This window comes from Hyla sarda, chromosome 2 (genome assembly GCF_029499605.1).
Source record: "Hyla sarda isolate aHylSar1 chromosome 2, aHylSar1.hap1, whole genome shotgun sequence".
NCBI lineage: Eukaryota > Metazoa > Chordata > Amphibia > Anura > Hylidae > Hyla > Hyla sarda.
Window position 1 is genome coordinate 220,818,863 of NC_079190.1, and position 288,358 is coordinate 221,107,220.

The 288,358-nt window shown below is 43.4% G+C and overlaps 2 protein-coding genes across 5 annotated transcripts; one reads left to right on the forward strand and one right to left on the reverse strand.

Moving 5' to 3' along the window:
- Nucleotides 1–1,233: 1,233 nt before the first annotated feature.
- CLIP2 (CAP-Gly domain containing linker protein 2) lies at nucleotides 1,234–132,357 on the reverse strand. Of its 4 annotated transcripts, none has more exons than XM_056556434.1 (17): nucleotides 132,088–132,357; nucleotides 103,056–103,276; nucleotides 87,192–87,715; nucleotides 64,496–64,620; nucleotides 53,948–54,161; nucleotides 52,452–52,649; nucleotides 47,764–47,867; nucleotides 46,909–46,969; nucleotides 39,830–39,934; nucleotides 31,956–32,900; nucleotides 29,335–29,392; nucleotides 23,440–23,523; nucleotides 19,918–20,074; nucleotides 19,463–19,622; nucleotides 19,128–19,313; nucleotides 3,510–3,572; nucleotides 1,234–2,621 (listed from the first exon to the last, which is right to left on the reverse strand). In XM_056556434.1, exons 2-17 carry the CDS (start codon nucleotides 103,165–103,167, stop codon nucleotides 2,610–2,612), a joined length of 3,108 nt encoding a protein of 1,035 aa, XP_056412409.1. In that variant the 5' UTR covers nucleotides 103,168–103,276; nucleotides 132,088–132,357; the 3' UTR covers nucleotides 1,234–2,609. The 4 variants fall into 4 exon arrangements, with proteins under 4 accessions (XP_056412409.1, XP_056412410.1, XP_056412408.1 ...); XM_056556435.1 differs by having other exon boundaries at nucleotides 31,956–32,897; nucleotides 131,894–132,357; XM_056556433.1 differs by having other exon boundaries at nucleotides 131,894–132,357.
- Nucleotides 132,358–160,841: 28,484 nt separating this feature from the next.
- On the forward strand, nucleotides 160,842–215,880 carry RFC2 (replication factor C subunit 2). Its single transcript, XM_056560539.1, has 11 exons — nucleotides 160,842–161,082; nucleotides 173,366–173,435; nucleotides 175,053–175,094; nucleotides 175,176–175,282; nucleotides 188,344–188,445; nucleotides 193,568–193,668; nucleotides 193,762–193,919; nucleotides 194,697–194,762; nucleotides 196,232–196,312; nucleotides 196,571–196,684; nucleotides 215,623–215,880. The coding sequence occupies exons 1-11, from the start codon at nucleotides 160,982–160,984 to the stop codon at nucleotides 215,731–215,733; spliced, it is 1,053 nt and encodes a 350-aa protein (XP_056416514.1). The 5' UTR covers nucleotides 160,842–160,981; the 3' UTR covers nucleotides 215,734–215,880.
- The last annotated feature ends 72,478 nt before the right edge of the window (nucleotides 215,881–288,358 follow it).

The following is a 288,358-nucleotide window of genomic DNA, read 5'->3' on the forward strand; positions in this document are numbered from 1 at the left end:
TCCCACACAGGTACAGACACTATATTATAAACTACACTAACTTTACAGCCCCTGTAGCATAGTCAAATAAAAAAAAATCCTGGAATACCCCTGTAAAAGATGCACCATGTTTATTGTTATGTTTATGTTGAATTATTATCTTTGTAAAAAAAAATATATATCATTGTTGTGGGAACAGAAACTATGCTGTGAATGAGGAATGAGATGGGGAGCCATTCTGAGGTCTAGGAATAAGATAAGGAGCCATGCTGGAACCAGAATTGAGAACAGGAACTATGCTATGGACTAGAAATGAGATGGGGAGCCATGCAGTGGACTCAGAATTCAATGGTAAGCTATTCTGGGAACAAGGAATGAGATGGGGAGCCATGCTGAGACCAGGATTGAGAACACAAACTATGCTGTGGACTAGGAATAAGACAGTACCCCCATACAGGACAATTGTTTGTGCACATAGGGTAGGTCATACAGGCAGCATGGTGACCCAATGGTTAGCACTCTTGCCTTGCAGTGCTGGGGTCCAGGGTTCAAATCCCACCAAGGACAACATCTGCAAAGAGTTTGTATATTCCCAATGGGGATAGGGACCCATTTGAGTGTACAGCGATGCGGAGTCTGTGTGTGCTATGTAAATAAAGTATAATATTTTCTTATCATCTTAGAATTACTTTTATAAACTTGTAAATTGTAGGTTTAGTGGCCCTTTAAAGGAGTACTCCACTGGAAAAAAAATTTTTTAATTAACTGGTACCAGAAAGTTAAACAGATTTGCAAATCTTTAAATAAACTTCTATTTAAAAATCTTAAAGGGGTGATCCAGGAAAAAAACTTTTTTTTATATATCAACTGGCTCCAGAAAGTTGAAGTTACAGATTTGTAAATTTTTTAAACCTTTCAGTACTCATGAGCTTCTGAAGTTAAGGTTGTTCTTTTCTGTCTAAATGCTCTCTGATGACACGTGTCTCGGGAACCACCCAGTTTAGAAGCAAATCCCCATAGCAAACCTCTTCTAAACTGGGTGTTTCCCGAGACATGTATCATCAGCGAGCACTCAGACAGAAAAGAACAACCTTAACTTCAAAAGCTCATAAGTACTGAAAGGATTAAGATTTTTTAATAGAAGTAATTTACAAATCTGTTTAACTTTCTGGAGCCAGTTGGTATATAAAAATAAGTTTTTTCCTGGAATACCCCTTTAATCCTTCCAGTACTTATCAGCTGCTATGTGCTCCACAGGAAGTTTCTTTTCTTTTTTAATTTATTTTCTGTCTGACCACAGTGTTGAAACCTCTGTACATGTCAGGAACTGTCCAGAGCAGGATAGGTTTGCTATGGGGATTTGTTCCTGCTCTTGAAAGTTCCTGACATGGACGGAGGTGTCAGCCGAGAGCACTGTGGTCAGACAGAAAAGAAATTCAAAAAGAAAATAACATCCTCTGTAGTATACAGCAGCTGATAAGTACTGGAAGGATTACGATTTTTAAATAGAAGTAATTTACAAATTAACTTTCTGGCACCAGTTGATTAAAAACATTTTTTTCCACCGGAGTACCCCTTTAATGGTTTTAGGAAAAGGACACACTGGCAAAAAGCCCTATATGAAGCAGAATTTTGTTCCATGCAGGTAGAATAAGGTAATGCAGTCATTTGCTGTGTTAAGATAAATAAGGAATTACATTTATTTAAAAAGACATATCTTACATTTTCATGTATTGAATTCTGGTATTTATCTAACATAAAATATTCTTGGTCAAAAGTTCTGTATGCAACATAAAATCAGTAAGACTTTAAGACATAATTTAACACAAAGTACCTTAAAACTGTTCATGATTAATCGGCAATATATTCCATATCATTAGCCATTATCCATATCCATTGGTCTAGAACCGAAGAAACTAATTGTATTTGTCTAGTTATTTCAGAATAGGCTTGATTATAACATACATGGGGAATCATTTTGTAGAGTATGATTAGACAGTGGCCATTATAACAATAAAACAGGATATTTACAATAAAAAAAGAAATATATGTACCTCTTCTTTAATTAAACATTGGCTCATTCTAATAAACTGTATGCATGATGAATTGTAGCCCACATTGTAAAGCAGTGCCAGGGTGCCAGAGGAGAATCTAGATTGGTCAGGGAAGTATGCTCTTGGTTTTATTAAATAGAACTTTTTTTAAGCGATATCCTATTGGTCACAGACAAACCAGCGGATGGTTATAGTCATTGTTGCCCTTAGTGTTTAAATAAAAAATTCCATGATAATTCCATAACGGTTTATATAATCTCAAGTCTCAACAAGTGGAGAGAATCATTGTAGTGGGGCATCACTTCACACAGAACTGGAAGTTTTACTAGCCAGCCTATAGAAGTCATTGGCAAGATTCTGGGTAAAGAAATAATGGTTCCTGATCTTCTAGCCTACAGCCTTTTCCAGAACACAGCAGAGACCATCAGATGATTGTCTTGGGAGGATCTAGCAATACAAATCAACACTGTTCACACAGGAATACTGCACAAGACTTTCTGATATGTCAGTCCCACTACAAAGAAGATTCTTGCAAAAACTGAGAAAGTATATAGTCAGTATTCTTTCTCGCGGACGTCAATGGTTTTCCTAAAAAAAAAACACATACAAAAATATTGAGATCTATTGCATACATTAGGGGTTTTACGGGTAGAAATACAGGTGCTAGTATCACAGAGCTCTGCTACCTGCTGCACAGCACTTTAGACAGTTCAGGGAAATGACATCATAGGGCCACTTAGCCAATCAGTGGCTGAGGTGGGACACTGCTGTGGCTGTTGATTGGCTAAGTGGACCTAAGATGCGACATCCCCAAATCTGGAAGTGCTGCACAGCAGGGACTGAACCTCAGGGGAGCAAGGGAGGTAAGAATTTAATTTATTTATTTATTTATTTTTTCTACCTCCCTTACCTTAATTATGAAAAAAAATTCCATCCAGATTTACAACACATTTAAAAAATCTTATTTTAGCATTTTGAGGTAATCTAGGTCTTCCATGTGGGCCTAGGAAGCACAGCATTTCAGAACTGTAAAAATCTACAAGCATTAGTGGACATCTAATTATTTCAATGAGATCTGTAATGCTCTTTAAAGGGAATCTGTGAGCTGTATTTGCTACTAAGAGCTGGTCCTGATGGAGTTTGCTAAACTTTTAAATGTCAGCTAAATGTTAAGGAGACAAGGCTAAACTGTCCAGGTACCATAGCCTGGCAGGCCTCCATGCTCAGTCTCACCTCCCAGCACCTTATCCCTGTATTCATATGCTTGTGCTTCTGTTCTTTAAATACCCTGGCAATACCATCTGCAGCATTCAGCACATTACCTTTTACCTGACCAAATGTAGCTGTATTGTTGGTACAATATTTCAGCATTTGCGGCCTTACCTTTATACACAGTCTCAAACTGGCCCTAAGCCTAGGATTAGAAAATAGGATGATAAATAGTTAATGCATATCGGCATCTTAAAAGTGGAATACCTCTTGCTTATGTGCTTTATCTTGCTGATGGATACCATTGGCAGAACCTGAGTTTCCAGTAACCTATCAGAAATTAAAGATGATAAATACAATAATTTAGTTAAAACAGTAAATAAGTACATCAGAATTTACAAAATCTGCTATAAATATCAATAGTAGGCAGTAATGTTAGACATAGAATGAACAGGCACTGCTCTCTGGCTAGGGTCTTCTGCCTGGCTTCTGGTTTCTTAAACAACTAGTGTGCGCCAAATTTAATTCTCTCCAGTCCTCTCCAGCCCTTCCTCCATCACATAGTGACTGGGCAGTAAGGTCCATTTGGTCCCAGTACAATATGAAGGTGTATACTGTTTTTATTATATATGCCATCAGCTTGGTTTGTTTTTTGACCATATAGTTCCATCTGATGCCTGTCTACACCTTTTGCCTATAGAATGTACTCAGGATACTCTGAGTGCCTTGACCTTGTGCTTGGATACTGCTGTGTAAGAACCACACTTGCCTTTAGCACAGCGTGTCCAACTATCAAAGCAATATGCGTCTGTCCCTGATTAGAAACAGGATCTCTAACTGTGAGCATACATTCATGCGGTCCCATAAGACTACTGCTCGTACATACGGTGCTACCACATAAAAAATGACAGTCTTTGTACTTCAATGCAGTCTTTGTATTCCACCCCCCCCCCACTTGCTCTATCTGATTGTATATGAAGATACAATAAAGAAGAAGTGCTGATGCAAGATAACCTGGTGAGTGGTCCACTTCATTAGCATCTCCAACTCTGACTTCTGTCTGCTGCTTTGGAACCATATAAGCTTCAGTTGTTGCTATAAGAGACTACTCTGGGGGTAGATACCTGGGGATTCCCTATGTTAAAATCCTCCTCCTGGATAAAGAGTGGAGAATTTACAATCTCATATGCTGCCTGTTAACACATCATGTAGTTATAAGAACATTTGCCTGTGATTTATCTGTTTTTGGAAGAAACCCACTGGAATCCCATTCATACAGTAGGAGCAGTGATGGATTCTTCTGATCGCAAGCATAAATGCTTGTTAGCAGTAATGATGGGAAGCAGCAATATCCCTAGGCAACAAGCAGAAAGTCTTAAATATACAAATGTAACACTGATAGCTTCCAGAGACAGCAAAGAAGTAAAGCAGCTTTGAGTGGAAAGACATTTAAATTACTTCAACCCAGTGGCGTACCAAGGGGGGGGGGGGGGGGGGGGCGCAAGGGGAGGACTGACCCGCCGCCGCAACTACTGAGTTGTCCCAGATCCCCAGCAGACAGCGCTACATTCTCCTGTATGCGTGATACACGCACATACAGGAGAAGGCGTCCCCTCTGTGTGAGCCGCATCTGAAGCTCACACAGAGGAGACGTGACCTCCGCCCCCATGCAGCACAGGTGCCGGTGATGTCACTCATCCGGCGCCTGTACTGTGGAGGGGAGAAGACGCGGGCCCTGCAGCTGAGGAGATCGCTGCGTGGGATATCAGGTGAGCATTCTTTTTTTTATTTTATTAACCTTGCCTATACCTATGGGGAAGGGGTGGGGTGCTCTGTATATACCTATGGGAAAGGGAGGGAGAGGGGGGTGCTCTGTATATACCTATGGGAAAGGGAGGGAGGGGGGGTGCTCTGTATATACCTATGGGAAAGGGAGGGAGAGGGGGGTGCTCTGTATATACCTATGGGAAAGGGAGGGAGAGGGGGGGGGTGCTCTGTATATACCTATGGGAAAGGGAGGGAGAGGGGGGTGCTCTGTATATACCTATGGGAAAGGGAGGGAGAGGGGGGTGCTCTGTATATACCTATGGGAAAGGGAGGGAGAGGGGTGGTGCTCTGTATATACCTATGGGAAAGGGAGGGAGAGGGGGTGCTCTGTATATACCTATGGGAAAGGGAGGGAGAGGGGGGTGCTCTGCATATACCTATGGGAAAGGGAGGGAGAGGGGGGTTGCTCTGTATATACCTATGGGAAAGGGAGGGAGAGAGGGGGGGGTGCTCTGTGTATACCTATGGGAAAGGGAGGGAGAGAGGGGGGGGTGCTCAGTATATACCTATGGGAAAGGGAGGGAGAGAGGGGGGGTTCTCTGTATATACCTATGGGAAAAGGAGGGAGAGGGGGGGTACTCTGTATATACCTATGGGAAAGGGAGGGAGAGGGGGGTGCTCTGTATATACCTATGGGAGAGGGGGGTGCTCTGTATATACCTATGGGAAAGGAGAGGGAGAGGGGGGTGCTCTGTATATATCTATGGGAAAGGGAGGGAGAGGGGGGGGTGCTCTGTATATACCTATGGGAAAGGGAGGGAGAGGGGGGTGCTCTGTATATACCTATGGGAAAGGGAGGGAGAGGGGGGGTGCTCTGTATATACCTATGGGAAAGGGAGGGAGTGGGGGGTGCTCTGTATATACCCATGGGAAAGGGAGGGAGAGGGAGAGGGGGGGTGCTCTGTATATACCTATGGGAAAGGGAGGGAGAGGGGGGGTGCCATTGCTCTGCATATACCTATGGGAAAGAGAGGGGGTGTAACTCTGCATATACCTATGGGAAAGAGGGGGGTGTAACTCTGCATATACCTATGAGAAAGAGGGGGTTACCTGGCTACCTACCTACCAGCTCTTTTACTGTGCAGGACACCAAGGAGGGCATTATTACAGTTTGTGGGCCTATAGGTGGAAAGATTGTGTAGAGGAGGGGAGGGCACTGAAAATATGCAGAGTCTGACATGTTTTTCCTGCAGATGTTAAGAGATCGACATGGCGGTCTTATCCGGATGGAGAAGAAAAAGAAAGAGGACGCTGATCAGAAAAGACGTAATTGTGAGTCCCAAAATGTAACTGTAATCGCTTAAATGGTATACAAATCCTGTGTACAGCTGATATCTACCGCCATATGGTCCTGTATATAATCACTTATATTGTGTACAGATTCTTTATAGTATACTGGTCTGTGTATAGTGGTTTTATTCAGTACAGTATGGCGGTATTATTCAGTTATTGTGTGGTGGTATATATTTACTCCTTGTATACCAGTATTATTGGTCATTGAAATTTACCTACTTTAAAGTGTTTCTTACATACCGTATTTATCGGCATATAACACGCACTTTTAAAACTAAAATTTAAGGCAAAAAGTCTGCGTGTTATACGCCGATAAGTCTTCTGGTCACTGATTTAAAGCGGCCGCAGCAGTGTCTGCTTGTTAAGTATTAACAGCATGGCCGCGGCCACTTTAAATCAGTCACCAGCGGCGTCTCCTCCCAGCTCTGTCACTTGTTTTCTCCCGCACTATCCACAGGTACTAATGTGGTGGATAGTGCGGGAGACGCTGATTAAAATGAGCCCTACCTTGTCCGGATCTGCCCTATCTTTTATTCAGCGTCTCCCGCACTATCCACCAGTACCTGTGGATAGTGCGGGAGAAAACAAGTGAGTTTTACTTTTCATTTTCCCTCCCTCCCCCCTCCCTCATCATTCCCCCTTTCCCTGCTTTTTATAGTTTTGTTTATTTTCCTTACCTGTCTGCGCTTCGGCAGGTCAGGCGGAGGGTCTTGCTGGGTCAGTGAAGCAGATGAGTTACGTCCTCTGCCGGCTTCTGTGTGCGGCATCACTGACGTCACTGATGTTGCAAAACTGCAACTCCCAGCATGCCCGGACAGCAGTTGGCTGTCCGGGCATGCTGGGAATTGTAGTTTTGCAACATCTGGAGGTCCGCAGGTTGAAGACCACTGGATGCCAAAGGAGGAACATGATGGGGGGATGATGAGACAGGGAAATGATGAGGGGGGGAATGATGGGGGGATGATGAGACCGGGAAATGATGAGGGGGGGAATGATGGGGGGATGAGACAGAGGGAAATGATGAGGGGGGGATGATGAGGCAGGGTGGGGGGATGATGAGGGACATGATGAGACAGGGTGAGGGGATGATGAGACAGGGTGGGGGGATGATGAGGGGGAATGATAAGGGACATGATGAGACAGGGTGGGGGACGATGAGACAGGGTGGGGGGGGATGATGAGGGGGGAATGATGGGGGACATGATGAGACAGGGTGGGGGATGATGAGACAGGGTGGGGGGATGATGAGGGGGGAATGAGGGGGGACATGATGAGACAGGGGGAAATTATGCTGGGGGAGGCACTATATGCTTAATGTCTGTATGGCTATTGGTGGTCTATGACAGGGGGAAATGTTGACACAAGGGGGGGATGTTGAGACATGGGGGAGCGATGAGAGGGGTAAATGTGGCACAGGGACTGATAAAAGCGAAGGAATGATGTGGCACTGGAGTGGACGGGACCAAACAGGTGCAGAAGAAAACGAAGTTGAGGGGATGATGTGGCATTTAGTCCAAGTCATTTATTTTACATTTTATTTTTTTTACTTAAATTTCCCTGTTAAAATGGGGGTGCGTGTTATACGCCAGAGCGTGTTATACACCGATAAATACGGTATATAAATTTTAATTTATTGTGTGTGGGATTTGGGTGGAATAGGAGCGTGGCAGAAGATTGACGAGCTGCAGAGCCTAGCAGGGGCCCTTGCCTTTTTTTTGGTACGGGGGCCCCAAGTGTTGTCAGTCCGCCCCTGGGGGGAGGGGAGGGGGTGTAATTAAGGGGGGGTGTACCAAACAAAGGGTCCGCCCCTGGTGCCAAATGCTCTAGGAACGCCCCTGCTTCAACCCTTTCATTTATATGTCACAGTGGAGCTTCACTTTATAGGGATATTCCCATCAAAACTATGGTAGTTGTAGGTCATGTCAAGCACAATATATTTTGCAAATACATTTACCTCCCACTCCTTAAATTCCTGCTCCTTTCCTTACCATGCTGATAGCTCATTCCACCACTTCCCTCTTAAGATAGTGGTTGGGCTGGTATGTGTGTGTGTGTGTGTGTGTATATATATATATATATATATATATATATATATATATGTATCTGACTAAAAAATCTGACTTGTATATTGACATAAATTCCGGAGCATTGGCTTTGGCTTCTTGTCCATTTCTTGTCCATTTCTTTAGAACATCTATTGTTCTCGATTTGGTGAGACCTCTAGGATTATTTACTGACTATATGCTGCATTCTGACACTTTAAATGTGTAGTGAATTTTAACACATATATTTAATAAAGGATAAGTTTTATGCAATGTCTTCCTGTGACACTGAGTCACACTTAGCTAGTATACAGCTACCAGTATGATTAAATGCAGAAGGCGGAAGGGGTCCATCTGGTAGTGGCAGACAACAATACATAAATTCTTGTGTTGCTCTGTGGGGCTGTTATTATACAATCAGCCAGAGCTTTTCTATTATTAGTGAAAAGCTCTAACCATAGTGCACAGGTCATTGGGAGTATGACATGAGCTCCACCAACCAGTGCTTCTCACTAACAGCAAAGAAAAGCAAAATAATAAATCTTCCTGTTCAATGGATCCAGTGCCACTGTGTACAACAACAGCAACTTCTACACATTATCATTGCAGAGAAATCCAAAGCTACCAAATCCCATTTTTTATGGTGTATAAATCAGACCGATTGGAATATAATAATTTACTGTTACTGGGAATTCAGTAATTCATATTGCAGACCAATATCAGATCTACAGTACAACGTAACAGGCATGCTGTAAATGCCATTATAACTAGGACTAATATGCCAGTAACATTTTCTAAATATTTATTTTCCTAAATATTCCACAAAAAATAGTAAACAAAAGTTTTATTACCTAAAGTTATAGCCATCAAACTTACAGCCCATAACCAAACACACTCAGACCTTAGAAAGGGATAAGCAGCTGCCAGGCACATCATGGAGATAGGGCTCCTTTACACGCCCTACAGTTTTCAGCATTTTTAAATGCATGTAAAACACCAAACCTGAATTTCAAGCATTTGACTGGCATTTAAAAGCATTTTTGGGGGTGTTTTAGTTTTGTTACATAACATTTTTCTGGCCTTTTTAAAGTCTTATAAGGAAGCATATGGATTCAAAAACACTGTAAATGTAGCCCTATCAATAATGTCCTATTAAGTACCATCTGCTTAACCCCTTAAGGACGCAGGGTTTTTCAGTTTTTGCACTTTCGTTTTTTCCTCCTTACCTTTTAAAAATCATAACCCTTTCAATTTTCCACCTAAAAATCCATATTATGGCTTATTTTTTGCGTCACCAATTCTACTTTGCAGTGACATTAGTCATTTTACCCAAAAATTCACGGCGAAATGGGAAAAAAAAAATCATTGTGTGACATAATCAAAGAAAAAATGCCATTTTGTAACTTTTGGGGGCTTCCGTTTCTATGCAGTGCATATTTCGGTAAAAATGACACCTTATCATTATTCTGTAGGTCCATGCGGTTAAAATGATAAATCTGGAAAAAATCATAACTACATGCAGGAAAATTTATACGTTTAAAAATGTCATCTTCTGACCCCTATAACATTTTTATTTTTCCAAGTACAGGGCAGTATGAGGGCTCATTTTTTACGCCGTGATCTGAAGTTTTTATCGATACCATTTTTGTTTTGACCAGACTTTTTAATCACTTTTTATTCCTTTTTTAATGGTGCAAAAAGTGACCAAAAATACGCTTTTTTGGACTTTGGAATTTTTTTACGTGTACGCCATTGACCGTGCGGTTTAATTAATGATATATTTTTATAGTTCGGACATTTACGCACGCGGCGATACCACATATGTTTATTTTTATTTACACTGTTTTATTTTTTTTATGGGAAAAGGGGGGTGATTCAAACTTTCTGTCACGATGCCGGCTGGCAGGTAGTGGATCCTCTGTGCCAGAGAGGGATTGGCGTGGACCGTGCTAGAGGATCGGTTCTAAGTCACTACTGGTTTTCACCAGAGCCCGCCGCAAAGCGGGATGGTCTTGCTGCGGCGGTAGTGACCAGGTCGTATCCCCTAGCAACGGCTCAACCTCTCTGGCTGCTGAAGATAGGCGCGGTACAAGGGAGTAGACAGAAGCAAGGTCGGACGTAGCAGAAGGTCGGGGCAGGCAGCAAGGATCGTAGTCAGGGGCAACGGCAGAAGGTCTGGAATCACAGGCAAGGAACACACAAGGAACGCTTTCACTGGCACTAGGGCAACAAGATCCGGCGAGGGAGTGAAGGGGAAGTGAGGTGATATAGGGAAGTGCACAGGTGTAAACACTAATTGGAACCACTGCACCAATCAGCGGTGCAGTGGCCCTTTAAATCGCAAAGACCCGGCGCGCGCGCGCCCTAGGGAGCGGGGCCGCGCGCGCCGGGACAGAACTGACGGGGAGCGAGTAAGGTACGGGAGCCGGGGTGCGCATCGCGAGCGGGCGCTACCCGCATCGCGAATCGCATCCCGGCCGGAGGTGGTAACGCAGCGCCCCGGGTCCGTGGAACCGACCGGGGCGCTGCAGTGAGGGAAGTGTAGCGAGCGCTCCGGGGAGGAGCGGGGACCCGGAGCGCTCGGCGTAACAGTACCCCCCCCCTTGGGTCTCCCCCTCTTCTTGGGGCCTGAGAACCTGAGGATCAGACTTTTGTCCAGGATATTGTCCTCAGGTTCCCAGGACCTCTCTTCTGGACCACAACCCTCCCAATCCACTAAAAAAAAAGTTCTTCCCCTGACCTTTTTAGAGGCCAAAATCTCTTTGACAGAGAAGATGTCCGAGGAGCCGGAAACAGGAGTGGGAGGAACAGATTTAGGAGAAAAACGGTTGAGGATGAGAGGTTTAAGAAGAGAGACGTGAAAGGCATTAGGGATACGAAGAGAAGGAGGAAGAAGAAGTTTGTAAGAGACAGGATTAATTTGACACAAAACTTTAAAAGGACCAAGATAGCGTGGTCCCAACTTATAGCTCGGGACACGGAAACGGACATATTTAGCGGAGAGCCATACCTTGTCTCCAGGGGAAAAAATGGGAGGAGCTCTTCTTTTCTTATCTGCGAATCTCTTCATGCGAGAAGAAGCCTGTAAGAGAGAATTTTGGGTCTCTTTCCATATGGTGGAAAGATCACGAGAAATTTCATCCACAGCGGGCAGACCAGAGGGCAAGGGGGTAGGGAGGGGGGGAAGAGGGTGACGGCCGTACACCACGAAAAACGGAGATTTGGAGGAAGATTCAGAGATTCTGAAATTATACGAGAATTCGGCCCAAGGTAGAAGATCTGCCCAGTCATCCTGGCGGGAGGAAACAAAATGTCGTAAATAGTCACCCAAGATCTGGTTAATTCTCTCTACTTGTCCATTGGATTGAGGATGGTATGCAGAAGAAAAATTTAATTTAATCTTGAGTTGTTTACAGAGAGCCCTCCAGAATTTAGACACAAATTGGACGCCTCTATCCGAGACGATCTGTGTAGGCAACCCGTGAAGACGAAAAATGTGTACAAAAAATTGTTTAGCCAACTGAGGCGCTGAAGGAAGGCCAGGAAGAGGGATGAAATGTGCCATTTTGGAGAATCGATCAACGACCACCCAAATAACAGTGTTGCCATGGGATGGGGGTAAGTCAGTAATAAAATCCATACCAATCAGAGACCAAGGTTGTTCGGGGACAGGTAGAGGATGAAGAAAACCAGCGGGCTTCTGGCGAGGAGTCTTATCCCGGGCACAGATAGTGCAGGCTCGCACAAAGTCCACCACATCAGTCTCTAGAGTCGGCCACCAATAGAAGCGAGAGATGAGTTGCACAGATTTCTTGATGCCCGCATGACCTGCGAGATGGGAGGAGTGACCCCATTTGAGGATCCCAAGGCGTTGGCGTGGAGAAACAAAGGTCTTTCCTGGAGGAGTTTGCCTGATGGAGGCTGGAGAAGTGGAAATCAGGCAGTCAGGAGGAATGATGTGTTGAGGAGAGAGTTCAATTTCAGAGGCATCTGAGGAACGAGAGAGAGCATCGGCCCTAATGTTTTTATCAGCAGGCCGAAAGTGAATTTCAAAATTAAATCGGGCAAAGAACAGAGACCACCTGGCCTGACGAGGATTCAGCCGTTGGGCAGACTGGAGGTAGGAGAGGTTCTTGTGATCGGTGTAAATAATAACTGGAAATCTTGATCCCTCCAGCAGATGCCTCCATTCCTCAAGTGCTAATTTAATGGCTAGAAGCTCTCGATCCCCGATGGAGTAGTTCCTCTCCGCCGGAGAGAAGGTCCTGGAAAAAAAACCACAAGTAACAGCATGCCCGGAAGAGTTTTTTTGTAGAAGGACAGCTCCAGCTCCCACTGAGGAGGCATCAACCTCCAATAGGAAGGGTTTAGATGGGTCAGGTCTGGAGAGCACGGGAGCCGAAGAAAAGGCAGACTTGAGTCGTTTAAAGGCGTCTTCCGCTTGAGGAGGCCAGGACTTGGGATCGGCATTTTTTTTTGTTAAAGCCACAATAGGAGCCACAATGGTAGAAAAATGTGGAATAAATTGCCTGTAATAATTGGCGAACCCCAAAAAACGTTGGATGGCACGGAGTCCGGAGGGGCGTGGCCAATCTAAGACGGCAGAGAGTTTATCTGGGTCCATTTGTAGTCCCTGGCCAGAGACCAAGTATCCTAGAAAAGGAAGAGATTGGCATTCAAACAGACATTTCTCTATTTTGGCATAGAGTTGATTATCACGAAGTCTCTGAAGAACCATACGGACATGCTGGCGGTGTTCTTCTAGATTGGCAGAAAAAATCAGGATATCGTCCAGATATACAACAACACAGGAGTATAGTAGATCACGAAAAATTTCATTAACAAAGTCTTGGAAGACGGCAGGGGCGTTGCATAGACCAAAGGGCATGACCAGATACTCAAAGTGTCCATCTCTGGTGTTAAATGCCGTTTTCCATTCATCCCCCTCTCTGATGCGGATGAGATTATAAGCACCTCTTAAGTCCAGTTTGGTAAAAATATGGGCACCTTGGAGACGATCAAAGAGTTCAGAGATGAGGGGTAGGGGGTAGCGGTTCTTAACCGTGATTTTATTAAGACCGCGGTAGTCAATGCAAGGACGTAGAGAGCCATCTTTTTTGGACACAAAGAAAAATCCGGCTCCGGCAGGAGAGGAGGATTTACGGATAAAGCCCTTTTTTAAATTTTCTTGGACGTATTCAGACATGGCAAGAGTCTCTGGGACGGACAGAGGATAGATTCTGCCCCGGGGTGGAGTAGTGCCCGGGAGGAGGTCAATGGGACAATCATAAGGCCTGTGAGGAGGTAGAGTCTCAGCTTGTTTTTTGCAAAAAACGTCCGCAAAGTCCATATAGGCCTTAGGGAGACCGGTTACATGAGGAAGCACAGGGACACGGCAAGGTTTACTGGGAACCGGTTTTAAGCAGTCCTTGGAACAAGAGGGCCCCCAACTCTTGATCTCCCCAGTGGACCAATCCAGGATTGGGGAATGGAGTTGAAGCCAGGGAAGTCCAAGAAGGATTTCAGAAGTGCAATTGGGGAGGACCAACAGTTCAATCCTCTCGTGATGAGATCCGATGCACATTAGAAGGGGCTCCGTGCGGAAACGTATAGTACAGTCCAATCTTTCATTGTTTACACAATTGATGTAGAGGGGTCTGGCGAGACTGGTCACCGGGATGTTGAACTTGCTGACGAGAGAGGCTAAGATGAAATTTCCTGCAGATCCAGAGTCCAAGAAGGCCACAGCAGAGAAGGAGAAGGCAGAGGCAGACATCCGCACAGGCACAGTAAGACGTGGAGAAGCAGAGTAGACATCAAGGACTGTCTCACCTTTGTGCGGAGTCAGCGGACGTCTTTCCAGGCGGGGAGGACGGATAGGACAATCCTTCAGGAAGTGTTCGGTACTAGCACAGTACAGGCAGAGATTCTCCATGCGGCGTCGTGTCCTCTCTTGGGGTGTCAGGCGAGACCGGTCGACCTGCATAGCCTCCACGGCGGGAGGCACAGGAACAGATTGCAGGGGACCAGAGGAGAGAGGAGCCGGGGAGAAGAAACGCCTCGTGCGAACAGAGTCCATATCCTGGCGGAGCTCCTGACGCCGTTCGGAAAAACGCATGTCAATGCGAGTGGCAAGATGGATGAGTTCATGTAGGTTAGCAGGGATTTCTCGTGCGGCCAGAACATCTTTAATGTTGCTGGATAGGCCTTTTTTAAAGGTCGCGCAGAGTGCCTCATTATTCCAGGATAATTCTGAAGCAAGGGTACGGAACTGTACGGCATACTCGCCAACGGAAGAATTACCCTGGACCAGGTTCAACAGGGCAGTCTCAGCAGAAGAGGCTCGGGCAGGTTCCTCAAAGACACTTCGAATTTCCGAGAAGAAGGAGTGTACAGAGGCAGTGACGGGGTCATTGCGGTCCCAGAGCGGTGTGGCCCAAGCCAGGGCTTTTCCAGACAGCAGGCTGACTACGAAAGCCACCTTAGACCTTTCAGTGGGGAACTGGTCCGACATCATCTCCAAGTGTAATGAACATTGGGAAAGAAAGCCACGGCAAAACTTAGAGTCCCCATCAAATTTATCCGGCAAGGATAGTCGTATTCCAGAAGCGGCCACTCGCTGCGGAGGAGGTACAGGAGCTGGCGGAGGAGATGATTGCTGGAGCTGTGGTAGTAACTGTTGTAGCATAACAGTCAGTTGAGACAGCTGTTGGCCTTGTTGCGCAATCTGTTGTGACTGCTGGGCGACCACCGTGGTGAGGTCAGCGACAACTGGCAGAGGAACTTCAGCGGGATCCATGGCCGGATCTACTGTCACGATGCCGGCTGGCAGGTAGTGGATCCTCTGTGCCAGAGAGGGATTGGCGTGGACCGTGCTAGAGGATCGGTTCTAAGTCACTACTGGTTTTCACCAGAGCCCGCCGCAAAGCGGGATGGTCTTGCTGCGGCGGTAGTGACCAGGTCGTATCCCCTAGCAACGGCTCAACCTCTCTGGCTGCTGAAGATAGGCGCGGTACAAGGGAGTAGACAGAAGCAAGGTCGGACGTAGCAGAAGGTCGGGGCAGGCAGCAAGGATCGTAGTCAGGGGCAACGGCAGAAGGTCTGGAATCACAGGCAAGGAACACACAAGGAACGCTTTCACTGGCACTAGGGCAACAAGATCCGGCGAGGGAGTGAAGGGGAAGTGAGGTGATATAGGGAAGTGCACAGGTGTAAACACTAATTGGAACCACTGCACCAATCAGCGGTGCAGTGGCCCTTTAAATCGCAAAGACCCGGCGCGCGCGCGCCCTAGGGAGCGGGGCCGCGCGCGCCGGGACAGAACTGACGGGGAGCGAGTAAGGTACGGGAGCCGGGGTGCGCATCGCGAGCGGGCGCTACCCGCATCGCGAATCGCATCCCGGCCGGAGGTGGTAACGCAGCGCCCCGGGTCCGTGGAACCGACCGGGGCGCTGCAGTGAGGGAAGTGTAGCGAGCGCTCCGGGGAGGAGCGGGGACCCGGAGCGCTCGGCGTAACACTTTCATTGGGGAAGGGGTTAAATGACCTTTATTAACACTTTTTTAAACTTTTTTTTTTTGCAGTTTTATAGGTCCCATAGGGACCTATAACACTGCACACACTGATCTCTCATGCTGATCACTGGCGTGTATTAACACTCCTGTGATCAGTGTTATCGGCGCTTGACTGCTCCTGCCTGGATCTCAGTCTCAGATCTCAGTCATTCGTTGATCGGACACCGAGGAGGCAGGTAAGGGCCCTCCCGGTGTCCTGTAAGCTGTTCGGGATGCCGCGATTTCAGAGCGGCGATCCCGAACAGCCCGACTGAGCAGCCCGGGTTACTTTCACTTTCACTTCAGACGCGGCGGTCAGCTTTGATCGCCGCGACTGAAGGGTTAATACAGGGCATCACCGCATATCGCGGGAGCCGGCGGAGGACGTAAATATAAGTCCTTCGTCGTTAAGGGGTTAAAGGGTTTATCCAGGAAAAACTTTTTTTTATATATCAACTAGCTCCAGAAAGTTAAACAGATTTGTAAATTACTTCTATTAAAAAATCTTAATCCTTTCAGTATTTATGAGCTTCTGAAGTTAAGGTTGTTCTTTTCTGCCTAAGTGTTCTCTGATGACACGTGTCTCAGGAACCGCCCAGTTTAGAAGAGGTTTGCTTCTAAACTGGGCGGTTCCCAAGACACGTGTCATCAGAGAGCACTTAGACAGAAAAGAACAACCTTAACTTCAGAAGCTCATAAGTACTGAAAGAATTAAGATTTTTTAATAGAAGTAATTTACAAATCTCATAGTGTCCGTGAAGAGAAAAGAAATATAGGCACTCACCAGCGTGGCTGCAGGGTCTTCTTTCATTGAGACATACTCACATATGGGGTACAGAAGAGAGGGGTGGTTGGGGGACAAGTGGTGGCGACCGGGCTCTGGTTTCGCACACTTGGTGTGCTTCGTCCGGCCATAACATGTTGGCCGGACGAAGCACACCAAGTGTGCGAAACCAGAGCTCGGTCGCCACCACTTGTCCCCCCACCACCCCTCTCTTCTGTACCCCATATGTGAGTATGTCTCAATGAAAGAAGACCCTGCAGCCACGCTGGTGAGTGCCGATATTTATTTTCTCTTCATGGACACTATGAACTTTGTTTACATTATCTGAGCACCACCTGAGGCATTACAGCTACACCGACTCCTACCTGCTATCCCGCGTCCAGTACACTCACACAGTGCCGCACTACCTTCTATGTGAATAATTTACAAATCTGTTTAACTTTCTGGAGCCAGTTTTTTCCTGGATAACCCCTTTAAGGCATTTGTGACCTAAAATAATGAAAAATTACAAAAAGGCCAATGAAAATGCTACAAAAAATACTATGTTTGAACCCATCTGCACTGTACACTAGTTGTGGGTATTATACACTGCTAAAAAAAAAATAAAGGGAACACTTAAACAACACAATGTAACTCCAAGTCAATCACACTTCTGTGAAATCACACTGTCCACTCAGGAAGCAACACTGATTGACAATCAATTTCACATGCTGTTGTACAAATGGAACAGACAACAGGTGGAAATTATAGGCAATTAGCAAGACACCCGTAATAAAGGAGTGGTTCTGCAGGTGGTAACCACAGACCACTTCTCAGTTCCTTTGCTTCCTGGCTGATGTTTTGGTCACTTTTGAATGCTGGCGGTGCTTTCACTCTAGTGGTAGCATGAGACATAGTCTACAACCCACACAAGTGGCTCAGGTAGTGCAGCTCATCCAGGATGGCACATCAATGCGAGCTGTGGCAAGAAGGTTTGCTGTGTCTGTCAGCGTAGTGTCCAGAGCATGGAGGCTCTACCAGGAGACAGGCCAGTACATCAGGAGACGTGAAGGAGGCCGTAGGAGAGCAACAACCTAGCAGCAGGATCGCTACCTCCGCCTTTGTGCACAGAGGAGCAAGAGGAGCACTGCCAGAGCTCTGCAAGATTGACCTGCAGCAGGCCACAAATGTGTCCACTCAAACGGTCAGAAACACACTCCAAGAGGGTGGTGTGAGGGCCCGACCTCCATAGGTGGGGGTTGTGCTTACAGCCCAACACCGTGCAGTATGTTTGGCATTTGCCAGAGAACACCAAGATTGGCAAATTCGCCACTGGCGCCCTGTGCTCTTCACAGATGAAAGCAGGTTCACACTGAGCACATGTGACAGTCTGGAGACACTGTGGAGAACGTTCTGCTGCCTGCAACATCCTCCAGAATGACCGGCATGGTGGTGGGTCATTTATGGTGTGGGTGGCATTTCTTTGGGGGGCTGCACAGCCCTCCATGTGCTTGCCAGAGGTAGCCTGACTGCCATTAGCTACCGAGATGAGATCCTCAGACCCCTTGTGAGACCATATGCTGGTGTGGTTGGCCCTGGGTTCCGCTAGACCTCATGTGGCTGTAGTGTGTCAGCAGTTCCTGCAAGAGGAAGGCACTGATGATAAGGACTGGCCCGCCCGTTCCCCCAAACCTGAATCCGATTGAGCACATCTGGGACATCATGTCTCGCTCCATCCACCAATGCCATGTTGCACCACAGACTGTCCAGGAGAATGCCCAGGCATTGTAGGAAGGTCATATGGGCACGTGGAGGCCACGCACACTACTGAGCCTCATTTTGGCTTGTTTTAAGGACATTACATCAAAGTTGGATCAGCCTGTAGCGTGGTTTTCCACTTTGATTTTGAGTGTGACTACATATCCAGACCTCCATGGGTTGATAAATTTGAATTCCATTGATAATTGTATGCTCAAACCTGATACAGACACAAAGCCTTATAAATAGTATGGGCAAACAGAAAACAGGTATACATTGCTGGAAAACATCACACATGCTGATAGACCTAAACTGCTTTATTCAGGAAAAAGATATGTATTAAAAAAAAATGAGATTGACCTAGTCACATTGCTGGTCACATAGAGCATGTTACAAAATATAGGTAAAAATTCAGATACAGTTAAATTAATGTAAAAAACAAAAAAATTTTTACAAAACTATACAAAATAAAAGGTAGATTGTGTGTGACTGCATGTGGTTGTGGATTTATTGTTTCATCTTGTCTAAATGTTGCCTCTGTAGTTGTTGGGTTGATATAATTGATCAAATGTTGACGTGGTGGCTGCTATGTTCGTGAGGGCACACGGACAACATAGAAACTGCTTGGGAAATATAGGGAGTTTTTTTTACCTGAATCTTTTCAGTACTGCTTCTCATGGCCTCCATTAGCTTCTCCATTTGTTGACCTTGGTCAAGAGCTATTCGAAGAGCATCTTCAGTGCTGACTAAGCGCTGCTGTAACCTCAGCATCTCTGATTCTGTAGCTGGATCTATTAATGAATATCTTCTCTGATCTGCCCCGGATTTCTCTTTATCCTGATGTATAAAAATACACTAGATTAAGGCAGGTATCTATGAAGAACAGTATTGTAGCTATTCATCAACATGAGCTTCTAAGACTTTCTTCACAGTTCTTTCAAAAAGCTACAAACAGCTACTGATGAAAAGGCTTTGCTTTTACTCACGAAAACAATTAACTTTTCTCTAAGTGCCTTGATTTCTTCTTTTAATTTCTGTTCTTTTGCTCTCCAGTCTGCCTTATGGACCTCTCGGCTCAAGTCTTTCTCTGGTCCTGGAGAATGCCGACTGGCTTCAAGTAGTAAAGCTCTTAGTTCATTTAGACTCCTGGTAATTTAGCGACAAGCAGAAAATACAAAGCAATCACAATATTGTCATCTGGAAATTACATACATTTTATGTAATTTATATATTTCTCAAACCTGGTTCAATATACATGGCTATGTCCAGGGGTCCAGCCAAACAAAGGGCCAACTGTGTCACTTGCTACGGCCACTATCTAGTTCAATATTATTTACACTAGAAAATTACACTTATAAATAGTAAAAAGTAGCATACGGGAGCTTTGTTGCACTTAGTATTTTACTACAGGATTATGGGGTCAGAGTCTAATTTCACTCACCTCTCTTTCTTAAGTAATTCTTGGCTGATCACGACAAACTGGCCTGATGCATCATGGGACTTTCTGGAAAAAGCCTCTAATTCCACTTCCAATTTTTTATTATCTTTTACTAATGAATCCACCTTCTTGTCCCCTGATTTACATTTGCTCTCAAGTGCTGTTGGTTACATGAAAAGCTTACTTGGTGATATAATGTTTTTTCATTTATTATTTCTATGAACAATTTTAACTATACAACTACAAAACATCTGGTTGTCTCATATGATCACACAGTGCTAGAGGCTACTACAAAATATAATCCAATATATTGGTACAAATAACTGTAAGTAATAACATCCTTTTCTCGAAACATCAACTTGTATCCTCAGTATGGTAGTCTATTTTCTTCCTGGACAGGCCAGATAGAAAGGGTGCCATTTTAGGAAGAGGATGTACAGTAAAACCTCTGCAAATGTAACCATATTTGGACATCTTATAGATATATTTTAAAGGGGTACTCCGGTGGAAAACTTTTTTTTTTAAATGAACTGGTGCCAGAAAGTTAAACAGATTTGTAAATTACTTCTATTAAAAAATCGTAATTCTTTCAGTACTTTTTAGCAGCTGTTTGCTACAGAGGAAAATCTTTATTTTTTTAATTTATTTCTTGTGTTGTCCACAGTGCTCTTGTTGGGTTTATAATATATTGATATATTGATCGCTATATCTATACTCATATGCCTTTACTGAAATGCTAAGAGATGCTATTACAGAAGAACTTTGCTTTCCTCAATTCAAAACATTTCAGCTGCTCTTTGCACGTAATCAAGAACCTTGAGATGGTCATTATGGAGGCAAGAAGTCAAAACATTGGGCTTTGAGGAAAAATGCAGAAATCTCAAGCTAGAGGGCTTGCAAAATAAAGACATGCTACGCCACGCTCAAATGACTAATCAGTATATAGAATGATGCATAATTTTACCCTTCAACCCATATACGTCAGAATGCTATCTGCTCCGAATAGAGGCCTTGAGACGACTCCATGCAGGAGTAGAAAGACTAAACATCTGATGAACAGAGAACTTTTGCCAAGAAATTAATGGACACTAGATATGCTAATATATACGGACACAATATTTGAACAACCAATCAAACTGTAACATATTAATTGTGATGTCATAACTAACCCTCCCTAAACCTCCTTCTTTGCACAATGTAAAAACAACAGTTTTTCCTGAATTAAAAGAGAATTCCCTGGGATACCGAGAAGGGAACTCATACCAACCTGGCCTGGTGTGAATTTTCTTACGTCGACACTCGGCAAATATAGTACAGCGGTAGTCTTTCACAGATTAACCCCTTAGGGAAACATGACGTACTGGAACGTCATGTGTCCGCTCCCGATCTATAACGCAGGGGCACGGCGTGGCCCCGCGTCATAGCGGGTCGGGCCCGGCCTCTAACAACGGCCGGGACCCGTGGCTAATAGCGCGCAGCATTGATCGCTGTGCCGCGTGCTATTAACCCTTTAGACGCGGCGTTCAAAGTTGAACGCCGCGTCTAAAGTGAAACTGAAACCATGCCGGTTAGCTCAGTGGGCTGTTCGGGATAGCCGCGGCAAAATCGCGGCATCCCGAACAGCTTACAGGACAGCAGGAGGGTCCCTACCTGCCTCCTCGCTGTCCGATCGCCAAATGACTGCTCAGTGCCTGAGATCCCGGCATGAGCATTCAAGCGGCAGAATCATCGATCACTGGTTTCTTATGAGAAACCAGTGATCAATGATAAAGATCAGTGTGTGCAGTGTTATAGGTCCCTATGGGAGCTATAACACTGCAAAAAAAAGTGAAAAAAAAGTTAATAAATATCATTTAACTCCTTCCCTATTAAAAGTTTGAGTCACCCCCCTTTTCCCATAAAAAAAAAAACACAGTGTAAATAAAAATAAAAATAAACATATATGGTATCGCCGCGTGCGGAAATGTCCGAATTATAAAAATATATTGTTAATTAAAACGCACGGTCAATGGCGTGCACGCAAAAAAATTCCAAAGTCCAAAATAGTGCATTTTTGGTCACTTTTTATATCATGAAAAAATGATCGATCAATAAGTCCTATCAATGCAAAAATGGTACCGTTAAAAACTTCAGATCACGGCGCAAAAAATGAGTCCTCATACCGCCCCATAAACGGAAAAAAAAAAAAGTTATAGGGGTCAGAAATGACAATTTTAAACGTATTAATTTTCCTGCATGAAGTTATGATTTTTTCCAGAAGTACGACAAAATCAAACCTATATAAGTAGGGTATCATTTTAACCGTATGGACCTAAAGATTAAAGAATAAATATCAGGTGTCATTTTTACCAAAAAATGTACTACGTAGAGATGGAAGCCCCCAAAAGATACAAAAAGGGCATTTTTTTTTCAATTTTGTCGCACATTTTTTTTTGTCCGTTTCACCGTAGATTTTTGGGCACAATGACTGATCTCATTACAAAGTAGAATTGGTGGTGCAAAAAATAAGCCATCACATGGATTTTTAGGTACAAAATTGAAAGAGTTATGATTTTTTAAAGGCAAGTAGCAAAAAACAAAAATGCAAAAACGGAAAACCCCCCGGTCTTTAAGGGGTTAAGGCCGCACATTAACCAATCCTTAACACTCTCTGCTGACACCTGATGTCCGTATCAGGAACTGTCCAGAGCAGGAGAAAATCCCCATAGCAAACCTATGCTGCTCTGGACAGTTCCTGACATGGACAGAGGTGTCAGCAGAGAGCACTGTGGACAACACAAGAAAGAAATTCAAAAGATAAAGATGTTCCTCTGTAGCAAACAGCTGCTAAAAATTACTGAAAGGATTAAGATTTTTTAATAGAAGTAATTTACAAATCTGTTTAACTTTCTGGCACCAGATCATTTATAAAAAAAAGTTTTCCACCGGAGTACCCCTTTAAGTGCAACTGTCTCATAAGAAAATCTATATTCTCTAGGTTATTGAGGATACTAAATCACAAATAAAAAAGGAAACAAATGTTTTTTTCTATTCTTTATTAAACCAGGTGCTAGCAGTTGCTGGAGAAACACTTACTGATACAGGACAGGAGGGTAATCATCAACATATCTTCTGATATGATATAGATACAGCGTGATCAATGTCCAAATGGACAGGTCTCTATTGGGAATCTGACAGAATGACATTCTAAGCAAAATGTCATTGCTTTATAAACACTTGAAATTTCCTTTATACCGTAGCAAACGTTTAGACTAGTTGTGAAAATTAGTATTACAATTCTGCTTAACTGCATAAAGCAATCACATAGAAAGGTCATCTATGGTAAAGTTATATAAAGTTTACTATAATTTCTAAATTAAATAATTACTAAACTAAAATCATAACTCATTGTAATAAGGGAGTCTGCTATTGATTTATGCTGCCCTTGGTTCCAGCAGCATGAAACAACTGTCATTTTTCTTTTAAAGAAATAATAAAAACTGCTAGGTCTCTTCAAGTGGGAAGTAACCAAAAATAGAAACTTACCATTTATTTGAGCCCTTAGAGATTCAATATGAGCAGACATGGATGATACCTCTTTGTCTCTTTTACCAAGTTTGAGCTGCAGATCTACGTACAAATAAAGAAAGTTGGGGTGATTCATTGCCTTACAAATTGTCATCAATTACTATTGGGAAAATTTACTTAGAGTATAAAGTAATATTACCTTAAAGGGGTACTCCGGTGGAAAAAATTTTTTTTAAATCAACTGGTGCCAGAAAGTTAAACAGATCTGTAAATTACTTCTATTAAAAAATCTTAATCCTTCCAGTACTTTTTAGCAGCTGTATGCTACAGAGGAAATTCTTTTCTTTTTGAATTTCTTTTTTGTCTTGTCCAAAGTGCTCTCTGCTGACACCTGATGCCCATATCAGGAACTGTCCAGAGCAGGAAAAAATCCCCATTGAAAACCTATGCTGCTCTGGACAGTTCCTGACACGGACAGAGGTGTCAGCAGAGAGCACTGTGGACAAGACAAAAAAGAAGAAATTCAAAAAGAAAATAATTTCTTCTGTAGCATACAGCCGCTAAAAAGTACTGGAAGGGCAAAGATTTTTTAATAGAAGTAATTTACAAATCTGTTTAACTTTCTGGCACCAGTTGATTAAAAAAAAAAAAAAAAAATGTTTTCCACCGGAGTACCCCTTTAAACACCTGATAAAGTATGCAACCTACATAGTGCCTGGAAAGTTTATAGGTTGACTGAACACTGAGGCACACCAAGGTGGGAGGCAGCAGGGGCTGCTCACTACAGCTGTCTATTGTTGAAATGTAACAGCTCTGTAGGAGCAGTAAATAAGTGTAATGCATGTAACTATAGATGTGTGTAATGAGTAAACACTGTGTATAATATGTATATGTGTATGATGTGTGTTTAATGTGTACGTATGTGTGTGCTATGTATGAGTGTGTGTAATATGTGTATGTAGTGTGTTTATTGTGTCTGTAAGTGTGTAATGTGTATGTAAATACTGTATATTGTCTGTATGTATTATACAGGGTGGGCCATTTATATGGATACACCTTAATAAAATGTGAATTGTTGGTGATATTAACTTCCTGTTTGTGGCACATTAGAATATGTGAGGGGGGAAACTTTCCAAGATGGGTGGTGACCATGGTGGCCATTTTGAAGTCAGCCATTTTGAATCCCACTTTTGTTTTTTCAATAGGAAGAGGGTCAAAACAATGATCTGCTTGGTTTTAACGTAACTTTATTCTTTCGTGAGTTATTTACAAGTTTCTGACCACTTATAAAATGTGTTCAATGTGCTGCCCATTGTGTTGGATTGTCAATGCAACCCTCTTCTCCCACTCTTCACACACTGATAGCAACACAGCAGGAGAAATGCTAGCACAGGCTTCCAGTATCTGTATACACTGCTATATACTACTATATACACCGCAGGAGAAATGCTAGCACAGGCTTCCAGTATCCGTAGTTTCAGGTGCTGCACATCTCGTATCTTCACAGCATAGACAATTGCCTTCAGATGACCCCAAAGAAAAAAGTCTAAGGGGGTCAGATCGGGAGACCTTGGGGCCATTCAACTGGCCCACGACGACCAATTCACTTTCCAAGAAACTGTTCATCTAGGAATGCTCGGACCTGACACCCATAATGGGGTGGTGCACCATCTTGCTGGAAAAGCTCAGGGATTGTGCCAGCTTCAGTGCATAAAAAGGGAAACACATCATCATGTAGCAACTTTGCATATCCAGTGGCCTTGAGGTTTCCATTGATGAAGAATGGCCCCACTATCTTTGTACCCCATATACCACACCATACCATCAATTTTTGTGTTCCAACAGTCTTGGAGGGATCTATCCAATGTGGGTTTGTGTCAGACCAATAGAGGTGGTTTTGTTTGTTAACTTCACCATTCACATAAAAGTTTGCCTCTTCACTGAACAAAATCTTCTGCGTAAACTGAGGGTCCTGTTCCAATTTTTGTTTTGCCCATTCTGCAGCACCTGAAACTACGGATACTGGAAGCCTGTGCTAGCATTTCTCCTGCGGTGTTGCTATCAGTGTGTGAAAAGTGGGAGAAGAGGGTTGCATTGACAATCAACTCTAAATAACTATACAGCTAAATATATACCAAAGGGGAACAAATATAAACGATTAAAACTAAATCCTACATGGCTGACAAATGAGGTTAAAAGAGCAATAAACAACAAAAAAATAGCCTTCAAAAAATACAAATCTGATGGGTCAGCTATAACATTTAAACAGTACAAGGAGCTTAATAAAATCTGTAAAAATGTAATAAAAACAGCAAAAATTCAAAATGAGAGACTGGTGGCCGAAGAAAGCAAAACTAATCCTAAATATTTTTTTAGATATATAAATACAAAAAAACCAAGGACCGAGCATGTAGGACCCCTTAATAATGATAATGGGGAGGTTGTCACAGGCGATCAAGAGAAGGCGGAGCTACTGAATGGGTTCTTTAGTTCTGTCTATACTATGGAAGAAGGAGCTGACATTGGCCAGGTCAGTGCTGGTAACACATCATGTAATGTACTGAACTGGCTTAATGTAGAGATGGTACAAGGTAAGTTAAGTAAAGTAAATGTAAGCAAATCTCCAGGGCCGGATGGACTACACCCAAGAGTTCTTAGAGAGGTAAGTTCAGTAATATCTGTACCCTTGTTCATGATATTTAGAGATTCTCTGGTGTCTGGTATTGTGCCAAGGGACTGGCGCAAGGCTAATGTGGTACCAATCTTCAAGAAGGGCTCTAGGTCTTCGCCAGGCAATTATAGACCGGTAAGTCTAACGTGCATTGTGGGTAAATTGTTTGAAGGACTTATAAGGGATTACATACAGGAATACATAGGGGATAATAGTATTATAAGTGATAGCCAGCATGGGTTTACTAAGGATAGAAGTTGTCAAACCAATCTAATTTGCTTTTATGAAGAGGTGAGTAGAAGCCTTGACAGAGGAATGGCTGTGGATATAGTGTTTCTGGATTTTGCCAAAGCGTTTGATACTGTCCCTCACAGACGTCTGACAGGTAAGTTAAGGTCCTTGGGCTTGGAAACTTTAGTTTGTAACTGGATTGAACACTGGCTCATGGATCGTACCCAGAGAGTGGTGGTCAATGATTCGTACTCTGATTGGTCCCCGGTTATTAGTGGTGTACCCCAAGGTTCAGTACTGGGCCCGCTGCTGTTTAATTTATTTATCAATGATATAGAGGATGGTATTAACAGCTCTGTTTCTATCTTTGCAGATGACACCAAGCTTTGTAGCACGGTACAGTCTATAGAGGATGTGCATAAGTTACAAGATGACTTTAATAGACTACGTGTCTGGGCATCCACTTGGCAAATGAGGTTCAATGTGGATAAATGTAAAGTTATGCATCTGGGTACTAATAACCTGCATGCGTCGTATGTCTTAGGGGGGATTAAACTGGCAGAGTCACTGGTAGAGAAGGATCTGGGTGTACTTGTAGATCACAGACTACAGAATAGCATGCAATGTCAGGCTGCTGCTTCCAAAGCCGGCAGGATATTGTCATGTATCAAAAGAGGCATGGACTCGAGGGGCAGGGACATAATACTCCCCCTTTATAAAGCATTGGTACGGCCTCACCTGGAATATGCTGTTCAGTTTTGGTCACCAGTCCATAAAAGGGACACTGCGGAGTTGGAAAGGGTGCAGAGACGCGCGACTAAACTAATATGGGGCATGGAACATCTTAGCTATGAGGAGCGATTAAAGGAGTTACAATTGTTTAGTCTTGAGAAGAGACGTTTAAGGGGGTATATGATAAACGTATATAAGTATATAAATGGCCCATACAAAAAATATGGAGAAAAACTGTTCCAGGTTAAACCCCCCCAAAGGACGAGGGGGCACTCCCTCCGTCTGGAGAAGAAAAGGTTTAGTCTAAAGGGGCGGCACGCCTTCTTTACCGTGAGGACTGTGAATTTATGGAACGGTCTACCTCAGGAACTGGTCACGGCAGGAACAATTAACAGCTTTAAAGCAGGGTTAGATACATTCCTGGAACAAAATAACATTAATGCTTATGCAGAATTATAAAACTACATCCCTTTCCCTTATTCCCTTACATCCTTCCCTTCAATCCCCTGGTTGGACTTGATGGACGTATGTCTTTTTTCAACCATACTAACTATGTAACTATGTAATCCAACACAATGGGCAGCACATTGAACACATCTTATAAGTGGTCAAAAACTTGTAAATAACTCATGAAAGAATAAAGATACGTTAAAATCATTGTTTTTCTTGTGAAATTCCCAATAAGTTTGATGTGTCACATGACCCTCTTCCTATTGAAAAAACCAAAGTGTGATTCCAAATGGCCGACTTCAAAATGGCCGCCATGGTCACCACCCATCTTGAAAAGTTTCCCCCCTCACATATACTAATGTGCCACAAACAGGAAGTTAATATCACCAACCATTCCCATTTTATTAAGGTGTACCCATATAAATCGCCCACCCTGTATAACAATCCTTTATATACATGTGTGCAGTATAACAGTACTATATATGTGTGGTAGAGAGGATAAATGTTTATGTGTTGTATACTACTATTATTTATGTTTGTGATATAGCCCTCCAAGGTATGTATTGTTGGCAATCTAAATTGAAGCTGTAGTCTAGCAAATGGGAATGTATTTTAACATTTTTATAATGGAGAGGCTTGGGAGGAGAGGCGCCACATTAAATCTTTTTACGGAGTGCAGAAAAGCTAGTTACAGCTCTGACTGCACCTTATGACTTTACATCTCAAACAAGCTATCCTACAGCTGCAAGCTCTACCACGCTCTGCCAAGACTAGGCTGTCACTAGCTATTAATGACTACATACATGTTCACATACATGTCACTGAATTTGCTGTGCTTTGTGAATGTACTTTATATGATGAATATAATGCACACTATATATTGCAGTATATTATAGTGCTATATTTTTACCCAAACAAAAGATTAGATAATTATAGCAAGTGTACAATATTATATATTTCCAAGATTTCTGACAAATATTATTGATGACAAACAAGACAATTACTTAATATAGTGGTGGCCAAGAAGTGCATCACAGTCTACGGGTAGACCTCAGAGAAGAACAGTTTATCATTATATTAAACTAATACTGCAGGTTGTAGAGATAATAAGCATACATCTAAAGATTCATACTTATACTTTTAGGCTAGGTTCACACTACGAAGCTAGGATTGCGCTAGGATTGCACTAATACTTATGTTACCATGTCTGCAAGCTCATTCTTTTAGCCAATGACATTCCATAGTGTGCACTGTTGCACCGGAATTTCCGGGTGGAATTCTGCTTTAAAATTCCACTCCAAAATGTCGTAGTGGGAATCTAGACTTAAAGGGGTACTCCACTGCCCCAGCGTTTGGAACATTTTGTCACACCACACCCCCTCAATGCAAGTCTATGGGGGGGGGGGGGGGAGCATGCCCTTTTTACCATTTATTTTTTTCATGAGATCAACTGACTTAGACCCACGTAACTGCCATGTGTTGCGACTTATTTGCTCTGTGTATTAATCTTCGCCAGTCATCTGTATTCCTTATGTCAATAATGTTTACCTACCTGCTATTTAAGTTTTGGCCTTGTTGGCCACAATTACTTTGTTTCCTCTAGTATCATGCTGTAATGTGTGCTCTCTATATTTCGATATAATAAAAGCTTCATGGTTTGACTCTTAAATGAACGCCAGGTGCTGCACTATGCTGCACTATGAAGAAGAAGTAAGGACAGTATTCTGAACAGAGCCTTGTTTAAGAAATAGGCAAAAATAAGAAATATCCAATGGAAAACATATAATAAAAAGGCATAATTGAAAGCAAAATTCTGAAAAAAAGTTTACCTTCCACTGTCTTTTTCATTTTTATCTTTTCTTCAGAAACATCATTTGTTTCAATCATCTGTAAAACACAAAAAAAATACACTAGTGTCCAATTACATTTTCCCCCCAGAGATGGAACATTACAAATACACATTTTTAGCTAAAGTCGAGGTTTACGCACACCAGTCATGTCCCTCTTATAATAAATATCCAGATTTCTGTACAGATAAATTCCATAGTAAAATATATCTTCTCCTTGGATACAGCACATTAAATCCCCTGCTTCACTTTACACTATCATAGACCAAATGCTCAAAATGTTGGTGCCTACATCTGCCATGCTACAGCTATATGATGGGATGTACAGCTATATGATGGGATGGGATGGGACTGGGCCCCAATACCTAATACACATTTTTGAACCTAACATCAAATATCTTTCATAACTGTTAAAGGAGTACTCTGGCGAAAAAAAACATCTTATCCCCTAACAGTAGGGACCCTTGTGATCTCCGGTGCGGCACACCGGTCATCTGTGCACAGAGTGAACTCCACTCCATGACGGATGACTGGCAACTACAGCCGCCATGCCCCCTTCATTCATGTCTATGGAAGGAGGCGTGATGGCTAGACATGAATGGAGGGGGCATGGCGTGACATCACAAACACGGAAGCTCCAAGTTTCTGTGTTCCATACACCGCTGTCATCCCAGAGATCGCGGGGGTCCCCAGCACCTGGACCCCCGCGATCAGGCATCTTATCCCCTAGCATTTGGATAGGGGATAAGATGTTTTTTGCGAGTGTACCCCTTTAACATACTCATTGGTAGTTTCCCTGGGGCTGGATTACATGCAGAGAAAAGGAAGCATGTGCAGCTACCAGAAATCAAAATCACAAAAAGAGTCTCCTCAACCAATGTTATTCTTAATTTACTTTCATTAAATAGCTTGAGGTGCCCTGATCACACACCTTTTACAGTTTGTAGACATGTTTTTGTTTCTGAGATATGATAATATATAGTTTGTCTGGCAATTCAAGGAACTTCATTTCAATAATCGGAATGAATATCAGGTGATGGGTGGGATTATACAGCCAGGGAATGTAAATTTTATACATTGAGGGGTGTGTATGGCTAGTACTAATAATCACCACCTGATATTCACTTCCATTATCTATATATGTAAAACTCAACGTGTGTGTGTGTGTGTATGTATGTGTGTATGTATGTGTGTATGTTCCAGCATCACGTCCAAACGGCTAAAGATATTAACATGAAACTTGGCACACATGTTACTTATATGTCAACAACAAACATAGGATAGGTGATTTAACCCTTACTGACCCCCATTTACCAGGGTCGGGGTTTATGTTTAAAGTCTCATACAAGTCAATAGGAAATATATGTTACTGCATAACTTCCAAACGGCTGGAGATATTTCAATAATACTTGGGCACGTTACTTATATGTCCACTTAAAATATAGGATAGTTAATTTAACCCTTAACTACCCCCATTTGTGAGTGTCAGGGTTTTTGTTTAAAGTCCCATGCAAATCAATGGGAAATGTTTGTTCCCACATAACTTCCGTACAGTTGGAGATATTTCAATACCTGATACACATATTACGGGTCGGGATAGGAGGTCGAGATATGAGGACGGGATAGGAGGTCGGGATAGGAGGACCAGGATAGGAGGTCGGGATTGGAGGTCGGGATAGGAGGTCGAGATAGGAGGACGGGATATGAGGACGGGATATGAGGACGGGATAGGAGGACGGGATAGGAGGACGGGATAGGAGGACGGGATAGGAGGACGGGATAGGAGGACGGGATAGGAGGTCTGGATAGGAGGTCGAGATAGGAGGTCGAGATAGGAGGACGGGATAGGAGGACGGGATAGGAGGACGGGATAGAAGGTCAGAATAGGAGATCGTGATAGGCGGTCGAGATAGGAGGTCGAGATAGGAGGTCGAGATAGGAGGTCGGGAAAGGAGGTCGGGATAGGAGGTCGAGATAGGAGGTCAGGATAGGAGGTTGAGATAGGAGGTTGGGATAGGAGGTCGGGATAGGAGGATGGGATAGGAGGTCGGGATATGAGGACGGGATATGAGGACTGGATATGAGGTCGAGATATGATGACGGCATAGGAGCTCGGGATATGGGGTTGGGATATGACAACAATATATGAGGACGGGATATGAAGTCAAAAGCTTCCTACTTTATTTATTTTCCTCCCCAACAAGGATTAGGAAGGAAAAACCGGGCAACGCCGGGTATTAAGCTAGTTATAAATAAGTTCACACTTATCTGACTGATATTCTGAATTGTCAGACAAACTATAAACCCACAAACAGAGGGAACAAAAGAGAGTATCAAGAAACTGTAAAAAGGTATCCTAACTAATTTATTATAAACCAACCTCCTTTTTTTGGGTTTGGCCACAGGTCCTCTTCTACTAATATACTGTACTGAATATATTTTTAATCATGTCTCTCTATCAAATCTAGGATGAACTTGGTGTTCTAAGTCAATTAATGTGCCCAATACCATAGATCATCCTGATACACATATCAATATACATTTCTTGTACTAATGTAATCACTAAGTTATAATACAAATATGTGAATATCAAAGTATCGTACATTAGGATTTTGTGAAGAGTGAAGTGCCTCCATTGTTTGCAATTTGTTTTCCAAGACCAAAATTCTCTCTTGCTGTCTTTGGATCTCTTGAGTGTGTCTTATGTCAGTTTTCTGTAGCGTGTCATAATCCTGCATTTTCTTTTCAGCAGTTGAAATCTGTTCTTTTAAGAAGGCAATGGACTGTGTCTGGTCATTATATTCATCTTGTAGCTTCTGTAGGTCACACACTTGCTTCTCTGCCTCTCGATATTTGTCTTTAATATCCTGAAGCTCTTTGAGGTGTTGATTGGTTTTTGATTCTAGCTGTGTCTTCCAGTTGTTATTTCCTTCCTCAAGTTCATCCCTAATCTCCTGAAGTTTTGTTTTCAGGGTTTCCTTCTCTTTAATATGGACTGCTAATTCAATCTCATTTTTAGCTTTCAGGTTTTCAGTTTCTAGTTGATGCTCCATTTTAAGGCTTTCCACGCTAGCTTTAAGCTCTACTATTTCTTTGTGTTGAGAGTCAGGACTGGTAACCAAAGAACCCTTCAAATCTTCTAGAGATCTCTGGTGGTCAAAAACTAAAGTGTCCAATTTAGATTTCCAACTGTCCATCATTCCTATATTCTCCTTTGTAGCTTGCTCTAGCTTTTTCTTCAGCTCTCCAATCTCCTGTACATGCTTCTCATTTAAAGACTTTAGTTTTTCAATTTCTTGTTGATATCTTTTCACCTTTTCCTCATACTTATCTCTTTGCTGACTGCTCTCCTTCTGATGCTCCTTGCTAGCAGACAGAAGCTGGTCTCGTAAACGTAAAGCCTCAGTTTGAAGCCCAATTTTTTCTTCTGGGACATCTGACTGGTTAGAGTTCAATAAACAGTGCTGAAGGCCTTCAATCTCATTGCGTCGAAGGTTAAGCTCCTCTTCCAGCTGCTGAATTCTCGTCTGTTCTGCTACTGTTGTCTGCTGTAAAAAAAAAAAAAAAAATGTTAATAAATTGCTTTGGAGTATGGGATATATTTTCTATAGTATAGTAAAACACCTACATGCTAAACCTATAGACACTCTTGAACAGTACATAGTATTGATTTGATTTTACACCAAGGTTTTTTTTTTTTTTTTTTACACAATGTTTATTATAAATATGTCAATTACTACTACTGTTAACGTTACTTATAGATTTGCTTCATGAAAGATGAAAACATTAATACAAAACCAATTTTATTCAAAAGAAAATATGCCCTGGTGTAAAAAGAAAATTCAACATGGCATAAAGCTTGGGTGTTAGAAAGTGTTAAACAAAATGAAGGATATAAAGTGAACTGAAGTGAACATGGCAGCTGTAATTGTAGGCTAGGTCTTGAAAGAAAGTAGGAAAATACAGAATCCCATGTTTCAGGTTTCTCATAATGCTTAACTTCAACAACAACCATGATCTTACATTAAAGGGGTACTCCGGTGGAAAACTTTTTTTTTTAAATCAACTTTGTAAATTACTTCTATAAAAAAAAATCTTAATCCTTCCAGTACTTATTAGCTGCTGAATACTACAGAGGAAATTATTTTCTTTTTGGAACACAGTGATTTCTGCTGACATCATGACCACAGTCCTCTATGCTGACATCTCTGTCCATTTTAGGAACTGTCCAGAGCAGCATATGTTTGCTATGGGGATTTTCTCCTACTCTGGACAGTTCTTAAAATGGACAGAGATGTCAGCAGAGAGCACTGTGGTCATGATGTCAGCAGAGAGCTCTGTGTTCCAAAAATAAAAGAATTTCCTCTGTAGTATTCAGCAGCTAATAAGTACTGGAAGGATTAAGATTTTTTAATAGAAGTAATTTACAAATCTGTTTAACTTTCTGGCACCAGTTGAAAAAAAAAAAAACAACCTTTTTCACCAGAGTACCCCTTTAAGCAGCTGCACTAAGTGCCTAGTTTGCTAAAGAAGCACTCTATTTTTTTTTTTCTTGTTTGCCCGGTAGTAAGACTACTTACACAGGTTGGCCCTTCCTTTGTAGAGCACCATGATTTGCCTTTTCTCATGCCGTTCCCATTCTGCTAAATGCCCATGTGTCCTGGTGCCTAAATCTCCATAATTTCCAGCTTCTTTGCAGTAGGCCGGAAGTCACTGCCGCCTATGTTTCTCTATAGGATGCTGGATCAAGCATCTCAAAGAGATACATAGAAAGCAGTGGATTCTATTCTACAGCCTGAGTATGCCTACAGTCTTACTACTGGGCAGACAAAAAAAAACAAAAAAAAACAATGGAGTCCTTCTTACTCCATAGTAGTTATATTGCACTCTTCCATTTAGTGTATTTAGGTATCTTTGCATTTCAAATCTTGGTATAAATATTTTGGGATCAGACACCAACCTGAAATTGTCTACTCCCACATATACCATAAACACAAAGATGCCTATAACAATTTGGAAGTTTGTGCAAGTCCCTTAGTTCAGTCAGAGTACAAACAAACTTTGTGTGATATAAGCCATTATCAAGTCTTCAGGAGAAGGCTTTGTATTCTAATGTAAAGACATGTTTACACGGCTAATAACTGCACAGTGTTGGGTAGATGATTATGCGCTGAAGCTTCCACTGAAGTCAATAGGAGCTTAAGGCACAAAGCCAGACCATACCCCCTCCCCCCCCTCCCCCCAACATTACACAAGCAATGATCATTGTCCATGGTTGGGTTACGCCCATGTGAACATGCCCTAAAAGGCTAACTAGTGATACTGAGTGAGAAATCAGTGGGCAATTCTACAAACCATAGTACCCCACAGAAAAAGCTTGTTGTCTCCATATGACTTTTCAGAGCATAATGAAGGTTGTCTAAAAGAAGATTGTCTATTCCTTAAAGTGTTCAGTATAAAAAAAATCTAATTTTTGTATAATTTTGTAGCCTCTAATACCCTGATTCCTACTCTTTATTTTCTTTTGTTGCTCCCGCCCCCCCTTGCCCAGGGAAAATTGAAGATTGTTAACCAAATAGTAAAAATACTTATATCTCTGGAATGGGGAAGCATAGCAACAAAATAAAAACCAGTGTTGCAGTCAGAGCTCCAGAGGCTTCAAAAACTTTTTTTATGCTTACCACAGGTCCTCTTTATATCACCATTTAAGGTTATTAACTAGTGGAAGTTTTATTACATAAAGCTAAAAGAAAATCGGTAGTCCTTAGCATTAGAATAAAAATCCTTTTAATCCGTTGGAAAAACCTTTTAGGTACCTTTCCCTGTCTGTATCAGGCTGTATAAACTGTGTCATGCTTTAAAACTAACATGTACACAAACTGTATATTGAGATATTTACATTTAAGAAACTCAGCCAAGTCACGTGAATATACACAAAAGCATGGAAGAATGGTAAATTGCTTTTATGATGTAATACTGAATTTAATATTTTGTGTAAATTAAGGGTCAGCAATTTTAAGAAAAAATATCTTTACCTACAGTGATAACTAAGCCATTTATAGTTAAATACTCCCACTAAAGTAAAGCGCTCAATGGTACCTGCAAGTTTACCAAGTAGTCTTACATTATTATTCACTAATTATAATTTACCTCAGGATTTAAACACATTTGTGCACATACATTTTAGTATCTTACAATGCATTTGGAAAGTCTTCAGACTTAGTTTTAAAAAAAACTAATCAAAAACTAGTTTCCCCCATTAATCTGTACTCAAGACCTCATAATGACAATGTAAAAAACTGAATTTTGAGAAATGTATTGATTAAAAAGGAAAAATCTAAATTTCACATGGACATGAGAATTCAGACCTTATGCTATGACACCAAAAGTTTTGCTATGTGGCCTCCCATTCTCTTGATCACCTTGATTGGTGTCACCACTGGTAAATTTGGCTGATAGGACGGGATTTGGAAAGACACAGCCACAGTCTTTATAAGGTGTCACAGCTGACAATGGATATCAGAGCAAAAACCAAGCCATGAGTAGGAACGCACGGCATGTAGAGGTCGGTTACAGGATTATGGGGAGGCACAGATCAGGAGAAGGATACAAAAATGCTTTATGCTGCACTAAAAGTACCCAAGAGCAAAGTGGCCTCCAGAATCTTGAAATTGAATTAGTTTGGAACAACCAGGACTCTGGGTGTGCAAGCAAACTATGTAATTGGGGAGAAGGGCCTTGGTAAGAGATGTGACCAAGAACCTATTGGCCACACTCACTGAGTTCCTAAGAATCTGTGTGCAGACAAGAGAAACTTCCAGAAAGTCAACCATCAATACAGCACTCCACCAATCTTGGCTTTTATTGCACGGTGTTCAAAAAGAAGCCCCTCCTCAGTAAAAGATGCATAAAAGGACTTTCAGACTGTAAAAAACAAGATTCTATGGTCTCATGAAACCAAGATTGAACTTTTTGGCCTCGAGTTGGCAAAAAAGCACCTAAAGGACTCTCAAGACTTTGAAAAACATAATTCTATGATCTTACGAAACCAAGATAAAAAAGTTAAAACTTCTATTCTAAATGTCTGGAGGAAATCAGGCACTGCTCATCAATTGGGGGAAGTATCTTGTTGTCGGTGTGTTTTTTAGCGGCTGGGACAGAGACAATGGTCAGGGATGAAGGAAAGCTGAGAAAAGTTTAGAAGTATTTGATCATAAGTGCTCTGGAACTTACACTGGTCTTCTTACAAGACAATGACCCAAAGAACACAGCCAGGACAACACAGAAATGGCTAAGGGACAACTCTGCAAATGTAATTGAGTGGTACAGCCAGAGCACTGACTTGAACCCAGTGGAACATCTTTAAAAAGACCTGAAAATGGCTTCCACTGATGGTCCTCAACCAACCTGACAGGGCTTAAGAGGATCAGAAATGGCATCATACCCAAGAAGACTGGAGGCTGTAATCGCTGCCAAAGGTGCTTCAACTGAGTAAAACATCTAAATATGCAAAATCTTTGTTTTTCCTTTTTAATACATTAGTAAAGATTCCTAACATTATGTTTCCACTTTTTCATTATGGAGTACTGAATGCAGAACAATAGGGAACACTTTTTATTTTATTATAGCACAAGTCCGCAACCTAACAAAATGTGAAAAAAGTTGAAAGGTTATGAAGATTTTTCCATTGCACTGTATATTCCTAGGTTCTAAAGGTGCATTTTAGAAATCCTCCATCTTCAGAATGCCCACTATCCAGTAAATTTAAAATGAAAAAAAATTTAATTTTTATTTTCTGATTGTAACTTGTCTGCTTTCTTTTTTTGAACATTATTATGCAGCATATTGACTGAGATTTCTGCACATTATTTAGACATGTGCTTTACAGCAGCCCCACTGACATAGAAACATTACATTGAAGCAGATCTGTTGACTTCTTTGATAGTCTTATCTATAACCTTATGTCACCTTTTATTGTTATCCCGCCTGTGATGATAAGGAGGACACTGCTAAAAAGTATCCTGTATAAAACTAACATAAGGCATTGTGGCCAGACTGAAAACTGCAAGATTTCAGGGTTTTCTTTAAATATACTGTAGATGGTAATGTTGGCTTCATAGTACAAAGGTTATGCAGCCATGAGTGCCCACTAAGCCAGTGATTGGCTGACTCCAAAGGAGGGTGAGTGGTGCTGTGCACCGAGACTTGACATCTTCATCGCTGACAGTGTTTGCCACATTGTCTGCATTACCTGTCCATGAATTTCCTATTGTAGCTATTGTCGCTACACTCACTACCATATATCGTTACTCCGGACACACCCAAACTAATTGTGACTTTTCATTCTGGACATTTCTTGTGGATTTTTCATTGAAATATCCCTATGAATTATATGGACTGAGAACGTTTTCTCCTGATATATACAGCAGATATTTAATTAATGAATTTTCTTTGGTGCTACTTACCCATCATATTTATTTCATTTTAATCCTACTATATTCTGTATTTTTTATTATATCTATTTTTTACCCAGTATATTCCATTTGCCTTTAGCAAGGGCCCTGCTAGGCGATTGGTCATATATATCCTTTTTATATAATAAAGACCATTTTTTTGATCCCATCTCCACTAGTCTTTTCCTTTTTCTCTCCCCTCTGCTTTTGAGGACTGGTTCACATAAATATTTTTTATTTATCATTTCTACATATGACTGGGCATTAGACCAGAAAGTAGTGAGCAGCGGGACCAAGCACCATAAGAGCTTATGTGGTGGGGGATCCGACAGGTCACTGTATGTTGTTTTTTTTTTATAAAGGATCCATGAAGGATATAACAAATATATTACGTTAAGTTAAAGGATCCATTATAATCTTCTATGATCCGCCTGTCCCTTTTATTCATATTTGAGATATCAGGTTATACCCAAGGAGAATGGTAAATCTCTGGCGCAAGTCCCTAGGCCCTTTTCCTATTGATTTCCCAGTTAAAGGGGTACTCTGCCAAAAAACATCTTATCCCCTATCCAAAGGATAGGGAATAAGATTTCTGATCGCGGGGGACCCGCCGCTGGGGACCCCCACGATCTCTGGCGCGGCACCCTAGTCACACTACAGCCGCCTCGCCCCCTGCATTGAATGAATATACACCACACCCCTATATTCATGTCTATAGGAGGAGGCGTGACGGCTACGTACTAGCCGTCACTCCCCATCCCATAGACATGAATATAGGGGTGTGGCGTGATGTCACGAACATGGAAGCTCCAAGCTTCCCTGTTGCCGATGCTGCCACTGCCAGCCCAGAGATCCTTTGCATAGGGGATAAGATGTTTTTTGGCTGAGTACCCATTTAAAGAAAAAGCTGATTCTGGAACACCCTACAACAATTTGAATGATAAACACTATAAAACGTAAAAAGCAATATGATTGGTTATTTTTTTCTACTGTAGAACTGATAGATAAGGAGGGCAGCATGTCATTGAAATGCATTGTCTCCGCTAAGCTGAATAAAGCAATTTTTTGTTCTTTTAAATCCATTTGTTGTGGTTACTTATTAGCTGTATTGCCATGAAAGTGCAAGTTGGCCTAAAGACTTGTGCCAGAGATTTACCATTCTCCTTAGGTATAACCTGATATCTCAAATATGAATAAAAAGGACAGATGGATCATAGAAGAATAGAATGGATCCTTTAACTGTAACATAATAGATCTGTTATTTTCTTCATGGATCCTTTAAAAAAAAAAAAAAAAAAAAAAACATACAGTGACCAGTGAGTGAGGTTAGCATGGTTGGTGATTGGCCCAGGAAAAGCATTTCCACCAAAGTCCATGCTATAAAGTTTATCAGTGTAGGAGACTAAGGTACTGGCAGGTTTTATTTAACTTTTATACAATTTCATGTTAGACTGAACCGGGTTAGATGAACACATGTTATTGTTGTTACTGTAAATTATGATGCCAATTAGAATGAGTAAGACTGAATTCCCCATAAATACCTATGTAACTTAATTGTTGTCAATGCAGTAATGAAAAAAAATGTCAAAATGCTGATGCAAAACCCCAATGATCCCATGTGCTTTGAAACAAACTAAAAGCAGCAGTATTGTGTATATCCTGCAACTTCACTCGAACTCTGTGCAGTGCAAGATGCTGCACCAAATGTTTATATTTGTTCCATTGTATTCTACATTAAATATTACTTTGTACATGATACATGATTTTATGGCAGTCAAATTCAACAAAGCAACTATATGGACGGGAGCCATTTTTAGTACTACTGCTTTAAGTCTGAAAAAGGTTGGCAAATAATAATTTAGATAAGGTGCAAAAAGTAAATGCAAAAATAAAGTGTTTCTAAGCCAAATATGGGCAGAAACAATGTGAAGCAAAAAAAAAAAAACTCAAGCCAAGGGAGTGTAAATGAAGCTGGCAAACACACTGGACTTCAGACAGGGGTCACTGATTCCATTCTACTGTACCCTCTTGTCCTCTAATTCTTTGAGAAGCTTTGCAGTTTTTGCCTTCTCAAACAGTAGATTCTGCTCGAGCTCCCGTATTTGGGCATGCTCCAACTGCGTCTGTGTCTGTACACACGGGATAGGAAAAAGAGAAAGCAGGAGTGAAAAGTTGTAGCATCATCCAACATCTACAAAAGAGGATACTATTGACAGGCTAAAGACTGCTGGCAATTTACAATGGTAAAAGAACAGATTCACTTTTACTTATTTTAGCATAAGCAGTGTTGTTTCTGATCATATTTTGGATTGATCATAGATGATGGACTGATCATGCATTGATGGACTGATCATACATTGATGGACTGATCACACACTGATCATACATTGATGGACTGATCATATACTGATGGACTGATTATACACTGATCATACATTGATGGACTGATCAAACACTGATCATACATTGATGGACTGATCATACACTGATGGACTGATTATACACTGATCATACATCGATGGACTGATCACACACTGATAATACATTGATGGACTGATCACACACTGATCATACATTGATGGACTGATCATACACTGATGGACTGATCACACACTGATGGACTGATCACACACTGATCATACATTGATGGACTGATCACACACTGATCATACATTGATGGATTGATCATACACTGATCATACATTGATGGACTGATCATACATTGATGGACTGATCATACACTGATGGACTGATCACACCCTGATCATACATTGATGGACTGATAATACATTGATGGACTGATCACACACTGATCATACATTGATGGACTGATCACACACTGATCATACACTGATGGACTGATCACACACTGATCATACATTGATGGACTGATCATACATTGATGGACTGATCATACACTGATGGACTGATCACACCCTGATCATACATTGATGGACTGATAATACATTGATGGACTGATCACACACTGATCATACATTGATGGACTGATCACACACTGATCATTCATTGATGGATTGATCATACACTGATCATACATTGATGGACTGATCATACACTGATGGACTAATCACACACTGATCATACATTGATGGACTGATCATACATTGATGGACTGATCACACCCTGATCATACATTGATGGACTGATCATATACTGATGGACTGACAATCAATTTAATATTCCAGAAAAGCTTTTTAATCACTGACACCCTAACATGGTAATATGCTTATAATCACACATATAGTCATCATGTTACTGTAAACCAGCTGAAAATAATCTACACAAATATTTATAGAGCATGCCCCCTGAATTTAATAATAATGACCACTATATTCTGTTTGACTAATTTGTCAGGTTGTCTGACTGTATCTATTTCTGAAAAGCTTAGTAACAATAATTATGGCTTCTATTACAATGTTTATACAGCAGTCACTTGGCTTTTCTGTATCAAACAACAAATCTGCATACTAATGCTTAGATATTGAAGCAAAAGATGTATCTGAGCATGCATGGGCAGATTTTCTCATTCAGAAGTCTGGGTCGCTGTGGTCACTTTTGGTTGCCATTTAGCTTTCTCAAAACATAGACAACCTAAAGAGGACCTGTCAGCAGGGCATGGCTGTATAGGGCTTCTGACCCTGAATCGGTCATACCTCTTGTTGGAGAACTGACCCCTCTAAAGCCAGAAAAAAAGAGGCAAATTAGGCTTTGGCGCCCACTGGACGTTTTCCTCAACTGCTGTATAACAGGGGCGAGGTGGGGATTACAGTACAGCCTAAAGGCTGTTGATCCGGGGGGGGGGGGGGGGGGGGGGGGAGTGACTAGATGGTGAAAGAGACACACTGTGCTGGGCACCAAGGCTAACTTGCCTTTCTTTTTAAGCTATGATATCTTGTTGCTGGAGGGGAAAATTAAGGTATGTATGGATTCTGGGTCGAAAGCCCTATACTGCCATGATCTTACTTTATACTTTTACACTAAAAACCTGCTGACCGGTCCATTTAAGAGTACGGTCCCGCTTACCACTTATGCAGCATATTTCACTGCGTATTCCCAGATGATCTTACACACAGGGCTAGCCGGCAGCGTATTTAGCGAAGATTGGAGGTGGAGCTGCATGCTGCCGTGACTGTGACGCATGGCTTCATCTCCAATCTTCACTGAAAACGCAGTGCTGCTGCCAGCTAGCCCTGTGTGTATGATCATTTGAGAATACGCAGCGTATTTCCCACTGCTGCAGATGATTTTGCGCAGCGCTGCTTAAGCGGTATGTGGGACCATAGCCTAAAACCGATTATTACTTACTGGTGTTTTTGTGTTTAACTTTCAGAGGAGTATGCTTTAATGTCCAAACCACAGCATTTCAGAGGAATCCTACTGAAAATACCGGCATAGATTGGGTCTTGAAGCCATTATGGAGGTCCTGATGAATCTGCAGACTGTTCCCACCAGCATTGATTGATGGAACTCTCAATGGAGAAATCTGTCAATGAAGGCTGGCAGGGTGGGGAGAAGCCCTAAAATGATCAATCATAAATACCACCACTGCTTACCCTTTTCTACATTTTAAAGCGACCCATGAATCAGTGGTGTAAAAAGTAGACAGTGGCAAATGAATGTGTTTCACACGTGCAGATATAGGGAGCACATTCTGCCATTGTTCAACACGTACAAAGCTGCAGATGTTATGCAGTGCATGTTATGCTGCATTTTTTTTCTTCTCATTTATATTGATTTACATTGCGTAAAATCTGCCGCATTCAATTCATAGCCTCTACGATATCTACAAACAACATCTCTAGTATGTGTGAACATACTGAGTCTATGGATGGAGACATGAATGCCATCCTCTGTTTATACAAGTGATGCATGGGCTGCAGGGGGACTTAAAATGCAGCACAAGAGTAACCAATGGGGCGTTTTATTATTGGCTAAATGAAAACAACAGTTTTAAAAATTTGACTAAAGCGTCTAACCTTTTTTGGGAAAGTGTTGCCAGATCAGTTTAGTGAGCTGAAAAACTAAATCCATTATGACCAATAGAAGTAGATCCATTATGACCAATAATCTGACTCATATAAATGACTGTAAACTAGGACCTAAGTAACCTCGGAATCATCTCTCCTGCATCTCTCAGTCCCTCAGTCACAAACTTACCTTTTTGTTCAAGCACCAGCCTAAACATGCTGATACTGATACGTCTAAAGCTTTCTCTTTCTGCAGAGTTGTGTCATGCTGGCAAACTGCAAGAATAGCAAATTCTCAGTGGCTGACTATCATCGATCTCTACATAGCACAACAGATGACGGCCATCACCATCAAACACTGCTGGGACTATTACATTATTGGGCTTTAATAAAAACAATATTTGCTATGAGATTGTGATTTGTTTTTGTTGTTAAGTTTGTGGTCCTGGATTAACCAGAATAAAAATATCCTATTCAGTAAAGTGTTTTACTACTTCACTTAGAAATATGATCATGGAGTCTGGAAGCTGGAAGGCACTTGAATGTCATTCCACAATGTGTTTCTATTCAAGTGAATGTCAAGCGAAGGGGCCATTGGGGAGGATGAACTAAAAAGAATAGAGACATTGTGACAAAGAGCCAATGTGCAGGAATTTTGTGGCTGGAAGAACATGATTGTAATTCCAAAAAATATGCAGATAAGAGTTACCCTGTGCATCAAAGTAAAGATGTGCATGTAAAATATCAGTACTGAAGACATCATAGCATGGATGTAGTAATCCGTGTTTTATAAATCACCAGGAGCAACCCTGTGCGATGTAAAACATGCAAGCAACCAGTTACAATGAAACAATATTTCTTCTATTTACTGGTTGAATTCTCTTGGGAAATGTAGACATGTATGAATTATTGTGAGCTATAGTGTATTATACTGTCCCAATGTGGAGCTGATCTCCCCAGCGGACCCCATGATGTATGAAATTGTAGAAGAATGAAGAAGGCAGACTTTGTATAATGTTAAACATGCTGTCAATGCTGTATTCATTCAAATGCAAAAAGAGGTTTTCCTACATTTAATGTGAACTGAATGGAGATCAACAATGCCATGAATCTGAGTAAAGACTGATTTGCACTTCTGTATTATGGAACTGTATTATTTCAGTTTTTATTCATTAAAAACAGAAGACAATGGGGGATATTTACCAAAATCTGTGCAAAGGAGAAATTTCCCCATTGCCCATAGCAACCAATCAGATTGCTTCTTTCATTTTGCAGAGGCCTTGTTAAAAATGAAAGAAGCGATCTGATTGGTTGCTATGGGCAACTCAGCAATTTTCCTCTAGACCGGTTTTGATAAATCTCCCCTCTGCTTAAATTGCTTTTTTTTTCATATTTCCATATTGATCCATATTGATGCTGTCCATTCGAAAATCCTGACGGACAAACAGAATCTCTGCTCGAAGAGATTCCATTCCAGATTTTATTGTGTAAATGGAAAAGTCAATGGGCTGAATTTAAAGGGGTACTCCGCCCCTAGACATCTTATCCCCTATTGAAAGGATAAGGGATAAGATGTCAGATCGTGGGGGTACCGCGGCTGGGGACCCCCGGGATCTCGGCTGCAGCACTCACCTGTTGCGGCTTCCGGCAGCGCTGGAGGCTCTCATCCTAACGCCTCGCGACCACGGTGACGGGAGATCGTGACATCACGACTCCGCCCCCGTGTGATGTCACGCCCCGCCCCCTCAATGCAAGTCTATGGGAGGGGGCGTGACGGCTGTCCCGCCCCCTCCCATAGACTTGCATTGAGAGGTGGGGCGTGATGTCACATGGGGGCGGAGTCGTGATGTCACGATCTCACGTCACCGTGTTCGGGAGCCGAAGCCTCCAGCGTTTCTGGAAGCCGCAACAGGTGAGTGTTGCAGCCGAGATCCCGGGAGTCCCCAGCGGCGGGACCCCCGCAATCTGACATCTTATCCCCTATCCTTTGGATAGGGGATAAGATGTCTAGGGGTGGAGTACCCCTTTAAGAACATGTCTGTTTTTGCATAGTTCACATGTCTGTATTTTATTTAATTTTTTTTCTACATCAGTATTTCAGTAACATCAACACAAATAGTGACAAAATAATTGATTTGGATACAATGGAGGAGCTTTATTAACCTAAGAGGATGAAACGTTTACCAGTTGCACACTGCAACCACTTAGATTGCTTCTTATATTTATAAAAAGGCCTTTGAAAATAAAACTAGCGATCTGATTGGTTACTATGGGCAACTTGTCCACTTTTTCTCTGCACAGGTTTTGATGCATCTCCCCCATATGGATAAAATTGATAAAATACAGAACCAGAAACAGAACAAATTGTAAAAATTGTGCATCTATATTTGTTCTGTATTTCCATATAGAAGTGTAAATAAGGCTTTTCCTTTACACAAACCTAATGGTCTCCTAGATATGTTGCAAAACATTCTTCTTCAGACATCCGGACATTACAATGAATGTAGTTTTGCCGTTGCCTACTCTGCACCACAACATTGTACATTTCTGTTCTGTTACTGAAATATCTGTTGTTTAAAGGGGTACTCCAGAGGGGAAAAAAAATCTAATCAACTGGTGCCAGGAAGTTATACAGATTTGTAAATTACTTTTATTTTCAAATCTTTAGCTCTTCAGTACTTATCAGCTGCTGTATGCTGCAGAGGAGGTTATTTAGTTATTTCCAGTATGGCCACAGTGCTCTCTGCTGACATCTCTGTCCGTGTCAGGAATTGTCCAGTGCAGAAGAGGTTTGCTATGGGGATTTTCTCCTTCTCTAGACAGTTCTTGATATAGACAGAAGCGGCAGCAGAGAGCACTGTGGTCAGACTGGAAAGAACTACACAACTTCCTCTGGTGCATACAGCAGCTGATAAGTACTGGAAGGATTAATGTTTTAAAATAGAATTAATTTACAAATCTGTATTTTCTGTCACCAGATGATTTGAAAACTTGTTTTTCCCCCCAGAGTGCCCCTTTAGTGTTCAGCAAGTTCTCTAGGAGCACATTACATTTGTAATTTTACTGTGTGGTTCATTAGAGGTAATACAGGTTACCATTAACCAATATCCATTTGTTGGATAAACATTTATGACAGCATATCAGTGTTTAACCCTTAGTAAACCTGTGTATCTGAGCTCATTGTTTATCAGTGAGTAAAAATTGCAATTACCGGTATACATCTACAGTAATTTACTTTTAGTAACTTAGAAAGGCAGTTGTGTCTGTAAGCCTGGACAGGTTGCACCAATAAATGTCACAATTTAATATTCTAAAACTTTAAAGGGGTTGTCCAGGATTAAAAAAAAGTGGCACCCCAACAATTAATGGGGTAGAGTATAACTACATTATTATTATTCTGTATAACCCATAAACAGGTCTGCTACTGGTTTTGCCCCCCCCCCCCCCTCAAAAAAGGAAAAAGAAAAATACCCTGTTTTGTAATAGTGGACATCATTATTTTACCCGACAGTCCTCAAGTTTATTTTGTTGATTGTGTATAAAATCTGCTTATTTCTAAAAAGGTGGTAGATAGCAATCATTTGAATGTGCTTTATGGTCGTGTCTTTTGATCAAAATGCATTCACACAATAAATCTAGGTATATGATTCTATAAATGCCAAGGAGTTGTTTTTAATAATTTGAAGATTATGATTTGCTCACTGTCAAGAAAGCAAAACATTGGTGCAGTAAGAGAATATGTTACTGATCAATCTCTAGTGTTTTAAGAATTTGTAACCAGCCAATGTACGCACACGGAGGAGGACTGTTATAGGAGATCATTTTCTGCAGCCTTATGCACTATAAAGAATACAGAACAGTCAATTGTCTAAGTAATGGCAGGCTCTGAATGTTCTACTCTGTATTCAGTATTAATGCAGTAAAATCGCTGGGGGTGGTTAATGTCCCTAGAGTGTAAGAAGATCTGGTATCTCGGGTACAAACGTGGCATCATTAGTGATCTTAGAACAGAAGAACTTTAAAGCGGATTCTAGTCATATGCCATATCATTGTCAATATATTTTCAACACCTCTGTAGAACTGTAAAATACCGGAATATAAGCTACAAACAATACCTCTAGATCTCCCTTTGTGATAGACTCTTCTTCCACTCTGAATTGAAGATCTTCAACTTTCCTAAATTTTTTAAACAAATTGTTATTTTTCATAATAAATACATAAGTAAAATGTGAAGTGTTAAATTGTGCTATATACAGAATATTACTACTAACTCTGGATAAGCTTTACAACAATGGAATTCACCTTGTTGTAGCAGCTGAAGTCCCAATAGGAAATTCATCAAAATTATACCATTAGGAGGGGGTTGCTCAAAATTAAAGGGGTACTCCGCTGCTCAGCATTTGGAACCAACTGTTCCAAACGCTGGAGCCGGGAGCTCGTGAGATCATAGCCCCGCCCCCTAATGACATCACGCTCCCACCCCCTCAATTCAAGTCTATGGGAGGGGGCGTGACAGTTGTCACGTCCCCTCCCATAGACTTGCATTGAGGGGGTGGGGCGTGACATCATGAGGGGCGGGGCTATTACCTACTATTGGATTCTCCTTGCAGATTCCGCTTGAAGAATGAACATGTTCTTTCTTCAAGCGGAAAGGAATTCAGCGTCGGAATTTTGCTAGCAGAATTTCCGCAGTGTGAACAGGACAGCAGAAATAACATTAAAGTCAATGGGCAGGGGAGATGTGCATTAATTTGGAGCGGAGAATTCAAGAGGATTTACTCGAGTTAATTCCTCTTGAATTACTCAGTGTGAACGCACACTTACATTGCCAGATATCTGAGGAGTTATGACAAATAAACATGAATATTTTATCCGACTTGTTCCTTACTTGAAATTGATAAACCACCGTCCACTAGAAATAAAAAACAAACAAACAAAAAAACTGTTAAGAATAAAATAAGTGAATTTACCTTTTTTCTTCCTCAAGTTGATTAAGCAGCTCAATTTTTTCCTTTGTTGTGCTTTCCACCATGGCTCGAGCCCTCTGAAGATTGCCCTCTGCCTCTGCAATGTACTAGAAAACAAAATAGAAGAATCAAATTGACTACATATTCTAGATAAAAATAAGCTAAATCTGCTGAGCAGCCAACCTACAATCCTAAGGCTGATGTCTGTAAAAGAAGATGTTGGAATTGAACAAGCCTAACGGCACTGTCATTGACATATGGCAGCAGTTTACTCCATCTTTACATTGAAATAAACACGTACAACAGAAGCTGAGCCAAGGATGCATGATTATGGTCAAGATGGGAAGTATGGCTGTTAACCAAAAGCTATGTCTTCTGGCAGGCATAAGGACTTGTTTTGGATGATTGTTCATGTATGCCCAATGACCTCTGTAATACTTAGTACTGTCCAAAAAATAAAAAAATAAAAGCTTTTAACTGTACCCTTTTGCACAGGGACTGTTGTATGTCCTGGAACATGAACTCAAGTTGAATATAGTACCATTCCATGCTTTTATGAACCTTTTCTTGGGGGCCAAACTGTTGGATCAATACAGATGCAATGACACCTCAGAACTGTTTAAAGGAAGCTACATGGCTTTTAATGATCCAGTGAACTTCGTAAAGAGTAGGGATTCTCAGGCGCTGACAGGAACAAAGAGGCTTCAGGTAGGTAGGTACAGGTATAAAAAGCTTTATTCAGCCAAGATGCAACGCGTTTCACTGTGCAAGCGCAGCTTCCTCAGACATGCCTGTCAGCGCCTGAGAATCCCTTCTCTTTACGAAGTTTACTGGATCATACAAGTTTTTATGGGAAGGCTGCAGACGAACACAATAATCTTTTCTTCTACACGTGCTGACCATTGTTGTGTATGTCGGTACACATCCGGAGTGGGTAAGAGACCACCTGTATCCCCGTCCTTGTCCGGCATTACCACGTGTGATCCTCCACAGGGAGCGCCTCTGCTTTGTATTTTAACATGGCTTTTAAGGAATTGCCTCATCATATGAAGGGAGAGTATGTTGATCGTGGACTGTCACAGTGGAGCCATAGCCTGCTTAGGGACAATTCCATTTTGGATACTCCCTAACCACCTTCACATTTTTTTCTTGTCTGACTTGTTATATGTGGTTATCTGCGACATAAACCTGTGCACATCATGATGTTGTGGCTTGAACTGTGTTTTCCCACAACAATGTTCAGTTAGTGGTCTGGATGGCAGAAGTTCAGGCGCTGTGCCCACACCATCTAGAACGGGTGTCATCTTTAACATACAACTGGTAGTGAGAAGCAAGAGGCTCCGTCTGGCATCCTATGGGCACCTGACGCAATTGTGGGGGGTTTTGAGGGGAAGGGGAGGTTGGACTGGAGTGGGTTAACAGATTATCACTGTAGCTGGGGCATAATAAAGTGTTATAAAAACTTTAATAGTACAAACATAGGGAAATCTATATACAGTATATAAAACCAATGTGTGAGAGTGTATGTGTGTATGTTCCAGCATCACTTGCAAATGGCTAAAGATATCAACATGAAGCTTGGCACACATGTTACTTATATGTCAACAACAAACATAGGATAGGTGATTTAACCCTTACCCACCCCCATTTGCGAGAGTTGGTTTTTTTATTTAAAGTCCCAAAGAAGTCTATGGGAAATATAAGTTACTGCATAACTTTCAAAAATGTTACTAATATGACAAATAAAAATATATAATAGTTAAATTAACCCCTAACCTGCCCCTATATGTGAAGGATGGGTTTTTTGTTTCAAGTCCCATGCAAGTATATAGGACTTCTGGTGCCTTAACTCCACAAGCTCCACTCTGCATCTCCTGGTGAATGCATCAGTCTGGCTGGTAAGCCACACCCTCCCTGCATGCCATGTCCCATCTCACAAAGACACACCCTTTTATTTTCATCTTACAATATCTTTACCACAACGCAGCCCAACCTGAGGATGGGATATGAGGATTAGAAATGAGGATTAGCTATGGGTATGGGATATGAGGATGGGATATGAGGATGGGATATGAGGACGGGATATGAGGACAAGATATGAGGTCAGGATATGAGATTGGGATATGAGGACGGGATATGAATGATGGGATATGGGGGTGGGATATGGGGTCGGGATATGGGGATGGGATATGGGGTCGGGATATGAGGTCAGGATACAGGATATGAGGACGGGATATGAGGTCGGGATATGAGGACAGGATATAGGGCGGGATATGAGAACAAAATATGAGGACAGGATATGATGTCGGAATATGAGGAGGCGATTTGGGGTCAGGATATGAGGAAGGGATTTGGGGTTGGGATTAAGGGACGGGATATGAGGACAAAAGCTTCCTCCATTGTTGTTTTTCCTCCCCCATAAGGATAAGGTAGGAAAAACCAGGCAATGCCGAGCTAGTAAAGAAATAAAATACAGATGAGCAGATGCGTTCATGTGTATCTTTCATGCCAACTCAAAGTTAATTGGAGGGATAAAAAAAGGGAAAAGGAGTGGGGCCCTGAGGAAAGCATTTTGGGCTAAAACACGTCCTGTCTGTACCTCTATCCTGACCTGATGTGAATAAACACTACATGCTACTGCATCCTACTTGGTAAATGCTGGAACTTTCTTAATATTGTGCCTTTTGTCTTGATGCTACCATGTGCACCACCCCTGTGGCAGTTGTGTTGACGCTTCTTCATCAAAAGTTGTTGATCACACCCGGTCTCACTCCTGAGATCCGCTGAAATCATTATTATTAAGTTATTAGCCCCGGAAGCGGGTAGCAATTTTTGACCAGCAGATCCAACCTTTTCTCTGCATACGACGTATCTCTCGGCTGGCCGGGAATTGGAGCTCAATGCTGCCTGCTTCCTCGGCTAATAACTAAAAGTTGCAGAAGGGTTAGGAGTGAGATCCAGTGCACTCAACACCTTTTGACAAGTCTGCTAGATGTGTAAAAAGTTGTTTTAATTGAAAGCAACAATTAAAGCCCTTTAAGAATGCAAGAATGTCCAAGCAGCATGATGTATTGTGTAGGAAAACCTATGCTGTAGCTGTATAATGTACTATTATACTATGTACGAAGTGGGTTATTCTTTATTGTGTGCCACTTTATAACCTGCGCTCCATTGATGCAATGTGTGTATGTTTTTGACAATTGAATGTATAAAAAAGAAATTTCACTTAAAAAAAACAAATAGAAAAAAATGTTCGGCCACCTATAGGCTAAATTGATTATTGTGTAAATATGAAATGAATACCTTACTTACACTTACAGTTACTTAAGAGCAAAATTATTTGGTGACATGGACTAATTTGATCAAAAACAGCTGTTTGAGTGGCCTGAAATAAAAGTCTCCATGATCTAGAAAAAAGAACATCTGGTGTAGGATATAAACATCAAAGGCTTATATAAGATCTCATGTGGCCATTTTTAGAAGCTTTCTGTACTGTATAAACCTAATGGTAGTAGATGATCAACAGCACAGTATTGTGTGAGTGGTGAATGTGTCCTTGTAGTAGCTGTACTTTACAAACATTCCTACAGCTCATTCTTCACTAGAAATTCAATATAAACTATGCAGGTTTTCTTTTAGGCATATGAAGATATCCTCAGTCCACATAGAACTGTAAAACATGGAGGAGGGGCACAGAAAATGGATGTGTCTGATGTATTCCTTATTACACTTGCCATTTTATTTCTGTTTTGGGAAATGTCACCATATAAATAGCACCAGAAATATTTCAGGTAAAATACTTTATATTTAAAGGGGTATTCCAGGCAAAACCTTATTTTATATATATCAACTGGCTCAGGAAAGTTAAACAGATTTGTAAATTACTTCTATTAAAAAATCTTAATCCTTCCAATAGTTATTAGCTTCTGAAGTTTTCTGTCTAACTGCTCAATGATGATGTCACATCCCGGGAGCTGTGCATGATGGGAGAATATCCCCATAGGAACTGCACAGCTCCCGGGACGTGAGTCATCAGAGAGCAGTTAGACAGAAAACAATAACTCAACTTCAGAAGCTAATAACTATTGGAAGGATTAAGATTTTTTAATAGAAGTAATTTACAAATCTGTTTAACTTTCCAGAGCCAGTTGATATATATAAAAAAAAGTTTTGGCCTGGAATACCCCTTTAACTGAGTGAACTAAATGTACGTTTAAGGGCTGGTTCATCACGTTTTCTCGCATACGGGAGCGCATACGGCAGGGGGGAGCTAAAACCTCTCGCTCCCGTATGTAATTCATTTCAATGAGCCGGCCGGAGTGAAACGTTCAGTCCGGTCGGCTCATTTTTGCGCTGTTTGCGCTTTTACAACCGGACCTAAAACCGTGGTTGACCACAGTTTTAGGTCCAGGGAAAAAGCACATACAGCGCAAAAATGAGCCGACCGGACTGAACGTTTCACTCCGGCCGGCTCATTGAAATGAATTACATACGACAGTGCATACGAAAGCATACGGGAGCACGAGGTTTTAGCTCTCCCCTGCCGTATGCGCTCCCGTATGGGAGAAAACGTAATGTGAACCCAGCCTAAGCCTGTCCATAGAGCAGTAGTATTGCACAGTCTACCTGTATGCATTATCACAGTACTAGAGTTGACATGAGGCAGAGGAGATTCTTTTGGTTGCACATACCTTCTCATGTTGGCTTTTCAGATGTGTCAGCTCCTTTTCCACCTCACAGATATGACTGGTGGCTTTTGCTACCTCTGCTCGCTCCAGATCTCTCTCAGCCAATAGCTGCTCAATATGCTGCTGTTTTTCCTTTAAAGCCTCCTGCAAGGCGGTTGTACCAGAAATTTTCCGTGCATAACGTGACGATGTTTCAGTAAGCTAAGGGGAGTTCCAAAGCATTCATCTTTAGGTACTTTAGGGCAATGGCAATGCATATATATATAGAACAATAAGGCAGGTCAAATTCTCAGCCTCCCTGAGCTGTAATTATTTAGCAAAGTAGAAGATTTGCTAGTGTTCCAATCTCATTTTTACATTCTACATTTACTACCTCCATTGTTAAAGGGGTACTCCAGTGGAATTTCTTTTTAATTTTTTTTTATTTATTTTTTTCATCAACTGGGACCAGAAAGTTTAACAGATTTGTAAATGACTTCTATTTAAAAATCTTAATTATTCCAGTACTTATCAGCTGCTGTGTACTACAGATGAAGTTCTTTTCTTTTTTAATTTCTTTTCTGTCTGACCACAGTGCTCTCTGCTGACACCTCTGTCCATGTCAGGAACTGCGTGAGAGTTTCTGCAAAAAATCTCTGTATTGACGCTTTCTTAGTGGATTCACACGCAGAGTCGAGTTCAGGTACAAGAAGCGTGTGTTTTATTCATACATGCAAACAAGTACAGGAGAAAATAGCAAGACGCGTTTCGAGGGCATGCTCCCTCTTTCTCAATTGCATTTGAGAAAGAGGTAGCATGCCCTCGAAACGAGTCTTGCTATTTTCTCCTGCACTTGTTTGCATGTATGAATAAAATACACACTACTTGTACCTGAACTCGACTCTGCGTGTGAATCCACTAAGGCAGCGCCAATACAGAGATTTTTTGCAGAAACTCTCACGCCGTACTACTACCGACCCCCCAAGAGGAGATCGATCAGCTCTACAGGCTGCAGCCAAGGATCCCACATCGCTACCCCACATCTGAAGGGGTGATATGCATGAAACCAAGGTTCACATAAGGTGAGCACATCTCTTATTTAAGGGGCTCGGGGAAATCTAGCCCACAGAATTACGCGAGGCGCTGCCCTCCATTTTTTCCTCTATTACCCTTTCATGTCAGGAACTGTCCAGAGCAAAAGCAAATCCCCAATGCAAACCTCTCCTGCTCTTGACAGTTGCTGACATGGACAGAGGTGTCAGAGAGCACTGTGTCAGACAGAAAAGAAATTAAAAAAGAACAGAACTTCCTGTGGAGCATACAGCAGCTGATAAGTACTGGAAGGATTAAGAATTTTTTATAAAGTAATTTACAAATCACTGGCACCAGTTGTTTAAAAGAAAAAAATGTTTTCCACAGCAGTACCCTTTTAAAATAAAAGCTATTTGGGACTACTACTAAACTACTCCAACTATTCTTGTATGCTAGACAAAAATGTGTTTACGTGAACAGGTTCTTACCAGACCACTTCTGCTGGGCCTGCCTCCTACAGAGGATGCGACTGAGCTCACTGAGCTGATAGAAGAACTGCTAGGACTGTGAGTTAGTGCTGACACTCCCATGGCCATTCTCTTACTTTTCTTAGCTTTGGCAGGACTGGTTGATGGAAAACCAATACGGATCACCTTGTGAATTGGTGCAAAAAGGCCAAATTTTGGTGGGCACTGAAAATATCTGAAAAGAAAACATACTGTAAGTTTAATGTTATAGTTTCTAAAACATATGTCATGTAAAATTCAAACAAACTAGGCAGTGGCATACTTAATGTATGAAATGTAAGAATCATTCTCTTCATACTACCGATATACTAAGTGTATGTTAACACAGTTAAAAAAGATTCCTAAAATCTGCAAAAACTGCTTCAAAAACCACTTCATATTCCAGCACTACTTTTGATGTGGTTTCATCTTCCTTTGACTTCAATGTGAGTTTCCAAATGGCAGCACCTGAGCACTGCAAACAGTCAGGGTGCTACGCTGGTTATGCAAATACCATTGAAGTCAATGGGAGCTATGTAAATTGCATATGACAGATGGCTAGGCTATTTTTGGCTTTCCAACCACTTCCAACAGAAGCAAGCAGGCTGGAGGGAGGCAAGGAGCCCTCATTGCCAGGTGGGAGAACCTCTTTAAAAGGGTTGTCTAAAGTCATCATTTTTTTTTACATATAGCTGGGGACATGTTCCTGTGGGTTCACTGTATCACAGGAACCAGAAAGCAGTGATGATGAGTGGGGACTGGGAGGCATTGGAATGGCAGCTGGGGTAGTATTGGGGTAGGTGAGTATGGCTATTTTTTTTTATATTTAAGGTGCCATCAGCCATATTTAAAAATATAGTTATGTACAAACCATTTAAAGGGGTACTCCTGTGGAAATTTTTTTTTTTTATCAACTGGTGCCAGAAAGTTAAACAGATTAGTAAATTACTTCAATTAAAAATTCTTAATCATTCCAGTACTTCTTAGCAGCTGTATACTACAGAGGAAATTCTTTTCTTTTGGGATTTCTTTTGTGTCACGACCACAGTGCTCTCTGCTAACCCCTCTATCCATTTTAGGAACTGTCCAGAGCAGGAGAGGTTTGCTATGGGGATTTTCTCCTGCTCTGGACAATTCCTGACATGGACAGAGGTCTCAGCAGAGAGCACTGTGGTCGTGACACAAAAGAAATTCAAAAAAGAAAAGAATTTCCTCTGTAGTATACAGCCGCTGATAAGTACTGGAAGGATTAAGAATTTTTTTTAGTAGAAGTAATTTATAAATCTGTTTAACTTTCTGGCATTAGTTGATTTAAAAAAAAAAAAAAAAGTTTTCCACCGAAGTACCCCTTTAAGTACCAGCAGCCTCAAAGAAATCCCATACATATATCCATTTTGTTTTTGAATGTACTGTGCAGAAAATTATTGACTGTTGGCAACACTGCTTATATGTATCCTCTACACAGGCTTTGATATACTATGTAGTTTTCCAAAAAATAAAGAAAATGAAATATTCTGACTTCAATTTAGAAATGAACTTGCCAGAATAAAATTCATCACGTGCAGAACATTTCGCCAAGTCTGCTAGGCAGCTGTATCACCCAACATCTGCACATTACAACATTTACTTTCCATTCACCCCAACCATGCCTGTCCTGTGAAATCCACGAGCAATAAACAAGTATAGGATGTTTTTTGGTAATAGGACTGTACCATAATGTTTACAAACAAGAGATCCTTTCTTTCACTCAGTGTTTAGTTTAATCCCATCTGCGCTGGCTTTCTTCCAGACGCAAATGTATTTTGTCTTTCTACTTTTTCTCTCCACTATTGCACTGGCTTGTATCTATTACTATGAAAAGAAGCCAAATAGCTGAGTGCAAATGTTTCCAGACTTCAGGAATGTAAGTTGGACAAGTGTAATAAGTCAAGAAAGTCTTGGATGATCCCAACATAGGCAGCAGGTGTTTGACCACGAAATTAAAAAAATATATAAAAAATAGATATAAAAAAATATAAAAAATAGATAAAGAAGTATCCTAGTATTTATAGAGGCCTCTCTTGACATGTCTGTTTTAAGTAAAAAGTTTTGTAACCCATAAGAGAACAAAAATACGACGTATTACTGTACTGTATCTTTTCATAGATTATTATTATGGTTATTCTTTCTGGAAATGTATAAATAAATTGACAGCTGGGCATTATCATTCACTTCAAGGGATGTGACCATGTGCATTCTGACATCGATCAAACAGTGTCAGACCGTGTAGGGAAACAACCTACAGTGATCCCTCAACTTACAATGGCCTCAACATATAATAGTTTCAACATACAGTGGTCTTTTCTGGACTATTGTAACTTGAAACCAGACTCAACATACAATGTACAGACAGTCCAGATCTGTGAAATGTGTCAATGGCTGGAAGAACCGACCAATCAGAATGGGCATTTTACTGGTAAATCACCTGTATTACTGAAGCGCATGCACTGACTGGTGTTTGGTAACGCCCCCTACAGTACAGGGAGGAACTACATGTTCTGTACTACTCCTTACCTGTGCCAGGGTTAGCTGCTCCTTTGGACACCAAGTAAGGGCGGCTCCATTTGGGACACTGTGTGTACTGTATAGGACCCTGAAGAAGCTCCTGTCCTCTACATAAACCATTGTTTCGCAACAGGGTGCCTCCAGCTGTTGCAAAACTACAACTCCAAGCATGCCCGGACAGCCGTTGGCTGTCCGGGCATGCTGGGAGTTGTAGTTTTGCTACAGCTGGAGGCACCCTGGTTGGGAAACACTGACATAGACAGTGATTACAGCTCCCAGCAGATCTTTCTTACTTTTATATGTAAGGACTTTCTTTATCTATATTTGTTATCTACTTATTTTTCTTTAATCCTCACTTTTTTCCCTATTTTTGATGACATTTTGGTGGCTTCAGAACCAATTACCAGGTTTCCATAGAGTTATGGTCTCAACATACAATGGTTTCAACATACAATGGTCGTCTTGGAACCAATTAATATTGTGACTTGAGGGACCACTGTATTAACAAGGGAAATGGTAATGTCCGGCTGTAAGTTATCTGTTCATTTTCAGGAGGAATAGAAAAGGAATGGCACATTGTATAATTCTTAGAATAGGTGTCCCTATGTTGTCATTTCACGGGGGACATAAGTATTTTCTATTTTTTCAAAATAAATACTCTCAGGATTTCCAGGAGAGAGGTATGGCACAGACAGGGACACAAGGAAAGACAGACAAGACAGAGAGGGGTCAAAAATGGAAGAAGGAGGAAGGATATAGGGGGTGGGGGAGGGAAATCCTACATCCTTAATAAGGTAATATCCCTGTAGGGAGGGAAACATTGTTTAAGGGGAATCACTTAAAGGGGTACTCCGCTGCTCAGCATTTGGAACAGCGTTTGGCTGTCACAACCCCCCCCCCCCCCCCATAGACTTGCATTGAGGGGGCAGGACGTGACTTCACGAGGGGCGGGGCTATGACGTCACAAGCTCCCGGCGCCGGCTCCAGCGTTCCAGCTCCAGTTTGTTCCAAACGCTGAGCAGCGGAGTACCCCTTTAAGGACTCCATCTAAGGCTGCCAGTTAGTATCAAATGCCTTTTGGGAATCCAAAAGAATGTTTGTTCATTTGTCATTAGCCATTATTCAGTTCAATTTGGACCCAATTAAGTGGAATGGATGAAATCTTTTAACTTGTTGCTATATCATTCTTGGCAGCCAGAAAAATGATGTATATAAGTTTCCGCTTCCCCTTTGGGTATCAGGGATTGGTGCTCTGGATTTTTCCTAAGATTAATGCCTAACCGTACAACCGACCTGTGCTCTAGCTGCTCCTATGTGGTTTAATGTACAAGGCCCACCTATATTGTAAGCATTATAGTTGAAATGTACACATTTATTAGTCAGTCATGCCAGGCCATGTCGCTAGTGCTGCTAACAATCTAATTCTGCATACAGTCAGTCTAGGGTCAGATAGCTGGTCGACAGAAGAAAGTGCACCCCTAAATATCTTCGGAACGAGTTTGGATGGGTTGTATACTGCATACTTATACCAAAGGACGTTTAAGATGAGTTGTAGGAAAAAGCGGGAGCTCACAAGACTCCTCTTATTGTACAAGTGTTTTTTATTTTTAGACAAAGTATAGAGCCCCCAAATCCGATATAGGTGCTAAAGACTGAACGACAGAGCTATTAGTCTTTAAAAGTTTAACGCTTCTGAGAGATAACCTTGTTTCACTACATGACATGCCTATCAACAGGAGGGTTCAATGTATTACAATACATTTTGGGAAAGTGGCAAATGACGCAGGACTGGCTTGTCAATCATGTCAAAATACAGACTTGTTGACTATTTCCAGAGAGGTGCCCACCTACACGACCATTTGCAGCTAAATTACATATACTGTCTTTCCCCAAAAATAAGACATCCCCCGAAAATAAGACCTATTGTTCCTTCTGCATTCTGGCTAAATATAAGGCCTCCCCCCCGAATATAAGGCCTCCCCGAATATAAGGCCTCCCCGAATATAAGGCCCCCTGAATATAAGGCCTCCCCCCGAAAATATAAAAATCAACGACGGACCTCTCTGTACCGCCGCGCAGCTCTCTGAGTAGCCACAGTGCAGCCCGAGCTGTTCAGGCAGCGTGCGGTCACTTTCAGCCAGTGAGCTGCGGTGGCTGGCTCTCTGGATGATGAGTGACTCCCCTGACGTTGTGCAGGGGGACATCACTCGTCATCCCAGAGCCCATCACACCAGAACTACGGTAACCGCCGCCTGCTCCTCGCTCTGCAACAGTGAGTGAGTCGCAGGGGGAGGGAGGCGGACAATGTGAGGCACAGACACACAGGGGTACCTGGGGGGGTGGATAATGTCTGGTAAAGGGAGGGGGGGGGGGGATGTGGGGGGGGGGTCTCATGAACCACACTGGATTCTTTAGACTCCCCCTTCCCTCCCAGCCTCATCCCTGTTCTGTGCCAGTGGATTCAATCCACTTGCACAGGGGTGATGCTGAGGGGGAGGGGGGAGGGAGAGACTAAATAGTCCACTGTATACAGTGGATTCTTTTTTACGGACAAATAAGACATCCCCTGAAAATAAGACCTAGCGCATCTTTGGGAGCAAAAATGTATATATAAGACACTGTCTTATTTTCAGGGAAGCAGGGTGGCATGCAAAAATGAAAATTATTATTTTCTACAAATATACAAATTGGACAGCAGTCACAGGCACATAGTAGGAAACACTGACAAACCAGTGTTTATGTTGTGCCGATTTTATGTTTTTAGGATATTCTTTTATGATATTCTTGCTGGCATGTTTCCTTTAAAGGAAATGTGTAATCCGAAAATGACCTTAAAAAGGGTACTCCGGTGGAAAACTAATTTTTTTAAATCAACTGGTGCCAGAAAGTTTAACATATTTGTAAATTACTTCTATACAAAAAAATCTTAATCCTTCCAGTAGTTAGCAGCTGCTATATGCCCCACAGGAAGTTGTATTTCTTTCTGGAATTCTTTTCAGCATGACCACAGTGCTCTCTGCTGACACCTCTGTCCATGTCAGGAACTGTCCAGAGTAGGAGCAAATTCCCATAGCAAACCTATCCTGCTCTGGACAGTTCCTGATACGGTGTCAGCAGAGAGCACTGTGGTAAGACAGAAAAGAACTCCAGAAAGAAATACAATTTCCTACTGATAAGTACTGGAAGGATTACGATTTTTCAATAGAAGTAATTTACAAATCTGTTTAACTTTCTGGCACCAGTTGATTTAAAAAAACAAACATTTTTTTCCACCAGCGTACCTCTTTAAGTTTCAATAAAGTTTTATGTGATGTTTTTTTTTTCTTATTTGCCATTTTACTTCTTATATTTAAAATAGGTTTAATTCTGCCCATTAGGACTTATTATAATGTACTTCTTGTTCTGTAAAGATCATTTATCAGCACTAAAAGTACAGTATACACAGTATACAGTATAGAAATAAGACCGGATCTGCCATTCACAATAGATTATGGTCCCAGCTCTCCTGCTTCTCCTCCTTGTACAATGACCTCTGTACATAGAGCATGCCTAGAAAACTCTCCCATACAAGTCATACATGATGATGTGTAAAAAATGAAATATAAAAATTGAAATAATACCAAAAACTTGATTTGGTATTTTGCACTAATCAATATATATATATATATATATATATATATATATTTGAATAGGTAAAGAAAAGGCTAGCTAGGCTACTGCAGATGTATACGGATGGTCAGCACTGATGGGGGTTGCCTCCTACGATCCTAAGCAAAGTGGTGCTATACGTCAGGTGGCTCTCAAGTGATGTATGCAATCTCAATGGAAAAAGAGACATAGCAATGTAACTGATCGATACAACCGTATCTTATGAAGAGGTTAGGTCTCCCAATAAGTCACAAACAATAGCTCATATTTTAGGGAACCTTAAAATATACCTTTTATTTCTTCTTATTAAAATGTGAATAATAAACACTCTTGGTACTAATAATAATCTCGGTCACCATTAACTACCTCTTCAATCACCACAGTCATAAAGTGCTAAAGGAAGTTGCAACTGTTCCTTTACATGCAGTGTTCAATTGCACAATGCCGGGCAGTGTTCAGACTGTGCGATAGTATAGTGGTTCTTTTTTGTCCCTCAGTACTCACAATGTACAGTCTATAATGTGCAAAGTGGCTAGTAAAGTGTCCCGTGCTGTCTCTTGTGCGTCTTTTGTGTGCACTGGAGCTTGTGGTATGCTCAGGGTTGCTGGTCCTATGCGTTTCCTCTAAATGATTCCTCAGGGACCTTGTTACGGCTTCCACTTTCCTTGTGCATCCATTCATTTGTGCAGCTCATGCAGCTCCATTTCATCTGTGCGGCACTGATGGCGGCCGTACTCCATTTACCTTCCCGTCGAGTTTTTATATACTCAAACTCCTCCTTCACTCCGCCTCTACTCTGATTGACCAATCACGGTGTATACAGCCATCCACGGCTTTACCTATTACCAAGACTGAACTTTTCAGGAATGGCAGGGAGGGGAGTGTCTTTACAACTCAGGTGTGCTTCTCAGCCCTCATTCTGTTTTCCGGATATACCTGTGGGTTAGTAGCGGTGCTTGCATTCCAGGGTAATTCTCAGATGAGTTAACTCCTTTATCGCTGGTGAGTATTTTAAACCATCTTTCTTGTTATTGTTCTTTGTTAGTTTTGTTGTAGCTTTGGCATTATTAAACAGGTAGTAATTATGATAATGATAAGGCGGCTAGTGCATATGCGGTTATGTGGTGATTTTATAAGTTATTTCACTGGTAACTTCTACTACTCTATAAAACGCGCATACGATATGAAGTCGTTTAAGCCCTCTGGTTTTACTGCGGCCAATATATAAGTCCAGAAGGCTTCTCTCTGGAGAAGCTTCTTTTCCCAGTCCCCCCCTCTTATCGGTGGGGGTACGACCTCTATGACCTGTGCACTTAGACTTTTGACATCGCTTTCATGGTGGACTGCGAAGTGATTTGCCACAGGTGTATTTCTCATGTGCACTATGTCTCCTATATGCGATTGTAGTCTTTGCCTAAAAGTCCTGAAGGTTTTTCCCACATAGTTACAGGGACATGTACAGGTGAGTAGATAAACTACTCCTTTTGTGTAACAATTTTCAAATTGTTTCATGTAATATTCTTTATTTGTGACAGCGCTTTTGACGTTTTTTCCTTTCTTGACATATTGGCACATTGTGCATTTGCTACAGGGAAATGTTCCTTTGGCTTTTCCATAGGCCATCCTTTTTGGGGTATTTTTCAAAACTACTCTGGACTAGTCTGTCCCTAAGATTGTTCCCTCTCTTATATGTAATTTGGAGTACATGTGGAATCAATCCTTTCAGGGTGACAAAATAGTCTAAGTATACTAGTTTAAGTATATCCCAGTATTTCACAAGAATGTCCCTAACTTCACTAGCATTTTCATCATATACCCCTATGATTCTAGATACATCACTGCCCTATTTATGTTCTTTATTCTTGGGGGTAAGGAGTGTAGATCTGTTCAGTTTTAAGGAGCTATGATAGGCTTTTTTTAGGACCCTATTTGGATAGCCTCTATTTTTAAGTCTTATATGTAGTTCACTGGCTTTTATCCTAAATTCTTCCAGTGTGGAACAATTTCTCCTGATTCGGAGATATTGGCCTGTTGGTATTCCCTGCTTCAGTGGGCGCGGGTGACAACTGTCCCAACGAAGCAGGGAATTTGTGGCCGTCTCCTTTCGGTATACAGTAGTCTGCACATTCCTGTCCTCTGTGATCCATATCTTCAAATCCAAGAACACCATGCTTTCTTCGCTAATGGTGCTCGTGAATCTGAGTCCCAGGTCATTTCTATTGAGCTCCCCTACAAACTCCAAAAATTCTTCTTTAGTGGACGACCAAATGATGAGGATGTCGTCTATAAACCTAAGCCACATTAATATGTGGCTGGTCCAGGACGACATCCCATCACTAAAAACCACTTGGTCCTCCCACCAGCCGAGGTACAGATTAGCGTAACCGGGGGAGCAGGGGCTCCCCATCGCTGTACCTCGGCTTTGGTGGAAGGACTCCCCTTCGAATTGGAAGTAGTTCTTTGTCAGGACAAATGTTAACAATCTGAGGAACAAAAAAGAACCACTATACTATCGCACAGTCTGAACACTGCCCGGCATTGTGCAATTGAACACTGCATGTAAAGGAACAGTTGCAACTTTCTTTAGTACTTTATGACTGTGTTAATGGTGACCGAGATTATTATTAGTGCCAAGAGTGTTTATTATTCACATTTTAATAAGAAGAAATAAAAGGTATATTTTAAGGTTCCCTAAAATACGACCTATATAGATACATATATATATATATATATATATATATATATATATGTGTGTGTGTGTGTGTGTGTATTTATGTATATAAATGTATTTATTTAGATGACACATTCGCTATAATGATATTAGAGATACCAATGGTCACACTGCAAATAACAATGCAATTATTTACAGTTGAAAATGTGATCAATTGTGCATATTCTAAATGTTGCACCCAGCAGCAGAAAAATATGTAAATGTGTTGAATATGCCAAATCCTGGTGAATATGTACAGACATACAATATTAAAATTAAGGACAGGTTTCATGGTTTATGACCTATAAACATAGAAAAAACAACGGGAAGCGCACGGTAACAATATCATTTTCGACTGCAGCTGACAGCCATGATTATTTTATGAGATTAAATTCATTTTTGATGAAGGTGGCCTATTACATTATAATTTATCCCTGTGAAATCCAGAAACACACACAGAAGGTTACATCCTCACATCTCTGACTAATGTTAAATGTAGATTTCTACTGCAACCATAGATTAACAGGGCAACAAAACTAGATTAAAATGTATTCTTTATATTCAGAAGTTTATGATTTTAGGCCATAGTAATCATTTTTAAATCAGCAATGAGGCTGGGAATGTGAATGTAGCTTCTTAGATCCTGAGATGTCCAGTAGCGTTACTTGGGAGCATAATGTTCACATACAATTGTTCCAGTAGTACCTCCATAGCCTGTATCCAATAATACAACAATAACTTCTTAAAGGGGTACTCCCTTGGAAAACTTTTTTTTTTTTTTTTTTTTTTTAATCTACAGGTGTCAGAAAGTTAAAAAGATTTGTAAATCACTTCTATTAAAAAATCTTAATCCTTCCAGTACTTTTTAGGGGCTGTATACTAAAGAGAAATCCAAAAAAGAAATGCATTTCCTCTGATGTCATGACCACAGTGCTCTCTGCTGACCTCTGCTGTCCATTTTAGGAACTGTCCGAGCAGCATATGTTTGCTATGGGGATTTTCTCCAGCTCTGGACAGTGCCTAAAATGGACAGCAGAGGTCAGCAGAGAGCACTGTGGTCAGGATATCAGAGGAAATGCATTTCTTTTTTGGATTTCTCTTTAGTATACAGCCCCTAAAAAGCACTGGAAGGATTAAGATTTTTTAATAGAAGTGATTTACAAATCTGTTTAACTTTCTGGCACCAGTTGATTAATAAAAACAAAGGTTTCCACGGGAGTACCCCTTTAAAGGACTTGTCTTGGGAAGAATTTGTGGATATTTATCAAAACCTGCGCAGAAAAAAAGTTGACCAGATATCTATAGCAACCAATCAGATTTCTTCTTTTATTTTTAGAGGCTTTTTTTATTTTTATTTTTAAATAAAAAGAAGCGATCTGATTGGTTGTTATAGGCAACAAGTCAACTTTTCATCTGCACAGGTTTTGAAAAATCTCCCAGCCCAGCCGTAAACTGTTACCAGGGAAAGCCGTCTCAGTTACAGCCGCTGTTTGAAAGCAGCTATCCAGTCTAGCTTATGGGAAGGGTTGTCTTCATGAGGAAATAAGGTTTTGTTCAGTTGTCATACTTATTCAATTCTGGAAATATAATTCATGTATACACATTTTAAGGATATAATGCATTCATACCTGGTACCAGCCACAGCTCCGTCATTTTTCCCCAGGGGTTCATCCAGCTCCACTCCACACCACTCTCCTTTTGCAAAATCTGTCTCTCCAACGTAGCGAACTACACCTGTTTTTGTGCCTCCAACCTGCAACACAACATAAAGTGCACATTATTCAGAAATGTAACAACTTTATAAAAGTGATGGCACAACCAGCGCAATCACTATGACTTGGAAGAAACAAATATTAAACCGGAAACGTAGCATGCTAAACAATATGCAAAACAAAAAATAAATCAAAAGCAATGTTAAAGGGGTATTCCAGGAAAAAACTTTTTTTTTTATATATATAAACTAGCTCCAGAAAGTTAAACAGATTTGTAAATTACTTCTATTAAAAAATCTTAAACCTTCCAATAATTATCAGCTGCTGAGGTTGAGTTGTTCTTTTCTGTCTGGCAACAGTGCTCTCTGCTGACATCTCTACTTGTCTCGGGAACTGCACAGAGTAGAAGAGGTTTGCTATGGGGATTTGCTTCTACTCTGCACAATTCCCAAGACAACTCAGCTTCAGCAGCTCATAAGTACTGAAAGGATTAAGATTTTTTTAATAGAAGTAATTTACAAATCTGTTTAACTTTCTGGAGCCAGTTGATATATATAAAAAAAAAAAGATTTTTCCTGGATAACCCCTTTAAAGAATATCATGTATTGTGGTTCCAAATAACCTTTGTGCTGGGGACCCCTGCAATCTGTCATTCCGCACGCACCTTTGTGAGCTCTCCGCAGCGCTGGAGGCTCCGAGTGTGAAGCGTGAAGACCACGGGGCCGGAGTATCGTGACGTCACACCCCACCACCTCAATGCAAGTCTAAGGGAGGTACAATACTCCAGCCCCGTGGTCTTCACGCTTCACACTCGGAGCCTCCAGCGCTGCGGAGAGCTCACAAAGGTGCGTGCGGAATGACAGATTACGGGGGTCCCCAGTGGCATGACCCTGCGATCATACATCTCATTCCCTATCCTTTGGGTAGGGGATAAGATGTATTAGGGCCGAAGTACCCCTTTAAACACATTCATTTTCCGATGACACATTCACTTTAAATTAAAGAGAGCAGTTACTCTTTTATATGTTTCAGTCCCTAAAACTTAAAATCCACTATCCACAGAGCGCGGGTATCTAGTGCAATCTATGGGTGATGACTGCATTCAAATGCCTATATAAATTTTTTAACAGATTTTATGATGCAGTTTTTAAAGTCAATGACAGGAAACAATCATGAAAAGGCTGAGACCTCTCTTTTAAAATCCTTTCTGGACTATGGCTTTAAAATCTGCTTAACGACCCTGGACGTATATTTATGTCCTGCGCCGGCTCCCTCGATATAGTTGGGGTCACGCGGTGACCCCACGTCATATTGGGTCAGCCCTGGTGGCCATCAACGGCCGGGACCTGCAGCTAATAACGGACATCACCGATCGCGGTGATGCCCAATATTCTTCCTTCAGATGCAGCGATCAAAGTTGATCACCGCATCTAAAGTGAAACCGAAAGCATCCCGGCAGCTCAGTCAGGATGTTCGGGACCGCCGCGGTGAAATCGTGGTGTCCCGAACAACTTGCAGGACACCAGGAGGATCCCTACCTGCCTCCTGCATTTCCGATTGTCGAATGTCTGCTCTGTGCCTGAGATCCAGGCAGAAGCAGTCAAGCGGCGATAACACTGATCAATGCCATGTTATTTAAGGGGCTATACAAATGATTAAGCCTTGTGAAGGTTCAGTACCCATCACCGAGATTGGCACGTATAACCAGGGCAGCATCCTGAATTCATGCAACACACTAAATAATGCAGGTAGTGTTAATACAAACATCACATAAGGATAATGTCATAAAGGTTTATGGCCCACAGTGCATCCGCTCCCTGCAGGGTGTTGCTAGGAACATCTCAAGGTTTCTATAACAAACAATGCTGCTCAGTGCAGAGCGCCATGTCATTTTATTGACAGCCCTTCTGACCTACCAGGAGGTGGAAGGGTCAGGCCAGTCAGCTGACTTTGTATTTGCCTTTGTACCTTGTTGCTCATTTGTTGCTGACCCAGACTGTGTGACTATTCTGACAGCCCTGCATGTAGTCCAGTGTAAGGACTGTCACCCAGGTGAGTGCCGTTGTTTAGGGTGAATCATCCAAATAGGTAGAGACAGGCGGTTTAGACAAGCGTCAGTCAGAAAACAGATTTGTAAATTACTTCTATTAAAAAATCTTAATCTTTCCAGTACTTTTTGGGGTCTGTATACTACAGAGGAAATGGTTTTCTTTTTGGAACACAGTGCTCTCTGCTGACATCATGACCACAGTGCTCTCTGCTGACATCTCTGTCCATTTTAGGAACTGACCAGAGCAGCATATGTTTGCTATGGGGATTTTCTCCTATTCTGGACAGTTCTTAAAATGGACAGAGATGTCAGCAGAGAGCACTGTGCTCATGATGACAGCAGAGAGCTCAGTGTTCCAAAAAGAAAACCATTTCCTCTGTAGTATTCAGGAGCTAATAAGTACTGGAAGGATCAAGATTTTTTAATAGAAGTAATTTACAAATCTTTTTAACTTTCTGGCACCAGTTGATTTAAAAAAAAAAAAAGTTTTCCACTGGAGTACCCCTTTAACAGACCTGTATCAGAGTTTAGTTTTTGTATTACATCAGCTACTTGTACTGCTACAACTTTATTGACACAACAACTTTACTCTATGGATCACCACGATAAGGCTAGGTTTCTGCACATGTTTTGTTTTGGCGTATTTTGGAAAATTGCCACTGCAGTTTTTGAGCCAAAGCCAGAAATGTATTTAAAAGGAATAGGAAATATAAAGGAAGGACATAGACTTCTCCTTCTGGATCCACTTCTGACTTTGGCTCAAAAATTGCAGTGGCAGTTTTCAAAACATTGCTAGAAAAAAAAACAACCTGTGTGACACCTAGTCTAAGGGTCAGTTTACACTTGCATATTTTCTGCTGCAGATATGCTTCAGATTTACCTCAGCAGATTTTGCTGCCCATTGAAGTCAATGGGCAGCAAAATCTGCAGCAGCAAATCAGCAGCAGATCGGGAGAAAAAATACGCATGTGTGAACTGACTCCTTTAAGTGGTACATTATTTACAGTATATTGTTTTTGATATGTTTTAGCAGGGCTCAAGTCCTGCAGGAACGTGCGGGAGTTCCTGCACTTTTTTCACAGCAGGAACACCATTCCCATTAGTAGGAGTCCTGCAAGACCAACCCTTGAATGGAAGAGTTCCCACACTTTTTTTTCCCAGGACATGACGTCTGTGTTTTACTCATTTTTAAACATAAATAAGCTTAAAAATTGCTTTGCATCACCACATTCTGACCACTATAAATAGCTTTTTAAAAATGTCTTTCTATTTAATTGAGTTGAATGTAGTTGATCACGATTAACATTTAAACAGTTTGGATTTTTATGAACGTAGCAACACTATTCATGTATATTTTTTGTATATTATGAAAAATGAATGGTAAAAGTGGGATGTTTTGAATTTTTTTATACTTTTTTTTTGGGTAACATGTGACTAGGGACTAGCCAGGGACTTATGTTACCATAACATACCATAGCATGTTTGGAGTGCAAATCTGTGCAGTGCCATCCTTCTGCCCACTATAACTTATGAGATTTTCACCTACAGAGCTGTGCCCATGAGCTTGCCTATGAACTGTAGTTTTTAACAATACCACTTTTGCGAAGATGTGGCTTTTTGATAACGTTATTTTTATTCCTTTTTTCTGGGGTGTGACCAAAAATGTGTTTATTTTTTATTTTTTATTCAGAGGTTGGTACAAGGAAGTGATTGGATTGCTTATATAGATTAATGTAAAGCATATACATTGCATTGTTCTAGTAGATCGGCATTCTACTGTAGAACCCTGCATGGGACTGTTTTTTTTTTTTTATCCGCTCCCGCAGGATTCCAGACAATTCCGCTCCCGGCCGCTCCCACAACATGTGTTTCCTGGCTGCTCCCGCAGGATTCCAGGGCATTTTGTCACATCTTCTAGAGATAGTACCTTCCGTGCCATTTCATCACCCCCTTGAGCCATTTCATCAGCCCCTGTTGTGGTATTTCAGAGATTTGTTGGTCTGCGTGGGATTTTGCGAGACCAACTGTATTTTCTGTGACCGCTCGCAAGTTTTTTATTGGGTTCCACAGGATCCCAATCTCGATGTAGGGCTCTACTCTGCTAATAAAGTCTGCTATCTGCCCAGCAGAGGCCTAAGGCTACCATGACAACTGATCGGTCCCACTGTACCACCAAAATGAGTATCACCGACACATCATGTTGGTCATTTCCAATGGATGTCAGCTGCAGATAGCACGTATGGCGCGGGCCTGGCTCCCATACACTCGTCATACTCAGAAAGAGGTTAAAGAACATGAGTTGGTGCATAACTGAGGACAAGTCTAGTAACTGATTCAATGTTGCAAACCTGCTTATATTTTAGGCAATAAAAAAATGCAATTTAACTGCAATGTGAAAACAAAGCCTTAGAGTATGTTCAAAATATTGACCAGCAAAAGTAATTAGCCTAATTTTTTCAGTGTGTGAACCTTTCCATACTCTAAGGTTGTGTTTACACGTTGTTGTTTCTTTGCAATTCTTTCACAGTTCAGTGCAGATTTTTGGACTCGTTTTTCCATGATTTTGAAAAATTTGCAGCAAAAATAAAGCTTATCCACAACAAAACCACAAAAAAACTGCAACATGTGAACTCAACTTTAACCCCTTCAGGACGGAGCCCATTTTGGCCTTAAGGACCGGAGCGTTTTTTGCACATCTGACCACTGTCACTTTAAACATTAATAACTCTGGAATGCTTTTAGTTATCATTCTGATTCTGAGATTGTTTTTTCGTGACATATTCTACTTTAACATAGTGGTAAATTTTTGTCGATACTTGCATCCTTTCTTGGTGAAAAATCCGTAAATTTGATGAAAAATTTGAAAATTTTGCATTTTTCTAACTTTGAAGCTCTCTGCTTGTAAGGAAAATGGATATTACGAATACATTTTTTTTTTGGTTCACATATACAATATGTCTACTTTATGTTTGCATCATAAAATTGACGTGTTTTTACTTTTGGAAGACACCAGAGGGCTTCAACGGTCAGCAGCAATTTTCCGATTTTTCACAAAATTTTCAAACTCAGTATTTTTCAGGGACCAGTTCAGGTTTGAAGTGGATTTGAAGGGTCTTCATATTAGAAATACCCCATAAATGACCCCATTATAAAAACTACACCCCCCAAAGTATTCAAAATGACATTCAGTCAGCGTTTTAACCCTTTAGGTGTTTCACACGAATAGCAGCAAAGTGAAGGAGAAAATTCACAATCTTCATTTTTTACACTCACATGTTCTTGTAGACCCAATTTTTGAATTTTGACAAGGGGTAAAAGGACAAAATTTTTACTTGTATTTGTAGCCCAATTTCTCTCGAGTAAGGACATAGCTCATATGTCTATGTAAAGTGTTCGGCGGGCGCAGTAGAGGGCTCAGAAGGGAAGGAGCGACAAGGGGATTTTGGAGAGTACGTTTTTCTGAAATGGTTTTTGGGGGGCATGTTACCTTTAGGAAGCCCTTATGGTGCCAGAACAGCAAAAAAAAAAACACATGGCATACCATTTTGGAAACTAGACCCCTCGGGGAATGTAACATGGGATAAAGTGAACCTTAATACCCCACAGGTGTTTCACGACTTTTGCAAATGTAAAAAAAAAAAAAAAAATTTACCTAAAATGCTTGTTTTCCCAAAATAATTTTATTTTTAAAAAGGGTAATAGCAGAAAATACCCCTAAAAATTTGAAGCCCAATTTCTCCCGATTCAGAAAACACCCCATATGGGGGTGAAAAGTGCTCTGCTGGCGCACTACAGGTCTCGGAAGAGAAGGAGTCACATTTGGCTTTTTGAACGCAAATTTTTCTCTGGGGGCATGCCGCATTTAGGAAGCCCCTATGGTGCCAGAACAGCAAAAAAAAAAACCCACATGGCATACCATTTTGGAAACTAGACCCCTCGGGGAACGTAACAAGGGGTTAAGTGAACCTTTATACCCCACAGGTGTTTCACGACTTTTGCATATGTAAAAAAAAATTTTTTTTTTTTACATAAAATGCTTGTTTTCCCAAAAATTTTACATTTTTAAAAAGGGTAAAAGCAGAAAATACCCCGCAAAATTTGTAACACAATTTCTCCCGAGTACGGCGATACCCCATATGTGACCCTAAACTGTTGCCTTGAAATACGACAGGGCTCCAAAGTGAGAGCGCCATGCGCATTTGAGGCCTAAATTAGGGATTGCATAGGGGTGGACATAGGGGTATTCTACGCCAGTGATTCCCAAACAGGGTGCCTCCAGCTGTTGCAAAACTCCCAGCATGCCTGGACAGTCAACGGCTGTCCGACAATACTGGGAGTTGTTTTGCAACAGCTGGAGGCTCCGTTCGGGAAACAGTGGCGTACCAGACGTTTTTCATTTTTATTGGGGAGGGGAGGGGGGCTGTGTAGGGGTATGTGTATATGTAGTGTTTTTTACTTTTTATTTTATTTTTTGTGTTAGTGTAGTGTAGTGTTTTTAGGGTACAGTCGCACGGGCGGGGGGTTCACAGTAGTTTCTCGCTGGCAATTTGAGCTGCAGCAGAAAGTTTGCGGCAGCTCAAATTTGCAGCCAGATACTTACTGTAATCCTCCGCCCATGTGAGTGTACCCTGTACGTTCACATTGGGGGGACATCCAGCTGTTGCATAACTACAACTCCCAGCATGCCCGTTGGCTGTCGGTGACTGCTGAGAGTTGCAGTTTTGCAACAACTGTAGGCACACTGGTTATGTATCACTGAGTTTGTGACCTAACTCAGTGTTTCACAACCAGTGTGCCTCCAGCTGTTGCAAAACTACAACTCCCAGCATGTACGGTGCATGGTGTACGGTGACTGCTGAGAGTTGTAGTTTGCAACAGCTGGAGGCACACCGGTCGTGAAACACTGAGTTAGGTAAAAAAAAACTGAGTTTCACAACCAGTGTGCCCTCAGCTGTTGCAAAACTACAACTCTCAGCAGTCACCGACAGCCAACGGGCATGCTGGGAGTTGTAGTTATGCAACCAGCAGATGCACCACTACAACTCCCAGCATGCACTTTAGCTGTTTGTGCAAGCTGGGAGTTGTAGTTATACAACAGCTGAAGGTACACTTTTCCATAGAAAGAATGTGCCTCCAGCTGTTGCAAAACCATAAGTCCCAGCATGCCTATAAGGGAATGCTGGGAGTTGTGGTGGTCTGCCTCCTGCTGTTGCATAACTACAGCTCCCAGCATGCCCTATTTGCATGCTGGGAGCTGTTGCTAAGCAACAGCAGGAGGCTGTCACTCACCTCCAACGATCCAGACGCTGCAGGTCAGTCCCTCGTCATCATCGCCGCCGCCGCTGCTCCTGGGGCCCCGATCCCAACAGGGGCGCCGGGGATCGGGGTCCCCAGCACCCGGGGTGCACGTCCCGCACCCGCTCACGTCCTCCAGAAGAGGGGCGGAGCGGGTGCGGGAGTGACACCCGCAGCAGGCGCCCTGATTGGTCGGCCGGTAATCCGGCCGACGAATCAGGGCGATCGTGAGGTGGCACCAGTGCCACCTCACCCCTGCAGGCTATGGCTGTTCGGGGTCGTCAGAGACGGCCCCGAACAGCCAGTAATTCCGGGTCATCGGGTCACTGGAGACCCGATTGACCCGGAATCGCCGCAGATCGCTGGACTGAATTGTCCAGCGATCTGCGGCGATCGCCGACATGGGTGGGCATAATGACCCCCCTGGGCGATATGCCGGGATGCCTGCTGAACGATTTCAGCAGGCATCCGGCTCCGGTCCCCAACCGGCTAGCGGTGGGGGCCGGAATTCCCACGGGCGTATGGATACGCCCTCGGTCCTTAAGGACTCGGGATGCAGGGCGTATCCATACGCCCTATGTCCTGAAGAGGTTAAAGGGGTACTCTGGTGAAAACCTTTTTTCTTTTAAATCAACTGGTGCCAGAAAGTTAAACATATTTGTAAATTACTTCTATTAATCCTTCCAGTACTTATTAGCTGCTGAATGCTACCGAGGAAATTCCTTTCTTTTTGGAACACTGATGACATCACTAGCACAGTGCTCTCTGCTGACATCTCTGTCCATTTTAGAAACCGTGCATAGCAGATGTATGCTAAGGGCAGCAAGTTGGCTTAGTGGTTAGCACTGCTGCCTTGTAGTGCTGGGGCCTTGGGTTCAAATCCCACTAAGGACAACAATAAAGACATTATTATTATTATTATAAAGTCAGCAGAGAGCACTGTGCTCGTGATGTAATCAGAGAGAATTCCAAAAAGAAAAGAATTTCCTCTGTAGTATTCAGCAGCTAATAAGTACAGGAAATATAAAGATTTTTTAATAGAAGTAATTTACAAATCTGTTTAACTTTCCGGAGCCAGTTGATTTAAAAGAAAAAAGGTTTTCCCCGGAGTACCCCTTTAAAACTCTCTAATATAAATCCTCCGTCATTTGTGTTAAATGTAATTATAGAATTTAGTTCTAGGCGGATCTAGACTTACATTTGGAGACACAGTTTTTAAACCTCTGACAAAGTTCAACACCAAGGACATTTCCTGCATGATATGCTGCAGAGCAAAGTGACCTCACAAACCTCATGTCCTCCCACCCCCTCTACTCATGGGAAGCAGTAACAATATGTCAAATCTGCAAAGTAAACATTCCAATAAAGCCTTCCTTTCCAATGTATTCCTGTTAAGGTGGAAAAACATCAATACATTGGATTTGTACAATGAGATCTTTATGTTTATCTTGGTACTGTATTAATAAGACACAGACACGCAGAGTGGAGATTAAAGGGGGTCTGAGCCATCGAATTTGCATGACTGCAACTTTCATGACTTAAAAAATATCAGTAAGTGCCCATGGATCCATACTGGTCTCCTTAGGTACAGCAGTCTCCTAATGCACTTAAAGAGGTACTCCACCCCTAGACATCTTATCCCCTATCCAAAGGATAGGGGATAAGATGTCTGATCGCGGAGGTCCCGCCACTGGGGACCCCCGCAATATAACATGCGGCACCCACCTGTTTCTGCTCCGGAAGTGCTGGAGGGTCTGGGTCCCGACCACCGGAACGGAAGTCCGTGACATCACGACTCCGCCCCCGTGTGACATCACGCCCCGTCCGTCACGCCCCCTCCCATAGACTTGCATTGAGGGGACAGGGGGTCCCCTCAATCCGGGGGTCCCCAGTGGCGCGACCCCTGCGTTCAGACATCTTATCCCCTATCCTTTGGAGCACTGTTGTCAGGCAGAAAAGAAATTCACAAATTTCTCTGTAGTATATCTGTAGTATACAGCAGCTGATAAGTACTAGAAGCGTTAAGATTTTTAAATAGAAGTAATTTACAAATCTGTTTAACTTTCTGGCACCAGTTGATTTGTCAAAAAAAATTCCAGCGGAGTTCCCCTTTAAGGGGTTAGTAACCTACTGGACACTAAGTATGCAATATTAAACCTTTTATTCTTACCCTTGACTACAAGGGATTCAAACATTAAAGGGGCACTCCGGTGCTTAGACATTTTATCCCTTATCCAAAGGATAGGGGATAAGATGCCTGATCGCGGGAGTCCCGCCACTGGGGACCCCCGTGATCTTGCACGCGGCACCCCGTGTCCCCAGCGGCGGGACTCCCACAATCAGGCATCTTATCCCCTATCCTTTGGATAGGGTATAAGATGTCTAAGCACCGGAGTACCCCTTTAACTTCTCCACTACCCAAGACCACCGGATATGCAGACATTAATTCCTTGTCTGCCCCAGATCCCAGGGATGTAACTATAAACCTATTACCTACCCTAGATATTTTGCCACTACACAGCAATATTTATTCCCCGGTAGTTAAAGGGGTTATCTAGGAATAGAAAAACACAGGGAATTTCTTTCCAAAACCGCTCCCTGTCTGTCTCCAGGTTGGGTGTGGTTCTGCAGCCCAGTTCCATTGAAGTGCATGGAGCCAAGTTGTAATACCACATCCAACCTGGAGACAGACAGGGAGCGGTTTTTGAAATAAATTACTTGTGTTTTTCTGTTCTTGGATAACCCCTTTAAGGTAATCCAGTTTAGAAGAACAGCACCCAGATCCCTCACTGTTCCACTCAATAGCTACAAAAGCTTAGAGGGAACATTGTACTATGTATCGTTACACTGCCCAACCTCTGCATAGACCCCGGCAGGAATTACACTTTTAGCTAATCGTTGGCCATGTGGTAACCCCCCTCAGGCGGTTACTAGTTGAGTATACAGTTCCTGCAGGGTCAGCAAGTCATAGGAAGCAGGAAGAAGCAGAAAGGACTCGGGACCGGGAGCTGTCAGAATAGCTATGTCAGGGGATCAGGGCTGGTGAGTATGGGTTATTTTTATAATGGAAAGATGTGCACCTTTTTATGTGTTTTAGGACTCAATCCTGGTTTGGTTAAGGATAGTGACCAAATACTAGCCAAAATCAGCTCCAACATGAGAACAAAAACTGTCCAAACACTATGTGTGAACCCTGCCTAAGAATGCCTAAAAATCTAGATACAGTGCTTTAAACAAGAAGAAAGGACATAATGGTGGCTTGTTAAACACTGCAAGTGCAATTGTAGTGCCCACCATTTTATAGACAAAAACATTTGTTCTCCTTTTAGATCAGAATATACATTGTTTAATATACCTTTAACAGGCATGAACAGCTGCAGGAATTAGGTAGCCCTTGTGAAGAGCAGCTGACATACCAACCACATTGTAAAAAGAACCCGTTCATAGCAAAAGAAATAATATAAAACATGAGAAAACCAAAGAAGCTATACGAACACAGAGGTTGACTTCATATTGTTTTGTTTTGTTTTTTTTATCAGAAATTTTTATTAAACATTTTATAAAACATACATCATACAAAGACAAAGAAAAACATAAACCCTGAAAACCCATCCAACCCACACAGAACCCCCCCCCCCCCACACACACACACACACCCATGTGTCTGTCCTTCACAGCAGATAAAACAAAAAAGAACCATGTTAGAAATGATACAGTGCAATATAATGGATCATCCCCCAGACGAGAGGCATAATCACAGCAACATACATGTCACGATTCGGCTTACAGGTTGTGGATCCACTGTGTCAGCGAGGGATTGGCGTGGACCGTGCTGGTGGACCGGTTCTAAGAGGCTACTGGTGTTCACCAGAGCCCGCCGCAAAGCGGGATGGTCTTGCTGCGGCAGTAGCAACCAGGTCGTATCCACTAGCAACGGCTCAACCTCGCTGACTGCTGAGAAGGCGTGGGACAGAAGGACTAGGCAGAGGCAAGGTCAGACGTAGCAGAAGGTCGGGGCAGGCGGCAAGGTTCGTAGTCAAGATGGATAGCAGGAGTTCAGGTAACACAGGCTTTGGACAACACTAAACGCTTTCACTGGCACAAGGCAACAAGATGCGGCAAGGGAGTGCAGGGGAAGTGATGTGATATAGCCAGGAAGCAGGTGGAAGCCAATTAAGCTAATTGGGCCAGGCACCAATCATTGGTGCACTGGCCCTTTAAGTCTCAGAGAGCTGGCGCGCGCGCGCCCTAGAGAGCGGAGCCGCGCGCGCCAGCACATGACAGCAGGGGACCGGGACGGGTAAGTCACTTGGGATGCGATTCGCGAGCGGGCGCGTCCCGCTGTGCGAATCGCATCCCCGACGGCCATGTCAGTGCAGCGCTCCCGGTCAGCGGGACTGACCGGGGCGCTGCAGGGAGAGAGACGCCGTGAGCGCTCCGGGGAGGAGTGGGGACCCGGAGCGCTCGGCGTAACAGTACCCCCCCCCCCTTAGGTCTCCCCCTTTCTTTGTCCGGTAACTGCTTCCCATGGGATGAGGACACCGGGAGTGATTGAAGGGTTTCCTCAAAGGCAGGCCGTACAGCAGGAGTGGGAATGGGGAGGGAGGGCAGAGGGTGAAGCTTGGCACGGGGCAGGGTGACACCAGGACGGGGGCCATGAGGAGGCACTGAGGCTTGCCTGACGGGACTGGGAGGGGGGGAGAGGCATTTCTTGTGGCAAGCAGAGTCCCAGTTCTTGATCTCCCCGGTGGTCCAGTCAAGGGTGGGAGAATGAAGCTGGAGCCATGGCAGACCGAGGAGGACCTCAGAGGTGCAGTTGGGAAGGACGAAAAATTCAATCCTTTCGTGGTGGGGTCCAATGCACATTAAGAGGGGTTTTGTGCGGTAACGCACGGTGCAATCCAATCTAACTCCGTTGACCACGGAAATGTAGAGCGGCTTGACGAGACGGGTCACCGGGATGCAGAATTTATTCACCAAAGAATCCAAAATGAAATTCCCAGAGGCACCAGAGTCCAAGCAGGCCACGGCTGAGAGGGAGGAGTTGGCTGAAGGAGAAATCCGCACGGGCACCGTGAGACGTGGAGAAGCAGACTTTGAACCAAGAGACGCCACACCCACGTGAGCTGGGTGCGTGCGTGCGTTTCCCAGACGTGGAGGACGAATAGGGCAATCCACCAAGAAATGCTCAGTACTGGCACAGTACAGACAAAGATTTTCTTCCCTACGGCGATTCCTCTCTTCCTGGGTCAGGCGAGACCAATCCACTTGCATGGCCTCCTCGGCGGGAGGCCCAGGCGTAGATTGCAAAGGATACTGTGGGAGAGGTGCCCAGAGATCTAAGTCTTTTTCCTGGCGGAGCTCCTGATGTCTCTCAGAAAAACGCATGTCAATGCGGGTGGCCAAATGGATAAGTTCTTGCAGGTTGGCAGGAATCTCTCGTGCGGCCAGCACATCCTTGATGCTACTGGATAGGCCTTTTTTAAAGGTCGCGCAGAGAGCCTCGTTATTCCATGATAATTCGGAAGCAAGAGTACGAAATTGGATGGCGTACTCGCCCACTGAAGAATTACCCTGGACCAGGTTCAGCAGGGCAGTCTCGGCAGAAGAAGCTCGGGCTGGTTCCTCAAAGACACTACGGACTTCAGCGAAGAAGGACTGGACTGTGGCAGGATCATTGCGGTCCCAGAGCGGTGTGGCCCAAGACAAGGCCTTTCCTGAAAGAAGGCTCACTACGAACGCCACCTTAGACCGTTCTGTAGGAAACAAGTCCGACAACATCTCCATATGCAGGGAACATTGAGACAGAAATCCACGGCAGAGTCTAGAGTCCCCATCAAATTTGTCCGGCAGGGACAAGCGGAGGCTAGGAGCGGCCACTCGCTGCGGAGGAGGTGCAGGAGCTGGTGGAGGAGATGGTTGCTGCTGTAGCAGAGGCAGAAGTTGCTGTAACGTGGCGGTCAACTGCGACAGCTGCTGTCCTTGTTGGGCAATTTGCTGCGATTGCTGAGCGACCACCGTGGTAAGGTCAGCGAGACTTGGCAGCGGCACCTCAGCGGGATCCATGGCCGGATCTACTGTCACGATTCGGCTTACAGGTTGTGGATCCACTGTGTCAGCGAGGGATTGGCGTGGACCGTGCTGGTGGACCGGTTCTAAGAGGCTACTGGTGTTCACCAGAGCCCGCCGCAAAGCGGGATGGTCTTGCTGCGGCAGTAGCAACCAGGTCGTATCCACTAGCAACGGCTCAACCTCGCTGACTGCTGAGAAGGCGTGGGACAGAAGGACTAGGCAGAGGCAAGGTCAGACGTAGCAGAAGGTCGGGGCAGGCGGCAAGGTTCGTAGTCAAGATGGATAGCAGGAGTTCAGGTAACACAGGCTTTGGACAACACTAAACGCTTTCACTGGCACAAGGCAACAAGATCCGGCAAGGGACTGACCGGGGCGCTGCAGGGAGAGAGACGCCGTGAGCGCTCCGGGGAGGAGCGGGGACCCGGAGCGCTCGGCGTAACAATACATAATCAACTATAATGCAGGAGCGTCATATGAGAAAAAAGTACAATATCAAGCAGTACATGAGAGGGGGCCACAACAAGGACCACACAGGGCCCAGACACAAAGAACAGGGACTTAGACAGTGAGCAACATACCAAAACAAACACCTCCATTGGATTCCTCCGCAAATAAGTGGAAGGCAAACCAGGGATATCTATTCACGGACTCCATATGGACTCAAATTTACGCATGGCTTTTCTCTTCAGATCTACCCCTTTTTCAAGTCTAATAATATGATTTAATTTTATTATCAATTCAGAAATAGTAGGCGGGGAAACCCGCAACCAATGCCGGCAATCAACTTACAAGCTTGGTATAAAATCCTGCTAATTCCAATATACAAGCCACCATCCTCCTCCAATCCCTACAGGTATCCTAGCACACATGTTAAAGCAGACAAACTAAACGGACAACCATACACTCGTCTAATCAGCTGTCCCACTTCATTCCAGAAGTGCGCAAGATGAGTACAGTCCCCCATCACATGAAGCAAGGATCATCGGGCAAGGAACAGCGGGAACAGCAGGAATCTGGCTGCACCCCAATCCTGTGCAAAAAGGCGGGAGTATGATACACCTGATGCAGTAAAAATATTTGGGAAACCCAGTGGGCTTCCGACACTGCAAGCCGCAGGGTCATAGATCCGTCTGTGCCCACTGCTCATCCAACATGGAACCCACACCTGATTCCGATCTATCCTTAGTATTCAACGGATAGGCCTCATGATAAGAGGACAGTAGGTCCCTATACAACATAGATAACACACCTTTAGTAGAAATCTGAGTGAACAGTTCATCAACCGCCACGGATAAGCCGACAGTCAAATCACAAGCTCAAGATTGCGCATCGAGGGCAAGTCGCAATTGCAAATAACGATAAAAAAATTATTGAGGCAGCATAAACTCCTCCCACAATTGTGCAAATGACTTCAATATCAGCCAATCACACAGCTGGGAAAGATACAAAACTCCATGGGTAACCCAAAGGGAGACATCAGGTAGAAAACACAATTCAGGTAGGCTAGGATTATGCCACAGAGGAGAATATGTAACAAATATAGGATAATGCAAAAGGGTCTTACATTTTGTGCACACCTTACAGATAAGTACAAAGGTAGGAGGGAGGTGCGGGAGGGCGTGTCTGTGCAGCCATCTCCAACAGATAAATAGGGGTCACCTTACCAATACGCCTTGATACTAGATCTCCTGTGCGCCCCATAGTTGCAAACTGTGCCCACCCCTTCAACTGTTGAACCTGCAACACTAAGAAGTACAATCAAGGATTTGGAATGAATAAACACCCACCTCCTTACCACGTTGTAATGTTTCAAGACGAATCCTAGCCGGCTTGCCATTCCAGATAAGCTCCCTAAATAATGATTGAAACTTAAGAAAAAATTTCACAGGAACCCAGATAGGGGTATTATGTAGAATGTACAAAAACTGAGGCATAAGTACCATTTTAAGTAAGTCAGATCTACCAATTATGGAGAGGGGAAGTTTACGCCAAGTACCCACTTTGCGAGAACTACGGTCTAGCAACGGGACAAGATTAAGAGTAACGTAATCAGAGGGAAAGGCAGTAACATATACACCCAAATATTTAAACTGTGTAAGAGGAGCATATCATCTGCGTAAAGGGCAATACATTCCTCTAAATCTTCATAACGGAAACCTCTAAACTCCATAGAAGCCCTAATAAGTACCGCCAAGGGCTCTATTGCTATGGAAAATATAAACGGGGAGAGGGGACACCCTTGGCGTGTACGACGATCCAGGGGAAAGGAAGGGGAAAGTAAACCATTAGCCCAAATTCTAGCACGAGGGGCAGCGCACAATTGCACCCACTTCAAAAACCAGGGCCTAAATCCCATGCAACACATGACACTCCACAAGAAATTAAACTCAAGGCTGTCAAAAGCTTTGAGTGAAAGCTTAACATCTTAACATCAAAGCACAGTAAGGAAATTGGTCTATATGAGCCCGCTGAGAGCGGGTCTTTATCGGGTTTCAATAACAATACTAAAATGGTCTCTAGCATAGACCCAGGCAAACCCTCCCCTTCCTCAGCAGCCCGCAGAAACCCCAGCAACTGGGGCAACAGAAAGTCTTGGTATTGTTTAAGATACTCATTGGGTAAGGCCCCCAAGGCAACCTCCAATTCCTCAAGAGAAATTAGCTCATCTAGGAGCTCCCTCTGCATCTGCGATAGCGCCGGTAGCGAGATACCAGAAACAAATTAATCAATAGCAGCAAGATCATGTGGCAGCTTAGAAAAATATGCTTCCCGATAGAAGGAAACCAATACATTCAAAATGTCCGCATCCTCCTGGACAACATTCCCGGCACCTGCACAGAGACAAGAAATAGAAGCGGATAACCGCTCGGCCCTAATGATACGAGCCAGCAGGTGACCCGTACTCTCACCACTCTCAAAGCAGCGCTGCTGTTGAAAGAAGCACTTGTTGTCTTCCATCTGTAGCAGATGTGAGTCTAACAGGGCCTGTAGGGACTGCCAATTATCTCTAGCTAGGTCAAAAGGGTCACGTAAAAACCTTTATTTCGCTAGGAGATCCTGCTGCTGTAGTGAGGCCTGGATCACCCTATTCTTAGATTTACAGGTTGTAATATCCGTGATAAAGATGCCCCTCACATATTCCTTTAAAGAATCCCATACTATACCCACCGAGGCAGTCCCCGCATTGATCTCAAGAAAGGCTTCCACATCAGTCTTGAGCGTAAGGCCTACTGAGGGGATGTGAAGCCAAAAGGGATTCAGTAGCCACAGAGAATTCAAAGTGAGATGTACAAAAATAGGGGAGTAATCAGAAAGACTACGGGGGAGATACTCCACCAGGTGAAAGACCAACTAATTGCCTAGTGCGAGATCAATGCGTGAGAGCGTACATGAGAGCTTGAGTAACATGAGTATTGCACCCCGGCTAGGATTACGTTTTCTCCAAAGGTCTGCCCTCTTCCACAAACCTAGCCAAACCCGTAGAAGAAAGAGTTCTAGGAGGTCCCCGCTTACCAAGCCTATAAAAGATTTTTAACATCCCCAACCATCAATAGCGGCGCATCGGGCAAAGAGGATAAATAAGATACCACTCTGCGCAAGGCATCACGCGGGTATGGGGGGATATAGAGTGCAACCAGCACACACAGAGTACGATTGAAGGCACCATAAAAGCAAAAAAAACCTACCCTCTGGATCAATAAGACTAGAAGTACCTGAAAACAAAATGTTTCTATGAATAAGAACACTTATACCCCGGGCATGTGAGGAGAAAGTGGCGTGAAAGGTGCGGCCAAACCACGGTTTGTTCAGCACATGTTTTGTATCATTTGTCAAGTGTGTCTCAGAGAGGCACAATACAGCAGGTTGGTAGGATTTAAGTGCCTGAAAGATAGCAAGATGCTTAGTGGGATCTTTAAGGCCCCTCACATTCAACGCCACTACATGCAAATCGGTAGCCATATGTAAAAAAGGGAAGCATAAGTGAAAACATAGAGGGGCGGATACAGGAGCCAGCAGTCTAGAGGGAAGAGAGACATAGTAAATAGAGTACTGCATAAGGACCAGAAGGAAGGAAACAAAACAAAACAAAGACCCCAAACAGACAACCAAAACAGTCGCAACTTGCGACACAGGGGGTAAACAAACAGCCCAGGTAGAGTGAGCAGGTAACATGTAGACAGAAAAAACCTCACAAACATGCTATTCTCAAGTCCGAACAAATAAGAACAAAATATAGAGGACATCTGGCAGCATGTACAGAAACCTACAGAACAGATGACTGTGAATATATGCAATTAATGAAAAAAAAAAGAGCAAAAATAGAATAACATAAGCATAAGAGCACAGAACCATAATGCCTGAATATGAGCTAAGGCACAGGTAGTCCTAAGCAGGCAGACAGGCCCAACATAGTCCGCCCAGGAACTTCAGGTACGGGCGGGCAGTATTTGCGCCTCATGAGCAGGGTATAGCATAAAGTACACGACATTCAGTGCATGCAGGTGTCGCTTGATATCCACATATTTGGCCCGCCTCTTTTGAACTTCAGCCGAAAAATCCGGGAAGATAGACATACAGCTGCCATTAATAATAAGTTAATCCATGTCCCTGCCTTTATGAACGATGATCTCTGTCCTTGAAGTGTAAAATGTGGATGAGGACAGCTCGGGGCAGGGCTCCAGGAGGCGGAGGACGAGTCGGCACCCTATGCTCACGCTCAACAGCAAAGAGAGGTTTCAGTCTCTTTTCCAAATGTAGAGAGGAGCCAGTTCTTAAAATACTCCCCAGGGTCACGAACCTTGACCTTTTCAGGGACGCCCACCAGGCGCACATTATTCCGCCGCAGGCGGTTTTCCATTTCATCAGATTTAGCGGGTAGTGCAGTCAAATTAGTAATGAGTGGAGGAACTTCATCCTCAAAAACACCCACTCTTTCTTCAGAAACCTTTTGCATATCATGGCGGATAAGGTTAATGTCCTCACGCAACCCGCCCAGCAACATTTTAACATCAGTGTTGCCTTTGGAAACAGTGTAAAAGACATCTTTCAGGGTAGGCTCAGCAGTAGCAGTTGGAGGCAGCGAGCCGCCTAAAGCAGCAGACACCACACCAGCAGAGGAGGGGTTAATAGTGGTAGGAAATTGTGCATCCACAGCTTTCACTGCCCCAGAATATGAGCTAGCAGGGTGAGGCTCAGCAGGGTCATTAGAGAAGGGGGCAGCACTGGTAGAGGAGTCCCCAATACAGACACAGGATAGTCCAGTAAGCAGAGGTTAACCCCAGACTGACCTGCGGTTCCAGGGCACTCGGGCCCACACAGTACGGCAGAGGAGGCTGCATCTGCAGAAGAGACCGGGGCCCCGGCCAGCCAGTCAGCCCCATCAGTCTCCTCCTCACTCCAATCATCCACCGGGGCTCACTCCGGCTGATCTGTGACTCGTGCGAAGCGCTGCAAGTGTTCCGCAACTCCTTCCACCTCCACACAAGATGGCGCCGGCTTCCCCGGCATCTCGGCCTCACTGTCGTCCTGTGCCCGCTGTGTCCTTGTGTTGCGCCTTCGCCCAGCCATCCTGACTCTGTGATGTTCCGGTCACTTTCACCAGCAAGTAGGTACCAAATAGGGATAGATTTCAGGCCAGATGCCCAGGATAAAAGCAGAATGCCCAGCAGAGCTCCGGACCGCGCTTCCGCTCACATGCCGCGCTAAGCCACGCCCCCACATTCCTTTTAATTTATCTGTAAACTACAGGAATCAAAGCATATTACATGCAGGCTTAAAAGAAGACTCTGCCCTAATTGACTAAGACGCTTTACTATATTTTTCTATGCTGTAATTAAGTCCCAAAAAGACCAGTGCAATGGCACTAAAATACCAGTCTGTGGAGCAATATCAGCTTTACAGGGTTCACAGTATTAAATGCTCATGTGCTCATTCTAGCAGATTAATTCTCAATGCTTATTTTATCCCTTTAATAAGGTTGTACCAAGAAGAACATTTATGCAATGCTAGAAATAAGATGTATTAAATATAAGCAGCTCATTGCATGTTAGTTCAACTAAGGGTATCTCTAGAAATGTGTCAGGAAGAAAACATGCAAACTTGTTCAAGACTTTTTATTGCTAAGAAAGCTTAGCTAAGGCAATGATCGTACCTTGTTTGGAGTGAAAATTTGGTGTATACGTCTGTATGTGTTCCCATTACATTTATTAAATGTATTTATAGACTATGATGGGTTATACTAATGCAAAAAAAAAAAAAAAATAATAAAAAAAAAATATATATATATATATAAATATATATATTCTCATGGCCTATGCCTGGCTTCCTGTGTCAGCATAACAGAAGTCAATAGTATAAATATACAAATGTATGACTGAATACAGTTTATTGATTGATAGATTGATCTTAATTGGGAAATTTTTCCAGCATAGACACTGAGCACAACAAAATAGTATGAACAAAATTGTAGCTATCAGGGCTATCAACTAGTTTTAGGTAACTGATTTATGTTGCATCCAGTAGTGCTTTTTGTTGTCACTAAAAACATAGAATTGAAAGAAGGTGCACTAGATATTATTGCAACATGATATTCAACTGTAAAAATATGGAAATATTTGGTTTACATTCATCGGATAACAAAATAATAATCTCAGTGTAACAAAGAAAATACACTTTGTGGCATTTCCTTTAATCGTTCCGTGGATGCGCCCAAGTACTGCAGATATACAATTTAGAGTGGTCTATTTGAGAAAAGGAAGTGCTCAATATATTATCTTCTGAGTAAACAGTTCTCACAAAGTTGAGGATGTACTTCCCTTCCTGTATTACACGAATGTCTAAACGTAATGTATAGAGCTTCTAGCATTTTTATACTGTATCTTAAAAATATATGTGTGAATATTCATAGTAATCTATCCCATAACTTAACTGCTATGGGTTTTATAGAGCTGTTTTTGAGATCATCAAGTGATGTGCATCATTTCTTACTGCTCTCCTCCTTTTCTGTATCCAATTGCAACATGGCAATATAGTGCTATAAGTACAAACATCTGCAGTCTAAGTTAGCTTCTCAAGAATCTTAAGACTGCAAGTTCACTGCCTGGATCAACTAGAAGCGTCATATGCCCAACCAATTTAAAGGGGTTCTGGGATTTTATGCTAGGGATAAGCACACAGGGGGAGATTTATCAATTTGTGTTTGTGTGGAGCCACTTCACAGCCTTTTTTTGCTGTGTTTATTTTTGTGCCTTTCTAAAAAAAAAAAAGACCCAGTGGGAGTTTTATCGTTGCATGTTGTGCGTGTGCCTAAGCATTTTTTTTTTTGCAACTTTTGTGGGTGCACATAAAGTAGCAAACAGCCTTACCTAACCAACTTTCAGTTTTCACTTGCCGTGGTTGCAAATTTATGAAGTGCGAATGTCACACGCAGGTATAAAAAAAGTTGCAAACCCCTCCAAAATGTTGCAAGTCAAAGCCTGGTCAGACCTGGCTTACAAAAATGCCTTTCCCCACTTTTTAAAAAGTCACACATAAGGTCGCACTACAACATTTTCTGCAGGAAAGTCGCAGGGGAGCATAGGAAACATAAAATTTATCAACCCCCCTTGATAGTATGATATATGTGTCGCACATAAGCAAAACCAAAGCAAAAAAATTACTTCAAAACTCAATTCTCAAAGACAACAATGATAAATGTCCCCTCGCACTTACTTAATCTCGTCCACTGCATAGTCAAGAATGAAGCACTGCATTTCACAGTTACTTTTGCCAAAGTTGTCTATTTGGAAATTGCGCAAAATTTTTGCTCAAAAACTGCACAAACATGTTGCGCCAGATTATAGCCAAAAAAATGTCATGAAGGCAATCATAAATCTCCACCCAAGTTGCCTATGGCTTCCCTGTTTATCCACAGACAAAGTTAAACACTGTACTCTCTGTAGCCACAGAATCTGAATCCAACCCTTGGGACTTATTTGCCACAGTGAGTATATGGGTATGAGTATGTGTGGTGCAGGCTGCTTGCAAAACTGAGTGTGAAAAAACACTAACAGGACTGTTACACAAAATTTGATATAGTTAAAGGGGTACTCCAGTGGAAAACTTTTTTTTAAAGTAAATTACTTAAATGTCAATCTTAATCCTTTCAGTACTTATTAGCAGCTGTATGCTACGGATGAAATTAATTTCTTTTTTCATTTCTTTTTTGTCTTGTCCACAGTACTCTCTGCAGACACCTATGTCCATGTCAGGAACTGTCCAGAGCAGCATAGGTTTGCTATGGGGATTTTCTCCTGCTTTGGACAGTTCCTGATATGGGCATCAGGTGTCAGCAGAGAGCTCTGTGAACAAGACAAAAAAGAAATTAAAAAAGAAAAGTTTCCTCTGCAGCATACAGATGCTAATAAGTACTAGAAGGGTAAATATTTTTTAATAGAAGTAATTTACAAGTCTGTTTAACTTTCTGGCACCAGTTGATTTAAAAAAAAAAAAATATGTTTTCCACCGGAGTACCCCTTTAACAACAGTACCTCCAAAAATGTAAATGTGTAGATAACCCTTTCTGCCCTTTACAAAAGATACCACTGTGGTTTTCTTCTCGCTCCCGTAGAGTTGATCTACCGAGTTCTAAGGTGTGGTATCATGTTATCAGTCCATCACGAGGAGTGGGTTAATAGGATTTACAGTGCCGCATCACATACAATATCACAAGAAAACAGAATCTAACTTCCAGACAAAATCTGTATTATGCTATATGGACACATCATCATGAGGCTATTAAGTGATAAGACAGATAAGGTAAAGGTGCCTCTCAAATTATTAAAAAGGCACATTCCCTTCTAAAGCTCCTTACAGACAGAAGAAAATGGTTATCGCAGAAACTATGCTCCTTTACTATAAGCTTCAGGAATGACTTTCACAGAGGTCATTATCACAAGAAAATGTTCTTAAATCCCTAGAAAAAGATTCAAAAAACATGCTACACATCACATTTTATGTTTTTACCATTCAATACAAACTTCTACATTTTCTAAAAATCTATTGCACAATAACCTGTGCTATATTTATATGTTTATACTGAATACACTAATGTATATATTTTTTGTACGTGGACCCAAAATGCATAAGCTTATTATAAATGACAATTTTTACCTAAACTTTTTTAATACCTAAAAAGTAAAGAGAATAGTGACTGACCAGAACACGATCTCCAATGCGCAGATCCTTGTCTCCCTTTTTCACCGATCCACTGTCTGACAGGTTAGATCCTGATTCATTTCCTGTTTTTAAGGAGCTGTTTAACACACTTTCTCTCAGAGGCACAATCCGAGTGGTCAGAGGTGGGGTGGCATTTCCAGAATGCAAAGACAAGTTCTGGGTAGTCAAAGACTCCACTGAATGTGAATCACTCCCGGTACCATCTGCCACGGGTTGTCGGGTGAGCTTAGAAGGCCTGGTAAATATTCCCTGTAGTGGTTGACACTCAAAATAACGTACTCCACCCACAGATCCATCATTTTTTCCAACTGGGTCATCCAAAACAACACCTGCCCATTGACCTGGAGCAAACTGGGTTTCTCCAAGATATTGTACCACTCCAGACTTGACTCCATTGACCCAAACACGTTCACCAACGACAAAGTCTCCTAGGAACTCATCCCCTACTTCAGTGATCTTGGAACTAGATTTTTCTGCAGAGACTTGTTTGTGCAAAGGTGAACCTGTGAAAAAGAAAGTCATGGACAAAGTTTAAGTTTTAGATATATTACAGCTTACATATTTACTACATACACAAATATCAATTTATGAGAAACTGGGAGAGCTTATCACAAAGATAGGACTATAAGAGCTGAACATATTACATATATATCACACATACCAAAGTTAAGCCCCTTCCATCACAATACATAAATCATTAAGGTATTGACAAAATGGAACACAAAGAGCAGGGAACAGCCTACCTGTTAAATGCAGACACTTCCCATTTCAGTGCTCAATCCCCGGCTCTACTTCCTTCTCAATAGTTCCAACTTGTGTATACTAAGTATACAATGTAGTCATGCAAACTGTGTTGTAGCATATGACAACATCACTGTAATATATAAATGGGCTAGGATGGGCTGTTATACAATAATACAACACTGTGTTGTTGTATAACAGGCGTTATTGAAGACTGGAGCGACCCTTGAATAAATCCCCCTCCCCCCCCCCCCCCCCCCGAATGGATAGGAATTCCATAGATGGTATTTCTCAAAGGGGTTTTCCAACCTAAAGACCTCCACCAATCCCAAAGGATCCCTTAAAAATTAAAGGTAATAATAACAACAACAGATAATTAGGTCTTCAGGAGAAATTTAACAACAAACAATTGTTTTAGCCGATCAATGACAGATTGTAATGGTCTAAAAAGAAGTCAGCTGTGTTTGAAATTTTTGGCAAAAAAAATATCTTTCATGCTAACTACAACACCCAGCATGCCCTGATGCAGCCTATGGCTATGCTGGTGAAACAAAACTACAACTCATTCTGCACTAACCTGTAATTTGAACATTTACACTGCCACTTCCATTTATAAAGAGCCAGGCTTCTATCCAGTGGGGCCTCAGCACTGACGGTATCCTTCCTGGTAAGGCTGCATTCACTCTACGCTTGCAGCCTACGGCTGGGAAATTTCAAAACCAGGAGCTAACGTATCCCAGTCGGACCTGAGCCAAAACCCATTGACTTTAAAGGGGTACTCTGCCCCTAGACATCTTATCCCCTATCCAAAGTCAGATCGCCGCGGTCCCGCTGCTGGGGACCGCCCGGGATCGCCCCTGTGGTACCCTGCTGTCATTACTGCACAGAGCAAGTTCGCTCTACACGTAATGACGGGCAATACAGGGGCAGGAGCATTGTTACGTCACGGCTCCGCCCCTCGTGACGTCACGGCCCACCCTCTCAATACGAGTCTATGGGAGGGGGCGTGGTGGTCGTCCCGCCCCTGCCATAGACTTGCATTAAGGGGGTGGACCGTGATGTCACGAGGGGCGGAGCCATGACGTCACACTGCTCCATCCCCTGTATCGCCCGTCATTACGCACAGAGCGAACTTGCTCTGTGTAGTAATGATTGCGCAGTGAAACAGCGGCGATCCCGGGGGTCCCCGGCATAGGGGATAAGATGTCTAGGGGCGGAGTACCCCTTTAATCAGCCAGCAGGAGTCAGACAGTAACTCTGGTCGGCTCATTTTTGCCACGTATCCAGTTTTGTGACTGGACCTTAAACCATAGAATACCACGGTTTTAGGTCCGGTCACAAAACCGGATATGGGGCAAAAATGAGCCGACCGGAGTCACTATCTGTCCCCGGTCAGCTCATTAAAGTGAATGAGAAGCTGCGCGGGTCCAGCTGGGATACGGGAGCGCCCGGTTTTGAAATTTCCCAGCTAGATCCGGCAGCTGTAGGCTGCAAGCGTAGTGTGAATGCACTACGGCATGCACGTCTGTTACCAGCATACCCTGCGCGTTTAGGGTAGGGTCACATGTAACAGATCCGCCGGCGACCTGACTCCTGCTGTTGCCGAACCCACCACAACACCCCTCCAACCCCTTTCCTGCTCGACCTACAGGCGGCCTGCTAACAGCAGCAATCCGCCACTTCGAGCAGCCACGCTGGGGGCCTGCAGGTCACCGAATGCACTCTGCGTACACTGCGCATGCACAGGGGGCGTTCAGCAACAGATGGAGGCACAATATGGGTCGGGTCACCAACGGATCCATTACATGTGACCCTACGCTTAAGGATTAGACGCCAGCAGGGGGGGGGGGTTTACACAGTATATTTTATGGTTAAAATAACAATTATCTTTATTCTGTAGGTCCATATGATTACGATACCCAATTTATGTAGGTTTTGTTTTATTTCACTACTTTTTATGAGAAAATTACCATGCATAAAATTGCCCTATTCTGAACCCTATAACACTTTTAATTTTTCATATATGGGGCAGTATGAGGGGGCTACTTTTTGTGCCATGATCTGTAGGTTTTAAGCAGTACCATTTTTGTTTAGCTTCGAATTTTTGATCGCTCTTCATTATTTTTTTATGGTATATAATGTGACCAAAAAGCAGCATTTCTACACTATTATTTTTACATTTACGCCATTCACTGTCCTCTCCTAATATCCTCACTGACATCAACCCCACATCACCGCTGACAATGCCCCTGACATCACAGCTAACATCACTCCATGACATCGCCCCCTGACAGGTAATGTAATGTATGTACACAGTGACCCCACCAGCAGAATAGTGAGTACAGCTCTGGAGTATAATACAGGATATAACTCAGGGTCAGTAAAGGATAAGTAATGTAATGTATGTACACAGTGACCCCACCAGCAGAACAGTGAGTACAGCTCTGGAGCTCAGATGTATATACTGTATATCAGTGTCTTCAAACCACCCTGGTTGGGAAACATTGATCTATACAGTGACTTCACAACACAGATTACAGGACTCTGACTGCTCCGGATAACATGATCTTTAGCTCCGCCCCCACAAGTCACACGATCGTGACATCACCACAGGTCCTCAAAGATTTCACCCCCCCCCTCCAGCGTTCAGAAGGTACAGAGCAGGTCCTGATAGGTCAGTTATGTTGTGTGTGTGTGGAGATCGCTTTTTCTTTGTGACTGCCGACCAGGACATGCATGATGCAGGGGAAGATTTAAGATTTTAAATGATCATAGCTGCGGGCCCCAACCCAGGAATGGCCCTCGAGCAGAGCCCGACCTGTCAGCCTGTCCCTGCCTCCTCCTCACCTGCATCCGCCCATGCCACAGCAGTGCAGGTGGGGTATCAGGTATGTAATGGTTAAGGGCCGCAGCGCCAGTCACCTGGCCAGCCCCACAGCCCCAGACTTCCGTGCGCCTGCGTCGCTCAGAGAGTAAGGGCTGCACGGCACACGTAGCGTAGAGCCTCGCAGGGGTCAGCGCGCAAGAGAAGTTGCTGCCAGGCGGGCCCCCTTGTAATGCCACTGCTGGGGGCCCTTACCTAGTCGGCTGTGGGAGCCTCCACTACGCCACTGGATAACAAGTGAATACTAAAGTGAGCTGCTATCCGGGGGAAAGGGGGATGTATCCGCCTTTTCCAGCCCACCGAAGCACCTGAAAGCTGAACTAATTTATGCAGGCTAAAGTCAGCAAATGCCGAGCCGAGAAGTTCGTTACGAATCGAATCACTGTAACTTCGCTCTTCTCTACTTGTCACTGCAGAATCTGCCAGTCAAACATTTTAGGCTCCTCCCTTCAGCACCATCTTCACTACTATACAACCTTCCTATCAATATTGCCTCACATAGTAATAGTGCCCCCTTTATAGCAGTTAGGCCTCCTCTGTGCCCCATACAGTAGTTAGATCCCCACTGTGCCCACATATAATAGTTAGGCCCCCACAGTAGTTAGGTCCCCTCTGTGGCCTCATAAAATAGTTAGGCCCCTTTGTGCCCCCATACAGTAGTTAGATCCCCTCTGTGCCTATATATAATAGGACCTCCACAGTAGTTAGGTCCCCTCTGTGGCCCCATACAGTAGTTAGGCCCCCTCAGTGCTCCATGAAATAGTTAGGCCTTTCTGTGCCCCAATACGGTAGTTAGGCCTCCTTTGTGCCACATACAGTATTTAGGCCCCCTTTGTGCCCCCATATAGCACTAAGGTCCCCTTTTGTGCCCCTATATAGAAGTTACAGCAGGTAGATTACTCCCTCTTTTATATGTGGTCCCCCCCCCCCATCTTAGCTAGGTAAATTTTTACGCCCCTTTGTATTATGTAGGTAGGTAGGCTTCTTTGCCTCACTCCCATTTCTCATTAGCTGGATATATATCCCCCCTTTAATATTAAATAGACAGGCTCCCCCCCTTTTCACACTCCATATTAGGTAGGTAGATTCCCCCCCCCCCCCCTTTGGGCAGGCAGGCTACATCTCCCCCCCCCCTATTTTGCTTCACTCAATGTAAGAAAAAAGAGAAAAAAAAAAAACTTACCTTCCACTGCACCCACGCAGTGCCATTCTGTCCGGCGCAGTAACATTCGTGTCATTGTGCAGGTGGCATGATGACGTCATATCATCGCGCTGCCCGTGCCATAACGAGGACGTCCTGTGCTGAGTCGGTGAGTGGAGTAAGTGGCGGGGCTAGGAGCCTATAGCACTCAGCTCCGCCACTCTGCGGCCGCTGCATACAAGGTCCTGATACTAATGTCAGGATCTTGTATGCTAGCGTGAGGCGACATTCGGACAGTGCTTGGCTGTCCAATGCGGAAAGTACCGGATACCGGTAGGCCAGTCCGGCTCTGGGAGCTGGCAATCAGTGCACAATACTATTGGGGGGTTGGTAATAAGTGCACATTGCTATTGGGTGGGTGGTTGCTGGTAATCAGTGCACATTGCTGTTGGGGGAGCTTAATCAGTACACATTGCTATTGCGGGGTGCACACTGCTCTTGGGAGGTGTTGGTAATCAGTGCACATTGCTATTGGGGGGCTTGTAATCAGTACACTTTACTATCGGGGGTTACAATGCAAATTGCTATGGGAGGGTTGTAATCAGTGCAGATAGCTATTTGAATTAGAATGTTGTGAATGCTAGGCTAAGGGGGTGTGATTAATGGTGGCAATACACTTTCAATAACTGTATGGCAAAAGCACATATTCAAACTAATTTACACCCCCTTAGCATCATATTTACACCTCTCTGACCTTGCATTCACACCCCATTTTGCAACAAAGTTCCTGCCCATCTGGCTAGTCAGCAAAAAGGGCAGTAAAGCTCCATATCTCTGGAATAGGAAGAGGGTGTAGCAAAATAATAAAAACTCTGCTGGAATCAGGGTATCCGAGGCTGAGAAACTAATGGCTGGTCAAACCTTTTTTCTGCTTCAGCCTTTCAAATGAATGGACATCTGCTTAAGTGAGAGCTACTGTAAATAGTGGAAAGTGCTGAGCACAGGACACCACTCAGTTAAGTCCATATGTAGGAATAGGGTACTCATTCAAGAAATCTAGTATTATTCAGTATAATCATAACCCTGCTGCTTTCTATAATCCAACAATGAGTTAAACATTACCTTTAACATATTCAGGGACTAAAGGATATACGCTTGGAAAGAAAGCTCAGTATACTAGAAGATACATATTGTAACACTGAATATTAGAAAGAAACAGCTCGGAAATGTGTGCTGCTAATAGTGAAGAGTTTTTGTGACTGTTACCATGACAACAGAGAGAATTCAATCTAGGATCAATAACAAAGAGAGTATGCATTAAGAACATACTTTCTGCAATGCAAAGTCGCAGACTAGAACAAAAAGGTTCACTCTAGGAAAACATATGAATGGAAAGACCAAATGTAATTTCACTGAAAGCAGAAATCCTGATCCGAGCTGTATGGCACATTTTTGCTTAATAACTAATCTATATTCGGCTATCGAAGTTTATTAAAACATTAATAACAAATATCATGAAGAAGATTTAGTACATGACACGTTTTGTTTCTCTTAAATCCAATACTGAGTATCCACCAATGGTGATACTACTTTAACGCAACTTTAGGTAAGAGTGAATAAAAATAGCAAGGCTAGGAAGAAGTCCTTAGTTGTCAAGGAAACGGCTCCTGCATGGGTCTCCATTCCCCATGATGAAATAAGAAATAAGTCACATCTTGAAAAAGTACTAGAAGCCAGGAAAAATGTTTCTAACAAGCTAGTTTGCATTCTTATATGTTTCTTATTTACTCTCCCTGTTGGCTTCTTCCCACCTAGTCTTTCAGGACAAGTCCCTGTCTATCTACCACCCTTGACCTCTGCAATGAGATGTGGACTTTTTCACCTTGGCTCCCTAGGTCACTACCCCTCAAGTAGTCTCCATTAGCAGCAGCTACCACAGAGATGAAGAGCAGATACTAGTAGAAATGGTATTAAAAAGGCAGATTGACAGTTAATCAGCGTATGGGTCAAGGCAGGGTGTGGTTTTAAAGGACAGTCAGGCAAAAGTCAGAACAGGTAGCAGACAGGTGCATACATTGAAAAAATAGGAAAAACAGAAGCAAATCCAATTGCAGACGGGAGAAGCCAAGTGAACCTAATTCCTCAGGCCCACTGTGGGAAGGGTCCTTAAAAGGCTGAGGTACATTGACATTGGCCGAGGTCATGAACATCGAGGGTGCACTGTCACTTTACGAGGCCAGGAGTTGGCACATGCATTCAACCTATGAGCAGGGTATCTTCATGGGAAGAGTGATAAATAGGAGCAGATCACTGCAGGTGAGTCAATACAGGGTCACACTTTTTTGCATTGGTACATTTTCAAGCTGAACCAGGACCGAAAGAACAATGTATGCCCGCAACATTTTGTAGAATGTGACTGTATGCAGTAGCATTACATTATTCTTTAATTGACATTTAGGCAGAAAACACATTCTTAGTCATATTCCTCCATCAAACTGTTCTAGCGACCGCCAAATACTTTACTCTGCTGAATTTTGGCATTGTGTATAGATTAAGTATGCAGCTCACTGGCCATGAAAACATGTTGTGATTGAAGGTGAAATTCCATGGTCCACCTAGTGCATTGGTCACTACCATATGATCAATGCTACCATGATTTTAGTAATGTGTGTAAATAAAAGTACCCATGACTGCATTTAGAGCAATGTGTATATATATATATATATATATATATATATATATATATTGTAAGGATTCCTCCTTGGGGATTAGCTCCGGGATCGTTCTGGACACTGCCACGGGACACGTTTCCACTCAATAAACCCGCAGACAACGGTTATTCATGCACACCTGGCACCTTGTCAGCTTTATTTAGACAGGTTGCAGGTAAAACAAAACATATCTCAGGAACAAACCAAAGTCCTAGACAGTCTGGTCACTGACTACACATATCAGCATGCCTTGACTACTATCTGGTGAGCTACCCTCAGCCAGCATAAAACATGTGCCCCTGCAACCTGTTACTCACAGTTCACACCACTTCTTCACTTCTTGAACCGCTCACAGTTCGCTGTGTGTTTCCTCAACAGGGTCCGTGTGTCTCCCCCTACAGCGACATGCTGTTACCCAGGGAGAGCCCCAACTATTCTGTTTCTTTTCCTTTTAAACACACTTTCCCTTCCTGATACCTCATTAATCAGGCCACAGGTGGAGCATTTTCTAGAGTTAGCAAGGGAAATACACCCTTTCCTTACCACACTGCCACAATATATATATATATATATATATATATATATATATATATGTGTGTGTGTGTGTATAAAAAAAAATATATATATATATACCGTATATATATATATATATATATATATATATAATATATCAAATATATTTAGAAAGAAATACACAATTGTATAATTGGTTCTATTTTGATATTTTGAGAACCCATTACTTGTAACATATCACTAAATCATACATTATACCCACTCCTGATCTCCAACAGAGTAACTTTATATAATAGTGCCATACAAAGCAATATATGTGAGTAAACAGTCCTGTAATCTACAAGCCAGGAAGCCACAATCAACACAATGGTCAGTTTTTCCCAGTGACATTGAATTCTATCAGAGAACAAAATGATGCAGCACTATTTGTTGTGAGATATTGTTGGTGAGCCAAATGCTAGCCTCAGCTCTGGTCTTGTTCAACATTGCCCTCAACAACAAAAAAACACTGACTTCAGCACTGAATCTATTGTATGGCAGACCATAGTTTTTATGCACAATCACATTACCCTTCTCCTTAATATTCTATTATGACAATTGTTACCTACTAAGCTGCATTCATCACATTAGTTTCCACATATTTCTCCAAGGCTGGTTAGTAAGTTCAGAGCCAGACTAACAATATTTTACCCACAATCCACCAGAATTGTGACATTCAATATGAGAATGGGGGAGGTTTCTTCTTGTAGGAAATCCATAGCAGAATGTCACCTCCAAACCAAAATGTTTATACTTTCCTTCTCTCATGCTCATTCTGATGTTTTTATTGGCTGGTACACTATTACTTTTTTTTTTTCAAGTAATTTGTGAGTATTTTTTATTTTTTTGTCAGAAAAGCCCTTTTCAAATGAATTAGACAGCCAGAGGTAAAGGCTTACATTTATGAATCACTTCAGATTATATTGTACACTGTGCCACTAAATTATTGTGAATGATGGACCGCATTTATTTAATAGAATGTCTATGCGTTCAATATATTAACTTTCCTAGCTATCAGATATGTAAAAGCACACCAAACTTATTATGAGGCAAGCACCTATTAATAAATTTGGCATTTAGACTAATACTAACACTGCCAGCCTTAGTTAATGGATTCTGCTCAGAACTTCCTCATAAAATTCTGAACGGAATGTTGGTAGTGTGTATGGGCCTGTAGAAAACAGGCTGCTATTTCAGAAGCCTGTATTCTTTGGACTATCCGGTACAAGCTGTCATAAAACTGAGAATCCAGCATGAAAGTCAGGAAGAATTTGCTGCCGCTTGTTAAAGGGAATCTGTCATCAGCATCACCCACACTAAGCTATTGGTATAGGCTTCTAGTGTGGGGGATGCTGATGACAATGGTATTTACCCTTTTCTTAAGATTGCCTCTGTTCCTCTGATTTTGCTGGTTTTCATATTATGCAAATTAAGTGGCTTGCTGCACGCAAGGCGTTCTCAAGCATTGAGTGCACCGTGATGCCTGTCCAGGTGTCACTTATGGGCAGGGAAGGAGTGCAGTACTGATCTCACCCACTCCCTCTATCCCTGCCAAACTTGCCTATCCGCCCTATATAGTGGATCAAACAACCACGGTGACAGTCCCTCCCTAAATATGTGATGGAAGTCACTGTCAACAAAATAAACTACAATACAGACACAGTTCAGGATACAGTAAGGGAGCACACAGACTAACAGAAATAATATCTAACACACATATACACAATAAATCAATGTCCACTAACCAAGTCAATACCAGGAGTTGTCTAAGATGTCAAGTCACAAAAACAGGAGAGAGGTCAGAATGCCTGGCCAAGAAGTCAAAAATACCAGATGATCAGGATACAGATACAAACCCTAGCTACTAGAGAAACTCTTTCGCAGGTAAGGCCGAAAAGCATATTGCAGGTTTAAATAGGCAGCACATAGGTGAACTATCAAGGTCAGCTGACCAGCCCAGAGCTAGGCGTAGCCACAGCAACCATATAAACAAATCAGGGATGTTTAACCCTTCGGCTTCTTACAGTAATCCCCTTTTAAGAGGGGCCACTGGACCCTTAACAACCTGACGCAAGACCAGATGAAGTGTGTGTTTTGTCCACAATAGAAACACAATCCGTTGATTTGACGGAATCTCCTGCGCTCCTCTGGGGTACCCTACGGACCCTATCAGCATGGGTTCATCCTCAGGCACATGTTGATGAAGAAAAACAGGAGAAGAGTCAAGCAAGAAAGGAGAGGTAGAAGAAGGAAACTCCAGTTTGCATTCTCGCAGACGTCTAGCAAAACGCACGGCTAATGTCATTGCTTGGTCAAGGGTGTCAGGTGAGAGATAAGTTAGTAACATGTCCTTTATTGTGTCAGATAACCCCAGTCTGAACTGAAAAACCAAAGCTGGTGTGTTCCACTTGGAGGTAACACACCACTTTCTGAATTCAGCACTGTATTCCTCCACTGGTCTACGTCCCTGTTTAAAGGTACTCCGGTGGAAAACTTTTTTTTCTAATCAACTGGTGCCAGAAAGTTAAAGAGATTTGTAAATTACTCCTATTTAAAAAAAAATCTTAATCCTTCCAGTACTTATTAGCTGCTGAATACTACAGAGGAAATTCTTTTCTTTTTGGAATTCTTGCTGAATCACGAGCACAGTGCTCTCTGCTGACATCTCTGTCCATTTTAGGAACTGACCAGAGCAGCATATGTTTGCTATCGGGATTTTCTCCTACTTTGGAGAGTTCTTAAAATGGATTCAGCAGAGAGCACTGTGCTCATGATGTCAGCAGAGAGCTCTGTGTTCCAAAAAAAAAAAAAATTTCTTCTGTAGTATTCAGCAGCTAATAAGTACTGGAAGGATTGAGATTTTTTAATATAAGTAATTTACAAATCTGTTTAACTTTCTGGCACCAGTTGATTTAAAAAAAAAAGTTTTCCCACCGAAGTACCCCTTTAAGTGAGCGCAGCTGAGCTGAGCATACACAGCTCTGTCCGGTTCTGCTTACAAAAGTCCCAAACCAGCAAATAGGGAGTCCACGGAGGACAACTCTGGGACATCTGGATCACGGGAAAATACCCATTCCTGGGGACCCCATTGCAGAAGGGACATAATAATTCCCACTCTCTGGACCTCATTGCCAGAAGAGTAAGGTCTCAGACAAAAGTATAACTTGTAACTTTCACAGAAAGTTTTGAATGTTTTCCGGTTTCCAGAAAAACAATCCGGGAGACTAACTTGCGGCTCCACGGGAGCTGAGACAGGAACTGATGACACCTGGGTACGGACTGACTAACTCCTGGATTCTGGCTAACAAACCCTGAATTAACTGCTCCTGATCTTGCAAACTCTGAGTCAAGGTCTGGACTAATCCTGACTTAGAAGACTCAAATTGCTGAAGTCTTTCAGCTAAATCCTGGACCAGGTGAGTCAAGCACTGCATTTGTTCCACCAAAGTAGACATAGCTTCCATTATGCAGGAGCAAGGCAAAAGCAGGTATGTGGGCCTGCAAAAATGTCACAAATGGGCAGGGAAAGAGTGCAGAACTGATCTCACCCACTCCCTGCCTACTTGCCTATAGGCCCTAAATAGTGGATCGACAACCACGGTGACAGTCCCTCCCTAAATATGTGATGGAAGTCACTGTCAACAAAATAAACTACAATACAGACACAGGTCAGGATACAGTAAGGGAGCACACAGACTAACAGAAATAATATCTAACACACACACAATAAGTCAATGTCTACTAGCCGAGTCAATACCAGGAGTTGTCTAAGATGCCAGGCCGCAAAAACGGGAGAGAGGTCAGAATGCCAAGCCAATAAGTAAAAAAATACCAGATGATCAGGAATACAGATACAAACACTAGCTACTAGAGAAACTCTTTTGCAGGCGAGGTCTGAAAGCACATTGCAGGTTTAAATAGGCAGCACACAGGTGAACTAACAAGGTCAGCTGACCAGCCCAGAGCAAGGCGTAGACACAGCGATCAGATAAACACTCTCAGGGATGTTTAACCCTTTGGGTACTTACACCTGGGTCTTTTTTTTTTGTCAAATGTTTTTATTAGAATTTTCCAAACAATATAAAGAAAAACAAAACAAAAAGCAAAAGAAGCATATACAGCTCAAGAGGTCAAATCACAAATACACAGTAAACAGTGAATAAGCAACAGTAAACCCAATGGTACAGAATGTACACACATAGGGTAGTGCAGCTAACTCAGACCCCGGGGAGTCTGGGAGAGTAAACAGTCGAGCAACACAGCCCAACAAGAAAGGACTAGAGCAAGTCAAGGTAACTCCAGCAAACCCAAAGAGCCCCTGAGAGCCTCCATACTGTACCACTCCGTGTAGCAGAAGGTGCGCATAATGGCCCTCATTTACTATTGCAAACCCGACATGTTTTGTCGGGTTGTGCGCCAGATTCTGTCGCATTGCGCCAGAAATTCTGTCTGCGCCAGTAAGAAAACCCGAAAAGGGGGCGTGGTCATCGGGGGAAAGGGGGCGTGGTCTCCAAAAGGGGCATGTTCCCGACATTTTCACAAAAATGCAACATATTTACTAAGGTTTCCACATAAAATGTGGTGGATTTGTGCTGAGGAAAACCAGACAGATCAGAGCATGTGTAAAAAAGCAAAGTGTAGGGAAAGTGGAAAATGTAGGGAAACCTTAGTAAATACTGTGGAAAATAAATTATAGGGAAAAAACCCACAAAGAAACCTACACTCCACTCTTTGTAAGTAAGGGCCAATAGCTGCTATCTCCCGCACACTAAAGTGCGTCACTATAAAAGGCTTCCACTTGTGGAAGAACTGCTTATGCCTTTCAGCATCGATCCTATCCTGTCCAGGTTTGCTCTACCTAGTTCTCATCGTCATCACAGCATCTAAAGTGTAAGTTAGAGATTCCCGTGTGAGATCACGGAGCCTGCTAGTGCAAAATGTGTACACCTGATTGGCATATAACATTTGAGAACTAGGTAGAGCAAACCTGGTCAAAAGTTCAACGGGCGTATACCACCTATAATCTTCAATATTCATAATCCGAGATACCTTTCTCTTTCTGTTAAATATATTTGTATATAAAAACCCATACATTTATTGTAATCTTCTTGACATCATCACAGACAGTTCATAAAACAAGAAATCTTCATGTAAAGGTAGTCCTTAGCATAAGTAAATAATGTAGGAGGGTTATGTAGACATGTCCATAAATCTTGTCTCACCAGCTGGGATTTCTTCCTTAGTACTTTATCCAGTGTGGTGGATCCATCTTGAAATGTCCATCAAAATGGCCGCCTCTGTTAGCTTCCTCTAGCTGTCATCCTCCTTGTGCTGGAGGGCTGTACAGGACTTTCTTGGAGACCTTCTTCCGTTCCTCCATCTATCCACCTGGCTTTCTCTGGAGCAACTTTTGCTCAAATAATGGGTGTGTCCATCATGATTGAAGGCGTGTCCTTTATAAGTGTGGGTGTGTTTATCCTAAGTGATCCTGTGTCTACTATCCATAAATATACAAATATGGTTTATTAAAAGTATATATCTCCTTCTAGTGGGTTGGCTGAATAAAGTGGTCCCTCAACATACGATGGTAATCCGTTCCAAATGGACCATCGTTTGTTGAAACCATCGCATGCTGAGGGATTCGTGCAATGTAAAGTATAGGACAGTGGTCTACAACCTGTGGACCCCCAGATGTTGCAAAACTACATCACCCAGCATGCCCGGACAGCCGTTGGCTGTCCGGCCATGCTGGGTGTTGTAGTTTTGCAACATCTGGAGATCCGCAGGTTGAAGACCACTGTTAGAGGAAGTTGTACACACCTGTCCCCGCCGCTCCGGACCATCACCGCTCGTCACCACTGCCCGGGATGTCGCCGTCCATCGCTGTCGCCGCATCCCCGAGGTGTTCCCGACGCTCCGACAAGGCCTCTGCTTCCCCGGCATCCGTGCGCTCCGTCGCCGCAATCACGTCGCTACGCACGCCGCTCCTATTGGATGACGGAACGGTGTGCGCAGCGACGTAATGACGTCGATAGAGAGCGCCGACGATGCAGGGGATCCCGAAGAGGACGTGCCGGAGCCCCGAGGACAGGTAAGAGACATCACCGGAGCTCACGGGGCACCGTAAACGGCTATCCGGCGGCAGCTGAAGCAGTCTGCGCTGCCGGATAGCCGTTTATGCGATGACCCCGACATAAAAAAGCATTGTATGTTCATGCTGCCTTCAACATGCGATGGCCTCTGAGAGGCCATCGCATGCTGAAATTATCGTATGTCGGGGCCATCGTAGGTCGAGGGGTCACTGTATATATATTTAACTTATGGGTTTATATTTTTATATTTTATATTTTTATCTGATTGGATACTACTAGCTCTACAAATATGGTACTTCTCTGAAGTCTCGACGTGACTATTCTCCTGCTACATATATAATGAAATAGTATATAGTGTGTCATGTTGTCTATTTATTGACATAATATCCTTTGACAACTGGTGAGCACGTGGCATGTACTTAATAACCTTGGTTATTGTGTGATATTGAAAAATGACATACTTTTTATCACTTTCCAAAGGGATAACAAAGGGGAGGAACCTCCTTGCGCGAATTCTGGGTGATGTAGCAGGGCATCCTTTTGGAAAGGAGAAAGGGGAGGCCAAAAACCTTGAGGATTTCTTTCCAGGAAACAATAGTATCTCGCAGGAGAACTGACCGTTTAACCCAAGGAGGTAACTTCGAGAAAGCTGTATGAAGTAAAGACACCAAATGCCACTTGGCTGCTAGGTCACGTTCCAGTGACACATTAGAGTAAGAGGATGAACCATGAAGCCCCTCCATCACATGTTTGAACAAGCATACCAGGTTATAGCCTCTCACAGTGGGCAAATTAAGGCCACCCTCAGCCTTTCACAGCATGATCTTCGGCAAAGCTATGCGAGGATGCTTACCTTGCCAAATAAAGTGGGTGACCGCTGACGTGAGGCTCCTAACATCTGTGTGCTTGAGCAGGATAGGGAGGGTAAGAAGAGGGTACAACAGTCCCGGGAAACTGACCATCTTCAAAAGATGGCAGTGGGCAATATAAGTCAGTGGCATAGTGGGTCTTTAGAGTAAACCTCCCCCTCTGTGCAGATTCTTCTACTTTGTAAAATCTTTCTCGCGAGAAGAACAATTTTACTCCATATTGCCTGTGGCCATCTCTGCGCATGCGCAATTGTCTCTAACAGGAGATATTAAGTAAAATCTATCTGCTCATGAGAGATATTTCACAGGCTGGACATCACGGTGTACTGGGGGCACATACCAAGCAGGATTTGAAGCTACAGATTTTATGCTGCAGTGTTCAATGTAAACTACTAAATCACTGAACACAGTATCAAATCTGCAGCTTCAAATCCTAAGGGAGCAATTCCACACAAAATGCTTTATTTAAAAAAACTAACATATTTTACACTAACCAGGCCCATAACATATCATTGGTGTATTATATATGAGGGTTCCTGTATATAACCATATTATTGTTTCCTTGCATGAGTGTTACATTTACAGCTTAAGGCAATGTCGTATCTTTCCCGACAGCTCACGTAAACATTTCCCAAAGCTCACTAAAATATCCCATCTAAGAACGTCACCTCCCAGGTGAAGAAAAATGACACATAGCTAAAGTCTGCAGTTCTGTGTAGCCCTAGCCTTTATATAAGAAACCAAACTTCTGTTTCTATGACCATCCAAAAACATCTGTGTGTAACTGGTAACTTAAAACTGGAGCAGGTCATGGAAAATCCCATGTAATTCATCCACATATAGATTGACGTACCTTCTTTAGAGCTGGTGTTGCTAGTAACACCAGATCCAGCTGAAGATCTTCCCACTGGGCTGGAGTGTTTTGCTCCCCTGCCGGGGATTTTTAGTCCACTTGGTTTCAGCATATCTGTAGAAATAGTTTCAACCTCTCTGTAGCTTCACTTCTGTCAGAATCCTTTCACAATAAATTGTTAGGCTTCCATGCACTGTATGCTGTTTTCCATGTTTAGTTACCTACAATAGAGAAGCGATATTATTTATACATTGCAGTGAATTTGCAGATAAAGACAGTGATTCACAAAACTACTATACGGTCACACTTTGCTTCCTTCCCAAAAGTACAATTTTTAACCTATTACCTCTAATGTTACAGGTTTACATTTTGGCTTTTAGTGTGAAAGAGTCACTCTATTGTCCAAATATGCTGGGTAATTTAAAGGGGTACTCCGGTGAAAAACTTTTTTTTTTAAATCAACTGGTGCCAGAAAGTTAAACAGATTTGTAAATTACTTCTATTAAAAAATCTTAATCCTTCCTGTACTTATTAGCTGCTGAATACTACAGTGGAAATTATTTATCGTTTGAAACACAGAGCTGTCTGCTGACCTCATGAGCTCAGTGCTCTATGCTGACATCTCTGTCCATTTTAGGAATTGCCAGCGTAAAAGGAAATCCCCATAGCAAACATGTGCTGTTCTGGACAGTTCCTAAAATGGACAGAGATGTCAGCAGAGAGCACTGTGCTCGTGATGTCAGCAGACAGCTCTGTGTTTCAAAAAGAAAAGAATTTCCGCTGTAGTATTCAGCAGCTAATAAGTACAGGAAGGATTAAGATTTTTTAATAGAAGTAATTTACAAATCTGTTTAACTTTCTGGCACCAGTTGATTTAAAAAAAAAAGGTTTTCACCGGAGTACCCCTTTAAGTACCCACCAGTCTAAATCTCTACAAACATACAGTGTCTATCTTTCATGTATTTCATGGTAAGTGCAAAATGTTATATATTTAACGTCTTTGTTTGCAAACTAGGATAAATGATGTCTTGTCTTTTTAAGCCAAACTCTGAACTGAACAATCTTGCATATTCATCTTATCTATACATCACAGTTAGCTATGTTTATCTTATTCCATGTCCTTTTCTTAATCTTTCATTGCTTTTATGAATTCGCTCTCACCTCCACACCTGACAGCAATATAAGTATCTATACCAACACTATATATTACAGCCAAGTGGTCTTTGAGACCCTGGTCTTTGATCTGTATCTGAACAAAAAAAAACTGGGCACTTAATTCAAAGTTCCAATTGACAAAATTCAACAAGAAGTGATCTCCCAAGTAGTATCAATCCCCTACCCTTCCACATTTCCTTTTCATGATGTGACGGACCCCAGAGATCAGCTGCATTGTGGATTTCTACAACCCTATCAAAATAAAAAACGTCAGACCTCCAAGTCCACACATTGTGATGTTTTTAATAGATTCGAATAAATGGTTTTAGATTGTTTTGATTTCTCTTCAGTATTTGATACTTAAAGGAAAACTGTCATATGTTTTCTCCCGCACTATCCACAGGTACCGGTGGATAGTGCGGGAGACACTGAACATTTTGAGTCCTACCTTGCCCAGATGCGCTGCGCCGTTCGCCCGTTATATCGTTTTTTTTGTATATGTAGCTGCACCGGTACCTGTGGCTAGTGCGGGAAAAAACATATGACAGTTTTCCTTTAAAGGGTAGCTCCCACCATCCTTTTTTTTTTTTTCTGTCCCTGCCTATTGCCCATCTCTCCCTAAACCCCTCCCTGCTTTAAATTTTTTTTTTACTATATAAAAAAAATGCCTTTTTGTGAGCACACTACCAGGGAGTCTTCCCCAGCAGGCAGACGTCACTGATGCCTGCTGGGGGGGCCGACTTCCGCCCTTAGTTCATCTACACAGGGTGCCTCCAGCTGTTTCACCACTACAACTCCCAGCTTGCCCTGACATCTATCACCCTGTGCAGCCCCCCCCCCCCCCCAGAACAATAAATTTGTTATGGCCGCGGAGCTAATCATACCCCACGTCACTCATAACACCCAACCCAACATGAGCACTACAACATATTAAAAAAAAAAATTGGTGACAGTGCCCATTTAAGATCAGGGCTTCTCAAGCCTGTACTTGGGCCTCACCAGCAAATCAATGTTGATGCTGGGGTCTCACCAACAAATACTAATGTGCAGTGCCAAATACTGTCATGCAAAGCAATATCCCCTAGAAATAAATACCCCTCCACCAGTAGTAAACTATCTGTTGCACTGCGTGTGCACACTGCGGTGCAGCAATAAATACTTTTCCACTGGTGACAAACCAATACCATAGTGCAGTAACAAAGACTTCTCTACCAGCAACAGACCAACACCACATTGCCGCAATAAAGACTTCTCTTCTGCCAGTAACAAACCAATACCACAGTGCAGCAATAAAGATTTCTCTTTCAGTAACAAACCAACACCACAGTGCAACAATAAAGATTTCTCTATCAGTAACAAACCAATACCACAGTGCAACAATAAAGATTTCTCTACCAGCAACAAACCAACAACACAGTGCAACAATAATAATTAGCATTTATTCAGTGTTGTCAAATTAAAAGATATAAAATGTTTTTTACAAAAATGTGAGGGATGGACTCATTTATGTGAGATACCGTACTTGAAATGGGTAGCACCAGTAGCCACAGCTGCACATGTATTTAGTGTGAAAAGCATTAGCATTTTACTGGATTATTCTATGGTAAGTGTTACAACAGATGTCTAAGTATATTCTAATAAGAGTGAATAGTCAAGAAATCTGATACTATGAAATGTTTGCTTCTGTTCTGCATCAGTCTCCACATATTGGCAGTGGTACTGATGCAACACTGATCTCTGCTGAGTCAGCTATTTGACTGTCCTAAAAACAATGAATGTTTCACTCAAATACTGGAGTAGTAGTACTACTAGAACACTAAGGCCATGTTCACACTATAAAAAATTTGCTCTGAATATCTAGAAGGAATTCCATATGAAAACCACCTTATAGCACCCTTCCATTGATTTTAATCTCATTTCTAAGTTCATACGTTGCAAGTTCTATAGCAAAACTGTGAGGAATTGGATTCTGGCAGAAAATTGAGCATGTTTAATGTTCTTGTGGAATCCGCAACCCATTTATCTATTTTGGGAACATTTGATTCCCTGGTACAAAATCTGCAACAAAAAGTGAATTACAATGAATGGAAAACTTCATACACACAACAGATAATATCCATGTGGATCAATCCAAAGTATGTCCTATTTGGTGCTGAATTCAAGCAGAAAACAAATGCAAACAATTTCCACCGTATTGTAAAGGGTGAAATCCCCTGCAAAATACTTAAAAATGTAGCCCTATTCACACTTTAAGCCTTTCTTTATAAGAATACTTTGGAAGGATTTTCCGACCTATATCTTCAACAGAATGCTACACTGCTGTGGCTATCTCTTTGTGGACTGGCTATTTCTTGTTGGAGTTCCCTCCCTCGAACTACAAGTCCCCATGATTCTTCCTCCCACACATCAGCCACTCTACCCATTGAGACACACCTGTGCTCCCTTCAATGCAGTAGACCAGTGTTCTCTAACTAGGGTGACGCCAGCCGTGGCAAACCTACAATAAACTGCAGAATGATCTACCTCTAACCCTGCAGTCGCTCCACCCATTAAAGCAAAGACAGACTCCCTGCTGCACTGCAATCTGGCAAAACCTGAGACGACACTCATTTTGTATGCTGTTAAAAATAAACTTTGGGCCAAAAATCACAGAAGAATTGTGAGATCACCATCAAACACAGGTACTGACACTATATTATGAACTACAATAACTTTACACCCTCGGTAGCATAGTCAAATAAATAATAAAAACTGTTAATCTAGGCCATTAATTTTTAAAAGACTAGATTATTCCTTTAAATGAGGTCCAACTAACAGTATCATTAGGAACTTTAGTAACTATGCAAGGGTGGGCTAGCACTACTCTATGCTCTCACCTGTGTGATAGGACTCCTCTGTGCTCTCTCCTGTCTGATAGTACTCCTCTGTGCTCTCTCCTGTCTGATAGGACTCCTCTGTGCTCTCTCCTGTCTGATAGTACTCCTCTGTGCTCTCTCCTGTCTGATAGGACTACTCTATGCTCTCACCTGTGTGATAGGACTCCTCTGTGCTCTCTCCTGTCTGATAGTACTTCTCTGTGCTCTCTCCTGTCTGATAGGACTCCTCTGTGCTCTCTCCTGTCTGATAGGACTCCTCTGTGCTCTCTCCTGTCTGATAGTACTCCTCTGTGCTCTCTCCTGTCTGATAGGACTCCTCTGTGCTCTCTCCTGTCTGATAGCACTCCTCTGTGCTCTCTTCTGTCTGATAGTACTCCTCTGTGCTCTCTCCTGTCTGATAGGACTCCTCAGTGCTCTCTCCTGTCTGACAGTACTCCTCTGTGCTCTCTCCTGTCTGATAGTACTCCTTTGTGCTCTCTCCTGTCTGATAGTACTCCTCTGTGCTCTCTCCTGTCTGATAGTATTCCTCTGTGCTCTCTCCGGTCTGATAGTACTTCTCTGTGCTCTCTCCTGTCTGATAGGACTCCTCTGTGCTCTCTCCTGTTTGATAGGACTCTTCTGTGCTCTCTCCTGTGTGATAGTACTCCTCTATGCTCTCTCCTGTCTGATAGTACTCCTCTGTGCTCTCTCGTGTTTGATAGTACTCCTCTGTGCTCTCTCCTGTCTGATAGGACTCCTCTGTGCTCTCTCCTGTCTGACAGGACTCCTCTGTAGTCTCTCCTGTCTGACAGGTCTCATCTGTGCTCTCTCCTGTCTGACAGGTCTCCTCTGTGCTCTCTCCTGTGTGATAGCACTCCTCTGTAGTCTCTCCTGTCTGATAGTACTCCTCTGTGCTCACTCCTGTCTGACAGGACTCCTCTGTGCTCTCTTCTGTGTGATAGCACTACTTTGTGCACTCTCCTGCCCTATCAGACACAGGAGTGCTAGCCCACCCTCACTTAGGCTGGGTTCACCCTACGTTTTCGCTTTACAGGGACCAGATCCAGCTGGTTACTGCAGTTTTAGGTGCGGTCAGAAAACTGGATACAGGGCAAAAATGAGCCGACCGGAGTCACTATCTGACTCCGGTCGGCTCATTCAAATGAATGGGATATGGGAGCGCCCGGTTTTCACATCTCCCAGCCGGATCTGGTCCCCGTATAACAAAAACGTAGCGTGAACCCAGCCAAACTGGACTTTGTCCATGCCTGAGCTTCAGCTTGGACAAAGCCATGATTTTATAAGCCATGATTTCTATGAAAAGGAAATAAAATTTTCTTATGAAGTATATGTTTTGCCATGATGTAGAACATATAAAAAGTTTTTGAATCTGACAGTGTTCATTTAAACATCCAAATGAGCTATAAAAAGCCAATAACCATCCACTGCTCCCTTACACGCTGATGATTCTCACATGCTGAGTGAATTGACATAACTTGACAACACAGCATGCGTGTTATTTCATGATTGCAAAAATATGAAAACTACACTTTTATTTTTAAGATCCATCTACTATAACCAGTTCCTAATTCTTCACGCATGTGGCAGACATTTGACAGTCACATAATGAAAGGCTTAGTGCGGGCAGAAACATGAGAACAAAGCTGCTAGGAAATGAATAGAACAACTTGCAAAAACAAAAATGGCAAGTCTGTCTTGCCAGTAGCTGATAGACTGCCACATAAACTAGATTTTGTGTGTAACACCAGTTTTACTACACCCTCTTTAAATTCATCATTATCAACCAGAAAATCTACTTAAACAATAGCAAACAGACAGTGTCACTAATGTGCTAAAACTACTTTAGGGGTGTTATTTTAATACTACAAATGTCACGATTCGGCTTACAGGTTGTGGATCCACTGTGTCAGCGAGGGATTGGCGTGGACCGTGCCGGTGGACCGGTTCTAAGTGGCTACTGGTGTTCACCAGAGCCCGCCGCAAAGCGGGATGGTCTTGCTGCGGCGGTAGCAACCAGGTCGTATCCACTAGCAATGGCTCAACCTCGCTGACTGCTGAGAAGGCGTGGGACAGAAGGACTAGGCAGAGGCAAGGTCAGACGTAGCAGAAGGTCGGGGCAGGCGGCAAGGTTCGTAGTCAATATGGATAGCAGGAGATCAGGTAACACAGGCTTGGACAACACTAAACGCTTTCACTGGCACAAGGCAACAAGATCCGGCAAGGGAGTGCAGGGGAAGTGATGTGATATAGCCAGGGAGCAGGTGGAAGCTAATCAGGCTAATTGGGCCAGGCACCAATCATTGGTGCACTGGCCCTTTAAGTCTCAGAGAGCTGGCGCGCGCGCGCCCTAGAGAGCGGAGCCGCGCGCGCCAGCACATGACAGCCGGGGACCGGGACGGGTAAGTGACTTGGGATGTGATTCGCGAGCGGGCGCGTCCCGCTATGCGAATCGCATCCCCGCCGGCAATGTCAGTGCAGCGCTCCCGGTCAGCGGGTCTGACCGGGGCGCTGCAGGGAGAGAAACGCCGTGAGCGCTCCGGGGAGGAGCGGGAACCCGGAGCGCTCGGCGTAACAGTACCCCCCCCTTAGGTTTCCCCCTTTCTTTGTCCGGCAACTGCTTCACATGGGATGAGGACACCGGGAGTGATTGTAGGGTTTCCTCGAAGGCAGGCAGTACAGCAGGAGTGGGAATGGGGAGGGAGGGCAGAGGGTGAAGCTTGGCACGGGGCAGGGTGTCACCAGGACGGGGACCATGAGGAGGCAAGGCACAGTCCTGATAAGCCTTGGGGGGACCAGGTGTAGGAGGAGGCACTGAGACTTGCCTGACGGGACTGGGAGGGGAGGAGAGGCATTTCTTGTGGCAAGCAGAGTCCCAGTTCTTGATCTCCCCAGTGGTCCAGTCAAGGGTGGGAGAATGAAGCTGGAGCCATGGCAGACCGAGGAGGACCTCAGAGGTGCAGTTGGGAAGGACGAAAAATTCAATCATTTCGTGATGGGGTCCAATGCCCATTAAGAGGGGTTTTGTGCGGTAACGCACGGTGCAATCCAATCTAACTCCGTTGACCGCGGAAATGTAGAGCGGCTTGACGAGACGGGTCACCGGGATGCAGAACTTATTCACCAAAGAATCTAGAATAAAATTCCCAGAGGCACCAGAGTCCAAGCAGGCCACGGCTGAGAGGGAGGAGTTGGCAGAAGGAGAAATCCGCACGGGCACCGTGAGACGTGGAGAAGCAGACTTCGAACCAAGAGACGCCACACACACGTGAGCTGGGCGCATGCGTGCGTTTCCTAGACGTGGAGGACGAATAGGGCAATCCACAAAGAAATGTTCGGTACTGGCACAGTACAGACAAAGATTTTCTTCCCTACGGCGATTCCTCTTTTCCTGGGTCAGGCGAGACCGATCCACTTGCATGGCCTCCTCGGCGGGAGGCACAGGCGTAGATTGCAAAGGATACTGTGGGAGAGGTGCCCAGAGATCTAGGTCTTTTTCCTGGCGGAGCTCCTGGTGTCTCTCAGAAAAACGCATGTCAATGCGGGTGGCCAAATGGATAAGTTCTTGCAGGTTGGCAGGAATCTCTCGTGCGGCCAGCACATCCTTGATGTTACTGGATAGGCCTTTTTTTAAAGGTCGCGCAGAGAGCCTCGTTATTCCAAGATAATTCGGAAGCGAGAGTACGAAATTGGATGGCGTACTCGCCTACTGAAGAATTACCCTGGACCAGGTTCAGCAGGGCAGTCTCGGCAGAAGAAGCTCGGGCTGGTTCCTCGAAGACACTACGGACTTCAGCGAAGAAGGACTGGACTGTGGCTGTGGCAGGATCATTGCGGTCCCAGAGTGGTGTGGCCCAAGACAAGGCCTTTCCTGAAAGAAGGCTCACTACGAACGCCACCTTAGACCGTTCTGTAGGAAACAGGTCCGACAACATCTCCATATGCAGGGAACATTGAGACAAAAATCCACGGCAGAGTCTAGAGTCCCCATCAAATTTGTCCGGCAGGGAAAAGCGGAGGCTAGGAGCGGCCACTCGCTGCGGAGGAGGTGCAGGAGCTGGCGGAGGAGATGGTTGCTGCTGTAGCAGAGGCAGAAGTTGCTGTAACGTGGCGGTCAACTGCGACAGCTGCTGTCCTTGTTGGGCAATTTGCTGCGATTGCTGAGCGACCACCGTGGTAAGGTCAGCGAGACTTGGCAGCGGCACCTCAGCGGGATCCATGGCCGGATCTGCTGTCACGATTCAGCTTACAGGTTGTGGATCCACTGTGTCAGCGAGGGATTGGCGTGGACCGTGCCGGTGGACCGGGTCTAAGTGGCTACTGGTGTTCACCAGAGCCCGCCGCAAAGCGGGATGGTCTTGCTGCGGCGGTAGCAACCAGGTCGTATCCACTAGCAACAGCTCAACCTCGCTGACTGCTGAGAAGGCGTGGGACAGAAGGACTAGGCAGAGGCAAGGTCAGACGTAGCAGAAGGTCGGGGCAGGCGGCAAGGTTCGTAGTCAATATGGATAGCAGGAGATCAGGTAACACAGGCTTGGACAACACTAAACGCTTTCACTGGCACAAGGCAACAAGATCCGGCAAGGGAGTGCAGGGGAAGTGATGTGATATAGCCAGGGAGCAGGTGGAAGCTAATCAGGCTAATTGGGCCAGGCACCAATCACTGGTGCACTGGCCCTTTAAGTCTCAGAGAGCTGGCGCGCGCGCGCGCCCTAGAGAGCGGAGCCGCGCGCGCCAGCACATGACAGCCGGGGACCGGGACGGGTAAGTGACTTGGGATGCGATTCGCGAGCGGGCGCGTCCCGCTATGCGAATCGCATCCCCGCCGGCAATGTCAGTGCAGCGCTCCCGGTCAGCGGGTCTGACCGGGGCGCTGCAGGGAGAGAAACGCCGTGAGCGCTCCGGGGAGGAGCGGGGACCCGGAGCGCTCGACATAACAACAAATCTATCATATTGACAGAAGCTCTCCAGCTATTGTGAAACTACAATTCCCAACTACAACCCTATCCTCTCTGGGAGCTGTAGTTTATCTACAACTTGAAAACAAAGTGTTGAAGACTGGCCTTGCTTAGATTGTAAGCTCTAATGGGCACAATCCTCTTTGTTTAGCTTCGCTGCTTGTAAATGGTGTATTTGCCAGCTCTGTAGAATGTGTTGGCAGCATATAAAAAGTCAATAATGTTATTATTAATCCTATTTAGATATAATAGTGTTCAGAGAGAGTGACATTATCTTAAAAGTTATGGAGACTGAAAATGAAGTTGGTGTCCCATATACCACTGTCGCTGTCACAGTTTCTCCATCAATATAACTGAAGCACCATTGGTATAAATGTCTTCAAGTCTTACAAGATTCAATATACAGCATCTAACAAGATGTTTATTTAAGTCACCTTCCAGAGCAAAACATAAGCAAGGTCAATTTTTATTTTCTTAAGATGCAGCAAACTGCTGGGATAAATAAAAGATACATTTATGTTATGTATGATATATAGAAAGTAGGTGTAATATGTAGGTATAGTACTTTTTTTTTAAATTAAAAAACCAATACACTAATATATTAATATGCCTTCTCTACAACAGCGACTTTACACAGTGACTTTGGCCTGATTAGTTGTGGCCCACAATAGCTGTGTTGCAGTGCCAACAGCAGAGCTTATTAATTTGTATGTTGTTGCAATGTGAACTGCAAGTTACCATGACCCAAAAGTTGTTATAACAACAAAAGGCTGAAAAAGTGACCAAATTCACTCTTATTAGTTGTGATGTGGCACATGTAGTGTGGCCAAAGTCCACACTGCCATGGTCAACACCCATTTTGAAAAGTTTCCCCCCTCACATACACAAATGTGCCACAAACAGAAAGTTAATATCACCAACCATTCCCATTTTATTAAGGTGTATCCATAGAAATGGCCCACCCTGTATTATATGATACATACATATTTTTGCAAAGGATTGAAAAGATTTGAGGTTTTAGTAATGTTATCAAACTCATTTTACTTTGACTTGGTAGATAAGAAAAGAGGAACAAATATTGGCTTTGCAGAAGGGAATGTCATATTTGATTTATTATGCAGAGCTTCAAGCTATACCAGGTCTCTCACTGTATATAACATTTTACCAAGGTGACCCATCAAAGCCATTATTCTTCTCCACTTCAGTACATCCAGGTGTCATGGGATATTTCTATGGAATTTCAGCCAAACAAAAACAATTCATTTGGAATACTACGATCAGAAGCAGTCATGAAAATACTTGGAATTGCTACTTATTTCTATTTGTCTCCTTTGTGTCATTTTATAAATGTTTTTGTACATTTTATGTATGTCCTATATTTGTCTATTTTTGCAAATATGGACACTTCAGACAAAAAAAAACATTACATCTGTTAGTGGATAGATAAAAAAAATGTGTTACCACGTTTGTGTTTTTAATTGATATGCAGTTTGTAGTCTGCAACTAGATTAAAATTTTCTTATGTCGGTGTATAAGTCTACAGTTTGCTGTGGTTTCTCTTTTTCTCTACACCTGTACACAACCAATGTGATTCTGCAAACTGCCTTGTATATGCTTTCCTCCCTATCTACAATCTGTGTGAGTTACTCTTTTCCACACTTTGTCTGCTGGGAGCTGTGCAGCTATCTCTAACAGTGAGAGGATGGAGTACGAAGCCACCACAAAAAGACTAAGCTCTCTGATGGATGACAGATAGAAAGCTGCATTCTAGCTGACTCTGCAAAGGAATAATAGCTGAACATTTTTCATAAAGTCTATCTGGAAGTGCCCATATCTACCCTGAAATTCATGGCCTGCAACAGGTGTGGTACGTGTGGCATGGTTGATTTGTATATGAGATGGAGTACTATTTGAATAACTTGTTTAATTGCAAAATTCACAATGATCCTAGGTACAGACAGATAACCTGCATATCATGTTAATTCCTTTACCATTGTATGTTTGTTTATACCTCCTAATGATTCTGTTTAGTCTCACTGTCATGTTAAAGCCATTGTTGAATTGTGGTGCCAGTGCAGTTGGTTCCAGATAGTAAAGGGAAACTGACAGCTGGTTCACCGACACTATACCCAATACACAGGATTATAGTGCGGGTATATGCCGGGTCCTGCATTCTTTGTGCAAAGCTGGCTATTAGCAATGGAGGCTGATACAATGGGTATCTCAAGAACCGGACCACAGATCCGTGTAAGTGATACCCCATTGTAATCCAGTTCACCCGCACTATAACCATGTGTATTGGGTTTAGTGCGGATGAACCAACTGTCAGTTTCCCTTTAAATTAGAGATTGAGTTGTGGAGTGCCATTTACCCCTTCAGCTGCACCCCACATGCCAAAAGCAGAGAAAGGCCCTCAGTGACACCTCAAGTCTTCTCTGCAGTATGTCAGGATGCAAAGGCTATTTTTTTGACAGGCCATCTAATCAAAAGTAGAATGTAGGCTGTCTAGAAACCACATGTACTTTTCTTTCCATCCTGCTCATAAAGGGATACATCCCCTTTATGTGCAGGTGACTTGCAGATCGCTGTGTGTCTACTCGTAGCAGCGGATTGCCACAATGAGCAGGCAGGCACAGCTGGAGGTACACTGTAAGGTCCATCATCCGCGGATGCGCAGCGCAAAATACACTGCGGATCCGTTCCGTGTGACCCTACCCATATATGGAATTATCTAGCAAACTAATAATTATTGATTCACCATATGTTAACCTAAGCTTTACTATTTTTAATATAGGGAGCCACAAATGTAACACTAGAGTCTCAAACTTGACATATTACATACACCCTTCACAGTTTATATTTACAAATAAATTGTAAAAAAAAATATATGAAAACAAAGAGTTCTAAATATGGATAATAGCAAAAAACATACTGCAACAAATCTGACACAACCTGTTGTTATCCATGAGTGACGTACTGACTCACAGATTTGATACTGCAGATATCAGTATAACTAAATGATTGAATACAGCATCAAATCTACAGAAGATCTACGTGTGAATGTACTCTTAAGCATAAAAGATTTTATTCGAGTCTCTTTAAAGCTTCAAAAAACTTTGGCATCTTGCTTGGCAAATAAGAAGCAATGTACATAAGTGATTTGTATGAAACTGGTATCTCTGTATGAAAGCTATAAAAGGTTTTGAAGACACAAGGCGGACTTGCATCAAAGCGGTGAACTAGACAGCTGGGGCACTTGGAGGTTGTGAAAATGTATCTGTCACAATATAAAGCTGTACTATAGCTTTGATGCCACTGCAGTGTGTCTTTTTATTGTTATCCTACCTTTAGCATTGTCTAGACTACAAATTAAACAGTGGAACTTGCAAAAGCTTTAGGGATGATTTATAAGTGTTAAACTATAAGAAGTGGTTCAAATGATTGCTCATAACATTCACCTCCACAGCCGTTTTATGCTGACATACAAAATCACTAATTGAAAAATTAATGTACAATGGGAGATAGGCTCTGTAGAGGCAAATAGCAGCAAACAGCAGGGGAGGGGGGGGGGATTCATTATTTATGGTCTACTCTCCATGCAGGCCCAGAACACAACTGTTGCAGTGATTTTAATGTGCATGGGACAAAGTCATCAAATGTCTCAATGGAATTTGATTAAAGGGGTACTCCGGGTGAAAACTTTTTTTTATTAATCAACTGGTGCCAGAAATTTAAACAGATTTGTAAATCACTTCTATTAAAAAATCTTAATCCTTCCAGTACTTATTAGCTGCTGAATGCTACAGAGGAAATTATTTTCTTTTTGGAACACAGAGCTCTCTGCTGAATCACGAGCACAGTGCTCTCTGCTGACATCTCTGTCCATTTTAGGAACTGACCTACTCTGGACAGTTCTTAAAATGGAGATGTCAGCAGAGAGCTCTGTGTTCCAAAAAAAAAAAAGAATTTCCTCTGTAGTACACAGCAGCTAATAAGTACTGGAAGGATTAAGATGTTTTAATAGAAGTCATTTACAAATCTGTTTAACTTTCTGGCACCAGTTGATTTAAAAAAAAAAAGTTTTCCACCGGAGTACCCCTTTAATTCTCCACATGGCCAAATTACTTCAGTATGGTACTAGTTTAGATTCTTTTTTTAAGCTGGTGGTAGTTAGTCTGAGATAATGTGTAAAAGAGCTCATGAGCAACAAATTTGTGACTTTTTCCAAAATGCGCACTTGATAAATCACTAACCACTGCAAAAACTCTTCTAAAGCAGTGCACAATGTAGTTATGATTTAAAAACGCTCTAAATGAATAGACGCAGAAGGTCTATACAGGTGGTGCACACTACCAGCCACCCAACAAAGTAGACAACAAAAGTGTTACACCTGTCAAAGTTAAAGTATCAAGGACAAAAACGTATCCCCTAACCGTAGATTGCGAGGGGGGGGGGGGGGTTGAGCGCTGGGGCTACCATGATCACCTGTATGGAGTGACAGCTCTCTTCCACAGTGGCGTGTCACGACCCACTGCCCGAAGCGGGGGCCGCCATGCCCTCTCTATTTAGCTCTATGGGAGAGCCAAAGATTGCTGAACAGCTCTCCATAGAGCTATATGGAGGGGGCGTGGTGGCCCCTGCTTTGACGGGCAGCTATGGAGGAGAGCTGTACAGGAGATCACGGGGGACCCCAGCGCTCGGACCCACCGCAATCTAAAACTGATCCCCTATCCTGCGGATAGGGGATACGTTTTTGTCCACGATACTTCTCCTTTAACTTTTCTGGATTTCTTATATTTCACCCAGGTTACCCTATACAGTATGAGATATGCTCCTCCTGAAACCTGGTAGCTACATATGATAGGTACCTTGGGGAAATATAGCTATTCCCGACCACCATTACAACGGAGGGGACGGGCTAGCGCCGCATGTAACTAGTAGTTTATCTATATAGGGTGCCTCCAGCTGTTTCAATATTACAACTCCCAGCATGCCCTGACAGCCAATAGATGTCAGGGCAAGCTGGGAGTTGTTGTGATGAAACAGCTGGAGGTACCCTGTGTAGATGAACTAAGGGCAGAAGTCCCCCCCCCCAGCAGGCATCAGTGACGTGGTGCCTGCTGGGGAAGTCTGCCTGGTAGTGAGCACACTGCCAGGCAGAAAAAAGCATTTTTAATATAGTAAAAATAAAAATTTAAAGTAGGGAGGGGGTTAGGGATAGACGTGCAATAGGCAGGGACAGAAAAAAAAAATAGGATGGTGGGAGCTACCCTTTAATGCTGCAGATATCCATGTAACTAAATGACTGAACACTGCATCAAATTTGCAGAAGACTAAATAAATTAAATAATTAAAAAATAAATGCAGACTACATCCCATTTAGACATGCCCTTTCCCACTAATGGTGTATCCGCGATCTTGTGCACGTCAAGTCATGTATTTTTCTTCTTCCTTGGAAATTTTCAGACCATGTGTGGTTCTGTTGGCTTATTATATGTACCATGTAAGCTTGGACTCTGACTCACGTTTTGGCTTAAATAACAGTTTTAAAAGACAGAGGAATAGCACTATATTTTATATGGGAATAGTGATGAGCGATAATATCAGACACAATTAACAGTGGCACTGGTTCTATAACAAAAAATATATAACTCCTGGATAACTCCTATAAAATGTAACAATTATGGAATTAGCAGACGTCCATTTCTCTCCCTGATTATGACATACACATATGTTTTGCTGAGACATTCTGGACAGCGGTAAGTATTTTGAGAAAGGACAAACAGCTGCTCCTGTGGTTATATTGTTTAAACAGGGCACACATTCTATATTAGATGAATATGCACATAGACAAAAAAAAAAATGTCATAAAATGGATTAGCTGAGTACAGGCAGAGTTGTGTCATCTGGCAGAACTTTATGTCTACTCTCCACCTCTAATGTCACTTACAAAGCCAGAAGTCTGTTTTCCTCATCTCCACTGCTAGGATTTGCTGCCCCCAATTGTGTTTTTCTACATTTGTTTTGAGGTATTATTATAACATTACGGTGGCTCACTATAGAGTATTATTGCAGCTCTTTATCCTTTTGTATATTCATATACTATGGACCTAGAGTATGGAAGTAGGGAGGGATAATGAGATGTGCACCTGCTGTATCCTTATTTTTTCTGCTCTGTTGCTGGTTTAAGTGCATCTGTCATGAGCTATATAGCCATCTATAAAAAGTCTTAAAAGACATATTAGAGAGTGCTACATATGGATATTCACTAGACATCCTGCTAAAGTTTGGGGTTTGCATATTGCATTCTCCAAAAAAAAACAACCTGAAGGAATCAACTGAGTTTGATACAATCTGTCTGTCTATGGTCTTGGAGTGAAAAAGAATCACAAAGAGAGTTTATAGTGATGCCTACAGACCTTTAGTCAGTGAATCCCACTCAGTGTATCACTAACCTGCCCAACTTAGCTTCTAGGAAGAAGCATTCTCCATGCTCCTTCCCCACACCAATTCTGAGGTCATATAGTGAGTACAGGAAGCTGTATTGTGACTATGAAAAAAGCTTCCTGCCATTGATGAGAGAAACAAGAGCATCCAGGGGGCTATTCCAACTTCTGAAATGCTGTTATACAAATCTGCTCAAAACAATATACACATGGATACAGGGCTGGCCCAAGTCATTGTGCTGCCTGGGTCACGGAGTGAAATGCTGCCCACATAGTTTCCCCACATTAGGTAGCATAGTTTCCCCACATTAGGTAGCATAGATTCCCTACATTAGGTAGCATAGATTCCCCACATTAGGTAGCATAGATTCCCCACATTAGGTAGCAGTTTCCCCACATTAGGCAGCAGTTTGCTCACATTAATTAGCAGTTTTCCCACATTAGGTAGCAGTTTCCCCACATTAGGTAGCATTTTCCCACATTAGGCAGCATAGTTTTCCCATATTAGGTAGCAGTTTTCCCACATTAGGTAGCAGTTTGCCTACATTAAGTAGCAAAGATTCCCCACATTAGGTAGCATAGATTCCCCGCATTAGGTATCAGTTTCCCTACATTAGGTATCAGTTTCCCCACATTAGGTATCAGTTTCCCCACATTAGGTAGCAGTTTCCCCACATTAGGTAGCAGTTTCCCCACATTAGGTAGCATAGATTTCCCACATTAAGTAGCAGTTTCCCCACATTAGGTAGCAGTTTCCCCACATTAGGTAGCATTTTCCCCACATTAGTCAGCATAGTTTTCCCATATTAGGTAGCAGTTTCCCCACATTAGGTAGCAGTTTCCCCACATTAAGTAGCAAAGATTCCCCACATTAGGTAACATAGATTCCCCATATTAGGTATCAGTTTCCCTACATTAGGTATCAGTTTCCCCACATTAGGTAGCAGTTTTCACACATTAGGTAGCAGTTTCTCCACATTAAGAAGCAGTTTCCCTACATTAGGTATCAGTTTCCCCACATTAGGTAGCAGTTTCCCCACATTAGGTCGCAGTTTCCCCACATTAGGCAGCACAGTTTCCCCACATTAGGCTGCATAGTTTTCCCAAATTAGGTAGCAGTTTCCGCACATTAGGTAGCAGTTTCTCCATATTAGGTAGCATAGTTCCACCACCCCCTCCCCCCCCCCCCGACCCACACAGACACACTTACCTGGCCTGCACAGCACTTCTCTCCGGCAGTGGCTTGACGAGTGACAGCACTCACGTCCTTCTGCGCGGGTCTGCAAAGGGAAGTCACTTGCGCAATGTCCCTCGTCAGACCTGGGCCGGCCGGCTGAAGGCTCACCATGTTAAAGTAGCTACTGTGCTATTAGTGCTACTGTGCTGCACCGGTGCCGCAACCACTTTAGAACAGTGAGCAGCAGCGGCGCAGCGGCAGGGCTGGCCCGACCATGGACCCAGGTGGCACAAAAAAAAGAGGCAGCAAAGTGCAGCCCCTGATAAAATGCCACCTGAGACTATAGGGCTGGCCCTGCATGGATAGGTCAGCACATATATATATGAAGTGCTGTTGATACTTTTCAGACTTTCATCGGTTGTCATTGTTAGAATAATTTATACTCAGAACACAACAACGTATACAAACGTTACAAACAAATATTAAGACATGTAAATACATAATGGACATAAGAAAATAAAGTACTGGAAAATAAAAAACAAATAGTATTTTTCTGTTTATGGGCTTGTCTGCCAATGTACTGAAACTAGGTCATATCCCAGAGTGCAGGCGAAAAGAACATAAGAACACTGCAACAGTGGGAGGTCATCATAACTGAGGATTATACCTGGTAGAGAGGTTAATAGAGATGAGAGAAGAAAAGCAGAAAAGTGGTCACAGAATTACATTTTTAAGGGTGCATGACCTGAAATAGTGGTGAGCAGAGAGTGGAGCATTTCCTGCTCCCCTCTCGATACATAGGAAGTGCCCACTCAGTGACCAGCCTCTGCCAGTAAATCACTGAGCAGTGGAATGCCACCAGCATGGGATCGGTGGCAGATAAGGAAATGTTTCTATATTCATCCCTGATAATGATTAAAAACTTCATTCTAAAGAAAACCACTGCAAAGTAAAAACAACATATATTTTAAGGGACTGAACTAGTGATGAACAAGACTGATCTACTAGAGCCTGATATTAGAACTTGTTTACAATGAACAGCACTTATGACATAAGAATGGGATCTATCATACAGTCAAATCACGTCCAGCCAATTTTTAGGGTGTTTCCCTAAAAAGCAAGAATATGCTGATGACAATTCCCAACAGATCTATGAGGATATTCTATAAAGATGGAACATAAGTTCCATATAACCATATCTAGTGCACAACTGCTTTTTACTCCCTTGCTCAGCAGTGCCTACAGTATTTTATGAAATATTCCCCTTGTGGTTAGCACATAACATTAAGTAAGTCAAATGACCTGATGAAGAGGGGGTCCCACCCCCCTCGAAACGTGTTTTTTACACTACCTTGTCACTCGTTTTGTTTTTTGCATTATATTTTTGTGCTTTGGGCAAATAAAGCCTATTATCCTGCATCAATACCTGAGTATTCTCTTAGTCCTTTATACTATGCAACACACTCGTGGAGAAGAGCCTATATCAGTAGTCCTTTTTCCCTTCTCACACGCTGAGAAATTCCGCTGTAAGTCAAATGACATACCTACTCCTAACTACTTTAGCTTTGTAATGTATCACTAAAATGAATCTTCTTTCCTCACTCTTCACACCAAAATTCAGATAAATGTTCATAGATCAACTATTTAAGTGTATGGCCAGCTTGAGAGTGATTTAAGTAATATGGAGTGAATTTCTACAGCACACCATTCACCTGCATCAATGCTGATGAAAGCCATGTTAACAATCTTTATTCCTCTTATACTTCTGGATGTCAGTGGAGCCATGGAGGATGGTTTGTATGTTTAGGCCGTTCAAGTCACATACTGCATAACCTTCCTGTCTAGCTTGTTCATAAACAGCAATGCAGGAAGATGGGGCCCAATGCAGGGAAGGGACAGAATATCTAGTTTTGGTTCAGTTGTCATTCATAAAGCCAGACCTTTGCAGAAACATTGAGCACCATACAATTCCAATTTCAATGCTTTGAAATTAACATTTTAATGTTTGCAAATTCCTAGTTCAGAACACAGAAACAGCTGCACTATCATAGCTTTTACTGCCATACTAGAAAGCAAGAAAACAGCAATGATGTGTGATTGCAGCTTACTGCGTTGTCTAATGGGAGTCTAATGTAATGTGTTATCCACTTTCTGCTGCTATGGCCCTCTCCTATCCTTTACATAGGCTGAAGTGTATAAGCAAAAGCTCACTCTGACTTGAGTACAATGTAGTGATGACATCCATTACTGCCAAAACAGAATGATACAAGCTATGCATAACTAAACCAGTAGTAAGAAAACAAGATAACCAGGTCACTGTCACACATATAATGGACCTACAGGGATGCTGAAGATCATTATTCATTAACAAAGTGTGAAACAGATACAATTCCCATTCAGGCTGTCATCACATACTGATTTAGTTAGAAAACTAAATTTAGAATGGGTTAACCATTCCAGGAAAGCATGCCTTGGCTTTCCTTCAACAGGAAATAATAGTTTATCATTGCTTCTTGTCATCTCTGCCCCAATGTGTACTATACCCTCCATGTGCCATACGCTGTCATTTGGGGAAGGCAGAGCTGAGTGGGTCTTGTCATCTCATACTAGGATAAATAGTGAGACACATGCATGTAATTAAAGTACAGGAAGTCACTGAGCCTAAACACTCTTCCATTATTGTAAATGTGAGTCACCAGAGTGGTGCAATCCTGTAAAATTATAGCAGGATGTCGTTTTTAGTCATTTTCTTCTGAATATAAACTCCGAACTTATATAAACTATTAAAATAATATGTAGCAACTCACAAGAAGACTGGTGTAAGACCACCTGGTCCACCTAGTCAGCGATTCTATACATTTTTGTCATCTAAGGACAGATATATGTTCATCCCAGACATGTTTACATTCACAATTACTGTTAATTCACCAACCACATCTGCCGGAAGTTAGTTCCAAATATCTACTACTCTTACAGCAAAATATTTTCTGACATTGCTTCTGAGCTTCCCCAACTAACCTTAGATTATGAATGTTCTTGTGTTTAGTTTCCTTCCTGAACTTTATTTAACCCTTTTATATCCCCCTTTTCCTTTTTTTATACAGATTTAAAGGGGTACTCCGCCTCTAGACATCTTATCCCCTATCGAAAGGATAGGAGATAAGATGTCAGATCGCGGGGGTCACGCCGCTGGGGACCCCCGGGATCTCGGTTGTTGCACCCACCTGTTGCGGCTTCCGGCAGCGCTGGAGGCTCTCATCCTAAAGCCTCACGACCACGGTGACGGGAGATCATGATGTCATGACTCTGCCCTGTGTGCCGTCACGCCCCGCCCCCTCAATGCAAGTCTATGGGAGGGGGCGTGCCACGCCCCCTTCCATAGACTTGCATTGAGGGGCGGGGCGTGACATCACACGGGGGAAGAGTCGTGCGGTCACAATCTTACGTCACCGTGGTCGGGAGACGAAGCAGCAGCCGAGATTCCGGGGCGTGACGTCACACGGGGGCAGATTCGTGAGGTCACAATCTCACGTCACCGTGGTCAGGAGCCGAAGCAGCAGCCGAGATCCCGGAGGTCCCCAGCGATCTGACATCTTATCTCCTATCCTATGGATAGGAGATAAGATGTCTAGGGGCGGAGTACCACTTTAAGTCCAAAAAAAAAAAGAGACAAAGAAATAGCAACTGACCCGTCCTCAAATTATATCTTTTCGTAGAAATAGACAAACATAAAAGCACTCCTGAATTCTATTTATTAATTCTATTTAAACAATGATACTGAATATTTCTCTATAAATGACAAACAATAACAATCTTAACACCATTGAAACTGAGAAGATTGAGCAACCAAATAGGGGAGGTCTACAGAGAGTGTAACTGGCAGCTGTGACTATGTAGTGCAGACTGCATACTCACTGAATACAAATGAGGCATTCCAGAACTGGACTAGTTTTGTATCAAAGCTCATTCAGAGGAAAACACATTCTCTCATGGACAAATATCAATGCACCCTGTCTATCCTGCCAGTAACAAAGAGATGTTTTCCACATTTCCACATTACCATAACAGACCAGTAATACAAAGTGTTCTGTAAAATACTGAACAGTGGTCTTTATCACCCCTTGACATGTCTCCCTTAAATATTAGATTGGTACATATCTTAAATGCAACCACTTTGTCAGACAAGGATTTTACAAACATGAAGATCACTGTGACACGCTTTTGGCTCACAGTCCTCATGACCCCAAAAACTTATTTAGACTCATTTTCTCTCCCTTTTCTCTCATAGGAACAGAGAGACCTACTGGGAGAACCTATTATGGAAGAAGGGGTTTCCATAGCAGTGTCCTCTTTACCAAATTACAGACCTCCAGGGCCTGATTGACTCCCAGTTGAGTTCAAAGTTACTGAGAAGATATTATTCCCTGCCTCTTAAAAACTACCATCTTTAATGACTATAGATAGTATTGTAGCCACCCATAACCTGATAAGGGATGCAATTGATTGTGGTTTTACCATTTTTCTGTGCAGGTAGACATCAGCATTTCTAGCCCAATTTTTTGCCTATCTTGACCAAAATGTTTTTTGTTTTTTTTTGGCCTGGTAATTCAGCTATTAATAATCTGAGATGACTTTTTCACAACATGCAAACCTCACACAATAACACTGAACATCCTTGGAACTGAAGTTCTTCAGTTTAATTGCAATATCTGTGGACAGTCCTTGAGAAATGTTGCTTTTCACTAAGTTTTTTCAAAAGGGTGCATCACTAATATTAGTCTATAATGCAAAATACTTATTATTTTGGCCGCTGAAAATTATCGGAGGAAAATGGGGTTATCAGCTTGGGGTTTGCGACTAGGGCAAACCTTGTGGCAGGGGTGGGGCAAGACAGATAGACACACTTATCCTTGACAGGGCCAGAAGCAGGAGGTGCCATAAGTATTTTATCCTACACTGCGCTGGAGAGGGGTCAAGGTAGGACTGAGCTGTGATGAAATTGTGGCTGAAGGACCTTTGATGATGACATAGAGTAGGTGGGGCTGAAGTGTGATGCGATTGTGAGTGAAGGACCTGCCATGATGATGTGGGGAAGGTGGGGCTAAGCTGGAGGGGGCTGTAAAGATTTTTTTTAAAAAGGACAACTAAAGGGGTACTCCACTGCCACAGCATTTGGAACATTTTGTTCTGAACGCTGGGTGCGGGCTGCAGGGGTTCGTGACATCATGGCCACGTCCCTCGAGAAATCACGCCACACCCCCTCAATGCAAGTCTGTGGGAGGGGGCATGGCAGTCACAACCCCTGCAGCCCGCACCCAACATTGGGAACAAAATGTTCCGAATGCTGGGGCAGTGGAGTACCCCTTTAAGTTTTGTAAAAGGGGCAGTATTATAGGTTGCAAATCACTGCTCCATAGTTACTGGCAGTAAGCCATGAATAAACTTTGAGCATGTACTGCTGTAGAGCATTTATCGGCAACCTGTGGCTCGGCAGTTGGTGCAGAACAACAACTACCAGCATGTCCTGACAGCCAAAGGCTTTACTATAGCAGTACATGCACTTTATTTATTACTGCCTCTTATGCATTGCTGGTAGTTGTCATTGCCTCTTGGGAGTTGTACCGTTGCACCAGCTACAGAGCCACAGGGTGCACTTCACTGATCTATAGCACAACCTGTTGAGACTTGCAGTTTTGGGTCAGTTTAGGTTTTCAACCAAGTACTTACAAAATTTTTGGTTTTGGGCCCAAATTTTAAGTTCGGTACACCACTACTTATTATATCTGAGCTGTGGGCGACACCCTGGCGATCTGTAATCCAATTGATTAATGACCTTGTGGCATATTCTCATTCTCACATTACCTGGTCTAAATCTGCTTATATTTTCCCAATATATATTTCTAATCCAGTAAGCTTCAATGCTTGATGGTGTCAACTAAAAGTACTTACAGTACCTTGGTGAGTAGGGATGTCCCGATACCATATTTTTTAAGAACAAGCACGAGTACCGATACTTTTTTTTATAGTACTTACTAATACCAATTACCAATACTTTTTTTTCAATGCCATGTGATAGGGTTTTTTTAAAGTATTTTTTTTATGGGAAAAAGGACATTTTAAAGGACTTTTTGAAAAGGGAGTAATTCAAACTTTTATTAGGGAAGGGGAAATTCACATATATTATTATTGTTATTATTACATTTTTATTATTACATTATTATTGTTATATTATTATTACATCTTTTTCACAATTTTTTAGTCCCCATAGGGAACTATTACATGCAATCTCCAGATCGCATACAATGATCAATTCTATTTCATATCATAGCATTGATCAGTGTTATTGGCACTCCTTTCTTGCTGCCTGCAATGGCTGGCTGCAGTATAGAAGTGAGCACAGTAAGGGACCTCCGGCCGTCCTCTCAGCTGATCGGGACACCACAATTTCACAGTGGTGATCCTGATCAGCATCCCTGAGCTAACCAGCAGTTAATCTCAGGACTTTTAGATGCCACAATCAACTTTGATCGCGGCATCTAAAGGGTTAAATAGCCACAGGTCTAGACTGACACGCGCTCAGCTGCTGAACACGATGCATAGTTGGTAGTGTGCACAAGGCACCTCCGTGATACCTGCCAGCAGGTATAGGATTAGGTATTATGGACATTTGCACTCATACAAGCACTCATACAAATGTCTAATATCAGTACCGATACCATCAGTATTGGGACATCCCTATTGGTGAGAGGATGAATAAGTGCACTGGACTACTACCCGTCCTGTCATAAATCACTCAGACCTGTCAAGACTGGTACACACCATGTGTACCTTTAAAAAAAAAAAAAAAAAACTAAAAATCTAAAAATAAAAAAATCTATAATACTGGAAAGCTCTGTAAACTAAATGTACTTGACATCATTTTTCTGTTTGACTACTAACTTTCATATAACTTTAAAGTCGGAGTATGAAGTATAATTCACTTGTCATGTACTAAAAGGATTGCTTCATCACAGACATTGGTGGCAGATTGCTTAGATATAGCTGGAGTCTGACCTTTGTTACCTTGCCTAGCAACACCTTCCTGGTGCTACTGCCACTTCACTTTAGTGATCAATGATGGTCCACACTGTTCAAATGTGGATTCCATAACTTAACAATACACCACTTATGTCTGTAGAGTCAACCCCTTCAGTAATATGGGCTTTTGATGGAGAACTGTCTGAACCGACTGCACTTAATGATTCTGGTTCTCACAGAAGTCTAAGGAAAAAGTATTCCTTTACAAATAAATTATCAACAACTTTGATAAGAAAAATATACTGTATAAAACATACTGAATGTAAAGTAGTAGCTGAGTGCAGCTGACAGCTGCTGTGGTGTCAAGATGATGGCGTTTCTCACACCCTGACAACAAGATTAAGTGCGAGACTGATAATATCTGCTAAAAATATTTTATGATCCGGTAGCTTCAGGTCAAATGAACAACCTAACATGCTAAATATAAAAACACATCCCTGTCTATATATGATACAAGCATCAGGAAAACTATTGGTAGAAATATGTCAATAATTTATACAAATATCAAATTCCAATTTTTACTAATACCATCATTATAATAAAAGACCTTATAATATTTCAAATGTTGTCACAACCTATACATTACAACCACACTGATAATAGTGATTGACTTACTAAAACCTTATAAGCAGGTCAGAAAAAGAAAGGCCTAGAGGAGGCGCCTTGTGTGTTACCCTTGGATAACAGAGAAAAGGAGGGAGGAGAGTCAAAGACTCTATAGAGTGGCCGCTCACCTTGAGTGCATGTATAATATGCATATAACCTCAAATTGAGGTGCAATAGATCCCGTGCAGGCCCAAGGTATCAGGAAATAGCAAAAGGAAATCCTGATATGAAGCTTAATGGACAATGGAAAATGACCTTGATGGAGGCGCCCAGGTATCCAGGAAAAAGTATCATAACCAGGTAGAGGATGTGAAGTAAAGATCTTGTTTATTAAGTCAATAAAACAAGTTAAAACAATAATTTGTTTCGGGGTGTTGCACATTATCAATCTAAAGAAGGGGTTGCTACACCCCGAAATGCGTCATTGTTTTAACTTGTTTTATTGATTCAATAAACAAGATCTTTACTTCACATCCTCTACCTGGTTGTGATACTTTTTCCTGGATATCTGGGTACCTCCATCAAGGTCATTTTCCATTGAGATAACATTTCTAGCAGTCAAATCCATAGACCAATTTTTATTTTTGGAAACATCAATGAGATGGGTCACAAATTAAGTTGAGCAGGGGTATAACCTTCGTGACCACAGTTGTTGGGCTTCAAATTCCTGTTCTTGGCCAGAGAGGAGGTGGACCTGAGCTGTCTTTGTCCATAGGGATCACTGTCACAATATGTCAGATAAGTGCAAGCAGAGTTTTTCACCAAAAAACATGCAGAAAATTGTGTACAAAGCGTGCCCATTGTTTTAAATTAGAATAATCGCCCACATTTACGATGTACCTGGCAGCATGTAGTTATGTGTAGTAACAAATATAAATGGACAAGGTCTGTCTCATTGGCTTGAGTTATGGCCACTTTTGCAGTCCTAAGTTGGTGGTCGCACTTGTGCAGTAGTTGCCTGCCTGGCCACCTCACTCAGACTCCAGTAAAATACATTGGATGACTTCCAGAATTGCACTTTTGCTGGGGAGCAGTCCTGCTCATCTATTGTCTATTTAAATAGTCTGTCAGTCTGTGTTTTATCATATGATGCTGCTTTTCAGAATAAACAACAAAACAAAGCAAGAAGTGTTAGTATGTTATGCCAGCAGCACTTGGGTGGAGCAGGAACGGATTAAAGGAGTATTCCGGGACGGAGTGACACAACATACTAACAGTAACACTGTGACGTTTTCGGCTCCAACAGCTGCTGCTACTCAGCCAATCGCAGGCCGAGGTGGGACTTCGCTGCGGCCGGTGATTGGCTGAGTGCAGTATGACTCACCGACCACCGACAACCAGGAAGTGGATCGTGGCGGAGGCCGGAGCGGGTTACCGAAGGCACCGGGGGAGCGACGGAAGGTATGTACCTCTTTATTTTTTCTACTGACGGCAGTATGAATGTCAGTTTTCCCATCCGAGAGTACTCCTTTAAGAGCATTATAGGTCTGGTGCTGAGGATTTTGTTGGTCTGTACCTTAAGTAAGACCAGCATGCCAACCGAAAGCTGAATGGGATCAGCGCTGGATCAGAGGTGAAGGTAAGTAACAGTTTGTTATTTTAATTAATTTAAGGCCTTAAAACATGGACAACCCCTTCAAAAATAGTAATTGTAAAATGTGAATGCTACATAATTTTACTACTGGAAACAAAAGTTAGGTGCGACCAATGCATTGCAATAGTTGGATTTTGCACAATAAGTCGAAGGCCACTCATTTATGGAAACTTTAGGACTGTGATGCAAGTGAGTGATACAGGTGGGTGTCCAGAAGTCTTAGCATAGCCCCAGACTCTCTCCCTCTCTGCAATGTCAGAGTGGCTCTGGCAGGTGGCAGTGATCAATGGAAAGGCATGCCAGGCTCTTTTCACTCCTGCTTCGCTCCATTTTGGCAAAGACATGAGCCAGTCCCCATTAGGAGTGTGTTTTTGCAGACGTGCCTGTGGACAACATGTCTACTACCAACAGCATTGCTCTAGAAGCAGTGGAACAGTAGTAAAAGTAGTGGCCTCCGGCTGTGGCCATAGTGTATACAGGGGAGACGAAAGCCCATCCAGCCCCTGATTCAATAAAATATTAATTGCTGTGTGACTTTGCACGTATGTGCTGTCATTTTTGTCGGGCTGGAGCTGGGCCTATTTTATGTAGGGACCTGGAGCTGCAGCTCCATCAGCCCCTTCCTTAAGCTTGCCCTGCAGGTAAAGTCATTGGTTTGCAGACCTCTGTCCCAAACTAGTAACTAGTAACTTGAAGTTGCAATTTGTAGAAGAACTCGATTTGTCCGATGCACTTAAAAACTCTTTTATTGTGACACAGGTGGAACACACATTCTTCCCATGTAATACCTGTGCCGCAATAAAAGAGTTTTTAAGTGCATCGGGCAAATCGAGTGCCGTGGTTCTTCTACAAATTGTAATTTGGGAGAAAACTTGTTAAAAAGAAGTGCAAAGAAACAAAGAAAACAAGCTCTGATACACGCATTTTAGAGGGAAAAATAAATTATCTAACTTTGTTATCTTAAACAAGTGAGATAGAACTACCTCTTTAAGCCTAAATCCTCAGCAAGAAACTGGTAAAATTAAAAATGCTTGACTCTTCCCCACATTCATTCTTGGGTGAGCTGAACCTTCTAAGGTTATGCGATAGGAATAGCCTTAATATAATAACTATTTATTCTATGTGTATTGAAAACACTGTATGATAAAACAACACACATAATGAAATAAAGAATGCAGCATTATGCTAGACAAAAGTTGAATTTCCTTGATTGGATTTGGCACTTGAGAAGCATACAGAGAGACAGGAAGTAATTGCACCACTTATTGCGGAGCTTGGCCTGTATTCCCAATCTATGGAATTAGCTGTAAGAAATGTTTACCCGCCTCCATCAGAACTGAATTACAACATAATCTCCTGCAGCTACTTTAACCCAGAATCTAGGATGTGTAATTCTTTTAAATAAAAGTTCATGTCCTACTTCATCTCAGTTACATTACAGGAATGGTGGCGAAGGCAAAAGTCTTCTGTAAATTTTAGGGCCCTTGCATGACACCATGAGGGAGTAATATATGTTATATATGGGCATTCTCACCTAGGAAGAAAATTCTATGTTAAAATAATAGGGTTGGCATTAAAACTAAGTGACAACCCAGCATAATATTAACAATAGGTAATTAAATATTGATACTTATTATGCTATATGAAATACACAATATATACAAATACACAATATACACATACAATATGGCTCGGATGCTGCATTTTCAAACTGTTATGCCATTAAGGATGTAAAAGTCTGACTGCAGAGTCATTCTGACATCAGGTCTAATATGCCAAAAATGGGTCCTCCCTATTGGGATGGCCCAGCAGTTTCCAGTCTAGGAGGCTTCCTCATCTAAGTGGCCCTGGATTTGGCATTAATATATCTGCTTACTCATATGCAGAACAAACAGATGAGGGCAGCTTTGCCTCCTTGTTCTTTGGGTGGATATACAGTCAACCAGGTGGTTATTCAGTCAGAAACCCTACACTTTGACAAAAAATGTCAACATTTTTGGTTAAGTAAAAGACCAACATAATGAAAATATCAAGAGAAGAGCTCAAAGGAGAAATGTGTAAATGAGGACTGCTGCATTATCATCTAGGATACAGTAATGTGTCAGCCACGTTTTCCCACAGAGCTTTGTCAGAAAGATTTATGTATGATGGGTCAGATGTCTTTCCAGGAGTTACACATTTAACTTGCAACAAAATTTGCTACACAGAATAAACTAGAATAAAACACATAAACCTATGTCTAGACCACATGGTTTGGATCTAGAGCTGTGCCTGCCACAACAGAAGAAGCTGCACATCACTAAAGACAAGTCACATTGCTACATAATATCCCCACATGGACTATGTTACATTTTCTATGAGAAGGGCAAAGAAGTAGCAACAATGGCCACTAATAGTTTATAGTACAATGGTGTTCATACTCAACCAATTCTACCTACTGCTCCTTATACTATATGTACACATCTATTATTTTTAGTGAGGATGGAAATATATGCATTTCCATCTATTATCTATCATACTGTCTATATTATCTAGTCACATCCTTTCATTCTGTCCATTATCTATAGGCTACATCTTAGTAACCATGTATTATTGATGGAATGTTTTCCAGAGCTCTTCCTGCTTATGACAATAACAGATGCATTGTCTTGTAAGCATATAGCAGGAATATAAAATGTCATTTTCATTCTTCTATAGGAGAAAACAGCCTCCTTCCCATCTGCTGTCTATCTTAATGTTACTAGATCCTGATCAGACCCCCGTGATGGTCCACAGCCGGCCAGCAGCATGCCCAGTGTGTCTGCCAGGCAGCATGGAGCAGAGCACCGGTGCCACGCCGGCTGCATCCTACCTCCTTTGTTGCAGATCTCGGAGGGTTGCTGGTAACTCCCCTACACACCCTTGCCATGCCCACCCTACTACCCGAGCAATGCCCGCAGATCATGCCCTTACCTCTTTACATGTCAGCATCCACTGAAGCCTGGGTATCAGATGTGGAGAGTCCCAGCCCTGCAGTCAGCCCCTTGCTCTCTAAGCCCAGCCACTCCCTGCAGGCAAAGGACTCAACGTGGGGGAGGAAGCAGTGGCCAGAGTGGGCACAGCAGTGACAGCAGCTGCTCACTATGGCCACAGGGTGCAGATCATACCTTGTCCTTCCTGGGATTCATGAAGGGCACGTCCAAATGCCAGGCAGCAGTCAGGGCTTGTGGACAGCACTGTGTGGCATCCCATGCCCTGTGTCTAGTCCTTACAATGTGTGCTGTGGATGCCCTCCCTGCCTGTCTCAGATGCTCTCAGTCTGCATTACTGAATGTATGAAACAAAAGAGGAAGCAGAGGGGAGATCGCCAGTCACAGGGAGGAGGAGGAGGGGAGATCCAGCTGTTTTTATGAGCCAGCACAGAATGGAGACTTCTGGTTCCCAGACCGGCAATTTTTTTTAAAAGCCAGGAGGGAGGGCAGATTTCTGTGAGGATCAGATTTCCTCAGCCACAAAAAAAAAAAAAAAAAACATTGCTGCTCCTCCTATAAGCCATGGTCAGGGATGTAAAACATTGCCATGTTGGAGGCATGGCCTTACTATTCAGCATTGTTTTGGTCAGAGTATTTACAATAATATCTTTAACATAAACAGTCTAATAATAATGATGTGAAAACACTCAACCCTGGGGGATAGTTTAGAACACAGCTTCTCTTTATGCTATTCAAGGCAGATTTCTATCACCGATGTATAGTATTTTCATATGTTTGGGCTATATAATCGAGAGCTAAAATAGAAATCCGAACACCACACAGCATTTCGCAGAAAAAATGCCTTTTATTTTATCAAAAATGCTGTGGCCAGATGTTAAATTTGTGTCTATGGTGAAATGTGCTACATAGAAATTGTTATAGTAAGAGGCATTTTGCACTGTTTTTGAGGAGGCTGAAGTTGGTTTGTATTTTTTTTTTTTAAATAGTGCATTATGCTTTGAGTGTTTTTTAGTGTTTACCTACTAAAAAATGCATTTGCCAGTGTCCAGGCTTTTTTTTTTTTCTATTAGCTTATTTATTTTAATAAGTCGGGGGCAAAATCAGATAAACAACATTGAGCTACAGAGAAGCAATCGGTCATACCATTGGAGTCCCTGAAGAAGATTAACCTGTTCAGGACGTAGGGCGTGTGCATACGCCCTGCATCCCCAGTCCTTAAGGACGTAGGGCGTATGGATACACCCGTGGGAATTCCGGTCCCCGCCGCTAGCCGGTTGGGGACTGGACCCGGATGCCTGCTAAAATCATTCAGCAGGCATCCCAGCACATCACCAAGGGGGTCCTTAAACCCCCCATATCGGCGATCGGAGAAAATTGCATGTCAATTCAGACATGCGATTTTCTCCTATTCTGGACTAATTGGGTCTCTGGTGACCCGATCACCCGGAAAATCGGGACGATCGGAGCTGTCAGTGACAGCCCCGATCATCCTGAGTTACAGGAGCGAGGTTGCAGCGCTGCGATCTCCTCCTATCCCCTGCCATTAGTCAGAAATTAGTTCTTACCAATGGCAGTGCACGACAGAGGGTTGCCATGGAAACCCCCCGCTCTGCCCACCCCTGGATGTCGGGCAGAGACGGGGGGAGAAGATGGCGGCCGGTACCTGGAAAGAAGATGCCGTGGGGACCGCCGATCATCGGTGGAGACAGCAGAGATCAGCGGCGCAGGTAGGGAAGCAACGGCCGGGGAGGGGGGGGGGGGGCGGGGGAGGAAGGTGGCAGTAAAGCGAACTTTACTGCTGCCCTCCTAGTGGTTGCCAAACTGCAACTCCCAGCATGCCCAGGCATGTTTGGGCATGCTGGAAGTTGTAGTTTTGCAACATCTGGAGGGTCACAATTTGGAGACCACTATTATAGTGGTGCACAAACGGTAGCCCTCCAGATGTTGCCAAACTACAACTCTCAGCATGCCTAGACTGCCCAGGCATGCTGGGAGTTGTAGTTCTGTAACATCTGTCCCTTCAGATTTTGCAATTTTCATGAAAATTTTGAAAATTGCTGCTATACTTTGAAGCCCTCAAATTTTTTTTAAGTACAAATATGTCAATTTTATGATGCCAACATAAAGTAGACATATTGTATTTGTGAATCAATATAACATTTATTTGGAATATCAATTTTCCTTACAAGCAGAGAGCTTCAAAGTTAGAAAAATGCAACATTTTCTAAATTTTCATGAAATTTGGGGATTTTTCACCAAGAAAGGATGCAAGTAACGACGAAAATTTACCACTATCATAAAGTAGAATATGTCACGAAAAAACAATCTCAGAATCAGAATAATCGGTAAAAGCATTATAGCACTAAGCACTAGTAAAAGAGTTATTAACCCCTTCAGGACCAAGCCCATTTTGGCCTTAAGGACCAGAGCGTTTTTTGCACATCTGACCACTGTCACTTTAAACATTAATAACTCTGGAATGCTTTTAGTTATCATTCTGATTCCGAGATTGTTTTTTCGTGACATATTCTACTTTAACGTAGTGGTAACATTTTTTGGTAACTTGCATCCTTTCCGTGTGAAAAATCCTAAAATTTGATGAAAAATTTGAAAATTTTGCATTTTTCTAACTTTGAAGCTCTCTGCTTGTAAGGAAAATGTATATTACAAATAAAAAAAAATTTTATTTACATATACAATATGTCTACTTTATGTTTGCATCATAAAAGTGACGAGTTTTTACTTTTGGAAGACACCAGAGGGCTTCAAAGTTCAGCAGCAATTTTCCAATTTTTCACAAAATTTTCAAACTCACTATTTTTCAGGGACCAGTTCAGGTTTGAAGTGGATTTGAAGGGTCTTCTTATTAGAAATACCCCACAAAAGACCCCATTATAAAAACTGCACCCCCGAAAGTATTCAAAATGACATTCAGTCATCATTTTAACCCTTTAGGTGTTTCACAGGAATAGAAGCAAAGTGAAGGAGAAAATTCACAATCTTCATTTTTTACACTCGCATGTTCTTGTAGACCCAATTTTTAAATTTTTACAAGGGGTAAAAGGAGAAAATGTATACTTCTATTTGTAGCCTGATTTCTCTCGAGTAAGCACATACCTCATATGTCTATGTTAAGTGTTCGGCGGGCGCAGTAGAGGGCTCAGAAGCGAAGGAGCGACAAGGGGATTTTGGAGAGTACGTTTTTCTGAAATGGTTTTTGGGGGGCATGTTGCATTTAGGAAGCCCCTATGGTGCCAGAACAGCAAAAAACCCTCACATGGCATACCATTTTGGAAACTAGACCCCTTGAGGAACATAACAAGGAATAAAGTGAGCCTTAATACCCCACAGGTGTTTCACGACTTTTGCATATGTAAAAAAAAATTATTTTTTTTCACTAAAATGTGTGTTTCCCCCCAAATTTCACATTTTTCCAAGGGTTAATAGCAGGAAATACCCCCCAATATTTGTAACCCCTTCTCTTCTGAGTATGGAGGTACCCCATAAGTTGACCTGAAGTGCACTATGGGCGAACTACAATGCTCAGAAGAGAAGGAGTCATATTTGGCTTTTTGAGAGCAAATTTTGCTCGGGGGGCATGTCGCATTTAGGAAGCCCCTATGGTGCCAGAACAGCAAAAAATACCCACATGGCATACCATTTTGGAAACTAGACCCCTTGAGGAATGTAATAAGGAATAAAGTGAGCCTTATTACCCCACAGGTGTTTCACGACTTTTGCATATGTAAAAAAAAAAAAAAAAATTTTCCACTAAAATGTGTGTTTCCCCCCTAATTTCACCTTTTTGCAAGGGTTAATAGCAGAAAATACCCCCCAAAATTTGTAACCCCATCTCTTCTGAGTATGGAGGTACCCCATAAGTTGACCTGAAGTGCACTATGGGCGAACTACAATGCTCAGAAGAGAAGGAGTCATATTTGGCTTTTTGAGAGCAAATTTTGCTCGGGGAGCATGTCGCATTTAGGAAGCCCCTAAGGTGTCAGAACAGCAAAATAACCCCCACATGGCATACCATTTTGGAAACTAGACCCCTTGAGGAACGTAACAAGGGGTACAGTGAGCATTTGCCCCCCACTGGTGTCTGACAGGTCTTTGGAACAGTGGGCTGTACAAGTTTTCATTTTCATGGACCACTGTTCCAAAGATCCGTCAGACACCTGTGGGGGGTAAATTCTCACTGCACCCCTCATTACATTCCGTGAGGGGTGTCGTTTACGAAATGGGGTCACATGTGGTTTTTTTTTTTTTTTGCGTTTGTCAAAACCGCTGTAACAATCAGCCACCCCTGTGCAAATCACCTCAAATGTACATGGTGCGCTCTCCCTTCTGGGCCTTGTTGTGCGCCCCCAGAGCACTTTGCGCTCACATATGGGGTATCTCTGTAGTCGGGAGAAATTGCGTTACAAATTTTGGGGGGCTTTTTTCCCTTTTACCTCTTGTGAAAATGTAAAGTATAGGGCAACATCAGCATGTTAGTGTAAAAAATAAAAAATTTTTACACTAACATTCTGGTGTAGACCCCAACATTTCCTTTTCATGAAGGGTTAAAGAAGAAAAAGCCCCCCAAACCTTGTAACGCAATTTCTCCCGAGTACAGCGATACCCCATATGTGACCCTAAACTGTTGCCCTGAAATACGACAGGGCTCCAAAGTGAGAGCGCCATGTGCATTTGAGGCCTAAATTAGGGATTTGCATAGGGGTGGACATAGGGGTATTCTACGCCAGTGATTCCCAAACAGGGTGCCTCCAGCTGTTGCAAAACTCCCAGCATGCCTGGACAGTCAACGGCTGTCCGACAATACTGGGAGTTGTTGTTTTTCAACAGCTGGAGGCTCTGCTTTGGAAACAGTGGTGTACCGGACGTTCTTATTGGGGGAGGGGGGTTGTATAGGGGTATGTGTATACGTAGTGTTTTTAACTTTTTATTTTATTTTGTGTTAGTGTAGTGTAGTGTTTTTAGGGTACAGTCACATGGGCGGGGGGTTACAGCGAGTTTCCCAGCGCAAAATTTGCTGCATCTCAAGATGCGAGAAACCCACTGTAAAAGCCTCGCCCATGTGAATGTACCCTGTACATTCACGGGGCTGGCGGGGCAGGGGGGGGGGGGGGGGCTTGCATCAGCTGTTGCAAAACCACAACTCCCAGCATGCATGATCTGTTAGTGCATGCTGGGAGTCATAGTTTTGCAACAGCTGGAGGCACACAGGTTAGGAAACACTGAGTTAGAAACAGACAATGTTTCCCAACCAGTGTGTCTCCAGTTGTTGCAAAACTACAACTCCCAGCATGCCCAGACAGCTGAAGGGCATGCTGGGAGTTGTAGTTCGGCAACATCTGAAGGGCCAGATGTTGCTGAACTAAAACTCCCAGCATGCCTGGACAGTCAGTGCATACTGGGAGTTGTAGTTTTGCAACAGCTGGAAGAGCACAGATTGGAGACCATTATACAATGGTCTCCAAACTGGGGCCCTCCAGATGTTGCAAAACTACAACTCCCAGCATGCATGGTCTTTTAGTGCATGCTGGGAGTTATAGTTTTGCAACAGCTGGAGGCACACAGGTTAGGAAACACTGAGTTAGAAACAATGTTTCCCAACCAGTGTGTCTCCAGCTGTTGCAAAACTACAACTCCCAGCATGCCCGGACAGCTGAAGGGCATGCTGGGAGTTGTAGTTCGGCAACATCTGAAGGGCCAGATGTTGCTTAACTAAAACTCCCAGCATGCCTGGACAGTCAGTGCATGCTGGGAGTTGTAGTTTTGCAACAGCTGGAAGAGCACAGATTGGAGACCATTATACAATGGTCTCCAAACTGGGGCCCTCCAGATGTTGCAAAACTACAACTCCCAGCATGCCCGGACAGCCAAAGGCTGTCTAGGCATGCTGGGAGTTGTAGTTTTCAGACTCCTAGAAGCAGCAGTGAAGATCTTCACTGCTGCCTCTGAGGACCACATACTTACCCGTCGCTGCTCGTCCACGTGGCCGGTTCCGCGCTGCTCCTCGGTCCCGCCGCTGCTCCAGGTAAGTCCGCCGGTCCCCACGTGTTCCCCCCGTGTGCCGCAGGTCCCCGCGAACCCCCGCAGCCTTCGTCCCCCGTTCTGCCCGACTTCCAGGGGCGGGCAGTGCGGGGGATCTGAACTTTCACCCCAGATCACTGTGATTGGTCCACAGGGACCAATCACAGTGATCGCTGACCAGGACCATCAATTGATGGTCCTGGGGGTGAAGCAGAAGTTGTCCCCTGCTGGAAACAGCGGGACTTCTGCCAGTTAACCCGTGCGATGCTGCGCATCGCCGGGTTAACTGAATGTCATTTATAAACGCCGGGATGCGCGAACGCACTGCACAACCCGGCGTTTATATATGACATTCTGCGGGAAGGGGTTAATGCATAAAGTAATGCATAAAGTGACAGTGGTCAGAATTGCGAAAAAGGGCTGCGTCCTCAAGGTGAAAATGAGCTGCGTCCTTAAGGGGTTAAAGGGTTTTCCAGGGAAAAAGGTTTCAATTTACTTACCGAAATTTTTTCCTTCCATGAGTCCCGAGGCAGTACACAAAGGGTTAACATATTTCCTTTTCCTACTGGACAGAAGAATGTGACTCATTAAATAATTAATCAATCAATTACTAACAGGAACACCTGGATACCTGACCCTATGGTATTTATACCCTATGGTATAAATTCTCACAAAAGCACAAACACACTGGGGTTTATTTACTAATGTGATCCTGACTCTTTTTTGTCGGGTTTTGCACCCAAATTGTGTCACATGTCCCTTGCGACACAATTTGCAGCCAAAAAAACCAAAACCCTCCATTTTACAAGAAAAACATGAAAAGGGGGCGTGGTCATGGGAGAAAATAGGCGTGGTCCCGACAAAAGGGGCATGTCGTCGACAGTTTTGAAAAATCCCTACATATTTACTAAGGTTTCCACAGAAAATGTGGTGGATTTGAGCTGGGAAAAACCTGACAGATCAGAACAGTTGTGAAAAAAAGCAAAACGTAGGGAAAAGTGCAAAATGTAGGGAAACCTTAGTAAATACCTTGGGAAAATACCTGTTGGAAATCAAGACCCACAAAGAATCCTACATTCCACTCTTAGTAAATAAACCCCACTGTGTAGTATGCAGCAATGAACATTTAATAGGGTGGGAAACTTGTGCTGCCTCGGGACTCATGGAAAGTAAATATTTCGGTAAGTAAATTTAAACCTTCCATTTCGTCCCTCGGCAGCACACAAAGAGATATGAAAAGCAATGTCAACAAAAAGAGGGTGGGAATCAGGACGTAGCCATTTCCACCACTTGTCTGCCAAAGAACGCCTCCTTGCCAGCCATGAAATCCAGCTTATAGTGATGGAAGAAGGTGTCTGAGGATGACCATGTCGCTGCTCGGCAGATCTGATCCAATGATACTTGTGCCAAACTAGCCCAGGAAGTGGACATTGATCTGGTCGAGTAGGCATGCACTTGAATAGGGCATTCCTTACCCAAAGCAGAATAGCAGAAAGAGATTACATCCTTATTCCATCTTGCAAGAGAAGCTTTTGATGCCGGCTTTCCCTTATAAGGACCCGCAAACTGAAGAAAAAGAGTATTTGACAGTCTGAAGGATTGAGTCTTATTGATGTAGCATAATACTGCTCTTTTGACATCCAATGTGTGTAGAGAAGATTGAAGATCATCCTCAGGCTGTGGAAAAAAATCCGGAAGAAAAATCTCTTGAGATTTTTCCTAGAACAGACCTTAGGCCTGAATGATGGATCAAGGCGTAGAACTAAACAATCTTGAAGCACTCTCAAATATGGAGACTGGATAGACAAAGCTTGGAGCTCAGAAACTTTTTTTGCCGAGGTAATGGCCACCAGGAAATTAACTTTCCATGACAGAAATTTGATGTCAGTTTCGTCCATAGGCTCAAAAGGCTGAATCATTAAAGAAGTATTCCAGGCAAAAACTTTTTTATATATATATATCAACTGGCTCCGGAAAGTTAAACAGATTTGTAAATTACTTCTATTAAAAAATCTTAACTCCCTGGTACTTAAGGACCAAGGACGTACGCGTACGTCATGGAGAATTTCGGTCCCCGCCGCGCCGGGCAGGGACCGGACCGGGATGACTGCTGATATCGATCAGCAGGCACCCTGTGCAAATGCCCAGGGCGGTCATCAGACCCCCCCATGTCGGCGATCGGCGCAAATTGCAAGAGAATTCACACTTGCGATTTGCGCCTATTCCGGGTCATACGGGTCTATGGGGACCCGGTGACCCGTAATATAAGGGGGATCGCGGTTGTCTAAGACACCCACGATCCCCCTAAAGGCATAGGAGTGAGGTGGCAGGGGTGCCACCCCTCCTATCCCTGCTATAGGTGGTCTAGATGCTAACACCAATAGCAGATCGGGGGCGGGGGCTTTACTTTCGGTTTCCCCGTCCTGCCCACCCACAATAGGCGGGGCAGAATGGGGAAATGACGGAGGACTGGCGCCGAAGATCCACTTACCCGTCGGCGATGGCAGCGGGACGCGATCAGCGGTGGCAGTAGGCAGCAGACGGCTATGCGGCTCCCTGGATCGTACGGAAGCTGGTGAGTTGCCTAACAACAGCTGGAGGGCTACAGTCTGAGACCACTATACGGTGGTCTGTAACCTGTAGCCCTCCAGATGTTGCAACACTACAACTCCCAGCATACCCAGGCAGCTGTTTGGGCATGCTGGGAGTTGTAGTTTTGCCACAGCTGGAGTGCCACAGTTTGGAGATCACTTTGCAGTGATCTCTAAAACTGTAGCCCTCCAGATGTTGCAAAACTGCAAATCCCAGCATGCCCAAACAGCAAACAGCGGTCTCGGCATGCTGGGAGTAGTAGTTGCGTACCTCCAGCTGTTGCATAACTACATCTCCCAGCATGCCCTTCGGTGATCAGTACACGCTGGGAGTTGTAGTTTTCCAACAGCTGGAGGTACACTGGTTGGAAAATACTGAGTTAGGTGACAGAACCTAACTGAAGGTTTTCCAACCAGTGTGCCACCAGCTGTTGCAAAAATACAACTCCCAGAATGCACAGTCTGTCAGTGCATGCTGGGAATTGTAGTTTTGAAACAGCTGGAGGTTCGCCACCCCCCATGTGAATGTACAGGGTACATTGACACGGGCAGGTTTACAGTAAGTTTCCTGATTCTAGTCTGGGCTGCGGCAAAAGCGCAAACTCCTAGCGGGATACTCACCGTAACCCGCCAGTGCGAATGTACCCTAAAAACTCTACACTACACTAACACAAAATAAAGGGTAAAACACTACATATACACCCCTTACACTGTCCCCCCCCCCCCCCCCCAATAAAAATGAAAAAATGTATTGTACGGCAGTGTTTCAAAAACGGAGCCTCCAGCTGTTGCAAAACAATAACTCCCAGCATTTCTGGACAGCCACTGACTGTCCAGGCATGCTGGGAATTTAGCAACAGCTGGAGGCACCCTGTTTGGGAATCACTGGTGTAGAATACCCCTATGTCCACCCCTATGCAATCCCTAATTTAGTCCTCAAATGCGCATGGCGCTCTCTCACTTCAGAGCCCTGTCGTATTTCAAGGAAACAGTTTAGGGCCACATATGGGGTATTTCCATACTTGGGAGAAATTGCACTACAAATTTTGGGGGGCTTTTTCTCCTTTTACCCCTTGTGAAAATGAAAAGTTGGGGTCTACACCAGCCCGTTAGTGTAAAAAAATTAACATTTTTACACTAACATGCTGATGTTGCCCCATACTTTATATTTTCACAAGCGTTAAAAGGAAAAAAAGACCCCCAACATTTGTAAAGCAATTTCTCCCGAATACGGAAATACCCCATATGTGGGCGTAAAATGCTCTGTGGACACACAACAAGGCTCAGGAATGAAAGCGCACTATGTACATTTGAGGCCTAAATTGGTGATTTGCACAGGGGTGGCTGATTTTACAGCGGTTCTGACATAAACGCAAAAAAATAAATACCCACATGTGACCCCATTTTGGAAACTACATCCCTCACGGAATGTAACAAGGGGTATAGTGAGCCTTAACACCCCACAGATCTTTGAAGAATTTTCATTAAAGGACAACTGCAGCGGCATTACACTTATCCCCTATCCACTGGATAGGGGATAAGTGTTTGATCGCGGGGGTCCGACCGCTGGGACCTCCCCCCCCCCCCGATCCCCCTAACGGGGCGCCGCCATAAGCGTTCATGGCCAGCGGTAAGGCGCGTAGCGTCGACCTAGAGGTTGACGGTGACGCCCCATCTCCTTCCCGTCCCCATACAGTTCTATGGGGGATGCAGGGAGGCACGTACGCTGCCTCCCCGCCTCTCCCATAGAGATGTATGGAGGAGGTGTGCCGGCCGCAACGTCATGCTGCGGCTGGCATGCCCCCTGCACGGGAGAGTCGCGGCCCCGTACAGGAGATCCCCGGGGGCCCCAGCATTCGGACCCCCCGCGATCAAACACTTATCCCCTATCTTGAGGATAGGGGATAAGTGTTTGTAACGCTGCAGATGTCCTTTAAAGTTGGATGGGAAAATGAAAAAAAAATTCTCACTAAAACGCTGGTGTTACCCTAAATTTTTCATTTTCACAAGGGAAAATTGGAAAAAAGCCCCCCAAAATTTGTAACCCATTTCTTATGAGTAAGAACATACCCCATATGTGGATGTAAAGTGCTCTTCAGGTGAACAACAATGCTCAGAAGAGAAGGAGCGCCATTGGGATTTTGGAGAGAGAATGTGTCTGAAATTGAAGGCCATGTGTGTTTAACCCCTTAAGGACACAGGATGTCCTGTGACGTCCCCGCACCCTGGGCTTTGAGGACCAAGGACGTCCCTGGACGTCCTGGTGCTTCTCCGGTCTCTGCCGCGTGCCGGGCAGAGATCGGAACGGCATTCCTGCTGAAATCCTTCAGCAGGCATGCCATGCAAATGCCGAGGGGGGTCCCGGGACCCCCGCATGTTGGTGATTGCCGGAGATCGCTTGCGAAATCACGCAAGCGATCATCGGCGATTCGGGTCATTTGGGTCACATGTGACCCGATGACCTGGAAATAAATGGTGATCGGCGGTGTACAGTACACCGCCAATCACCTGCCGTTGCTGGGGAGCGGTGACAATACTGTCACCGCCCCAGAAATGCTGCTATTGGCCGGCGATCGTCCCGCCAATAGCAGAGCAGCAGAGGAGGGGTTAACGGTCCCTTCCCGCTGCTGCACCCGCTCTCTTCATTCAGTCAGCGGGTGCAGCAGTGAGAAGAAGCCGTGGATCCCCCATCGGAGCTCCGGAGCCCCCTCAGGAGCCTTAGAATAGGGACAGCGGATTGCAGGGACAGGTAGGAGTTTAATAGGTTAAAAAAGTAAAAAAAAAAAAAAAAAAAGTAAACCACCCCCCCTCCCTGACCCCGGGTCCTATTAGGGGTTCAGGGAGCTTCGTTTGCCACCACTTTTTTTTGTTTGGCTGCAGTTTTACACCAAGCACCACACAGTACATTCTTCAACCCCAAATCCCTCACCCCCCCCCCCCCCCCCCGCCACCGTAGAAAAAAGATGATGGCCCGCCGGGCATTTTCAGCAGCGGAGGCTTACGCTTATTTAGCCTCCGACTCCGAATCTGCCAGTGAGGACGAGGAAGATCCAACTTTTTTGTGTTCTTCCTCACCCTCCTCCTCATCTAGTAGTGATGATGAGTACCCTGTACGGTGGCGGAGACGCCGCCAGGCGAGGCCACGCACCCCCCATGAGAGTGACCCAGTGGCCGACACTAGTACGAGTGGCAATGCCGCTCGTAATAGGAGTCTGGCCCCCCAGACATGTGCACCGGAGCCCCCTTCCGATGACCCTGTCTGGAGCCCCCCAGAGGGTTATCAGCCACGGATTCCTGAGTTTGTTAGCGACTCAGGAATCCGGATTGACCATGCTGGCTTCACTGATCTGGACTTTTTAAAGTTTTTTTTCAGTGACAGCCTGGTCAATCACATGGTGGAGCAAACGAACTTGTATGCCCAGCAGTTCATTGTCCACCACCCCGATTCCTTTTTGGCCAGGCCCAATGAATGGCCTGCCATTGATGCAGCGGAAATGAGGACATTTTGGGGCCTCACGCTGCATATGGGCCTGGTCAAAAAACCAAGTGCTCCTCATTACTGGAGCAGGGACATCCTCTACCAGACCCCGTTTTACAGTATGGTGATGAAACGGAACCGGTTCGAGGCCATTCGGAAATGCCTGCATTATGCAGGTAATGCGGCATGTCCGCCCCGAAGTGATCCCGCCCATGACCAGCTTTACAAAGTGAGGAGGCCTACATACAGCTCAGGGACCTCTCGGTAGATGAGTCTCTCATCAGTTTTAAGGGGAGACTCATCTTCCGCCAGTATATTCCCTCGAAGTGGGTATGGTATTGCGTGAAACTCTACAAACTCTGCGAGAGTACCTCCGGGTACACTTGCAGGTTTAGAGTATATGAGGGACGAGGTTCCCGTATTGAACCCCCAGAATGTCCCCCCACTCTGGGTGTTATTGGGAAACTCGTTTGGGACCTTGTGCACCCATTGCTGGATAAGGGTTTCCACATGTACGTGGATAACTTTTATACCAGCATCCCTCTGTTCAAATCCCTTTCCACCAGATCCACGTCCACTTGTGGGACCGTGCGGAAGAACCAGAGAGGCCTCCCTCTAAATTTTGTTAAGACGCCTATCCCCAAGGGTGAGTCCCATGCCCTGACCCATGATAACCTGTTGTTGGTGAAGTATAAGGATAAGTGGGATGTCCTTATGCTCACCACTATTCATGGGAACGGCAGCACCCCTGTCCCTGTGCCAGGTACCGTGGGACCGGTCCTCAAGCCCGATTGTATTCTGGACTACAATCAGTATATGGGGGGAGTTGATCTCTCAAATCAAGTCCTCAAGCCATATAACGCCGCTGGATTGACCTCTTTCCTGCTGAGGAAATCAGCACGGAGATTTAAGAACCCCGAATATGAACAGCATGCAGGTCGATGAGATGTCCCTCTGCCCAGGACATAAGAAGATTGCACTCTTCCATCATTTAGGACGATCTCTTTCCTCCTTGCTTGCTTAGATAGAACACCGTTGGGAGGTTGTCTGACTGAATGAGGACCTTGTGATCCTGTAACAGAGAAACAAAGTGAGACAAGGCTAGACATACCGCTCTAAGCTCCCTTCGATTCGATGACATAGATACCTCATATCTGGACCATCTTTTTTGGACCCAATTGCTGCCCAAATGCACTCCCCAACTGCTGGCAGAGTCACCGTTATAAGGAAAACCTGAGGAACAAAAGACAAAAATCTTCCTGTACCCACCTTGTCCGGACACAACCACCAGGAAAGATCTTGTCTCGTGAAGTCGGACAAGGACATTCTCCTGTCTAATCTCCAAGGCTTCCTGTTCCATTGGGCTAAGATGTCCAGTGGCATAACACCAAAAAGAAAAATGGAGTATAAATACCACTTGAAATAGCAAAATCTTTATTAATACATATTTAACATAAAAAAACTCAACATGTGGAAGAGATGAACAAAGGTGCAGTACCTGGACTTAATTCAATATTAATTGTATAATGGCCGAGCACAAATTGTTATGAAAAATCACTAGTACATAGACAAAAGTCTCATGCATCTATAAACAACAGTTTGAAATATGCAGAACCTCATGGACTGCTAATGAGCAGTACTATAAATATTAAAGGGTGGACTGGTCCTGCTGCTTCCTGACCTCCTCTTATGTGCAAATTTGCACATGTAAACATGGGGTAAAGTAAGGTGCTATTAAATATCACACTAAAAAAGTGCCATGTGCTTACCCATAATATGTCAGCGTACCTATGCGCTCCAATGCCGTTTCGTGCCTCACTTTCTTAAGGGCCCGCCGTCTACTCCTTAATGTGACAGTGATCGTTTTATATCCTGTGGCCCAGAAGTCCCAGTCACGCAATCGCGCTCTTACTGGCGCAGGCGCAGCATCAAGCTCCGCTCCATACTGACCCACTTCCGTTGCGCACCCCGGAGAGCGCAGGCCCGGGCTGACATACCAGGCTTGCGCCGTCCGAGGCGAGTGATAGCCGGAGCAGGATCACAAAAACAAAGATGCCGCGCATGCGCACCGAGCGCAATCACGGACATAAGCCATAATAATAGAATTTGTGTAAAAGAGGCGTCTCTTGCAGCAAAACCCATACTTTACATATACAGAGAGGGCTCAAATCTCAAATCTATATTATCAATACATTCAAAACATGAAAAATATAAAGAATAAGCTAATACAGTTGGTGACATGTGAATACCCAAACTAGAAAATATGCATATACTTAGCCATTGTGATATTGCAATATTGTGCCAATGCCTAGATGCTTTATATATAGTGTAAAAAGGTGATTAAATAGTGTGATAATAAAGTGACCCCATTGAAATAAAATTATAATGTCTTCATTAGTATATTAACTAATGACCTACCCCCCCCCCCCCCACATATGAATTGATTGTGAAATAGAAAAATGTATAATATTAAAACTCTAATAAATGTGTTATACATATGTGGATAGAAAAGACTAAACATATACATACATATATATTCATACACACACACACACACACATATATATATATATATATATATATATATACATACACGTATATACATGTTATAATACAATTATATAATATGTGACACCCCTTAATATTACATAACCAAAACCCCATAGTGTATAATTAATACTACCCCCTCAATGCGATGAGATAAACTCATATTCTAATGGTAACCCACATATTAATGCCTACTCCACTACAAATAAAATCAAAACTTTACATACACATGGTGAACTATACATACAGAAGAAAAAGAAAAAACATTTTTAATTGGTTTTTGTCTTATTACGCCCTCTAGGTTCGTTAATAGCTGTTCTTAAATGGGCTACTGCAGTACTCTTCATTTCTATGGACATCTTTCTGCCACTTTCTCTAATGGATTCACATCCTTCACATGAGAAAATCAATCTAAAATCCAAGGAATAAAACAAAGAGCTTTAAAATCACTGATGAACATGTTATTTACAAGAACACACCGAATGATATATGTTTGTTCAAGCCTGTGGGAGCCATGGTGCCTAGTTGGCCTATCCAACAGCACTCTTTCAAAGGCGAAGTTATCTATGATGGAAGCAGAGTGTCCTTCTACCCTGATTTCTCAGTTGAACTTCGCAAGCAGCGGGTGCAGTTCACGGAGGTCCGGGCGAGGTTGAGAGCTAAGGGCTATCGCTACAGGATGCTGTATCCTGCTCGCCTGCGAGTGTTGGATGGGGCCTCTGCTGAGTTCTTTACTTCTCTGTCTGATGCTCTTCACTGGATTGATGCAGCCCCCCCTGCCAGACCACCGGACTGAACTGTTCTGTCATGATGACGACTGCTCTTCGTGAAAGTCTTTAGTTAGTGGTTAGGGAGTAAGGTTTTTTTTTTTTGTTTAGGGCCTCCACAGGTTCCAGCTCCCTCAGGGTCTCTTGGGATAGTTTCTTTAGCTACCGGCCGCCTTATTTCTTGCTGCGGTGGTGGGAGGGATTGTGTTATCATTGACTAGTCCTCCTTGGCGTCTTTCGTGCCTGTAGTGGTTTGAGTTTTGGGTCTAGGTCTACACTGTGTTATGGAACAACTAGTTAGTATGTCCCATTTAGTGTTAGACAGGGTGTTCTTGGGGAAGTTTTGTTTTTTTGCTTTGTTGCATTTGTGTATAGGTTCTGTGTTTGTGCCCTCTTTGTTTTCGTCTTTTTGTTGGTTGTGTGGGTGTGTGTAGTCCCGATGCTTGGCCCTCCCTGATCCTAAGTTGGTCTCCTGCTTCTATGTACTATACCTTTTCAGAATGGGGACATTGAAGGTGGTTAGCTGGAATGTCAGGGGACTCAATTCCAAGTTTAAGAGGGCCTTATGTCTTGACTTTGTGAAGCGTCAGTCTCCTCACATTATTTGTCTACAAGAGACTCATGTTACGGGTCAGAAAGTTCTTGCCCTTAAAAGGGCCTGGATAGCGGCATATATGCTGGGGGGGGGGGGGGGTCTCTGTGTTGATTACTAAAACCCAGTTGTTGGTTGTTTCTCAGGCTGCCTGTAATCAATTTGGGAGGTTTGTTATTTTATATTGTTCTCTGGGGTCTTTTTCCTTTGTTCTTGTCTCTGTGTATGTACCCCCTCCCTTTCAGGTTTCGGTACTAGAACTCATCACTAACAAATTGCTTTCTTTTCCTTCTGACCCTGTCCTCTTCATGGGAGATTTCAATGTGGTTCCTGATCCAGTCCTCGACCGCACCACGGCTGCTGATCCCGGCTCTTCTTCGTTTAATACCTGGCATCTGGCGTTGGGCTTGTCCGACCTCTGGAGGTGGAAATACCTTACTGTATCCTCCTTCTCCTTTTATTCAGTGGCCCCTAGGTCGTTTTCTCACATTGATCTTGCTCTGGCATCTGAAGATCTCCTTCCGATGGTAAGAGAAGTTTCTTACACCACTAGGGGGATCTCAGACCACTCTGTCAGTTTGGTAGTTTTGCACCTCGGCCCTAGTCCCCCTTCACGCTACGATTAGAGGTGCTTTCATAGCGGGAATAGCGGGTCAGCGGAAGCTCAGGTCGGCCATGGAGAGTAAACTGCTGCAGGAGGTGGGTGTCTTAGAGGCTGAGTATGTCAGGAATCTGTCCCCTGAAAATGAAAGGGCTTGAGCTAAGGCTCAGAGATCTCTCTTGGTTGTCCAGAAAGACAAGGTCCAGTTGTGGCTAGCTGATAGGGAGGCCATCCAGTTTGAATTCGGGGATAACAATGGTAAATTGTTGGCGAATTTATAGCTAGAATAGCTAGGGCTACTCGCCCGCCAGCCTCTATTCCTTGTATTATGGGTGGGGATGGTGTGGTAGTGGCGGATCCTCAGTTGATTAACTCTATCTTCAGGGAATTTTACTCCTCCCTGTATGATGCCCCTTCCATGCCTTGTCAGGGGGAAATTCTCTCATTCCTGCAGGATTTATCCCTCCCTATGCTTAGGCAGATGCATTGGATGCCCCCTTTACGGTCGAGGTGGTGGCTCAGGCTACACGGGATCTTCCTCATGGGAAGACTCTGGGTTTGGATGGGATGGTAGGTGATTGGTACAGGATGAATGAGGAGCGACTGGCCCCTGTTCTTCACAATGTTTCATTCCATAGCTGTTGCCAATGCTCTTCCAGACTCTATGCGGGAAGTGCTTATTGTAGTGCTTCTTAAACCTGGAAAGGATGCAGTGTTCCCTGGCTCCTATAGACCTATTTCCCTTCTGAATGTTGATATAAAAATTTTGGCTAGGGTCTTGGCCACTCTTCTGTATGGGGTTATCAGTACTGTCATTCATCATGACCAAACAGGGTTTATTCCAGGAAGGGCCACTGATGTGAATGTGAAGTGTTTGCAGCTCAACATAGCGGCGGTAGGGGAGGGCTTTTCTACAGGTGTGGTTGTTAGTCTAGATGACTCTGTCTTGTGGCCTTATCTTTGGGAGGTGCTGGGTATGTTTGGGTTTGGTCCCCGATTCTGTGCTTGGGTTCGCCTGCTGTATGATAATCCTAGGGCCCGTATCCGCACTAATTTAGATGTTTCTTCACCCTTTCTCTTGGGTCATGGGACGAGGCAGGGGCATGTTCATCAGAAGTTAAAGTCAAACCAGGACTGTTTCTGAACACCTCATCAAGCTGAGACAACCACATCTGTTCATGTTGTTTTAAATTCATATTGGACCTGGATCCTGAGGCTGTGAATAACACAAAATAAATTAATAAACAAAATAACCCAAAATGACACCCCTCTTGTTTGTATCTCATAATATATTGTAGGCGTCTACCATGATCCTCCAATAAATAAAGGCCACTTCTCTAAACAATGTTTAGATGTTTATGATATTTAGAGATTCTCTGGTGTCTGGTATTGTGCCAAGGGACTGGCGCAAGGCGAATGTGGTACCAATCTTCAAGAAGGGCTCTAGGTCTTCGCCAGGCAATTATAGACCGGTAAGTCTAACGTGCATTGCGGGTAAATTGTTTGAAGGACTTATAAGGGATTACATACAGGAATACATAGGGGATAATAGTATTATAAGTGATAGCCAGCATGGGTTTACTAAGGATAGAAGTTGTCAAACCAATCTAATTTGCTTTTATGAAGAGGTGAGTAGAAGCCTTGACAGAGGAATGGCTGTGGATATAGTGTTTCTGGATTTTGCCAAAGCGTTTGATACTGTCCCTCATAGACGTCTGACAGGTAAGTTAAGGGCCTTGGGCTTGGAAACTTTAGTTTGTAACTGGATTGAACACTGGCTCATGGATCGTACCCAGAGAGTGGTGGTCAATGATTCGTACTCTGATTGGTCCCCGGTTATTAGTGGTGTACCCCAAGGTTCAGTACTGGGCCCGCTGCTGTTTAATTTATTTATCAATGATATAGAGGATGGTATTAACAGCTCTGTTTCTATCTTTGCAGATGACACCAAGCTTTGTAGCACGGTACAGTCTATAGAGGATGTGCATAAGTTACAAGATGACTTGGATAGACTAAGTGTCTGGGCATCCACTTGGCAAATGAGGTTCAATGTGGATAAATGTAAAGTTATGCATCTGGGTACTAATAACCTGCATGCGTCGTATGTCTTAGGGGGGATTAAACTGGCAGAGTCACTGGTAAAGAAGGATCTGGGTGTACTTGTAGATCACAGACTACAGAATAGCATGCAATGTCAGGCTGCTGCTTCCAAAGCCGGCAGGATATTGTCATGTATCAAAAGAGGCATGGACTCAAGGGACAGGGACATAATACTCCCCCTTTATAAAGCATTGGTACGGCCTCACCTGGAATATGCTGTTCAGTTTTGGTCGCCTGTTCATAAAAGGGACACTGTGGAGCTGGAAAGGGTGCAGAGACGTGAGACTAAACTAATATGGGGCATGGAACATCTTAGCTATGAGGAGCGATTAAAGGAGTTACAATTGTTTAGTCTTGAGAAGAGACGTTTAAGGGGGGATATGATAAACGTATATAAGTATATAAATGGCCCATACAAAAAATATGGAGAAAAACTGTTCCAGGTTAAACCCCCCCAAAGGACGAGGGGACACTCCCTCCGTCTGGAGAAGAAAAGGTTTAGTCTAAAGGGGCGACACGCCTTCTTTACCGTGAGGACTGTGAATTTATGGAACGGTCTACCTCAGGAACTGGTCACAGCAGGAACAATTAACAGCTTTAAAACAGGGTTAGATACATTCCTGGAACAAAATAACATTAATGCTTATGCAGAATTATAAAACTACATCCCTTTCCCTTATCCCCTTACACCCTTCCCTTCAATTCCCTGGTTGGACTTGATGGACGTATGTCTTTTTTCAACCATACTAACTATGTACTAACTATGTACTAACTATGTACTATGTACTAAGGTGTCCAGTTGTTGAGGTCTCATGTGAGCTCTTCCCCAGTGAGGACATCATCAGGCCTAATACACTCATAGCCAACATCTCTGTGCTCCTGATCAGTCTGACAACCTCCGATGTAAGCTTCTGGTTCTTGTCTTCCGAGAGAAACAGCCTCATGGTAGAAGAATTGATCCTGAATCCCAGAAACTTGCCTAGAGATGTCGGAGTGAGACGAGACTTCAGATAGTTCACCAGAAACCCATGTTCTTCCAGTACTGTGATCGTGATCTGGATATGATGTAGTAGAAGGTCTTTGGAGTGAGCCAGAATCAGCCAGTCATCCAAATACGGAATGATTACTCCCTGCAGTCTCAGATGTGCTGCCAGCCATCAGCCACAGCCACCTTCGTGAACACCCGTGGCGCTGAAGACAGGCCAAATGGGAGGCACATAAATTGGAAATGCCTTACTTGGTGATCCATGAGAAGAGCTACTCTGAGGAATCTCCGGTTAGATTTGAGGATGGGGATGTGAAGATAGGCATCTCTTAAATTGATTGTGGCCATGAGATCGTTCTGTTCCAATGCTGCCACAACTGACTGGATTGATTCCATCTTGAATCTACTTTTGACTATGAAAGAATTCAGGGTTGTAAGATCTATAACCAGCCACCAAGTCCCTTCTTTTTTGGGCACTGCAAAAATTCTGGAGTAGACTTGATTGGAACTGGCTCTAGGGCGACTTTTTGAATGAATTCTGCCAGGAGGAAATTTACCTGAGCGTTTCCTCTGTTGATAAAGAAACTGTCTGGAGAAACAACTCTCAGCTCCAAAGCATAGCCTCTCGAGACTACAGATGTCACCCACAAGCCGGAGGATGATCGAGACCAGACTGAGGAAAATAGAGAGAGTCTGGCACCGACTTTGGGGACTGTGAGGTTGGCGTCAAAAGCCCTTTGATTTGTCTCCCCCTGGAGGAGACTTTTTCTTGAAAGATGTGGTTTGATTGCGAGACTGTCTTTGTGGTCTATGTGCAAAATATCATCTATGTTGAGGAGATGCCCTAAAATGTTTCCTGCCTTAACAAAACCATGGTTTCCCTCTTCGAAGGAAGAGAGCAAAAAATTTTTTTGCCATGGTATCTCCTGACCATTCCTTGAGCCAGAGGGTTCTTCTGTCTGATGAAGAACTAGCCAGAATCTTGGAATTGAACATCAAGTGGGAAATCCGACAGAAAATCTGCAGCAAGTTTCATGTCAGGCAGATCCTTCAAAATCTCCTCCCTCCGAACACCCTCCTGGAGATCTCTCGTAAGGCAAGAAAGCCGCATCCGAAGAGCTCTTCCCACTGGGACCGATGCAAGAGAGGCTTTGCAAGACATGACGGCAGCCGAGTAAACTCTTTTTAATGAACCTTCCGCCCTTCTGTCCACCCGATCTTTTAGGAGCGAGACTTCCTCAGATGGAAACATAGACTTTTTTGAAAGTCTTGCTACAGCCAAATCTACCTTGGGAATGGAATCCCATGCCTCTGAGCTCCCTGGATCCATGTTATATGCGGCTTTAAACCTGGACCCCATGTCCGATTTTTTTCTCTGGCTTGTGCCACTCAGCCTTAATAAGAGGTTGACCTGGAAGTGACCAGCTGCATGAAAATAAAAAAGAGCTTTTTTTTCGGTAAATTCTCCTCCGAAGGATCACCTTCAACCGTTTTTTTTACGGCTTTAACAAGGGAATACATTTTCTCTTTTCTCAATAAATAAAACTCTTCTAGAGCTCCTTTATCCGGCATAACTTAACTGCTGGATGACGCAACTTCATCATCATCCGAGGATGACAGAGCAGAAGAAGAAAATACAGGCAGTGCAGAAGGTTTAGACACCTTAGAGGATATTAATTTAAGTTGATTAGTTACCTATGATAGGATAGACTTAAGATTAGACCTAAACCAACCAAACAACTCCCTTGCTCCCGTCTGGAACGCCGTGGCTGGAGGTGCTGCAGAGGAACAGGAACTGCACACGTCCAAACAGTATTCGTCTGGAAAGGGCTGATTACATTGCAGACATAGCTTATGTTCCTTTCTTCTCCTTTTTCTGGCAGAATGTTCACTTGAACCCCAACACACAAACACAACAGGCTATAAGCAAGACTGCAGTAGCATAAATGGCATATTATGGGAATAAACAGACCTTCTCTAAAAAAGTCAGTGGCACCAGGAATCATTAAAGGGGTATTCCAGGATTTTTTTTTATTTGACAATGCTTCAGGGGCTGTAAAGTTAGTGTAGTTCATAATATAGTGTCTGTACCTGTATGTGACGGTTTTCTCCCAATTCTTATGTGATTTTCACCTCAATATTTATTTTTAACAGCATACGAAATGACTGTTGTCGAAGATTTTTCCTAGGTTGCAATGCGACCGAGACCTGACTCACTAGACAGCTGATGACACGGAGCCTGTCTGCTTCAATGGGTGGAGCGATCGCTTGGTGGGAGAGAGATCAATCTGCAACTAATGCAACAGCTGTAGGCACCCTGATTGAAAACCACAGGTATTTTGAATGTAGGAAGCTCATTTTTGTTTCAATGGGTGGGGTGGCTGATGTGTGGGAGGGAGGAAAATGGAATTATGGGATTTGTAGTAAAAAAAAAGAAAAATCAAACAGGAAATACCAGTTCACAAAAAGCTAGCCACAGTGTTATGGTAATCTCACAACATAGCCATTTAGCCCCAAGACAAGCACAGACCCTTCCTAAGTGTGTCCATTACTGTCTGCCAGGTACATACTAAAATCACCTTATGGTGGATAACCCCTTTAAACTATGCAGTATATTTAGCAGGCAAAGATTAACCTCAGTGCAACCCATAAATACAGGAGAGGAACCATGTCCTAATATATCAAAACAAATGCACAGAAACAATGTTTTTTTAAACTGGCATAAAAAAAAAAAATAGCTAGCATAAGCAGAAGACATATCCTCTGCATGATGCATACAGATCCACATACCTGATGACTGGCAAGGCTGCGCACCCGGCAAGTGCTGGGATGAAATGTGCTGAACGCACAAATTAAATACCTCCTCCGGTGTTGCTCTCTCCAGCCAGCGTTACTTCAAATATGCGCATCTAGCACAAACCGGAAGTTCACGCCTTGCCCCAGAAGTTGAATCACTGTGCTTGTGCATCGCGCTCACCACCGGGAACAGATGCCGGGGAGCCGGTAAGGCAGACGATAGTTTAGTAGAGAACAGGTCCCGATACTAGACCTGTCCCTAATACTTACCTGCTGCTGCCTTCATTCATGCGCTTCCCAGAACTCTGGGAAGAGACATGAACCGGAGGGGTACAGGAAACCTGCTGATCCCACAGGCAGAGCCAGACCCATAGCAAATAAAGTCTTTAAAGCAATAGGATGGTTAATCTGTAAACCACAGTATGCCCACAAGTCACAAACCGTCCGTGGGACAGAAGAAAAAAACACAGTGGCCCTTATTTACTAAGAGTGGAGTGTAGCTTTCTTTGTGGGTTTTAATTCCCTACAATTTATTTTCCACAGTATTTACTAAGGTTTTCCTACATTTTCCACTTTTTAAAAAAATGCTCTGATCTGTAGGGTTTTCCTCAGCTCAAATCCACCACATTTTCTGTGGAAACCCTAGTAAATATGTTGTTTTTTTGTGAAAATATCGGGAACACGCCCCTTTTTGGCGGCCACGCCCCCTTTCCCCGCTGGCCATGCCCCTTTTTCAGTTTTTCATAGCAAAATGGAGAGTTAATTCTGGCGCAAAATCTGGCGCAGACAGAATTTCTGGCGCAATGCAACAAAACATGTCTGGTTTGCAATAGTAAATGAGGGCCAGTGTGTTTGTGGTTTTGTGGAGATTTATACCACAGAGGAAGGTCTGGTATCCAGGTGTTCCTGATAGTAATTGATTGATTAATTATTCTTAGTCTCATTCTTCTGTCCAGTAGGAAAAGGAAATATGTTAACCCTTTATGTGTTGCCGAGGGACGAAGTGGAATACATTTTTTATTATATGCCTCCCTTTGACAAAGAAAAAAAAAAACAACAAAAAAAAAAACAGCCTGAATATATTCACCTCCCCTGATCCTGTGCTGCTGTTAAGTTTTCCAAACCCCAATGTGGTCTTATTCTTCCTCAATGACATTTCATGCAAGCAGGAAATACCCACTCATTTAAGTGATTGGGCATGATACATCATCGGAAGGATAAAGAGGACCACAGTGGGGACTTGAAGTGGGGAAGGCGAATATATAGGCTTTCTTATTGTCAGTGCGCAGGGAGGCATAACACAAAAAAATATTTATTTTCCCTGAAAGGGACTTTAAAATGTAACATCCAAATAGCATAAAAGTCTTTAGTATAAAAGTCTTTAGCATAAAAGTCTTAAGATCTTTAGTCTCAATAAGCCATTGACTTTAAAGGGGTACTCCACTGCCTCAGCGTTCAGAACATTTTGTTCCGAACGCTGAGTGCGGGCACCGGGGCTCGTGACGTCATGGCCATGCCCCTTGTGACATCACACCAGCCCACCCCCCCAATGCAAGTCTATGGGAGGGGGCGTGGCGGCTGGCATGCCCCCTCCCATAGACTTGCATTGAGGGGGCATGGTGTGACATCACAAGGGGCGTGGTAGTGACGTCACAAGCCCCTGCGCCCGCACTCCGCATTCAGAACATACCCCTTTAAGCCCAGAAAGGAGAAATTCTTTAGGGATCCTGATGCTGGTATTCCAGACTAGCTGAGAAGAGACCCATCTGGTCAGACATTCTTAGGGTAAAGCAACTGGATCCTGGTTACCAAAGCAAGAGCTCCACTGAAGCATCTCCTCCAATTATCGTGGACAGGACTTTGGCAGTCTGGAGCCTTCTGGGCCATGGTAAATAGCGGTGGACCATTGATTGACAGGGCCGCTTCTGCCATGAGGCGAGTTGAATGACTTGTCTCAGGCGCTACAACCTGGCGTCAAAGGGGGTTACACACCTGCCCTGGATTCCTGGTTGAGTACTGCTCTAAACTACTAACTGTGCCATGATACTGATGTACTCTATTGGTCTCTTGTAAGCCGCAGGCCTAAAGAGAAAGCCTGTGGCCTACAAGAGGCCAAGAGTGCACTACGGCTTCACGGTGCAATCAGCGTAATGACATAATTATGCAGTGCATTTTTCGGTAAAAATAACACCTTATCTTTATTCTGTAGGTCCATACGGTTAAAATGACGTCACGCCCCCTCCGATAGGCTTTCATTGAGGGGTGGAGCGTAACGTCACACGTGGGGCGGAGGCGTGACGTCACATGCCGCCTGCCCCGTGGTCGCCAGTAATCAGACCCTGAGCGAACATGCTCCGGGGACTGATTTTAACTGGGGTGCTGCGTGCAAGATCATGGGGGTCCCCAGCGGCGGGACCCCCGCAATCAGGCATCTTATCCCTATCCTTTGGATCACTTTCATGGATCAGCAAGATAGGTGCTCGATTGCTGAAGCCTGTAGCACAGGCTTGGAGCAATCAAACCCAGATCGGACGCGACGGAGCAAGGTAAGGGGGTCTCCGCTTGCGTCCTAGCTGATCGGGACATCGCGATTTTATCGCTATGTCCCGATCAGCCCGACTGAGCTGCCGGGAAGCGTTTACTTTCACTTTCAGACGCGGCGGTCAACTTTGATCGCCGTGTCTGAAGGGTTAATAGCGTGCTGCACAACGATCGGTGCCACGCGCTGTTAGCCCAGGGTCCCGGCTATGAATAGCAGCTGGGACTGACCTGGTGTGATGCGGGGTCACGGCGCGACCCCGGTTTAAACACCGGGACCGGGCTCAGGGTGTACAGGTATGCCCTGAGTCCTTAAGAGGTTAAGGAAGCAGAGCATATCTGTACGCCCTGCGCTCGGTCCCGGCTGCTATTGATAGCCGGGACCCTGGGCTAATAGTACGCGGCACAGATCGTTGTGCCGCACGCTATTAACCCTTCAGACGCGGCGACCAAAGTTGATCGCCGCTACAAAAATTTAAGTAAAAGCTTCCCGGCAGCTCAGTCGGGCTGATCGGGACTATCATGATAAAATCACAATGTCCCGATCAGCTAGGACCTTGCTCCGTCGCGTCCAATCGGCGTTTGATTGCTCCAAGCCTGAGCTACAGCTTGAGCAATCAACCCCCTATTATGCTGATCCATGCAAAGTTATGGCTTTGCAGGGATCAGGATAAAAGATCAGTGTGTGCAGTGTTATAGCCCCCTATGGGAGCTATACCACTGCAAAAAAAAAAGTGAAAAAAAAAGTTAATAAAGGTCATTTAACCCCTTCCCTAAAAAAACTGTGTGAATAAAAATAAACATATATGGTATTGCCGCATGCGTAAATGTCCTAACTATAAAAATATATTGTTAATTAAACCGCACGGTCAATGGTGTACCCGCAAAGAAAGTCCAAAATAGTGTATTTTTGGGCACTTTTTATATCATAAGAAAAATGAATAACAAGCGATCAAAAAGTCCGATAAATGCAAAAATTGTACTGATAAAAACTTCAGAACACGGCCCATACTTGGAAAAATAAAAAGGTTATAAGAGTCAGAAGATGACAATTTTAAACGTATACATTTTCCTGCATGTAGTTATGATTTTTTTCAGAAGTACGACAAAATCAAACCTATATAAGTAGGGTATCAATTTAACCGTAAAATTTAAGCCCACAAAATTTACAAAATGACATTTTTTCTTCAATTTTGTCGCACAATGAATTTTTTTTCCGTTTTGCCGTGGATTTTTTGGTAAAATGACTAATGTCACTGCAAAGAAGAATTGGTGGCGCAAAAAATAAGCCATCATATGGAATTTTAGGTGCAAAATTGAAAGTGTTATGATTTTTAGAAGGTGATGAGGAAAAAATTTAAATAAGGGATTAAGGAAGAGAGGAGGGTGGATTACCTATTAGGGTATGTTCACACTGAGGAATTGGGGTGGAAATCACGCTGAAGATTTCCACCCCAAAATAAAAAAAAATTCCGCTCAGAATTAGCAGCGATTTTGCACAGAATTCCGCGCGGAAATGCAGGTTTCATGCGGAGGAGGAGAAGAGGTTCATAAATATTTCTTTTTTTTTCCATGCGGAAATTCCGCGCGGAAATGCTTCTGACTGAAAAAAAATATATAACATTGATCTCCGCCTGAAAGAAAGAATATGTTCTTTCTTCAAGCGGAACATACTTTTTGCTTGAGGAAATTCCTCAGTGTGAACTGAGGGGCAGAAATTCTGCACAGCTCTATGGGGATTTTCACTGCTGAATGAATTGGAGAGGAAAAAGCAAGCAGAATTACCTGTGTAAGTTCCTCTCCAATTCCTCAGTGTGAGGGGGATGGGGGTCTTCCTATCTTCCTAATGGGGGTATGCCTATCTACAAACTGGGAGGAGGTCTCTCTATCAGCCTAATTGGGGGAGAGGGGTCTGCCTATCTACTTACTTACTAATGAGGAGAGTCTGTCTAATGAGGGGGTGGTCTGCATACCTTATGGGGGTGAGATGTTTGAAAAAGGCAGCAAAAATTAGGGGAGGGGGGACCCTACCTACCTAAGGTGTGACAAAAATGTGCAAAAGTGGCGCAACTAAAGAGAAGGGAAGACCTACCTAATTGCGGGGACTATTAGCGCAAAGGGGCCATTAATGGGGGCTTCATCTCTCTGGCTACCTGTATGGTGTATGGGGGGGGGGGGGGGGCGGGAGTCTATTTGCATCCTACTATGTGGGGGCTATAACTTTTATTTAGCAAGCACAAAAGAAGGTACTATTACTGTAGGAACACCAAGGGATACATGTTTACTATTTTGGGCTCTATATATGGGAATTGGCATAAAAGTGCCATGGGTGCTAGAAAAGTGAGTAGTTTAAGATGTTTGTCATGCCTGGAAGAAGTCATCCTGGTGTTCTAGGCTGGCAACAAAGAGTGAAAGACTGTGACATCACTGCATGTATCTTCACTGTCATGACATATTCATGCTGCATTCCTCTTCCCTGTATTGCAGAACTACAAGTCCCAGAATGCCTTGACAATGGCAGACTTTTAAGGCTGGGATTTGTAGTTTTTCTTAGAGCCTGTTTTTCTTAGAGCCTGTGTCCACACGTTGCTACTTCAGGGTCCAGAACCAATTGCATGAGAGAACAGTGTGCTACCCCTCACATTCGGAGTATTCAATGGGAAATGTTCTTGGTGTATACTCCACATTAGTCAGTAGGGTATAGTGTGCTAAGTGTATGCCAAGAGTGTCATTTGGGTGCATGTCTACTCAGTAAACATTGGGGTTATCCTGCAAGAAATTGGAAAAGAGCATAATATATATATATAATGTATGGGATACTCATTGATAGGACACACAATGCCATGTGTAAATGCAATATGTTTTGTATATACAGCATTGTGTCCAGCATTTTCCAATGGTTTCCCTAACCTGCGCCTATCCAGCAGCTGCAAAACTACAACTCCCATCATGCCCTGACAGCAATATGCTGTGTCTACAGCAGTGTTTTCCAAGTATTGTGTCTCCAGCTGTTGCAAAACTACAACTCCCATCATGCCCTGAGAGCAATATGCTGTGTCTACAGCAGTGTATTCCAAGTATTGTGTCTCCAGCTGTTTCAAAACTACAACTCCCATCATGCCGACAGCAATATGCTGCGTCTACAGCAGTGTTTTCCAAGTATTGTGTCTCCAGCTGTTGCAAAACTACAACTCCATCATGCCCTGACAGCAACATGCTGCGTCTACAGCAGTGTATTCCAAATAGTGTGTCTCCAGCTGTTACAAAATTACAACTCCCATCATGCCCTGACAGCAACATGCTGCATCTACAGCAGTGTTTTCCAAGTATGGCGTCTCCAGCTGTTGCAAAACTACAACTCCCATCATGCCCTGACAGCAACATGCTGCGTCTACAGCAGTGTTTTCCAAGCAGTGTCTCCAGCTGTTGCAAAACTACAACTCTCAGCATGCCCTGACACCGGGCTGTGTCTACAGAAGTGTTTTCCAACAGTGTGTCCCCAGCTGTTGCAAAACAACTCCCATCATGCCCTGACAGCTGTGTCTACAGCAGAGTTTTGAGCAGCAGGACACACTGTTTGGGAAAAACTGGTCTAGAGCATTGTTTCCCAACCAGAGTGCCTTCAGCTGTTGCAAAACTACAAATCCCAGCATGCCCAGACAGCCTTCGGCGGTCTGGGCATGCTGGGATTTGTAGTTTTGCAACAGCTGAAGGCACCCTGGTTGGGAAACACAGGTCTAGAGTATCTCCTACCATGTTAGGTGAAGGAATGGACGCTAGAGGGTGTGCTAGAGCACTAAGCGTCCTTCCATAGTACAGTACGATCTACATACAATGCTGCAGTCTGAAAGATATTTTATATTTTTTCACATTTTCCAGAATTTCTCATCCACACGACTTTCTAGTCAGTGCCTCAGCGCTCGTATATTCGTTCCCGCCGCCTTTCGGTCTCACCCGCAGTGCGCAGACTCAGTGTAGAGGCGCGCTCTGGTGACGTCAGATGACAGCGCGGGCACGGCTGGCGGGAAATAAACATGGAAGTGGAGATGGAAGACGTGCAGCAGGGAAGCAAGGGGCCGCAGCAGCAGCCGGTGCCCGGGGGGAAGGGGCCTGCCGGGACTTATGAGCTGCCCTGGTGAGTGTGCATCCTTTCAGGGCATGGTCCCCTGAGTAACAATTCCGCTCGCTTTTATATCCTCGCTCCTTTTGCATAAAACATCATCTCTCTTCGACACCGCTGGTTTTACAAGTTATAGTACACTAGATGTTTCCAGGCAATAAAGGCATAAAATCAGCATCAAAATCTGAACTGACTCCAGATGTGGATTCCATGTGTGTTTTTAGGCAGACTTTCCCACCTCAGTTTGTATAGAAGCCCTTACTGTTCTGTCCCATCTCCAGATCAGGATTTCCTCTCTGAGGCTGTACTATGGGGACAACTGCTGCAGTCAGTTTGTGGAGTCACTACGTTCCCCCGTTGCGCCGCTATCAGTGTTACGGTCCCCCGTTGCGCCGCTATCAGTGTTACGGTCCCCCGTTGCGCCGCTATCAGTGTTACGGTCCCCCGTTGCGCCGCTATCAGTGTTACGGTCCCCCGTTGCGCCGCTATCAGTGTTACGGTCCCCCGTTGCGCCGCTATCAGTGTTACGGTCCCCCGTTGCGCCGCTATCAGTGTTACGGTCCCCCGTTGCGCCGCTATCAGTGTTACGGTCCCCCGTTGCGCCGCTATCAGTGTTACGGTCCCCCGTTGCGCCGCTATCAGTGTTACGGTCCCCCGTTGCGCCGCTATCAGTGTCACGTTCCCGTCTCCTGCTTCCTGCGGGACGGGGAGTCACACTGCACTCAGCGTATCACCGGCTGCAGCGGGACATTGCTGCGGCGGGTGATGCCCTAAGTGCAGTGTGACTCCACGTCCCGCAGGAAGCAGATGATAAACGGGACACAGATATTGGCGGAATGTAGGAAGGCAAGTAAAGTTTGTGTTTTGGCCCGGGCATAGAGGGTTAACTAACCCCTTAAGGATGCAGCCCTTTTTCGCCTTAAGGACTGAGCCCTTTTTCGCAATTCTGACCACTGTCGCTTTACGATTGAATAACTCGAAACGCTTTTACTGAATATTCTGATTCTGAGAGTTTTTTCGTGACATATTCTACTTTATTTTGGTGGTAAATTTTTGGCGTTACTTGCATCCTTTTTTGGTGAAAAATCCAAAAATCTCATGAAAATTTTGCATTTTTCTAAATTTGAAGCTCTCTGCTTCTAAGGAAAATGGATATTCCCAATAAATGTTATTTTTATTCACAAATACAATATGTCCACTTTATGTTGGCATCATAAAATGAACATATTTTTGCTTTTTGAAAAAATTAGAGGGCTTCAGAGTAGAGCAGCAATTTTCAAAAATTTCATGAAAATTGCTAAATCTGAAGGGACAGATGTTACAGAACTACAACTCCCAGCATGCCTGGACAGTCTAGGCATGCTGAGAGTTGTAGTTTGGCAACATCTGGAGGGCTACCGTTTGGGGAAACTGTGACCCTCCAGATGTTGCAAAATTACAGCTCCCAGCATGCCCAGACAGCCTATTGATGTCTGGGCATGCTGGGAGTTGCAGTTTGGCCTTCCTAGTGGTTGCCACGGTAAAGATCACTTTACTTTCACTGCTCTGAGCCCCCCAGCTGGTGTGAGGGGATCTCACCTCACAGCTCCTCCCCTTAGCTCTCCGAAGCTAGAGCGGGTAGGAGCGAGGGCAGAGCCCGAGGTCACATGTCTGCAGGAGATGATTAGCACATAAACTGGAGAAGCAGAACACCCCCCCCCCCCCCCCAGTAACACAGCGTTGTTCAGTGGTTTCCAATCAAAAGACTCCGTGTATAAGTCCCTATGAAGACTGAAAAATAGCGATTAAAATATTTTAAGAAGTGTATATATGTGAATAAGCCCCTTTCCTAATAAAAGTTCAGATAATAAATGGTTCTGATAAAAACTACAGATCACGGCACATAAGATTACCCTCATCCCTGTATATGGAGACATTGAAGTTATAGGGGTCAGATGGGGGGGGGGGGGGGCGGCGGTACAATTTTCTGGGCTTGCCTCGGGTGTAAAAGGAGCTAGCTACAGCTCTCCCGCCGCTAATAGCCTGACATGCTGCGATCGCCATGGCCGCTATTAAACCATTAGATCACCGCTGTTAAAGTTGACAGCAGTGTCTAAAGGGATCTTATATCCATCCCTGGTGGTTTAGTGGGGGGGATCGTACTATTTTGGTTGAAATTATTTTATCTACTAGGACAAGTGGATTTTCTTGAGGGACAAGTGGATTGTGTTCCGCTTTAGTCCCTTGGAAAGTAGTTTATTTTTAATTTCCACACCCCTGTGATGGCACCCCTCTGTGCTCGTGCTTGCTCTCTTTCTCCTGTCTGATGGCCAGTGGCGTTGCTAGGGTTGGTGTCACCTGGTGCGGTAGAAAATGGTGTCATCCCAACATGCTGGGAGTTGTAGTTTTGCAACAGCTGGAGGCACCCTGGTTGGGAAACACTGACATAGATAGATAGGGAATATATATAGACCAGGGGTACTCACCTATTTTTAGTGAGGGTCCGCTTATCCAGGTCTGCCATCCGGTAAAGGTCCAAGCTGTATGCTAAGGCTTGGTGCACACCTAGCGGCCTCAGTGCCATGAAGGCAATAGCAAACTAACAACTGAAGTGTGGAGGATGTATGACCTGAATACTGCTGCACACTGTAACCTCTGACTATAATACTGCCACACACTGTACCCACTGAATGTAATATTGCCACACACTGTACCCACTGAATGTAATACTGCCACACACTGTACCCACTGAATGTAATACTGCCACACACTGTACCCACTGAATGTAATACTGCCACACACTGTACCCACTGAATGTAATACTGCCACACACTGTACCCACTGAATGTAATACTGCCACACACTGTACCCACTGAATGTAATACTGCCACACACTGTACCCACTGAATGTAATACTGCCACACACTGTACCCACTGAATGTAATAATGCCACACACTGTACCCACTGAATATAATACTGCCACACACTGTACCCACTGAATATAATACTGCCACACACTGTGCCCCTGGTATATTACCGCTACCCACTGTGCCCCTTAAAATAATTTTGCCGCACACTGGGCCCCTGTTATATTACTTGCAGATGCTATGCTCTAACGCTGACAAATTGTACCTCTGTGTCTCTTAAAACAATAAAATGAAGCCACTATGGCCACAGAATTAATGATGCCACTGTGGCCCGATATGAACTTTGCCACTATCTCTCCATCTGTTGTAAACTACAACTCCCATCATGCACAGACAAAAGGTCATGATGGTAGCTGTAGTTCTACAATAACTGGAGAGTCACAGATGGGGGAACACAAATTTTTACCTGAGAGCTTAGGCTCGTCGTCCCAGGTCCTGCACTGCTCCGCTGCTCTGGCCTCTTCTAGTCAGGCCTGGCCAGAGCAGATGATGCAGGCAGCTAATTGTGCTGCCTGCATCATAGGAGAAGCACCGGGCAGAGACACAGCACTCCCTCACTCCAAGCCGCGGCTATTCATTTGTATTGGCGTCTTAAAGACACCGCTACAAATGAATAAGGGGAGATAAAGCGGATGGTCCGAATGACTGGCGGGCGCAGTCCGGATCTGGACCGTGGTCTGCCAGTTGAGTACCCCTGATATAGGACATAGATCAATGTTTCCTAACCAGGGTGACTCCAGCTGTTGCAAAACTACAAAACTTAGCATGCTGGGAGTTGTAGTTTTGAACAGCTGGAGGCACCCTGTTAAGGAAACACTGATCTATGCCCTATCTCAGTGTTTCCCAACCAGAGTGCCTCCAGCTGTTACAAAACTACACCCCCCAGCATGCATGGACAGCATTGTAGCTTTGCTTTGGAGACACCTTGGTTAGGAAACACTTATTTAGGTCAGTGCTTCCCAACCCTCCAGCTGTTGCAAAACTACAACTCCCAGCATGCTAGGAGTTGTAGTTTTGCAACAGCTGGGGGCACCCCTGGTGAGAAAGGGGTGGGGGGGGGGGGGGGGGGAGGGATGATGCTGGAAAAGGGTGGGCATGGATGGTGGGGGGTAGTTTACCTTACCTGCCTTAGAACACTGCTGGACTTCTGTATCCTCCAGGCACTTACTGCTTGCTGGGGTCATGTGATGTTTTGGTGTCACATGACCCAAGCAGAGCAATAGAAAGCTGCCAATCAGGTGGAAGAGAAGCCGAGTAAGTGCCCGATAACTCCACAGACTCGCTGTGTGCACTGCAGACTGAGTATACAAATATCGCTTGTGACAGAGATGAACGCTGGGTGACAGGGATGAACCCGGTGCGGCCCGCACCCACCTAACAACGCCACTGCTGATGGCACCCCCCTGTGCTCGCTCTCACTCTTTCTCCTGTCTGATGGCACCCCCCTGTGCTTGCTCTCACTCTTTCTCCTGTCTGATGGCACCCCTCTGTGCTCGCTCTCACTCTTTCTCCTGTCTGATGGCACCCCTCTGTGCTCGCTCTCACTCTTTCTCCTGTCTGATGGCACCCCTCTGTGCTCGCTCTCACTCTTTCTCCTGTCTGATGGCACCCCTCTGTGCTCGCTCTCACTCTTTCTCCTGTCTGATGGCACCCCTCTGTGCTCGCTCTCACTCTTTCTCCTGTCTGATGGCACCCCTCTGTGCTCGCTCTCACTCTTTCTCCTGTCTGATGGCACCCCTCTGTGCTCGCTCTCACTCTTTCTCCTGTCTGATGGCACCCCTCTGTGCTCGCTCTCACTCTTTCTCCTGTCTGATGGCACCCCTCTGTGCTCGCTCTCACTCTTTCTCCTGTCTGATGGCACCCCTCTGTGCTCGCTCTCACTCTTTCTCCTGTCTGATGGCACCCCTCTGTGCTCGCTCTCACTCTTTCTCCTGTCTGATGGCACCCCTCTGTGCTCGCTCTCACTCTTTCTCCTGTCTGATGGCACCCCTCTGTGCTCGCTCTCACTCTTTCTCCTGTCTGATGGCACCCCTCTGTGCTCGCTCTCACTCTTTCTCCTGTCTGATGGCACCCCTCTGTGCTCGCGCTCTCTTTCTCCTGTCTGATGGCACCCCTCTGTGCTCGCGCTCTCTCTTTCTCCTGTCTGATGGCACCCCTCTGTGCTCGCTCTCACTCTTTCTCCTGTCTGATGGCACCCCTCTGTGCTCGCTCTCACTCTTTCTCCTGTCTGATGGCACCCCTCTGTGCTCGCTCTCACTCTTTCTCCTGTCTGATGGCACCCCTCTGTGCTCGCTCTCACTCTTTCTCCTGTCTGATGGCACCCCTCTGTGCTCGCGCTCTCTTTCTCCTGTCTGATGGCACCCCTCTGTGCTCGCGCTCTCTCTTTCTCCTGTCTGATGGCACCCCTCTGTGCTCGCTCTCACTCTTTCTCCTGTCTGATGGCACCCCTCTGTGCTCGCTCTCACTCTTTCTCCTGTCTGATGGCACCCCTCTGTGCTCGCGCTCTCTTTCTCCTGTCTGATGGCACCCCTCTGTGCTCGCGCTCTCTCTTTCTCCTGTCTGATGGCACCCCTCTGTGCTCGCTCTCTCCTGTCCTATCAGACAGTGCCCAATTAAGCCTTCACTATGGGCGTAAAGTCCTTGTGATCATTGCAAAAAGTTTTACAAGACCTGAGTGTTGTACTGTCTCTTATAAGACCCTGTTGACTATAGTGAGGGTTCAGTGGTGTGTTGCTGGTGTATAAATGTCCCCAGACTTTGGCATGTCTATGGGCATCAGATTGGGCAGGATGTCTCACTACCTGTTCAGTGTCCACATTTTTGGTGAAAGTTGTCATTGAAGTGGAGCATCTAGGACAGTGTTTTCCAAACAGTGTGTCTCCAGCTGTTGTGAAACTACAAATCCCAGCATACCTAGACAGCCAACTGATGGCACTCGTCTGTGCTCTCTCTCCTGTCTGATGGCACTCGTCTGTGCTCTCTCTCCTGTCTGATGGCACTCGTCTGTGCTCTCTCTCCTGTCTGATGGCACTCGTCTGTGCTCTCTCTCCTGTCTGATGGCACTCGTCTGTGCGCTCTCTCCTGTCTGATGGCACTCGTCTGTGCGCTCTCTCTCTCTCCTGTCTGATGGCACCCGTCTGTGCTCTCTCTCCTGTCTGATGGCACCCGTCTGTGCTCTCTCTCCTGTCTGATGGCACCCGTCTGTGCTCTCTCTCCTGTCTGATGGCACCCGTCTGTGCTCTCTCTCCTGTCTGATGGCACCCGTCTGTGCTCTCTCTCCTGTCTGATGGCACCCGTCTGTGCTCTCTCTCCTGTCTGATGGCACCCGTCTGTGCTCTCTCGCTCTCATGTCAGACAGTGCCCATTTAAGCCTTTCCTATGGGCGTAAAGTCCTTGTGATCATTGCAAAAAGCTTTAAAAGACCTGAGTCTTGTACTGTCTCTTATAAGACCCTGTTGACTATAGTGAGGGTTCCATGGTGTGTTGCTGGTGTATAAATGTCCCCAGACTTTGGCATCAGCTTGGACAGGATGTCTCACTACTCAGTGTCCACAGTTTTGGTGAAAGTTGTCATTGAAGTGGAGCATCTAGGACAGTGTTTTTCAAACAGTGTGTCTCCAGCTGTTGTGAAACTACAAATCCCAGCATACCTAGACAGCCAACTGCATTAAAATTCTACAGAAATGTATTGTCCATTCACTTCAATGCAATTCCTGTAGTGGAAATTCTGCTGTGTGAATGGGACTGCAGGATCCCATTGAAGTGTTTTGGCTATAAATTCATGCTAAATTTTTATGTGGAATTCCATGCAGAAATTCTGTCATGTGAAGATAGCCTAATATAACAGGTGCTTCTGCATAAGTAAGCTTGCTTTTTTAGGGTATGTTGACACTTAGAAATTAGAGTGGAATTGAAAAAGAATGATTTCGGTCAGGAAAATCTTTATATTTGCCATTTTCTTCTGCAAAGTTAACGCAGAAATCTGCATGAAAATCATCTCGTCAGGATATAAATCCAATTAACGTCCCTGGGCTTTTAGCCACGGATTCCGCTTGAAGAATGAACATGTTCAATCCTCAGGCGGAATAGAATTCACTGTCGGATTTCCACTGGATCGTCCATTTACCCCTTAACCCCTTAAGGACTCAGCCCATTTTGGCCTTAAGGACTCAGACAATTTAATTTTTACGTTTTCATTTTTTCCTCCTCGCCTTCTAAAAATCATAACTCTTTTATATTTTCATCCACAGACTAGTATGAGGGCTTGTTTTTTGCACGACCAGTTGTCCTTTGTAATGACATCACTCATTATATCATAAAATGTATGGCGCAACCAAAAAACACTATTTTTGTGGGGAAATTAAAACGAAAAACGCAATTTTGCTAATTTTGTAAGGTTTTGTTTTCACGCCGTACAATTTATGGTAAAAGTGACATGTGTTCTTTATTCTGAGGGTCAATACGATTAAAATGATACCCATTATTATATACTTTTATATTATTGTTGCGCTTAAAAAAAATCACAAACTTTTTAACCAAATTAGTACGTTTATAATCCCTTTATTTTGATGACCTATAACTTTTTTATTTTTCCGTATAAGCGGCGGTATGGGGGCTCATTTTTTGCGCCATGATCTGTACTTTTTTTTGATACCACATTTGCATATAAAAAACTTTTAATACATTTTTTATAATTTTTTTTTTTAATAAAATTTATTAAAAAAGTAGGAATTTTGGACTTTTTTTATTTTCGTTCACGCCGTTCACCGTACGGGATCATTAACATTTTATTTTAATAGTTCGGACATTTACGCACGCGGCGATACCAAATATGTCTATAAAAAATGTTTTTTACGCTTTTTGGGGGTAAAATAGGAAAAAAACGGACGTTTTACTTTTTTATTGGGGGAGGGGATTTTTCACTTTTTTTTAACTTTTACTTTAACATTTTTTTACATTTTACATTACATAGGGGACTATTCATAGCAATACCATGATTGCTAATACTGATCTGTTCTATGTATAGGACATAGAACAGATCAGTATTATCGGTCATCTCCTGCTCTGGTCTGCTCGATCACAGACCAGAGCAGGAGACGCCGGGAGCCGCACGGAGGAAGGAGAGGGGACCTCCGTGCGGCGTTATGAATGATCGGATCCCCGCAGCAGCACTGCGGGCGATCCGATCGTTCATTTAAATCGCGAACCGCCGCAGATGCCGGGATCTGTATTGATCCCGGCACCTGAGGGGTTAATGGCGGACGCCCGCGAGATCGCGGGCGACGGCCATTGCCGGCGGGTCCCTGGCTGCGATTAGCAGCCGGGATCAGCCGCGCATGACACGGGCATCGCTCCGATGCCCGCGGTTATGCTTAGGACGTAAATGTACGTCCTGGTGCGTTAAGTACCACCTCACCAGGACGTACATTTACGTCCTGCGTCCTTAAGGGGTTAAAGGAGTAGTCCAGTGGTGATTCAGTGGTGAGCAACTTATCCCCTATCCTAAGGATAGGGGATAAGTTGCAGATCGCGGGGGGTCCGACCGCTGGGGCCCCCTGCGATCTCCTGTACGGAGCCCCGACAGCCCGCTGGAAGGGGGCGTGTCGACCTCCGCACGAGGCGGCGGCCGACACGCCCCCTCAATACAACTCTATGGCAGAGCCGAAGCGCTGCCTTCGGCAATCTCCGGCTCTGCCATAGAGATGTATTGAGGGGGCGTGTCGGCCGCCGCCTCGTGCGGGGGTCGACACCCGCAATCTTGGCGGAGAGCCGGGGCCACGTACAGAGAGATCGCAGGGGGCCCCAGCGGTCGGGCCCCCCGCGATCTCAAACTTATCCCCTATCCTTAGGATAGGGGATAAGTTTTTCACCACTGGACTACCCCTTTAAGGACGCAGGGTTTTTCAGTTTTTGCACTTTCGCTTTTTCCTCCTAAATCATAACCCTTTCAATTTTCCACCTAAAAATCCATATTATGGCTTATTTTTTGCAGCACCAATTCTACTTTGCAGGGACATTAGTCATTTTACCCAATAATTCATGGCGAAACGGAAAAAAAAATCATTGTGCTACAAAATTGAAGAAAAAACACAATTTTGTAACTTTTGGGGGCTTCCGTTTCTACGCAGTGCATATTTCGGTAAAAATGACACCTTATCATTATTCTGTAGGTCCATAAGGTTAAAATGATACCCTACTTATATAGGTTTAATTTGTTGTACTTTTGGAAAAAATCATAACTACATGCAGGAAAAATTATACGTTTAAAAATGTCCTCTTCTGACCACTATAACTTTTTTTTTATTTTTCCACGTACAGGGCGGTATGAGGACTCATTTTTTGCGCCGTGATCTGAAGTTTTTATCGGTACCATTTTTGTTTTGATCGGACTTTTTGATCACTTTTTATTCATTTTTTAATGACATAAAAAGTGACCAAAAATACGCTTATTTGGAATTTATTTACGTGGACACCATTGACCATGCGGTTTAATTAACTATATATTTTTATAGTTCGGACATGTACGCACGCGGCGATACCACATATGTTTATTTTTATTTACACTGTTTTATTTATTTTTTTATGGGAAAAGGGGGGGATTCAAACTTTTATTAGGGAAGGGGTTAAATGACCTTTATTAACACTTTTTATTTTTTATTTTTGCAGTGTTATAGGTCCCATAGGGACCTATAACACTGCACACACTGATCTCTCATGCTGATCACTGGCGTGTATTAACACGCCTGTGATCAGTGTTATCGGCGCTTGACTGCTCCTGCCTGGATCTCAGGCACGGAGCAGTCATTCGTCGATCGGACACAGAGGAGGCAGGTAAGGGCCCTCCCGGTGTCCTGTAAGCTGTTCGGGACGCCGCGATTTCACCGCGGTGGTCCTGAACAGCCCGACTGAGCAGCCGGGTCACTTTCACTTCAGACGTGGCGGTCAGCTTTGATCGCTGCGTCTGAAGGGTTAATACAGGGCATCACCGCGATTGGTGATGTCCTGTATTAGCCGCGGGTCCTGGCCGTTTATTTTTTTCCTGCATACCAGGCTGTATGAGGGCTCATTTTTTGCGCCATAATCTGTTTTTTGTATCGGTACCATTTTGGTATTGATCTGACTTTTTAATCGCTTTTTAACTTTTTTTTTTCTGGGATATTATAAAAATTTCAAATCTGTGGTTTGGTATTTTTTTACATTTATCATACGGGATACATAATGTTATATTTTCATAGGTTGTACAATTACGCACGAAGCGATACCAAATATGTTTATTTTTATTATATTTGCATGTTTTTATATAGGAAAAGGGGGTGATTTGAACTTTTAATATGGAAGGGGTTAATGCAGCGGTCTTCAAACTGTGGCCCTCCAGATGTTGCAAAACTACAACTCACAGCATGCCCGGACAGCCAACGGCTGTCCTGGCATGCTGGGAATTGTAGTTTTGTAACATCTGGAGGGGCACAGTTTGAAGACCACTGGGTTAATATGTGTCTTTCAAACTTTTATTAAAACTTTTATTTATTATTATTTTTTTTTTTTTACACTTTATTAGACTTATGAGGAATCATTAGATTCCTCATACAGATGAATAGATTCTATTGAACTCTATTAATCTGTGTGCTCTGTGATCCATTGATAGAGCCTGGTCCAGCCAGGATCTATCAATGACAGAGCGGGACAGGAGGAAGCAGAGGTAAGTCCTCCGGCTACCTCCATAGTGGATCGCCCCCCTGCGATCGCGCTGCGGGGGGGCGATCCACCCCACTAGCCCACCAGGGAGCATTCACGTGTCCCTTTAGACGCCGCTGTCAGCTTTGACAGCGGCGATCTAAAGGGTTAATAGCCAGCCGCGGCGATCGCCGCATGCTGGCTATTAGCGGCGGCCCCCGGCTTCTGAGAACAGCCGGGGGCTGCAGAGTATGGAGCGGGCAGGAATCCCGAGCCCGCTCCATACATACTGCAGAGCGCCGCAATACAGTCTCCCCGTGCAGACGTGCGGGGAGCGAAGGCAGAGGACGCAGGTCTGCACGGGGAGTAAGAAGCCACGCCCCCTCATCTCCCCCCCGCACGTCTGCAGAGCAGGGGAGAGAAGACATACACAGCTTCTCATCTCCCCTGCTCTGCTTCCGAGCAGGCAGGAGTTGGCAGCCCGCTCCATACAGACTGCAGATCCGCCGCACTTGTCAGGTCCGGCCCTGCTTGCCAGAAGCCGGGCGAAGGGCCGGACAAATTCACCTGCCCGGCGCCCAAAACTGCTAGTCCGGGGCGTCGGGCAATAGAAATTCCACATCCCTGAGGGGATAAGATGTCTTAGGATGGAGTACTTCTTTAAAGTCAATGGAACTTTCATTTAAGGATAAATTGAAGTGGAATTGCTTGAGTAAATTCCTCTCAAATTCCTCAGTGTGAACATACCCTTATGTGCTAGTGATCAGGGCTGTGGAGTCGGTAGATTAATGTTCCGACACCGACTTTGCAATTTTTTGTACTTCCGACTCCTCTGTATTAATATGTAAATGTATTTTATACATTCCTTGAAGGAAAGAAAGGCAACATACATATCATTACCACAGGACTACTGGCTGGAAAGCAAACAGTCTACTGTATTGAACATTTTAAGCCCACCAAGTTCTTCTAAGCTCTTCTAGCAGAGACAGGTAGTTGGGCAGAAGCTGCTGCCTTCTCCTTTTTGTGTGCTGACCTGCTGCTGAAGATATGGCAGTGGGAGGATCCAGGAAGTGGCATTTATTATAAAACATGATTTCTCTAGTAGAATCCCATAGTCATATTTAAAGTTTAAGCTAACAATCAGAGTTTACAAGTTTTTATAGCCTTAGCTGAATGACAGCAGTTTTTCCAATGGTTTACAGTTTTAGTATTGAACTATTGACCCTCCATTCCCTTCACTTATACAAGTGTCTCTAGTCCTGCAAAAACATATTTACTTAATCCCTTATCAGTGAGAGGCTAGGTTACCCATGGGTTCCCTGTAACAGCAGAACACAACACTATGGAATGTATAAGTATTGCCGCTCCTAATTGTGCATTGCGTGCCATATAGTGAAGCGCATGAAAAGCATGCTTCTTTACAGTCACTTAACGTGTTTGTTTTGCGGTTACGTGAGGCACTACATGCATTGGTCTTTATTCTTACAGTAGAGAAGTCATTAATTATAAATTTTTGTGAATTGGGACATTCCAATCTAAATTTAGTAGGAGTCTGAGTCGGTGCATTGTTTGCCCACTCCGACTTCAGGTACCCAAAATTTCGTCCGACTCCACACCCCTGCTAGTCATGATTATAGTCTTCTACACCACTGCCTCTCTATCAATATTAGAAAATTGTTCTAAAGTGATGTATACTTTTGATGTTTCCATTACCCAGGGTTGAAAAATACAGACCATTGAAACTAAATGAAATTGTTGGCAATGAAGAAACTGTCAGCCGACTGGAGGTAATTACTTGAACAGCACCCTGTAGCCGTCTAGGTCAAGCTGTGATATATCAGCCCCATTGTTTATATAACCACTTCTGATATTGCATCTATAATATATTATGGCACCATCCACATGTTTTCTGTATTGTCATGAATCAGAAGTATAAAATAAAATATTTGTCTATATAGCACCAACAGGTCCCACAGCACTTTACAATCTTGGAGGTACAAATATTGCCTACTAAACTTTCAAACACGAAGAGTGAGGGTCCTGCTAGCACGCACTTGCAATCTATGAGTGATGGGGTTAAGACAAAAAGTTGAAAGTGCATTATTGATACTATGGTCCAGGCATGTTTTATGAACAGGGTAGGTTAGATAAAGGTGGATGAACCAGTCACCAACTAATCTAAAAAGTGCATAGAGGGAATTGGGAGACTGTCAAATATGGCACTTTTGATGTCTCCAAGAGCCAGAAGTCTTAAAGTGATAGAAAATGAGACCAATTAGTTTTGTTATAGGCCTTCATGAATAGATGTCTTTAGGGCACATTTAAAATTACAGAAGCTAATGCACAGATTGCTCAATGTTAAATTCAAAAACATGTCCTCTCCTTTACCCAGGTTGTATGTAGTAGCACAACTCTATTGAAGCTCATAGGGGTTGAGCTGCACTATTATACACAACCTGTGGATATGTTACTTTGCTGGATGTACATGCTGCTGATTTCTGGAATCTTATGGTCCGGTCCAATCAGTTGAAGTTACCCTTAGTGCTGGGTATACACCGGTTCATACCGAATATCGGTGTGTTTTTTCTGTACGATATGAATTTCTTCCCTATACCGCAGTACCGGTTGGGCCCCTCCCCCTCGAATTATCAGCCGCAGTGCGCTGGGAAACTAATCATATATGACCCACGAGCGCTGCTCTGAACTATCAGCCGCAATCATGTTACCCGCAGGCGCTGCTCTCCTTCTCTTCCTGTGAGCTTCAGGTGCTGGAAATGATCAGAAGTTCTGTAGCGCCAGCAGCCCATGTGCTTTCAGCGCTTGCTTGGGGGAGGTGACGGCTTCCCTTTTCGATCCTGCGCCCGCGGCTCACAACTCCTTCATTTCCAGCGCCACGGCTCACAGGAAGAGAAGAACAGCGGCAGCAGGTAACATGATTAGTCGTTCCCCCCCCCCCAGATGTGGGCACAGCGCTGTGGCCGATAGTTCAGGAAAAGCAGAGCAGCTCCCGCGGGTCATATGATTAGTTCCCCAGCACACTGCGGCTGATTCATTCGAGGGGGGTAAGGGGGAAATGAGTGGAAAAAATGCCGTCCAATACCGTGGAACTGCCATAAGTTTGAAAAATACTGATACACATTTTTGGTCATACCGCCCAGCACTAGTTACCCTAGGCCCTTCTTTTAGAATGTATGTTAAAATGGGTGCAATCTTGAAGAGTTTTGCCATACTGTATGGTTAAATAAAAAAATCAATAAACCTAAACGGATAGATTGTCAATAGGGTCCTGAAGTCCCTTTGCATCTTGCATTTAAATAATCTGTGACAGAACAACCTTATTATCTGTGATAATAATGTTAGAGAACTTTTCCAGAACCACTCTTATATGATGTCTCATTTTCTAGGTATTCGCTAGAGAGGGAAATGTTCCAAATATCATCATTGCTGTAAGTATCTGTGGTTTACTTCCCTCTTTAAAAACATACACCGGTTTTGTTCACTTAACTAATATTTTATTCTATCTGCAGGGTCCTCCAGGAACTGGGAAAACAACAAGCATTCTATGTTTGGCTCGGGCGCTTTTGGGTCCAGCACTTAAAGATGCTGTTCTAGAGCTAAATGCCTCGAATGATCGGTAAGAAAAGTGCACAATTCACATGAGCAAGTAAAAGGATCTTCTGGGTATATAGCACTTTTTTAAATCTTAATATTTAGGCTCAAACTGGAGGAAAATAGAACAAAAATACATACTTACCTTCCACTCGCCATCACGGAGGCTGTGCTCATAGAACCTAATCCCACGACCCAGCGCTTTCTAGTTTTAGTGGCTGACATGAAGTGGCTGAGCAGGCAATTCCTCATGCCAACACCAGGAAGTGCTACACATTTGAACCTAGCTTTGTGAGAGGTGACAGTGAGGGAGAAGGGAAGATGAGTATATGTTTTTTTTTTCTGGTTTCCTTGGAGAAGGGTTTGCTTTTTAAAGGCCTCCGGTACAGACACTCAGTGATCTGCTCATATAGTCTTCCTCGGGCAACTCTTCTAGCTAAGCACTAATATAACTGAACAATTGTCAGTAGATTGCTTATAAAAGTCCTTTAGAGGACTTAAAGAATGTGAAAACAGAAACTATTGTTAAAAAAAAAATAAAAAAAATTAATAAATAAATAAATTATATAAACATGTTTGATATTGGTGCAGTATTTTCCAAACTTTAAAAATTTAACAATATTGATCTTGTATGGTGAACCGTATAAACAAACAAACCAGGAACTGCTGGTTTTTGGGACATCATATATCGATGAGCCTTTAAACAGCCTCATAGAAAAGCGTAACGTGAGTCAGAATATGGCAATTTTTATCTTTAACCCCTTAAGGACTCAAAACAATCTTTGTTTTTGCACTTTTGTTTTTTCCTCCTCACCTTCTAAAAATCATAACGCATTCAATTTTGCACCTACAGACCCATATATAAAGGCTTTTTTTTGCGTCAATAATTGTACTTTGCAATGACATTACTTATTTTATAACATAATCTGCAGCGAAACAAAACTTGTGGGGTGAAATGAAGGAAAAAAAGCTATTTTGCTCCTTTTTCGGGCTTCTGTTTCTATGCAGTGCATTTTTCAGTAAAAATGACATTATCTTTATTCTGTAGGTCCATACGGTTACAGGGATACCCAATTTATGTAGGATTTATTTATTTCTCGGTCGCTCTTCATTGGGGGACACCGATACTATTGGGTATATGTTCTTGCCGCTAGGAGGCGCTGGCACTAGGAAAAAGTCGGCTCCTCCCTGGCAGGGTATACCCGCCCACTGGAAGTGAAGTAATCAGTTTTATCTAGTGTCAGTAGGAGGCAAGACACCGGGTCTGGGAGCTCCCCAGACCTGGTCTCTTGTTTTATTATTTTCTAGTTACGTATAGTTAGGTTCTTTTTCCTTTTTTGTTATTTTTCTAGATTGGGCAAAAAGAGCATGGCACTACCTGGTCTCCCACATGCAAAGGGACACGGTGCAGCATAGAGTATCGACCGTTAACCCCTTCTGGCCAATGGCCAGCGCCTGGAGGTGTACCTTGGGTCTGGGTACTCCACTGCCCCTGCTCGCCTCGCTATGGCAGCCTGGCATGATGCAGAGCGGCTTTTAGCTGGCTGAAGACATCAGGAGGTGAGTATAGCCAAGAGCTAGTTAGATATATGCCCTCTTTTGTGCATTGATTCACTTACTGAATCTCTAGCAGCACTATGGCGGCACTTAAGGTGTTAATTATCTCCCTGGGTCTCTCCTACCTCTGCTACTCTGTGGACTCTGTCCGCAATGGGACAATTTTGGTGAGTCAGTATATATTTATTATATACTCTCCCGCCCGTACACTCAGTCTAGAACTTGGGAGTTACGGCGGCCACTTCTGTTCAGGTCAGCTGCCGGCTTTAGCAGCTGCTCCCTGCACTTTCTGCTGCTGCAGACTCTTATCCCCTCCTCTCCCCCTGGCTGTTCTGTTCTCCTCTGGTGCTTTTCGCCAGCAGGAGCCATAATGGGGGTATGTAGCTCCGCCCCTTTCTTCCCGGGCTCTGCGCAGGACTCTGGAGATCAGCTGAGCGGTCGCAGCTCTCTCGTAGCTGCCTTGTTTCAGCACCCGCAGACTCGCCTGCAGTGGGCGCGTCAGTCATGGGGAAGCCATAGCTTTTACAAATGCCGACGGCCTAGTGTGCTGGGGACTCGGAGCGTAACTCCCTCTTCCGACCCCGCCCCTACTTCGCAGGAACTGGGGGTTATAGGTCTCTTCCCTGCCCCACTGGCCGTCATTATGGCATGGGGGAGTCAGCAAAGCTCTGCCCTCCTCTCCTGCAGTGTGGCATTGAGGGGTCAGTGGTTCCTCCAGCCGAGGCTGTCATTGGCACTGTTTGTCCTTCTCTTTACTATGGGCTGCGTTGCAGCCGTGTGTTCAAAAAGGAGAAAAACAAAAATCAGGTATAACATTTACTGAATCTCAGCTCTTGGTTTCATGCTTATGAATGAGCTCCCTCTGGGGGCAACTTTCTGGCTGCATCCCTGCAGTCTCTCCATATCAGCCCTTCAGACAGGACTTATACGACCGTCTCTGGTGGGTCATTACAGAGGATGCATATTCCCTTATATAACCCTTGGGATACACGTTATGTCTGTTTCCCCTGCTGACTAATGCCAGGTCATGTTTGCCGCATCCACGGTCGATTCCAGTCCCTCTCTAGGGGTGCCTCAATTGGTGCCATTGCAATTCTAACGGAAGCTGAGGGGCCCCTATGAGGTGTCCTCCCCCTCCTCCATGATTGGGCATACTTCCCTGTCCTGTGCCAAAGTCTACCACATAGGTTTCCTAATGCCCTTCCAGGAATGAAAGGCTCTGCAGTGGTTTTCTCCACCGCTGGTCACCCGTCTTAGGTAGCCGCGCCTACGGCTCCTTTTTTTCCCCTGTACCCCATAACAAGGGGGTTTCCGGAGGAATGTCCATATACCAGTAAGCCAGACTGTCTACGTGGTTTTCTTCTCCACTCACGTCGGCTTCATCTGCAGCTGGAGTTCCAGATCCCCAGCTCTAGTGTGAGGGTTCCACAGAAGTGACCCTGCGAGGACATGGATTGGACTTGATACATTGAGGGGCAACAATGGTCAGCATGGTTTCCTCTACCACCTGTCATAAATCTCAGTGCTGCCGTATCTGCGGCTGGACTTCCGGTACCCCACTGCTATTGCGAGGTGTCTGAAGGAATGACCCGGTGTATACTATATGGACCCTATGCCAGTAAGCCAGAGAGTGGTCTGCATGCCTCCTTCGCTGCCTGTCACTCATCACACGGTCATGTATCTGCGGCTGGAGTTCCAGTACCCCACCACTAGTGTGCGGTGTCCAAAGAAGTGAACTGGTGTGGACCCTATACCAGTAAGCCAGACCATGGTCTCTGTGGTTCCACCGCCGCCTGCCCTCCTCACACGGTGATGTATCTGCTGCTGGAGTTCTGATACCCCATTACTAGTGCGAGATGTCCGAAGAAGTTACCCGGCGTGTCCTATGGACCCTATACAGGGCAATGGGGATACAATCCATGGATCCTCTACCTCCCCTGATCTCAGAGATGGCGGGGATACTATCCATGGCTATTAGGCTTCCCAACTCTCCTGCATGGGTGCTGTTGTCCCCTTATCATCACTGGCCAGCGCCTGGAGGTGTCCTCGTTGAGCTTGACTGTGGTCTGCTTGGTTTCCGCTGCTGTCGGTCTCCTATCACAGGTCTGCCGCGTGCAGGTCTGGAGTTTCCCCACCTCCCTGCTGGTGTGGGACAGGGTCCCTGCAGGTACAAGGGACTGATGCCAGACATTCGTCTGCATAGTTTCCTACACCACCAGGTCGCTCATCAGTTTGGCTACACTCCAGTACCCCGCTTTCTGTGGGGGGATTCGAAGAAGTGACCCTGCTCATTCAAGGATCCTATGCCAGTCAGCCAGATGGTGGTCTATAAGCTCACGGCTGGTGGCTGCTAATCCAATTTCAGTGTGTGGTTCTGAATGCGGTATCCTGGTGTGTTCCATGGTCCCTATGCCCATTAGCCAGACTGTCTGCATGGGTTTCTACTCCAGCAGGTCACCTCCCTCCTTTCTGCCACTTCCGCAGCTTCAGTCTGGTGCCTCACTTTCATTGTGAGGTTCTGAAAATGTGACTCTGTGGTTTCAGTGAATATTCTTTCTTCCTTATACCTTTTTAAGTTGGTCTGGTTTTGCATGGTTTCCTACACCAGATGCATTCTTCACCCCTTGCGTCTGTGACAGCGGTCCTGGTGTGTATCACAATTAATAGACAGGGTGTGGGCGTTTCCTGCAGATTCCATGAACCTTTGCAGCGACAGCAGCACTCCGTTAGGTGCTGCACCTGTTTTCCATACAGCCGGCACTTTAGATGTCTGCGGTTTCTTCGTGGCTGCTGTCTTGGTGCCCCACTACTATCGTGCGGTAACCATGTCTATGTTCCTACATATGCTACGGACACTCTGCACGTATAGAGCCCACCTCCCCTCCTTTTCGGTGGGGTGTACCTCGGCCCTTTCTGTGATCTTGTACAGGTCTGCTGCAGTTGAACACAACTGTTCTGGCATGGGGTCTGATGGGGCGACAGTCTGTTCTACAGCCCCCCCTATGCCTCCAGGTATCTTTCCTGGTTTCTGGCACAGGGTGGCTGTCTCAATCAGCAACCAGATTGGCTCTAACGCACTGTCAGTCCCCTTCTCCTCCTTGTTTTTTTTTTTTTTTTTTACTCTCTCAGGGACCAGGGTTTCACCCCAAAAGGTTCCTCCCACATGCTATAGGTTAGTGCGTGTGCATCTTACTTGCATTCTCTGTACCCAGCACCAGTGTCCAGGATTCAGATCCCTCCGGGGACACACATGGTTCCTCCATCCCTCGCTATGTTGCCGCAGGGTTGCTGTGTTCTCCCAGTACTTTGACCCATTGCTGCAGGGATTTGTGCCCTGTTCCTACAGTACATTTTGTACTTGACTATCTCCTTCTGCAGGAAGTACAGGGATCAGGAAGCTCAGCATGGTTATTAACTGAGATTCCTCTCACCACCCCTTGTTTTCCCCTCCACTGGGGGATTGTTTCGCTAAGTGCTTCTACTGCCGACATGGAGTCACCTCTTTCCTCCTACATGGCTGGATCCTTGTTTTTGCTGAGAGCATTTAGAAGTGCTTTGTACAGGCTATGCCTGTGTGCTTACTGCCCACTATTGCAGCCCGGCTCTCCTCCTATTTCTTGGTTCTCTCCTGCTTCTCATGCAGCCATGGCACTCTCCTCTGTTGGTGGAGTTTATGCAATCAGAAAGGGCTCAGCATCAGCAAGTCTAGCCACCGTCTGTTGTTTGGGCTCTGCTATTGCTCTCCTTCCTTGGTGCATTCTCCCTGGAGGGGTGTGTTTATCCTTCCCTTTGACAGTGTCAGTTGCTCTATACTGACACAACAGTCTTCTGAAGTAACCTTCAGGTACCCAAATCCTGAGTCCCAACTGGGTTCCCTTTGTTTCCCTCTGTTTCCCTCTCTGTCCCATTTGTGGGGAGGTCTTTCTGTACCACACCTTTTTTTTTGTCCAGACCTAGACGTATGTCTACCGCAGCGCTTCACGGTGCCTGGGTTTGCACATCCAATGGGTGTAAGCCTTCTAGGAGACTCTGGACCCTCCCTTCCCATGTCGGCCGCTCCGGTATTCCAGGATGCTCCTTCTCAGGGCATTCCGTTCCTTTTTAACCATTTGTTACCTTCCATCTCCTCCATCGGTGTCCATGTATTCCTGGGATGGAGGGTGTTCCGGTCTGCCAGATTATGCCAGTCAGGCCAATTTGCCATCTACGTGGATGTTGGTTTTGGAGCCTGCAGCGTTTCAATTTCAGTCATCGATCTTATGCATTGTACCTTTCTAGAGCCTGTTTCCATCTCTCTTCCTTTTTTCCAGAGGTTCTGGTCTCCACCTTGACTGTACTCTCCTTCTGCTCAGGTGTGCACTGCTCTCCCCGGCATTTTTTCGCCATGTTTTCTTGAATCGGTTGGTTCTCTAGGCTGGGGTTCCCTTGTCGGCAACTTCTATTTTTGTTTTCCAACCGGGCTGGCCCTCTGTCCGGTTCTGTGTTTCTGGAAGTCTGATTCCTATCTCTTTCCAGGATGGTTACGGTCGCAGGCTTCCTGGCAGCCCTTCTTGTCTCTCTATGTGGACCATAGGTTTGAGCCTCTACAACGGACGATCCCTTCCTTGGCATCCTAGTCCATCTCCATGGACGGTGGGACCTTCCGGACACTCAGTTTCTGGGTCTCGGTTGCCTCTTGGCCCAGGGTCACGTCAGTTTCTGGACTGTCTCCCCTTCTCTGGTGGTTATTTCCACCCTAGGGGACTGTTTTTGTACGTACCAATAGTATCGGTGTCCACCAATGAAGAGCGACTGAGAAAAGGAGATTTTTTTTTTTTTTGTACTCACTATAAAATCTCTTTCTCATAACCTTCACTGGGGGCCACCACACCCACCCATTTCTTAATTTTTGGTCCGCTTCCTCGTTTCCAGTTCTTGGGTTTTTTCTCTGGGATTCTTTTCTAGGTTCCTTTCGGACATATTTCTTTGTTGGCTTCTCCTACTGCTTTTGTGACACATTACTTCATTTCCAGTGGTTCCCTAGTGTCAGCGCCTCCTAGTGGCAAGAGCATATACCCAATAATATCGGTGTCCCCCAATGAAGGCTACGAGAGAGAGATTTTACGGGGTGTACAAAAATCTCCTTTTTACTACTTTAAAAAAATAACTACATGCACCATAATTAGTATGTTTAAAATTGTCGACTTCTGACCCCTATAACTTGTTTATTTTTCCGCGTACGGGGCTGTAATATTTTTGAGCTGTGGTCTGTAGTTTTTATCGGTACCATTTTTGTTTTGATAGGACTTTTTTTTATCTTTTTTATTAATATTTCTATGGTATATGAAGTGACAATTTTGGACCTTTTTTTTTGGAATTTTTTACGTGTATGCCATCGACCGTGTAGTTTTTTTTTTTTTTTTATAATATCTTTTTATTGAACAGCATTTTAGATTTACAAAAGATATATCTGGAGAAATAAAAGATCAGACAATGGGTTTCATGTCTTATCATAAAGATGAACCTACAGACATGTCACAAACATAAATCATCCATGGATATATAATCGATAAGAACATATAAGAAACCAACCTCAAGTAAAGGTATCATACATCCTGATAGGTAACATAAGTAGCAGTACGTCCGGTTCTCTTAGCTATCTTCCCTGAATGAGACAATACTAATAAATCACAATCTCCTGTAGAGCCTTATCCTCGTTGAGTCCCCGATATCTCCCATCTCCCCCTCCCCTAAACAGATGTCATTCTCTTCTCACCTCTATTAGCTTGGCATGAGCCCCTCTATAGTGCATATCGACCGTGTAGTTTAACTAACCTTATATTTTAATAGTTTGGACATTTACGCCTGCGGCGGTACCACTTATGATTTTTTATTTTTTAAATGACATTATTTTAAAATAAATGACATTTATTTAAAAAAAAAAATAGGAAAAGGGGCTATTCAAACTTTTTATTAGGGGGCTTCTTATTCACATGTAATTTTTATTTTAGCCCCCACAGGGGGCTATACCATGCAATCATCTGATTGCATATACTGATCAATGCTATGCCATAGCAAGCACTGATCAGTGTTATCTATGCTCTGCTGCTCCAGCCTGCTGCAGTAGATCGCCGATCGGACTACGAGGAGGCAGGTGAGGACCCTCCTGTCTAGTAAGATGATTGGGACATTGAGATTCCTGTATGCCCTGTGTCCTTAAATACATTGTATGTAAATTTATGTCCTGATGCGTTGAGACTTAGCGCACCAGGACGTACATTTATGTCCTGCACATGAGTACCAGAGCAGTGCTTGAGGTGTGCTCAGCAGGTCTGGGCTGCTATCAGCAGCCAGGGACCCACCGGTAATGGCGGGGGATCAGATTCAGACCCTTCAGATGGCTTGATCAATACAGATCACGGCAATGCGGCACTTGTTATAGCTGATCTGATCACCTGTGGCACGGCCATGGGGATCAGATCAGCAAAGATGGCGGAAGGAGGTCCCCTCACCTGCCTCCGCCGCTCTCCCGGGGTCTTCTTCTCTGGTCTGACATCAAGCAGACCAGAGAAGTAGATAGTTGATAATACTGTTCACTGCTATGCCTATGCAAAGCATTGAAAAGTATTAGAAATGAAATGAATGCTATAGATAGTCCCATCACATTCCCAAAAAATTTTACAAAATGCGATCAAATAGTCACAAATACACAACAATGGTTAGAAAAAAAAAACTACAGATAAAAAAAGAGCCCACAGGGTCAAAATAGGGCAATTTCTCGATTTGGTTCAATTGGGGTACACAGAAACAGTGGGTATATGCTGCTGCCACTGGGATGCTTGACACTAGGCAACAAAGAAAAGTCGGCACCTCCCAGCAGGATATACCCCGCCTACAGACTTTGAGCAAAGATTTTAAGCTTAGTGTCAATAGGAGGCTGAAACAGGTCTGGAGTTTTCCAGACCTGGTATGAAAAGGCAAAAATGTACCCCTTAATGACAATGGACGTATATTTACGTCCATTGCTAGCTCCTGTTATGGGAAGCATGCTCAGAAGCTGAACGCGCTTCATACCTGGTGGGTCCCAGTTGCTATCAGCAACCAGGACCCGTGGCTAATACGGCACCCCGCCGATAGGGATGATGTCCGATATTAACCCTTTACCGTCTAAAACTGGAGAGAACACTTGCCGATTAGCTGAGCTGGTTGTTTGGGACCGCCACTGTGAAATCGCGACATCCCGAACAGCTGAGAGGACGGTGGGAGGGTCCCTACCTGCCTCCTCGCTGTCCAATAGGTGTTCTATTGCTTCAAGCCTGCCATGCAGGCTGAAGCAGCAGAGCACCGATAACACTGATCTATGCTAGTTCATGTTCATGTGATTTAACCCCTTCAGTAATAAGTTTGAATCGCCCCCCTTTTGCCATAAAAAAATTTATAACAAAAAAGTAAACATTTCCAAACTATTAAAATATTAATTAAACCTCACAGTCAATGGCGTACACGTGAATAGAGATGAGCGAACTTACAGTAAATTAGATTCGTCACAAACTTCTCGGCTCGGCAGTTGATGACTTATCCTGCATAAATTAGTTCAGCTTCCAGGTGCTCCCGTGGGCTGGAAAAGGTGGATACAGTCCTAGGAGACTCTTTCCTAGGACTGTATCCACCTTTTCCAGCCAACGAGAGCACCTGGAAGCTGAACTAATTTATGCAGGATAAGAAATCAACTGCCGAGCCGAGAAGTTCGTGATGAATCAAATTTACTGTAAGTTCGCTCATCTCTACACGTGAAAAAATTCCGAAGTCCAAAATTTTGTATTTTTGGTCACTTTGTATACCCTTAAAAAATGTATAAAAAGCAATCAAAAAGCCCTATAAAAACGAAACTGGTACTGATTAAAAACTACAGACCACAGTGCAAAAAATAAGCCCTCACACATTCTTGTATTTTGAAAAATATAAGTTATAGGGGTCAGAAGACGAAAATGTAAAACATACTAATTTTGGTGCATGTAGTTTATAATTTTTTTTTTTTTTACAATAATATATATAATATATATATATATATATATATATATATTATATAATTTTATTTTATTTTTTTTCTCCTGGTTTTGTTGTAGATTTTGTGGTGAATTGATTGATGTCATTACAAAGTACAATTGGTGGTGCAAAAAACAAGCCCTTATATGGGTCTGTAGGTGCAAAATTGAAGGCGTTCGGATTTTTAAAAGGCGAAGTGAAAAAATAAAAAATTAGCAAAAATGAGAACCTGTGGTCCTTAACCCCTTAAGTGCCAGGCCCATTTTGGCCTTACGGACCAGACCAATTTTATTTTTGCATGTTCGTTTTTTCCTCCTCATAACACTTTTTTTTATATTTCCATCCACAGACCCATATGAGAGCTTGTTTTTTTGCGTCACCAATCAAACTTTGTAATTAAATCACTTATTTTACCATAAAATGTACGGCGCAACCAAACATATATTATTTACCGTATATACTCGAGTGTTAGCCGTTCCGAATATAAGCCGAGGCCCCTAATTTCACCCCCCCCCAAAAAAAAAAAAAAAAAAAAAAAACACACAGGAAACCTCGAGTATAAGCCTAGGGTGGGAAATAAATCCTCCCACCCTCCTGTCATCATCCAGTTCCCCCTCTTGTTCTCTACTCACCTCCCCAGTTGCAGCTCTGTCGGTCCTTCCCTAGAAGCCATCCAACGTCGCTGCAGGGACCGTCCGACTTCTAGTGGGGAGGGTGAGCCGGTTTGGGCCATCCATCTTGACCGAGAGGCCCTCTTCTCCGCTGTGGGCTGCGCACGGACGTCCCTGCATGGCAGCGTCAATGCAGCGTCACTAGTCCAGGGCCGGCCTGGAGCGGAGAAGAGGGCCTCTTGGTCAAGATGGAAGGCCCGGACCGGCTCACCCTCCCCACTGGAAGTCGGACGGTCCCTGCAGCATAGATGGGTGTCGATGGACGGCCCTTCCCCTCGCCACCTCCACCGGCATGCCTGCATGTCTTTTTTTTTTTTGTTTCGTTTGTTTTTCCCCATCACTCGAGTATAAGCCGAGGGGGACGTTTTCGGCAGGAAAAACTATACTCTAGTATATACGGTATATGGGGAAAATTGAAAAGAAACTACAATTTAGCAAATTTTGGAAGGTTTTGTTTTTATGCTGTACACTTTACGGTAAAAATGACATGTTTTCTTTATTCTGTGGGTCAATACAATTAAAATGATACACATCTTATATATGCTTTTCTATAATTGTACCGCTTAAAAAAATCTCAAACCATTTTTACAAAATTAGTATGTTTGAAATTGCCCTATTTTGACCACCTATAACTTCCTCATATTTCCGTATATGGGGCGATATGAGGGCTCATTTTTTGCGCCATGATCTGTAGTTTTTATCAGTATCACCTTTTGCCTAGGTTTTACTTTTTATACATTTTTATTACCTTTTTTTGGAATAAAATGTGACAAAGCAGCAATTTTGGACTTTTTTTTTTTACGTTTACGCCGTTCACCGTATGGGATAATTAACAATATATTTTAATAGTTCAGCACGTGGCAATACCAAATATGTGTATTTTTTTTAAAGCTTTTTTGGGGGGTAAAATGGGAAAAAACGGACGTTTTCCCATTTTTATTGGGGGAGGGGATTTTTCAACTTTTTTTTAACTTTATTTTACATTTTTTTTTTTTACTTTAATAGTCCCCATAGGGGACTATTTATAGCAATCATTTGATTGCTAATACTGTTCAGTGCTATCAGTCATCTTCTGCTCTGCTCTATCTCAGACCAGAGCAGAAGACCCCGGTAGACAGCCGGAGCCAGGTGAGGGGACCTCCGGCTGCCATGCTGGATGATCGGATCCCCGCAGCAGCGCTGCGGGCGAGCCGATCATCCATTTAAAGTACCGCACTGCCGCAATCTGTATTGATCACGGCATCTGAGGGGTTACTGGCGGACATCCACGCGATCGCGGATGTCCGCCATTACCGGCGGATCCCTGGCTGCTGATGGCAGCCGGCACCTGCCGCGCATGACGCGTGCATTAGAGATGAGCGAACTTACAGTAAATTCGATTCGTCACGAACTTCTCGGCTCGGCAGTTGATGGCTTTTCCTGCATAAATTAGTTCAGCTTTCCGGTGCTCCGGTGGGCTGGAAAAGGTGGATACAGTCCTAGGAGACTCTTTCCTAGGAATGTATCCACCTTTTCCAGCCCACCGGAGCACCTGAAGGCTGAACTAATTTACGCAGGGAAAGTCATCAACTGCCGAGCCGAGAAGTTCGTGACGAATCGAATTTACTGTAAGTTGGCTCATCTCTAGCGAGCACTATTCCGGAGCGTAAATGTACATCATGGTGCGTTAAGTACCACGGCACAATGACGTACAGTATGTTCAGAGCAAAAGTTCCAAAGGCTTATTTGCATGCCTCCAGACAATGCCCCCAGCAGTATACTTCACAAAACCACTACAACAGTGATTGGGTGCAGTGGTGATGTCCTGTATACTGGGCTAGGAATGTGAACCCTCTACCTCGTAAGCTAGGTATGAGATGTCACTGCAAAATATGCATAGGCACAGCATTGATCAGGATAATCTAGGATTTAGTTCACTGGTCTGCCAAAAGGCTCTGGTGGCCATCTTTGCTTGTTGGATCCCCCATGATTGTGCCGCTGGTGGTCCCATGAGTTCCCTCTAGCCCCGCAGATACCTCAGACATTTGATCAGTATTGATCACAGCATCTGAAGAGTTAATGGCGGGCATCAGCGTAAATATACGTTGTGGTGCATAAAGTACCAGGAAGTACATTTACATAGTCATTTAAGGGGTTAAATTTACCACCACTAATATATTGGCGCTTGTGGAAATGTCAAAACTAATCAAATTTAACGTTAATGAAATTGTATGGTGTAGATGTAAAAAAAAAAAAAAAAAAAAAATACCGAAATCGAAAATTGCTTATTTGTGGTCACTTCATATATTAGAAAAATATGAACAAAGAGCAATCAACGTCCCATCAAAACAAAAAATGGTACCAATAAAAATTAGAGATTGCAAAAAATAAGCCCTCATACAGCCCCGTATACTGAAATATAAATGTTATAGGGGTCAGAAGACAATTCCTTTTCTTACAAAGTAGTAAAATAAAAAACTAATTAGGTATTGTAATTGTATGGACCTATGAAATAAAGATAACCTATAATTTTAACAGTAAAGCACACTGCGTAGAGATGTAAACCCCTAATTTTTTTATATATATTTTTTGCTTCACCAAATGAGTGATGTCATAACAATTTACAATTGGTCATGTGTAAAACAAAACTATATGGCCCTGTAGGTGAAAGATTGACAGATTTATGGTTATTTAATGGCGAGATGGAAGAAAAACTCAAAGTAAAAAATCGCTGTGTCCTCTCGGGGTTAAAGGAGTCCTGCTATACATTCTTAACAATATTTGATGTTTCAAAGAAGTAACTGTCTGGACTGTATATTAATTGTTTCCTTTACCGTTTATTTTCTTTCTTCAGAGGTATTGATGTGGTGAGGAACAAAATTAAAATGTTTGCACAGCAAAAGGTCACGCTTCCAAAAGGTCGGCATAAAATTATAATCCTGGATGAAGCTGACAGGTGCTTGCCTTTCTCTGTTCTTTTTCAGAAATGTATTTTGTGTGTGTGTGTGTGTGTGTGTGTGTGTGTATATATATATATATATATATATATATATATATATATATATATATATATATATATATATATATATATATATATATATATATATATATAATCTCTATGTTTTGGATGTATCCTCATGATAAGAATATTTCACAAATCATGTGCACATTAGACTCCTTTAGTATGTAGGGACATGGCCTCTGTGTACTTCTGTTTATACCTGCTGCATCAAACTCAAATGCAGAAATATTCTGAGTATGCCTTATCCATATAAAGCAGTGTTTCCAAACCAGTGTGCCTCCAGCTGTGTCAAAATTACAACTACCAGACTGCCAGAGTAAGCCCTATTACAGCTCCATTACAAACATAGCCATAATACAGCCCTTTGTATGAGCTCACAAACGAGATTCCAATGGCTTGTTAGATTATAATTACTCATTTCAAGGCTATGTCAACACATGAATTCTCCAGCCTTACATAGTCTATATAGGGGATGGGTAACTTAATATATTTATTACATATATCACCTATATATCATCCAAAGTTCTGTTTGTTGTTGGATACAATTAACAAGCTTGGGTGAAGTCATGCAGTGGGTAGTTAATGCAGTGGGTGGACATTTGTTTCAACTCCTTGGCATCACATGTAATAATTTTAAGGATTGGGTCACATGTAGCCCATTCACAGCGTATTTGACACTGTGGATGCCCTGATGACCAGTGCTGTGGAGTCGGAGGAAATTTTGGGTACCTGGAGTCGGAGTCGGCAAACAATGCACTGACTCAGACTCCTAAACAGTTACTGCAATGCCACCCACCCAAGTTGGTGACGAAAGATTATTTTCAGCCCTAAAAACAATAAAGTCTGACTTAAAGGAGTAGTCCAGTGGTGACTCAGTGGTTTACAACTTAAGATAGGGGATAAGTTGCAGATCGCGGGGGGTCCGACCCCTGGGGCCCCCCGTGATCTCCTGTACGGAGCCCTGACAGCCCGCGGGAAGGGGGCGTGTCGACCTCCGCACGAAGCGGCGGCCGACACGCCCCCTCCATACAACTCTATGGCAGAGCCGAAGTGCTGCCTTCGGCAATCTCCGGCTCTGCCATTGAGATGTATTGAGGGGGCGTGTCGGCCGCCTCGTGCGGGGGTCGACACCCGATATCTCGGCGGAGAGCCGGGGCCCCATACAGAGAGATCGCGGGGGGCCCGAGCGGTCGGACCCCCCCGCGATCTCAAACTTATCCCCTATCCTTAGGATAGGGGATACATTTTTCACCACTGGACTACCCCTTTAAGAGCCTCTATGAAAAAGAGGATCTGGCAGAGGCAATTCTCTTCCTTAGAACTCTACATTGAATTGATTTGCATTTGCTAAGCCTATAACTAGATTTCAAGATTAATATAAACCATTTCTAGGTTTTACAGATTTTGGTGTTTAGTTCATATAGATAAGCTTTGTTTTTGTTCTAAAACAACCAAAAGTCTCTATGACATCGCGCCATTACTCTGACACGGCCGCCACTACCTTAGCGACGCTTCCTTAGAGATAACTACTTCCGTCCACAGTCAGAATGCACCACGGAGGTCCCCGGCTACCAATAATCTGTCCAACACTTTTGTACTACACTGGCATGTCATTCCTGCATGTCACCACCTGGATTGTATTCTCATCTTGATTCTACATGTCTTTACTCATGCTAATGTCGATTATTTGTTTTTTTTCTGCAAGTGATGCTTCATTCACTGCATTGTAGTTTGGCCCCTCCCCCCATTTATTTTGGCACCAAATTGTACTGTATTTAAACCCTGTATGTACTGTATAGCACTCACTGATTTCAAGAAGGGGATGTTGTCCCCCGAAATGCGTTATCCTGTTTACTTTGCTTTATTCTCAATAAAGCGGTCCAGCTTTGTTCCACATCACTTCTCTGGTCCGATCCTTTTTTTCCACACTGGAAACCACAGGATTTTTTGCATCATTCCATGGTACTTTCTCCAGGTTTGGCAAGCCCTTTCCTAAACCCTTGGCTCGGCAGCTGTCTCCAGCATTGTTACCCCGCTTGGTGGGTTGATACACGAGTTTTCCACTCGCTCTAGGTGAGCACCCATTACCTACGGGCAACCTGTGTCCACCTGCCTCTACTTCATCATTCCTTCTTTATTTGCGGTAACACACTAGGCGCCCCCTGCCGGGCTTTACTTTTCTCTTCAAATACATATTCTACAGACATGATGTGAGTTTTAGCTTTACAATAGCTGGAGAGCCACTTGAACCCAGGTTATTGGTGGGGGTCCCAGCATTTGGACCTCCACCAAAAAAATGGGCTGCTTATTCTAGAATGTCCGGGCCTATTTTTGATTCCAGTCCGGCCCTGCCTGTAAGTCACTTATATCATTGTGTATTCGCTTGACTGTGTCCCATCAGTGCTATAGTCACTGATATCTTTGTGACATGTATGTTGCCTTTCTTTCCTTCAAGGAATGTATAAAATACATTTGCATATTATTAAAGGGGAGTCTGAAGTACAAAAAACTGATGAGTTGGAACATTTATCTACCGACTCCACAACCCTGCTGATGACCGTCCCTAGAGTGAGCCTCCTGCTGTGCCCATGTGTCCCGCATTGTCTGCTCATAGCAGCAATCCACCACTGCGAGCAGACACACGGATCTGCAAGTCACACGCACATGTGCAGTTTCCTCACAGACATCGTGGCCGCTCCCCCTACTCCCTGAGCTAGGCAGAGAGCGGCCGTGATGTCTGAGTAAACTGCACGTGCGAGCGAGATCCCTGTGTGTCTGCTTGTTTCGGCAGATTACTGTTACGAGCAGACAACGTAGGACACATGGGCACAGCAGGAGGCTCACTCATCAAATACGCTGCGGGTGTGCTACATGTGACCCTAACCTGAAGGGCTATGATAGAAATGTAAATACATATAATAATTCAACATGGTTAAGAGTATATATTAAAGAAAAACAACAAGAGGACATCATTTTAAATTAGAGGAGCAGAGGTTTATGCAGTAATGTCAGGATGTATTTCTTTACTGAGAGAATAGTGGATGCATGGAATAGCCTAATAGGCTAAAAATTGCTTGTACTCGTGTACCTTGAAATGGTTTCATTAAATAAATGTAATTAGTAAAGGGTGCCTGAGCTCAAGGCACCCATAGGATAGGTCTAACCAGTGGTCACTTGTCCCCCCGGGTAAATTAAGTGAAAAGTGAGCAGCAGTTGGACCTCCCCCATACATACGCTGATCTTGGGGAAAACCCCTTTCTTTTTTTTTTCTTTTTTTTTTTTAAAGGTTACATTTTACTGAATATATTGAATGTTTTGTTTACAATAATGCTATATACAGTATGTAATTCTCAGAAACAAACAGAAGAGCATCTATATAATATACCGTATTTATCGGCGTATAACACGCACTTTTTAGGCTAAAATTTTTAGCCTAAAGTCTAACTGCGTGTTATACGCCGATAAGCCGCTGCAGTTCAATGATTTAAAGCGGGCGCTTTAAATCAATGAACTGCAGTGGCTTTGCAGGTGCAGAGACCCCCAGCGCTGCCGGCTTCTCTGCCCCTGCCTGTCCTGGGGTCTAGAGCCCTGCTACCGGCTCTTCTCTTCCCCTGGCTATCTGCGCCGCTGCCCGTTCTCTCCCCCTGACTATCGGTGCCGGCGCCGATAGCCAGGGGATGAGAAGCGGCGCCGGCAATGGGGCAGCGGCGCCGACAGACAGGGGGAGAGAAGGGGCAGAGGCACCCATTACCGGCGCCGCTGCCTCGTTACCTCCCCCATCCCCGGTTGCATAATTACCTGTTGCCGGGGTCGGGTCCTCGCTGCTTCAGGCCTCCGGTGTGCGTCCCCTGTGTCGTTGCTATGCGCTGCACGGCGCGGCGCAATGACGTCACTCATCATTGCGCCGTGCAGTGCATAGCAACGACGCATGGGACGCACACCGGAGGCCTGAAGCAGCGCGGACCCGACTCCGGCAACAGGTAATTATGCAACCGGGGATGGGGGAGGCAATGGGTGCCGCTGCCCCTTCTCTCCCCCTGGCTATCGGCGCTGCACCGCCGCAATGGTGTGCCGGCACCGATAGTCAGGGGGAGAGAACGGGCAGTGGCGCCAACAGCCAGCAGGAGAGAAGCGGCGGCAGCAGGGCTCTAGACCCCAGGAAAGGCAGGGGGAGAGAGGCGGGCAGTGACGGCCTCTCTCCCCCTACCTTTCCTGGGGGTGTATTGGGGTATACGCATGCACACACACACACGCACCCTCATTTTACCAAGGATATTTGGGTAAACTTTTTTTTACCCAAATATCCTTGGTAAAATGAGGGTGCGTGTTATAGGCCAGTGCGTGGTATACCCCGATAAATACGGTATATTTGTGTATGTGTGTATATATGTATGTTCCAGCATCACGGCTAAAGATATTAACATGAAACTATGTCAACAACAAACATAGGATAGGTGATTTTAACCCTTGCTCACCCCCGTTTGCCAGGGTCAGGGTTTTTGTTTAACGTCCCATACAAGTCTATGGGAAATATATGTTACTGCATAACTTCCAAACGGCTGGAGATATTTCGATGATACCTGGTCACATGTTACTTATATGTCCACTTAAAATATAGGATAGTTAATTTAACCCTTAACTACCCCCATTTGTGAGAGTCATGGTTTTTGTTTAAAGTCCCATGCAAATCAATGGGAAATGTATGTTCCCACATAACTTCCGTACAGCTGAAGATATTTCAATACCTGGTACACATATTACGGGTCGGGATATGAAGTCAAAAGCTTTCTGATTTTTCCCCACAACTAGGATTAGGAAGGAAAAACCGGGCAACACCGGGTACTCAGCTAGTTGAATGATAAAATTCTGATATATATCCATGGCATATGCATCATTTTCTAATCAATGGGGGCCTGACTGCTGTCGGGACACCCCCTTCACCCCAAATTCACTAAGTTTGACTGTGATTCTTAAACACATTTTTTTGTTGTCATATCCCCTACCTCTGAACTACATAGTTTCTTTATGGAAACACTGTATTTCTCTTGACCTATAGCATGACAGATGGAGCACAGCAAGCTTTAAGAAGAACAATGGAAATCTATTCCAAAACAACACGCTTTGCTCTGGCCTGCAACGCCTCTGATAAAATTATAGGTATTTAGAGATTTCTTTTGTATACTTTGAGTGTATCTAGTTTGTATTTTATTTAGTGTCTAATAATGATTTCTTTCTCCTATTTCTCTCCAGAGCCCATCCAATCTCGCTGTGCTGTTCTCCGCTATACAAAATTAACTGATGCACAGGTTCTTGCCAGGTTGATGACAGTGGTGGAAAAAGAGAATGTCCAGTGTACAGATGATGGCCTTGAGGCCATTGTATTTACTGCACAAGGAGACATGAGACAGGTAGTATATTGAGTGTTGTATGTCTGTTTGGATGCCTTGTAGTTCTTACTGTCAACTGCATTTCGACTTCTGAATGCATTATGTTGGACCAAGTCTCTGGCTACGGGAGTGGCCAGAAAGTTTACACATATCCTGCCATTGGATCGTTATGACAGGTACTCTTTAAGTGCAGATTAATACTTACAACCGCAGCAGTGTCCCATCTCTGTCTGTCTAAAAAGAAAGTTTGTTCCTGGACTGCCCCTTTTAATGAGTGGAGCAGTTGCTTAAAGTGGAACTCCGGTGCATAAATACTTGTCCCTTGTCCACAGTGTCTGATCGGGGAGGAAGGGGGATTTCGACTGTTGGGACCCCATGCGTTCTCGTGCCCGGCTCTCTCCATGCACAGAGCGGAGCTACTTCCGACCTCGGTGGCCGACACGCCCCTCCATGTATCTCTATGGGAAAGCCGAAGATACAGCATTTGTGTATCTGCGACTCTCCCATAGAGATACATGAAGGGGCACATCTTTGTGCCGTGATCTACAGTAATCTGTGCACAGGGAGCCCGGGGCGCTGGGCAGAAAATCGTTGGGGGATTGGGCAGGGGTACTGGGGGTTCCAGCGATCAGAAACTTATCACCAATTCTGTGAATAAGGGATAAGTACTTATTTAGCAGTATTCCCCTTTTGATATATTAATTGAAGCTGGCTGTTAAGCTGTTTGTTTAAAAAAATAAAATAAAATTGTACACAGATTTTAAAATATATATATATATTTTTTTTTCATTCTTCTAGGCCTTGAACAATGTGCAGTCCACACATGCAGGCTTCGGAGTGGTAAACAGTACAAATGTATTTAAGGTAAGCTTTTCTAGTAAATGTGGAAAGGAAAATAGTGGTTTTGTTATAATGCATTTTTTTTATTCCAATCTATTTAACCAGTTAACCCCTTAAGGATGCAGGTTATACATATTCATCCTGCTACCGCTGTGTTAAGCACACTTAGAAGCTATGAGCAGCCATGGCTAATGACAGACAGCAAAGTTGATTGCAGCATCTAAAAACAGGAAGAAACTCCTCTCGGCTAGCTCAGTGGGCTGATTGGGGCCACCACGATGAAATTGTGGGGTCTTGATCAGATGAGAGGATGGCGGAAGGTCTCTTAACTGCCTCCTTAACGTCTGATTGACCATTCCTCATTGCAGGAAACCATGGCAACCTGTTATGGTGTGCTTATAACCCTGATCGATGCTGTTTTATGAAAGAGCATTGTTCAGTGTTTGCAATCCAAAGATTGTAAGTAATAGTTCCCTATAGGGACTAACAAATAGAAACTTAAAAAGCCACCTCCCTAATAAAGGTTTAAAGTGTACCTGTTGTTAACAAAACATTTTTTTATATAGTGTAGATAATACCATTATATTTATATTAAAAGATTTGTATATTTTTCGGTAGATAAATGCTGTCCCTGCAGCTGTTGCCTGTGTCTCTATGAGGAGTCCAAATACAGGAAGTAAAGACAAGACAGGCAGGGCTCTGTGCAGGCTCCTGGCTTGTCAATTATCCTGATGTAAAAAATTATGTAAATAAACAAATATATTTTGCGTCGCCACATCTGTAAATGTCCGAACTGTTAAAATATGTTAATTAAATCGCATTGTCAATGCGTAAAGGTGAAAATATACCAAATTCCAGAATTACATAATTCTGGTCATTTTATATACCACAAAAATAAGGTAGAAAGCAAATAAAAAGTCCCATCAAAACAAAAATGGTACCAATAAAACATACAGATCACAGCACAAAAAAATTAGCCCTCCATACATTCCCAAAAACTTATGTATTATATATATTTTACTAAAATAAAACAAAAATTGCAGTGTGTAGAAATGAAAGCCGGCAAATTTGCGAAATAGTCCCCCCCCCACAAATATATAATACATATATAATATATAATATAATATATAATATAATATATAATATAATTTATTTTTTTTTTTTGCTTTACATCATTGCAAAGTACCATTGGTGGCGCAAAAAACAAGGCCTCATATAGGTGTGTAGGTGGAGAATTGAAAGCATTGTCACTATTATAAGAGGAGGAGGAAAAAACAAAAGTGCAAAAATGAAAAATCCCTGCATCCTTAACAGATTAATGAACCATCACGTGTGTGTGTGTGTGTGTGTGTGTGCGTGCGCGCGCGCGCGCGCATAAAAACACAACATCATAACAACAAATGTGAAAGTATCAAACCACAACTATTTGCCTTTGTTTGTCACTTGTTTTAATGATAAGAAATCAGCCCCTAACGTTCTTTACCATCCTTCAGGTTTGTGATGAACCACATCCATTATTGGTGAAAGAAATGTTGCAGCACTGTGTAAATGCAAACATAGATGAAGCATACAAGGTTTGTTATAATCTTTTTTGTTGTAAAGCTTCTTGTACCAAGTTAACTCTGTTGTCTCACTGTGCGAATTAAGAAGCAGGAAAAAAAAACATACATGGACTTATACTGAAGTATTTTGGCTACCTTATTTTATATCTGTACAAAACATCTCATGAAATAGCTGCTCAAGTTTGGTTAGTTAAAAAGTCCCCAGCTGAACCCATGTCATGCTGATTGTCTTGCTTTTACATTATAAAAATATTTTATATTCTTTTACAGATTATAGCTCATCTATGGAAACTCGGTTATTCTCCAGAAGATATTATAGGCAATATCTTCAGGGTCTGTAAAACTTTCCAGATGCCAGAGTATCTTAAGCTGGAGTTTATTAAGGTATTCCACCTTCTTTTGAGTTCCCACAAGTATTAGATGAAAGTGTATACATATTGGCAAATGGTGCACAAGAACATTTGAGTTTATAATTATTACAGTTGCACATATACAGTGGTCTGCCATATACAGTGGTCTCTCAAGTTACAATATGAAGTGGTTCCAAAGTGACCATTGTATGTTGAAACTATGGTTAAAACTATAACTCTATGAAAACTAATTGGTTCTGAAACCCCAAAATGTCATCTAAATGAAGAAAAAAAATGAGGTAACTAATACAGCTAAAGCAAGTCCTTAAATTATAAAAAAAAAAAAAAAAAAAAAAAAAAAAAAAAAAAGAAAAAGGTGCCATAAAACTTAACATTTAATTATCGGTTTTAAACCACCACAAGCAGGAAAAGGCCTGACTTCTCAAGATACAACAGAAAAATCACTAACCTTTATAAATAAATCACATACAGTATCAGACCACAAAATGGTCATATAGGAGATCAGCATTGGTGATATAACCAAGGGTGTATCCCTAATTATTGCCTCAGCCTATTAGATAACATCCAGTAGTATTTAAACTGAAAACAAGGTGAGGACCAGAAATGAAAGAAAATCACAAGGCATGCAACTTATCATTGTTAGATATGCACAACAAAAGAAGAACTCTATTTCTCGTTGCCTTGGGGGACACGGGAACCGTGGGTATATCTTGCTTCCATTAGGAGGCTGACACTAGGCATAAAAAAAAGTCTACCCCTACTGGCAGGATATACCCTGCCCACTGACTCTGAGCTTATCAGTTTTAGCTTAGTGTCAGTAGGAGGCAGACACAGGTCTGGAGCTCACCAGAACTGGTTGTCTTTTTTATTTTTTATTTTTATTTTTTTTATTATTGTTTCTAGTTTTTCTAGAGTTTAGATTTCTCTCATTTTGTTATTTTCTTTAGGTTGGGGCAACAGGAGCATGGCGCTGCCTGATCTCCCGCTTGCGAGGAAGGGGCATGGTACATAAAGTATGCACAGTTAACCCCTTCTTGCCACCGACCATTGCAAGGGATGTGGCTTGGATCCGGGCTCCCTCTTGTCCCTGTTCACCCCGCTATGCAGCCTGGTATGATGCAGTGTGGCACTAGGCTGGTTTTTGAGGCCCTTTCTACCTGCATTATCTCTCCCTCTGGGAGATCTCATGGCTCTATAGGGGACCTTTTTTAGGTCATGGTGGGCTCAGGGGGTCTTAGTATTTTATTGAGGGTTAGAGGCCTCTTTTCGGGGGTAAGTCCATCTCCCATGTACCTTGCCTGCTTTCTACTTTTTTTTCTGCAACAGTTTTAAGACTGTTGCACGCCCGTCCTTCCACTCTGGCAGTGACAGCCTATACGTCTGTCGCACGGCACTGCTCCGGCTCCCCGCTGTGGCAGACTCTGTACTCGGCTGGGCTGACTCGCGGCAGCGCTTGTTCTTTCCCTGGGCGCATCTTGGGAGTGGGGGCCGCAGCCAGCGGGAAGCCATTATTTAGCCCGCGGCTTCGGCCCTGTCCTCCCAGCTGTAGCTCTGCCCCCTTTTCCGCGTGGTCTGGCGCTCCCTCTCTTGGGTCCCTGCCAATGCCTGGGGTCATCTATCTCCTCCCCCTTTGGCTGGTCTACCTATGGGAGGCTATGAACTCCCCAGGGGACGCCGGCATGCTGCTGTTCCTCCAGCTGCTCTCTGCTGTGGACTCCTTCTGTGTGTGCGCGCTGCTGTTGCTGCAACCGCCATATCTCTCTTCCCGGGACCACCTCCTCTGCAACTGACCTCCACCTTTGCTTGAGACCCCACCGCTGCAAGAGACCTCCTCCTCTATATGAGAACTCTACAAGGGACCTACACCTCTGCGAGGGACCTCCACCTGCTCCTTCAGCTGTTTCAGGACACAGGAACCTGGGTGTTCCTTTTTTTCCTCTGGGTTTGGCTGACTTATCTATTGGGTTCTTTTCCATGTCCAACTACAAGTCCCGAACCCCCCCCCCTGGAACTTCGGACCCTGCTCCAGAAGTTTCCTTCTGCCACACTCCCAAGGTCTTCAGTACTCATGCAGAGTTTGATGACCTGTTGGACCAGCTTGGAAGCATCCTGAAAAATGCTTCCAGGGGTCAAAACTGCTTCAGGCTATGTTTCCATTTGCCCAAGGACCTGGTCTCCAAATGGAACGCCCCCCCCTACAGTGGACCCTCCGGTCTCTCACCTATCTAAGTCCACCACTCTTCCTCTGGCTGATGTGGCTTCTTTCAAGGATCCCATGAACAAACTGATTGAGACCCTGACAAAATTTTGATTTGAAGCCGTAGGTTCAACCTTGGTTCGCCGCAACCTGGGTGTCCAAGGCGTTGTCGCCCTAGGCTTTTCAACTTTGCCAAGACGTTTTATCCGTGGCTCCTACAGATGATCTGGCTGACCTGGCTCACCAGATGTCCAATGCTGGCAATTATCTGTGCTCGGCATCTCTATAGAGTCCGCACGTTGTGCAGCGTTTGCTTCGGGCAAATTGGTTGCTATCTGCCGCTCTGTGGCTGAAGGCCTGGAATGCCGATGCGACCTCCAAGAAATCCCTCATAGAGATGCCTTTTGCTGGCTGCCCTCTTTGGTAAATTTCTGCATGAAATTATGTCTTCGGTGGATGTCTGGGATGCTTACCCCCACATCTCCATTTTTCTAGCCCACCAGCGATTCCTCTGGTTTTCTGTCCCGGCAGGACATTTTCAGTTTGTGGCTCTGCCCTTCGGTTTGGCCAGGGCTCCCTGGGTCTTCACAAAGGTCTTAGTGGTGGTGATCGCTATTCTCTGCTCTTGGGGAGTGTCGTTGCTCCCTTACCTGGACTATTTGTTGATCAAGGCTCCCTCCTTGGCCCAAAATCGAGAGACTCAATATTACACTTCAGACCCTGACCAGTTTCTGGTTTTTATGGGGCTTCGTTTCGACACAGCAAGGGCTCTAGTTCTTCTCCCATCGGACAAGTGGAGTGCTCTGCTGTCCGGTATTCTCCTCTTGCAGTGCCCAGAACCAGTGGCCATCTGTTCTTGCATGGCAGTGCTGGGCAAGATAGTGGCGGCCATGGAAGCTGTTCAATTTGCCCAGTTCCGGTGTCATAATCTCCAGTGGGCCATACTGTCCCTGTGGGACAAATCGCCACTGTCCCTCCACCGCCAGATCAGTCGGCCCCTCTCAGCTTGCCAGTCTCTCCTTTTTAGTGGCTCTGTTCTCCTCTTCTCCGGGAGGGATGCTTGCTTCTCCCGCTGTGTTGTTTCAGGACCGGTTTTTCAGGATTGTCTTTTCAGGACCGGCCGGTTCAGGGCAGTCGGTCTCCCAGGAAGCCTGTCTCCCCATCAATGTCCTGGAACTTCGGGCCATCTTTCTTTGTCGTCTTCACTGGGAGTCGTTCATCTGAGGTCGTCCGGTTGCAGTTCAGATGGACAACGCCACGGCAGTGGCTTATAGCAATCACCAGGGGGGCACGCAAAGGCTCTTGCCAAATGCGTAAGTGACAAGGATTCTGTTCTGGGTGGAACGTCAGGTTTCCTCCATCTTGGCAAGCCGTATTCTCTGGGTGGACAATTGGGAAGCGGACTTTGAGTCGCTCCTCGCCTGACCCCGTGGAGTGGTTTCTCCACCCGGAGTTGTTTGCAGCAATTTGCAACCATTGGGGGACCTGGAAGTGGAGCTCTTTGCGTCCCATCTAAACTGGCAGGTTCCCGAGTTCATGGCCAAGTCCCGCGATGCTCTGGCCTTGGATGAGTTGGTCATTCCCTGGGCGCAGTTCGCCCTTTCTTACCTCTTTCCTCCGATTCCCCTCCTGCCCAGGGTGGAGAGGAAGCTTAAAGCAAAAGGTGTCTCAGCAATTCTTGTGGCTCCGGATTGGCCCCGGCGCCTGTGGTTCGTCTCATGGTGGACGTTCCCATGCAGCTTCTGGACCATCCCGACCTTCTCTTTCAAGGTCCTCTTTAACACTCCAATTCACTTGCCACTGTGTTTGACGTAAGTTTCTCTGTCCGGGTCAATCGTACCATGCTTCGGGCACGTAAGCCGTCCTCTAAGATTTATCATCGCACCTGGTGTGCCTACTTTCGATGGTGCGAGGCCCGTTCCCTTTCTCCGGTTGTTTTTTCCTTGTCAAACCTGCTTTCCTTTCTGCAGGCAGGGCTGGAAAAGCGTCTGTCGCTCAGTGGCCCCCTGGTATCCGACCCTCATGTTCGCTCCTTCCTTCAGGGTATGGCTCACGAGGCTCCTCCATACAGGTCCCCCACTCTGCCCTGAGACCTGAATCTGGTTCTCAGTGCCTTACGAGGCGCCCCATTTGAGCCCCTCAGGGAGGTCTCTTTCTGCTTCTTTTCTTGGAAGATGTCCTTTCTCATTGCTGTTAACTCCATCCAGCAGGTGTCTGAATTGGCAGCTCTCCTGCTTCCCTCCTTTTCTAATCCTTCATCAGGACAAGGCTGTGCTTCGGCCGATGCTGTCCTCTCTCCCCAAGCTGGTCTCCGCTTTCCATCTGAATGAGGATCTCGTCCTTCCCTCCTTCTGCCCAGCCCTTTCTCACCCTAAGGAGCGCTCTCCACAAATTGGATGTGGTCAGGGCTCTGCGATTCTCTTTCCGCCACCTCTTCCTTTCGGCACAGTTATTCACTGTTCATCATTCCGGAAGGCCGGCGCAAGGGGCTTCCAGCCTCTAAGGCGACCATCTCCTGTTTGATCCGGTCTGCCATATTGTAGGCCTATTGTTCTAAAGGGAATGCTGAACCCTTACGGTTATGGCACATTCCACTCGCTCCATTAGGGCCTCCTGGGCGGTCTACAAGTGTTGCAGGCGGCGGTGGCATTGCCCTCCGCCTGATTTCTCTCTTTATTCTGTTTTCCCACCACCGCTTTGGTAAATCCCACGGTTCCGGTGTCCCCCAATGGAGCCGAACGAGAAAAGTAGATATATTTTTTTTCTTATACTTACTGTAAAATCTTTCATGGAGGATCCATTGGGGGACACGGCACCCACCCATTTGTTGTTAGTTGTTGACCTGAGGGTCGGTTGCCTGTCAGTGGGTATGTTCTGTTATTTTTGCCTGGGCCTTACTCAGACTTCTGTTGTGTTTGTTTGGTTTTTTTTTTTCCGGTTCCCTCCTACTGCTTTTGGGACTAAACTGGTTAGCTTGGGGTATATCCTGCCAGGAGGTGCTGACTTATTTTTTATTAACCACTTGGGGGACGCAGGGTGTATGCATACGCCCTGCATTCCCGATCCTTAAGGACTCAGGGCGTACCTGTACGCCCTGGTCCCGTTTACCGGGTCTCACCAGCAGAGAACGGGTTAAACCCGGTGGGTCCCGGTAGCCAGGACCCACGGCTAATGCCAGGCACGGCCGATCGGGCCAATGCCCGGCATTAACCCTTTAGACGCAGCAATCAAAGTTGATTGCGGCGTCTAAAACCAAAGTAAAAGAATCCCGGCAGCTCAGCGGGACTATTGCAACAAAATCGCGATGTCTCAATTAGTTTACCGGACGACGGGAGGGTCCTCACCTGCCTCTCTGTTTTCCGATGGCCAATCTATTGCTCCATGCCTGCGCAGGATTGCAGAAACATTTGCAATGGCAGAGCACTGATCAGTGTATGCAATCAGAAGATTGCATGTTTCAGCCCCCTATGGGGGCTAAAAAATAAAAAAAATTATAATAACCCCTTCCCTTCACTAACCCATTTCCTATTAAGTTGAAAGCACCCCCCTTTTCCCATTTTTTTAAATAATGTAATAAAAAATAAAAATAATCATGTGCGTAAATGTCCGAACTATTAAAATGGCGTACACGGTCGATGTACACGTAAAAAAAATACCAAAGTCCAAAATTCAGCATTTTTGGTAACTTCATATACCATAAAAATATTAATAAAAAGCTATCAAAAAGTCCCATCAAAACAAAAATGGTACCAATAAAAACTACAGATGACGGCGCAAAAAATGAGCCCTCATACCACCCCATACACGGAAAAATAAAAAAGTTATTGGGGTCAGAAGATGCCAATTTTTAAACATACTAATTTTGGTGCATGTAGTTTATAATTTTTTGTATTAAAATAAAATAAAAACTACATAAATTGGGTATCCTTGTAACCGTATGGACCTACAGAATAAAGAAAAGGTGTCATTTTTACCAAATATTGCACTGCATAGAAACGGGAGCCCCCAAAAAATACAAAATGGCATTTTGTTTTTAATTCACCACATAAATAATTATTTTTTTGGTTTCGCCGCAGATATTCTAAAATAAGTGATATCATTACAAAGTACAATTGGTGACGCAAAAAAAAAGCCCTTATATTGGTCTCTAGGTGCAAAATTGAAAGAGTTATGATTTATAGAAAGGAAGGAGGAAAAAGCGAAAATGCAAAAACGAAAATTTGCTGAGTCCCTAAGGAGTTAATGCTTTAATTCCATATAAAAAATATTTAAACATAATAAAAATAAACGTGGTATCGCCGTGTGCGTAAATGTCCGAAGTATTAAAATGTTAGTTAACCCCTTAACGACAATTGACGTAAATGTACATCGTGGTACTTAACGCACCATGACGTACATTTACGGTCCACCATGACTGCGAGCATCGGACCGGTGCTTGCGTCATGCGCGGCAGGTCCTGGCTGCTGTCAGGAGCCAGGGACCCCCTGGTAATGGCGGACATCCGCGATCGCGCGGATGTCCGCCATTAACCCCCTCAGAAGCCGTGATCAATATAGATCATGGCATCTGCGACAATTGAGTACTTTAAATGGATGATTGGATCGCCGCAGTGCTGCCGCGGGCATCCGATCATCCATAATGGCGGTCGGAGGTCCCCTCACCTGCCTCTGTCAGTCTCCAGAGGTCTTCTGCTCTGGTCTGAGATCCAGCAAACCAGAGCAGATGGCGACCAATAATACTGATGAGTGCTATGCTCTATGCATAGCACTGAACAGTGTTAGCAATCAAATTATTGCTATAAATAGTTCCCTATGGCATCTATTAAAGTGTAAAAAAGATAAAAATTTATTTTAAAATGTGAATAATCCCCCTCCCCCAATAAAAATGTAAATCATTCGTTTTCCCATTATACCTCCAAAAAAGTGTGGGGAAAAAAAATGATGTATAAACATATTTGGTATCGCCGCGTGCATAATAATCTAAACTATCAAAATATATTGTTAATTATCCCGTACGGTGAACGGCGTAAACAAAAAAAAGTCCAAAATTTATGCTTTTTAGTCACACTTTATATAAAAAAAAAATTATAAAAAAATTTTATAAAGTAAAACCTAAGCAAACTTGGTACTGATGAAAACTACAGATCAGGGTGCAAAAAATGAGCCCTCATACCACCCGGTATACAGAAAAATTTGAAAGTTATAGGTGGTCAGAGTAGGGCAATTTGAAACATACTAATTTGGTTTAAAATAGTTTAGTTTGAGATTTTTTTTTTTTTTTAAGTGGTACAATTTTAGAAAAGCATATAACATGGGTATCATTTTAATCGTTTTCACCATAGATTAAAGAAAACATGTTATTTTTACCGTAAAGTGTACAGCGTGAAAACAAAACCTTCCAAAATTTGCTAAATTGCGGTTTTCTTTTCAATTTTTCTAAATAAATAATAATAATTTTTTGCTTGCGCTGTAAATTTTTATGGTAAAATGAGTGATGTCACTACAAAGTAAAATTGGTGATGCAGAAAGCAAGCCCTCATATGGGTCTGTGGATGGAAATATAATATAAGAGATATAGATATAGAGAGATAGATAGATAGATTAGAGAGAGAGAGAGATATGATTTTTAGAATGCGAGGAAGAAAAAACGAAAATGCAAAAATAAAATTGGCCTTGTCCTAACGCCAAAATGGGCCTGGTCCTTATGGGGTTAAATCCCATGGTCAGTGGAGTATACGTTAAACAAATACCAAAGTCCAAAATTGCGTACTTCTCGGTCGGCTCCATTTGGGGCACAGAGATCGTGGGTATATCTTGCTGCCACTAGGCAAAACTAAAAGAAAGTCGGCCCCTCCTGACTCTGAGCGTCTGAGACGTTTCCAACGGCTATCGAATCGAGTTTGCGTCCTTTCCATGGGATCGCTTTTTTCGATCCCGCCCTCCTCGTTCTCCTTCTTTGGCGGCGGCCTTTTGGGTCACTCTACAGACCCTTCTCGCTCAAGGAGTGATTGTTCCGGTTCCTTCCGAGGAGCTTTTTTCGGGGGTTCTACTCAAATGTTTTCGTCGTCCCCAAGAAGGGTGCTCCGTTTGCCCTATCCTGGATCTGAAGCTCCTCAACCGCCACTTACTCCTTTCCATGGAGTCTCTCCTTTCTGTGGCGTCCATGAATCAGGGAGAGTGTCTTTCCTCCGTGGATAACCGGGACGCCTATCTTCACATCCTAATTTTTCTGGCTCATCAGCAGTATCCCTGCTTTGCCGGCCCGGAGGGCCATTTTCAGTTTGTGGCTCTTCCCTTCGGTCTGGTCACGGCCCCAAGGGTCTTCGCCAAGATTGCCATCCTTCAAGTCCGGGTCGTGTCTGTGATCCCTTACCTGGACGATCTCCTAGTCAGGGCTCCATCCAGGGACCAGAATCAGGAGACTCCTCACAATGAAAACCTTGTCCCGTTTCGGCTGGGCGATCAACTGGGAAAAGTCCAATCTGTCTCCCACCCAGTCTCTGGTCCTCTCAGGAAGCTCTTCCATCAACCTTTTGGAACTCCGGGCGATTTTTCCTTTGCCGCCTCCATTGGGAGAGGATTCTCCAGGACCATCCTGTTCGTGTCCAGTCAGACAACGCCACGGCTGTGGCATATGTCAATCACCAGGGCGGCACTTGCCCCTCAGCAATGGCCGAAGTCTCCAGGATTCTGCTCATCCACATCCTGGGGATGGACAATTGGGAGGCGGACTTCTTCAGCCATTCCTTGGCCGACCCCGACGAGTGGTCCCTTCATCCAGAGGTGTTTGTGGTCACACTTCGTTCTTCCCTCCTCTTCCTCTCCTTCCCAGGGTCATGAGAAAGCTCAAAGCGGAGGGCTTCTCCGTCATTCTTTTGGCTCCGGATTGGCTCAGACGCTTGGTAAGCCGACGACATTCGCCTCATAGCCGACATACCACTGTGTCTCCCAGTTCGTCCTGACCTACTCTCTCAAGGTCCCCTTTGCCTCCCCAATTTACTGTGGCTGCATGTGACGGTGTGGCCGTTGAAACCACAGTTCTAAGGGCCAGAGGGTTTTCTCCCAAGGTGATCCGCACAATGATCATGGCTCGTAAGCCTTCCTCTGCGAAGATTTATCACTGTATTTGGTGGGTGTATTTCCAATGGTGGGAGTCTCAATCTTTCTCAAGTCGTTTTTTCTCTTCCGCGTCTTTCCTTTTTACAGTTGGGCCTGGAGCAACGCTTGGCCCTCAGTTCTCAAAAGGGTCAGGTGTCGGCTCCCTCTATTCTCTTTTGGCACCCCCTGGTGTCCGACCCTAACGTCCGCACTTTTCTGTAGGGTGTAGTTCATGCGACTCTGCGATACAGATCCCTCCCCCCCCCCCCCCCCCCCCCCCTCCACCGTGGGATCTGAACCTGGTACTCAGTGCATTACAAGGTGCTCCATTTGAACTTCTCCGGGACGTCTCTCTTCACGTCCTTTCCTGGAAGGTGGCTTTCCTTATTGCGGTCACTTCCATTCGGAGGGTTTCTGAGTTGGCAACTCTCTCCTGCCGTTCCCCCTGTCTGGTCCTGCACTAGGACAAGGTTGTTTTTCTTCCAACCCCCACCTTTTTACCTAAGGTGGTCTCTCTTTTTAACCTCAATGAGGATATCCTCCCATCTTTTTGCTCAGCTCCCTCTCATCCCAAGGAGTGCTTGCTTCATTGTCTTGACGTGGTTCGGGCTTTTCGGATCTACCTTTCGGTCACTTCACCTTTGTCAGTGTGACTCATTTGTGCTTCCGGAGGGTCGTCGTAAGGGACTTCCAGCTTCAAAGGAGACCATTTTGCGGTGGATCCGTTCTGCCATATCGGAAGCCTACCGCAGCAGAAGGAAGACTTCACCTTTCTGGGTCACAGCTCATTCCACTCGTTCCGTTGGGGCCTCCTGGGCTCTCCGCAATAGTAGGGCCTCGGCCTTGCAAGTCTGTAAGGCGGCCACTTGGTCATCTTTGCACACTTTAACCAAATTTTACCAGGTGTACACTTTGTCTAACGCCGGCTTGGGTTGCAAGCTGTTGCAGGCGGCTGTGGCTCAGCCAATTGCCTGATTTTGCTTTGTGTTTTCTCCCACCCCGGGGACTGTTTTGGTACGTCACACGGTCTCTGTGTCCCCCAATGGAGCTGACCGAGAGATTTTTTTTTATTTTTTATCCTTACCGTAAAATCTTTCTCGGAGGATCCATTGGGGGGGCACAGCACCCACCCATTTGTTCTGCTGACTATGGTTCGGTTTTTTATTTCCGGGGATAGTTCTGTTATTTTTGTCTGTGGTTTCCCTTGGACAGTTGCTGGTGTTTTTTTGCTGGGGCGACTTTCTTTTAGTCTTGCCTAGTGTCAGCAAGATATACCTACTGTCTCTGTGTCTCCCAATGGATCTGTAGAGATTTTACGGAAAGCATAAAAATCTTTTTTGGACATTTTGTATACACTAAAAAAAAGTATAAAAAAGCGACCAAAAGGTCCCATCAAAACAAAAAGGTACCAATAAAAACTACAGACCACGGCACAAAAAAAATGAGCCCTCACACATCCCCGTATACAGAAAATTAAGTTATAGGGGGTCGGAAAATGCCAAATGTAGTTATAATTTTTTTTTTTTTTTTTTTTTTTAAGTACCGTAAAACCTACATAAATCGGGTATCTTTGTAACCATATGGACCTACAGAATAATATAAATTTTTTTTTTTCAATTTTGTCCCACCCAATTTATTTTTTTTTTGTTTCGCCGAATATTTTGTGGTGAAATGACTGTCATTTACAAATTAAAATGAGCAGCGCAAAAGCAAGCTCTCATGTGGGTCTGTAGGTGGAAAACTTAGTTATGATTTTTAGAAGGTGAGGAGGAAAAAACGAAAGTGTAAAAAAAAAAAAAAAACTTGAGTCCTTAACGCATATGGACGTTTATAAATGTCTATAAGCAGCTCCCAAGGTATGACGTGCGCTCAGCAGGTGAGCTTACATACCTGGTGGGTCCCGGTTTCTATAAGCAACCAGGAACCGTGGCTAATGCCGGACATCGCCAATTGGGCTGATGTCCGGCATTAACTCTTTGATCGCCGCGTCTAAAGTGAAAGTAAAAGCTTCCCCGGCAGCTCATTCGAGCTGATCGGAACCATCGCGGTAAAATCGCGGTGTCCTGTTCAGCTAGAATGCAACAGGAGGGTGCCTTACCTGCCTCCTGCGCGTCTGATCGGCGATTGATTTGCTCCAAGCCTGAAATCCAGGCAGTGATCAGTGTATTGAATCAATGTACTGCATGTTATAGTACCCTATGGAGGCTATAACATTGCAAAAGAAAGTGAACAAAAAAATAGTTAATAAAGATCATTTAACCCCCCCCCCTTTCCAATAAAAAAAAAATTAAATAAAAATATATGTGGTATCGCTGTGTGCGTAAATGTCCGAACTCTAAAAATATATTGTTAATTAAACCGCACGGTCAAAGGCGTACGCGCCAAAAAGATCCAAAATCACTTATTTTTGGTCACTTTTTATACCATAATTTTTTTTTTCATAAAAAGCGATCAAAGAGTCAATCAAAACAAATATGGTACCGATAAAAACTACAGATTACGGCGGAAAAATGAGCCCTACAGCACCGTACATGGAAAAATAAGTTTTATATTGGTCAGAATAGGACAATTTTAAACGTAAAAATTTTCCTGCATGTAGTTATGATTTTTTTTCAGAAGCCCGTATATACTCGAGTATAAGCCGACCCGAGTATAAGCCGAGACCCCTAATTTCAACCCAAAATCCCAGGAAAAGTTATTGACTCGAGTATAAGCCTAGGGTGGGAAATACATCATCCCCCCCTGTCATCATCCAGACCCCCGTCATTAACATCCTCATCATCATCCCCTTGTCATCATCCCACACATCCCCCCCTTCATCATCCCCTTATCATCCCACACATCCCCCCTTCATCATCCCCTTATCATCCCACACATCCCCCTTCATCATCCCCTTATCATCCCACACATCCCCCCCTTCATCATCCCCTTATCATCCCGCACATCCCCCCTTCATCATCCCCTTATCATCCCACACATCCCCCCCTTCATCATCCCCTTATCATCCCACACATCCCCCCTTCATCATCCCCTTATCATCCCACACATCCCCCCTTCATCATCCCCTTGTCATCATTCGCCCTCAGTGGTCTTCAACCTGCGGACCTCCAGAGGTTTCAAAACTACAACTCCCAGCAAGCCCGGGCAGCCATCGGCTGTCCGGGCTTGCTGGGAGTTGTAGTTTTGAAACCTCCGGAGGTCCGCAGGTTGAAGACCACTGCGGCCTTCGACATCATCCAGCCCCCTCTCACCCCCCTTTAGTTCTGAGTACTCACCTCCGCTCGGCGCTGGTCCGGTGCTGCAGGGCTGTCCGGTGAGGAGGTGGTCCGGGCTGCTATCTTCACCGGGGGCGCCTCTTCTCCGCGCTTCCGACCCGGAATAGAGGCGTTGCCTTGACAACGACGCAGAAGTACGTTGGCAATGAACGCACCTCTGCGTCGTTGTCAAGGCAACGTGACTATTCTGAGGCCGGGCCCGAAGCGCTTAGAAGAGGCCTCCCCGGTGAAGATAGCAGCCCGGAACCACTATCCCACTGGACAACCTCCTCACCGGACAGCCCTGCAGCACCGGACCAGCGCCGAGCGGAGGTGAGTAGTCAGAACTAAAGGGGGTGAGAGGGGGCTGGATGATGTCGAAGGCCGCAGTGGTCTTCAACCTGCGGACCTCCGGAGGTTTCAAAACTACAACTCCCAGCAAGCCCGGACAGCCGATGGCTGGCCGGGCTTGCTGGGAGTTGTAGTTTTGAAACCTCTGGAGGTCCGCAGGTTGAAGACCACTGCGGGTGGGGGAGTTCACTCGAGTATAAGCCGAGGGGGGTGTTTTCAGCACGAAAAATCGTGCTGAAAAACTCGGCTTATACTCGAGTATATACGGTAATACAAAATCAAACCTATATAAGTAGGGTATCATTTTAACCATATGGACCTACAGAATAAAGTTTTGTTTTTACCGAAAAATTTACTATGTAGAAACGGAAGCCCTCAAGTGTTACAAAATGAAGTTTTTCTTCCATTTTGTCGCACAATGATTTTTTTTTTTTTTTTTTTCGCCGCAGATTTTGGGGTAAAATGACTGTCATTACAAAGTAGAATTGGTGGCACAAAAAAAATAAGCCATCATACGGATTTTAAGGTGCAAAATTGAAAGTGTTATTATTTTTAGAAGGTGACGAGGAAAAAACGAAAAAGGCAAAAACTGAAAAACCCTGCGTCCTTAACGACAATGGACGTAAATGTATGCCATGGTGACGTGGTACTTAACGCACCATGAAGTACATTTACGTGCCGCCGTGATCGCAAGCACCGGAGTGATGCTCGCGTCATGCACGGCAGGTCCCGGCTGCTATCCGGTAATGGCGGACATCCGCGATCACGCGTATGTCTGCCATTAACCCCCCAGATGCCGTGATCAATACAGATGACTGCATCTGCGGCAGTGCGGTACTTTGAATGGATGATCGGATTGCCTGCAGCACTGCCGCGGGGATCCGATCATCCAGCATGGCAGCCGGAGGTCCCCTCACCTGGCTCCGGCTGTCTCCCGGGGTCTTCTGCTCTACTGTTCAGTGCTATGTCCTATACATAGCACTGAACAGTATTGGCAATCAAATGATTGCTATGAATGGGACATAAAAAGTGTAAAAAAAAAAAAAAAAAAAAAAAAGTTACAAAAATTTAAATAAAGTAAACAAGTGAAAAATCCCCTCCCCCAATAAAGTAAAATGTCCGTTTTTCCCATTTTACCCCCCAAAAAGCGTAAAAAAAAAAAAAATTAATACACATATTTGGTATCGCCGCGTGCATAAGAGTCTGAACTATTAAAATATAATGTTAATTATCCCGTATGGTGAAAGTCCAAAATTGCTGCTTTTTTGTCACATTTTATTCCCAAAAAAATTAATAAAAAATGTAGGCAAAGTAAAACATAAGCAAAAAGTGGTACTGATAAAAACTACAGATTATGGCGCAAAAAATTAGCTCTCATATCGCCCCATATACGGAAAAATGAGAAAGTTATAGGTGGTCAAAATAAGGCAATTTCAAACATACTAATTTTGTTAAAATGGTTTGAGTTTTTTTTAAGCGGTACAATTATAGAAAAGCATAGAACATGGGTATCATTTTAATCATATTGACCCACAGAATAGAGAAAACATGTCATTTTTACCGGAAAGTGTACAGTGTGAAAACAAAACCTTCCTAAATTTGCTAAATTGCGGTTTTCTTTTCAATTTTCCCACATAAATAATATTTGTTTGGTTGTGCCGTACATTTTATGATAAATTAAGTGATGTACCGTATTTATCGGCGTATAACACGCACTTTTTAGGCTAAAAGTTTTAGCCTAAAGTCTATGTGCGTGTTATACGCCGATACACCCCAGGAAAGGCAGGGGGAGAGAGGCCGTCGCTGCCCGCTTCTCTCCCCCTGCCTTTCCTGGGGTCTAGAGCTGCCGTCCCTTCTCTCCCCCTGGCTATCGGCGCCGCTGCCCGTTCTGTCCCCCTGACTATCTGTGCCGGCGCCGATAGCCAGGGGCAGAGAAGCGGCGCCGACAGCCAGGGGGAGAGAAGGGGCAGCGGCACCCATTGCCGGCGCCACTGCCCCGTTGCCTCACCCCATCCCCGGTGGCATAATTACCTGTTGCCGGGGTCAGGTCCGCGCTGCTGCAGGCCTCCGGCGTGCGTCCCCTGTGTCGTTGCTATGCACGGCGCGGCGCACTGACGTCATGCGCCGCGGCGTGTAGCGCATAGCAACGACGCAGGGGACGCACGCCGGAGGCTTGCAGCAGAGCGGACCCGACCCCGGCAACAGGTAATTATGCCACCGGGGATGGGGGGAGGCAACGGGGCAGTGGTGCCGGCAATGGGTGCCGCTGCCCCTTCTCTCCCCCTGGCTGTCGGCGCTGCTTCTCTCCCCCTGGCTATCGGCGCCCGCAATGGGGCGCCGGCACAGATAGTCAGGGGGACAGAACGGGCAGCGGTGCCGATAGCCAGGGGGAGAGAAGGGACGGCAACAGGGCTCTAAACCCCAGGAAAGGCAGGGGGAGAGAAGCGGGCAGCGACGGCCTCTCTCCCCCTGCCTTTCCTGGGGGTGTATCTGGGTATACACGCGCACACACGCACTCTCATTTTACCATGAATATTTGGGTAAAAAACTTTTTTTACCCAAATATCCTTGATAAAATGAGGGTGCGTGTTATAGGCCGGTGCGTGGTATACCCCGATAAATACGGTAATTACAAAGTACAATTGACGCAAAAACAAGCCCTCATATGGGTTTGTAAATGGAAATATAAAAGTTATGATTTTTAGAAGGCGAGGAGGAAAAAACTAAGATACAAAAATTAAAATTGGTCTGGTCCTTAAGGGGTTAAAGGGGTACTCCGGTGGAAAACATGTTTTTATTTTATTTTTTTTAAATCAACTGGTGCCAGAAAGTTAAACAGATTTGTAAATTACTTCTTTCTTTCCAGTACTTTTTAGTAGCTCTATGCTACAGAGGAAATTTTCTTTTTGAATTTTATTTTTTGTCTTGTTCACAGTGCTCTCTGCTGACACCCGATGCCCATATCAGGAACTGTCCAGAGCAGGAGATAATCCTCATAGCAAACTTATGCTACTCTGGACAGTTCCTGACAAAGACAGAGGTGTCAGCAGAGAGCACTGTGGACAAGACAAAAAAGCTAAGAATTTCTTCTGTAGCATAAAGCTGCTAATAATTACTGGAAGGATAAAGATTTTTTTTTAATAAAAGTAATTTACAAATCTGTTTAACTTTCTGGCACCAGTTCATAAAAAAATAAAAATTCCACCGGAGTACCCCTTTAACCCCTTAAGGACCAGGCGTTTTTGGTTTTTTTGCACTTTCGTTTTTTCCTCCTTACCCTTTACAAAATAACTCTTTCAATTTTGCACCTAAAAATCTGTATTATGGCATATTTTTTGCGCCACCAATTCTACTTTGTAATGACATCATTGTACCCAAAAATCTACAGCGAAACGGGAAAAAAAATCATTGTGCGACAAAATTGAAAAAAAAATGCAATTTTGTAACTTTTGGGGGCTTCCGTTTCTACGTAGTACATTTTTCCTTAAAAATTACACCTTATCTTTATTCTGTAGGTCCATACGGTTAAAATGATACCCTACTTGTATAGGTTTAATTTTGTATTACTATTGAAAAAAAATCATAAATACATGCAGGAAAATTTATACGTTTAAAATTGTCATTTTCTGAGCCCTATAACTTTTTATTTTTCCATGTTCAGGGGGCTATAGGGTCTCATTTTTTGCGCCGTGATCTGCAGTTTTTGTCGGTACCATTTTTGCATTGATTGGACTTTTTAATCGCTTTTTATTAATCTTTTCATGATATAAAAAGTGACCAAAAATACGCTATTTTGGACTTTGGAATTTTTTTGCGCGTATGCCATTGAACGTGCGGTTTAAAAAGTATATTTTTATAATTCGGACATTTCCGCACGCGGTGATACCACATATATGTTTGTTTTTATTTACTGTTATTTTTTTATTCTTCGAAATGCCAGGTGATTCAAACTTTTATTAGGGGAAGGGATCATTGAAAGGCTTAATAATTTTTTTTTTTTACACTTATAGCCCAGGGGGGCTATAACATTGCATGTACTGATCTTTACCACTGAGTGATGCATCTCCTTAGGAATGCATCAATCGGTGTTTTCGGTCATTGAATGCTCAAGCCTGGATCTCAGGCTTCAAGCATTCATTCGGCAATCGGACTGCAGGAAGGAAGGTAAGAGACCTTCCTCCTGAAGTACAGCTGTTCGGGATGCCGTGATTATACCGCGGCGATCCCTAACAGCTCCCTGAGCTAACCGGCACATTTTACTTTCACTTTTAGCCATTTGGCTAAAGGGTTAATAGGGCACGGCACCGCGATCAGTGCCGCGCGCTATTAGTGGCGGGTCCCGGCTTCACTATGACGCCGGCCCCGCCGTGATATGATGCGGGGTTACCATGTAACCCCGCGTTATATCACGGGAGCGGGACTAGGGGCGTAAGTTTACGCCCTTGGTCCTTAACAGGTTGAGGGGTTACATGTGTGGGATTAATTCATGCTTAAGAAACCTTTTGCCGATGAAATATGCCCCATCTAAGCAGACCAATGCTGTCTCAAAGGAATACTTCAGCATTTTAAACACATCCCCCATCCACAGCTTAGGGAATAACTGTATGATCATGGGGTCCAACCTATGGGACCGCCACCACGGTCTCCAGAACAGGGCTCCAAATATCCTAGCTGCATGGCACACGCTCTATGCACATATGCGGTATCCCTGGCACTCCTGAGAATGCATGGAGTGCATACCAATGCTACACTCTATAGCTAGGAGATTCAGGCTCCATTCTGGACATGTTTGATGCCCCCTTGTAGGATCAGACCTTTATCCCTAATCTTGTGAATAGGGAATACATTTATAAAGGCTGGAGAACCCCCTTTAATGCCTTCATGACCCAACAAATTTGGATTTGAGGTGATCCAAGGAAGCCCAAAGAGCACAGGTTTTAGGCCCTAGGCTTCTCCAGCAACCCACATCACAGGGATGCCAATGGGACCACTAGATAGTTACCACAGGGGTTACCAGCATTTAATGTTTAAATGCAGTGAGTGCTATTGATCACAACATTTAACCATTTAAATGACACATGTTGGAGTGTTCTCCAATGTTAATTACCTGCAGTGGGCTTCTGCCAGTTACGATGCGGGCCTGCGCCATATTCATGTACATCATAGGTTGGAAAGGGGTTAAAGAGGATCTGTGGCACCTCCTGTTTTAGTAAATGTATACCCCATGTAGTAGTTCTGCGCCTTTTTGTTTTTCTTAGGGTGCTTTCACACTGCGGAATCTCCGCTCGGCAGTAGGACCACCGGGCACTGCGCCGTCACTATTGACAGCTATGCAGTACTTGTGGAATTCCGTACAAAGAATGAACGTTCTTTCTTCGCGTGTAACAATTTCAGTGGCGGAATTGTCCGCAACTGAAATTCTGCAGTGTGAACGGGTCTTGCAGAAGACCCATTCACACTGATGGTACTGTTCACTGCATGGAATTCTACTCGAGGAATTCCGCAGTATGAACGTACCCTTACAGCTGTGTGGCACTCATCTGTTCTTATTAAAAATGTATAACTAAATCGCCAACTGGGTGTTAACAGGGGACAAGTTCCTATTGTGTCCGAGACAAGGATTAATGCCATTTAAAAAAAAGTCAGAATTTATGTTTTTTGTTTATCCTACATCATCAGATAATGCCTTAAAGAACAAGCCAACTACCTTGATGGAAAAATTGTTATGGCTCAAGGAGGGCAGGGATGACCCTACTTAACTGAAATTCATAGTCAAATATTTTGGAGAGTTTTCTCTTTTTGTCAAGCATTTATTTTGCAAGAATAAGTTAGTCAATAAGAGGTTTAAGAAAAAAAAAGCATGGCTGTCTTCTTTGTGGAACACTGACACACCTGTCTCTTAAGCTCAATTCTGTTAAAGTGAATAGGGATGAGTTGCAGTACCACATAACATATATATGTGGACAGGTGCGATGCCATTTTAGTGTAAAAAAAAATTAGTAAAGATGTGTATTTGTGAAAATACTGACTTTTTTTTTTTTTTGTTTTTCAGGAAATTGGTTACACTCACATGAAAGTTGCAGAGGGTGTGAATTCTCTTCTACAGATGGCTGGACTTCTTGCTCGGCTATGTCAGAAGACCGCACTGCCTACAAGCTCATAGTTTTTTTTTGAGTTTTTCAGTACTGCTGTTATATAGCTGTTTATAAAAATATTTTGAGTTGCGTTTTATATGTACTTAATTGCTGAATAGTGTACATCTGAATAAATATTTCCATGTTTCAGATGTATAAGTTGGTTGGATTTATGAAAAAAAAAATTGGAAAATATACGTAATGGTATTGATTCTATCGTATGGATTCCATAAATTGTTTTTCTAAATCTTGGAGTAGGTTGGAAAAAAAAGGTAAGGCTTTTACACAGGTAGATGACAGCCCGATGCAAGTTCTGATCAAGTAGGTTAGCACTCAATAACTGGACGTGGTCACTAATACTGGTGATTCCACAATGTTTATGGTTATTTTTTATTTGAGAATTGGGAAAAGGGGGTGATTTAATCTTATGGGGGTTATATGGTACCACATTAATTGCAATTTTTTTTTATTTTTTACTATTTTTGTTTCACTTAAATTTTTTTAGTCCCTATTACTATTGCATACACTGTAAAATGATATGGCCTGAACCTCAGCCACAAGAATTTTGGCCCCCTCAGATTCTGGGATCAACTTTGATTGTGGGATCTAGAGGGTTAATATTGAGCAATGTCACAATTGCCCATGCCCAGCATTAGGGGTCTGTCCTGGCTGTTTATAGTAGCCATTCCTCAGTCTCTGAAAAAAAGTGCAGCACCTGCACTCTTTTCAAAGAAGGTTAATAACATAAATATACGTCATTTCGTGTTAACTTATTTCCACCCATAACTAAGCTAAACGTCATAGGGCAGGAATGGGTTAAAGACAGTGTGTCAGTTGCAGTTCATGTTCTAAGCTGTTGACTAACTGTTGAATAGCTGTTAGAGGTACTGGCGAACATTTATCATTGTCTTTAGACAGTTTTTTTTTTTTTTTTTTTGTCTACAAAAGGTGCAAGCAGAGTTTTTTTATTTTATTTTTTTTTGATTTACACATTACTGCTGATTTTGAGTTGCAATCCAGTGATTTTGGCAATACACATGACATGGAAGGGTTTTATGAACTGCCCCTTTTCACAAAAAAAGCGCAAAGCCACTGAAGTCTCTAAAACAACACCAGCCCAGACTTAGCTTTTTGGTGTATGTGAAGAGAGGAACTTCAGAACATGTGTATCTGCACAAAATTTATGAAATGCTCTGTGACCATTTAATAAATTTGGTGCTTCTACACATTACCAGCACACACAAAAAAGGTGTAGAAAAATGCTTCACTTACACCTACAATGATAAATGCTTCACTTACACTACAATGATAAATGCCGGCCACTGTCTCTAGCATGGAACAAAAAATGTTGTTCTCTGGTGCAAAGAGGTGTTAGCTGAGGACTGGAGCACCTCCTTGCTCCCCCTCCTATCTCCGTCCATGCTCGATTTTTTTATAGTCAGGGCTGCGCTTCCAGCTGTCATTCAAGCATGTACAGGGATGGGAGAGGGGAGGTATTCCAGCCCTCAGCACTTCAGGGTTTTGTAACATCTTCTTGACTCTGCTCCAGAAATAGAATTTTTTTTATTTTTTTTTTATCTTAAGAAAGCACAGATAAAAAAAAGTACTGTTTTCCCATGTCCTAGCAGCTATATAACAGTGTCAGCAGTTTGAAGCTGACAGATTCCCTTTTAACATGTCATACATGCACTAAAATAACTGAGGTGTGTTCTGTCCTTGAAAACTTGCACTTATTTTGATTAAAGTTTTTGCATTAACTGATTGCATGTGGCAACAAAAATTAACGTTATACGTATTTTGCCATCTTGTGATGTTTAGCAAAGATCCAAAAATCGAAATGATCTGAACAGTACCAGTTATATTATACCACCTCTGCTGTGGAGCCTTACCATACATGTTACTTTCCGACTGAAATTAATTCTTTAGATTAACCCCTTAAGGATGCCGGAAGTAAATGTACGTCCTGGTGAGCTGGTACCTAACACACCAGGATGTACATTTACGTCCTATGCATAACCGCGAGCATCGGAGCAATGCTCGGGTCATGCGCGTCAGGTCCTGGCTGGTGATAGCAGCCAGGGACCCGCCGGTAATGGCGGACATCCGCGATCGCGCGGATGTCCGCCATTAACCCCTCAAATGCTGTGATAAATACAGATCAGAGCATCTGCAGCATCGCGGTCAATAAAATGGATGATCGGATCGTCTGCAACGCTGCCGCAGTGATCTGATCATCCAGAACGGCAGACGGAGGTCCCCTCTTCTGATCTGGTCTGTGATCGAGCAGACCAGAGCAGAAGATCACCGATAATACTGATCAGTGCTATGTCATATACATAGCACTGAACAGTATTAGCAATCAAATGATTGCTATGAATAGTCCCCCATGGGGACATAAGTGTAAAAAAAAAAAATGAAAATTAAGTAAAATTATTTTGAAAAATCACCCCCCCCCCACCCAAATAACGTAAAACGTCTGGTTTTCCCATTTTACCCCCAAAAAGCGTAAAAAAAATAATTAATACGCATATTTGGTATCGCCGCGTGCGTAAAAGTCTGAACTATTAAAATATATTGTTAATTATCCCGTATGGTGAAAGTCCAAAATTGCTGCTTTTTTGTCACATTTTATTCCAAATTGTTTTTTATAAAAAATGTATACAAAGTAAAACATAAGCAAAGGTGGTACTGATAAAAACTACAGATCATGGCGCACAAAATTTGAAAAACCCCATCCCCCAATAATAATTTAATAATAATAATAAGTTATAATTATTTATTTATTTAGCGCCTACAGATTCCGCAGCGCTTAAATTAAAATTTACAATAAAAATTAAATTGTCCCATTTTCCCCATTTCACCCCCAAAAAGTGTAAAAAATAAAAATAAATGTATATACATATTTGGTTTCGCCGTGTGCGTAAATATCCAAACTATTCAAATAAAATGTTAAGGATACTGTACGGTGAAAGTAAAAAAAAAGTCCAAAATAGCTGCTTTTTTATAACATTTTATTCAAAAAAATTTATATAAAATGTATTAAGTTTTATATAAGCAAATATGGTATCAATAAAAAGTACAGATCTTGGCGCAAAAAATGAGCCCTCATACCGCCGCTTATACGGAAAAATGAAAGTTATAGGTCTTCAAAATAGGGGGATTTTAAACATACTAATTTGGTTATAAAGTTTGTGGTTTTATTTTTAAGCGCAACAGTAATAGAAAAGTATGTTATCATGGGTATCATTTTAATCGTATTGACCCAAAGAATAATGAACACGTCATTTTTACCGTAAATTGTACTTCGTGAAAACGAAACCTTCCAAAATTAGCAAAATTGTGGTTTTCTTTTTCATTTCCCCACACAAATAGTATTTTTTTTGGTTGCGCCATACATTTTATGGTAAAATGGGTGAGTGATGGCATTACAACGGACAACTGGTCACGCAAAAATCAAGCCCTCATACAAGTCTGTGGATGAAAATATAAGAGTTATGATTTTTTGAAGGCGAGGAGGAAAAAACGTAAAATTAAAATTGTCTGAGTCCTTAAGTCCCAAAGGGGCCGAGTCCTTAAGGGTTTAAAGAACGTTATGGTTTGTTTCATAGCAGCCTCCTGACTGCACTCTTTACAACCCCCCCAAACTGATCTGGACATAGATGGCATTGACCTAATACTTATGTAGAACTAAAATGTAGAGAGCAATCTCTAAAAGGTGTTAAATAAAAAAAAAAAAAAAGCAGTGGCAAAGTTCCTTGATCCTGCTTTATCACCCTGTACTACTATAAAATATAGTTGGTTCCTTTGTCCACAAATACAGTAGGTATAGGTGTGGCGCTACGCCTGCAGTTACTGTTTATAAGCTACCAGCTAAACTGAATTAGTCATCAAATAGATATACAATGATGTGATATACCTAATGCATGGTGAAAGTCCTGTTGAGGTATATCAGGAGTTTAGAAAAGTCTTACAGCGCTCATAATTCCATTTTTATATGCTTATATCAGTCAGCCCATCTCCTCATTAAAGTGGTACTTGCATAAACACAATTAGGGTATGTTCACACTTCTGAATTTCTGCATGTGGATTCTGCACAAGCCAGAAACCACCCAAATGAATGCAGAAGCTGAATTGGTGTGGATGTGCGTAAATTCTGCCATGTAAATAGACCCTTACAGTCTTTGTGTAGAACAGTTGGTGCACCGCAGCACTCACCAACCAGAAGTCCCAGGATGTCTTGTCTGCTCTGGGTAGCAGAGCAGGTTAGGATAACTGCACCGCTCACTCCTGCAAGCTGGCACGTACTGCATCCGGCCTGTAGATGGAAGTTGCTTGTACCCAAGAGGAGCAGACTAAAGCTGTAGAGATGCTAGTCCTGGTAGAAGCCGCAGGTGGTGATTGCCGGCATCCTCGTAGGGAAGGTGCGTCTCAGGCGCGCGCTCTGAGGTGGTACATAAAGGGAGGTTCCTGCGCTTGCTAAAACAGTCTTTTTCACAGGTTAAGATAATGGGTGTAGGTGGTACATGGGGTACAGTAGACTAAACAAGTTTCGGGGGTTCCCTTCTTTGGTAGCAAATTATGTTTCTCTATCGGCTCCATTGGGGGATACAGACTGAGGGTGTATGCTGCTGTCTCTAGGAGGTATGACACTATGGCAACAAAGAAGTCAGCTCCTCCCAGCAGGATATACCCACCTCCAGGCCCTGAGGTAATCAGTTTAAGCTTAGTGTCTAAGGAGGTGGACATGGTCTGGAGTTCTCTCCAGACCAGGTCTTATGTTTTATTATTTTCCTAGATTTAGGGATGTGTTAGATTTTTTATTCCATTTGCTTTCCTGTTTTCAGGTGGGGACTCGGGAACTGCGGCTCACTGTTTCCCCATTGCGAGTAAGGGGGCACAGACATTGCGTATATGCGCTGTTCACCCCCTCTCGCCAATGGTCAGCGCCTGGGTTTGTACCTCATGGGTCCGGGTCACCCTATCTCCCTGCTCTCCTCGCTCGCACATGGTAGCCCGACATGATGCAGGTAACTAAAGCTGGCTGAAGACTTCATAGGAAGACTTCATGAGGTAAATTCTTCTGACTGAGGTGAGTATATTTTCCTTTCTCCTTAGGTGCAGATTTGCAACATCTGGAGACCCTCAGTTTTTGGCCCACCTTCTCATGGGTCTAATGGGGCTGGCCTGGACAGGGGGTCCTTTATTAAAAACTGGGGTGAGCAGTGGCAGTTTGAATGGGCAACTGTCTACACTTTATTCGTATATATATATATATATATATATATATATATATATATATAATATATATATATATATAATATATATAGTGTGTGTGGTTTTACATTGAAGCGGCTGACAGCCGCGGCGTTCTCTATGTGGGTGCTCTGAGCGCCGGCTTACTTTCACTTTCGGTAGCGGCTGCTGCCGGCGGCGTCTAGTCCGCTCAGTTCCCCGCGAGCGCACATGCATTCACATGTGCGCTCGGGGCAAGGGCGCCATTATGGGACTACTTTTTTTTAATACTTCTGTAGCCCGCTGCGCTTTAGCTCCGCCCACCAAGGGCCACCGAAGCTTCTCTTGGGGCGAACTGTGCACCAATCAGCGCTGTGCGTGCGATTATGGTGGCAGGGGCCAATCAGCGGTGCCCCCTGCTCCTAACGCCCCCCCCCCCCTTGCTATGGTCCGGAATTTCTCCTCTCTGACAGCTGGAGACCACCACAGGTTCGATTCCCGGGGTGGGACAGAGTGTTACAGTGTTGTGGTTTAATTTTTAAAATAGGTCCATTGTGGTCTATGGGGATCTCAAGGTGTGTGAAACAGTAAAATATGCAGACTGTATCAGCAATACAGTGAAATGGAACACAGTCTTGGGTGAGAGAGGCCCAGAACGGCCTCCCTGTAAACAGTTAACTGGAGTGTTAGCCACTCCTTTACTCTGTTAATACTGTAACTCTAAACTGTCTGGTTCTGCTGAACCATTTGTTCTGCCTGCCTTGGAGAGGCCCTTCCTACACGGCCCTCCGGAGGGTCCCGCTCACCCCCTATTCTGACGCTCTTGCAGCATCGTAGGGGTGTGTCATCTGACTCATCCCCCGAGTCTTCTGGCAGGCACAGGCGCTCCCCTCGCAGGCATCGCCCTGTTACTCCTACCTGTAGCAGGCGTCGCTCCTCTAGAGAATGCTCCCAGGGTTGCCGCTCTGGCTCTCCAGACCCACGTACCAGGTCCGTCTCTCTCTTCCAGGGCCGCCTCACATGTTCCCATTCACCTGGAGAACTTGTGGAAGAAGTTCTGATTCGGCCTCCGACTCAGAGGACCGCACGGATGTGCCTAATGTGGTGTACTCATTGGTTGCGGCCGTAAGAGACACCTTCCATCTAAAGGACCCAGGAACTTCGGACGTGATCCAGAAGTCTCCTTTCATCGTGTCCGACCTCTTCCAGGGCTGCCTCCCCTCGTTCCCATTCACCTGGAGAACTTGTGGATGAGGTTTCTGATTCGGCCTCCGACTCAGAGGTCCACATAGATGTGCCTGATGTGGTGTACTCAGTGGTTGCGGCCATAAGAGACACCTTCCATCTAAAGGACCCAGGAACTTCGGACGTGGCTCCAGAAGTCTCCTTTCTTTGTGCCTGACCGGCACTCAAGACTTTCAGCTCTCACGCTGAATTCTACGCCCTGCGGGTAACCGCCAGAAGTCACCCTGACAAGAAGTTTCAGGAAACGAAGAAGGTTCAAGGGCGGTATTCCTTCGCCAAGGACCTCATTGCTCGGTGGACCTCCTCTCCAACTGTGGATCCGCCGGTCTCCCGCCTCTCTAAGGCGCCTTCCTGGCCGTTGGCTGATGCGGCTGCCTTCAAGAATCCAGCGGACATGAAGGTGGATATTTTGGCAATCTCTGCCCTTGAGGCAGCAGGTTCTTTCTGCTTTTGCTTCTGCCTGGGTGTCAAAGGCCCTTTTAGTATGGTCTTCCAACTCCGCCAGGGTAGTCTTCAAGATCCCTCCGGAGGATTTATTTAATCTAGCTTCTCCGATGCTCTGCAGCCGGAGTTTTTTCTGTGTTCTGCTTCCATGTGCAGCCACTTTGCTGCCTTTACAACAAGCTACCTGGTAGCCACCGTCCCTTCATGTGGCTTTAAGCCTGGAATGCGGATGCCATCTTCAGGAAGTGAGGTGACTGGCGGAAAAAGAGTTCTTTATTACCTCTGGTAAGGCTCACAGAACCGCTTTCCGTCGTAAGTTCTCCTTCCGGTTCTGCGGACCTTTGGTACCAACAAAGGGTACCAACAAAGGGTCCAGCCAGGCGCCTTCATGGGAAGAGGGCTCCTCTTTTCGATCCCATTCCTCCCGGAGGTCGGCCATCTGTTCCGGCCATTTGGTGGCCCCATCAGGCACCCGTAGGCCTTCCTCGGCCTGAAGGGTCGCCCCCACCCGCCGACCTCTCTCGGGTGGTTGGTCGCCTCTCACCCTCCGGGATGCCTGGACATGCAGCTTCAGGGGAATGTTTGTCGAGGTTTATTCCAACCTCTCTGTGGTCTCCAAGAAAGGCGTTTCTGTTCGCCCCCCCCAGTCTTGGTTCTCGAGTATCTCAGCCAGCATCTTGCGTTCCCATCCCGAATGGAGTCTCTCCGTTCGGTGCTGGCGTCCATGGTTCAAGGGGAATTTTCATTCCTCAGTGGACATCAAGGATGCCTGCCTCCACTTCTCATTGTTTCCCGGTCATCAGCTGTACCTCCACTCTACAGTTCCGGACTGTCATTTCTATTGTGGTTATCCATTTCGGTCTGGCCACTTCTCCACAGACCTTTACCAAAGTCCTGGCACCTGTGATAGCCTTTTTACGGACAACAGTTGTTTCCGTGATTCCTGATTTGGTCTACCTCCTGATCTGAGCTCCAGCCAGGACCCAGATCCTGGAGAGTCTTAGTCTCAACCTCCAGTCCTTGTCTCACTTCGGTTGGATGGTCTTTTGGGACAAGCCCAACCGCTCTCCTGGGGCTCCAGTTCGATGTGGACTCTGCCCGTTTTAGACTCCAACTCTTTTCAAGAGTCTAATGCCTTCGGCTCCCTGCTCCAGTTTCCATTCGCTTTTGCATGGATGTCCTGGGTCGATTGGCGGCGGCCGTGGAGGCCATGCCATTTTCCCAGTTTCATCACCGACCTATTCAACTGGTGATTTTCTTCCGGTGTGACAGGTCTCCATTGTCTCTCGGCCACAAGATCATTCTCTCTCGTCAGTCTTGTTGATCCCTTCTATGGTGGCTTCGTTTTCCCCCTCAATTTTTTTTTCTCGGGGGTGTTCCTTCCTGTCCATCCCTGCCTGTCAGGCTGGGGAGGTGTTTTCAGGGACCGCCCGGTCTGGGGTCTTGGTCCCCCGAGAAGCATTTTCCCCTTCAACATTTTGGGGCCTAGGGCAATTCTTTCTTTCTTTGCTTACTTCTTGGGAATTTTCCTCCTGGGCGGAACTCAGGTTTCCGGCCATCTCAGTTATCTTCAGTCTGTCCGTATCTGGGATGTGATCTTCTCGGCTGGTCCTCAGTTGTCCAAGGCCACTGGTCCCTACATCCAGGGGTGTTTGCTGTGATCTGCAACCCCTGGAGCGCTCCAGGCTTGGACCTCTGCTTGTCCCGCCACAACCGAAGCGTTCCTCTCTCTTGGTCGAGCCTTGCCCTACCTTGTCTATTTGGTGGTCGGACTTTGCCCTACCTTATCTGTTTCCTCTCTTTTTTTCTCTTTTCTGGGTCTTGAGGAAACTCTCAGTGGGACGTTTCCGCCATTCTAGTGGCCCAGTCCTGGCCCTGCGTCATGGTCAGGCTCCTGAACGACTTAACATTGCGCCTTCCCTATCGTCCAGACCTCCTATCTCAGGTCTCCTGTGCCACCCCTATTACCGTCTCTGCTTGACGGTGTGGCGGTCGAGACCGCGGTTTCTCTTCCCAAGTCATTTGCACCATGCTCAAGGCTCATAAGTCATCCTCGGCAAAAAATAAAGAATTTACCACCGTACCTGGTGGTCTTATTTTAGTTGGTGTGAAGCTCAGGTCTTGTGTCCTGTTACCTTTTCGGTTTCCCGTCTTCTCTCTTTCTTGCAGTCGGGATTGGAACTGGGGTTGTCTCTCAGTTCCCTTAAGGGTCAGGTTTCTGCCCTTTCTATTCTTTTCCAGCATCCTCTGGCTTCTAATTCTCATGTCCGGACCTTCCTTCGGGGAGTGGCGCGTGCTGCCCCTCCTTATCGGTCACCTTCTCCCCCTTGGGATTTGAATCTGGTTCTGGGGGTACTCCAAGGTGAACCTTTTGAACCCCTTGGGGAGGTATCCCTGCGCCTCCTTTCTTGGAAAGTGGCGTTTTCTTATTTCCTCCATTCGGAGAGTGTCTGAATTGGCAGCTCTCTCCTGCCGTTCTCAGTTTCTGGTGCTTCACCAGGACAAGGTTGTCTTCCGGCCAGATCCTTCCTTTTTTGCCTAAGGTTGTTTCGGCCTTTCATCTCAATGAGGACATTATTCTTCCGTCCTTTTGTCCCGCTCCTTCTCATTCTAGGGAGCATTTACTCCACAAACTGGATGTGGTTTTGGGCTGTTAGGTATTAACTCTCTCTCTCTTCTTCGTTTCGTCAGTGGGATTCCTTTTTCGTCCTTACGGAAGGTCGTCGTAAGGGACAACCTGCTTCCAAGGCTACCACTTCTCGGTGGATCCGATCTGCCATTTCGGAAGCCTATCGCTGTAGGGGGAAGATTCCTCCCTTCTTCAGGGTTGTGGCTCATTCTACCCGTTTCTGTTGGGACATCCTGGGCTCTCCAGAACAAAGCCTCGGCCTCGCAGATTTGCAAGGCGGCTACTTGGTCGTCTTTGCACACTTTCTCGAGGTTCTACCGAGTTCATACCTTCGCATCGGCTGATGCTAATCTGGGCCGTAAACCGCTGCAGGCGGCACAGCCATCTGCCTGACTATCTGCCCACCCAAGGGACGGCTTTGGTAAGTCCCACGGTCTGTGTCCCCCAATGGAGCCGATTACACTTACTGTAAAATCTCTTTCTCGAAGGATCCATTGGGGGACACAGCTCCCACCCTTTTGGGTTTCTCTTTGGTTCTCTGTCCGAGGGTGTGTTCAGTTATATCCTTTCTTCTGGTTCTCGGACAGTTCGGGTTTTTTCCTTGACCTGTCGGTTCTCTCCTATTGCTCTGGTACTAAAACTGATTACCTCAGGGCCTGGAGGCGGGTATATCCTGCTGGGAGGAGCCGACTTCTTTGTTGCCATAGTGTCATACCTCCTAGAGACAGCAGCATACACCCTCTGTCTGTGTCCCCCAATGGATCCTTCGAGAAAGAGATTTTACGGTAAGTGTTAAAAAAAATCTCCTTATCCTACATTCCAAGGCCTGGGAAGGGATAAAACCCTGTGAGACAGAGGAGGTAGAATGTCCTCCTCTAAAGAGAGGCACACTGGATGTTAAAACTTAAAGGGGTAGTCCGGCGCTAAGCCATCTTATCCCTTAGCCAAAGGATAGGGGGATAAGATGCTTGATCGCGGGGGTTCTGCCGCTGGGGACCCCCGTGATCTTGCACGCAGCACCCCATTACAATCAGTCCCTGGAGCATGTTCGCTCCGGGTCTGACGTCACAATGCGAACATGCTCCAGGGACTGATTGTAACTGGGTGCTGTGTGCAAGATCCCAGGGGTTACATGCTATGTTTTGGTTTTCTAATGGTATCTACATGTCTGACTATCTAGTAGTAGAATGAGATAAACAAGTACCTAGGTGTCTTGACGCAGTATGCTTGATTGAAAAAAGTGTGTGTGGACGCATAAAAAAAATAGCAGTCCCAGGAGCGCCCCTGTTGTCTGGCCCTTGCCTCCATCAGCATGTACTGATGTACACAGTTTTGCAATAAAAGAAAAGTTATCACGACTGGTGAGTGCCGCATATCCTTTCTTTGTTTGGATGGCTTCTTTCATTGGTCTGTGCAGACATGCTGCTATTTAAGGCATTGGGGGAGATTAATTAAAACCTGTGCAGAGGAAAATTTGACAAACTGGGCAACCAACCATTCAAATCACTTCCTTTACTTTTCAGAGGACTTAAAAAAAAAAAAATTAAGCGATCTGATTTCTATGTGCAACTGGTCAACTTTTAATCTGCACAAGGTTTGATAAATGTCATTGTCTGTAAATGTATAGTTTGCGGTAACATGCGAACACAGCTTTACCCATTAGAGCTTGATACTTTTCACTGCAGCTGACTTACATGTCTGATAATATAATTATAATATTTTAATTATATCAAAACTGGTGCTGCTTTAATTTTCCCATGGGCCTCTCGAAACATGTTAGTTATAATTTGGGTCTATGGCCAATTACATTTCTTTTATGTAACATTTTTGATGCATCTACCCCCACTGTACTCCTTTTTAGCCAGGAGGAAACTGTGTTCTTTCTTGCAGTTGACACTAGGCCTGAGGAAATAGTTTGCTGTTTTCAGAATCTAATTTTGATAAAACCTAATTCTTCTTCTTAACCCCTTAAGGACCGGAGGTTTTTCCGTTTTTGCATTTTCGTTTTTTGCTCCTTGCCTTTAAAAAATCATAACTCTTTCAAATTTACACCTAAAAATCCATATGATGGCTTATTTTTTGTGCCACCAATTCTACTTTGTAATGACGTCAGTCATTTTGCCCAAAAATCTATGGTGAAGCGGGAAAAAAAATCATTGTGCGACAAAATTGAAAAAAAAACGCTGTTTTGTAACTTTTGGGGGCTTCCGTTTCTACGTAGTACATTTTTCGGTAAAAATGACACCTGATATGTATTCTGTAGGTCCATACGATTAAAATGATACCCTACTTATATAGGTTTGATTTTGTCGGACTTCTGGAAAAAATCATAACTACATGCAGGAAAATTAATACGTTTAAAATTGTCATCTTCTGACCCCTATAACTTTTTTATTTTTCCGTGTATGGGGCGGTATGAGGGCTCATTTTTTGCGCCGTGATCTGAAGTTTTTAACGGTACCATTTTTGCATTGATAGGACTTATTGATCACTTTTTATTCATTTTTAAATGATATAAAAAGTGACCAAAAATGCACTATTTTGGACTTTGGAATTTTTTTGTGCGCACGCCATTGACCGAGTGGTTTAATTAATGATATATTTTTATAATTCGGACATTTCCGCACGCGGTGATACCACATATGTTTATTTTTATTTACACTGTGTTTTTTTTTTAATTGGAAAAGGGGGGTGATTCAAACTTTTAATAGGGGAGGAGTTAAATGATCTTTATTCACTTTTTTTTTTCACTTTTTTTTTGCAGTGTTATAGGTCCCATAGGGACCTATAACACTGCACACACTGATCTTCTATGTTGATCACTGGTTTCTCATAAGAAAGCAGTGATCAACGATTCTGCCGGATGACTGCTCATGCCTGGATCTCAGGCACTGAGCAGTCATTCGGCGATCGGACAGCGAGGAGGCAGGAAGGGGCCCTCCCGCTGTCCTGTCAGCTGTTCGGGATGCCGCGATTAGCCGCGGCTATCCCGAACAGCCCGACTGAGCTAGCCGGGAACTTTCACTTTTAGCCGCGCGGCTCAGCTTTGAGCACGCGGCTAAAGGGTTAATAGCGCGCGGCGCCGCGATCGGCGCTGCGCGCTATTAGAGGCGGGTCCCGGCTTCACTATGACGCCGGGCCCGCCATGATATGACGCGGGGTTACTGTGTAACCCCGCGTTATATCAGAAGAGCAGGACCAAGGACGTACCGGTACGTCCTTGGTCCTTAAGGGGTTAAAGAGGTTATCCAGGAACAGAAATGCAGAGCAAAGTGTTTTCCAAAAGTAGCACCACACCTGTTCTCGGATTGTGTGTAGTATTACAAATTGTACAAAAAAGGTTGCCGCAGCATTCTAGGTCAAAAAATGGAGGATCTTAGTGCAGTTTTTGATCAAAACGTGTCCCCCCCATCCACCATGCGGAGGTGGCCTTACATCGAATGGGACCCTAACATGCTCATTCCACTCACCTCTGCTGGGCATATGGCCTCTGACTGGATGACATGCAGGATCCACTATCAATTTAAAAAAAACTCCTGTGAATAGGGAGGGGTGCACGGCTAGAGAGGGTGCCACTCCCCCTAACTTGCACAGCATTACAACTTGGCTCTATTCACTTCAATGAGCTGCAATGCTACAGACATTTTTTTTTCTTTAGAAATTTTCTGTATTGTTTTAATCCTGGTTAACCCCTTTAAATTATTTGCCTACCATTGAAAGGACTTTAATTTACCCACTGCAGGAATACACTGAGTCCCCCATCCGTATTTTCAGAAGTTCATATTCCTGAAGAGAAATGCAATAAAATGTTTGACACCTTGTGGGGTTTTTGCTTAGACTCCACGGGGTTGACCCCACGACTTTAGTGATGGATAGGATTTTGGGAATGATGTGATTGTTTCTACTATAAAACTATTCAATGGCTGTCTTCCATAATATCATGCTGACTTCAGGGGCGGGAGCAGGAATTTCTTTATTTGAATGTTAAAGTGTTCCAAATTCTAAAAATATTTTAATATAAATTTGAGATTTTGTGGGTTCATCCTTGATTTTTTTCAATTATTTTGTCAGTACATGTCCGAGAAACTGTACAAAGAGGACAACACTTTCCCATGTTAAAAATTGTTCTCTTGAAACAGCAGTGAAATAAGGATTCTTGTTGCAGTAGTGTATGTCTTGGTTAATTGTTAGTTCACATCCATCTTTGTTTCTGATATTTACAAAGGAATGAGTTGATTGATGTATTCCTCCTGTATTATTTGATAGAACATATTCTATCCCTTTGTTGTTAGGACGGCTTGTTGTTCTAGTCCTCTACAAGCAAACACAAAAAAAGCTACATTAACACATTTTTTTATATTTCAGATTTGATAAATTTATGTCAACTGCAAAAACTTAACCATACAAATGGCATAGCTACACAATTTTAGAGAAAGCATCTAGAGCAGAAGTCGCAATGAAAAGTCTCTAAACAGCAACTGTGACAAATCCTGCACCAAATCACCACCCCAAAAAAAGAATGAAACCAATGATAAATTCCCCATGTGTGTTTAAGTTTTACTATGGATATGTGCTGAAATGTTTGGCTTAAAGTGTACCTGTCATTAGCAAAAACTTTTTTATATAATGTAGATAATATGGGGGAGATTTATCAAAACATGTCCAGAGGAAAAGTTGCCCATAGCAAAAAATCCTGTCTTGTCTCTACAGCAGTGTCACCTGTATTTGAGAAACACAGGCAATAGCTGCAGTGACAGCATTTTTAGCCCAATTTTTTAACCAATAGAATATTTTAAGATTACTATATAATTAAAATGGAAAATTAGAAGAAGAAAAAAATTATTTTAAAATAGGTTTAATGTAAAAACTTGATTTAACCCCTTAAGGCCTTAGCCCATTTTGGCCTTAAGGACCCAGACAATTTTCATTTTTGCACTTTCGTTTCTTCTTCCTTCCCTTCTAAAAATCATAATGCTTTAAATATTACACCTTCAGACCCATAATAAGGGCTTGTTTTTTGTGTCACCAATTGTACTTTGTAATGACATTACTTATTTTATAACTTATCTGCAGCGAAACAAATATTTTTTTGTAATTAACTTTTGGGGGCTTTCGTTTCTATGCAGTACATCTTTATTCTGTAGGTCCATATGGTTACAAAGATACCCAATTTATGTAGGTTTCATTTACTATATGCCCCAAAATTAGTATGTTTAAAATAATCTTCTGACCCCTATAACTTATTTATTTATTTTTTTCCACATACGGGCCTATATGAGGACTTCTTTTTTGTGCTTTGGTAATTTTTTTTATGGTATATGAAGTGACCAAAAAATGCACAATTTTTGACTTTGGTATTTTTTTACGTGTACGCCGTCGACCGTGCGGTTTAGCTAACCTTATATTTTAATAGTTCGGACATTTACGCATGCGGTGCAACCACCTATTTTTTTTAAAAAGGAAAAGGGGGATTTAAACTTTTATTAAATAGGGGTTAATTCACTTATCAACATTTATTTTATTTTTTTTAGCCCCCATAGGGGCTATACCCCATATACTGTTCAATGCTATCCCATAGCATGGCATTGATCAGTGTTATCGGTTCTCTGCTGCTCCAGCCTGCAGGGCCTGGCTGGAGCATCAGTGGATCGATCGGAAGGTGAGGAGGCAGGTAAGGAGACCTCCTATCTCGACCTCGGAGGCAGGTAAGGAGACCTCCTATCTCGATCTTGGAGGCAGGTAGGAGACCTCCTATCTCGATCTCCTATTCCGTCCTCATATCACAACCTCCTATCCCATCCACCTATCCCGACCTCGTAGCCCGACCCCTTATCCCAACCTCATATCCCATCATCCCATCTTGTCCTTATGTCCCATCCTCATATCCTGTCCTTTACATACATTTCCTGTAGATTTGCATGGGACTTTAGACAAAAAACCCAACCCTCACAAATGGGGTAGTTAAGGGTTAAATTACCTATCCTATATTTTAAGTGGACATATAAGTAACATGTGACCAAGTATTATCGAAATATCTCCAGCCGTTTAAGTTATGCAGTAACATGTATTTCCCATAGACTTGTATGGGACTTTAAACAAAAACCCTGACCCTGGCAAATGGGGGTGAGTATGGGTTAAATTACCTATCCTATGTTTGTTGTTGACATATAAGTAACGTGTGAAAAGTTTCATGTTAATATCTTTTAGCTGTTTGGACGTGGTGCTGGAACACACACACACACACACTCAATTTTATATATATATATATATATATATATATATATATATATATATATATAGATTAAAGCCTACCTGATCTTTTATTTTTCAAAACATACTCTTCTGATTTTCTGATGATCAATCATTTCATACTCTGTAGGGAACAAATGACATAAAAAACAACTAACAGTTTAAAGTATGCTGTGCCCATGACCGGACAGTGCCAGCAGCTCCCTATCCTGTCACTTTAGCCAGGATTTCTGGTGTGGGCAGCATCTCTGAATGACTCTGCCTGCACCTGGAGCTCAGAAAGGAGGATCCGTGGGGAGCAGAGCTCCTGGAGCTGTGGAGGAATGATAGGAGAGCTAAGTAATTTTGTTAATAGGGCTACTACCATACGGGGGGCAGTGTGGAGGCCTAATACTATATGGGGGAAGAATGGGGATGTACTATTATATGGGGACCTACTACTATATAGGGACAGTATGAGGATGTACTGCTGTATAGGCACAGTAGAGGGGCTAATACTATATGGGACCGTTTGAAGGCATAATACTATATGAGACAATATTGAGGCCTAATAATATAGGGGGGAGATATGGGTACCTAATACTATGAGGGCCTTTTACTGCATGGGAGCAGTATTGGGGGGGGGGGGCAATATATGGGAGCAGTATGAAGCTTAATAGTATATTCGAACTGAATAGAGCCAAATAGTATATGTGGCAGCCCAAAGGCCTAACTACTATATAGAGCAGTGTTGGAGGCCTATATGGGGACACAAAGGGGCCTAACTACTATATTGGGGCGCACAGTGGGCATGAATACTATGTAGGGCAATACTCATGGGAATTTAAGAGATAGGTATTGCACCTAAAATGCTTGTGTGGCAGATTCTTCAGGGTCAAGTCTTGGCCAGGAGAATGGCGGTCTGGGCCAGATGGAGTAGAAAAAAAATGAGCAACTCCAATCAGAGATGTCACCTGTAAGTCACTGGATGTAAATGCACTGTAATTACTTATATGGTCTATAGAGCACTTCCGTACAGTTACTTAGTATCTACAACTATATGGACACTTTATGTGAAAACCTTGGTCTTTTGTATAGTGGATTTTATTCAGTGTCAATATAGCGGTATTATTGTCCTTTAGGGCCAATTCACACTATGTATTTTCCCTTTCCATACGAATTTGCCCTGGGGCCCATGGAAGCCATTGGCTACCATTTAATGTGATTTATAATCTATTGGGGAAAAAATTGAGTGGATTGGAAAAAAAATTATAATAATTCAGCTATTTATGGCGGTTTCAATGTGCAGTAAAAATGACATAACTTTATTCTTCAGGTCAGTTTGATTACAGCAATATTAAATCCATATTGTTATATTTTTTTTACTACTAAAAAAAAAAAGCGATAAAAAATAAAAAAACCAGCCATTTTGGCATTGCTTTTATTTTTAATTATTTGATCATTTTTTGTTGTGGGCCAATCCAAGTTTTTTCTTTTTTGACATAACATACCATTTCTGAACACTTTTTGAAGAGAAATAGGATGGGCATGGGCGAGAACTACAGAAGCATGGGAAGGTAAATGATAGATATAATTTGTAAAGATAAAAATTATTTTCGAGATCCTCCTCCCTGGGTAAGGCTAATCCATGACACATTCTTTTGTATTTACTTGTCACTCTATTAACCTACTTATGATTTTGCTGGCATTATGCTTTTTATTGGATGTATGTTGAACAGCATTGTATACACAAATTTCCCTATTTCATGGGTGATAAATCACGTCATAGGCCCATATTTTCACCCAAAACTGGTGCACATGACTTTGCACAAAGTTTATGATGAGTTGATTGTGTTTTTTGTTTTTTTTTCAATGGCTCTAACAAAAGGAGACGTGGCCTATATGTGGCAAAAAAATGGCACAATTGGCATGATTCTGGTTTGAAGTATGCCAACTAATAGTTAGTATAAACATAAACCAGATAGTCAACAAATTTACCAAGCTTCCTTTACCAATCTGCTTGAGACACGCTGATAAATCTGGCACATTGGAATTCTGTCTGTCTGTATGTGCACTTTGAAAAGATTGGGACAGTTTTAGTAAATCTGGGCCACTATATGGCTGCCAGTCTTATGGATACATTGGTGGATACCAGAAGTATAGTGTGCATACTGTAAAACTTGGTTGAAGAGGGCAATGGTATGGTGGTGTAGTGGAAGGGTAGTCTCCTTGGCACCGGATACTATGACACTAGACAGTATGGAAACAATTTGTGGAAAGCCCTTTGCTGTTTCAACATGACTGTGCCCCAGACCTTTTTTCTAACATCAGTCTTCACAAATTATTTTTGGATTAATGGTCAAAAAATGTAGCAGTCAAAAAATATAGCTGTTATAGCTGCAAATAGGTTTGACCACAAAGTCTACCTGACTATAAAACAAATTAATGATGTTTATATATCCCATTAGGTGGAGATCATTACTATTTGTTACAAGATAGTAAGCATACCATCTTTTATTCTGGCCTTAGGATACGGACAAATTTCATTTTTGTGTTTTATTTTTTTTCCTCCTTGCCTCTTAAAAGCCATAATTCCTTTTTTTTTTTATCTACAGACCCATAGGAGTGTTTTTTTTTGCGTGACCGATTGTACTTTATGACACCTTTCATTTTACCATTAAATATACGTCTAAACAGAAAAAACTTATTTTTCTGTATACAGGACTGCATGGGGGCTCATTTTTTTGGCATGATCTGTAGTTTTTATTGGTACAATTTATGTTTTGATGGGACTTTTTGATCACTTTGAATTTTTTTTTCCAATATATGATATGACCAAAAATCTGGTGTTTTTTATGTTCACCCTGCAGGATCATAAACATTATATTTATATATATATTTCACATGAAGCAATACAAATTTTTTATTTTTATATAAATGATTTTAATTAGGGGAGGGGCTATTATATATTTTAGAAAAAAAATTTATTTGACACTTTAAGTCCCCATATGGGACCTTAATATGCAATCATTCAATTGCATTCACTGTTCAATGCTATTGATCAGAGTGTCTAAAAGGTTAATGATGGGCAGTGCTTGGATCGCTGATGCTTGTCCTTAGCAATAAGGTCCCTCACAGCCTAAGAAAAGAGCACAGCTCCTCTACTCAGTTCATAGTAACTTAAAAGAAAACTCACATGTTTGCTCCCGCACTATCCGTAATCGCTCGTAATCTTAGTTTTATTATACCTGGAAATCTGGCTGTAACTGGCACGGGTGAGATTTCTGTAGCTTAACTGGCACTGACGTCAGCGCCGCCCGTCTGCAGCGCCGCCCACTTATGAATATTCGCGCCCCCCCCCCTCCCTCCAGCTCTCCCTCTCTTCACCGCTCCTAACTGGAGGGAGGATGAATATTCATAAGCGGGCGGCGCTGCGGACGGGTGGTGCTGACGTCAGTGCCAGTTAAACTAAAGAAACCCCGCCCATGCCAGTTACAGCCAGATTTCTAGGTATAATAAAACTAAGATTACGGGCGAACGGCCAGGGGGATTGGGCCAAGGTAGTGATCATAGGAATCAGCGTCTCCAGCACTATTCATCAGTACCTGTGGATAGTGCGGGAGCAAACGTGACAGTTTTCCTTTAACGATCCAGGGTGCACATATATGCCCAATCTTGTCTAGAGGTTAATGTTTCTGATGTGCTAAGTGAACATTATGAATGATTGTGTGTATGTTGCCCACAACTGTTTGAATTCTGACTGCAACCTCTCAGAAATGTATATAAATTAGTCAGACGGTACCTGGTTGTGCACATTGTTTGTGAGGGTTGAAGATGTTGCCATACAAAGAAGATTTGCAGTAATCTATTAAAGAAATCATATACCATAAAGTAAAGAATACATATTTTATTCACATTTAAATAGGTTTTAGACCTTTATATATCAAGCTGAGAGTGGCTGCAAAGTGCATTTCTTATTGATTTCATAATACATCATTTTTCAGGCTTATAGAATTGCATCATTTAGCACTGCCTGTAAAAGGATTTTAGTGCAGTGAATGTAATTAGTAGCATGTACCATTATGAGGTTGGCTTAAATTACATTCTTATGTCCATAATGATTCTGGAAATTGATTCAGTTGGATCTCTAGCTTGAAATGTGCAGAGGCTTATAACTTTAGGTGTTTTTTTATTTTATTTAAAGGGTACCTCTCATCAAATAAACTTTTGCTATATTTTAGATTAATGAATGTTGAATAACTTTCCAATAGCATGTTAATGAAAAATATGCTTCTTTCTATTGTATTTTCCCGATCAGTCCTGTCAGCAAGCATTTCTGACTCATGCTGGAGTCCTAAACACTCAGAGCTGCCAGTCTGCTTTGTTCACAGCCAAACAGGCTGTGAACAAAGCAGGCTGGCAGCTCTGAGTGTTCTCCTTTGTGAACAAAGGAGACTGGCAGCTCGTAGTGTTTAGGACTCCAGCATGAGTCTGAAATGCTTGCTGCCAGGACTGGTAGGGAGACCCCTAGTGGTCATTTCTTCAAAGTGGAAAATTAAATAGAAAGAAGCATATTTTTTAATAACATGCAATTGTGAAGTTATTCTGCATATATGAATCTATAATATATCAAAAGTTTTTTTTGATGAGGTACCTTTTAAAATGGTTGTCTCACTCTAATCCACATAATGGGGAAAACAGTATAATTGCAGGGGGTCTGACCTCTAGAATCCCTCATAATCTCAAGAACATGGACTGGTGACTCCCATCAGAACAGATCGCTTCATTTATACTCTATGACAGTAATAAAGAATGAATGAGGTAGCGGCGTGCACATATGACTGCTGCTCTGTTCTGAGGGGAGATTCACATTCCTTTTCTAGAAATTGCAGGGGGTTAAAGAGATTATGTAACTTCTAATGGTGGGACAACCCTATAAGGGTGGTTCTATCAACTAGAAACCCATTTTTATATTGGGTTTTAGGGCATATGGATGTCGTAGAGGATGTTTACAACATCCTGCATTAGCCAAAACAAACATTCCCCATAACAAATCAATAAATGTTTACGGATATGCTGCAATGACATCTACTTTCATTTCACTTAAAGGGGTACTCCAGCAAAAAAAATGTGTTTATCTCCTGTCCACAGGATAGGGGATAAGTAGCTGATTGCGGGGGTTCGACCGCTGGGACCCCTGCGATCTCCAGGACGGGACCCCGGCTCTTTCCCTGAGGAGCGCGAGTAGTCTACCAGTAGGCGGCAAGTGCTCCATTCACTTCTATGGGAGCGCCGATAATGCCAGTGTGCTGTACTCGGGTCTTTTCAGCGCTCCCATAGAAATGAATGGAGCGCATACCAGTTGCAGCACATGCTCCTCACGGAGCGCCAAATCCGTTCTGGAGATCGCAGGGGGGCCTCAGTGGTCGGACCTCCCCTCCCCCGCGATCAGCTACTTATCCCCTATGCTGTGGATAGGGGATAAGTTAATTTTTGCCATAGTTCTTTTAGTATAGAGGATTCAGATGTAACATAGTTCATAAGTAGGGATCGACCAATATCGTTTTTTTTAGGACCGATACTCTGTGGAGGTTAGGGCCGATAACTTATACCGATATTCCGGTATAAGTTAACGGCTATTTATCCCCCCCGGCGACACCGCTGCAGATCATTGACTTAAAGCAGGCGCTTTAAATCAATGAAGTGCGGCAGCTTTTGCGGTGCCAGAGACCGACACCCGCTTCTCTCCCCCTGCCTGTCCTGGGTCCTATCACCGACACGGTTTTGACTCCGATTTAAAAACTGTACTGCAACCGCATACGTTTTTTTTAACATGTGCGTTTCCCATTGACGTCCATGTATACGGTTCCATACGGGAAAACGTATATGGTTTTTAGTTTGCACATGCGCATTTGCATCCTAAAGTCCCCACCCAAGACCCCTCCCATTAAAAATGGACAAAATTTTCAAAAACGTATGTTTTTTTTTTCTATAAAAATGGACGGAATTGTAGGCACTTTTAAAAACAGTATACTGTTTAAAAACGGATACGGTTTACTTTTTCCCATACTGTTCCATCCATTTTCTTTGCCATACGGTTTTCTTTAGAAAAACGGATTGAAAACAGTATGGCAAAAACGTGATGTGAATCCAGCCTCACAGAAAAGGATTGCAGTAACACATGTTTTGCTATACACATGTTTATTCCCTTTGTGTGTATTGGAACTTAACCAAAAAAGGGAGGAAACAAAGCAAATTGGACATAATGTCACACCAAACTCCAAAAATGGGCTGGACAAAATTATTGGCACCCTTAACTTAATATTTGGTTGCACACCCTTTGGAAAAAATAACTGAAATCAGTCACTTCCTATAACAATCAATAAGCTTCTTACACCTCTCAGCCGGAATGTTGGACCACTCTTCCTTTGCAAACTGCTCCAGGTCTCTCTTAATGGAAGGGTGCTTTTTCCAAAAGCAATTTTAAGATCTCTCCACGTGTTCAATGGGATTTAGATCTGGACTCATTGCTGGCCACTTCAGAACTCTCCAGCACTTTGTTGCCATCCATTTCTGGGTGCATTTTGACATATGTTTGGGGTCATTGTCCAGCTGGAAGAACCAAGATCTCAGACAGAAACCCGGTTTTCTGACACTGGGCTGTACAGTGCAACCCAAAATCTGTTGGTAATCATTTCATGATGCCTTGCACACATTCAAGGTACCCACCGCCAGAGGCAGCAAAACAACCCCAAAACATTATTGAAACTCCACCATATTTCACTGTAGGTACTGTGTTCTTTTCATTGTAGGTCTCATTCCATTTTCAGTAAAAAGTATAAATTGTGCTTTACCAAAAAGCTCTATCTTGGTCTCATCTGTCCACAAAACGTTTTCCCAGAGGGATTTTGGCTTACTCAAGTTCATTTTGGCAAAATGTAGTCTTTCTTTTTTATGTCTCTGTGTCAGCAGTGGGGTCCTCCTGGGTCTCCTGCCATAGCGTTTCATTTCATTTAAATGTCGACGGATAGTTCGTGCTGACACTCCCTGAGCCTGCAGGACAGCTTGAATATCTTTGGAACTTATTTGGGGCTACTTATCCACCATCCAGACTATCCTGCGTTGACACATTTCATACATTTTTCTCTTCCATCCACGCTCAGGGAGATTAGCTACAGTGCGATGGGTTGCAAAGGTGAATCACGGTATCTGGAGATGGACTTGTTACCTTGAGATTGTTGATATTTTTCCACAATTTTGGTTCTCAAGTCCATGCTTAGTTGTTAGGATTTGGCAGGCTGGAGGTGGATCCTCTGTGTCAGAGAGGGATTGGCGTGGACCGTACCGGTGGACCGGTTCTAAGTTGCTACTGGTATTCACCAGAGCCCGCCGCAAAGCGGGATGGCCTTGCAGCGGCGGTAGCAACCAGGTCGTATCCACCGGTAGCAGCTCAACCTCTCTGACTGCTGAGATAGACGCGGTACAAGGGATTAGGCAAGAGCAAGGTTGGACGTAGCAGAAGGTCAGGGCAGGCAGCAAGGATCGTAGTCAGGGGCAACGTCAGGAGGTCTGGAACACTGGCTTGGGACATACGAAGAACGCTTTCACTGGCACAATGGCAACAAGATCCGGCAAATCTGGGAAGGGGAAGTGAGGTTATATGAGCAGGGAGCAGGTGGAAGCTAATTAGACTGATTGGGCCAGGCACCTTTAAGGACACAGCCCATTTTCACCTCTAGGACGCAGCCCTTTTTTGCACATCTGACCACTGTCACTTTAAACATTAATAACTCTGGAATGCTTTTACTTATCAATTGGATTCCGAGATTGTTTTTTTGTGGCATATTCTACTTTAACATAGTGGTAAATTTTTGTGGTAACTTGCATCCTTTCTTGGTGAAAAATCCCAAAATTTGATGAAAAAATTGAAAATTTAGCATTTTTCTAACTTTGAAGCTCTCTGTTTGTAAGGAAAATGGATATTCCAAATATTTTTTTTTTGGATTCACATATACAATATGTCTACTTTATATTTTCATCATAAAATTTATGAGTTTTTACTTTTGGAAGACACCAAAGGGCTTCAAAGTTCAGCAGCAATTTTACAATTTTTCACAAAATTTTCAAACTCGCTATTTTTCATGGACCAGTTCAGGTTTGAAGTGGATTTGAAGGGTCTTCATATTAGAAATACCCCATAAAAGACCCCATTATAAAAACTACACCCCCCAAAGTACTCAAAATGACATTCAGTAAGCGTTTTAACCCTTTAGGTGTTTCACAGGAAAAGCAGCAAAGTGAAGGAGAAAATTCAAAATCTTAATTTTTTACACTTGCATGTTCTTGTAGACCCAATTTTTGAATTTTTACAAGGGGTAAAAGGATAAAATTTATACTTGAATTTGTAGCCCAATTTCTCTCGAGTAAGCACATACCTCATATGTCTATGTAAATTGTTCGGCGGGCGCAGTAGAGGGCTCAGAAGCGAAGGAGCGACAAGGGGATTTTGGAGAGTACGTTTTTCTGAAATGGTTTTTTGGGGGCATGTTGCATTTAGGAAGCCCCTATGGTGCCAAAACAGCAAAAAAAAAAAAAAACATGGCATACCATTTTGGAAACTAGACCCCTTGAGGAACGTAACAAGGAATTAAGTGAGCCTTAATACCCCACAGGTGTTTCATGACTTTTGCATATGTAAAAAAAAAAAAAAAAAATTTTCACTAAAATGTGTGTTTCCCCCCAAATTTCACATTTTTGCAAGGGTTAATAGCAGAAAATACCCCCCAAAATTTGTAATCCCATCTCTTCTGAGTATGGAGGTACCCCATAAGTTGACCTGAAGTGCATTACGGGCGAACTACAATGCTCAGAAGAGAAGGAGTCATATTTGGCTTTTTGAGAGCAAATTTTGCTCGGGGGGCATGTCGCATTTAGGAAGCCCCTATGGTGCCAGGACAGCAAAAAAAAACACATGGCATACCATTTTGGAAACTAGACCCCTTGGGGAACGTAACAAGGGGTAAAGTCAACCTTAATACCCCACAGGTGTTTCACGACTTTTGCATATGTAAAAAAAAAAAAAAATTTTTACACTAAAATGCTTGTTTTCCCCCAAATTTTACATTTTTACAAGGGATAATAGCAGAAAATACCCCCCAAAATTTGTAACCCCATCTCTTCTGAGTATGGAAATACCCAATAAGTGGACGTGAAGTGCACTGGGGGCGAACTACAATGCTCAGAAGAGAAGGAGCATCATTGAGCTTTTGGAGAGAGAATTTGGCCATGTGCATTTCCAAAGCCCCCCCGTGGTGCCAGAACAGTGGACCCCCCCCCACATGTGACCCCATTTTTAAAACTACACCCCTCACGGAAGGTAATAAGGGGTGCAGGGAGAATTTAAACCCCACTGGCATTTGACGGATCTTTGGAACAGTGGGCTGTGCAAATTAAAAATTTTATTTTTCATTTTCACAGACCCCTGTTTCAAAGATCTGTCAGACACCTGTGGGGTGTAAATGCTCACTGTACCCCTTGTTACATTCCGTGAGGGGTGTAGTTTCCAAAATGGGGTCACATGTGGGTATTTATTGTTTTACACTTATGTCAGAACCGCTGTAAAATCAGCCACCCCTGTGCAAATGACCAATTTAGACCTCAAATTTACATGGTGCACTCTCCCTTCTGAGCCTTGTTGTGCGCCCCCAGAACACTTTGCGCCCACATATGGGGTATCTCCGTCCTCAGGAGAAATTGCGTTACAAATTTTGGAGTTTTTTTTTCTTTTACCGCTTGTGAAATTTTAAAGTATGGGGCAAAACCAGTATGTTAGTGTACAAAAATGTTTTTTTTTTACACTAACATGCTGTTGTAGACCCCAACTTTACCTTTTCATAAGGGGTAAAAGGAGAAAAAGCCTCCCAAAATTTGTTAGGCAATTTCTCCCGAGTACGGAAATACCCCATATGTGGCCCTAAACTGTTGCCTTGAAATACGCCAGGGCTCCGAAGTGAGAGAGCGCCATGTGCATTTGAGGCCTAAATTAGGGATTTGCATAGGGGTGGACATAGGGGTATTCTACACCAGTGATTCTCAAACAGGGTGCCTCCAGCTGTTGCTAAACTCCCAGCATACTTGGACAGTCAATGGCTGTCCGGAAATGCTAGGAGTTTTTGTTTTGCAACAGCTGGAGGCTCCGTTTTGGAAACACTGCTGTAGGATACGTTTTTAATTTTTATTGGGGGGGAAGGGGTGGTGGGGGGGGCAGTGTACGTGTGTATATGTAGTGTTTTACTCTTTATTTTATGTTAGTGTAGTGTAATGTTTTTAGGTTACATTCACACTGACGGCGGATTACACTGAGTCTCCCGCTAGGAGTTTGAGCTGCGGCTGCAGCTCAAACTTGAAGCAGGGAACTCACTGTAATCCGTCGCCAGTGTGAATGTAACCTGTACATTCACATGGGAGGGGGGGGGGGAACTACAACTCCCAGCATGCACTGACAGAACGTGCATGCTGGGAGTTGTAGTTTTGCAACAGCTGGAGGCACACTGGTTGGAAAATACTGAGTTAGGTAATAGAACCTATTACCTAACTCGGTATTTCCCAACCAGTGTGCCTCCAGCTGTTGCAGAACTACAACTCTCAGCATGTACTGATTGCCAAAGGGAATGCTGGGAGATGTAGTTATGCAACAGCTGGAGGCACGCAAGTACAACTCCCAGCATGCCGAGACAGCCATTTGCTGTTCCTGAATGCTGGGAGTTGTAGTTTTGCAAGATTTAGAGGGGTTCAGGCTGGAGATCACTGACAGTGGTCTCTAAACTGTGGCCCTCCAGATGTTGCAAAACTACAAATCTCAGCATGCTAAGACAGCAAACTGCTGTCTGGGCATGCTGGGAGTTGTAGTTTTGTAATATCTGAAGGGCTACAGTTTAGAGACCACTGTCAGTGATCTCCAGCCTGAACCCCTCTAAATCTTGCAAAACTACAACTCCCAGCATGCCAACATAGCAAACAGCTGTCAAGGCATGGTGGGAGTTGTAGTTTTGCAACATCTGGAGGGCGACAGTTTAGAGACCACTCTCTAAACTGTCGCCCTGCAGATGTTGCTAGGCAACAGACTCTGCACACGCGGCGTCATACTTACCTCCACCGCCGCCATGATCACAGCCGCCGCCGCCGCCGCCGGGTAAGTGGCCGCCGCCGCCGCTATTACACGGTTCCCCCCGCTGTGCCCGGACACCGATGGGTGGGCATAGCGGGGGGAACCGAACTTTAACCCCCCCGCCCCCAGTCTGCTATTGGTCGGCTGCTCCGCCGATCAATAGCAACCCTGCCACCTCACTCCTATCTCTTCAAGGGGGATCGAGGGTGTCTTGGACACCCCCGATCCCCCTTATTTTATCGCGGCGCCGCAATTGATGGGCAGGGGGAGAGCGCTCCCCCTGCAAACACCGTAGATGCCGTGATCAGAACTGATCACGGCATCTATGGGGTTAATGCTGCCGGGACCGGCGCGATCGCGGCCCCTGCAGCTGCGGTGGGACTCCGGCTGTGATTGACAGCTGAGTCCCACCCGCGATCTCCTGCGCTGCCCACGGCAGAGCAGGAGATCGCTTGGACGTATGCATACGTCCATTTGCGCGAACGTGTAATTCGCCTGGACGTATGCATACGTCCAATAGCGGGAAGGGGTTAAATCTTAGAGAGCTGGCGCGCGCGCGCCCCAGAACGTGACAGCCGGGGAGCGGGACAGGTAAGTGGCTTGGGATGCGATTCACGAGCGGGCGCGTCCCGCTATGCAAATCGCATCCCCAACGTCAGTGTCAGTGCAGCGCTCCCGGTCAGCGGGTCTGACCGGGGTGCTGCAGAGAGGAGAACGCCGCGAGCGCTCCGGGGAGGAGCAGGGACCCGGAGCGCTCGGCGTAACATTAGTGTGGCACACACAGACACACAATGCAAAAACTAAGTGAACTTCTCTCCTTTTTATCAGCTTTCATGTGTAATTTTTATATTGCCCACACCTGTTACTTGCCCCAGGTGAGTTTAACCCCTTAAGGATGCAGCACATTTGGGCCTCAACCCCTTAAGGACCTAGAGCGTATGTATACGCCCTGGCTTCCTGGTACTTAAGGGCCCAGGACGTATCCATACGCCCATGGGATATCGATCAGCAGGCGCCCCACGCAAATGCCCAGGGGGGGGGGGGGGGGGGGTCATCAGACCCCCCCATGTCAGCGATCGTTGCAAATGGCAAGTGAATTCACACTTGCGATTTGCGCCTATTCCGGGTCATACGGGTCTATGGTGACCCGGAATATAAGGGGGACCGCGGTTGTCTAAGACACCTACGATCCCCCTGAAGGGATAGGAGTGAGGTGGCAGGGGTGCCACCCCTCCTATCCCTGCTATTGGTCGTCAGAAGCGACGACCAATAGTAGATCGGGGGCGGGGGTTAACTTTAGTTTTCCCCATCCTGCCCACCCACAATAGGCCGGGCAGAATGGGGAAACAGAAGAGGACCGACGGCAGAAGATCCACTTACCCATCCGGAGGCAGCGGGCGACGGTGATCGGCGGGCGGCGATGTTGTGCGGCAGAAGAGGATGGCTCCCCGGATCCTACTGAAGCCAGTGAGGTGCCTAGCAACATCTGGAGGGCTACAGTTTGAGACCACTATACAGTGGTCTCTAACCTGTAGCCCTCCAGATGTTGCAAAACTATAACTCCCAGCATGCCCAGACAGCTGTTTGGGCATACTGGAATATGTAGTTTTGCAACAGCTGGAGGGCTACAGGTTGAGACCACTATACAGTGGTCTCTAAACTGTATCCCTCCAGATCTTGCAAAACTACAACTCCTAGCATGCCCAAACAGCTGTTTGCTGTCTGGGCATGCTGGGATTTGTAGTTTTGCAACATCTGGAGCACCGCAGTTTGGAGATCACTGTGCAGTGGTCTATAAACTGTAGCCCTCCAGATGTTGCAAAACTGCAAATCCCAGCATGCCCAAACAGCTGTCTTGGTATGCTGGGAGTTGTAGTTGCGTACCTCCAGCTGTTGCATAACTACATCTCCCAGCATGCCCTTTGGTGATCAGTACATGTTGGGAGTTGTAGTTTTGCAACAGCTGGAGGCACACTGGTTGGTAAAATACTGAGTTAGGTAACAGAACCTAACTGAAGGTTTTCCAACCAGTGTGCCTCCAGCTGTTGCAAAAGTACAACTCCCAGAATGCACGGGACATGCTGGGAGTTGTAGTTTTGAAACAGCTGGAGGTTTGCCCCCCCCCCCCACAGGGTACATTCACACAGGCAGGTTTACAGTAAGTTTCCTGCTTCATGTTTGGGCTGTGGCAAATTTTTAAAAAAGGAAATCCTTTTTGCTGCTCTGCCTCCATTGCACATAGGCCAACCGTCTGGACGCTGCAGCTGCTGGCATCCAGGAGGGAGAAGTGTGAAGGAAGAAGAGCTCCATTGGGGATGATTCTTCCAAGCGGGACCGTGCTGATTCCAAGACTGCTTCCACAGTACTGTTTCTTGCGGAGGGGTGAGTATTATGGCTCTTATTTTTTTGGTCCATTTTTTTTTTTTACGCCCCCTCCCATAGAAATAAAGGGAGGGTGTGTGGCATGACGTCACATCCCTGTCTTGGAAGCCCGGCGGTTTCCGAAACTGCAGATGCAGCTACGGATAGAATGTGGGCTGCTGCAGGGAGATTGCGGGGGGTCCCAGCAGCGGGCCCCCTGTGATCAGACATCTTATCCCCTATCTTTTGGATAGGGGATAAGATGTTTTTGCCCCGGAATACCCCTTTAATTCTTAGGATACTCCTAGGAAAGTGGTCAAGAAGACTAAACATAGGGAATGCCTTATGTGTAAGATTGCATTAACACCTGATTTTACTAAGCCTAACTGCCTAACTTCTATTAATAGGATCATTGCTGCAGGTGGGTGCAGGTGTAATTAATAAAAATACAAATAGACTTTGTTCATGGACTGTTATTGCTATTGTCTGCTTCAGAAAATCTTCAGTAAAAGTTCCTGCAAGTTTCAGTTGACAGTGGTTGTGGACAATCCATTTATTATGCATTCACCGATCGTTCTTGGGAAGGGTGGCGATAGGCCCAGCACCATTACAGTATTTAACCCCTCACCCTGGCATCCCGAGTGACAAGGGTTAACAGCGCCCTTAAAGGACAACTGTAGTGGTCAAAAATCCCTGCCCAAATGTTCCCCAAACAAAAGTTATACAATTCAGTCAATTAGTCCTATTTACCTATATGCAGCCGTTTCTGAGATATTAGAGTTGCCAGCATAGCCCAGTAGTCCTGCGTCCGTCCCCTATTCATTACATTGCAGCCGCCATCTTGGGGACGGAGATCTCTTCCTCCCAGCAGTGTTTGTGCTCCCCCTAGCCTCTGTCAGCTCCTCCCTGCTTATGCATATGCATGAGCGGGTGCTTTCTGAGGCAGCCATAGGCTCATCCTCAGAAACGCCCCTATCTGTAAGATTCAAGCAGGGGGAGAATGAGGACGTCCACAGCTCCTCCCCCCTCCCCTGCTCTGTCTACATAGGACCTCACTTATCACCGGGAGGATTCAAGTTTTCATGGGGGAAACACAGAGCAAACCACAGAGCAGGGAGGGGGGAGGGGAGGACGTGTGTGTGAAGGAGACATATTACACTGCACGGGCTGGTGGTGTATAGACTACAGGGAATAAATATCATACTGATTCTGTGTGTGAGATGGGGGGGGGACTACTGAATGACACATGCTGGGAGTTGTAGTCCCTGTTATGTGTGTGTGTATGCCAGTGTTTCCCAACCAGGGAATGCTGGGAGTAGTAGTTTTGCAACATCTGGAGGCACCCTGGTTGGGAAACACTGGTGTATGAACTACAACTCCCAGGAGACTACAGAGATACAATAGAGGTGTTGGTGAACTACAACCCCCAGGAAACTACAGAGATACAATAGAGGTGTTGGTGAACTACAACTCCCAGGAGACTACAGAGATACAATACAGGTGTTGGTGAACTACAACTCCCAGCCAGGAGACTACAGAGATACAATATAGGTGTTGGTGAACTATAACTCCCAGGAGACTACAGAGATACAATAGAGGTGTTGGTGAACTACAACTCCCAGGAGTCTCCTGATACAGTAGAGGTGTTGGTGAACTACAACCCCCAGGAGACTACAGAGATATAATAGAGGTGTTGGTGAACTACAACCCCCAGGAGACTACAGAGATACAATATAGGTGTTGGTGAACTACAACTCCCAGGAGACTATGGAGATACAATAGAGGTGTTGGTGAACTACAACTCCCAGGAGACTCCTGATACAATACAGGTGTTGGTGAACTACAACTCCCAGCCAGGAGACTACAGAGATACAATATAGGTGTTGGTGAACTATAACTCCCAGGAGACTACAGAGATACAATAGAGGTGTTGGTGAACTACAACTCCCAGGAGTCTCCTGATACAGTAGAGGTGTTGGTGAACTACAACCCCCAGGAGACTACAGAGATATAATAGAGGTGTTGGTGAACTACAACCCCCAGGAGACTACAGAGATACAATATAGGTGTTGGTGAACTACAACTCCCAGGAGACTATGGAGATACAATAGAGGTGTTGGTGAACTACAACTCCCAGGAGACTCCTGATACAATACAGGTGTTGGTGAACTACAACTCCCAGCCAGGAGACTACAGAGATACAATATAGGTGTTGATGAACTACAACTCCCAGGAGACTACAGAGATACAATATAGGTGTTGGTGAACTACAACTCCCAGGAGACTACTGATACAATAGAGGTGTTGGTGAACTACAACTCCCAGGAGACTACAGAGATACAATATAGGTGTTGGTGAACTACAACTCCCAGGAGACTCCTGATACAATATAGGTGTTGGTGAACTACAACTCCCAGGAGACTACAGAGATACAATATAGGTGTTGGTGAACTACAACTCCCAGGAGACTCCTGATACAGTAGAGGTGTTGGTGAACTACAACTCCTTTATACACTCAAACAGCAGAAAGCTGTCACGGCATGCTTGGATGTATAGTCTTACAACAGCTGGAGTCACCTCTGCAACTCCAAGCATGCACATACAGCAGAAAGCTGACAGGGCATGCTGGGATTTGTAGTCTTGCAACAGCTGGAGGCACCACTGGAATTCCCAGCATGCCCGAACAGCATATAAAATAACTGGGCATGCTTGGAGTTGTAGTTGTGAAAAAGATGGAGGGACCCCTATCAGGACAGTTTTATAGACAAACAATTATGTTTTTTTTTTTACCATTTTTACTTTCACTCTCCACTCTCCAGTGCCCACACTACAGTGAGCACGGAGGCAGAATGCTTCATCACTGGACAGGAGCCAGTGTGGGGAGGGGGAGATGAGCAGAAGGGGAGGGTGTATGCATAGGGAAGGGAGATGTGGGCGTTACAATATAATAATTTGCTCGGGGGGGGATAGAACAGGGGGAGGGCAGTAGCTTACAGGAAGTAAGCACAAGGCATGATGGGAGATGTAGTTTTATTTTCACTTCTCCTCCGTAATTCGTGTGCTGATAACGGGAGAAAGACTGGGACAATTTTGATGGGGGAGACATCGTTGGAAAGGTCTTTCAAAGACCTATTAAATGAGGTAAAAAAAAGTTTTTTTGCCCAGCACTGCAGATGTCCTTTAATAATTCAAGAAAGCAACACCCCAACTACCCTATACCCCTAACAAGGCACCACAGCTGTAAGATCCACCATGGGGCTTGAGGAGACTAAAAGAGCAGAAGTCTATTCAAGACATCATGTTCAAGGGCCTAGAAGAAAGAAAACGTAGAGTTCTCCCTGGTTCATAGAACCATTTCTCAATTAATTAAGAAAGAATGGGAGACTCCGGATAAGAAAACCTTAATTCCTAGGGCAATTAAAAGAAAATACCCTTTTTCGGAGGCCAACACTAAGTATTGGGATCGCCCTCCTAAGATTGATATGGCAGTCTCTAAGGTCTCCAGGAAGGGGTCTTTACCATTTGAGGACTTAGGTACAGAAAAGCGGACATTTTTCTCAAAAAGGCTGCAGGGGCCACTCTAAAACCCACAGTCGCTGGTACGACTGTTGCAAGATCCCTGGTGATGCGGGTGGACTAGTTATCTTCTTTTGTGCAAAATGATGTGCCCAAAGAGCAGACTCTTTCCTTAATGGCTACAATTAAAAAAGCTTCTGCTTTTCTGGCGGATTCATCTTCAGACGCAGTTAGGTTATCCGCCAGATCTGCGCTATGGATAAAAAAAATTGGTCATGGGAAAGTGGCTCAAATAATAAGTTATGTGCCATTCCCTGTCAGGGATCATTTTTGTTTGGTTCTGTTCTCTCTGACGTGTTCGACAAGGCTGGGGATAGGAAGAAGGGGTTCCCAGCCTCCTAGACAAAATAGGCCTTTTCACTTTAAAGGGAAGAGATGTGGTCAGAATAAAAATAGAGATCCTTCTTACAAGTGGAAGTTTTCTCGTAAAGGGAGTGGCCTTATGATCAGCCTAGCACTTCCACCAAAAAACCTTACCCCCAATGATGGGATCTCTGAGTAGGTGGCAGACTTAAGGAGTTTTTTCCAGAGTGGGAAAAAACGTCAAATAGTTCTTGGATAATCCAAACTATTCGAGACGATCTCCGTCTGGATTTTGTTAGTTTACCACCTACTCTGTTCTTTGTCACTAAATCTCCTCCAGGACCCTCAGGTCAGTCTTCTTTACAGGGAGAAGCATTATCCCTTATAGAGAAAGGGGTTTTGGTTCCTGTCCCCCCACAAGAACAGGGCTTGTGGTTTTATTCCACTCTTTTTCTTGTGGGAAAGCCACATGGAACATTCAGGGTGATTATTAATTTTAAACCTCTGAATCATTATTTGAGTTATAATCGATTTAAAATGGAGACAATAAAATACACCTTTTGTTTAAGGATTGTTTTATGTTGTCTTTAAATTTAAAAGATTCATACCTTCATGTCCCTATTCACTCAGATTATTGCTGGTAGCAGAATCAGAAGTAAAGGAAACATTTTTTTTTTGTCACACACTATTGATATTCTGCATAAGTTGGGCTGACTAATTAATTGGGAAAAATCCTCCCTTATCCCTTCTCGGCAGAAAGTTTTTGGGACATTTTGTTTGACTCTTCAGTACAAAAATATTTTCTCCCTCCAACTAAAATTGAAAAGATTATCTCTTGAGTCAGGGAGATTATTAGGTCTCCCTGTATATCCCTGTATATTAGGGAGGGAATGTCAGTTTTAGGTTTGTTCACAGCAGCCATCCCAGCAGTCCGCTGGGCCCATTTCCACTCTCGGATAATACCACCACTGTGTCTGTCATAAATAGACAGAGAACTGCAAGAAGTCCATCCCTTATGAATTTGTCTTTTCAGGTCCTGTCCTTTGCAGAACCCCATCTAAAACAATCTCTGCAGTGCATATCAAAGGGGACTTTCTAAGCCGCCAATCAATTCTTCAAGGGGAATGGCGGTTGAATCCAAAACTATTAATCAAGATCACAGCCCTATGGGGAACCCCTCAAGTGGATCTTTTTGCTACCAGGCTCAACAGACAGGTCAGAGACTTTTTTTCCCCTAAATCCGAGCAGACAGTCCCTTAGCGGGCGACACACTTTCTCAGACTTGGGATTGGTACTTGGCCTATGCCTTTCCTCCCCTGGCTCTAATTCCCAGAGTCATAAGAAAAATCAAAGAGGGAAGAGCGACAGTCATCTTAATCGCCCCAATTCTGTCCACGGAGAGCGTGGTTCTCCTGTCTGAGGACTATGTCTCCAGCAGATCCCTGGGTTCTCCCGGAAATCCAGGACCTTCTCAGCCAAGGCCCGGTCCTTCATCCAGATGTCCGCAACCTTCATCTGACAGCTTGGCTCTTGAAAGGATAATCTTGAAGTCCAAGGGTCTGTCAGACGCTGTTATGTCCACTTTACCATACAGTAGAAAACCAGTGACTACAATTTGGAAAAAGTTTGTCTTTTTCAGACTCTACCGATTTTGATTTGGTTAGGCAAAATTATGCCTTTATTCTTGATTTTTTTTTTTCAAAAAGGACTTGAGAAAGGGTTAAGAACTGCCACCCTCAAAGTACAAGTAGCTGCTCTAGGGGCATTATATAGCCAGAAGAATGCTAATCATCCCTGGGTGGTGAGATTTTTTAAAGTATGTTACCAGAAAGCAGCTATTCATTCTACCAGCTGTTTTTCCTTGAGATCTTACTCTGGTGCTTAACTCTCTCTGCAGGAGTCCCTTTGAGCCTTTGTTTTCTATACCCCTGAAGATTTTGGTTAAAAAAACTGCCTTTCTTATAGCTGTCATGTCTGCCAGGAGAGTTGGGAGCTAGCGGTCCTATCCACTAGAGAACCCTATATTCAAATCTTAGATGATAGGGTTATTTTAAAACCTTACCCTGCTTTTCTACCTATGGTTGTTTCAGATTTTCATTTATCTCAAGAAGTTGTCCTTCCATCCTTCTGTGCGAATCCATCATCAGAAGGTGAAAATTTGTTCCACATGCTTGATGTCTGCAAATGTATTACAGAGTATTTAAAAAGGACCAAAAATTTTAGGAAGTCAGATAAATTGTTTGTTCAGTTTGCAGGTCCCAATAGTGGAAATAGTGTCAGAGCAGATACTATTGCTAGATGGCTTAGGCAGGCTATTGTTGCAGCTTATTCCTCTGCAGGTCTGTCTCCTCCAGCCAACCTGAGAGCTCACTCTTCTAGAGCAGTCGCCTCATCATGGGCATAGAAAAGAGGTGCTTCTATTGCTCAAATCTGTAGGGCGGCTACTTGGTCGTCCCCATATACCTTTTTTGGCACTATAGGCTCAGGGCTGACGATCTCTCCTCTTTGGCTTTTGGGCGCAAAGCTCTTCAGGCGGTGGTCCCTCCCTAGTACTTCTCTGGTATTCTCTCTGGTGATGCTGTCGTGACGAGGTGGAAAGCCGGTAATTACTCACCGGTAATTCTATTTCCTCATACTCACAACAGCACCCTTTTTCTTATTCTTCTCACATGTGGTGTGTTCACTGTGGTGTTGCAGAAAAAAAAATGTATCGTATTTATCGGGGTATACCACGCACCGGCCTATAACACGCACCCTCATTTTACCAAGGATGGATATTTGGGTAAAAAAAAGTTTTTTACCCAAATATCCATGGTAAAATGAGGGTGCGTGTGTGCGCGTGTATACCCCGATATACCCCCAGGAAAGGCAGGGGGAGAGAGGCCGTCGCTGCCCGCTTCGCTCCCCCTGCTTTTCCTGTTGTCTAGAGCCCTGCTGCCGGCCCTTCTCTCCCCCTGGCTATCAGCACCGCTGCCCGTTCTGTCCCCCTGACTATCGGTGCCGATAGCCAGGGGGAGAGAAGCGGCGCCGACAGCCAGGGGGAGAGAAGGGGCAGCGTCACCCATTGCCGGCACCGCTGCCCGTTGCCTCCCCCCATCCCCGGTGGAATAATTACCTGGGTCGGGTCCTCGCTGCTGCAGGCCTCCGGCATGCGTCCCCTGCGTCGTTGCTATGCGCTGCACGGCGCATGACGTCAGTGCGCCGCGCATAGCAACGACGCAGGGGATGCACGCCGGAGGCCTGCAGCAGCGCGGACCCGACCCAGGTAATTATGCCACCGGGGATGGGGGGAGGCAACGGGGCAGCGGCACCGGCAATGGGTGCCGCTGCCCCTTCTCTCCCCCTGGCTGTAGGCGCCGCTTCTCTCCCCCTGGCTATCGGCGCCGGCACCGATAGTCAGGGGGACAGAACGGGCAGCTGCGCCGATAGCCAGGGGGAGAGAAGGGCCGGCAGCAGGGCTCTAGACCCCAGGAAAGGCAGGGGGAGAGAAGCGGGCAGCGACGGCCTCTCTCCCCCTGCCTTTCCTGGGGGTGTATCGGCGTATAACACGCACATAGACTTTAGGCTAAAAATTTTAGCCTAAAAAGTGCGTGTTATATGCCGATAAATACGGTATATACATTTGTTATGTGTATAGTGTTGTTTTCTAACCTTATGCAGGATGCTTCTTAAAGAGGCACTGTCATTGTTAAAAACTTTTCATATATTGCAGGACTCATTATAATATGACATTTCACAATATACACCTGTTAAAAAAATGTAACATTTTTACCTGAAATTCAAGCTCAAAATAGCCACCACTAGGGGTTGCCTGTCTTTTAGCCAGACAGACTAGTCTAGATTTTACAGAATACTGGATACTGACCGTAAAGCATACCGGTATCCAGTATAGGAGATTTCTATTGTGTATGCAAAACTACAGATAAAGGATGTGCGGACATGCTGGGAGCTGTAGTTTTAAAACAGCTGGAGGCAACACTGCTCTAACACAGTTATTTACAAACATTGCAGCTTCAGTTGTTACTAAACTACAACTCCCAGCATGCTGAAATAGTCAAAGCTTTCTCGAACTCCTGAATGACAAAGAAGTTGATCAGACATTCAGGAGTCTGTGAAAGATGAATGACACACATAGTGACAGCTATGTTGATTAGCATCCAGCTTTGCTAGGAGAAGATAAAACAGATAGAACATGTATTCATAAAAATGCTGTACTTTTATCTAAAAAAATCATTGCACTAATTTTATAAAGATCTATTCTTATATTTATACATTTTATCCTGTTATGAATTCACCATAATGTCTTCTGATTACTGCAGGCAAGCTCCAAGTATCTTCCTTGGACACATGACACAGCATAAAACCAGAGAGGAAAGGGTTACAGAGTAGAGAGTACTGATTGGCTGACTGCCCAGGCTTGCTCCTGTGAGGGAGACAGACTGACACGCCCCCTCCAGCCTGCACAATGAAAAAGTAACTCACCAGCAGATAAATGCTTATATCTCTGGATATATAGGTCTGAGACACACAAAAATTATATACACATGATCAGGATTGGATCCTGAGTAACATATCACTTTTTTTCTATTTTTTGCATATATTTATGACAGGTATGCTTTAAGTCTCGGTAATTCACTGAGGCAGAGAGGGATGTGCATCCTTTTTGTACTCTAGGTTTCCTGTTCCTAGAGTACAGGTGGTGGTGCTCTGGTGGTGCTGTCGTGACTACAAGGAAATAGAATTACCGGTGAGTAATTACCGTCTTTTCCTCCCTTTTTTGGTGTAGATCCAATACACACAAAGAGAATAAACATGTAAACATGTGTATAACAAAACATGTGTTACTGCAATCCTTTTCTGTGAGAAATACTTAATTTTCTTGAAAAATTTCAGGGGGGCCAACATTTATGTCCATGACTGTGTGGTCTGACTAGTGATTTGTACAGTGGTAGAATTATTTCCTTGTCGTGGGCATCTATGCCCCTATTGATGCACCCCATGATTTTATTTGCCTTGGCAGCAGCTGCCGGACACTGGTCACTACAGCTAAATTTACTGTTAACTAAGACTCCTAAGTCCTTTTCCATGTCAGTTATCCCCAGTGTTCTCCCATTTAATACATAATCCCAGCCTGGATTTTTCCTCCCCACCTGCATAAACTTACATTTATCAGTGTTGAACCTCATCTGCCACTTCTCAGCCCAAACCTCCAACCTATCCAGATCCATTTGTAAAAGTGCACTGTCCTCTATTGTGTTTACCGCTTTACAGAGTTTAGTATCATCTTCAAAGATTGCTACTTTACTATACAATCCCACGACAAGGTCATTAATAAATCTATTAAATAGAATAGGACGCAAAACTGACCCCTGTGGTACCACAGGTAACAGTCACTAGTAACAATAAATATTTATTAGGTTCATATTTATTTATTTTTGTATTTATATTAAAGTAAACAACTTTCTTACCAAAATTGTAGTAATTTGATGAAATAGGATCACTTAAAGCAAAAAAAAAAAGAGAAATATACTTATACAGTTTATTCAAAAACATAAACTGCTAAATGAGATGAAAATTACATCATGCAAAATGTACAAAATATATTCTGATAATAAATATCTTAATTATAAATCCATAATGAATAATTAAGGACTATAATCTGGAGGGAAATAACTCAGTTAGATCTACTCTTTAATACTTAAAGCGGTGGTCCGACCCTTTTTTTTTTTTATTGGATTTTTAATCCCTCCCATTGTGTTAGTTGGTTTCTACAACCTTGTTTTGCCTCCGTGCCCTTGGGCATCCTCTGTTGCTGCTTTTCTAATGTGTTTGTTTATTTACATAAAGAACTTCCTGTTGACATCATATCTTGGTCACAGGGGTTGCTAGGGCTGACATCTCTGTCAGCTTTGCAAGTCTCCTGTTCCACAACCTCCTTTTCAAATGCACTGTGCCTACTAAAAAAATGGCACACAGAATTTTTTTGCGCAACAAATACCATGGCCAGATGTTATCTGAGAACCAAAAGGGAAATATGGAACCCCAAATCAACCTGGTCTTTTTTAAATTCTGCCGTGTGAACCCAGCCTTAGGTCAGGTTCACACTGCAGAATCCAAGGCTGAAAAAAAAATTTGCCCGGAGTTTCTGCCTGCGGCCAGTGCCGACTGCATCAGTCGGCATTAGGATCGTGCAGACATTCCCATAGACGGCAATATTTGCAGAGCGGATTCAATGTTCTGGCGGAATTTTTTTAGTATATTTTTGGGGCGGAAAGTACCATATGGAACTTGCTGCAGCTGGAGTAGTTTGCATATCCATACTAAGCATAGGCGTGTGCACGGGGTGTGCCGGGTGTGCCTGGGCACACCCTAATCAAGCCTCAAACTTGAGGCTCTATCACCTGTGTAAATATCCCTGTGCCACTCCTGCTCTGTGTATCATTATCAGAGACAGGCAGCAGCGCAGGGATGAAAGGTACCTCATTGTTGGCTCCGCCCCCAGCACAGAAGAGAACGGGGCCGAGAGCTGACAGGCCTCCCAGGAACACAGCAGAGGGGCCGCTTCATGTGAAGGTGAGTGATGTCCCTGTGTGCTGCTTTTTTCCCCTCAGATCAGCAGTATATAACCTGGGGCTGGGTGATGTATAAAGTAGCACTCCAGTGGGGTCACTTTCCCTCCTCCAGTGTCCACAGGTCACCAACAGGTTGCATCACCAGAATTTTTTTTTTCTAAATCGCGGCATAAATAGCAAAGATTTACCGCGATTTCAAAGTTTTTTGCCGCTATTTTTCAAAAAATGTTCTGGTGCTGCAACCTGTTGGTGACCTGTGGACACTGGAGGAGGGAAAGAGACCACAACATGTGGACACACTGCTTGTTTACTTATTATTAACCCCTTAAGGGTACATTCACACCTACAGGACTTGCTGCATATTTTGTGCAGCTGATGTTGTTACCCATTAGCTTCAATGGGTAGCAAAATCAGCTGCAGAAAATATGCAGCAGATCCTGTAGTTGTGAACGTACCCTAGGGATGCAAGGCGTACATGTACTGAGTGCCTGCTCCCACTGTGTTGTATAAATCATTAGCTGGAACCATCGGCTAATGCCAGACATCACCCATCTGGCTGATGTCTGACATTAACCCTTTAGACACCGCTGTCAAAGTTGATGGCGGTGTCTAAATCTGATTGGGACCACTACCACAAAATTGCAGGGTCCCAATCAGCTGAGAGGAAGGCTGAAGGGGCCCTACCTGGCTCAGTGCCATCAGATCGGCACTTCATAAATATAGGCAGCCTGTATAAGTAGAACGCCAATAACACTGATGAATGCTGTGGTATAGTACAGCATTGGTTAGTGTTTGCAAACGAAAGGTGACATGTGACAGTTGCCTATAGGGACTAAAAATGGTGAAAGAATTTTAAATATAGGACTCTTTCATTTTTGCACTTTGGTCTTTTCCTCCTAATCTTCTAAAAATCATAACACTTTCAATTCCTACCTACAGAACTATATGAGGGCTTTTTTTTTTTTTTTTTGCACCACCAATTTTGCTCTGGAATGATATCAATCATTTGTCCACAATTGCTGAGTTTTGATCACTTCATATACCTTCATATATTAAAATTAATAAAAAAAAATCAAAAAGTCCAATCTGAACAAGAATGGTACCGATAAAAACTACAGATCACGAGCCCTCATACATCCCCATATATGGAAAAATAAGAGTTATGGGGGTAAGAGGATAATTTGAAACATACACATTTTCCTACAAAAAGCTATAACTTTTTAAAAGTAGTAAAATACAAAACCTATATAATTTGGGTATCGTTGTAATAATATACTTTTATCATAAAGAGAATGTGTCATTTTTGTGTAGTAACAAACCCCTCCAAAATTAGCAAACTGCGCTGTTTTAAAAAGAAAATTGGACCCACAAATATTTTTGTTTACTTTTGCCATAGATTTTATGGTAAAATAAGTGATGTAATGACAAAGTACAATTGGTGGAGCAAAGAAACAAGCCTCATATAATGGGGCGGGGCAGAGATGTGGCCAGGGGCTGACTGGGGGTCCTTGCTTTATTTGGTCCGGGGGCCCTGAGTGTTGTCAGTCCGCCCCTGATCACCTCGGTGCTGCACTGCCTTGCCGTGCATTTGTTTCCCTGCCGATCCAATCCTCCTACACTTTGTGAGCGATATCGCCGCACAGTGTAGGATGGACATGCTTCTCCTCCAGACCTCCCCTGTAGCATGCACAGCGCCTTCAGTGACATCGTGCAGAGGCGGAGTCACGGCAACGCAAGGGGGAAGCATGGCCAGGTTACTGTGCAATACCAGCGGCATAACTCTTGGTATCCCACTCTCCCAGAAAGGCTTACGGCAGCCAATATCTGCTAGAGGTGATTTTTTCATTTTTAAATCATCAGTTTGTAATAAATTGTGTAATTTTTTGATTATATAATTATTATTATTGTTATGACAGTGTATGCTAGCATCTTTCTATGGATTCTCTCTCTCTATATATATATATACACGCATGCGCGGCGTGAGTTTGTGCAATAGGCTGCGCACGCCTATGATACTAAGTGTGTATGATACCGTATTTCTCAATACAATCTGCTGCTAAAATTCTAAAAGGCATAATGTGTTTTCTGCCCTGACAATGTGATTGTTGTCTGCTTTTAAAAATACTTACACCTAGACTTCTCCCTTTTCTCAGTAATTTGCTTTTCTGATTTACATTTTACATGTAAATGTTTTCTTACATCAGGCTATGAAATGCAAGTCATTTTATTAAATGTTTAGACAGAGTAATGATATGACTTATTAGACAGAAATGCAGTATATAAAATTAACACACATACAAATAATGTACTTCAACTTACATGTACTCTGCTTCATGATCTGTATCCATTACTGTAAATAAGAAAGGTTGTTACAAGGTCACTACAGAATATACCAACATGCATAAAAAATATATAAAGGGTGTCAACTTACTTATATGATTTGCATAGTTAGGCTCCGCATTATCTAAACAAAAATTAAAAAGATATTAGGTTCTGTTGGGTAATACAATATAGGAAAAACCTACATAAGGTAGAACACAAACTGCGCCGAATTCAGCTTTAAAACCACATGATGTCAATCGTTGCAAGTTATGCTCATGTAAATGTCTTCCTACAGTTACATATCTTTTTTGGGAGGGGGAGTTAGTTCACACATTAATGACATTTATATTATCTAACTCCTAAAAAATATAAAAATAATAATAATTGATAAAATTTGACATGTGAAGAGAAGGATACACTGCAATAATGTTGTGGTCTTATTGTTATGTTTCCATGATGCTGAGTTTCCATGTCCTGGGCATCATGATATGTGCTTGAGGCCAGAAGAAGTGCTCAGCACAAAACAGACATTGCCTCTTGTTCTTTGTATATACCCCCTGCATGTAAGTATCTTGCAATAAAAAAGAAGAATAGTTCAGAAAACTAGTGAGTGCTGTTTTTCTTCTATGGTGGATTGGGATTGTACATAACATGAAATATTGGTCTTAGTATATCTCCACCTATAGTTTTTACATCTTAGGCTCCTTTCACACTTACATTTGTGCCCATCAGTGTTCTGGCCGTTAGGAAGATGGCGGGAGAAAAATTTGTGCATGTCACGTCTTTTTTTCCTGCTATCATAACGGGACTTATAACGGACGTTAGAGGAATCCTATTCAAGTGAATGGCTCTTCTTCACCTGTTATAATATCCGTTTTGCTCCGTTACAATCAGGGCTGTTGAGTTGGTAGATAAATGTTCCGACTCCGCAGTTTTTTGCACTTCTGACTCCTCAACTCCGACTCCTCTTTATTTATATGCAAATGTATTTATAAACATTTACATTTGAATCCAAGAAGCTGTTCCACCAAGTTCTTCTAAGCTCTTCGAGCAGAGAGAGGTAGTTGGGCAGAGGCTGCTGTCTTCTCCTTTTTGTGTGCTGATCTGCTGCTGAAGATAGGGCAGTGGGAGGATCCAGGAAGGGGCATTTATTATAAAACATGATTTACCTAGTAGAATCCCATAGTCATATTAAAACTTTAAGCTAACAATCGGAGTTTACACATTTTTATAGCCTTAGCTGAATGGCAGCAGTTTTTCCAATGGTTTACAGCTTCAGTCTTGAACTATTGACCCTCCATTCCCTTCCCTTATACAAGGGTCTCTAGTCCTGCAAGAAATATATATTTATATATTTAATCCCTTATCAGTGAGAGGCTAGGTTACCCATGGGTTCCCTGTAACAGCAGAACACAACACTATGGAAAGTATAAGTATTGCCGCTCCTAATTGTGCGTTGTGTGCCATATAGTGAAGCGCATGAAAAGCATGCTTCTTCACGGTCACATAACGTGTTTGTTTTGCGGTTACGTGAGGCACTGCATGCATTGGTCTTTATTCTTACAGTAGAGAAGTCATTAATTATAACTTTTTGTGAATTGGGACATTTAAACTTGCTTTTTTTTTTTATTCCAATCTAAATTTAGTAGGAGTTGAAGTCGGTGCATTGTTTGCCGACTCCGACTCCAGGTACCCAAAATTTTGTCCGACTCCTCGACTCTGACTCCACAGCACTGGTTACAATAACGGACGTTAATGGCAGCCAAAGTAGAAAAAAAAAGAGACATTAACATCCGTTTGCAACGGAGCAATAGTATAGTGTGAAAGGAGCCTTATTTTATTATGTATGTACTTTTTTTTTTTTTTTTCATCAAGTCAAGTTTAGAAAACCCATATTTAAAACCCTGCAAGGGAATTCTGAGTTTCCCTCTTGAAGATTCTTATCTATTGACTAGAGTGGACATCTCTGTGAATGTCTTACTGTACAGGACATTCAACATCCATTTATTACACAGACAACCCATTTATTTCAATAGCAAGTATGTAATACTGCATAGCCCCTGTGCAGCAGCTGTAGACAGCTATAGACAGATTTCAGTTGACTAGTTGCTTCATATATTACGTATCTGCATTGCATAGTGTTTTCATTTAAGAATGTGATTCTATACAGACACATAAATTGAAAATTGCATTTGCTATGTCAAATGTTGATTTTTGATTTGGTCATAAATCACCTGAGAAGTTTCCTCAGGAAAGGAAAACAAGCTGATAAGAAACCCATTAGAGTGTAGCTTTTCTGATGGTCTTTTATTTATATTGTAATGTTCGTTTCTGTGTTTTTGCATTTTTCTGTTTTAGGTCCTGCTCAGATATTCGTTTGGTGTCTGAACAGTTTCTGTGCTAATTCTCCATGGTTTGGGAAGAGTTAATGCTCTCAGCCTATGGCATCTCAGGTGTGGTTATTAAAACCCGAGCTCTGCTGGAACTTTCTGCTGGTAATTAGACCTGTATTCTGGCATCATTTTAGCTTTGTTTGAGCTCACGTCCTGCATTTTAACCATTGTTATCTGTCCTGTTTGATATATAGATTTTATACTGCTTTGTTTTAGTTTATTGTCAGGTTTTAGTATTTGTGTATGTTCATTCTGCGTTTACCTTGATATATCTTAGTCCGTATTCACACTGTGCATTTTGTCAGTCCTGTTTTGAACTTGTATATTCCTTCTACTCCAAGGATAGAATTCCTGAGCCTTGTGCTTGTGTTTAGTGTTCTGACATTCAGTTAACCTGTTCATCCGCTGCATCTCCTGGTTTTGTCTGCTGTAAACTTATCCTTATGGGTACTTTCACACGTACGCAGATTTTGATGCGCAGGATAAACTTCTAATCTGCAGTTACAAATCCTGTATGTGTGAACGTACCCTTTATCTAGTCTTGTTCATATATTCACATCTGATGTTAATCTTGATTCCGGTTTCTGAACTGTATGCTAGTATGCTATATCTGGTGTTTGTATTTATATATCTGGTTGTTGGTTATCTGTTCTGGTTATTGTATTTCCGTTATGTTACTGACTTGTCCCTGACATGTACAGTTCTGTTTGTTTTGACGCCAATGCACTTTAGCACAGGAAGGGACCGGCTCCAAGTTGTCGATCCATCATTTAGGGTGGATGGGCAAGTAGGCAGATTCATTACATATTCATTACAATGAAACTAATTAGTCAGTTGATTAATAGTCAATAAGCAGCTATGGGGGAATTTACCGACTTCAGTAAAATTCTGCTGACGTCACGTTCAACAGATTTATTACGAGGTGTGTGCCTCTTAATATAGCTGCCATGGCTATTCACGCACCACGCTTTAAAATCTATGCTAGCTTTGAGCTAGTGTGGATTTCATCTACAGTAATGCACTAGCATAAATTTTAATACATTTGGAATGGTCAAGAGGCCACACCCCCACTGCACTAAGCCCCCTCCTCCATTTGATTAAGTAGTGAGGGCAGCATAATTTATTGAAAAGTCAAAAATATTTGTAAAAATCGAGGGTTTGCCCAAAAATGTGTGACTTTTTAAAGGGTTACTCCGCTCCCCAGTGTTCAGGAACTCAATGTTCACATTGAGCTCCTGAACGCTGTGTGCGAGCTTCCATGTTCACGCCTGCCCCCTCGTGACGTCACGTCCCGCCCCCTCAATGAAAGTCTATGGGAAGGGGTCGCGACGGCCGTCACGCCCCCTCCCATAGACTTGCATTGAGAGGGCGGGGCGCAACGTCACATGACGGGGCGTGACGTCATGAGGGGGTGGGCATGAACACGGAAGCCCACACACAGCGTTCAGGAACTCAATGTTCTGGACGCTGGGGAGCGGAGTAACCCTTTAAAGACATACTAGCTTCATAAATTCCCCCCTTATATGTCCCCAGGTAACAATGTGTAACTTATGTTACTGCTATTCAAAACTCATACTCACTGTATATGTTTAAAGGCTCCGGATTGTTTCTGTATTGAGAATTATAATGAGCATTAAATTAGTTGTATAACATATATAAAACTAGGTCATGAATTTGAAACATGAAGGGTGCATAAAACCTCTGTGGTTTGCTAAATAATTTGAAACAGTCTTTAAGAACCATTATGAAAGTGTAAAAAATATTTATGCAATTCATTCTGGAAGTTTTCAGACCCTTATTTTTTTCACATTTTGCTGTACTCAATAATCCAAAATAAGAATGTGAAAGCAGCATTTTAGAAACTTTTGTAAATGTATTAAAATTTTTAAAATAAAATTTCAAATGGATATAAGTATTCAGACCCCTTTCTACCATTTCTCTTGATTATCTCTGAGATTTTTCCACATATTGATTGGAGTCACCTGTGGTAAATTCATGAGATTGGACAGAATTTAGAAGGGCCTATAACTATATTGGGGGGCACAGGGGGCCTTAAATTAAATAAGGGGGCACAAAAAGGGCACTATGTATTGGGGTATTACACATGGGGAGTTTGTAAAGAGGGGGCATTGTGCTGGAGAAAAGAGCCTAAAATGTCTGTCTGGCTGCTATGGCAGGTTCTGTGGAGACTAAATTATAGCAGAGTGCAGTGCAGTGCAATACTTTGCAGGGTTGTGCTTTACTGCACTCCACTCTGCTATAATCTAATTAAAAATATATAATTAGAAAATTGGGGGCGAATTCGGGGGCAGGCCATGGCGGGGGGGGGGGGGGCACACCTCGAGCCGTGTAAGGGGCCCCGAAAATCCTGATGGCAGCCCTGAACACTGGAGAGGCTGTAGTGCTTGTGTGAATGAAGGCCCCTTCATACAGCTGATGTAATCTTCAGGATAGCCCAGCAACTAATAAACAAGGATAACCCCTTTAAAGGGGTACTCCACTGGAAAACATTTTTTTTAATCGACTGGCGCCAGAAAGTTAAACAGATTTGTAAATGACTTATATTTAAAAATCTTAAACCTTCCAGTACTTATCAGCTGCTGTATGTTCCAGAGACAGTTCTTTTCTTTTTTAAGACCTTTCTGTCTGACCACAGTGTTCTCTGCTGACACCTCTGTCTATTTTAGGAACTGTCCAGAGTTGGAGCAAATTCCCATAGCAAACCTATCTTGCTCCGGACAGTTCCTAAAATGGACAGAGGTGTCAGCAGAGAGCATTGTGGTCAGACAGAAAGGAAATTCAAAAAGAAAAGAACTTCCTCTGTATTATACAGCAGCTTATAAGTACTGGAAGGATTAAGATTTTTAAATAGAAGTCATTTACAAATCTGTTTAACTTTCTGGCACCAGTTGATTAAAAAAAAAAAAAAAGTTTTTCAGGGGAGTACCCCTTTAACTAAGGTCTGAAGTTTTCTGTGATTATTTATTTAAAATTAAAAAATTAGGGCAGCTTCAGTCCATACAGATCTGTTAAAAAGGTATACAATATAAAAAGAACTTACGTTGTTTGGTCTTCGTTTTTGATTTCTACCCTTCTAGCTATTCAATTCAATAAGAGAAACAAAATAGTTGATATATTCTTCACAGTATATATTGGAACATATTCAGTATGCTTATTTATCACAGGTTTTGTTCATAGTTAGGGTAGGGTCACACATAACGCATCCGCAGGTTGCAGATTTTCTGGTGTAGATTTGCAAGTGGAACCCATTGGCTTCAGTAGCTAGCAACATAATCTGCTTGCAGATTTTCAGCTGTGGGAAAGCGGCTGTGGATGTGCTACATGTGACCCTACCCTTATAGTATTCTCTCTTTCTCTTGTTAAAGGTACTCCACTTTGCCCTGATTTGGCTCTATTCACACTTGTGTCAGTTCTTTTCACTCAGGTTTTTTTTTGTTCTTTGACAAAGAGAATAGAGGCATTGTTAAGAAGGGTCTAAAAAGCATCACATTTGTTAATGTCACACACTATTTTATTTTGCACAGAACGCTAGCTAAGAGGTTGGGTTGTGACAAATATATCATACTGGGTGCACCACTGTGATACATTTGGAACAGTTTCTGCTTGTCTGTTCTAGTTTTCTCCTATATAGCATTTTTTTTAATAATGTAATTACAATGTTTGTATATGATATACATTGGTGAAAAAATGCTCTACACTTTTTACCACGAGGGTCCCTCCACTGTCCAAAACTGCCTTGTCTCTGCAGCTGTTTCCTGTGTGCTGAGACCAAATACAGGAGGTGCGGGTTGGACATGCCTCCTGGCTTGTCAGTCAGCCTGCTTTGTGAATCAGGGGTGCGTCACAGAGCCTCAGTGCACAGAATAGCTCGTAGTCAGCTCTGAAGAGTGAGGGCGGAAATTCATGAGATATCAGGGCAACCAAGGGAACGCCCCTCCTCCTTCTGAATGAACTGCATGCAGTGTGAGCAATATAAGCAAGGGAATTAGAAGCCATAGAATTAGAAGGGGATAAGATGTCTTACCGTGGGGGTCCTGCCGCTGGGGACCCCGCGGTGTGCAGCTTAGAACAGGTGGGTGGCGAATACAACATTGCAGGGGTCCCCAGCAGCGGGACACCCGCAGGGATAAGTTGTCTCAGGGCCCCGAGTACCCCTTTAAAGTATAAGCTGGAGCAGTTTTTTTATATATTTTTTTTTTTATCTTGTAACAGGTACTCTTCAAGACAATATTTATAAATCTGGTCAGAGCATCTCCAAAGTAAAAGGTCTTGTGGGGAGTTCCCAGTATACAGTGGTTAAAATCTACCAAATATAGTCCAAGGTAAGATAACGGATGAATCAGACACAGGGCAGTGAAAGTTAGCTCGACAGGTACTATCCCAAAGAACAGCTATTATACCACAAATTCTCCCTATGCCCTTTAAAAATGCATATAGGCAGGAAATTGGGTTCATAATAAAACTGTATCCAGCCTGCTGCTGCTCCAGTTTCTCCCAGCCAGAAGTCTGTATTGAACATGTGATGCTGCAAACAGTAACTGCACTAAGCAGTCATGTACCAATCATGTAGGAAGAGATCTCTGAAGTCAAGTTTGGGGAATGTTCTGGCTACACCCATGCATGTCAAGTAGAAATATGTCACTCTCAAATGAAGTTGTGGGTGCAGGCGTAGGAATCCCAATCCTTAAACAACTATGTAGATAAGACTTCGCACACCACTTTAGAGTTGAATCAGGGTAATTTTTATTTGAAGGTCCAGTGTGGACCAAAACGTCATTAAAATAATTTTTGGATTGCAAATAAAAATTACCTTGATTCAACTCTAAAGTGGTGTGAGAAGTCTTATCTACATACACCCATTCATGATAATGGTATACTCTCATGGCAAGAGGATAAAGCATCCTATCCTTCAACAAAAGTTGTTTAGGATTGGTTTGAGAAACCAAGGCCTCAAGGTGTTGACCTGTCCAAATTCTGTAGATCTCAATCTAATAAAACAACTGGGATCTGCTGCTACTATTTTGGTGCCAAATACCACAGGACACCTTCAGAGGTCTCTGTGAATTCCATGCTGTGCGCGCTGGCTTCTTTATTGTAACGCCACCTCAGTATGTGCTGAGCCTGCTGTGTTGCAGAATGGAGCTCCACTCTTTAGCATAACGACTGTGGTCGCAGCTATTGAACATGCGGAGGTGAGCCATTATGCTGCAGAGTGGAGCTCCATTCTGTAGCATAGCAGGCTCAGCACAGAGGGAGGTGGCCTTACAATAAAGGAGCCAGCGCGCACAGACCTTCAGAATTTAGGATGTCACCGCACACCATGCACAGAGCAGGTTCATTACCATATCCAGAAGACTAGAGATTATCAGATAATGAAGCCATGGACAGAAGATCAATAAGTAGGATTTTCATAGGTATCACCTGCTCTATAACCCTGTACCAACAGGTTAGTGTGGGTAATACTGATGACAGATTCCCTTTAATGTTATGCTTAACTAATGTATATTTTGTAATATGGACTTCATATGTGAAAATAGCCATCTGATCACATCTATGCCACCAAGTTAAAACAACTTACTTGACTTTTGGGTTTCTTGTTCCTTAACACTATAAATAAAGGGAATGTGTGATATATTTTTAAATAAACAGTTTAAATAATTTTCAGTCATTTACCTTTATACATATTTCATCCAATTTTATAGTAATACAAAACATTCTGGTGAGGTCCTATATACATTTAAAAAAAGCAAGTTGGGATGACTTTTATGTGTATGGCCCACTTTAGAAACAGGCAAAATTGCTCTATTGAAATGATCTAAAAGTTTAAATATCTTTCTTAAAGCCATAATTACTTTTTTTTACTTAAAAAAAGATTTAAATTTGAATTGAATTGACAGAATTGTTTTGTTTTTGTTATGTTTTGATGATTTTAAAATTTATGAAAATCAGACATGGAATGTTAGGAAAACGCCAGCACTAAATAATATTCTGAATTCGGGTAGAAAAACAGACATGGTGCACATCTACAATCTTGTATAATGATCTGATTGCTTCTCAGCATAATATCAAAAACTAACAGGTTGTTAGTATACATTTTTGATCAAAAAGTACAAGCCCACTCGCCACGTCAAGGCCACCTATTAAGAGTGGGTCCCTAACGTCCCTAGCATAAAATGGCGCAGCACCGAGCGGCGACCACCACCGCTGCGACACCAATGCCCACAGGGGGGGGAACGACCCACCGGCAGAGCGGCCCCAATGCCACTCAAACCAGTCTATGGGCCGCACCCCCCCCGCAGACACGGCGCCACGGCAGTAACGGACACCGCACAGCACCACACCAGTGTGAACAAGGTGTAATAGCTCACTTACCATGCTCTCCCAGTCAGACTGGGAGGCAGCTAGGAAAGAAATGACCCATGTGTAGCTAACTACTACTTATATAGGGTTGGGCTGAGGGGGTGGGAAAGAGTGCAGACAACATGTTCAAACAAAAAAAAAAGAGGGGATAGAAATCACAGTGTGAATTCGGGTAGAAAAACAGACATGGTGCACATCTACAATCTTGTATAATGATCTGATTGCTTCTCAGCATAATATCAAAAACTAACAGGTTGTTAGTATACATTTTTGATCAAAAAGTACAAGCCCACTCGCCACGTCAAGGCCACCTATTAAGAGTGGGTCCCTAACGTCCCTTTCTTTGTTTTAACATGTGCTGCACTCTTCCCCACCCCCTCAGCCCAACCCTATATAAGCAGTAGTTAGCTGCACATGGGCCATTTCTTTCCTAGCTGCCTCCCAGTCTGACTGGGAGAGCATGGTAAGTGAGCTATTACACCTTGTTCACACTGATGTGGTGCTGTGCGGTGTCCGTTGCTGCCGTGGCGCCGTGTCTGCGGGGGGGTGCGGCCCATGGACTGGTTTGAGTGGCATTGGGGCTGCTCTGCCAGTGGGTCGTTCCCCCCTGTGGGCATTGGCGTCGCGGCGGTGGTGGTCGCCGCCTGGTGCTGCGCCATTTTATGCTAGGGACGTTAGGGACCCACTCTGGATAGGTGGCCTTGACGTGGCGAGTGGGCTTGTACTTTTTGATCAAAAATGTATACTAGCAACCTGTTAGTTTTTGATATTATGCTGAGAAGCAATCAGATCATTATTCAAGATTGTAGATGTGCACCATGTCTGTTTTCTACCCGAATTCACACTAAATAATATTCTATTGATGTAACAACACCACAGAGAACTGATGCAGTGACGCTTATATTGATACTGCCTTCTTCTTGTCTGTGTAGCTAAATGTAATATCATTTATGTTTTTTTTGTTTTTTTTACATGCATAAAACCCATGACCTCCAGGAATGTAAGGTAAAAATGAATTGCCTGTGCATTTTATAAAACATATGGGGGAGATTTATCAAAACCTGTCCAGAGGAAAAGTTGCTGAGTTGCCCATAGCAACCAATCAGATCGCTTCTTTCATTATTGAAAAGGCCTCTGAAAAATGAAAGAAGCGATCTGATTGGTTGCTATGGGAAACTGGCCAACTTTTCCTCTGGACAGGTTTTGATAATGTACCAGTCTATGAAAAGGTGGTATTCTTATTGTTTTGCATGTTTCAATATTTATTTTTTTCCTTATTCCTGAGAGCATGAACTTATCATCCCATTACATTTACACTATGACCCAGATTTATGTGTGAGAGAAAAAATAGAGGGGTTTTCCCACAGAAACCAATCACAGCTCAGCTAAGGAGCTGAGGTAAAGTGAAAGCTGAGCTGTAATTGGCTGCTGTGGGAAAATCACTCCACTTTTTCTCTCTCACAGTTTGATAAACCTGGGCCATGGTGTCCCTGCACAAAACTAAAGAACAAATCAGAAAAAGTTAGAGATGTAACTTACATTTTTGTAGGTGTGAAATGTTTTCTGGTCGTATGATCTGCATACATTAAAAAAAAACATCAAAAATCATCTCTTGAACATTTTACATGCAAAATACAAACACTAGTCACTTTTTCAGGTTTATTCACAAAAAAAAGGCACACTATCAAACTAACCAAAAGTGCCAGTGGGTACCAGTAAATGTTGAATAGAAATGCTAAATGAAATATGATAATTTAAATATTTACGTCTGATGTGAATTCTGAAGCATGTGCAGAGAACCACTAGGGATGTGAGGAATACCACACCGACAAACACAATCAGCAGGTATTTGGTCATTATTCAGCAATTCTTCCTGAAAAAGAGAAAATGAATATATGTTTTACATGTGTTATGCATTTATTTAGGATACTGAACTAACCTTAAATAATATTTTTTCCTCTTAATATTTTAAGCATACTATGTCATATTATGCATTGTATCCATTTGTGCAAATTTTGAAAACACCTTGACAACATCTCTCATGCTTCTATTACGTGGGTTGCCCAATGAATTTAAAAGGCAGCATGCAATGCTTAATTTCCCCTGTCAAGGCACTGCAGGGAAATTGAACACTTTCTGCTGTAGATTACAGCAAATCACTCAAGATTCAATCAGTGAAAAAAAATCTATATTTATCTTATAATCTATATTCATCTTATAATCTATATTCATCTAACAAAAAGAATTGTAAGGAACAGACAAAGCCTTTAAATTAAATGCCCAACCATTTTACACAATGTCAAGTTTATGTCCATCATTTTGTGCTGATTTATTTCATAGTAGACCAGTATAGGAGTTTGAACTATTCTTTTGGCATTCGGTTAATAATAATAATAATAATATCCTTTCTGCTTGCATTGCGAGGAGTTGTCATGATCACATCACGTAGGGCAGGGAAGAAGTGCACCCTAACTTTTCCTAAAGCCGCTTTCCCTACCTACTTGTAAAGACACCATAGCAGTGAATCACAACTAGGAGCCAGTTGGAGCATCAGAGTTCAAATAATAAATAGATACTGTACAAGGTCAGAGTATACGTTAAGAACACAAGGGTTTAACACAATAACCAACAAACAGAAATATCAAGGCAAGATATATCATACTGACAATCAGTTCAGGAACCAAAGACAAGATAAACAGTAGATATGGTAATATGAACAAGACTGGATAACAGGATAAATATAAAACAGCTAAACAGGACCAGATAGATATGCAGGGGATGAATGGGTTAACTGATATCAGACATCATACAGGTCAGGATTACTTGAACACAATACACACTAGACAGATACAAGAAAAACTTCAAAAGCCAAACTCCCTAATATGGAGGAATACGGGTCAAGATTTTAAACAGGAATACAAAATACAGAACACTGGACTGAGAACAAAATTAGTCTAAACAGACTCCAAGAACCAAACAGGACTGATAACAGAATACAATCTGAACACAGGTCTAACCAAGGAACACTAAATATATACGAAGCATAACACTAAAACCTCGAGCAAAGTACAAACATAACAAACCTAAAATCAAGATACACGAATACAGGATAAGAAGCCATGACCGAACTCAGGATACATGTGACAGACACTGACAAGGGTGCTATGTGAAACATAGTACAATTAGCAGGAAGGAATACCGGCAGACCTGGGGTCTAAATAACCCCACCCGGAAGACTATTGGCTGGAAACATTAACACTATCCTGACCAAATAAGCCTGCTTTTTGAGCCAGGGGCGTGTCGCAGAGCCTCAGTGCTCAGAGCACTTGTCCACTTGTCAGCTCTGAGAAAGTTGTTACATGAGATGTGAGGGCAAGCATCATGCTGCCCATGAGAATGCCCTGTTGTCCTCAGTGAACTGCATGCAGTATGAGCAACATAAACAAGGAAATTAGGAGCCATTAAAAAGGTGAAGACCAAAATGTAAGTACATAGACAGGATCAACATCAGTTAAAGTGTAAGCCTGGAACATTTTTTAATTTTTTTTTACATCTCTTGACAGGTACACTTTAACCTCCTGAGCGGTAATCCCGAGCGTGACTCGGGGTTAATTTTCCCTGCCAGGATCGGTAACCCCGAGTCACGCTCGGGGTAGAATTACAGAGTTCCCGGCCGGGCTGCACGATATATCGCAAAAGCAATGCGATATAGCGATGTGGCCCCCCGGGAAAACATGCGATTATCTGCTCTGGTCGGCTCCCGTTGCGGGGGCCGGCCAGAGCAGGTAAAGAAAAATACTAAAAGTCAGTGTTTCCCTACCAGGGGGCCTCCAGCTGTTGCAAAACTACAACTCTCAGCATGCCCGAACAGCCAAAGGCTGTCCGGGCATGCTGGGAGTAGTAGTTTCACAACAGCTGGAGGCCCCCTGGTAGAAAAACACTGAGCTAAGTGTAAAAGAAAGAAGTAGTAAAATAAAAAAAAATTTTGCTCACCTAGTCCCGGTCCCTGCAGATGCCGTTCCCCTCCGTGCGGTCCGGGGTGTCCTCTCTTCACTATTCATCTTCTAGGACCTTTCACTTTTCAGCCAATCACAGGCCGCAGTGGTGTAAAGCCTGTGATTGGCTGAAGGGGAAAGGGCTTGTTCTGCAGCAAATACACTAGGTTTGAAATCTGCCGGCAAACCTAGTGTATTTGCTGCAGGACAAGGTGACAAGGGGGGGGGGGGGGGGGAGAATGTGACAGGGGGGAATGTGCCAAGGGGGGAATGTGACAGGGGGGGAATGTGACAGGGGGGAGGGGAATGTGACATGAAGGGGGGATGTGACAAGGGGGGGGGGGATGTGACAGGGGGAGGGGAATGTAACATGAAGGGGGAGAATATGACAAGGGGGGAAGAATGTGACAAGGGGGGAAGAATGTGACAAGGAGGGGGGAAGAATGTGACAAGGAGGGGGGAGAATGTGACAAGGAGGGGGGAGAATGTGACGGGGGATGTGACAAGGGAGAGGGGAATGTGACGGGGGAGATGTGAAATGGGCGGAGGGAGATGTGAAATTCAGTAAAAAAAAATTGTACTGCTTTTGGTACACATTTCCAGACAGAATCATACTGCCAGGGAGGTTAAAGTAAAGGATATTCTCAGTAGGCTCATATTCTGTCTCTAGTAGCATTTACAGGCTGACAGAATTTGGTACTGTTTGAAATGTACTGACTTGTACAATAAACTGTCAGTTTTACCATATAATGAACTAAAAAAAATGTCTGACAAAATTGTGCAATTGTATTTTTTCAGTTTTGCACAACAAATAATTTTATGGTAAAATGAGGGATAAAAGATACGACTTGTATTTCAGAAAATAAGCCAAAATTCTAAATTTGGGGAATGAGGAAGGGGTTAAAAGAACATTACAATACTTTAGCACTGTGCAGGCACCATCAGAATGGTACCCTCCCCCTCCTTTAGCACAAAGACACGAGATTGGGAGTTGTAAGGTCACCAGCAGGAAAAAAAAGTTAGGCCAAATTTGCAGCAGCCAAATTAGGGTTAGTTCACATCTACACCACACATTTCTCTTAACACTCCAGATCACGTCTATGAGCCTGGCTGGTTATTCCTGTTTTCAAAACTAAACATTGGGTGATATCAGTTTTTCTGCATTCCCGTAAATTCAAAGAGTCTGCTACTGAATATTACCAGATCAATAGGCGGAAGAGATGAACAAAGATGGATATTTACTTTTGAATAATCTGTGCTTACTTATATGTGTGCACAATTTCACCTTTTTATCATTTACTTTTAATATATATTTTTTTCAACAAAGGAAAGGCAAAGCTACCGGCACTGCTGTGCATCGGCGATAGATAATCAACAGGTGAGTGAAGTGAAGCAGAAATCCTCCCGGGGTGCTGTGTCCAGAACAGAACAAATTCAGAATCCACATACGAAGAAATATAGACTACACTCACCAGGGTAATGCTTCAACTTCTTTATTAAACTTTCATCATCGTGTCAAATCGTGGGAACGGTGTCAGACAGGTAACATGGCAGAGACACTGGGGACCAAGCGTGGAGGTAACAGCTGTGTCGTGCTTCCGTACTTCTTCAGACTTCTTCGTCTGAAGAAGTAGGGAAGTACGACACAGCTGTTACCTCCACGCTGGGTCCCCGGCGTCTCTGCCTTGTTACCTGTCTGACACCGTTCCCACGATTTGACACGATGATGGAAGTTTAATAAAGAAGTTGAAGCGTTACCCTTTGTGAGTCCAGTCTATATTTCTTCGTATGTGGATATATATTTTTTTTATTTCATTATAATTTTATTATAAATAGATTTTTCCCATAAACTCCAACATTAACAAAGTAAACAATCCTGACAAATAATATCACCACACAAAGATGCAATGCAATTTTATGGAGTAAAAAAGAAGTTAAATCTCCTCCCTCATATTTATCATATCTCTATAAAGTTATACTATTGAATTGAATGGTAAAGGCCATACACATCACAGAATCCAAAAAGATGTCAGAGCAAGAGATGAGCAATAATAATTTCAAATAAAAAAAACCTCTCTTTTATTTTAAAAAAACATAACGTCTAAATTCAATATCAGAAAATCTGAATCTTACCCAAAAATGTCAAAACATGCTTTAAGTACCAAAAATACATCTATAAGGCTAAACTATAATCACTGTAAGGGTACGTTCACGTATACCTTACTTGCTGCAGATTTGACACATGAAAATATAGATGTATATCTGATGCTAGAAGCAAGTTTTGAAATTTTTGAGAGGGAATGTTTTAGTATAAAAAAAGGGTCTCTTTCTGTGATTTATAAATGCCATAAAAATGTAAAGCATAAATTGCAGAATGTATTTCACCATTATGCAAACTTATATGTGCTATCAGTTCTTTGAAAATAGAGCCTTAAAAAATATACAAAAATACCCAAGACAACATATATTTATGTAGCTATAAGACAAAAATGTTACAGCGGATGGATCATGAAAAAATTATTTTGGTCCTTATGGCCAAAGTTGTCTCGAACCTTAAAGGGTTTATATGTTGTGGAAGTAGGCAAACATGATTTCCAGTTATGTTTGACATATACGGAGGAAAAATTTGACGTATGTGCAGAACATTAACGTCTGATGCATGCCATACATTACTCTTAGGCCCCATGTTTTAAAAACATATTCTGCGCAGTATCCCAATAATTTTTTTGCAGTGGTCCTTAGTGAAGAAACTGCAGAAGATTACTCTTTTATACAGAGTAAAAAATCAAATGTGTCTGGGGCAGCATAAGTTCTTAATATGGCCCAGCAAAAATCTATTTAATTGATTTGTCAGAAGATTTGATCAGTGGTGGTGGGGGAGTGCTGAGACCCCCACCAATCGCTAAAACAAAGGGGCAGCTCTGCTCTGTGTCTGTCCCATTTTGCTCAGCTCTTTTTCAGAGATCAGAATGAGCAGAGAGTATAAAAATATGTGCTTTGTAAGCTAGACTCTCTGAAAACAGCCAAGCAGATATAAATGGACATAGAGCTCAGCTGAGTGCTTTTTGCCTTTTGTTTTAGTGATTAGTGGGGGGGTCTCAGTACCTGGACCCCCCAATGATCAAATCTTCTGACATTTTAAGTCTTAGGCCTCATTTGCACGTTTGACCAGAATTTGATCTTAACCCCTTAACGACCATGAGCGTAAACTTACGCTCGTGGCTGGCTCCCGTTATATGAAGCACGCTCACGAGCTGAGCGCACTTCATACCCGGCAGGTCCTGGTTGCTATCAGTAGCCAGGACCCGTGACTAATAACGGACATCGCTGATCAGGCTTATGTCCGGTATTAACCCTTTGGACGCCAAAGTTGAACGATCAAAGTTGACCGCGGCGTCTAAAATGTGAGAAAATTGCTGCCGGTTAGCTCAGTGGGCTGTTCGGGACCGCCGCGGTGAAATCGCGGTGTCCCGAACAGCTAAAAGGACAGCAGGAAGCTTCTTACCTTATCTCCCGCCGTCCGATCGTCACTCTGCTGCTCCGTGCCTGAGATCCTGGCTGGAACAGCAGAGCACCAATAACACTGATCAATTCAATGCTATGGCTTTGCATTGATCAGTGTCTGCAAACAAGGTATTGAATGTTATAGTCCCATATGGGGGCTATAACATTGCAAAAGAAAAAGTGTAAAAAATAGTAAATGTGATTTAACCCCTTCCCTAAAAAAAAGTTTGAATTACCACCCCTTTTCCCATTAAAGAAAAGTTAATGAAAATAAACATATGTGGTATCCCCGCGTGTGCGTAAATGTCAGAACTATGAAAATATAATGTTGATTAAACAGCACGGTTAATGGCATACACGTAAAAAAAAATTCCAAAGTCCAAAATTGCGTATTTTTGGTCACTTTGTATAACTTAAAAAAGAGTATAAAAGGCGATCAAAAAGTCTCATCAAAACAAAAATGGTACCAATAAAAACTTCAGATCATGGCGCAAAAAATGAGCCATCATATATCCCAAAATAAGGAAAAATAAAAATGTTATAGGGGTCAGAAAATGACAATTTTACACATACTAATTTTGGTGCATGTAGTTATAATTTTTTAAGTAGTAAAATAAAATAAAATAAAACCTATATAAATTAGATATCCTTGTAACCGTATGGATCTATAGAATAAAGATATTCATTTTTAACGAAAAGTGTACTGCATAGAATTGAAAGCCCCCAAATTTACAAAATGGCGTTTTTTTTGTTTTTTTTACCCCCACAAATATTTTTTTTCTGGTTTCCCTGTAACTTTAGTGGTGAAATGATTGATGTCATTATAAAGTAGAATTGGTGGCGCAAAAAATAAGCCCTCAAATGGGTCTGTAGGTGCAAAATTGGAAGTGTTATGATTTTTTAGAAGGTGATGAGGAAAAAACAAAAATACAAAAACTGAAAAAGAAAACTCAAAAAGGAAATCCAAATTTTTTGAAGTTGATGAGGAAAAAAAGAACATGCAAAAACTGAAAAACCCTGCGTCCTTAAGGGGTTAAACACAGAACAAACATAATGGAAACAACTACGAATAGTAGTTTGTACTTACTTATTGGTAACAGTGTGTAGCTGCTGATGTCCCATTCTAAATGACGACTTTAAGGGTCAAGTAATGCAAAGATGAAGACAGTGGTTTCCTGCGTTCTTCAGCAGAAACCACATCCTTTCAATTAGTGGACATTGCAGCAATGACTCAAATGCACCTATATGTCAATAAATATTTACATGTTTACTAGAGCCACAGGTTTTAAAATTTTAATATTTACATATAAAATATATTTTGGGCACAAAGTACAAAAAGGATAATTGAAAATTCATCTTGTTTAAAGCTCTGTAGCTTCAAACTATTAAGAACAATAATTCTGAAGACTTTATGGTCTGTCGAGGGAAGACACTGAAATATGAAAAAAAAAAAAGTTCAGTTTATGTGGGAGTGAGCCATGTTGTTGTCATGTAGCGATTACAACATGAAAGATATCTATAGCTCCTCATAAACTCACAATAGCTGTCATTCAATAGCTATACCCACATACACATGCATATTCTGTTTCCTTATAGGGTAGGGAGAGAATAAGCCACTACCAGACACCTCTTTTGAGCAAGCAAAAATATGTTATGTTAAAACCCACCATGCCCACAGATGATATATGAACAAAAGGATGACAGCAGCACTCCAAAATATCAAAAATAAAAAGTGACTTTTATTCCATGAACAGGGGAGTGCGACGTTTCGGTGTTTTCACAACACCATTCTCAAGCCGGCTTGAGAATGGTGTTGTGAGAACACAGAAACCTTGCTCTTGCCTGTTCATGGAATAAAAGTCACTTTTTATTTTTGATATTTTGGAGTGCTGCTGTCATCCTTTTGGACCGGGGTCCCAGAGACCTGCCTGCACCATATTTATTTCATTCGCTGTTTTGGAAGTGCTTCTCTACACCCTTTATATATATATATATATATATATATATATATATATATATATATATATATATATTTATATTTATTATATATATATAATATATATTGGGCATTCAGTATATCTGCTGAAAAAGCAACTCTCAAAGGAAAGGGACCAATATCCATGCATCAGTTTTAACCCCTTAAGGACCGGGGGGTTTTCCGTTTTTGTATTTTCGTTTTTTGCTCCTTGCCTTTAAAAAATCATAACTCTTTAAAATTTGCACCTAAAAATCCATAGGATGGCTTATTTTTTGCACCACCAATTCTACTTTGTAATGACATCAGTCATTTTGCCCAAAAATCTACGGTGAAACGGAAAAAAAAATCGTTGTGCGACAAAATTGAAAAAAAGTCGCTGTTTTGTAACTTTTGGGGGCTTCCGTTTCTACGTAGTACATTTTTTCGGTAAAAATGACACCTTATCTTTATTCTGTAGGTCCATACGATTAAAATGATACCCTACTTATATAGGTTTGATTTTGTCGGACTTCTGGAAAAAATCATAACTACATGCAGGAAAATTAATACGTTTAAAATTGTCATCTTCTGACCCCTATAACTTTTTTATTTTTCCGTGTATGGGGCTGTATGAGGGCTAATTTTTTGCGCCGTGATCTGAAGTTTTTAATGGTACCATTTTTGCATTGATAGAACTTATTGATTGCTTTTTATTCATTTTTAAATGATATAAAAAGTGACCAAAAATGCACTATTTTGGGCTTTGGAATTTTTTTGCGCGCACGCCATTGACTGAGCAGTTTAATTAATGATATATTTTTTACACTGTGTTTTTTTTTTTTTATTGGAAAAGGGGGGTGATTCAAACTTTTAATAGGGGAGGAGTTAAATGATCTTTATTCACTTTTTTTTTTCACTTTTTTTTTTTGCAGTGTTATAGGTCCCATAGGGACCTATAACACACTGCACACACTGATCTTGATCATTGATCACTGGTTTCTCATAAGAAACCAGTGATCAACGATTCTGCCGCATGACTGCTCATGCCTGGATCTCAGGCACTGAGCAGTCATTCGGCGATCGGAAAGCGAGGAGGCAGGTAGGGGCCCTCCCGCTGTCCTGTCAGCTGTTCGGGATGCCGCGATTAGCCGCGGCTATCCCGAACAGCCCGACTGAGCTAGCCGGCAACTTTCACTTTCACTTTTAGCCGCGCGGCTCAGCTCCGAGCGCGCGGCGCCGCGATCGGCGCTGCACGCTATTAGAGGCGGGTCCCGGCTTCACTATAACGCCGGGGCCGCCGTGATATGACGCGGGGTTACTGTGTAACCCCGCGTTATATCAGGAGAGCAGGACCAAGGACGTACCGGTACGTCCTTGGTCCTTAAGGGGTTAAGGACCAGGCTAGTTATTTGCCTTAAAGGAGTACTCCAGTGGAAAACTTATTTTTTTTTTAATTAACTGATGCCAGAAAGTTAAAGAGGTATTCCAGGAATTTTTTTTAAATTTGACTATGCTACAGGGGCTGTAAAGTTAGTATAGTTCATAATATACAGGGTGGGCCATTATATGGATACACCTTAATAAAATGGGAATGGTTGGTGATATTAACTTCCTGTTTGTGGCAAATTAGTATATGTGATGGGGAAAACTTTTCAAGATGGGTGGTGACCATGGCAGCCATTTTGAAGTCGGCCATTTTGAATCCAACTTTTGTTTTTTCAATAGGAAGAGGGTCATGTGACACATCAAACTTATTGGGAATTTCACAAGAAAAACAATGATGTGCTTGGTTTTAACGTAACTTTATTCTTTCATGAGGGATTTACAAGTTTCTCTTTTATTGTTTACAGCCATTGACATGTCGTCGAGGTTAACACGTGAGGAGAGGATAGAAATTGTGTTGATGTCTGGTGAACGCAGTGACCAGGTCATTGCAGCAGATTTCAATGCAAGACACCCTATGAGACCACCCATCTCCCATGCTAAAGTTAGCAAACTGCTTGCTAAGTTTCGTGAAACTGGTTCAGTGTTGGATTTTCCAAAATGTGGACGCATGAAATCTGTCACTAATAAAGAAACATCAGTGGCTGTCCTAGCTTCATTCAGCAAGAGCCCACAGCGTAGCACTCACCGCATGTCACTGGAGAGTGGCATTAGTCGAACATCCCTTCGGCAGATATTAGCTACTCACAAAAGGCACCCTTTCAAACTCCAGCTACTGCAGCATCTCAATGAGGATGACCCAGATCGGCGCACTGAATTTGCAGAATGGGCAAAACAAAAATTGGAACAGGGCCCTCAGTTTATGCAGATTTTGTTCAGTGATGAGTCAAACTTTTATGTGAATGGTGAAGTGAACAAACAAAACCACTGCTATTGGTCTGACACTAACCCACATTGGATAGATCCCTCCAAGCCTGTTGGAACACAAAAATTGATGGTATGGTGTGGTATATGGGGTACAAAGATAGTGGGGCCATTCTTCATCAATGGAAACCTCAAGGCCACTGGATACGTGAAATTGCTTCATGATGATGTGTTTCCCTCTTTATGCACTGAAGCTGGTATGTTCCCTGGGTTTTTCCCGCAAGATGGTGCACCACCACATTATGGGTGTCAGGTCCAAGCATTCCTAGATGAACAGTTTCCTGGAAAGTGGATTGGTCATCGTGGGCCAGTTGAATGGCCCCCAAGGTCTCCCGATCTAACCCCCTTAGACTTTTATCTTTGGGGTCATCTGAAGGCAATTGTCTATGCTGTGAAGATACGAGATGTACAGCACCTGAAACTACAGATAATGGAAGCCTGTGCTAGCATTTCTCCTGCGGTGTTGCTGAAGAGTGGGAGAAGAGGGCTGCATTGACAATCTAACACAATGGGCAGCACATTGAACACATTTTATAAGTGGTCAGAAACTTGTAAATAACTCATGAAAGAATAAAGTTACGTTAAAACCAAGCACATCATTGTTTTTCTTGTGAAATTCCCAATAAGTTTGATGTGTCACATGACCCTCTTCCTATTGAAAAAACAAAAGTTGGATTCAAAATGGCCGACTTCAAAATGGCCGCCATGGTCACGACCCACTCTTAAAAAGTTTCCACCCTCACATATACAAATGTGCCACAAACAGGAAGTTAATATCACCAACCATTCCCAATTTATTAAAATGTATCCATATAAATGGCCCACCCTGTAGTGTCTGTACCTGTGTGTGATGGTTTTCTCACAATTCTTATGTGATTTTCACCCCAATATTTATTTTTAACAGCATTCAAAATGACTGTTGTCTCAGATTTTTCCCAGGTTGTAATGCGGACGAGACCAGACTCACTGACAGCTGATGACAGGGAGCCTGTCTGCTTCAATGGGTGGAATGATCGCTTGGTGGGAGAGAGATCAATCGGCAACTAATGCAACAGCTGTAGGCACCCTGGTTGAAAACTACAGGTCTTTTGAATGGGTGCAGCTCATTTATGTTTCAATGGGTGGGGTGGCTGATGTGTGGGAGGGAGGAAAATGGGATTTGTAGGAAAAAGAATAAAACTCAAACAGGAAATACTAGTTCACAAAAAGCTAGCCACAGTGTTATGGTAATCTCACAACATAGCCATTTAGCCCCAAGACAAGCGCAGATCCTTCCTAAGCAGGTCCATTACTGTCTGCCAGATACGTACTAAAATCACCTTATGGTGGATAACCCTTTTAAACAGATTTGTAAATCTGTTGTCCCTGTTGTCAGTCTCTCCCCTACTGTTTGTAAGTGAGTATGCCGCTATAAAGAAGGTCCTCAAGTGAACCAGCGTTGGTGAGTTGCTGACTCTTTATTCATCTTCTATCAAGATTTGTAAATTACTTCTATTAAAAAATCTTTACTTGTCCAGTAATTTTTAGCAGCTGTATACTACAGAGGAAATTCTTTTCTTTTTGAATTTCTTTTTTGTCTTGTTCACATGCTCTCTGCTGACACCTCTGTCCAGAGCAACATAGGTTTTCTATGGGGATTTTTTCCTGCTCTGGATAGTTCCTGATACGGGCATCAGGTGTCAGCAGAGAGCACTGTAGACAAGACAAAAAAGAAATTCCAAAATAAAAGAATTTATTTTTACAGCTGATAAAAAGTACTGGAAGAGTAAAGATTTTTTTTATAGAAGTAATTTACAAATCTGTTTCACTTTCTGGCACCAGTTGATAAAAAAAAAAGTTTTCCACCGGAGAACCCCTTTAACCTCTTAAGGACCGATACGTCCTGAGTCCTCTCCCGTTCTATAACGCGGGTCAGGCCCGGCCTCTAACAACGGCCGGGACCCGTGGCTAATAGCGCACAGCACTGATCACGGTGCCGCGCGCTATTAACCCTTTAGACGTGGCGTTCACAGTTGAATGCCGTGTCTAAAGTGAAACTAAAACATTGCCGGCTAGCTAAGGGGGCTGTTCGGGATCGCTGTGGCAAAATTGCGGCATCCTGAACAGCTGAGACACGGCAGGAGGGTCTCTTACCTTGCCTCCTGGTGTCCGATTGCCGAATGACTGCTCAGTGCCTGAGATCCAGGCATGAGCAGTCAAGCGGCAGAATCATTGATCAATGGTTTCCTATGAGAAACCATTGAACAATGTAAAAGATTAGTGTGTGCAGTGTTATAGCCCCCTATGGGAGCTATAACATTGCAAAAAAGAAGTGAAAAAAAGTGAATAAGGATCATTTAACCCTTTCCCTAATAAAAGTTTGAATCACCCCCCTTTTTCCATAAAAAAAACCAAACAGTGTAAATAAAAATAAACATATGTGGTATCGCCGCGTGCGGAAATGTCCGAATTATAAAAATATATCATTAATTAAACCACACGGTCAATGGCGTACGCACAAAAAGTCCAATATAGCGTATTTTTGGTCACTTTTTATATCATGAAAAAATTAATAAAAAGCGATCAAAAAGTCCAATCAATACAAAAATGGTACCACTAAAAACATCAGATCACAATGCAAAAAATGAGCCCTCATACCGCCCCATACGCAGAAAAATAAAAAAGTTATAGGGGTAAGAAGATGACAATTTAAAATTAAGTATACATTTTCCTGCATGTAGTTATGATTTTTTTCAGAAGTACGACAAAATCAAACCTATATAAGTAGGTTAACACTTTAATCGTATGGACCTACAGAATAAAGAGGTGTCATTTTTACCGAAAATTGTAAGGTGTAGAAACAGAGGCCCCCAAAAATTACAAAATTGCATATATATATTTTTTTTTTTAATTTGGTGTCTCAATGAGTTTTTTTCCATTTCGCCGTAGAATTTCTGGCAACATGACTGATGTTATTACAAAGTAGAATTGGTGGCGCAAAAAATAAGCCATCATATGGATTTTTAGGTGCAAAATTGAAAGAGTTATGATTTTTTAAAGGTAAGGAGGAAAAAAAAGTGCAAAAATGGAAAAAAAAAACCTGGTCCTTAAAGGGGTACTCCGCCCCCAGACATCTTAGATGTTAGATCGCTGGGGTCCTGCTGCTGGGGACCCCCGGGATTGCCGCTGCCATACCCCGCTGTCATTACTGCACAGAGCGAGTTCGCTCTGCACGTAATGACGGGCAGTACAGGGGTTGGAGCATCGTTACGTCACGGCTCCGCCCCTCGTGACGTCACGGCCCGCCCCCCTCAACACGAGTCTATTGGAGGGGGCGTGGTGGTCGTCACGCCTATGCCATAGACTAGCATTAAGGGGGCGGGCCGTGATGTCACGAGGGGCGGAACCATGACGTCACGCTGCTCTGTCCCCTGTATTGCTCGTCATTACGCACAGAGCGAACTCGCTCTGTGCAGTAATGACAGCGGGGTGCTGCTGCGGCAATCCCGGGGGTCCTCAGTAGCGGGACCGCAGCGATCTGACATCTTATCCCCTATCCTTTGGATAGGAGATAAGATGTGTAGGGGCGGAGTACCCCTTTAAGGGGTCCAAGGCCAATTTTTTTTAAATTTGATCTATCTCACCATGTGCTAATAACTTTTTGATTCTTTAACTTATGCAAGTGATTCGGAGATTGTTTTTTCATGACAAATTGTATTTTATGTTAGTAGTAATTTTTGGTCGATATCTTCAGCTATCATTCTTGAAAAACTTAAGTGTGGGGCCCTAGTGTGCTGCTTAACAGGCCTCAAAAGTAAAGGATCAGCCTGTAGAATTTGTGGCCTTCTAATGCATTCTTCTCATTAGAGCTCTACGATAAACTAAAACAACCTATTACCACTTTCAAAATAATTGCCTGACAAGCTACAATTTTGTGCACAGTATCCAGTTGTGTCCAGGTTTGCGCACCTCCCGTCCATGATTTCTTTTCCAAACTGTACTCTAAGCTGGGTCAGTCGCCAGACTTTACTTCTCAGTTTTGCTGCTTATCTTATCTCTATTCCTCTCTCCTCTCTGACTCCCAATTTCCAGCCTGAAACTCGATAAAGCCCTGGGACCAGATGGCCTCTCTTCCCAATACTTTAAGAAATTTCCCCCTCACTTTACTTCCCTCTGTAATCGTATCTTTACCTCTAGTTCACTCCCCTTGAATATTTTTACACCCTCATCACTCTCAGCCTTCTGTATATTTAAAGCTTCCAGCTGAAAGTTCGCAGCTGATCTGCATGTGTTGGGGGACTCATCAGAGATGTCAGCAGCCTTGTTTCCCCTGGTAATGGATCACCCTCTGACTCTTATACGACACTGCTCCAATGTGTCGGGTGTCCATATCGGTCAAGTGGACTATAAGCAAAGCTTGTTCATTGTTGACGTACTATTGACCCTTATGAAGCCTCCCATCTCTCTCCCCAACCTGTTTCAGATCCTCTCTGACTTTTCTCTTATGTCAGGGCTGAGAGTTAACAATTTTAAATCCAAAACCTATTATAGTGGAGTCTTACCCCCCCCCCACACACACACACACACAGAAGCTAATTAACCTTAATTTTGGCTTGCCAGATTATACTTTTCGACTGCCCTATCAATCTCGCTATCCTATCTCCCTCCGACCTTGTCTATCATCTATTCCGCCAAATACACAAAACTCTGCCAGTCTATGCGAGCTAATCTTCGGGCCTGGGATCTTTCCTACTTGTTCTGGATAGATCTTCCAGCATCTCTTGTGGAATTATCGGAAAGAGTGGTCCTGGACTCAACTGTTCCAGCAGTTCCCAGAAACAAACGAGGGATGGTGTCAGCGTCGCCTCGAGGATTTTGTGTATATTAACAGCAATTAAACAAGTGTCCTACTAGTATCAGATACTTGTTTATTAGAGGTAAAACAAGAAAAAGCTATGCGTTTCGCGAGGTGGCCCCGTCTTCGTCAGGCTAGAATCATGAGAGCATGCATAATCAGTGTATATATAGACAAACAGTAACGGAGTTTGAATCTCGCGGGTGAAAGTCTGTGACGTCACTCCATAGCAGAAGTGATGTATTCCAAAGTGCGTTCTATGGGTGGCATGGTTGGCATGGTTAGCATGGACGCACATCGATGTGGCAGCTGAATTAATTCTGAATAATGTGGCAGATTATTCAGAATTAATTCAGCTGATAGATGGGGATATTCATATATTTTCAGTTCATATAGCTGACTGATAGTGATATTCTATATTTCCAGTTCATTTCGCTTACAGTGGTGATGTCCGTAGCTTTTTGTTGCTGGATACAATATATCACAAAGCACGTCATATACAGTTAACATTAGCTGTCAGAGTGGCATGCTAGAAGTCCCGCTCCAGCAGGGAATACACAGCGTGATGCACATATCGTTCTATATCGGAAATATGTCATAAAATCATGCTTTTACACTATGAATGTGAATATAATCTGGTGACATTATAGAGTATGCGATTTAGTGTTAGCACTGGCCGGCGGAGTGGAGCGCTGGATACAATGGATTGTCTAAAATTGTCGCACAGAAAGTCCTTTTTCGCAATTTTTCTTTAGAGGATTTTTAGTACATGATGCATTCTAGGCTATTTTAAATGGAAAAATGCATTGGTGCTGAATTTATCAATTGCGACTTTTTGGCGAAAATTTGCATCGAGGGAAAGTACGCTGAAATGTCAGACCATACTGAAGCAGGGATGAGGGGACCACTAGTGCTATGTGATTGGTTACTTTTAGATTCGAACTAGAGTTTTCTATGTTGGATGCACTGCTTGTAATTTTCATTCTATTTTTGCTACTTTGGTCTGGTTTTTCCTTTGGTCTGTCTTGTGTCTAGTTTGTTTTTCTCGCACAACACTGCGAGAAAAACAAACTGCACACAAGACAGACCAAAGGAAAAAACGGACCAAAGTAACAAAAATCTGAACTAGAGTGAGAACCAAGGAAAGACAAAAGACTCTAGAACACTTCTTCACCTCGGGGAAAGCCACAAAAAGAAAAAACGTAAGCATGGAGTCAGAGGAGGAAGAAATAAGCGGAAAGAAAAAAGAAAACAATAAATGTGGACACAGAAAATAACATATTTTAGAAAATAAAGATCTTTAGCCTGTTTGAATACAGACTAACTGCCTATGAAACATGCCTGTCCTTTTGCCCCTCGAACAAACCAGATGGGTTTATACTATTTTTAGATCTTCACCATTTCTCTAGGAAATTTACCTTACATAGGCATTTCCAACTAGCCTCCACACAAACGTCTACCAAGGATAACCGCCAAGAAGAAGAAATACCAGGAAAACACTATCACAAAAGAAGAAAAGCAGTTCCTCATCATTCCTCATCCATCACATCCATTTTATTATCATCATCCAAAAATACACAAAACCCCCAATAACCAATTTCAGGGATGAATAGTCATACATTAAACATATCCCAATATCTGGATTTAATTTTACAAGACCATGTACAGGCCCTCCCAAGTTTTCACAAGAACTCGGATGATCTGATTACAATTCTGAAGAACTTGAAATGGGAAGATGATTATACATTCATAACTATGGACGTAACAGCCCTTTATTGTAATATCAGACATGATATCAGTTTGAACTGCATCAGAAAAACCTTAAACAATGATGCATAAATACCAGTCACACAAAAAGAATTTCTCCTGGGATGCTTGGAAATTATTCTTACTCACAATTTCTTCCGTTATGAAGGTGACAATTATTTAAAAAGCATGTCATCATATATAAAAGATATATCGATTACCTGTTTTTCCTATGGAGAGGTCCACAAAACCTCATTGACCATATGGTAGAGTTAATAAATCAAAATATGTGAGGGATCTCACTTACATCACAATACTCCTACGAGAAGATCGGATTCTTGGACCTCGAGATTTATCATAATACTGAAGACATCCTAACGGCAACCTACTTCAAAAAGGTAAATTCCAATAGTTACCTTCCTTTTACAATTGGCCACCTAAAAAAGTGGAAAACAAATATTCTGTTTAGTCAGCTAAGAAGAATAAGGAAGAATTGTACAGAAACCAAAACATACAGAGAACAGGCCAAGAAAATAACAGAACTCTTTAAAGCGAAGGGATACCCCCGGGAACTATTAAAAGATGCATGAAGAAGAACGCATTTACTATCCCAAGAAGCTTGTTTGACAGAAACAAAACCAAAAAAAACAGGAACCAGACACACCCCAGCTATTATTTGGCATATGTTTCAACAAGATATATAATAGGTAAAAATTTGCCATCAAGACCATGTCTTAGCTTTAAATGAGCTCCAACATTGAAATCCATCTAGGCTCCGAGCAGGTTAAGACAGCATAATAAGAAAAATAAAGATAAGTAAATCATACAAATCTCTGGTGAATACAAATGCGGAAGAAACCGATGTTTGTGCTGCCAAACTATTAAGACCAACATGAAGACATACAAAAGTAACAGCTTAGGTGAAGTATTCACCATCAAACACCACCTAAACTGCAGATCATCATTCATGGTCTATGTATACCTCCAGGAAATTACCTTCATGTTCACACTTTTATATACCAATTAAAAACTAAACATTAAAAATTTAATAAATAGGAAATAACTATTGCTATATTCACCTGAAAATAACTGGTAATCCTCATCCCCATCAATGAACATTTAAGATGCAATATTAACATCTAATATGCAATAATTAATATATAAATTAACATAGTTTAGCACAAACTTGATTTATAAATACAGTCTGGAGATATGCTAATCAAACCCTGTTTCAGTCACGTGCCTTGCATGTCACCATTGCATGTACAATACAAAAACAATTAAAAATTACATGATATCGGGGGGCGTGGCTTGGCGCCGACGGTGATGGCCGCACATTAAGAGGGCTCCCGCTCTGCTGGCCATAAAGGAGCTTTAAATCCACAAAGGTGACCCTGCTTTCAGATGGGGAAGAATTCCCGACGTGCCCGAAACCCCTCCGCACCCGCCCGACTGACTTTATCTACCTCCGGAGGCATACCACGCTACTTTCAGCCGTCCCCGGCCTCAGCTTCTTCCTCCCTCACCGCCATTACGGGACCTGCGCTGGGCCTGCGCTCCCGTTCCGGCGCTCACCCAGTGCTACCCACGAGGGATCTCTCTGCTTACCATCTGCCGAAGACACCAGGGACGCCTGCGCTCCTACTGCCGGTGACTGCAGCTGCTGTGACTGAGCCTGTGACCTCGCTTCAGCCGTCGGGGAGCAGCGCTACTGACCCTGCTCGGGATCTCCTGCCTGCTGCTGCGGCCCCTGTTGTGGGCTCTTCTCCTACTCTGGAACTGTTGCCTGTGGAGGTGAGTGCTGCTGGGGGACCTGTATTAACGGCAGATTCCCCCCCTATCCCCGCTCTACAGCTGTCCCTGGTGGGCTCCTCTCCCTTGTCGCTGGGTGGACCTGCTGGGGCTCCATCTTGGGCCTCCTTGGTGGGGGGCCGGCCTTCTCCAGCAAGTTCTCTGCCGTGCTCAGCTACTCACTACTGCTCGGCCTCCCACTCCCCTACACAAGTGGGACCTGCCTCTGTTCCCCCAGCCCATTCTCCTATTACCCCTCTGGACCCTCTAGCTGCCTGCTATACCCCCTCACGTTCCCCTAAGCCACAGAGGTCCAGGCAAGCTGCCATGCAGACCTCCATACCAGCTTCTGGGGCACTCCATCTGTCTCCTAAGGGGACCCCCTGCTCTCAACCTGGGCCGGTAGCACCACCGGGGCCGACCCCAGCCCTCCAGTCCTGGGACTTGGCATCTGACTCTGATTTACCCTGCTCGGGCCTGTCTGTGCATTCCTCTGCTCTCCCTGATTTGAGCCAGCTCCTTTCCCAAATTCCTACTAAGGAGGACTTCCGCTCTCTTATTGCTGAGGTTAAGGAAGCCTGCCGAGCGGAGATCTCCTCTATGCGACAGGACCTCAAGCATGTCTCTGACCGAGTGGATGGATTGGAAGATGCTCATGATCACACCAGAGAGTATATTACCCAGCTCCACTCTACCATTGCTTCTCAGAAGGACTTCCTTGGGGATCTCCATGCCCATGTTGAGGATCTGGACAATCGAGGGAGGCGTAACAACATTAGGGTGCGAGGGCTGCCGGAAGCTGCACGTGAGGAGGACCTTTTTGCCACCCTGGAAACCATTTTTAACCTGATACTTGGCGAACCCCCCTCCCATAGGATCAAACTGGACAGAGCTCACAGGGCGCTTCGTCCTAAATCTGCCTCGGGCGCTCCACGGGATGTTATTTGCTGTGTACATGATTTCCAAGTTAAAGAAGCTATAATGGCTAAGGCTAGGTCCCTGAGACATTTTGACTTCAATGGGGCTCCTCTTCAACTTTTTCAGGACTTGTCCTGGTTAACCCTCAGAAAGCGACGACTGCTCCAACCCCTCCTGGAGGTCCTACGCTCTCATCAGGTGCCGTATAGGTGGAATTTTCCATTTGGGCTCCATGCCCGCAGAGATGGACGCTCCGCTGTTTTACGCTCCTTTTCTGACCTTCAAGCCTTCTGCTCCACCTTGGAATTGCCTGTGCCTCAGTTGGAAGATTGGGACCTGATGTCTCCCCCTCCACCTTTGCCTCCTGTGTGGCAACCAGTCCGAGCTCGCCGGTCTGGTTCTCAGCAGAAGTCTTCACCACCCGCCCTGGGGGCCCCGGCTCGGGCTCCCCCCTGAGTTTCTGACTGGGACGTTGTATTTTTTCCTCAATACTTCTTGCTTGGGGGTTCCTGCTGGACTCTGTCTGTCCCCTGATTGACGGAGATTATCCCCTCCGAGCGGTTGCATTTGTTCTAGTATTATATTATCCCCATCATTATAGTACAGTTGCATTTTTTGGTCACCTGTGGTTCTTATTCATATGTGTTTTTTCTGCAATGGCCTCAGAGTTGGGCACCTACCTTTTTGGT

Coding starts and splice junctions, on each gene's coding strand:
- CLIP2 (XM_056556434.1), bottom strand. CDS start 103,167: ATGCTGAAACCAAGTGGACTAAAAATCCCCGGCAGGGGAGCAAAACAC. Junction 32,901..39,829: donor AAGAATTAGAGGACAAGAGG/GTACAGTAGAAT, acceptor TTTTTTTTACAG/CAGACAACAGTAGCAGAACA. Junction 20,075..23,439: donor TCTAAGGGCTCAAATAAATG/GTAAGTTTCTAT, acceptor TGTAACCAACAG/CACTTGAGAGCAAATGTAAA.
- RFC2 (XM_056560539.1), top strand. CDS start 160,982: ATGGAAGTGGAGATGGAAGACGTGCAGCAGGGAAGCAAGGGGCCGCAG. Junction 175,095..175,175: donor TTCCAAATATCATCATTGCT/GTAAGTATCTGT, acceptor TTCTATCTGCAG/GGTCCTCCAGGAACTGGGAA. Junction 196,313..196,570: donor ACATAGATGAAGCATACAAG/GTTTGTTATAAT, acceptor ATTCTTTTACAG/ATTATAGCTCATCTATGGAA.